We start from the raw sequence: 288,358 nt of genomic DNA on the forward strand, positions 1-288,358 counted from the left end.
CATGGGGATTTAGTTCTCTACAAAGTGAATCTAGGCCTCACTTTTGAATGTCAATATGAGCAAAGTATGTACAGCAAATGACACCAACATTGCTAATATTACGTTTTTGTAACATTTTGTCCAATTTAAACAGTTCATATCTGAAATCAAGCTAAGGTTTCGAAGTCCGTCACATGCACGAAACACATTGTAACACCACCAAAACATGTTGTAAACAATAAACTCATATTAGTAATTAGACATTTTTGAGTATTCATCATTTATATCGAAGCTGTGCTACAGCTGTAAAACAGATATCCTTAACCTGAGGTCATTATCAATAAACACTTCATACAACATATGGAATGGCCACCAGTCCTTTGGTATTGAATGGTCATTTCCAATAGAATTCAGACCTTATAAATTAATCTTGGCCACATTCAAGGCCTCAAAACCTCAATCATCAATAAATCAGCCCTTTCACATACTACCCACAACTGACTATCATGTTTCATTATCAAGCTTGGACAAATAAAACTGGTGATCATTAAGTTGATAGAAGACATTATACCCACAATATTCCATTTGTATTTGTACCCCCCTCTATATCATAGTCTATGTGAATAATTTGGATAAATTACAAAAATATGTCCAAGTCATATTTCACCCCAAAATTAAAAGACAGCAAAAAAGTAAATATATATATAATATTTTGAGCATTTCAATATAATTTTATCACAATTAAGCACATTTTCCCAAAAATCCTCATTACCATAATGCACCTGACAATTTTAATTTCGAGTTTGTTTGTAATTCAGATTATTATTTAACTAGTTATTTGTGTATATACAATTTAATTTTTTATAGATATAGACTTTATAGATATTACTGTTTCATTGTCTGTTAAAGCATGATTTTCTGCAAAGCTGCTTTGAAACGATGTGTGTTGTGAAAAGTGCTTACAAATAAATATGATGAATTATTCTCAATAATGATCAGCAATAGATTCTCATTACTGCAATACAGTTTTACTCTATTATAAATTATGGGCAGTACAACAAATACTACTAGGATGTTGATATGATTACAATTTCAGGTTACAGTAATGAGAATAGCATTTCTTCAAATGCAATTTATGTCTTTCTCTTAATTTTGGAATGAAATATCACCCAGATATGTACTTGACCACTACATAGTACAGTATAGCATCTGATAAATGATGGGTTAATTGCTTGTACTACTTACCTTAGACTTGAGTGAGCTGGACATGGATTTTTTCAGAGGAAAAAAAAATATATATATATATATATATATATATATATATATATATATATATATACCAAATTAAATATGATGTGATAGAATATTCAAAACAGTTGCTACAAGGTAAAACTACCACGGTGCTGAGCATTATTCTGGATCTCTACACTGAAATAAATGTCACAATTTCATAAAGCTACATGGATCTATCTTCATATACTGTACATGTTTTCAATAAATAAACATAGGCTCATTTTCTTGGTATATTAAAGCACAAGTGTCTGGTCATTTGCAATTATTATATTTGGAGTTCAGGGAGTCAAAGATAAGGAGAAAAAGAGAACAGTCTTGGTAAATTCCCTGGTAAAGTCCGCAACTGTGATGACAGTTCTTATTTACAAAGCTTAGAATCATTAGACAGTCTGCACAGGAAAAGGCATGCAACAAAACGAGGAATTTTTGTGTTCTAGTTTGCATGCAGAAAAAAAATATTCTTTGGGGTAAGGACGAGCTTTTGTGACTGAAACAAGACTAAACTTGCAATGATGTTTTGGTGATTGATGTGGCATGTTCCCTTCAATTGCATAAGGAAGGATTGCATTGTGATGTGTCTAGAGAGTCTTTTGTTGTTTAAAATCAGCTGGCACAAAGGAACTTTAAAGAGGCAGTCCAGACAAAAGGAGCTCCATCCGCTTGGCCACAAAACTGCGCGAAATTGCCTCTCAAAATTCTCCAAGTCTGTTAAGATAATAAGTGATGATCTCCAGAACTGCATAAAGACAGTTTGGGGGAAACCTCATGTTTGTATATGTTTGTATATCAGTTCGATTGCTGAAAACAAAGAGCACGAATGTGTATGAGCTCAACTGGTTACCTGAAAAGGCTAAGCATGTGTGAGCCTGATCAGTAACTGGATGGGAGACTTCCCGGGGAAAAACAGGGTTTAAGGCCAGACACATACTCAGACTAAAAGGTGCTGAACATCATTTCACCTCCCAATGTTTGTGACATTAAACGTTATTATGTAGATACTGTAGCTAGCTACTAACATGTCAACAGTTTAGCTAACTTGCTCAGCAAGACTTCAAACTATTGCTCCACCATGACAGTAGTTGAATTGAAAGAGAAAACTGATGTAGAAGGACTGTATGCTAATATCTGCTATAGCGCACCCTTGCGACAACACTGAGTGCATTTAAATGCTTGATCTTATACGGTGTTGGTTACATTACTCAAAAAATTTAATCTGATAGAAATTACTAGTTACTTCTCTAAAATCGTAATCATAATTATTTCATTGATTACTTTACACATTACAATTTACTTTACTTTTAAATAATTTTCTAAAACACTTTTCACAACCTTTGTTTTTTCGCTCAACAAATGTAAAATAATGATTATATTTCCTCCTTGTTAGTTGTCGCACACCCTTCATGAACAGACATATATACGAACATATTAATTCATATTTTAAAGTATTATACATTAATAATATTTAAGAAATATATGTAATCCAAAGTAATATACTGTACTTAAAGTACCTAAATTGAAAATCTGTAACTGTTATCGGATTACAAGAATATTATTCTTTAATTCTAAAATGTATCAGATTAGAGTAATTATTATGTATTAGATGAGCTAATTACTTTGTAATCAGATTACACCCAACAAGTAAACAATGGGTAAGGTCATGTAAAATCCTTAAATGGCATTCCTTTACCGTGGTATGGTCAAAAATGGTTTAAGTAAAAACAATCAGCACACAGATTTAGCTTTGCATGTAAACACCTTTACTGGCGTCTTTACTGGCTTATCAATGTGTGCAAGTTTTGTATACATGTCTGTTTATGCTTTGACTTCAAATGCAGAGAATAACTCTATGATTTCAAAATCTTACGGGTTTCTTATGTAGACATTTTTTTTAATAAGTGGGTGTTTGATAGTTTTCAGCGTATTGCTGTGAATGCGAACACGCTCACTGTGAATGCAATTGCATTGTTACACTTTCAGAAAGCAACGACGCATGAAAATGAGGTTTGAGTTGCTAGAAACATTCATGCATTTGTGTAGAGTATGTTTCAGGCCTCAAAACTTTGATACCCAAGCATCGCAATCAAAATCTTGCATCACTTCCTCATGAGTGAGAATGCGAGTGTAGCTAGGGAACCTCCAAAGGCTATTGCTTAGAGGACTCAAGCTGTACAGGACTAGATTTGCCGCATGTCATCTTTACTGCTATCCCAGTCACTTCCTCTTTTTTTGTTTTCTTTCTTGTCTATTATCCAGACCATTATTTTATCATTTTCCTCTTTTGGATCCCTCAATGATCTTTTATCCTTTGAGTGTTTACTCTTCCTCTCTATCTCTTTGCTTGATACGTGAGTGCCACTATATTTTGTTGTTTACTTCCTTTGGCTGTTTTTCAGTTCTGCGTCCCATTTTGGGTCAATCTCCAGTCTCATTTCACTTCCTTCCCATTTTTTAATCTTCTCAGGGTCACTTTTCCTGTGGATAGCCCTTGGTGTCCCCATCATTCAATGTTCCTCTTTCCTTCCTTGCCCATCATCAACTACCACTTCCTGTTTTTCGTGCATGGACTCCTAAGGACTGATTGAGTGACTCTGTTGGTTGGACTTCCTATCCTTTTTGGAGTCCCGAGAGCTTAGTTATAGGTTTTCATTGTAGCTGTGACTTTTGTCTTTGGCTATGGATGGGCTTTTGGATTTTGTAGTATCTCCAAGATAAAGGAGGTTCTCTGCAGAAAGACTCTTGATGCGTCGTTGCTTTGAGGCGTTGGAAGAGCTGGAGATTCATGGTTTGGCAAGCTTCACCCTGATACTGTCTTTAGGCCACAGATCCTAGTGAGTGATATCTAAGGAGGCATGAGAACGGGCCATGGACCTTGGCAGGTCTGATGTTCTCTTCTTCTGAGGAGGATGAGGGATGAAGGAAAGGAGACCTGTGGAGAATGTTTGAAGTTTTGGATCCCTGTTTGTCAGGATAGTCTCCTTGAGAACCTACATACAAAAATATTTTTAAAATCTACATCTGTTGCTCAATCTGGAATAAAAATACCATTATTCATTAAATTGGATTTGTACTTTTACTGAAAGAAAATTTGCCACGATGGCACCACAATGCTGGGGTTTGTAGCGTGTTTCTTAGCAGTTGCTAAGGTGTTATGGGTGGTTGCTATGGCACTGCTAGTTGGTGGCTAAAGTGTTCTGGGTGGTTGTTTGCAGGCCCAAGTCAAAACAGTCCACACCCAAGTCTGTGTGACATCCTGGTCCCTAGATATGTCTCAGGTCCCTCCTTAGATTGAAATCTAAATTATTTTCTTCTTTTTATTGCCTGTTTAATTAAAAAAAGTAATATTACATCTCTCTTAAAGAGATTTGAGGTATCATTCATGTCTATTGTTTATTGTTTAAACTTTGAAAATCAGAACATCTAAGAAAATATGTGTGTTTTATTGCTTGTTTCTGGTTTCTTGTAATAGTAATTACGAGCCAACCCTTTCTCCCTGCTGTTGTGACTGCAAAGAGTTTTCTCATCAAATCTGCAGACTAGGACAACACCGCAAAGAAGTCTATAAAGTATAAAGAGCAAAAAGAGCACAAACAAAGTCCAATTACCAAAAAAAGAAAAGATGACCAAAAGGAAAGCAGGCTGTTAGTGATGGTGCTCCTGGGGGTAGTAGCACACCGCAGAAGAGCTTACACAACCTGTACAGAAGAGAGAGAAAGAAAGAAAGAAAAGATATTGAAGCAAGCAAACCCAAGGTCTTCTTGTTACGCATGTGCTTGTGTTTGTGGTGATGTGAATGTATATTATAACTCACTGTTTTCAGATAAGAGGGCTTGTGGTCGCAGTAAGAGTAGCACTTTGTTTCCTCCAGCTTGGATGAGTTCAATGGCTCTAGTGTGACTGATGCCTTGTGTCTGTTCCCCATTAATCTCCACTACCTGATCTCCTACCTGAGGACATAGTGGAAACATTATTGCTATGTAATTGTTTCAGTAACTTGGGTGGTATGGTCACTAGTTCAAACAGGCCAATAATCTGATGAATTACTTTCTGGATAGTAGTAGACAAGACTATTGGTGATGCTGATAATCATGCCCACTTGGAATTAAAATTAAATTCAATGTATTTCTTTATTATATCAGCCACGGGCAATCTTGTTCACCAGATATTGGCATCAACATCTACAAAAAAAAAAAAAAATAAATAAATAAAACCTAGCAGTATCTGTTGATCATTAACGTAATATTTTTGTATGTAATTTCCCTTTCCTTTGATGTGGCCTTAAAGAAAGGGGAAATACTGAATATTTCTTGATCTCTTAAGATTTACATTAGCATGTCAATTGGCCCATTTCATTCTAAGATAAATAGAAAATGGTCATTAAACTAAATGATGAGGGTTTTTGGTGCACAAAATTAGACTGAAGGGGAAAAATTATTTAAAAAGTATGATACAGCCCCTTTGACGATAAAGCCAACATCTCTTTTCGTTTTGCTGTTGTACTATACAGCACAGATGTGTGAAGATGTTTGTGATGAAGCCTGTGATATTGATTATGATTCTTCAGCTACCAAGAAAACTGTAATATTCTCATCTTCATTTAACACATTTTATTTCATAAAATGCATATGTAGGTCCTACCTGATTTTTGGGCTATATTTATTATTATAAGGGATATCTGATCACTAACACCACATTGTGGACCCACATATGCATTTTATGAAATAAAATGTGTTAAATGAAGATGAGAATATTACAGTTTTCTTGGTGAATGGATTTAAATCCATTCAGCAGATATTTCCACAAATTCAGTGCTCAAAATAATGAAAATATCTGAATATTCCGACAGGGCCTGAGCACAGATCCAATGTGCGAGTTATTAAAGGTGTGGTGCTGTACTAACGTGTATCCTGCCATCCTGTAAAGCAGGGCCATCCTCAGCCAGCCGCAGGATGTAAAGGCCCATGTTATACTCAGTTCCTCCTCTAAGACTGAAACCAAAACCACGAGGACCCCGCTCCAACTCAACCGCAATACAGCCCTATGTTGGAAAAAGTGTATTCTTATAAAGTGACTCAAGTTCAACCCTCAAGGAAACCTCTTTAATTGTGTGATGTAAAGCATGACTCTTGCCTGTTTGAAGTTGGTGACACACAGTGTTCCCTGCTCACCAATGGGAAGAGCTTTATACTCCGTCCATGTAAGCTCATCCCTGATCTCGTCCATGTCCAAAATATACCTGCACACATAAACACACAAACAGTTTAAACCATAATCATAGCAAAAGCCCTCCAGAAGTAATTAGAGCTTAATTTGAACTTATCTATGGTTGTAGAATTTGACTACCCACATTTCAGAGCACATGTATGAGCAAATTTCAGACTGATTTAAATTAAGTTAAAAGCAGACTGTACCTCTCGTCCTGAGTGGTGGATTTCAGAATCTTGTGCTGTGGTGCGGGACTTTGTTTGGCTGAGCTGGCTCCTGAGGGCGGGCCTTTGTACTCTACACAGCCAATCAAAACAGATTTTCATAAAGTCATTTAAAATAAAACAAATTTCAGGAATTTAAGTAAACACGAAATGGCATTCAAGACCCATTTTACTTCGGTAATTTTTTTGTAAGTGAAACAGGATACTCAACAAGAAAGAAATGTAGGGTGGACCTGATTTTATCCATCAGCATTTGATTATGAATTTGGGTGTTCCTACCAGCTGGTACTAGGAAATTATCTTTGGTGGGGCACTTGCATACGTGGGATGGAGTACCACTTGATCATTTTGCTGTCAGTTAGGGCAAGGAAATCAGAAGTTTCTGGGGTAGCTTCAGGAAAACCCCCCTAGCTCCCCCTTAAACCCAGCCATGGAATGGAGTCAGACCTGAATGTGACTTTACAGGGGACTCTAGAGGGCTACTCACTTTTGAGGACACTTTTTGACTGGGTTATTGAGGCTGAAGTTCAAGTTTACTGTACCTTCAATAGAATCTCACCATATCCATATGGTAAAGCTTTATTTTTTATCTAAAAAGATCTAACCTTATTATATAAAGTTGCTGGCTCGATTTGACAAAGACTGCTTAAAGGAGCCTGTCTCTAAATGGCCATTTGCTTACATTATTTTCCCCACCTGCATGGCCTAAGTGACATCAGATGAAAGGGAAAGCAGTTTCAGAGGTAGAAGAAGATACTACATTTTGATGGAAGATAATGAAGAATCATTTTATTTCTTTGACGTAATGTGCACTGATAAATGGTGCACAATAAGACCAGGAATGTGTATTGAGAAAGTAAATGGGATCAGTATTGATTTCATGTTGACTTTAAATATTTGAATTTAAACATTTGAATTTAAACAGCGTCTTAAAATGAAAGGTGCTGTAAGCAATTTTAGCATTCTGAAGCTTCCACGTGACTGAGCCGTTGAATTAGACAAGCCCTTTGTTCCAAAACCCCACCCTCCAAATATATTTTTGAGACCAAAACAGAGCAAAAGAGCAGCATGGTTTGTTCTTGTGGCTGTCAAATTCAACAGTGGCACAATAGCACCCTCAACTGACAAACAATATTAGTTCTAGCCTCAATGATCCGCTTCAAATACAACACTATGAGAACGAGCAAAATGACTGACGGGTTAAGGCGCCAATGTCTTCAGACACATTTTTGTTTGCTGTTTACAAATTCTACAGCTGTCACATAGACCAGTGAGATATCTCAGGACACTTATTTAATTAATATCTTTAAGTGAGTAGGAAAGGTTTTTGCATACTTTTCCATGAAAAAATTGTTTACAGCACCTTTAACAATTTTATTCACGTATTCATACATATTATCTAATATACTGAACATCTTAAAAACAACTGTGACGAGGAGGGCTGGGCCAGGCCGTGAGTGTGCATGGCTGGCCCCCAATTGGACTAATCTGCCAAGGAGAGGTCGAATGCGGCAGTTCGGGAGAGAGAGAGCCACACGTAGCTGCCATGTGTGTTTATGTTTGTGTCTTTTTAAGTTTTGATTAAACATTATATTGACTGTTCAGCCGGTTCCCACCTCCTCCTTGCCCACTTTATCCCTGTTACATTGGTGCTGAAACTTGAGGAGGAGGGAGGCGCTGTCGTGGAGTCCTCGCCAATGCTATATGACCAAAGGAGAAGCCGCGGCCGTCTGCCGGGGAATGGAAGAGTCGCGGCCTTCTGCCTGGTAATGGAGGAGTCGCTGCCAGCCACCAGGACATGGAGGAAGTGCCGCCATCCGTGAGGAGAGGAGGGGCTCTCGTCCGGCCACCAGAAACAAAGGGGAGTTCCATCCACCACGGGTAGGAGGACTCGCTCCGGTCTGCCCGGATAGGAGAGGCTGTCGTCCGCCAAAGGGTGGAGGAGAGGTTGAGGACCAGGCGACAGCGTGTCTGGGAAACGGCGAGCAATTTTTTTTCTCTCTCTCTCTCTCTCTCTCTCTCACTGTCACTCTGCCTTGCTCTTTCCCTCTCCCCTTTTCTCTCCCCTTGTCTCCCTCACAGGTCTCGAAAGGCAGGGAAAACCTGCCTGGTGTACATCACGCCGGGGGTTTCCTGGCCTGAGGCAGGAGTGTGACAAGGAGGATGGCTAATTAGCCGAGGAGTGGGATAGAGCTGAGCCAGATGCGGCAGTTCGGGAGAAAGAGAGCCAGATACAGCTGCCACGTGTGTTTATGTTTGTGTCTTTTTAAGTTTTCATTAAACATTATTTGACTGTTCAGTCAGTTTCCGCCTCCTCCTTGCCACACATAAATAATTGACCCTTGGGTAATAATTGCTTTAATTGACCCTAACAAAGCGTTTGATTTAAATATGTGTGAATTATTGGTATCAGATTTCACTGTGGTTATTAGCATTTAATTTGAAGCTACACTATTTCCCTAGTGTGTCAAATCAAAGCATATATGCGACTGTATGAATGGGACATTTGATTACTTAACTCACCATCCTCTGGAACGACAGTGAGTGTGACGGAGTTCCCAGCATCTTTGATAAGCTGAACAATGTCGTTGTGCGAGAGCTCTATGATGGACTGACCGTTCACAGCGCATATGCGGTCACCCACATTCAGCAAACCGCAGCGATCCGTTGGACTGCCTTCGATTATACGTCCAATCTTGTGAGGAATCACTGCAATACACACTTAAAAAAATCACTTAGCAGCATTGAAATTATTGTGTGTTTTATCGTGTAGTTTATTGACAAAGTGAATTAAAGAATTCATCCTTCATACTTAGCAAAGGGTCAAGTAGCACCCTGAGTGATAATGTGGTTTGTTGTAATGCTACAATACCTAATCTTTGTGCCAACAATGTGTGCATTTGCCAGTCTACGTTGGATCGTGCATGAATGAATTTGTGTCACTGACATGTGCTCTTACCTCCAGGTGGCGGTTTGCTCTTTGAGGTCAGAATGACAAAACCAAAGCCCTCATTATCTTTACGATGGAGTGTGATATCAAACGACTCCTGGTCCTTGATGCGTGGCACCTGGATCCGCGGAATCCGAGGTGAGCCATTCACAAGGGTCAGAGCCATGTTCCCAAGATCCTCTGAGGCATCTTTAGTGGAAAAGATTATATGGACTGACCTTTAATGAAAGCTTTTCAGGGAGTTATTTATATTTAAGATCTATTTTTTTTATTTCCAAGCCCTGCCAGTCTGCAAAGCCCCACCTCTGTAAATGACCTTCCTGCGAACCGAGAGGAGCACTTGTCCATTGCGGGCTGCGTTAGTCATCAGATCCAGAACTTGTTTGTGAGATTTCCCTTTAACTGTGATGCCATCGATGCCAATCAGCTCGTCTCCGGCCCTCAGACGGCCCTCTTTCTCTGCCGCCCCCTGGGGAATGATGGCACCAATATATACCTAATGGGAGGAGATGGATATCTAGTTTTAGAGCCAAGACAGAAAGTCGATCCTCTAATAAATGACATAAATACAGTGCATGAGTATAATTATTCAGTGATGTGGTTACTGTGGACTCACTGGCTGTTCTGCGCCCTCTCCGCCCAGCACACGGAAGCCAAACCCTGACTCCTGATCTCTCTTAATGAACACATCCAACTCTTTATAGTGAGGTACTGCAGGAAGAGACCCTACAAGACCACAGTTATTTGGAGGCACCGTAAACAAACTCGTACAAAGAAGAAACCAAATAATAATTTCACTAATAATAAATAATGTGTAAAAGCAATAATAGCAACTGCTCCACTATAAACAGGTCCATTCCGTGTCGTTTAATTGAATTACAAATTAAAGAGATAGTTCACCCAAAAAAACAAGAGAAAATATTCAGCAGCTGGTCTTTTCCATACCACAAAAGTGGTTGGCAATTCAGGCTGTGAAGCTAAAAAAGGACAATAAAAAGTATCATAGTAGTCTGTGCAACTCTTGCACTATATCCCAAGTCTTCTGAAGCCATATGATATCTTTATGTCAGGTACAGATAAATGTGCAATTTTTCGATGTTAAATTACATAACTTTTAATATTCAGTGCAAGATAATTCCACCCTTAATATGCACAGAAAACTATTAGTAAGCCATTTATAGATTGATTCCTCTTAAAAGTGTTTGTTTATCCTATTGTATGAGTTTGGGGTGTGACTATGTTTCTCCATCATTATTTTTTATATTCTATTAGGTGTTTCTAGTGCCACAGAAACTACACGTGTCAGCTTCAAATCTCAGTGAATTCTGTCATGGTACATTTATGGTACTTTTTTATTTCATTTTGGATCTTGACAGCATAAATCACCATCCACTTACATTGTATGGAAAATAACAGCTTGAATATTGTGCTAAATATCTTCTTTTGTGCTCTACAGAAGGAAAAAACAATAACACAGGTTTTGAAAAAACATTAAGTAAATGTGAGTAAATAATAACAACATTTGAGATGATTCCCTTTAAATACACATTGCAAAAACAACAATTTAGCAAAAAGCAACTGACTGGGGCCACGTCCGCAGTAATCCATTTAAGTTTGAAAACTCTGTTTTCAGATACCAAAAGTACTGTATGCAGTTATGGAGGTGGAGGAAAATGCATTCTGTGCTAAACTGGATTCCAGGAATAATGGCCTGTGCTAAACTGGATTCCAGGAATAACACACTCCACACTAACATAGTTTAGCATAAAAGAGATTCCCTAAGAGATAAAACTAACCTATGCTCTCCGGCAAGGCTTTGGGTTTATTGTAGTGGAGTGAAGCATCTTGTTTTGGTGAGCTGCATGGCAGTGTGTTTGCGTGATAGGTCAATGCCGGGGGTACCATGATGTCATGGTAACGGTCCAGAGTCTCTGTGCTGGCACTCATTCCTTGTCTCTGTTGGGATAAAAGGTGAGAGTAGACGCTTTTGAGACCATTTCACAAAATGACCAGGAAAGCGCACAAAGATATGGACTCTATCAATCAGTATCTTCAGATGGAATGCCAGTTAATGCACAAATATATAATTTTTATATTTTAAGTGTAATTTTCCTTTCTATAACAGGTAACAGCAGATACAGAAACATAATTATTAACATACAGCTCGAGCCTTTATGGACTGTTTTACAGGAAAAAGGAAGATTCCCATAATTCATATGCAAATAAAGTCTGTCTAACAGCCTTCTTGTTAGAAGGGATTCATATACAAACATTGTGATTAAGATCTTATCATTCTTTCAGGAAACCCATAGGAAAATGAAGCCCAACACATGAATTTGAGATGGACATTATGTCAGTGATCATGTAAATGTTAGCTACATTTGTGCGCTTTGTTAATATATACGTATATACACACATGTGCACAATCGTTGCCATTGGGGACCCTGAGAGAGGTCATAGTGTAATTACTGTAAAAGATGGTTTACATTAGAGGTAGATAGATATGCCGATAGTTGCATTTTGGAACTATCAGTTACCAGATGACATCTATGCAGGTAGTTGCAATAGATTATTATATTTTTTTCATTGTGTCTCTATCTGCATATCTTGTGAATAATAATACAACTGTCAAACATTTCAAAATAAGGGTCCCTTGAGAGTTTTGGGTTGCTTATTGTTAAAAATCCCTCAATATGCACCAAATATTTATTATTGGGATTTTGGTTGCACAATAAACTGTATCAGGGATTTTATAAATTTTTGGCTCTTGTAGCATCTACATGTATGTCCATGCCCATCATAGTAAGTAAAAACTACGATTTATTACATTCGATAAATACATTTTTAAAACTATTCTACCACCTTAGTTATCTGTATTGGCAAAATCCACTATCGGTCGACCTCTAGTTTACATATGTACATATTTTTGCCAATTTACTGCCTCTGGTTTTTACTGTTTTTTTAAAGCTTCCAGTTTAACTAGATTTTTACATTTTATGAAGAAAATCAGTGGTTCATGCCCATGCAAAACTCACAGCCAAAATACTATGGTGTTTTGGATGGTTGCCAGGGCATTGCTGTGTAGTTGTTAGAGTGTTGTGTGGTTGCTAGGTGGATTACAGAATCCACCTCAAGAGTCTCTATGATATCATGGTTCTAAGAAATGGCTCCTTCAATATCAATCAATGTGATTTTTTTAGTGATACTTTTTCTTAGCAACCACCATAACTTATATGAGAAGCATGTGTTAAATTACAATATATGCACATATCGTAGGCAGATAACCGATTAATCAGACTATAGTTTTTATTTATTATTTTTATTTATTTATTATTTAAACAGAGGCTACAAGAGCCCATAAAATTGCCCATAAAAATCCCATATGCAGCTTATTGTGAAACCAAAATCCCAATAATGGCCTGAAGAAAATAAAAAATAATTGGTGCATTATGTGTCTTAAAATGTAAAAAAGCCTGAATTACACCAGGGACTTTTATTTTGAAATGACAAACTTGGCTCCTTTACAGTTCTCTATATGTAAGTGTTTACCAAATTAAGTTTGTTCTATTCTATATAAATTTACCAGATAATGGTTTTTGTGTATATTTCACCAGTTGAGGTTTAATGAGGAAAATGGTTTATTATTATTTACAAGATTTTCAAGAACTGTACAATCCTTCAGCGCCGGCCACAAAGGTACACAGAGGAATAAAATATACATTGGTAGCCAAAAGTTTGGAATAATGTAGAGATAATGCTGTTTTGGAAGGGATTGTTACTTTAATTCACCAAAGTGGCATTCAACTGATCACAAAGTATAGTCAGGACATTACTGATGTAAAAAACAGCACCATCACAATTTGAAAAAAGTCATTTTTGGTCAAATCTAGACAGGCCCCATTTCCAGCAGCCATCACTCCAAAACCTTATTCTTGAATAATCATGCTAAATTGCTAATTTGGTACTAGAAATTTGGTACTAGAAAATAACTTACCATTATACCAAACATTTCTGAAAGCTATTTGGTTTGTTAAATGAAGCTTAACAATGTCTTTGAATTGTCACAGTATGCAAAGTCAATATTAGGTCAAAACATTAAGTTTTCTCTAGAAACTCGTCAGTCAATCAATGTTTTTAGGAATGAAGGTTATATACAATGCTTGAAAATGCCAAAGAACTGAAGATTTCATACAAAGGGTGTACACCTCAGTCTTCAAAGACAAAGGACAGCTGGCTCCAACAAGGACAGAAAGAGATGTGGAAGGCCAGATGTACAACTAAACAAGAGGATAAGTACATCAGAGTCTGGCGATGAAGGCGATTTGGGGCGTACAGCGGGCTCGGTTTTGCCGGGTAAATCCCCACACACCACCCGCCCCCCAGCACGCTCGTTTGCTTCCGTTCGGGCTCGAGGTGAGAGCGGCTCGCCTCACGGGTAGTCTGTTTACTCCCTCGGACCCGTGAAATGGATGACGATTTCGCCGCTGCATCGGAGAGTGTCAAAGCGGCATCTGATGCTGATGACTCGACTGGGCTGTAAACTCCGGGTCTGCTTGTCCAGTCTGAGCCTGATGCCCAGATGTCCGCTATGCTTGCCCGGACCGCCTGGCTCCTCCGCTCTCACTACAACGGAGGAGCGGCTCCAAGCTGTCTCCACCCTGCATGCCATGCCCCCCTGCAATCCACCAGGCCAAGGCACTTGAAGATCTGCACTTGGGTAGTTCTGATCCTGATGTGCTGCAGGAACTGCACTCAATGACCGATCATGCCCCCCAGGGCCACGAAGGTCACAGCGCCGCACTCGGATGGGCGATGGCTATCCTCGTGGTCCAGGAGCGTCATCTATGGCTGGACCTGGTCGAGATACGGGAGGTAGACAAAGCAAGCTTTCTCAACACCATCGTCTCCTAGCTCGGCCTATTCGGTCACATCATGCCCCGCCGCTGTACCAGCGCGGGCCATGCTCCGTCTGCTCGCCTAGGTCATCCCTCTGCGGCTTCCAAACATCAGGCAGCTCCGCTTCAACCTGGGCCCAGCTCTTGGGCCCAGCTCTCGGGCCCAGCATCGAGCGTCCCGAAGGAAGCGCACGCCCCCCGTCTCCCGAACGTCCTCGAGGACCCAGAAGGCTCCCAAGTGTTCCTGAGACGGACGACCCTGGGAACTAGATGTTTGCTCTGGAGCTAGTAAGCAGACCACTCCGTCCCCCGGTGGCTCTCTCCCTGGGTGGCATGGCACTGCGGCATGCACTGTGTGATCATCACCCCCGCCTGCTGCCAGACTTTCAACCCCAGGACAGACCTCTGTTTTCTGCGGACAGGAGTCCCCCTACAGTAGGTGTCCCGACTCGTTCTGGTCACCACAGACGCCTCCAAACAGGGTTGGGACAACGTGTGCAACAGGCACGCAGCCTCTGGCTCCTGGAAAGGGCCCCTGCTGCATTGACACATCAACTGTCTAGAGTTGCTGGCTGTATTTCTTGCCTTGCGGAGGTTTCTCCAGCTAATTCGGGGCTAGCACATCTTGATCCGCTCAGACAGCACCGTAGTGTACATAAATCACCAAGGTAGCGTGCGCTCACGTCATATGTCACAACTCAAGTCGCAGCGCGCCGCTCACATCCCGGGCAACCTCAACACGGCAGCGGGTGTGCTGTTGCGACTAGGTACACTCAGCGTAGAGTGGAGGCTCCACCCCCAGGCGGTCCAGCTGGTTTGGGAATGGTTCGGATGGATCTCACGCTCCTCGCGACCTCGCAAATTGGTGTTCTTCCCGGTCCGAAGACCCGCAGAGATGCGCAGTTTGGTCAGTGCTTTCATGCCTGCAAGAGAGGTTGGAGGGGAGGCTGTCCCCCTCCAACTTGAAGGTGTATCTTCGGAGGCTGTCTCGGCCCACCATGACGCAGTGGACGGCAAGTCCTTGGGCAAGCACAACTTGATTTTTTTAGGTTCCTTAGAGGCACCCGGAGGCTGAATCCCCAGGCCGTGCCCGCCCCCTTATGGGTTCGAACACACCCGACGAGAAGTGTGACATCCTCATGGGCACTGGCCAATGGCACCTCCCTAGCAGACATATGCAGAGCAGCGGGCTGGCCAAATCCCGATACCTTTACGAGATATTACAATCTCAGGGCTGAGTCGGTCTCGTCCCATGTTTTCTCCGGTACGAGCCGGTAGAACTCGTTAACGAGTCGATCATGTGCGCTCTTATCCCAGGAGATCCCACTAACTCGGCTCCCTGGGTGACTCCTCCTTAGCCCTCTGGGCCACGAATTCAGCAGAGGAATGCCCTGACCAGACCCACTACGGGTACAGAAACTACTCTGTACTGGAACAGGCGCTCCACAGGACGGGCCCCTGTGTGGATTAATCCCCGTGTGTATTTTCTGCGGTACGTTCCCCTTGCGAGTGTACCCGCGTCTCCCTTGGGCAGTCCCCGCTGACCCCCGGTCGCCATGTTGTAGCAACTCCTCCCTCTCGGTAGGTAGGACCTACCAACGCGCCATTTTCCACATGTGGCCTGAAAACCCATGTGATGTATTCCGCCACTCTTACCTCCCCTGGCCTAGGCAGGTGTGGTCTCCGCGGGGTCTTTTCCCCCTTAAAGAATAGGAGTTGGAAAAGAACGCCTTCCCCGATGTGTGTGATAGCGTTGTGATGGCCCCAGCCGCTTTAACTCTATGCGAGAAACATAGAGAGAGAAAAGGCGTGGCTTGCTCCCATGCTTTGCAGATCGCCTTGTGAATTTACCAGATAACTTAAAAGGTGAAACTAATATATTATATAGACTCATTACAAGCAAAGTAAGATATTTCAAGCCTTTATTTGATATAATTTTTATGATTATGGCTTACAGCTTATGAAAACCCCAAATTCAGAATCTCAGAAAATTTGAATATTACATGAAATCAATAAAAAAAAAGGATTTTAAATACAGAAATGTCGGCCCTCTGAAAAGTATAATCATGCATATGTACTCAGTACTTGGTTTGGGCCACTTTTGCATTAATTACTGCCTCAATGCGGCGTGGCATGGATGCTATCAGCCTGTGGCACTGCTGAGGTGTTATGGAAGACCAAGATGCTTCAATAGCGGCCTTCAGCTCTTCTGCATTGTTTGGTCTCATGTCTCTCATCTTTCTCTTGGCAATGCCCCATAGATTCTCTATGGGGTTCAGGTCAGGCGAGTTTGCTGGCCAATCAAGCACAGTAATACCATGGTCATTGAACCAGGTTCTGGTACTTTTGGCAGTGTGGGCAGGTGCCAAGTCCTGCTGGAAAATGAAGTCAGCATCTCCATAAAGCTTGTCTGCTGAAGGAAGCATGAAGTGCTCTAAAATGTCCCGGTAGACGGCTGCGTTGACTCTGGACTTAATAAAGCACAGTGGACCAACACCAGCCGATGACATGGCTCCCCAAACCAACACAGACTGTGGAAACTTCACACTGGACTTCAAGCATCTTGGATTGTGTGCCTCTCCATTCTTCCTCCAGACTCTGGGACCTTGGTTTCCAAATGAGATGCAAAATTTGCTCTCATCAGGAAAGAGACCACTGAGCAACAGACCAGTTCTTTTTTTCTTTAGCCCAGGTAAGACGCTTCTGACGTTGTTTGTTGTTCAGGAGCGGCTTGACAAGAGGAATACGACATTTGAAGCCCATGTCCAGGACCCGTCTGTGTGTGGTGGCTCTTGATGCAGTAACTCCAGCCTCAGTCCACTCCTTGTGAAGCTCCCCCACACATTTGAATGGCCTTTTCCTGACAATCCTCTCCAGGCTACGGTCATCCCTGCTGCTTGTGCACCTTTTTCTTCCACACTTTTCCCTTCCACTTAACTTTCTATTAATGTGCTTTGATACAGCACTTTGAGAACATCCAACTTCTTTTGCAATTACCTTTTGAGGCTTTCCCTCCTTGTGGAGGGTGTCAATGATGGTTTTCTGCACAACTGTCAGGTCAGCAGTCTTCCCCATGATTGTGAATTCAACTGAACCAGACTGAGAGACCATTTAAAGGCTCAGGAACCCTTTGCAGGTGTTTTGGATTAATTAGCTGATTAGAGTGTGACACTTTGAGCCTACAATACTGAACCTTTTCACAATATTCTAATTTTCTGAGATTCTGAATTTGGGGTTTTCATAAGCTGTAAGCCATAATCATCAAAATTATATCAAATAAAGGCTTGAAATATCTTACTTTGCTTGTAATGAGTCTATATAATATATTAGTTTCACCTTTTAAATTGAATTACTGAAATTAATGAACTTTTGCACGATATTCTAATTTTTTGAGTTTCACCTGTATATCGGCAACTATCAGCAGAGATTTGTGCTGATAACCAATATTTACAAAATGCAACAATTGCCACTGATTAATCTGTAAAGGCGATTTATCAGTCTATCTCTACCATAATTACTATAAACCATATGGTTAACGATTAACATTTTTATCATTGTTGTACTGCCTGAGGTTCTCAGTTTGTGTATGGTCATGTGACTGGTCTAATTTTCAGATTCAGACGAAATTTCATCAGCAAAAATTCTGCTATTTCCCCATGTCTACTATTATCATACTCACAGGTCTTAAACTCTTCACAGGCGATGTCTTACCTAGAACACATGAAATCAAAGTGAGAGACATAAGGGTTTTGAAGAAAAATTATTATATAAAAAGGCACTGATCATCATCATCAGGATGAAAAAACTTTAATGTCCAACTGAGATAGAAAGTTTTCAGACCTATTACAAAGCCAGCATTGCATGCTTGCTGCCTCTCAAAGATGAAAAAGGCATGAGAATACATTGTTTCAGTGCTACATTATTCATTTCAATCCATCAAGCTAAAAAACAACTCAAAGAGGCCACGTCATTCAAATGCTTCAAAGCTGGGCATTTGTGGGGAGTTAATCATGAGACATACATCATCCAGCAGCCATTAAAGATGGGTAGAATAAATGTACATAAGACAAATATGGTGATGGATAATACAGATAAATCCTTCAGAGAGAGAGAATGAAAGTCATGCATAAAATAATAATGACTGAGCTACTATTCCATCTGTCAATACCAAACCCACACCATTTTTTTGTTTGTTTTGTTTTTTACTTTCTTCGTGTTTTTCAATCTCTTTCATTCAGTTCCATTGATTGGTGCGACTTCCATCGAAGTCATGACTAAACAACGAATGAAGAAGCTCAGTCCACCTTAAATGGTTAATGGAAGTGATTAAAGAATTATATTGCTCTTTTTATCTCTTTTACCTTTCCATTGCAGAGTAGTAGTGATATTAGTATCATATACCTAGGTATGATATACCTAATTTCAAAGCCAACTAGTCGGTGGGTTGCCAGAACAACTAAACAATTAATTCAGTTGATGAGTGTCGTTTTCTTTCCTGAGTATCAATAGGTAATATGACTATTACCTATTGATACAGCAAGTTTTAATGGAACATATAAAAGGGCTTGACTTCCATTTTTAAATAGCTAATAGACATTAGTAATGTCACAGCCATTAACAGTGATTTGCTACTTGCAAGTAGGTTAAAGGTGGTATAAGGCGGAGGGACATTCTCAATCTAGAAAGCATTTGATTCCAAAAAGATTTGTGTGCAGAACGTCAATAATATTTTAGGGTTAATTACTGGAAGGAAAGACTGTAAATTTTATCAGCTAAGTGACATTTGTCAACATTTAGGAGTACGATGGATGGATGGATGGATGGATCCTGAACATCCACTCTGATCTAAACACAAATTATGAATTCTCAGCCAGCCCCACAAAGTGGGTGCAAAAAGTGTGAAGGGCTCTCTTGCCTGCCAACTGTGTCAGAAACAACAGTCTATCATTCTTACATAACTCTCTTGTGAGGGAGAGAATCACACCTCCAGCATGATCACCGAGAGGGGGAGAAGAGGAAAACAAGAGATGCTAAATTATGAGGTGGAGGAAAAAAATGGTACTGACTTCTCACCTGCTGAAGAATGGAGAGATAACCAAGAAATTGCAAGACCTTGCAGCAAATGTTGTGTTTTGGAAGCTGGTTTGCTGGTGTCAACACCAGACTTTGTATCTAGGTTAAAGGGATAGTTAACCCAAAAATGAAAGCTCTGTCATCATTCACTCACCCTCATATCGGTCCAAACCTCTATGACTTTCTTCTGTGGAACACAAAAGGAGATGTTTAGCTAAATGTCCTGGCTGTGCTTTTTTATAAAATGAAAATTAATGGTGACTGTGGATGTCAAGGACCAAAAATGGCAAAAAAAAGAAAAAAAGAACTATGAAATACTCAAAATGATTTGGGCGATGCATTCCAAGTCTTTTGAAACTGTCAGTCAGAAACTGAAGTTGTTATTCAATGTTAGAATGATATCTGACCGGAGCATGGTATTTAAGAGCTGCATTCGTGGGCAAGATTTTTGTGAAAAACAACAGAAATTTCACTTTGTTCCACACACAAAGCAATCACATGTCTTCAGAAGACTTGGAATATAGTGCATGAGTAATGTGGGCAACTTTTAAAATACTTTTATGATATGTTTGCCCTTTTTGGAGCTTGACAAATGAAGTCATTTTGAACTAAAAACTCCTATATTGTTCCACAAAAAAAAAAACATCATATTGGTTTGGAACAACACAAGAGTAAATAATGACATAATATTTAGTTCTGGGTGAAGTACTCAATAAAGTAACACCACTGTGCCTCACCTGAACATGTCTTTTAAACACAGGAAATCCTATGATAAGTTTACTGTAAGCTGCTTTGAATAAACATCTGCTAAATGAAGTCTGCTGATTTACTAAACCCTTGCATTTGTCCTCTACGTACCTGCAAAGCACCATCCTCATTGAAATCAATGGATTTGCAGTGTTCTCTGATGCAGTGTAAACCTATCTAAAGGGCCTTTCACACTTAGCCTGTTTTTGCATCCTGTTTTTCAATAGTTTTCTTATGTAAACATGCGCTAGATGGACATATTTGATCGTTGCGCCACGTCTTGCTGTTTATTCTGGTTCTTGCACAGGAGCGCTGTGTTTTTGTAGATGCCATGTCACGTTAAAAAGAACTTCAACGCATCTCGAGACACCAAAATTCTGTTCTATTTGTGGCGCTACAGTGGGACGTTCCCCTTTACACTCTTACCTCCTCTCAGCACCAAAAGATTGACTTCACTTCCCACAGGCAGGTCCTTCAATATATCCACTACCTGCGCATGGCTCAGCGTTTTCAAGTTCTGCCTGTTAATCTCCTTTATAACATCTCCTTTGAGCAGACCACGGCACCACTGCTCATCCAGAATCATTTTCACCTTCTGGCCTAGCGGACAGTCTGCGATGGCGAACCCAAATCCACCAGGTCCCTTCATGATCGACACGCTCACCAGCTCTGGCTGCAGCATCCCGGTTTCGGGTCTATCGTTGGCACCGCCTGTGCTGGGAGGAAGCGCGGCAACCACGGGCCGCCCACTGGAGTCTGTGGTAACGTAGTGAAGCTCTTGTGAGGAGCCGTGGAGGGCATCACCTTTGACAAGCAATGGTTGGCCGTTGATGAGGGGTACAGCAGTTACAATCTCTCCAGTTGGAGGAAGAGGGGGAGGGGGCAGGTCTTCGCTATCCACGTCCACATCAGGGGGGAGTGAGTATCCGCGGCAGAGGACCATGTCAACGTATTGGTTGATGGGGATGCACTGGAACATGTGTACGACGTCAGCATGGGTCTTGCCTAAGACAAGTGTGCCATTAATTTCAACGATAACATCACCTTGAACAAGAAGGATAGGGAAGAGTGTAAGTAAAGAATCCTTTAAAAAAGGAGTACCAATTCCTAAGGGCTTTATCTCTTTTTTTCAGTCCTTGATCCCTATGAGTCTGACTTTGTCATCCTAGATACTACAACAATTACCTCTCACCCTGCATAATGAAGATTACCACCAAAAATTATTTTGACTCATCCCTCCTTGTCTTAAAAAAGTACAAATTGAGGCTACAGTTCGGCAGTTACAATGGACGTGCATGAATATGACTATTCCCCTTTTGTTTATTTCTGTTACAATGAGGAGGAAGCAGAAAATGATAGTGATATAGCAATTATAAAGGTTATTTTTTCAATGTTAAAGTACTTTCTCCTTTTACAGTTTAATGTGCAGAGACAACTGTAAGTAAGCCATTTGTAAGATGGCCCTTTAACAAGAGTGCAAGCACTGTGGCATTTTTAAAACGTTGCTCTGTTTGTCCTACATCTCAACTTGTGGAACTTTTTGAAACTACTTTTAAAAGTGAACTGTGTCATTACCGCACCACTAGCATCACCAAACAGAACTGCAAAAATGATGACTGTTCTCAAGCAAGTCCACTCAAACTCACACATTGGTTGAACCATGTTAAAGGTCAGAGAGGTCAAACAAAGCAATGTTTTTAAAAAGTATCAAAGAGCCACAGATTTGAAACTTTTCAGGAAAATCAACGTATTAATGGCTTACTTACAGTTCAAATTTGAATAATGAAAAATGACATCCTTAACCAATGAATTCATTTAGAATTAAATGTATCTATCTTATAATGCTGATCCACATACTAGTGTTCTACAAAGACAGTTTATTTATGTGACATTGCTATTCTATCACCTGTGATACATTTTGACCAAACTGGGCCACTCACTCACCAGAGGCCATCTTGTTATCCTGGGCAGCTGGGCCATCTCCGAGAACATTCTTCACCTGTAGGAACTCATCAGGTCGATCTCCTCCAATGATGGTGAATCCAAACCCCTGCTGACTCTTCCTGAGAGCCGTGTGGTACAGCTCGCCCTTCAGCTGGGTTGGGTCCCGTGTGAACCCGGGGTACCACCAACTCCACCTAAAGAGTGAGGGGAACATACAAAACATCTGTGATGACTTGCATTTACAATTTCAGTAAATTTATTAATAAAATAACACAGACAAACTGTAGATTGTGCACTATATTACAGATTATCTATCTATCTATCTATCTATCTATCTATCTATCTATCTATCTATCTATCTATCTATCTATCTATCTAAAAGAATGGGATTTGTTTTGCTGTGAATAACTTGCAAAACTGAAAAGTTTGGTTTTGCTTGCATGTCAGAGGACTTTTATAATTTTTTATTCAATAGTATAGAGAACAAAAAATATATTAGAGAGACCGGTGTGGAATGGGATCAGAAAATGACACAGGCCAGACCTGCAACTTGAACTTTGTAGGCAGTAAGTTTAATATACAGGACCATTGAGCCACACCTCATAATGCTTGCATTTTAAAATGCAATAAAATGCTTTGGTTAATGTTATTGGGGCAGTCATTGAAGTTTGATTAAATCAATACAATTCTGTTTTTGAAAATTCTACAAATTTAAAAGTTTATTTATGCATTTATAATGATGGATGGATGGATGGATGGATGATCTGACCTGTTCTAGGTGCCATTCACTATTTTTCAATTGTTTTTTAATGTGAACACATGCCGGACGGACACCTTTAACAGTTGTGCCATGTCTCGCTGTTTTATTTTTCCACGTTTTGTAAATGCTGTGTCAAGTTTAAAACTTGCACCCGTTTTGTGTTGCATTTGCTGCAACACAAGTGTTGTGTCTAGCTTTTTTTATTTGTATAAATGTTTTTTATTTGTTAATAGAGACAGTCACTCTTGCCACTCCTTTAAGCTGTTGAATAAACAGGACAATTCGATAGTCAAATGTTGATGCTGTGACCACCCTTACTGATTCAGCAATTTGTAATAATAAAAAAAGGAAGGTTCATTTGAGTCATATTTGTTCATGAATCAGACGGCACTTTTCACGCTGTTAGTTTTTGCAATTCACTGATTCTTGAGATAAAGGACAAAACATATAAAAGTCCACTTTAAGAAATTCATCATAATAAAAATACTGAGAAATTTAAGTGTAAAGGAAATGACTCGGGGAATTTATTACATATAGTTTTAAATAATTGTATTAGAATTTTTTTAAATAAATGCTCTATATTGGAAGCACATGTAACGCTTTTTTTTTTCCCATCCATCCATCCATCTATCCATCTTCAACCGCTTATCCGAAGTCAGGTCGCAGGGGCAGCTGCTCCAGCAGGGGGCCCCAAACTTCCCTATCCCGAGCAACATTAACCAGCTCTGACTGGGGGACCTTGAGGCGTTCCCAGGCCAGTGTGGAGATCTCTCCACCTTATCCTGGGTCTTCCCCGAGGCCTCCTCCCAGCTGGACGTGCCTGAAACACCTCCCTAGGGAGGAGGCCAGGGGGCATCCTTACCAGATGCCCAAACCACCTCAACTGACTCCTTTCGATGCAAAGGAGCAGCGGCTCTACTCCGAGCTCCTCACGGATGACTGAGCTCCTCACCCTATCTCTAAGGGAGAAGCCCGCCACCCTTCTGAGGAAGCCCATTTCAGCCACTTGTACTCGCAACCTAGTTCTTTTGGTCATGACCCAGCCTTCATGACCATAGGTGAGGGTACGAACAAAAATTGACCGGTAGATCTTTTCGTGACAACTGTGCGATAGAGCGAGTGCAATACCGCCCCCGCTGCCCAGATTCTCCGGCCAACCTCCCGCTCCATTGTCCCCTCGCTCGTGAACAAGACCCCAAGGTACTTGAACTCCTTCACTTGGGGCAATACCTCCTTCCCTACCTGGAGTACGCACTCCATCGGTTTCCTGCTGAGAACCATGGCCTCAGATTTAGAGGTGCTAATCCTCATCCCAGCCGCTTGACACTCGACTGCCAAGCGATCCAGTGAGAGCTGAAGGTCACGGACCGATGATGACATGAAGACAACATCATCTGCAAAAAGCAGCTATGAGATCCCCAGCCCACCGAACCGCACACCTTCCCCACCCCGACTACGCCTCGATATCGTGTCCATTAACATCACAAACAGGATTGGTGACAAAGCGCACTTGGCGAAGACCAACCCCCACATGGAATGAACTCGACTTCGTGCCGAGGACAAGGACACAGCTCTCGCTTTTATTTTCCCACGTTTTGTAAATGCTGTGTCAAGTTTAAAACTGTGTGCAGCTTTTTTATTTTTATAAATGTTTTTTATTTGTTAATAGAGACAGTCTTGCCACTCCTTTAAGCTGTTGAATAAACAGGACAATTCGATAGTCAAATGTTGATGCTGTGACCACCCTTACTGATTCAGCAATTTGTAATAATAAAAAAAGGAAGGTTCATGGAGTCATATTTGTTCATGAATCAGACGGCACCTTTCACACTGTTAGTTTTTGCAATTCACTGATTCTTGAGATAAAGGACAAAACATACAAAAGTCCACTTTAAGAAATTCATCATAATAAAAATACTGAGAAATTTAAGTGTAAAGGAAATGACTCAGGTATTTATTACATATAGTTTTAAATAATTGTATTCGAATTTGTTTTAAATAAATGCTCTATACTTGGAAGCACATGTAACACAACCTGCAAGATGTCTCAATGTAAAACTGCTGAACAAAGTGTTTAAAAATTTAATATATTCATAAAAATAAATAAAGGTAGGAATTTGTAATAGAACTCTGAGTACCCCTTTCCCACTTCCTGCTCATGGTGGATGCAACAGTAGGACACGTGGTCTGGTAAGTTTGATATGTTTTATATTTTAAATGGTCTCTACTGTCACAGCTTCAACATTTCAACTCTGTCATCCCATTGTGATAATTTCTGTCGAGAATTGCGAAAATTAATTTAGCATTTTACTTTAGGTTATAGATGCAGTTTCAACTGAGTGGCTCCAGTGCACAACACATGGTTAAGATTGAAAAATATTCCATTTTGTCAATAGTATGAAAACAGAAAGAAATGTATAGAATGTATTTGATCACTTAACTCCTTTTCTGGACACCATTATTTGCTAATTAAAGATGGATCAAATGAAAATAACATGCTCTTTAGTGTGTCTGATGGAGTTATGAAGTGAATAAATGTCAATTTTCAGAAAAATTGTTTTTTATAAAAACCTGTAACTGAGACCTTTGTATACAAATATATTCATTTCAAATTCATTTAGAATGACAATTTTTTAACTAAGATTTAAAACATGTTTTAAATTATTATTATTTTCTAACAGCCATTTTCAGTGTGAGAGTTGTTTTTTCAGAATCAAGTCCACAAAAACTATGTGGACTTTCTAATAAAACCAAATGTTCAAACTGTCTGACAGATGCATCAACATTTCTACAACACACATAATATCCCATACAGAGATCCCACAGAAGTGCAGAGTTGTCTTTTTTGTTTGTTTGACTAACATGTAATTAAAACAGCAAATCATTCTAAACATCTGGAGTAACAACATTACTCTCTCTCTCTCTCTCTCTCTCTCTCTCTCTCTCTCTCTCTCTCTCTCTCTCTCTCTCACTCTCACACACACACACACAACACAAACAAGAACATTCATTTTAGACAACTAACCTACTGCCATCCTGTGGGATCCCAAGAGGACAGATTTCTGACAACATTTACATCCTCAATTTTAGCCAATCTTCATAAAACCACATGAAATGTCAAATTCTTTCAACACTAGGGAGTGGATCTTTCCACAAACTTTCCACTGTTGTACTTTATATGAAGTTTACGGGAAAGCTGGTTGTATTTCACACCCATGACTGTTCTGACTCAAATGTTTTGCTTTCTGTCAGAAAATATATAAATGGTCTACAATTTGAGGCATTCTCTTTGTAGAGTGTATTTTATTGGGCAACTAAATAAACTGTATACACATAAGTTATCAAAACGTTTGGTCCATTTGCCCAGAAGAGAGTGCCAGCAAATTTTCATAATGCATTATCTGTTAAAAGTTTAATAAGTCAGTTTTGGGGGGTACAGTGGATCAAAACTCGATTTTGATTCCACACTGCTTAGACTTTAGTTACAATTTCAATGTTATACAATCTTCATAAAACAAAACAAAACAGGATCAACTCATGCAACACTAGGGTGTGGTCATTTTCAGTGAAAGTTTTAAGGGAAGCTGGTTGTGTTTTACGCCTGTAGTATATATTTCTGGACTTCCTGTCAGAAAACAGTCTGCAATGGAATATTGGACAGTCAATATCTAAAAAAAAGAGATGGTGCATCACAAACTGACTGATATTGAGGATCACACTTTTTTAATGAGATATGATGTCTACGAAAAATAAAGGAAGAATCGCAATGAGCTAAAAGAAGCTCCAGTAATTCTGTGTGTATATTGTGAGACAAAGAAAATGTGTTTCTGTAAATAGTCTCAATTGCATCTTCTTTAATGACAGCTGTGAATCTCTATTAAAGAGAGAAAGGACTGTCAAAGCATTATGTTTTGCCATTTATATTGGCATGAGGGTATGGAAAGGACAGGAAATTATGGAATTTGATCAACAAATGACATGAGCCAGACTCAAACTCGGGTCTCAGGTGCTTTATTAAGGTATTTATTAGGGATTTTGAACAAAATTGGTCAAACTCACTGGAACATGTTCATATGTTCATAATGTGATCATGAACTGCACCTGCGGCTGCTCTGCTAGGACATCTGTGTAAACTTGACTTCATCTATCCACTAAAATTTGCTTGGGACCATTTAACCTTTTTTGGTTAAAGGTAGTAATTCCTTTATTCTTGAGATAAGGGACAAAACATGTTCATAACTCCATCAGACACACTAAAGAGCATGTTATTTTAATTTGATCCATCTTTAATTATCAAATAATGGTGTTCAGAAAAGGAGTTAAGTGATCAAATACATTCTATACATTTCTTTCTGTTTTCATACTATTGAAAAAAATGGAATATTTTTCAATCTTAACCATGTGTTGTGCACTGGAGCCACTCAGTTGAAACTGCATCTATAACCTAAAGTAAAATGCTAAATTAATTTTCGCAATTCTCGACAGAAATTATCACAATGGGATGACAGAGTTGAAATGTTGAAGCTGTGACAGTAGAGACCATTTAAAATATAAAACATATCAAACTTACCAGACCACGTGTCCTACTGTTGCATCCACCATGAGCAGGAAGTGGGAAAGGGGTACTCAGAGTTCTATTACAAATTCCTACCTTTATTTATTTTTATGAATATATTAAATTTTTAAACACTTTGTTCAGCAGTTTTACATTGAGACATCTTGCAGGTTGTGTTACATGTGCTTCCAAGTATAGAGCATTTATTTAAAAAAATTTGAATACAATTATTTAAAACTATATTTAATAAATTCCCCAAGTAATTTCCTTTACACTTAAATTTCTCAGTATTTTTATTATGATGAATTTCTTAAAGTGGACTTTTATATGTTTTGTCCTTTATCTCAAGAATCAGTGAATTGCAAAAACTAACAGCATGAAAATTGCCGTCTGATTCATGAACAAATATGACTCAAATGAACCTTCCTTTTTTATTATTACAAATTGCTGTATCAGTAAGGGTGGTCACAGCATCAACATTTGACTATCGAATTGTCCTGTTTATTGAACAGCTTAAAGGAGTGGCAAGAATGTCTCTATTAACAAATAAAAAACATTTATAAAAATAAAAAAAGCTGCACACAGTGCAGCAAATGCAACACAACACAGGTGCAAGTTTTAAACTTGACACAGAATTTACAAAATGTGGGGGGAAAAAGCGAGAGCTGTGTCCGTGTCCTCGGCACGAAGTCGAGTTCATTCCATGTGGGGGTTGGTCTCCGCCAAGGCTGCGCTTTGTCACCAATCCTGTTTGTGATATTAATGGACACAATATCGAGGCGTAGTCGGGGTGGGGAAGGTGTGCGGTTCGGTGGGCTGGGGATCTCATCGCTGCTTTTTGCAGATGATGTTGTCTTCATGTCATCATCGGTCCGTGACCTTCAGCTCTCACTGGATCGCTTGGCAGTCGAGTGTCAAGCGGCTGGGATGAGGATTAGCACCTCTAAATCTGAGGCCATGGTTCTCAGCAGGAAACCGATGGAGTGCGTACTCCAGGTAGGGAAGGAGGTATTGCCCATAGCGAAGGAGTTCAAGTACCTCGGGGTCTTGTTCACGAACGAGGGGACAATGGAGCGGGAGGTTGGCCGGAGAATCTGGGCAGCGGGGGCGGTATTGCACTCGCTCTATCGCACAGTTGTCACGAAAAGATCTACCGGTCAATTTTTGTTCCTACCCTCACCTATGGTCATGAAGGCTGTGTCATGACTGAAAGAACTAAGTCGCGAGTACAAGCGGCCGAAATGGGCTTCCTCAGAAGGGTGGCGGGCTTCTCCCTTAGAGATAGGGTGAGGAGCTCAGTCATCCGTGAGGAGCTTGGAGTATAGCCGCTGCTCCTTTGCATCGAAAGGAGTCAGTTGAGGTGGTTTGGGCATCTGGTAAGGATGCCCTCTGGCCTCCTCCCTAGGGAGGTGTTTCAAGCACGTCCAGCTGGGAAGAGGCCTCGGGGAAGACCCAGGATAAGGTGGAGAGATCTCCACACTGGCCTGGGAACGCCTCGAGGTCCCCCAGTCAGAGCTGGTTAATGTTGCTCGGGATAGGGAAGTTTGGGGCCCCCTGCTGGAGCAGCTGCCCCCGCGACCCGACTTCGGATAAGCGGTTGAAGATGGATGGATGGATGAAAAAAAAAAAGCGAGACATGGCACAACTGTTAAAGATGTCCGTCCGGCATGTGTTCACATTAAAAAAACAATTGGAAAATAGCGAACGGCACCTAGAACAGGTCAGACAACCTTATTCAGATGCTGTATGAATGTAGACAATGTTTCCGGAAATAACGGAACATTTGAAGTGAATTTAAAAAAGGAAACTCATGTTTTAGAGTGGCTCTGATCAAAGAGAGAATGTTAATGCCTGATAGATGTTAATGTTCTCTTTTATGTTAATGCACCCTGTGATGTACAGGAAAGCAATCTCTATAACATTTATATTCCCAATCCATCCGCCCTGAAACAGCACTCTCTCGCTCTCTCTGATTTTTATGCTCTCTATCATATATGCACATGCTTGTGACACATCTATAATGCATCCAGTGTAATGAAAGAATCTTTCAGTCATCATATTAAGAATGGCAGAGGACTCACTGTTCTTTAATCTTATCTTTCTATCCCCCTTTCCCCTCTTTTCTTTTACACACCATCACACTCATTCAAACAGCGAAGGCATATGTTTGTGATCTTTGTGAGTGGGTGACTATTGAGAAGCTCTGACAAGCTCTGGGTGTCCTTGCTGATCCCTGATAAATTCATAAATTCAGCTAAAATGAACAGCTACAAAAAGGTGTACAGTATGTGTACACTGTATGTGTCTGTACCTGGAGGAGGTGCTGCCCTCTGTTGATTTTGAGTAGCAACTGCAGTGTCCAAACCAAGTTTTCTCTTGGCTTCTAGAACTGGATTTTCAAACTGGGTTCTCTGGTTTATGTGACTGAAAAGGCAAAAGTTTGGAAAACAATTAAATAAAAACTTTTTAAAAAAGCCCTAGTGACCAAAAAGGCAAACAATCCAAACAACCCCAACAAAATCAGTTGCCTTGCTGTCCAAGTTAGGCAGCTACTTTCTAAAGGGGCCGTTCACATAGGACACGTTATTGTGTTCAAAACCAGGTAGCAGAGCGACGCACAGCTGAATGGAACAGGATGCAGGTGTCCTGCAAGTGACGCTTTATAAATATCTGAATTTCTTTTAACATGACAAGGCCTCTGAAAAGCACAGCAATGGTCAAAGACATCCATCTAGCACCGTTTTACATTGACAACAACAAAGAAACTGTATAAATGGACACAAGAATGCTGTCTTTGTGAACAGCCCCGAAGGCAGGCTGTCTAGGTTCTGTAAGCAGCTCACTGGGTTTTGTAATAGAATCATACACTCACTAAAAAACACAGATGCATGCACATGCACAGTATAATGAATTTGACTTACTCAACATAATATGTGCCATACTGCGGGTCATCAATCTCCTCCCAACCATATGGAAGTTCTGATGATAAGGGAATAAAAGCAACGTGTTCATTTTTAAATGCGAATTCACACATATACTGACTAACATACACATACATACACCAATCAGCAACAACATTCAAACCATCTGCCTAATATTGTGTAGGTCCCCTAATTCAGCCAAAACAGCGCCAACCTGCATCTCAGAATAGCATTATGGGATTATATTCTTCTCACCAAAATTGTACAGAGCAGAGTTACCGTTGACTTTGTCAGTCTAACCATTCTCTGTTAACCTCTCTCATCAACAAGTCAGTTCAGAATCATACAAAAATCATACAGATATGGGTCAGGAGCGTCAGTTAACGTTCACATCAATCATCAGATTAGGGAAAACATTTTATCTCAGTGATTTGGACCGTGGCATGATTGTTGGTGTCAGATGGGCTGGTTTGAGTATTTCTGTAACCACTGATCTCCTGGGATTTTCAAACACAACAGTCTATAGAATTTACTCCGAATGGTGCCAAAAACAAACAAAAAAACAAAATCCAGTGAGCAGCAGTTCTGTAGACTGAAATGCCTTGTTGATGAGAGAGGTCAACAGAAAATGTCTTCGGTAACTCAGATAACTGATCTTGGGACTGGCCATTGGGAGAACTGAGTGGGCCGGTGGGTCGTTCGGGAAATGTACCGAATGGGCCGTGATAAGCTCAAATGAACCACCGTGTTATGCAGAATGGACCGCAGAACGGCACCACGATATGCAGAAAAGGACAGCGAACACCCCCACAACTCAACTACTTTCGGATCAACATAATTTTTATTTATTTCTCATCCACAACTATCATATCGCTTCTGAAGATATGGATTTAACCACTGAAATCGTATGGATTACTTGTCTGTTTCCTTTATGCGATTTTTGCAGCTACAAGTGTCTGATCACAATTCACGTGCATTGTATGGACCTACAGAGCTGAGATATTCTTCTAAATATCTTTTTTTGTGTTCAGCAGAGGAAAGTCAGTCATATATATCTGTGATGGCATGAGGGTGAGCAGCCACTTCTATAAACTCAAGTGAAGTTGAGATGTAAGAGTAAAATATATGATACAGTGCTAACGATGCCATGTTTGGAGCTAAAAAAGTCAAATAAACAGGCAGTGTAAACTATTGTGTGTACAAGTGTGTGTTCCCCTCTTCTGTATGTACATTATGCCCTGATGAACAAATGAGGAGAAAAAAAGAGCTGTTCACGCTAGGCAGAGCTTTACACACAAAAGTATTGTGCACCAGTGTGCATGTATCACAACACTTTAAAACTACCTTAAAAGAGCGATGCAGCCACATTTTGTTAGACATTGTGTGTGCTCATGTGTGTATTACAGAGGAGTGAAAAGGCTAAAGGAAGTGACTGCATTCAGAAGAGCTTATGAAATCATGCCCACTGTGTGTGTGTGTGTGTGTGTGTGCACATACATCTGTTTCAATGCAAGTCAGCTGATATCCATTCATGCGTGTATGTTTATGCAGGAGGGAGTTTGTTTGTCTGTGGCTATATGTTTACAGCTTTGTGTTTGCTTGTGTTTATGCAACGAGTTACCTCCATCCTCACACTTTTCGGGGGGCTTGGCTGTCTTGACCAAACGAGGGTCCAACCATGTAGTCGACTTTGTGTTATGACTAAAGAACAAGCAAGAAAAAGAATGCAAATTAGAAAAGTCAGCAAAAGTCATAATGCAAGATTATAAAGTTATGGTAAACCACAGATGGTAAGATGTTCAGTGGCTTAGTTATGAGGCCTATAACTGAAACACAAAGACTATATTGAAAAATGTTTGGAAACACTAAAATATTTATGCACGCACACACACAAACAGAACTTTGACTCTGTTCTTAAAAGATCATCTAGGCCACACTGTGAGCTATATTTATTATTTTTTATATTATTTATTTTAAAAGCAACGCTACTTTATTCAGAGTAAGAGAAATATAAAAAATAGCAAGGTTTGAGAAAGTTTAACGCATGCTGTTTGTGAAAATAGCAATTGGAATACTGCATTGATGGACTTTCAGATCTGACCTGAATAGAAACTGATAACAATGCTGTGGAGGGAAGAAATATTGTTATCTGTCAGCGATGGATTATGGAATATTGGGCGTCAAATTTAAAGACAGTAAATAATTCCTTCATATACTGCACACAATTTACATACAATATCTTCATACATTAATGATGCATCAAAATATTGATATAAACGACTAAACAATTAGATTTTAAAGGGATAGTTCACACAAAGCTGAATAATTTACTCACCCTCATGCCATCACAGATGTGTATGACTTTCTTTCTTCTGCAGAACACAAACAAATATTTTTTTGAAGAATATCTCAGCTCTGTAGATCTATACAATGCAACTGAATGGTAATCAGACCTTTGTAGCTCTAAAAATCACAGAAAGCAATCATAAAAGTAATCCATAAGACTCCAGTGTTTAAATCCATACCTTCAGAAGTTATATGTTAGGTGTGGTGAGAAACAGAACAATATTTAAATCCATTTTTCTCTAATTCTCTACTTTCACATACACTTTCAGATGTGAAAGAGAAACTAAACTGTGAATTTCAGACGTAAAAGTGAAAGTGGAGATTTAGAGTATAAAAAAAGGCCTTTTTTTCTTTTTCTCATCCACATCTATTATATTGCTTCTGAAGATATGAATTTAACCAATGAAATTAACAATGAATTTCCTTTATGTGATTTTTGGAGTTACAAAGGTCTGATCACCATTCACTTGCATTGTATGGACCTACAGAGCTGAGATATTCTTCTATTTATCTTTTTTTGTGTTCAGCAGAGGAAAGAAAGTCATACACATCTGAGACGGCATGAGGGTGAGTAAATCATGGGAGAATTTTCATTTTTGAGTGAACTATCCCTTTAAGCTCTTTATGCTCAAACTAACACAATTCTGTTTTAATAAATAAATAAATACAAATATTTTAATATAGCTGAATCAACCAGACTGAATTAGGTTACATCAATAAAAGTGATTTTTCAGCTCTGGTATAAAAAAAAAAAAAAAAGTTTTTTCTCTGTCCATTTTCACTCATTAAAAGCACTCCTCTCTGCTAACACATCCACATTCTCATAGTTATAAGCAGACATTCTTAGTTATGAACAGTTATTTATGCAAAAGTTGTGGGCATGTCAATAGTGGCACTCTCATGCCATTAAATCTCTCTTCTCATGGATAAACACACACACACACACACTCAACTCTATGAAGTAGACCATGCCAGTATCTGTGTAGGCCATTTCCCAGTTGTATGGCAAGGGTTCCAGGCTGTCGTCTCTGGGTAAAGAGCTCCAGGTGCGAAGTTCCAATGTTCCACTTCCAACTGCACTGCCTCCACCACTGGACTGAGTGTAGCTGGGCACGGTTTTTCTCCACTCCTCTGTCCTCTCTACGAACAGAAAGTTAAAAGTCAATGCAAAACTCAGGCAGTAGAACGACTTGCATGTCAAAGTAGGATGGTGCGCAAGCAATGCAACATCCTTTACTGTTTCGGGTTTGGGCCAGGAAAAGATATCAGTGTGAGATATCAAAAGATACATATGTATCTGTCTTTTGTCGTTATGTATCTGAGAGAGAGAGAGGCAAGGTATTACTATTGCTCATACCTGGTTTAGGGATTTAAAAAAAACTTAAAGGGTTAGTTCACGCAAAATTTTTAATTCTCTCATAATTTACTCACCCTCATGCCATCCCAAATGTGTATGACATTCTTTCTTCTGCAGAACACAAATGTCTCAGTTCTGTAGGTCCATAAAATGCAAATGGATGGTGAACAGCGCTTTACAGCTCCAAAATGCACAGACAATCCATACGGCTGTTAAATTAATGTCTTCTAAGGCAATACAATTGCTTTGGGTGAGACACAGATCAATATTTAAGACATTTTCATTATAATTGTTTACTTCCGGTCACTCTCCAATGCACATCCATAAGAGGAATCAGTTCACGCGATTTACGATACAACCAGAAGTGCAGCTCGATTTGTTTAGACTATTTACAAGTTTAATTGGTTTTGCTTTTACTTGAACATGCCAACGTGTCAGCATGAACTGATTCCAATCATGGACGCTCATTGGAGAGCGACCAGATTAAACAATTACATTGAAAAGGACATAAATATTGATCGGTTTCTCACCCAAGGCGATCATATCACCTTAGAAGACATTCATTTGACCACTTGAATCATATGGATTACTTCTACAAAGATTGCTTGAGCTTTTTGGTGCTTTAAAGTGCTGGTCACCATCCACTTGCATAGATGTGTATGGACCAAAAGAGCTGAGATATTCTTCTAAAAATCTTTGTTTGTGTTCTGCTGAAGAAAGAAAGTCATACACATCTGGGATGGCATGATGGTGAGTAAATGAGCAAAAGAGAGAGAATTTTCATTTTTGGGTGAACTTTCCCTTTAACCAGAAGTTCTTGGAGGGAAAAGAATTGAGCACCACTGTCCATATCCTTAAAGGCCAAATATACTTTTTATTTTTTGCGTGCCAGTATGTCTTCCGAACAGTTCCCATTGCAAAAAGTTCATAATCAGCAGTGTGCACAGACTGTCCACAAGCAGCCTAGAGTTTCTAGGCATGCGGACAGGCTGCGTTTTTGCACGTTGTCGCCACAAGTGTCTGGCATTGCCTGTGCTACGAGTATTATGTGTTGAACGCATCTGTATGGGCTTCACGGTCCCCATGAGGGAAATTGCTTATTAACCTCTTAACAACTGGTGGATCAAAAAATGAAGCGATGAGTGGAAAACCGTGGACTGTGTTTGTTTGTGTTTGTACTTTTATGGACGGTGTGCAGTTATAGCGCGTTTCTGACATACTGTCAACAAAGAACTCGGTTTTTGGACCCGCAATCTGATCCACCTTCCTCGACTTCAGTCACCATCACAGAGGGCCTTGAGGAACCGCTCCTCCCAACTGCATTTTCACTCAAACCCCCTGTTCAACTGCACATCCAGGGGGCTCTTGCATGTCATTCAAGCTGAGATGAGCCAGTCTCCCCGGCTTCACTCACTGTAGTAAGTAAGTAAGTAAGTAAAGTTTATTTCTAAAGCGCTTTTCACAGATAAAATCACAAAGTGCTGTACACGAGAAAGGTAAAAGCAAAATCTTATATAAACAATATAAAAATATATACAATACATATGTAAAATCAAAGTGACACTAGTTAAAACCCATCAACCAAAAGCCTTCTTAAATAAACAAGTCTTCAGATCTTTTTTAAAAGAGTCAACAGAGTCAGCCAGACGCAGAGACAGGGGCAGGGCGTTCCACAGTCTGGGGGCAACAGACTGAAAAGACAGGTCCCCACGGGTTTTATAACGAGTCTTGGGGACCATAAGAAGGTTCTGGCCAGAAGACCGAAGAGTGCGGCAAAGACCTCGGAGTACACCAGCTCCCAATTCACTGACTTAGTTATTTTTTCCACTGCTTTTAATTCAATTTTACATTGGGACCAGGTGTGCTCCAGGCTTCACTGACGGTGATTGAAGCCAGGGAGAGCAAGGCTCCCTGGCTTGAGGCAGTGGCTAAAGATCCTGGGTGAAAGGCAGAGCAAAAGCTCTGAAAAGAGAGTCATTTTACATTTGTATGAGGAAAAAATTTACAGAAGCATTATGTTAAGTAAACATTTATTTCCATTGCAAAATTTTTAATTGTAATGTTCTTTTCACATTGTTTATAAAATGCATAAATAAACAAATGAAATGCATTATAATATATTCCAAAATAATAATAAAACAATTATATGTTCATGTATATATATTTTTTTTACATTGAAATATAAACAAATTATGTGTTTATAACCACTTTGATCATTGGTTTTCGGAGTTACTACAAGAGGTCTATTGACTCCTCCCAGTGGCCTTTTATTTTAAGTAAACTTATATAAATCATTGTGGAACAAAAAGGTTTGGTCATATTGACTATTGGGCACTGCGCATAGTCTTGCATAATAAAAAAAAAAATAGGAGTATTTTATAAATAATATTTGCAGTCACTATTCAAAATATTTGCATAGCTCCAACTAGTTTTTTTGATACATACAATGATACATTTTTACTCTTGAATAACAAATGTCTAAGTATCTATTTTCAAATGAGCCCAAGTTTGTATTTGTAGACCAAAGTGTTCAAGAACTGGAAGAGTTTTACTTTAGCTATGTCATTTTCAAGCTCATGCACAAAAAGAGGCCAGATGTTTAATCATACTAAACAATGTTTTTTGAAAATGTAAAAATGCAAAAAGGTTTCTGTGAGGGTTAGGTTTAGGTGAATGGTTAGGGGATAAACATTATCGTTAGATCTGTATAAAATCCATAAAATGCATGGAAGTATATGAAAAGTCCCCACAATGACATAAAAACAAGTTTGTGTGTGTGTGTGTGTGTGTGTGTGTGTGTGTGTGTGTGTGTGTGTGAGCGTGTATTTATCACTTTATGGGGACCAAATGTCCCCATAAGGATAGTAAAACCCGAAATTTTTGACCTTGTGGGGACATTTTGTCGGTCCCCATGAGGAAAACAGCTTATAAATCATACTAAATTGTGTTTTTTGAAAATGTAAAAATGCAGAAAGTTTTCTGTGAGGGTTAGGTTTAGGGGTAGGGTTAGGTTTAGGGGATAGAATATAAAGTTTGTACAATATAAAAACCATTATGTCTATGGAAAGTCCCCATAAAAAATGGAAACACAACATGTGTGTGTGTGTGTGTGTGTGTGTGTGTGTGTGTGAGCGTGTATTTATCACTTTGTGGGGACCAAATATCCCCATAAGGATAGTAAAACCCGAAATTTTTGACCTTGTGGGGACATTTTGTCGGTCCCCATGAGGAAAACAGCTTATAAATCATACTAAATTATGTTTTTTGAAAATGTAAAAATGCAGAAAGTTTTCTGTGAGGGTTAGGTTTAGGGGTAGGGTTAGGTTTAGGGGATAGAATATAAAGTTTGTACAGTATAAAAACCATTATGTCTATGGAAAGTCCCCATAAAACATGGAAACACTACGTGTGTGTGTGTGTGTGTGTGTGTGTGTGTGTGTGTGTGTGTATGTGAATGCTAACTAATATGGTGCCATTCCCCTAGTGTTCAACACACTTGAAGTGGCAGAAGACTGTACAGCAAATATTACGGTACTCTGAGGCAAGGACACTCCCCATTAAAGGCCTCTTTTAACATGAGCTGAGGGATTACTTACCGCAGCAAATATTCAATAGCTGTCATATTCATAACAACTATTCCCACTCCACAGGCTTTTGCCAAGACAGGGAGGGAAGACCTCACCAATCCCAGCAGTCAAATATAACTGTACAGCTATTAATTATAACATTACATTCAAGCAACAACTGTGAGAGAACTGTGAGAGTCTTTAGAGTCTTTTTGAAGGATTTCCTCCTACATATTATGCAGGGATATGAGAAATTATTTTAACATAGGAAAATAAACGATGTATTTTTCTCCTGCACAGACTTCACACAAACATATATACATAAAAAAGAAGAAAAAAGATACACTAAGGGTTTAAACTTACTTCCTCCTGGGAACACTTGAGGCTTATATAAAGTCAAGGGCAAGGTTTAAGAGTTCAGATCCCAGTACACGTATTTGAGCAGTTCATTTATTTTTAAAGCAGGGGTCAACACTAGGGTGAAGATTTGAGGACTTCCACACACAAGTAAGCCATTATGGAGCAATGCCACATTGCTACTCTGTAGTACTGCAGAATACAAACAGAGCCCTCATTTTAAAATCTCAAGTCTTGAAAGCACAACAACTGATCTTGGAAGGATTAAAATGTTATATAACGCTAAGGTGATGGGTTCAATTCCCACTGAACCAACTGGCTATGCTCAGAATGGAACACTTGTATACTGCATAGATACAGTCGGCAACACATCATATTTGGGGGGGTGGTTTAGCGTGGGGGAAAGCGAAGCCTTGTTACCTTAGTTACTCCTACATTCCTATGAGGAAAAAGAGAAGTAGCCAACAAATTTGGCTATTTTAACAACAAAAAATATGACGAAAAGCTGTTGTGTCGTTTTTTGGACTCAAAACAATGCCAAAACTGATTTTATTTTGCCCGGCAACTGACAGAAATAGAAGCGTAAAGAAAAGCACTGTGGCTGCAGATGACCAAATGCTGGATACATGCTTTAATGTATTTGGGAAACATCCAAGCAGATTCAAGACTAAATCGATCATCATATCATCACAACAGCAGTTCCAGCAGAGACACAACGACAAGTTATCCCCAGAAAAAAAAGACAAGATACCTGAGAAAACTTGCCATGATCAGAGTGGAGCACTGCTTATTGCTTTTCATGCTTTAATAAATCAAATACTTCTAAGGGGATGTATTTCTCAGTAAGTTCAGTTTATGGTAAAGTTGCTGTGAAATGTGAGATTTTAGCTATTTTATGTTTACAGTCATTTTATTAATCATCAATCATATTAAGAGCAGTGCTCTTCTTTATGCTTCTATTTCTGTCAGTTGGTGGGTAATAAAAATCTGTTTCAGGTTTTTGGACATTGTTTAAAGTGCAAAAAATATACAACAGCCTTCTTCATGTTTTTCATTGTTAAAATAGCAAAATCTATCTGACATTTCTCCCCTATTTCCTTATAGGAAAGTATGGGTAACTATGGTAACAGCACTTTGTTTTCCCCCACGAGTGGGCAGGGCCTCCTTGCCGACTGTATCTATACTATTCTTAGGAAACAGTATGTGAAGCAGCACGGACTAAGCAACGATAACATTTCAAAGATTGTTGTCACGTGACCTACATTAAATATATTGCATTTTTAATTCAGCAATTGGTGTCCAGTTATCTCGAACATAAAAACCTTATTTATTGCATTTTAAATCCAGTTTTTTATTAAAATGGCTTAACTTTTGACAATCCTATCAAATAATGTGACAACAAAAAGATTGTTACAGTAAAAATCATGGCCACAGTATAAATACTGCAGTGGTATGGTAGCATGCTATTCCGAAAGCCACATTCTGGTAAAATTTATCCACCTGCTTCATGAACGTGGAAGTGTTCCATGATTCGATTGTTTTTTTCATGATTTACGATCTCCAATGTTTTCACTTGCATCGGCGTATATTCATTGTGTGTAATGTAACGTTTAAGGTATGTTTAAGGTTGATATGTTGATTTTATTAACGACTTCGTGTTGTTATGGCAGCCAACAACTGCACAACATCCCAATAATGCCATATTGCCTTACTAAATACGTAAAAGTACAAACTCTTCCATTGTCAGCAAAGTACGCACATTTAGTGCATAGTAGAAGTATACAAATTGGGATTCAACCTAACACTGTGCCCTAACCAGATGCAGTGCAGTAAGTTCAAGGCACACTCCATTCGTCTAGTAAAACCACCTTTACTGAAATTGGCTATGAACTATTCCTTGAATCAAGTCTCAAACTCGGTTTCCATCTCTGGAGTGAGGGCAGTCTAAGGATAGGATGGGTTATGTTTTATGTGTGGGGTATTTTTGGTTTAAAATGTGTATCTATGACCAAATACATTTTAGTTAACACAGTCACACACATAATAATCTGCCGGCTGACCTGGGATGCCATTTGGGAGCTGTGGTCGTTCCTCATCCTCCTCCTCTTCAGGGACGGCGCTGTCCTTGCGATCCATCTTACTGACAGAGGTGGTTCTCTTTCTTGGAACCTCAGTGCCATAATCATCCTCAAACAGAACCTGGTCCACTAGGTCAGGTTGAATCAAGTTAGGCTCGGCAGGAGGTTTCGGAGTGCCATAGAAGTTACCTGAAGACATGAAGATTAAATTAAACCTTGTTTTAACAGCCTAAGAAATGATTTGATGAATGGGGGTTCATGTATAACGCATTTGCTACATTAGTTTTGATATAACAAGCCCAAGACCTCTGTAGGTATAAGTGATTCAATGAAAAGATAACACTTTTAATCCCAACTTCTCACTTTCTTTTTCCTACCATTTCCTAACATTTGGAGGTGCTTTGAATGTAATTACACTCACCACTGGATTCAGAAATTAAACTTCTCAGACTATCTTCTCATGCAAAAATCAATTCATTAATATGCAACGCAAACAATGGCACAGCCAATCGGTGGAGCAGCATAATGTATTTAAATTAATTTGTAATTTGGTGGTATATATCGGGGTGTGTGCTTGAGTTGAAGTGTTTATGCTTCATTATTCCCTCTTAAATGTAAGACTAGAATCACTCTCAGTATGATTAGGCCAAACCAATGGAAAAGCATCTATTCTAATCAAGCATTCAACCATCACCAGTTATACGGAGATTACTTTAAATTACCCAAATTTGTTGTTTTGTTTGTTCGCACCCTTCATCCTGAATATAAATATGCTGCCCCTAGACATCATTAGCGCCTGCTTAAGAAAAATAGCAGTTTAAGGTCAACACTCATCTTATTTCAATGTAAAAGATAATCGTTTTAATCAGTCGCGAGATTAATCTTTTCGTTTTAACAAATAGAAACTGAAACAAGCACAAGCAATTAACTGTTGACAACTCCGATCACCTCTCATGAATATGCACGAATATATGTTCGCTCATTATCTCGTGTTTTTCTTCATTATACAAACAAGATTCATGACAGTTTCATGACGTAAGGACACTTTTTGTGTTGCCAGCATAAGATTTTGCATACATTATGTGCCTCATGACATCACCATCTCACATTCAGCTTCGAATGGAGCAAGTTTTAAAGACTAAAACCTTCTTAAATAAACCGTGCACTTATTTAGTAGTATAGTAGTCTAAACTCTTTACAACAATAAACTCATTTACAATGATCCCAAAAGATAAAACACTCTCCTTGTCAGCAATAATGACATACTGTATGTGTCATGCTCGGTCTCGTTTTAGATTTACAGTGTCATCTGTCACCATTAACTGTCCCAGTCGAAACACTAGTTGAGAGAAATTTGATTTTGGTGCAAATAAAGTGCAGGTATTTCATAAAGCATTAAATGAAGGAGCACTGGCAGATTGCAGTAGTATGCTACACATAACAAATGCAGAAGAGTAGCACCCATTTTGCATATGGTTTATAAAATGTATAATATTTGCATAGTTACACAATATTTTGAAATTGTAATTAAGAAACTTTCAGAAAACAATAAAAATAACAGCTAACAATTTAAAAGCATTTAATAGTTATTATTTTATTTTACCTTTGGCAAGGAATTAAGCATTGGTAAGTGTCACTCAACAGCCATTTTAAAGTAACATTATGCTCATATAGCAAATATAAAATCTCATATTTCATAATAGGTACAGACACCAAATGGCAAAGTTTGCTTCTTAAATTATATTGCTATAATTGTCAGAGGGATACTGAAAACCTTACTTTACAATTTTACATGCACATATTGTATATTGTATATTTAACAAATAAACTACAATTTTAAATAAACCACATTTTTATCTAATTATATATAGTCACACGCAGAATTCATTGGGGTCAAGTTTAGAATTTTTTATTATTATTATTATTATTTGTAGTGCCCCAGCATTGGATATTGACGAAATTTGGTATGTATCATCAGTGTGCGCTGTTGACCATGCGTACCAGTTTTGTAAAGTTTGGACAATGAACTCACAAGCTACAGGCTGGTTATTCATTATGGGCCATGACTAAAAACATATTGGCTTACAGTATAAAAATTCAGAATACTTTTTGCAAGGAAAGTATCTAGATTACACACATTACATTCCATGAAAATCAGACAAACGCCAAGACCTAAGGCTCTGACAATTAAAATGTTGGATATCATTAAAACAAAAACAAACAAAATTTCTATATCACTTTTGTTGTGCAAATAATATGCAAATGTCCACGTTTGAGTGGTGGTGGCGTAGTGGCTAAAGCACAGGGCTGTTAATCATAAGGTCCTTGGTTCGAACCCCACGGCCACCACCATTGTGCCCTTGAGCAAGGCACTTAACTCCAGGTTGTTCCAGGGGGATTGTCCCTGTAATAATTGCACTGTAAGTCGCTTTGGATAAAAGCGTCTGCCAAATGCATAAATGTAAATGTATATGTTTTAAGAGTGTGCCTAATTTGCATATTTCAAAAACTTGACATTTTATCAGCATTTTCACCAGTACTACATCTCCTTAACAAACCAATGTTTAATTCAAAAGTTCATCAGTTCCATTTATTTGGGATTAAAAGTGTTCCATTTAATGCAACACTCCATTTATGTTTACAGATCGCTTCCATTGAGATTCTATGTGTGTCTTTGCTTTCAACGAGCCGTAAATCTTTATTGATCAGGATCAACTCTTAATTCAACCAAACTTCTAAAACAGGATTATGTTAAAAGCTGCCTTGAGGTCTATAAATGTATCAACACTACTGGAATGAAGGAAAGAGCAAGGCCTAGCGTCTGTTTGCTATTGCTCAAGACTGGCACAGAGACAATATGTTGTACAATGGAGAATCTAAAAGAACACTACCAACTTCATTACAGACAGACAGAGAGACAGACAGACAGACAGACAGGACGGACAGACAGATGGACAGACAGACAGACAGACGGACAGAGAGATGGACCGGTCATTAACTAAATAAAGGTCATAATAAATCATAAATTGTATGAGCTTTTCCACTATTGGGCTGAATGATTGCCGCTGCTGAACCAAGTACTGTAGTTCTGTATCAATCCGGGCTTACTGACAAGTTTACTGTATCTTTTTCCATTGTGGTGCTACAAAATCAGCATTAGAACGCTCTGATTGGTCAAGTGAGTCTCCACATCACTTAAGCCATTCCACCTGCATGGTGCTCTGTCCTGAGTATGTTTAGCTAACCGTGCTGAAAATCCAGGTTGTGTTCAAGTGGAATTACTACTGAAACCGTTCGGCCTGATAGTGGAAAAACGGCTATAGTTTTTAAATCATTGTGACCTAGAATTTCATCATGGATTTATATCTCCCCATTTTCTGCCACCTCAAACAAAACTCTTGATTCCTTATCCTAAGAGTTAGTCCTATGCCATATTTGAGCTTCTCCAGTCAATGTCACATTTTACAGGGAACAGACTGAGAAATGTACATTCCTTGTGTGCCTTTTTTAGCAGTTAACCTCAAAGCTCCGAAAAGCATGTTTGCACGGTGTAAACCTGTTCTATCTGACTCACTGCCTGTAAGATTTGGAGGCTAAATCCATCACACATTTTTGAGGTTGCACTTAGTCATGAGATTTTTTATTACATTTTTGGGGAAAAGATGAATGCCCTGAGTTGTTGGTGACAGTTTTTAACACTCAAGAAACTAACACTAATTTCAAAGTTTAAACTAGATTTGCATTTCCCTATGGAAACAGCAGTATTTGCAAGGCAGCAAAGGAATCATGTTTAGGTATTAGGTAAGTTTCGATTTTAGGTTTTGACTAAATCCGACTAGAGGCGCTCTGCTACTGTCATGCCTCTCAGCATGTGTCTTGTTTTTTGTCAGCTAAGCACAAGAATCAACATGGTCTTTGCAGTGTAAAGGAGGCTATTGATTATTATATACATGTAAGAAAGACTAATAACAATTCAGTATACAAATAGATGCACGAAAGACAACCAACCTATACTCAGAATGCAACTATTACAAAAATGTCATCACTGGTGTCGTCACATCAACAAATTACATTTGTGATCAGATTTTCAAAAGCTATGGTCAGTTTTGCATCTCATCAATAATGTTAGGCCATCCAGCTTTAGGAATGCTAACTATAACAAACAATATATCCAGTCGGAGAACTTGCGTAATAAAATTGTGCATGTGTGTATGTTCAATAAAGTTCACATTTTTACAAAACTGTGTTTTAAGTGGTATAAGTTATACAGTGTATTTTAATTACAGAACATTGTGGAGGAAAATGAGAAAGAGAAGGAAAAGGAAGGGAATGAGGGAAAGGAAGAGAATGAACAGGAGATGAAGGAGGACAAGAAAACAAGAGAAGGAAAAGGGAGAGGAGGAGGCAAAGGAGAAAGAGGAGGAAAAGGAAGATGACGAGAATGAGGAGGAGATAAAGATTAAAGGAAGGAGGAAGAAAATGAACAGAAGATAGAAAGAAAAGGAAGACAATGAGGAAGAGAAGGAAAAGGAAGAGAAAGGAATAGGAGGAAGAAGTAAAAGTAAGAGGACAAAGATCAAAAGGAAAAGGGAAGAGGAAGAAGAAAATGAACCAGACATAGAATGATAAGAAAGAAAAGACAAGGAAGGGGAAAAGGAAAAATAAGAAAACGACAGGAAAGAAATGAAGGAATAGGAGGGGGTGGAGGAAAAGAAGAAAGAGAAGGAAAGTAGAGAGGAGGAGGAAAAGAAAGACAATGAGGAAGAGAAGGAAAATGAAAAAGGAAGAGGAAAAAGAGAAAGAAGTCAAATGAGAAGGACAAGGAAGAGGTGGAGAAGGAAAAAGGTAGAGGCAAGGCAGAAAGAGAAGGAAGAGGAGGAAAGAGTATAAGGAAGAAGAATAGGAATAGGACAAGGAAGAACAGGAGGAAAAGGAAAAGAAGAAAGAAAGGAAAGGAAGAGGATGATGAAGAATTAGAGAAGGATAAAGGAAGATGACAGTAGGAACTTGAAGGAAGAGGGGAAGAAGGAAAAGTTGGAGGAGGATAAGAAGAATATTTGAGGAATATCAATATGTAGCTACCTTGCAAGCATTATAAATAACCTTAGATCAAATCTATTTGTGCGATTGCTTCATACCATCATATGTTCCACTCTCCAGCAGCAAACCACTTTCTTCCAATATACGAAAATCCCCCACGCTGATAAAATTGTAGTCCACTCCAGGTACTTCCGCCTCTCTGGGCAGCCGTGTGGTACCTTCCAATAAAATAAACACAATTAGAGACAGTGAACTAGAACTAAATATCATCAGGGTTGGGACGGTTACTTTTAAAATGTATTCCACTAAAGATTACATAATACATGCAGTGTTGTTTCTTAAACGAGTTAAAGCAAATTTACCTAATATCAAAGGTCTTACTACAGAGAGAATGAGAGAGAGAGAGAGAGAGAGAGAGAGAGAGAGAGAGAGAGAGAGATCTAACTTATGATCTAATGTGGATTGTCTTGATAAAAAAATATGATTGTGTCTGGTAACATGTGCATGTACAAAGGCAAGAAATATCATTTTTAGCTTAGCATATAGCACAAGGTTTATTTCTATTTCTTCTGCTCCAAACATTCTTCAAACTAACTTCTCTGTCTGCTCATACATACATCATAAGAAAGTGTTTCACCGCTGTTCAAATGCTCTTTGGATCTCATCATTTTTATGTATAAATGTTTTCCATCTGAAAGAACTAAATATTAAATGAAACAAATGACAATAAAATGCAAAGTAATCTATTCAGTAATCAAAATACTTTTTTAATGTAACTGTATTCTGATTACCAACTAATTAAATTGTAACTCTAGTGGAATATAGTAAAAAATATAATATTTTGTATTTTAAATATGTAATCCTGTTACATGTATTCTGTTACTACCCAACCCTGTATATCATACATCCACAACCCCCTTTTTAAATGAGTATTCCCTGGCTATATTTCATCAGTTCATTTCGGAAACAAGTGCACTCCATTATGTCTTGCCAAGCTGTAAATGGAACTGATCCCAGGTTTCAACAAATGAGATAAAAAAAAAGGGATTTAGAACCAGAACTGAGAAACTAGCAAAAGATGGAAAGATGGCAAAAATGTGTTTTTTGCCCATTTGTGAGGTTTTTAAGGATTAAAAAGCATGTCCATGTACGTAATCTCAGAGAAAATGCTTTGGAGACAGAGAGAGAGAGAAGTTAATTAGCCAAACTGAGTAGAACAGGGACATATTACATCACATCTGAACATATCATATGCTATTTAGTGTAAGTCAAGCAAAGTGTAGTCACATATTGCACCGTTCACAGGGGAAACGATGATACAGAGAAAGGATGTGCACAGACTGCATTAAATTAGATTAGATTTGTTCTCTGAATCATTTAGAATTTTTATAAAAGTGTGTGTCATGCAGTGTAGTTAGCTTGAAAAATATATATTGCTTTCTCTCTTTTCAGTTTCTATTCACATACAGTCAACTTTATTGAGTTCCCAGACTCTACAAAACCTCTTAAAAATGAAAACCTAAAAATACAAATTCTGCAATTATTTACTCACATAACACAGACTGAGACATTTTGCAGAAGGTCTAAACTGTTCATTACAATGAAAATTAATAGGGACTGGGGCTATAGAGCTCCAAAAATGCAAAAAAAAATAAATAAATAAACAACAAAAAAAAACTAAAGAAGAAGAAAATGTAGTCACAAGAGCAGTCTTTACAACTCGAGCACTATGACAAAAATGTCCTAAAGATCCTTAATAGATCTGCCTATATATGATTACATTTGTATCCCTTAATCATTGTAAATATGTGTGGCTTTTGTGTTTATGTCTGTTTTAGTGTATCTCTGTGTGTGTTTGCTTAATAATATAGAGTATAAACTGTACATTTTTGGACCTAATTTCAGAGGTGGGTTGTTTAGCAGCAAAATCCTCATGAGAGACATCCGAGGGTGGCATTTCTTGTGAATAAAAGACCAAAATAAAAGATGACATTTCTTGGCTCTGTTCATGTGTGTGCTGGAAAATGCCACAAAGCTCTACTGTCACCAACTGAAATGCCAGAGCCAAGAGTCTGCAGAGACTTAAAGAGCAAATAATTTTCAAACTGGCTCCTTTACATTTTCCTTGGAGAATTACTGTTTAAATGCCACAAGAAACTGGAACAACAGCACTGGCTCCAGATATGTGGATTTCTACCGGAAAAGTTAAAAGGGGTTCAAATGTCCAAGATCCCTAAAAATGGTTAAGAGAGGAGAGGCCATGGCCAAATCTGACAGCATTCCATACATCTCCTCTAGATACTGTAAGTTGACACAAGGGCAAGGCTGTACATCATGACATGTAATTCTATGAGATGACAAATTTTAACCCACTTGCACGACTGCGAAAAGTGTCAATTACACATACGAGGAGCATTGCGTCAATGAGTCTGATGTCTGCTTGGCAATTGCCAATATTCTGTCTATGCTGTGTGCTGGTCTCGCATAACAGTCTGTGAACAAAAATATTATAAATGTATAATTACTCATATAAGTTTGTAATAAATAATTTAAAAAAAATTGTAAACTTCGATCATGTTCTCATTTTTGCTCATTCAATTTATTTTGTGCAAATTACTTTTTTGTTTCATTAGCTGGGACCTGCACGGGGGTGGTCACAGAGGAACAAGCATGTCATACGCCCAAGTAGGGGTGTGCAAGGAAGCCATTATTTGTATTTGCATCTGTCTCTGTAAACAATAGAAAAATTCTCATCAAGAATAATATTTTTAACCTAATATAAAATTAGGTAAAAAATGTGGGAGGGGCTTATACCGGAAGTGCATCTAAATTAAATGAAACACCCATTTTTAAGTATTACTCTTACATTTATAGTTTATATTAATAAAATATGCCTTGTTTATGCCTTTTCATAATAATAGCCTAATAATAATTATTATTATTATTTTTACAATTATTACATACAGTATATTATTTACAAAAATATATTTTTTTCTTACCAGGAGAAGCTGAATTTGTTGGGTATAACTGTGGAATATGTTGTTGAGAATACAACTCTGAAGGAATCTTATGAAGAAGATGCTGGATAACAAAGCGCTACATACAAACATACCAACAGGAGTGGTGGTGGTGGTGTAGTGGTCTAAAGCACATAACTGGTAAACTGGTAATCAGAAGGTCGCTGGTTCGATCCCCACAGCCACCACCATTGTGTCCTTGAGCAAGGATAATGGCTCTGTAAGTCGCTTTGGATAAAAGCGTCTGCCAAATGCATAAATGTAAATGTAATCATGAGAGTATAAATACGAGAAAAAAAAGGTTGAGCATGTTGACGTTTCTTTTTTTTACATAAGGAGGAATAATCCTAATAGCTGAATACTCTATGGAGCATTTAAACCTTTATATTAACCTTTTTCTTAATAAAGACATAACCAGATAATTTCCTTAATCACTGATATGGACATAAATGTGGTCAATTTTAAAAGACGGATAGACGGGCTCCGACATAAAATCATCAGTTCAGGTGAGGAATTTAACATCACACTCAGGTTTAGCCTATAAATAAATACATACGAATCATGTGTGAATCCTGTGATACATTAACATAGACATTTCAAGATATGGAAAGTGTATATGATGTCGTATTTTAGTCAATATTTTCAAGTACATAATTTTATCCTTTTCCCGCATGCTTCAGGTTTTTCCGCTTTTCTACTGTTTCAACTGCGTGTATTTTTCAGCACCCATCCATTTCCTCACTTTTTTTCTTTTTCCACTTGACTACATCTCATGTCTCGACTGTGTGCATTTGTTTTCTCCACAAATGATTGCATCAATCTCAAACATCTGCTGATTAGGAACCACTTTGCATATAACCACGGACAATGCATCTATGTGAACTTCTGCAGTTAATCCAGGATGGACTTCAAAGACATTAGTCATTCATGTTAAAGTTCATAAAATAAATAAATAAATAACATTTAAACACTGGACCTTAACACTTACAATACTAATCTTAAAGCATGACCTGCACTGCACATAAACAGCTAATACTGGCATTATATTCATGCTGATAAGCTGGAGGTGAACTGGCCCTCACAGTTTCTCCCAAGGTCATTTTTCTCCATTAACCAACATCTTATGGAGTTTTGCGTTCCTTGCCACAGTCACCTTGGGTTTGCTCACAGGGGTTCTAAATACAATTATTATTTAGTTATCTATTTTTATACACAATTTACAATCATATTTAATAAAACTACACAATGATGACTCTAAGACTATACAGATATTACAGTTACATTTTTTGATAATGATTTTCTGTAAATCTGCTTTGAAACAATGTGTGTTGTGAAAAGCGCTATACAAATAAAAACTTGAAATGACTTTGTAAATCAGTCAATGGAAGAGAGGCGGCGAGAACCGGCTTGACGATACAAATCATATTTTAATAATAAACTGAAACAAACACAACTCTCAGAGCCTTGATTAGCTTGATAAGGGACCAGGTGTGTATGAGCACGACACGGCCCCCGCCCTCCGCCCTGCCACAGACTTGTTTAAATTGTCATTCTTACAATTTAGGGTTTGTTGACATTTCATCTTCATGGCAATGAAGTTGTAAAATTGGCTATAACTTTACACAGAGAAGGTTAGTAAGTGATTTTATCACACTAAACTCAAGTTAACATGCATGTTGTTAACAACATGTTGCTTTAGTATTTTAACGTAAAAAAATGAGCCCCTATTCATTTCCATTGTAAGTGCTTCACAGTAACCCTGTGATGCGGCAGGTTTGTTTGTGAGCAGGTAACGTAATAACATAGCCAGTTACGTTGTTCGACTCTCAAGTCAGTGGAAACCGTAGCCCGGCTCTGAAAGAGGTCCGCATAATCCCCCCCCCCCCCCGGGCAAGTTCCAGATCTGCAGCATTTAGAGGAAAAGGGATACGAGTGGCACCTTAGGCTGCTTTTACGTTCCCTCAATCGAAGGACCTTTTAAGAGCCTTTGTACATACCTTCACATAGCAGCTTTGTGACTGCAACACCGGAGGCCTTCTCTTCATCCATCTCTTTTTTCTCTTTACACTCCTTTGCATTCCCCTTACACTAATGTTTCAGGCTCCTCTCATTATTTACTGATTAACTTAAAGACAGAGAGAAAGAGAGGGAGAAGCAACTAGGCCAAACACACAGTGACCTAAGGACAATAGATGAGGATGCAATGCTCAAATCATTGGCTTCCACAGAAAGTTGCTTTCTTTATTTCATTTTGTATTGTCTAAAATGGGTACATTTCCATTAACATCAAAGAGAAGAGTAATTCTTCATTCTTACAGGGAAATTATCGATAATTCTTGCCATTTAGCTTCAGAAAAAACTGTGCTAATCAAAATGTTGAACATTACTTTAAAAGTATTAAACGTTGGAATGTAATGTTTATGCTACGTACATGAATAATATTTCAAATTGTGTGGCGTCTTGGGGAGAGGTATGCTATAATAATTTATTTATTTTTTTTAAGCAATCAGACTTTGCCTGGAAAAAGAAATGGCAAAAAAACTAATATCCTAACATTGAAGAAGGGACCTGAGCCATAACGACAGAATATCATAGAGACATGGGGGTATTTTTTATTTGATTGGGCCTGTAAGCACCAACTTTTGGACCACCCAACCAGCAACTGCAAAACCCTAGCATCATGGGGGGAGTTTAGCACAGGCAAGTACCACTCACATTTTCTTATGAAAATTAAACAACTAGTGTTGCGTTTAATGTTTCATATTCTTTCAATGTTTCTGATAAGTTTCGATAGTCAATTTCAGTTTAGCTATTCAACATACCTTCAGTGGTATGCATTTGTATTTTAATAACAAATTCCTTTTCCATTTTTAGACTACCATTTTGACACATTTGTCACTGTCACATGTCAAATTACACTAAATAAGGAACAATGAATTACCTAAAAATCGAGCAAGCAGAGTGCTACTGGGTGTATAAAAAATGTGCTCCAGAAATCCACTCGACACCTCTTAGAAAACAGTGTGCAGGACAAATAATTCACGCTGCGCATCACAGAAGAGAGTTAGTGGTCTGCTGCAGTAGGCCAGACAAACGGGAGAGATTTTTGCCTGAGGATAAGCTCTGTCTCCCCAGTTTAAACTAATACAGACACCAGTCACAAAAATGGGCATGGGGTTCATTCCAGTCACCAAATGAGAAAAGACTGAGAGTTGGAGTTGAAATAACTAGACTGGTGGAGAAAGAGTATATCCCAAATCACTATTTAACAGAATCTATAACATTATAATAATATAATATAATTTATATATATGTGTGTAACTCAGCAAAAAAGAAACATCCCTTTTTCAGGACACTGTATTTGTGTAATGATAATTTTGTAAAAATTCAAATAACTTTACAGATCTTTATTGTAAAGGGTTTAAACAATGTTTGCCATGCTTGATCAATGAACCATAAACAATTAATGAACATGCACCTGTGGAACGTGGTTAAGACACTAACAGCTTACAGAAGGTAGGCAATTAAGGTCACAGTTATAAAAACGTCTGCTCATCTGCATGAACCTGCATTAGGCATGCTGCATGGAGGCATGAGGACTGCAGATGAGGCCAGGGCAATAAATTGCAATGTCCATACAGTGAGACGCCTAATTGATAGTTCATACACTGCAATCGTTGCTCACGGGAGTGAGCTCCGATTTGCCCACGATTTCAGGCTTTTGTCGGCGATCTCCACAAAACTGTCTGCTTGCGAAAATCGGCATAAAGGCTCATCCTGACATGACCCTTGAGCATGACAATGCCACCAGCCATACTGCTCATTCTGTGCATGATTTCCTGTAAAACAGGTATGTCAGTGTAATGACATGACCAGCGAAGAGCCCAGATCTCAAATCCATTGAGCGCGTCTGGGACCTGTTGGATCGGAGGGTGAGGGCTAGGGCCATTCCGCCCAGAAATGTCCCGGAACTTGCAAGTGCCTTGGTGGAAGAGTGGGGTAACATCTCACAGCAAGAACTGGCAAATCTCGTGCAGTCCATGAGGAGGAGATGCACTGTTGTACTTAATGCAGCTAGTGGCCACACCAGATACTGACTGTTACTTTTGATTTTGACCCCCCGTTTGTTCAGGGACACATTACACCATTTCTGTTAGTCACATGTTGTAACGTTTGAATAACGAGGCTGACGAGGAGATGCGGATCCAAACGCAGTTTGAGTTTATTTAATCAGAAAACACAAAATGAACAAAAGAACAACCCACGATGGGGAAAAGAAACATAAACTAGTTAAGGTAACCACGGTAGAGACAAACAGGGAACAAGGGAGAGAAGCACACATCAGACTAACATCAAACAACGATCGACCAAGACTGAACAAAGACACAGGGTATAAATACACAAACATGGGAAAAGGGGCCAATGAAAGAACAGAACTCAAACAAGATAACAAGGTGATTAACAGAAACCAAAGGCAAATTAACAAGGGCAGGTGTAAACAATGAACAGTGAACACGAACGCTAACAGAGGACTGTGGAGTTAAATAAGGGACTAAAGTGAAAACTAAGAAATACCAAAAGTGACAAAATTACAAACAAAGGGCAACAGAGGGACAAGACAGGGTAACCGTTACATAGCCCCCCCCCTTAAGGATCGGATACCAGACGATCCTTAATAACACACAACAAAAGACAAAAATCCATAAGAACAACATGAGGGCACCAGGGGCAAACAGACAGTCCAAGTGAGCACATGGGCAGACAGGCAGACCAGGGGGGAACACTGGGCAGGCAGGAAGTCCGGGGGCAGACAGGCAGACCAGGGGGGGCACAAGAACAAGGAGGCAGTCCAAGGGGCACAGAGGGCAGGCAGGAAGTCCAGGGGGGGGCCACGAGGGGAAATGAGACAGTCCACGGGGGCACAAAGGGAGATGCGACAGTCCACGGGGGGCACAAAGGGAGATGAGACAGTCCACGGGGGCACAAGGGACAACCAGGCAGTCCATGGGGGCACAAAGGGACAGGTTTAGGAGGCCGGGGTGGTATCGACCGGGCGGGGTCAGGTTTCAGTGGTCTGGGAGCTGGCCACAGGGTAAGGACAGGTTTGGGGGACCAGGGAGGAGGCCAATGGACAGGGACTGGGTCAGGAGGCCTGGGTGGAGGCCACCGGACAGGGACTGGGTCAGGGGGCCTGGGAAGAGGCCACGGGACTGGGACTGGGTCAGGAGGTCTGGGAAGAGGCCACAGGACAGAGGCTGGCAGAGCCATGTGAGGCGGAGCCAAGGAGGACTTCGGAGGCGGAGCCATAGAAGACTTAGGAGGCGGCGCCAAAGGAGGCTTAGGCAGGGCCATGGCAGACTCAGGTGGTAAGGCCTTGGGCAGGTCAGGAGGCGGAACAGTGTTGGGCGGAGCCAAAAGAGGCGATGGTGTAGAAGGCTCAGAAGGCGGAGCCACTGGAGGTGGAGCCGAAGGTGGCGAGGGCGAAGAAGGCTCTGAAGACGGAGCCAATGGAGGCTTCAGGGGCGGAGCCGGGAGAGGCTCGGGAGGCTCCGGAGGAGGAATTGAAGGAGGTTCAGGAGGCGGAGCCGAAGGAGGCGAGGGCGATGAAGGCTCTGAAGACGGAGCCAATGGAGGCTTCGGAGGCGGAGCCGGGAGAGGCTCGGGAGGCTCAGGAGGTGGAGCTGAAAGAGGCTCAGGAGGCGGAGCCGAGGTAGGCGGCACCGTGGGAGGCTCTAGGAGCGGAGACCAGGAAGACTCTGGAGTCTCTGGGGGTAGAGACGTAGGAGGCTCTGAGGGTGGAGCCGCCAAAAGCTTGAGTGGCTTGAGAGGCGGTGCCGGAGGAGGCTCGGGAGGTGGAGCCATAGGAGGCTCTGAGGGCGGAGCCGCCGAAGGCTTGAGTGGCTCGAGCGGCGGAGCCGTAGGAGGCTCGGGTGGCGGAGCCATAGGAGGCTCGGGAGGCTCTGAGGGTGGGGCCGTCGAAGGCTTGAGTGGCTCGAGAGGTGGAGCCGTAGGAGGCTCAAGAGGCTCTGGGGCGGAGCCGTCAAAGGCTTGAGTGGATCGAGAGGCGGAGCAATCGGAGGCTCTGGAGGCGGAGCCGTAGAAGGCTCTGGGGGTGGAACCGCAGGAGGCCCCGTAGGCGGAGCTGCAGGAGGCTCGAGAGGCTCTGGGGGCGGAGCCGTAGGAGGCTCAAGAGGCTCTGGGGGCGGAGCCGTAGGAGACTTGGGGGGCGGAGCCCTGGAAGGCTCGAGAGGCTTGAGGGGCGGAGCCCTGGCAGGCTCGAGAGGTTCAGGAGGCGGAGCCCTGGAAGGCTCGAGAGGTTCGAGAGGCGGAGCCCTGGGAGGCTCGAGAGGCTTGAGGGGCGGAGCCCTGGCAGGCTCGAGAGGCTTGAGGGGCGGAGCCCAGGCAGGCTCGAGAGGCTTGAGAGACGGAGTCCTGGAAGACTCGAGAGACTTGAGGGGCGGAGCCCTGGAAGGCTTGAGAGGCGGAGTTCTGGGGAGCTCAGGGGGCGGAGCTCTGGAAAGCTTGGGAGGCTTGAGAGACGGAGTCCTGGAAGACTCGAGAGACTTGAGGGGCGGAGCCCTGGAAGGCTTGAGGGGCTTGAGAGGCGGAGCTCTGGGAAGCTCGGAGAGCGGAGCTCTGGAAAGCTCGGGAGGCTTGAGAGGCGGAGCCCTAGGAGGCTTGAGAGGCTTGAGGGGCGGACCCCTGGTAGGCTCGAGAGGCTTGAGAGGCGCAGCCCTGGAAGGCTCGAGAGGCTTGAGAGGCGGAGCTCTGTAAAGCTCGGGAGGCGGAGCTCTGGAAAGCTCGGGAGGCGGAGCTCTGGAAAGCTCGGGAAACTCGGAAGGCGGAGCTCTGGAAAGCTCGGGAAACTCGGAAGGCGGAGCTCTGGTAAGCTCGGGAAACTCGGAAGGCGGAGCTCTGGAAAGCTCGGGAAACTCGGATGGCGGAGCTCTGGAAAGCTCGGAAACTCGGATGGCAGAGCTCTGGAAAGCTCGGAAACTCGGATGGCTGAGCTCTGGAAAGCTCGGAAACTCGGATGGCGGAGCTCTGGAAAGCTCGGAAACTCGGATGGCTGAGCTCTGGAAAGCTCGGGAAACTCGGATGGCTGAGCTCTAGAAAGCTCGGGAAACTCGGATGGCGGAGCTCTGGAAAGCTCGGGAAACTCGGATGGCGGAGCTCTGGAAAGCTCGGGAAACTCGGATGGCTGAGCTCTAGAAAGCTCGGGAAACTCGGATGGCGGAGCTCTGGAAAACTCGGGAAACTCGGATGGCTGAGCTCTGGAAAGCTCGGGAGGAGGAGCCCTGGAAGACCCGAGAGGTGCTGGCTCTAGGATGGGCACGACCACTGGCGCTGGCTCTTGGGCGGTCACGGTTACTGGCACTGGCTCTTTGACGGTCATGGCTTCGGGCTCTGGCTCTTGGACGATCGAGGCTACTGGCACTGGCTCTTGGACGGTCACGGCTACTGGCGCTGGCTCAGGGACGGTTGAGGCCGCAGGCGCTGGCTCAGGGACGGTCGAGGCCGCAGGCGCTGGCTCAGGGACGGTCGAGGCCGCAGGCGCTGGCTCAGGGACGGTCGAGGCCGCAGGCGCTGGCTCAGGGACGGTCGAGGCTACAGGCGCTGGCTCAGGGACGGTCGAGGCTACAGGCGCTGGCTCAAGGACGGTCGAGGCTACAGGCGCTGGCTCAGGGACGGTCGAGGCTACAGGCGCTGGCTCACTGACGTTTGAGGCTACAGGCGCTGGCTCACTGACGTTTGAGGCTACAGGCGCTGGCTCACTGACGTTTGAGGCTACAGGCGCTGGCTCACTGACGTCCGAGGCTACAAGCACTGGCTGGGTTGCCGTGGTAAGCGCCGGCTTGGGTTCGCTGGGCACTGAGGGCAGAGCCAAGGGGGGTTCAGAGCATGGGGCTGTGGCAGGCGGTGGCTGGAGTGCAGAGACCTCTCCCTTTCTCCTCTTCCTCCGGGCTGATGCGACTGGCGAAGCTGGGATGTTGTTCCTGGTCGGCGTGGCTTCAGGTTCGCTGACCGTGGCTGGCAAGGGCTCAGGCTCGCTGACCGCGGTTGACGAGGGCTCAGGCTTGCTGACGGTAGAGGCCGTAGGCGCTGGTTCGCTCACTGTGACATGCGTGGCCGCTGGCTCGCTCACTGTGACATGCGTGGCAGCTGGCTCGCTCACCGGGGCAGGCGTGGGCTCTGGCTCGCAGACCGGGCAGGCGTGGGCCGGAGGCGGAAGCCTGTCTTCTCCTCCTCCTCGGGCAGACGAAGAGGACCGCGCTGGCTCGTTGACTGGCGTGAAAGGACGAACCACGGGTGAATGGAGGGTCAATACTGCGGGAGGCGCTACGGGGTTCTCCTCGAGGATGTCCACTGTTAAGGGAGAACCGCAGATCTGTAGGGTCTCCTCAACGAACGCCGGAGCGTCCAGTCGCGCGTTGGCGGTGGCAGCCGCTCCTTCAGCCCGTCACTAAGGTTGCCTCGGAAGAAGACCACCAGGGAGAAATTAGGGAAGTCTGAAACGTTTGCCAGAACCAGAAAGTCGTGGATGTGATCTTCTATAGGTCGGTCCCCTTGCTTCAGGCTGAGCAGTTCATAGTTCAGCCCGAAAAACTGCTGGATCCATTGTGCGGTCGATCGTTCTGTAACGTTTGAATAACGAGGCTGACGAGGAGATGCGGATCCAAACGCAGTTTGAGTTTATTTAATCAGAAAACACAAAATGAACAAAAGAACAACCCACGATGGGGAAAAGAAACATAAACTAGTTAAGGTAACCACGGTAGAGACAAACAGGGAACAAGGGAGAGAAGCACACATCAGACTAACATCAAACAACGATCGACCAAGACTGAACAAAGACACGGGGTATAAATACACAAACATGGGAAAAGGGGCCAATGAAAGAACAGAACTCAAACAAGATAACAAGGTGATTAACAGAAACCAAAGGCAAATTAACAAGGGCAGGTGTAAACAATGAACAGTGAACACGAACGCTAACAGAGGACTGTGGAGTTAAATAAGGGACTAAAGTGAAAACTAAGAAATACCAAAAGTGACAAAATTACAAACAAAGGGCAACAGAGGGACAAGACAGGGTAACCGTTACACATGTCTGTGAAACATATATAAAAGATTGCTTGGTAATACATTTTTTTATAAGTATGCTCTTAAAACTTCTGCCCCCTCAGCTGGAACATTTATCTACATTGGTTAAACTTCAATATCCTGTTTAGGAGCAGATGGCACGTTCACCTGATTTGGTTCATTTGCGACCGACATGTCTTAGGTGTTTAATATTTTTATGTTCATACAAAAATGTACACATGTTAAGTTTGCTGAAAATAAAAGCAGTTGAAAGTGAGAGGACGTTTCTTTTTTTGCTGAGTTTATATATATTATATTATATTATATTATAATATAATTATTTGACTGCAGTAATACATTTCTCTCTTTTTTTCCCCATCTTTTGGAAAGTTGTGTATACTTAATAGTGGATATTAATTTGCTGTGGTCTCCCATTCACCGCTATAAATGTTTACCCTAGTAAGTTTACTTCCATGTTCAAACACAGAAGTGTGAAGTGTCCACTGGCTGTTTCCAGGCAAACGATTTTCTACATAGCTGTGTTAGTTTTTTGTTTCTTATCACTCTGAACCTCTTTCTTGTCACATAATAAAATACTGTAATTTCTCCTCAAATCATTATTTCATGTCCATTTACTTATTTGGAAAGTTTCCCTGTATTAAACAGTTTGCATCGAGTCCTGATCACCCTGCTGGTGTTTATATTATGAAAATGAATGACTGTCTGACTGTACGTTATCCCTAACTTATTACACAGGTGTCTGGAATAGTTGATTCTGATTGGTCAATGGCGCCATCTAGTGGTCTGATATTTCTGAGTAACAACCGCATGTATGGGGATTAAGATGTATCAGACCGGTCATCCGGGTATTGCGAGTCATCTTTCCTACTTCTGGGATCCCTGTGTGATCTCTTACAAGTAAGCTAATATCACCCTTCAGGGTGATACAAGACCCCTCCACTTCACGCTGAGGATAAAACATTGTGTGTACAATTGTGACAGTAAAACACTTTCAAAATGTTTGAAATATGAAAAAAATATATGAAACATAAACTGTATGTATGTGCAAGACTTACATGGAATCGTTCGCAGGTAGAGGTTGTCTCGGATCACTTGCTGTAGTTTGTGGTCAATTGATCCTTTCTGGAACTGCAGGCTAAGATAATGCCTCAAATCAGTGTTCAGCACTTTACCTGCAGAGAAAGAGAGAGACAGACCAAATTTATTGCTCAGAGGTTGCCCTTTCATAGCTCAAAAGCTGTGTTTCATTTAAGCATTATCTTGGTCTGTTTCTCATTAAATAAGGCACTTGTTTACATTCAGTATGGGGTATGGAGCTACAAAATGAATGTAGATGCATAGCTCAGATAATTTGTTTTAGTAGAATTTGAGAACTGTTTGAATTTATATTGAAATTTTGACTTTTGATTGTAATATTAGGCATCTTGGTAAAATTCCTCCCATTCAACCACCTGGCTGTATTCTGGCATGTAATTTCATAAATAATTCAGTTCAAGGAATAAAAAAATGGTTTGTGAATGACGTTTCAAGTTGACTTAAAGCAGGGGTCTCTACTAACTTTCAATTTAATTTCATTGCTGTCTAGGAGAAACAATTGACATGGTATGATCTCATGTGAAGTTTTTATTATTTTTTATAATTTTGTCTGCTTATTGATTTCATAGCGATTTTTTCAACACTATTTTTATCCTCTGAAATAGTTTAAAATGGCTTTCCAATTATCAAAATATATTAATATAATTTATAAAATTTCCCATTGTCTTGGACAAACTGTGAAAGATGTGATAACGATTTGTTTAACTTGCACTTTAAAGACGCAAGAGCAGATAAAAGCTTGTGTTGTCTTTTTATGTGCTACTTAGATAACGATGCTTTTGGGAAACGTGCTGTAACTACTACTTAAGTGCTACTAAACAAACACACACACACACACACACACACACACACACACACTCACACACACACACACACACACACACACACACACACACACACACACACACACACAAACACCCAGCATAAGTTTCTTATAAGCTCTGTTTACTCAGAAAATACAAAAAAAAACACGCTGTTGCTCATAGTTTATGTCAAAAGCGACAGTGGAAAGTGAAACCTAATGAAAACCCTCTGCACAGAACATTTAAAAGCCAAAAACTCCTCACTTTCCCACTTTCTGCCAAACTCCAAAAGATGCAACTCTGGGAGTTCACAAGAGGTTGGAGAAAGAGGCTCTACAGAGGAAGACAGAGGCTGTTTGCTAGTTCTGAGTGAGGGTGGATGAGAAAGGAATGAGAAATAGAGAGACAGTGACACACAAAGAAAAAAGTTTGTGTCCAACAGACTCAAGGAAGGGAAACAAATACAATAAAATGGGTCATATCTAGAGGATCATATGAATTTTCCTTGATCTTTTAAACTAAAACAATGTACTGAGAAAACATCCTATAAGCTTCAGAACTCAAAACTTCCTCGATGCAACAAATAAAAGAGATCTCATGTGTCTCAAGACATGTTTTAAGATTGTAAGTTCTTTTACACTTGACACTGCGTCTAAGGCATCTGTTCAAGAGCACAATTTAAGTAGTCTTAAATTCCAAGTCTCCTGTAGCCAGATCATAAACGGACCAAAACTAGTTGTAATTCACTGAAAAAAAAAAAAAAAAAAAAAAGATTTTTTTACTACATAACCAATTTAAAATTGACATTTTCCACTAAATTTTAAGATTCATTTTTCAGAATTTAAAATGTATATTAAGCATGGCTGCCAGACAAGTATCTCTCTCTTCCTCTTTGCCGGTGCTACTCTTACGTTTTTCTTATGCCAATAAAATTAGGTAGCTAATATAATAATCCTGTCAGAGGAAGACAGAGACATAGTTAGTGCTAAGACCAGAGGTTTTAGAGTACATTATCACTTTGCCACACTCTCTTTATTTTCATTTTTAACTGTCAAATTCTTTGGTCATTCCTCATCTCAACTTTTCCATTTTTCTTACTTTTTTCTTCTTCTATTAACCCTTTTAACGTTGATGTGATTTTCCATTATTTTCCACATTTTTCTTATCTCTGTTCTATTTACTTTCTGGTTTTAAAAAATAAGTTAAGATGCTTCAATAATCTTTTTGTTTAAAAGGTGATGCCTGTAATATTTTAACCAAAACAAAGTTCACCCGAAAACGAAAACTCTGTTATCAATTATTCACCCCTTTGCCATTCCAACCCCATATGACTTGCCTATGACATAAAAGGAAATGTAAGGCTGAATGCTAGGGACTGACAGCTTCAGTCACCATTCACTTTCATTGTATGGAAAAAAGATTATGCAATTAAAGTGAATGGTTACTGAGGCTGTCGTCCCTAACATTCTGACATTTACATCTAACATCTGCTTTTGTGTTCCATTGAAGAGAGAAAGTCATGTGTTTTTTCCGTACGAAAATCTTCATGTTACTTCATATGAGGGTGAGTAAATGATGAGAGAATAAATTTTTGGGGGTGAACTATCCCTTTAAGTGACATTGAATATTTAAAAAAAATTACAGAAATATTTTGAAAGCATCATAAACGGAAGGAAATCATATCTCAATGCATTAATATTTTACTTTTGTAATAATAACTGCATTATAGAATTTGGACAGGAGCAGTGGTTACCATGGTAATTGTATGTATTTTTTATGTATTATTTTATGTATTAAGTATGCTCTTAAAACTTCTGCCCCCTCATCGGAGCATTTATCTACATTGGTTAAACTTCAATATCCTGTTTAGGAGCAGATGGCACTTTCGCCTGATTTGGTTCATTTGCCACCGACAGCTCAAATAAGGACTTGTTTTCTCAGCTGTGCTCTGATTTCCCATTGAGTCTCTACAGTACTACTGAGAAGGCCTATTACACCTACATGTATTAGGCGTCACTGATTACGTTACTCGAATTAGCCATTTTTAGGCTTTGAATAATCCTGCAAATGTCTCTTGAACCACTCAGAGGCGATGACACATCTGAAGCGCAAACTCTTCGCTTCAGAATCATTGTGCGTTGTCATTCCAAAAATCAAACTTGATGTCATATTGATAATATAATCATAACATGATATGAACAATACATATTTAGATATTTATGTTGCATAACACATAGAAGCGAATATTAACATTTGAACAAAATCTTTACCATTTCTCTCTTACGTGCCTTAAATTTCTGTGCTCCTGCTAATTGTTTATCCTTAGACGGCCATCAGCCAGACACAACGCGATAAAGCGACAAGGGTCGCCGAACAATTTAAAGGTGCGTACACACTGCCAGCGACATCGCGCGCAACAGCGACTCCATCCCATTCATTTTCAATGAGAGCACAGTGACTTCCGGCGCCACGAGCTGTCGCGACCTTTGGCGACTAGATGTGGGCGTGTCCAGCGACGCGACAAATTTGAGACAAGTTCAAATGTATTCAAATGAAGAGCGACTAACGGAAGCGACAGCCAACAGGAGAGAAGAAGGGAGAGCTCACGTGATCCTTCTCTCTCTCTCAGCTCCTGCAGTAATGGAAAGATGGATGAAAGGCTAATTCTTGCTGTTAGAAATTTTCCAGTGCTCTATGATATGTCTCTTCCCACGTACAAGGACATTTTTAAGAAAAGTACTGCGTGGAAATGTATCTGAGATCGCTGGGATTTTGTGGACCCAGACAGACCAGCATTTGCATTTTCGCCGCAGATAAACAGCCGCTATGGCAAACAGCACGCCTTGTTTCTCATTCATCTTTGATATAAAGCATTTTATGTACTGATTCCATTTATATTTAGTATTTTCCCTCCAAAATGTTTGTTTTTAGTGGCAAGAAAAGAGATTCGCTGTCAACAGCAATGGAATGACATCCGTGAATGTCATTTATAAACGTTACTAGGCAACCAGTAGTGGGAACACCCACTAGCGACTTCACCGCCAGCCACTAGCGACAAAGTCGCTGGCAGTGTGTACGCACCTTAAAACAATCTTTTCCATGTTAATTACACTGTGTAGCCCCGCCCACTGTGAACTCTCATTGGTCCAAAGTCCCGCTGCTCATAACTGTAGCTTAAAGCTCATATGTTCTGATTGGCTGTGATTGTGCCGTATCCAGCCTGATCTCTTGAAAATGTTGCCAATGAGTGCGGCAACTAGGGGCGGACTATTTGACCAAAATTGTATATCATGATTATATCATTAGTGATTTTATATCACTCTCACTACACTTTATCAAGATGCATTAAAAAATATCAATAGAAAATTGGTTAATATATTAATTTGCCATATTGTAAAGTCTACTTTTGAATAATCAAGTCAGTGAATTAAATACTTTACAAATGAAAACTACTTACCTCTTATATAATTTTATCTTTATTTGGAACTTCACAAACTTTTTTAATAAACTCAAGTTGGTTTTAAACAACCTTCCCATAATGCTATATTTTACATTATGCCACGTGCACCTAAGACCCATAGTGACAGATTAATTGAGAGCTGCTGTCAGACTCTAAAATGGAGAGTGACTGGAGTGACGCAAGTAGCTTTGCCACGGAGCAGTCTTTTGAAGTCGAGGACCTTTCTCCCCCAACTTCACCTGAAGTGGAGGAGGGTGAATTGTCTGTGGACACAGGGCCGGAGCCATATCAATTTGAGCCGCTGGCTCAAACTGCGGTTTTAACTCCCTGTTGAGCATCCAAGTGTTCACCTTCACTCGCGTGCAGGAAAAACAAACGAAACGCTGTTCAGTGATGTTTATCCTTTTAGCAGGATTTTTATTTAGCAAGCTTCACTTGAACATAACATCAGTTAGCTGTTCTCTCAACTTAGAAGAATGTGACGTAAAGCGTAACGTCATCATGTACAATATATATATATATATATATATATAGTTAACTACAGAGACAAACAATCCAATATGCAGGGTTGGGAGGGTTACTTTTGAAATGTATTCCACTACAGATTACAGAATACATGCTGAAAAATGTAATTTGTAACATATTCTGTTAGATTACTCAAGGTCAGTAACGTATTCTAAATACTTTGTATTACTTCAGCACTGGTAGATTTTTTCACTTGTTTTCACTATAAAAACTCTGCCAGTACATTAAGAGAAAGTACACATGTTAAAAATACAGATGAACACAAGATGAATCTAACTGATCTTGTTTGAATGAGCTTTAGATATTTTTACTGGAAAAATTACAAAATGTATTATCAAGAATATGATTTTTGCCCTAAAATTAAAGGTCGTAATAGAAAAAAAGAAATTATGATCCAACAAGAATTTTCTTGATAAAAAATATGATCGTGCTGGTAACATGTGCATGTAAAATGGCTATAAGTAGCATTTTCACTTAGCATAAAGCTAACAATTTACACAAGGTTTATTTCTATTTCTTCTGCTCCAAACTTACTTCAAACTAAATTCTCTGTCTGCTTGTAAGAATGTAACACATCATAAGAAAGTGTTTCCTCGCTGTTCAAATGCACTTTGGATTGCATCATTTATATGTATAAATATTTTCCATTTGAAACCACTAAATATTAAATTACACAATTAAAAATAAAATACAAAGTAATCTCTTCAGTAATCAAAATACTTTTTGAATGTAACTGAATTATAATTACCAATTATTTAAATTGTAACTGTAGTCGAATACAGTTACTAACATTTTGTATTTTAAATACGTTATACCGTTAAATGTATTTCATTACTCCCCAACACTGCCAATAAGAATGCAGTAAAAACACTTTTCATACTTATTTAATTCCCCCCTAAATGTTCATAAAGTAAAACTAAACATTTTAATTAATACACAAAAAGAAAGAGACAAATACCAATAATCCAATCAGACAAACAACGATTGGAACCAACTGGTATATTTTCTAACCTTATAGAACAGGTCCTCTGAGGTGAAACATGCAATTATAGATAGTGTGTGTGTGTGTGTGTGTGTGTGTGTGAGAGAGAGAGAGAGAGAGAGAGAGAGAGAGAGAGAGAGAGAGAAACTGATACAAAGAGAAATATAGAGACTCACCAAACTGTCCCTATTCAGAATGGCTCACCCATTGCAGGTATATAAGATATGTAGCCAACCTAAGCTTAAGCTAAGCTTGAGCATAAGTTGTTTTATGTGTGCGTGCTCAAAACTCCTCTCAGTGAGCATTTGCCTACAAGCAGCTGATATATTATAGAACTCATAACTCTCACACCTGAGGACTTCTATGTAACTGCCAAAATAAATTACTGTAGCCCTGTGAACTTGAAGCTGACAAAGTCAAATCTACAAATCTATAAAAAAACTTTTCTTGACCAAACACTTTTCTCATCACGAACAGCTTCACGAAGCCAACATACTGTAGTTATACATACTTAAACAGCCAGACAAATAGCTTGACATAGTAACAGTTTTGAAAAAAAAAACATCAAGCTAGCAACCCCCTAGCAACCCTCTAATAATCATCCAACACTCCCTAGCAACCACTTAGAACACCCAAGCAATCACCTACAAACCACTCACTTTAGCAACAAACTAGCAATACCCTAGCATCATGGCAACCACTTTGTATCATCCTAGCAACCACCGAGATCACACTAGCAACCCAATATCAATGCCCTAGCAATCAACCAAATCACCCTAGCAACCATCTAGCAATGCAATAGCAACCAACTAGAATGTCATGTTAACCACTCCAAAAAAAAAAAGAAAAACACTTTGCTACCAGCATGAACAAGTTACTGCCTAACAACCACTAAGAGTACATCAGCAACTGCATAGCAACAGCATGTACAAAAAAATAAAATAAAAATATATATATATAAAAAAAGAAAAACAGGTTAGCAAACAACCTGAATGCCAAAACGACTGCCTTGCAATGACCTAGTGACCGCCTTAAATAGGTAACGAGTAAAATTAATGGCAGAAAGATTCACATGTATGATATCTGTTAAGTAAAATAATTTTATTTTAGACAGACCAGGCTGCAGTAGCTCTGCAATGTGTCAGCAATAGAATGGGGAATCCAGTGTAGACCTGACAATAATGGGAAAGATATGCTTTTGATGCGACACAACGCTTTCGTTCGATGTAGACAGTGTGTTAGAAATGCCCTTGCAACTATTCAAAACGGCATAGCAATGTTTTGAATATTTTGATCCATTCAATACCCATTCAAACTTTTTTTTTAACTTACAGGCCAAGCTTTGTCAACATTTAAATCTTGTCTTGATAAACTTTGTCTTGTAAAGCATTGTAACATTCAGACAAAGTTTATGGTATATTGTTACCTCATATGTAGGTTGGTTGAAGTATGAAAAGCAAACAAATTAAAGTGCTTTTGTCACTTGTTTCAGTCAAGAGGGGGTAACATTGCTTATGTATGGTCTCTGTTCATTTGTAATATTTAAAATGGTGCCATCCGCTACAGCAAAGCTTGTTTGTCTTTTGCTCTGACAAACAAGGGAAATCCATTTGAGTTGCCCATTCTGACAAAGAAAGTGAATTTATTTGTGCTCCAGTTGTAACAAATGGAAATGGGGGTGATCAAGATAGCCATCAGCCCAAACAAAGTGTTCTATGGTGAACAGGTTGATGGGAGTTTTGTACAGGAACAGTCTATAGTTTTGACACATTACATAAGCAGCCTCCTCAAAAGGTGTGCACTCAGCACAGCTGTCAAGCCTGAGAGGCATTTGGGCGGAAGAGTTTGCAGAAAATTATCCCACATCAAGCAATGAATTTTAACAGCATGAAGCTCAGACAACAGAATCGTGTGTCTTACCGAACTCAACTGCAGCTTTAATCAAAGACATGCATGATTATTTATCATTTAAATAACTTTACATGGTACTAATGTGATTAAACTCACTAATCTGGTATTAATCTATAATTATCATTGATATTATTTGATGCAGTCTTAGATTGTTTATGATTTTCACAATCTTATCATAGTGTGGATGCATATCTGGTCTAGTCTTCTAAAATATATTAGCTCTGAATCAAAAGCTAGTGAGCAGCCTTCTAGGGGGTCGTTTACATTGAAAGTGTTCTTGCAGCACAACAGACTGAAAAGACTGCAGGACGTGATTGTCTTGAGACATGATTTTATAACTCAGATTTATTTTTACTTGACACATGACATTCTAAAACGTGACACTCCTGCATGAGACTATGTCAAGAGATGCAACAGTCAAAGACGTTCGTTGAGTGCATGGTATAGAATAACAATAATAATTTTAAAAAAGTGCAGACTGATGTGCAGGCGAAACTGAAGCATTCAGTTTAAAAGGCACCCAAAGCAGAATTTATCAAAAATCTCACAAGAGACTGAACTTCATTTGAAAACTTGGTGTTCAATTTCCCAACAATGGAGAGCATTTCTGAAGGCCTCCATTTTTGGTGGAGGAAAACACTGTTCCAGTGTGGAGGTGAGGCCAGAATGTGTTGGAATTGGTTAGAATTTGGCCAGAATGAGGTACCTAAGAAGGAAGTATAATGTTGCTACTTAAATTTGAGAACGGCCATTGAGACTACACTTATGATGCCTTAAAAATGCCGTCTATGTAGGCACCAGACTAGACTAAAATTTAGCAACTTAGAAGTTCCGCAGTTTCCTTTCCAAAAGTTTAGAATAACAAGGTAAGATGTGGGATATCCCTACTTGATATCTCCGACCATAAATGCATTCCATTCCCCAATATTCGGAACTGCAGCGCTCCCGTTAGCTTAGCAGGGGTTTTACTCTTATTAGAGATGTCTCCTAGCAACCCAACTGATAAACAATGCTGCAGTGCTAGCATTTGTGCTACAGGTGTACGATTAGCAAAAGAGATTATTATTATTATACACATGTCTCTGCAGTTGTTTGTTAAACAAGATTTAATATCATGTAATGTGGAAACAAACTATTTTATCGATATTACTTAAAGTGAATGTTTATCACTTATTTGTATATCTCTCTGTGTGTCAACCTGTTTAGGTGAAATCATGCCCCTGCATCTCGGCAAAATCGGTGTTGAGAATTTCTGCACGAGCCTACAAGTTGTAATTCTGACTTTAAGATGCATTACATTGCACCTAGTAGGAAGTTATAAAATCCAATGTAAAATGGACACTGAATGCTTAAGCAGCCTAATTTACACATAGACTAGGTGTCTCCTGATGTTGCTATAACAACGCAAAAAGCACTTACCAATTTGCTTAAAGTGAAAATCAGTCCTCCTTTCATGATTAATAAATTAAGCAATCACACGGTCATGCAGAACATCTTATTTTTAAATCCATAAGGATCTCTTTTTCAATGGAGATAGCGGCAGTAATGACAGTCGACTCATCAGCAATAGAACTCACGCACTTCGCTTAAAATTACGTCACTTAAAGCATGGCAAAAAGGTGATTGAGCATGAAAGGATGAAAAATATTTATTTATTTGGCATGTTAGGCCAGCAGAGAAGGCTTTGCTGGCCCTGAGAGTTCGCCACTACACTCTACACTATGGAAAAACCTTCCTGTGGGCCCCCTCCAGTCCGACCGGGCCCCCTCAAGCCTCATTTCACTCCGGAACAATTGGAAATCACTTTGGTCCCACTTTCGGTTACGTTCTGCAAATCTTTTTGTTTGTTTTTGTTCCTTGAATCATTTTTAGTCCCAGTTTACAGACAACACATTTAAATGAGAGTATCCCCATAAGCATGAGTACAGTCACAGTGACACCTCAAACAAAATATTTCAGTACCCTAAGAAAGTTTATTGTTTATAAGGTTATGTTTTACTTTCAATGCTCTAGGAGAGAACATCACAAAAATGAGACACTTGGGAAGAAGAAAGAGCAGAGTTAGGGAGAAAACAGCTCAATCTTCTAAAGGTTGAGTTGAATTCTCTATTAGTAAAGCCTCATTGGCTATGGTCATCCTTTATAAACGCACACATTTTTCTCATGGGCACAGTTGGCTCTTGGCTGTCCCCACAATGTTAGAAATTTCAGGTTTACCTAAAACCTAACTGACACACAAAGACAATATCTAAGGGATAACGTACAGTCAGTCAGATTGATCAGGACCCTGATATTGCTATATTGCGATAAGAACTACAAGACTGTACATTCTCCCACTTATTACAGGGCTACTAACCAAATAAATACATAAATTCATGGACATATAATACTGATCTGTACTGAAATCATGTAATTTAAGAAAAATAGCTGAACAGCTGAAATCAACCTCCACAGGTTGCATCAGAGTTCAGTTGGTGTTTATTTTGTGAATATGACCATCTGACTCCTCATTATTCAGCCTATTACAAGACTACTTGCCAAATAAACAAATAGTTTAAGCTCAGTGGGGCAATACCATCAGTTGCAAGACTCCATGTTCCACTTCTACTCTATTCTTTCCTATTTGCAAAAGGAATGTTTGGAAATCTAACCTTTATATCTCGTATTGACAAACTAAAGCAGAAGATATAAAATAAGCAATTTAAGGCAAATGTTTTTGTGAAACACAAGACTTTTGCAATACTGTATATAGCCTATTGTACCAACTTCACAAACACTAATGTTGTCATTTTATAATTGCAGAGATACTACCAATAATGCATGTGCATAAAGAAGTTATTGAAAACACACAAAAGACAAACACAGAATTTGACAGCAGTCACACTTCTTCCTCAAGCATTTGCTGACTCTTACTGCACTCTCTGGACACAAGAGCCAAGATTCCCCCTAGCAGGGGTTGAATTAATTAAAGATTAATTAAACTGCCAGAAACCGTTATTTATTATGACAAATAGCCCAAAGAGTGTGGTGGAGAAAGCGTCAGGGCTTTTTTGGAGGACAATGATAAATTTAATAAAGTGCGCCAACTTGGTCGAAATTTATACCACTTAACACGGTAATCCTCCTTCCTGAGTTCAGCACAAACGTGATTATAGCTGGCAGGGGTCAGCGTGTGCTGCACAGCTATTATAAACAGTTAAAAGCTTAATTCCATGGATCCTTGATAACCATTTTTGGGAATAATAAGCCATTTTGGACTATAAATAGTGAATTCCAGAAGATATATGAGCACCTGAGTAATTTCTGGCAGCAGTGTGGAGACAAAAGGCCCTAAGGGCAGCTGTTGAATACAGTCACAGACCATTTTAAGACAATGAGTAGACAAACTACTTGCTGAAAAATGAATGTGAGAAATCACAAGACTAAATATAGTTATTTGGGGACATGTCGATAGACCTAATTAGACCTACATGCGTAATTTCATGTACAAGCTGCACCTCGCTGTTTTGAGAACAGCAACATTTAAACATGAGGCCTCTCCAGCACTGGTTCAAACATCATGTACTGTACCTGGTGCGCAGTGGTATAGGGGCAGTTGAGGCTCTGGGATACTGACCAGAAGGTACCACCAAGATGGCATTGTTGGGCCCTTGAGCAAGGCCCTCGACCGTATCATGGCTGACCCTGCTCTCTTACCCCATCTTAGCTGGGATATGTGAAAACAAATAAATTTCACTGTATATATGCAAAAATGTATGTATAATGTGTGACCAAAATAAAGGCTTCTATTCTATATCTCACCCATGTCTAGCTGCTCTAGCACCATGGACAGCTCCAACCTTTTAACAGATTCATGCTGGTTCAGGTCTTCTGGAAAAAGGTGGTAATCACGGATTCGTTCAGCATAGGCAGAGGTGCACTGCGCTGCAGAGGCCCAGTCTTTGGCACCTGGCACTTCAGTCACCTGGGAATACTAGCTCTCTCTTAGCCTTGAAGGCTTTTCATTCCGAGGTAGCAATTACCATGCTCTGTATTGATTGGACAAAATGACAGTAGTAGCTTACATAAATCGCATGCCCTGCTAGGGGTGAATGCTATTCTGCAGGATACAGCGCCATCCATCAGATGGTTCTCTGCACTAAGTGCCATGTGTTTACACATTGGTGCTACACATAGCGAAAACTCTGTGAATTTCCCTATAATTGAGATCCTTGCGTTCCTCCGAGAGCAGTCGGATGCAGATAACACCATATCAAGGCTTAAGGTCTATTTAGCAACCATGTTGGCATACCATGCCCTGGAGGCTGGCTCCTCCGTGGGCAGGCATGTTCCATTTTTCAGTTCATCAAGGGAACGAGGCACATAGACCCGCCTCGCCCTACTACAGTTCTGACTTGTGACTTAAACCTGGTTCTGAAGGCACTAACGAGCCTCCGTTCTGACCATTGGAATCTGTTGAGTTCTGTCTTCCTCAAGCATTTGCTGACTCTTACTGCACTCTCTGGACACAAGAGCCAAGATTCCCCCTAGCAGGGGTTGAATTAATTAAAGATTAATTAAACTGCCAGACACCAATAGCCCAAAGAGTGTGGTGGAGAATGCATCAGGGCTTTTTTGGAGGACAATGATGAATATAATAAAGTGCGCCAACTTGGTCGAAATTTATGCCACTTAACACGGTAATCCTCCTTCCTGAGTTCAGCACAAACATGATTATAGCTGGCAGGGGTTAGCGTGTGCTGCACAGCTATTATAAACAGTTAAAAGCTTAATTCCATGGATCCTTGATAACCATTTTGGGGAATAATAAGCCATTTTGGACTATAAATAGTGAATTACAAAAGATATATGAGCAGGATTGCGCCTGAGTAATTTCTGGCAGCAGTGTGGAGACAAAGGGCCCTAAGGGCAGCTGTTGAATACTGTCACAGTCCATTTTAAGACAATGAGTAGACAAACTACTTGCTGAAAAATGAATGTGAGAAATCACAAGACTAAATATAATGGTTTGGGAACATGTGAATGTGAATATCATCATTGAAATTTGAAAGTAGAAATTCAGACGATGGTGAAAACAGTCTTAAATTCTTAAACTGTAGACTAAAACCACAGGAAATAATATTTTTTACATAATTAACTGTATTTTAACAATCAAAACAATTAACTATATTGGCAATTAACTGTATTATTGTCTTATTAACTGTACATTTTGTTAAACAATTAACAGGCCATTGAGGCATATGGACAAGCTGCAAAAATGTGTTGCAGGGCTAACATTAGCTATTTCTAAAATATATGATCATCAGCCATCTGTCAGTAGCCAAATTTCTTCTGGATTTTTGCATTCCCGCGCCGATAAAGATTACAGTGTTTTTTCAATAAAACGGCTGGTAAAATAATACCCTGTTTCTATTCGATTCAGTCCACTCCACATTGCGAGAACTTGCACTGGGGATTTCTTCCCGATGACCTAGTTGACACCCTTGTGCATAATGGCAATTATCTGATTGGCAATAGAGTTTGAGCCTTGCCCCTTTAGGCGCTCAGTTGGCCTATATTAGTGTCTATATTAATCTTTAGAATTTTCTTCCTTCCAAGACTGCGAGCATCTCTCATCTTGGAAACCCTCTCTACTTCATCATCGACAACACTTTTCAGTGGACAGGATCTTCTCTGCTAGACGTGAAAATGACGACTCATTGCCTGTGAAAGTTTGTGTCTGTAGAGAGAGGATTCATCACTCCCCTGCAGTGTTTCGGTGAAGCTTTTCTCTGTGTTACTTTCAAGACACTCTCGGTGAACGGGTTCTTCGCTTCAGACGCTCGTTGTTGAAGACCTCAGTGCTTCAGCAAGAGACCGACCCCTTCCCACAGTGTTCCGGCAGGAGATATTGTATTCTTTTCATATATGTGTTCATATATGTTATAATAATATGTTGATATATCACATAAAGAGCCGCTTGCGTTCAACACGTCTTTTTCAAGATGTCGTTCCGCAGGTGTTTCGTATGCAGCAGCACATCCTGCCATCAGATGAACATGAGAGATGTGTGCGCTGCCTGGGCCACACCCACGCCGAAGCCACTCTCATGGAGACAGACTGCCATCACTGCAAGATCATGAGCCTATGGACGCTCCACTTAAGGATCACCCTTGTACTGATAAGAGCTGATTCGTGGGCATGGACAAATTGTGTCCTTACAAGTCATATGTAAATAGTGTGATGGGACTCCATTCCCCAATGCGAGTTCTCGCAGTGTGGAGTGGACTGAATCGAGAAGGAATGTCTCCAGTTACGTATGTAATGGTATTGCTCAGATTCCAAAATGTTGGCTTCTATATGATACCAGCTCTGGTATAACAGTATCGATACTAAATCTATAGTTAGACAAAAAATAAAAACCTCAGATTTTTTATGAAACTGCATAGAAAATTACTTTTTCTGGATTTCATGTTAAATGTTTTAATTCAATCTTATGATTACTACATGCTAATTTTTTTTTTTTACATTTTTGGTTAAATAAAATGCTGCACAAACAGAGATTTACAGTGTTGATGAAAAATTTATGACCAAAAAATCTGATTACCTCAGGCACAAGGTTGCTATGGCAAAATCACAACATGCTGATTTCAGTACACTATTGTGATATAGTTTACAGATAATTAATGAATAATCATAATACAAACGTTTAATATTATACTACTGGTACTAGGGGTATTAGTGCTACTTTTTGAATATTCCATTTCTATACACTAGTTATATTTTTCTGTCTTAAATTTTCATGGATAAATAGAGCTTTCATTTTAGCGGGAATTTATTTTGAAAGACATTTGAGTCCTTTTTTATTTTGAGGGGTATGTTGTATCAAGCTTCCCATAATGCTGTAATACTCCCATCACAACTCACAATCTAAAAACTCTGAGCTGCACCAGAGAAGGAGATTTGAGTGTTCACAACCTTTTATAAACTAAACACACTGCACGAAAATTAAGTACCTGTAGTGTGTTGCATTTGTGTGTATGCATGTGTGACAGTGCATGTGTGTGCACGTTTGTGTGAAGTACATATAGCAGATTGGCACCTCTCGTTCATTCTGTAGCATGCAGTGAATGGGAATGTATTATTTATTTAAATAACACTTCTGCCGTTTAATGATCACACTTGGCCATATTGAGATCTTTTTTCTTTTTTTTTCAAATTGTCAATGATTTTATCTCAAAAATTTAACATCTCATAAGATTTTACTACAGGCAACATACTGTAAAATGGTAAAGAAATTAGCAACAAGATGATGTCATACTATTTCAATTTAATTGGTATCGCAATATTTCGTTAGTACCGGTATACAGCGCAACATTAGTATGTAACCATGGTTCCCTGAGGTAAAGGGAGCGAGACTGTCATGATCCCACTCTGTTTGCTCTGTGGCCCCTGTCTGTTTTCTGTCTGTGTGTGTTTGTCGTGTGTATGAGAAATTGGCTATAGCTGTGTCTCGTTTCGAAGGCTGCGTGCTAGGTATGAGCACTTTGAGTGAGAAGGGAACAAAGTCCCTTTAGAAGGGAATGTATTAGGTACATTTTAGGAGAGTTATAATAATAATCTAAATATTAATATAATTATACATATTATATACTCAGCACCCATCTACCGAGGTACTTCAACTTTGGAATTAACATTAATTGCGTTTGAACATGATATTTACGGCAAATTGGTGTCATTTATTTTTTACATTTCCGTTGAAGCAAAGAATTGTGGGTTGTGAGTGCCCACGAAGGATGCAACTCTTGCATCCTTCAAATTCACATGAAAGAAGGTAGCATTCAAAGGCGGCATTCAAAGTGTCCTACTTGCTTTTCTGAAACGAGACAGTCTTGATGACGTAAATTGCAACCTCCAGAGGATGCAGCCTTCCAAACGAGACACAGCCTGTGTTTGTGTTCGCCATGTTCTCTCCTGAACCTGCCTCCACATTCCCTCTGGCCTCACCCTCTTGTCTAGTCTCCCTATGTTAATTGCCTTCACCTGTTCCTCATGTGCTTTGCCTCTATATATTGTGGCCTCTTCCCACTTGTATTTGTCAGATTGTTTTGGGAGTTGGTTTGCCATTAACAAGAACCAACTGGGAACAGGAACACAACAGGTAGTTTATTTGTTATAGTTTATGTTTTGTCTGTTTCCCTTTGTTTTCCTTTGTTAAAAAAATATTATTTAGCCCATTCCTGCATTTGGATCCTCATTCCTGCCAAACCCGTGACATTGCAAAAAGTAGCCGCACTACTACTTCAGAGATTCGAGATGCGAGCGATGCGCTCTTGTACCTCAGTCACAAAATTTGGAAGTAATTATGATTTCATGCCTGCTTATATAGGCCAACTGAAGGGGTGGAGCCCAAACATCATTGCCAATTAGATGATTGGAATTATTGTACAAAGGTTTCAACTAGTTAATCAGGAAGGAATCCCCAGTGTGAGTTTTCACAATGTCTCGTTCCTTTCATCTCAGCGAACTGAGGTTACATACGTAATCGGAGATGTTAAGGTTAAGAGCATGTTAATCTGCAATGTCCAGCCTGTGAGCCCTTGGCTTTAATTATCACTGTTTCTCAAGTTCTCCGTGTGTCTGAAGATGTTGGTCATGTGAGAAGATACCAGAAAAAAGATGCATTTCACAACTTTAGATAACACTGGCTGTTGAGTATGGAAGAATCAGAGATGCATGTTTTTCTCATGCATTTAATGCAATTAATTATGTATTTACCAATGTAAAAAGAAACAAATCAGCATGTTTTCTTTTGATAAGTGAAATTAGTACACAAGCATGACATTTTTTTTTAATTAATTTATAGTCAGACATTTGTCCGGAAAACAAATCACATCCAATTAGGGCTTTACTAATAGCACTATATACTGTTGGATATGGTAAATGCATTAAATCTGACTACAGTCAGGGATACAATGTATGCCCTCTGTAGATGAAAAATTAAGGACTAGAATGGGGGATATCAAAAGCAGAGGCATGGAAATCCCCCAACCCCCCCCCCCCGGCAAGATGCACCCTTGTAGGAAAGGACACTTTCACTCACTGAATTACTAATGGCTGACTGTTAAAGCTGAAGTGTGAAAATGTTTTGATTTTTAAAATACTTTCTCCTATCCAGTATAATATGGGCAGACTATAAGTAAGCCATTCGTAGGTAGTCACTGTCTATGTGGCACAAAAAAATGCTATTAAGTAGCATGTGCAGCCCAACCTGAGACTGTTTAGTTCGAGTCGGACTACTTGTATAAAAATTTTTTTTTTAAATGTGAACACCCAATTTGGTGGTTGAAGAAAAGGAACTCCCGCATTGCAAGTTAAACAGCCAATCACCTTATAGATACAGACACTGATTGTTAGCTAACTGTACCATTAGCTAGAACGGCCTGAAAAACTATATTTTTAGCATGAACTGTGCTAAAGAAGCACAATTTATTAATTTGTTGTTGTCTTATTTTATTACTCATTTTAAATACATCCTAGTCTGTTTTAAAGATTTTTGTGCTTTGTTTGAAAACACAGAAATTCAGTTTTGTGGCCCCAAAATAATACAATTCAGCTTTAATACAAAATGTCTAAAATGCCGTGGATAACCAAAAACTTTGTGGGATGCTGCATCCACACCAACATGGCTGACAAGCATGGCCGAATTAAGACTTTTTAGTGTCCCTGGACATGAACACACATTTTGACTGGACCTCTGGACAATAATTTACACCTTAATGATACTGAAGAACTTTAATAACCATAGAAATAAAAACGGACCTTAGAAAACATTATAAATAATTATGTTGCGTGGTGCCCCCCTGGACATGGTGCCCCTGGGCACGTACCCAATTACCCATATGGTTTATCCGGCTCTGCTGCCTAGTGAACCGATTAGCTGTTATACCATGTGTATGTGTGTAAATGCATTTGCATAATTATTTATGTGACATCTAGCTCATTCTTGATTCTGATGGCTGATAAAGAAATAAGAAGCAAAGCTTAATAACTGTATAAATATCATCTGAATATGGTAGTCTTGTGGAAAATACATTTTTGAAATGACACATAAGTGACAAAGTTTATTATCTTCACAGCAAAGCACTTGGATGCACAGAGATGAAGCATGCCTGGTTTACCATACGGCATCCTATCAAAGCCCTGACACTGAAAAAAAGGAAAGAATTTGTGTCAAAATCGGGGACATAACCTCTGCACTCTCAAACGCTGAACTCCATTTTCCCACCTCATTGCTCTCCATATGATTGATCTTGCCATTTCATGAAGACACAGGGATCAATTGAAACTTTACTAAAGGAGAAAATCCCAGGTAGTGTGTATGATGAAGGCCACTTTCTATGCCAACCAGGATTGCTAAACTATGCATGCATAATGCTATAACATGAATTAGATGTGGGTTGTGTACTTGAGTTAGTTATGGGAGTCATGGAATTTACCTATAGCATACGTGGGTAGAAAGTACATGAAATGGGGGTCCCAGACTTTAGTCTTGTATTTGATAGTTTTAACAGTGGATTTATAATTCAATGCAAATTAAAGTTTCTCAGTGTCACTATGCAGGTGTAAATTACTGTTTAAAATGCTACTCTGCCGTGCAAAAGCAAAACGCAATAGAGCGCAACAGTCCCCGCACACTTTTTCAGTCATCTTGTTTCCGGATTTTTTTTTAATATTAATTCTTTCCATATAGTTTTCATAAATGTTTTCATAAAAGCATTTGAAACCACAAATCAAACAAACCAGATTTACCTTGCCATTATTCTTCAAAATAAGAAATGTACAAGACTGTGTACTTAATGTTTTTCATGAGGAAATAAATTACAATCTCATGAACCATTGCAAATGATGTAATCAATTTAAAACTATGGAAATATATAAAACTTTTCGTTTTAAATGGTTGATTATAACCACAGAATCTTTTTTTTTTTTTAAAGTTTATAGCAAAATATTCAGATTGATACGAATGTATTTGTCTTTGAAGAGTGAAACGAAAGGGAAATACATATACACACACACACCAATCAGCCACAACATTAAAAACACCTGCCTAATATTGTGTAGGTCACCCTCATGCTGCCAAAATGGCACTAACCCACATCTTCTCACAACAATTGTACAGAGCGGTTATCTGAGTTAACAGATGGTGCTCTCAGTTCGAAACAGTCTGGCCATTCTCTTTTGACCTCTCTCATCAACAAGGCATTTACATTCACTGAACTGCCACTTACTGGATTTTTTAGGAATCATTTGGAGTAAATTCTAGAGACTGTTGTGTGTGGAAATGTAATTATATATTGTAAAGGGATTAATGGAAAGTAGGAGGTGAGAACTGGCTTGCCAATATAAATAATATTTTAATCTACAACTCAAACAAGACAAAAAAGACCAAAGACAAACACACAAAGGTGTCAGACAGCTGTCCGTAAATCTTTCTCTCTCTCTCTCTCTCTCTCTCTCTCTCTCTCTCTCTCGCACTGCAGCTTCCAGTTGGCCTTTATCCCTCTCTGAGGCTTGATTAGCCTGATTAGGGGCCGGGTGTGCAGAATCACGACCCGGCCCCGCCCTCCACCCTGTTACATATATATATATATATATATATATATATATATATATATATATATATATATATATATATATATATATACACTCACCTAAAGGATTATTAGGAACACCTGTTCAATTTCTCATTAATGCAATTATCTAATCAACCAATCACATGGCAGTTGCTTCAATGCATTTAGGGGTGTGGTCCTGGTCAAGACAATCTCCTGAACTCCAAACTGAATGTCAGAATGGGAAAGAAAGGTGATTTAAGCAATTTTGAGCGTGGCATGGTTGTTGGTGCCAGACGGGCCGGTCTAAGTGTTTCACAATCTGCTCAGTTACTGGGATTTTCACGCACAACCATTTCAAGGGTTTACAAAGAATGGTGTGAAAAGGGAAAAACATCCAGTATGCGGCAGTCCTGTGGGCGAAAATGCCTTGTTGATGCTAGAGGTCAGAGGAGAATGGGCCGACTGATTCAAGCTGATAGAAGAGCAACTTTGCCTGAAATAACCACTCGTTACAACCGAGGTATGCAGCAAAGCATTTGTGAAGCCACAACACGCACAACCTTGAGGCGGATGGACTACAACAGCAGAAGACCCCACCGAGTACCACTCATCTCCACTACAAATAGGAAAAAGAGGCTACAATTTCCAGCAGCATAATGCACCATATCACAAAGCTCGAATCATTTCAAATTGGTTTCTTGAACATGACAATGAGTTCACTGTACTAAAATGGCCCCCACAGTCACCAGATCTCAACCCAATAGAGCATCTTTGGGATGTGGTGGAATGGGAGCTTCGTGCCCTGGATGTGCATCCCACAAATCTCCATCAAGATGCTATCCTATCAATATGGGCCAACATTTCTAAAGAATGCTTTCAGCACCTTGTTGAATCAATGCCACGTAGAATTAAGGCAGTTCTGAAGGCTGAAAGGGGTCAAACACAGTATTAGTATGGTGTTCCTAATAATCCTTTAGGTGAGTGTATATATATATATATTATTTATTTATTTAAGTTGAAATAATGCAAGAGAAGCATTTACAATCAATTCACAACCTTGGAGCTCACGTTAGGTCTGTCTTTAAAGGTTTATAAGTTGTTGTTAAAAAACAATTCAGATATGGGAAAAAAATTATGGTACAGCATATTTACTTCTGCAACTGGAATGCTATGTTCTATAACTGCACATTTTGTCAAAACTGAGTCATGACCAAAAGTGGGTCCCTTAAACAACGATCTATCATGTAACATATGGATTTGTCTCAACTATGCTCAGATTTAGAGAAAGAGTGTGAAAATTGCGTTAACTAAAAAATCCACAGTAAACTTAGAAACACACCTTCAAATAATCTTTACTTTAGTGTTGCTGTAGTTACAGTTATATTCATGAAAATCCTGCTGTCCAATGGATTCACGGGTCCAGAAGTACTATGAACAACATTTGTAATAATTGACAGATGTGGGTTGACCATTTCAATGGCTAATGCTAATTTAGACATCTAGAACGCATGCTGGGCATTATATTGCGAATATGTATATATATATATATATATATATATATATATATATATATATATATATAATCCTCAAATAAAACACTTGACATATTTTTTTTTCAATGTTCACTAAGAAAATTTAAAACACATTGTTTATTATCCATTCACAAAATTGTTGCAACTCAAAGGACTGACACAGGGGAGACGGTAACACTTCTATTAATTGGACATGCAACACATTATCAGCTAAAGTTAATGATCTCAATATGTCCAAATATCTGCTAATTAATCAGCCTGGCCAATTGAATTGTACATTCTACCAGTTGAAATGTACAACTTAACTGGTAGGTTATTGAACTGACAAGGGGGACATAAAACGTATTTTAAATCAGACAAGCAGACACATTATTGGCCAATAATATCAAAATGGCCAAATATCATATAATTAATTGGCCCGACAGATTGAATTTTATGACTCAACTGATTGATTTTGAAACTGAAATGGGAGAGGTAAAACTTCAGTAAAATAGGGCAAGCAACACATTTCCGGCTGTTGCAGATAATCTCAAAATGGGCACTATCTGTCTATCACTGAACCTCTGCCCCTTCAATGGCACTGAATTTCTCTTTCCGTGTCCTCTCCACATCCCAATTTTCTTGTCTTATCTGCTCTCTCAGCAGCAATAAAGCGGTAAGCATTTCTCTCTCTCTCTTTGACCCTTTTATCATTCCCCTCACGGCAGCACTGATGGAGTGAAATGCTTTCTCTCGTCTCTCTCCACTGTCCTCATCATGAATGCCCATTCCTCTTGTCCTGCCTCCTCTTCCCTTTTTTCCTCTGCTTTCATGTGATGTCCCATCCCCTCATTTACCCTCAGGGGAAGTGTATGAGGGTATGCTAGCATTTAAACACATACAGAATTTTTCTATGGTTACAAGATGACTTGTACTTTACTGTGCGAGTGCATCATTGCCAAGCGTAGCGTTTGGCCAGAATTATAACGACTTGTGCCAAGAGAGTGTTGTTGTTTGTTGCTGTACAGTAGCTGTGTGAACAAATGATGTAAACCAGAAGTACAGCCTGTGTTCAAAAGCCACCATCATGATGCAGAGCACATGTGAAAATCATTACAACTGGAAGTGTCAATCATAAGAAGCCTCCACTCAAATGCCTAGACAGTTCCCATGGAAATAACATACCTGGAATGCTTGGCAAGAATTTATAAAAGACATTCATATGGTTGAGAGATAAAGTTCCATGAAAAGCTTTGTTTCAGAATTTTGGGTCAAAGCTGTGACCTAGCACAGCAGTTAGCAAGCACACTCAGGGCCGGTCAACCCATTAGGTGACAAAGGTGAGCGCCTAGGGCGGCATCGCTTCGGGGGCGCCGATCTACTGAGCCAAGTTTAGCATGTGTGTAATCTGTGTCGCCCTGTGCATTCCGATAATGTGTTGTGGTGCCCCCCACTGAATATATAGACCATGTACTAAATGTCTTACTACCATATTACACTTACAGTTTCTTTTATATCAGTGTTTGGAAAAAACAGTGAGAGAAGTATGGATAGTATGACATTGTGAACACTCATGAACGCGGGGCTCGTGAATTGGAGCGATGCCCAATATGCATGAATTAATCACTCTTTTGAGTCGGTTCTTCTCGTTGAATTTGTATAACGAGTGGGCTGAATCGTTTGAAGCGCTTTGTCATGCAGTAAAACAGTAACAGAATGCTTCTGGGGCAGCTGTGGCTCAGGGGGTGGAGCAGGTTGGCCACTAATTGCAGGGTTGGTGGTTCGATACCCAGCCCACATGACTCCACATGCCGAAGTGTCCTTGGGCAAGACACTGAACCCCATGTTGCTCCCAATGGCAGGCTAGCACCTTGCATGACAGCTCTTCCGCCATTTGTGTGAACGGGGGCATGAGACGCAGTGTAAATCGCTTTGAATACAAATAAGGTTAAAAAGGCACTATATAAGTGCAGACCATTTGGAAGACAGAGAACAAACAACACTGAATCAAGTGGTTTTTAACTCACAATTCACTGAAACAAAACCTACAGCTGCATTCAATTATCATGTGCGAGTGCAGTCTGTGAATGATTTTCTACTGCATGTTAAGACATTTTCTAGATACAAATTTATCAAAATACTAACATTACATGAAAGCACTTAAAAGTACCAGAGATTACCAAGCCAATACAATGTTTATTGGACATGCTCCTTGGAGTATCCTACCATATAAATATCATGATATATTTTATCATATTGTACCATCACTGTACCATGATACTGCCACAGCGGGCTTTTGAGAAAGATAACTTTAATAAACTTTGATGTGACTGTAGGGTCTCACCTAGGGTGCCAAATGGGGTAGGACCGGCACTAAGCACACTTACTAACTTTATTTATTGTGTAAAAATACAACACACTTGTGGCATTACTTCCACAAAACAAAACATTAGGGCCAGTGGTGGCTCAGCAGTTGAGGCTCTGGGTTACTGACTAAAAGAGCGGGGTTCAAGCCCCAGCACCGCCAAGATACCACTGTTGGGCCCTTGAGCAAGGCCCTTGACCCTATCTGCTCCAGGGGTGCTGTTTCATGGCTGACCCTGCGCTCTGACCGCAGCTTAGTTGGGATATGTGAAAACAACTGCATTTCATTGGCCCTGTACCTGTACTCTGCACAATGAAAATAAAGTTGAAACTTAATCTTAAACAATTTTGTCCCTAACTGTTGAGTTGTTGTTAAAGTTTTTTCAAAAGTTAGTGTACTTGTTAACCAAGTCAACAAATGTGCCAGTGAACAGCATGCTTGAGATAAAATATGAGACAAATGATGTTTGAAGAAAACCGAAAAAATAAAAGGTAAATATCCTTAACTATACTGTATATAAATAGGTAAAAATATATTTTTTTATTGGGCATCATTTCCAACGAAGCTGTAGTTGCGCCAAATTATGCAAAAAGTGTGAATATGTTATTTAATTATTTGTTTAGTATGGGATAGATGACTTTTTCACACATCGATAATCTGAAGATTGTCCAGATGATTATTGATGTAAATCAGTAAATGGGCTGTTTGTTGCACAATAATCTTTGTCTTTTAAACATATTTCTCAACACAACTTTGGCAAAACGTAAGTGGCAAGGTAACTAAAGTGGGTTGTGCACTAGACGCATCTGGCAGACGACATGACCTGCTCTAAAATTCAAAACAATTATTTTCTACGAAGGTACGCACACAACGCCAATACTCAGCATCAGAAATATGCAGTGCCAGGGAGCGTAACTTGCATAGTTTTTCATTAAATTCAATAATTCACTGAATTATATAATGTGTATATGTATCTTTCACAGAGACTACACAATGTATTTTCATTTACAAGCATGTTGTTTTGTGGTTTGACAGCTTGAAAGAATCCTATTGAAGCCTACATACAGAGACATTGCATAATAAATATTGTCATTTCTAATCGTTCAGTTTGCGCAGAACAAATATTGATCTGTTTCTCACCCACACCTATCATATCACTTCTGGAGATATGGATTTAAACACTGGAGCCTTATGGATTACTTAAATGTTTCCATTATGTGATTTTTGGAGCTACAGATTTCTGTTCACCATTCACTTGCATTGTATGGACCTACAGAGCTAAGATATTCTTCTAAAAATCTTTGTTTGTGTTCTGCTGGAAACAGAAAGCCATACACATCTGGGATGGCATGAGGGTGAGAAAATTAGACGAGAATTTTCATTTTTTTGTGAACTATCCCTTTAAATTATCGATACCTAAAACATATATCGATAAAATAACATGCCAATCAATAATCGATACATCAATGTTTTATGATATCCCTAGAATTAAGGATATATCAAATGTTAGCTATAAAACTAGCATTAGCAAGCAAAAGGAGTCAGTCATTTTATTTAAAAAATGTAAAAAGTTTAATTTCCATCACAGAATTTTATTAAACACAATGCAAAAAATCTGAGATGTGGTGGAAATGAAATTGTGGTGGGAATTTTCATGACTTTCAGAAAAAGAAAATGACATGAATCTCCTTGATCCTATACATCCTATATAGGATATTATTAGTAGGCAAATTGTTGCTAATAAGACTAAATTGCTAAGTTGCTAAATTGTTAGCAGGATTTTACTTTTTACAACCCAAAATTGAAGAAAGACAAAAATTTGGTGTTAGCTGTGGATTTATTGTGTCTGACACACTCGTTTGTCATTAACACAGTGGTACAAACATACATCCTGCTTTTACTAGCATAGCTTAATTAATGCATGGCGACAAAGAACAAGGATGTCACCACAGGGTTAGAAAAAACTGAAATCAGCAGCATTGTGTAGCCCAGCAACGGTCGCCACGTGCAAAACAGGTTAATAAAGGATCTAAATAATTAGTTTTAATTACATTCTAAAAATGCAAAAAACTAAACAAAAAAAACTTGTGTGAGGGGTTAGGTTTAGGAGTCAGGGTATAGAAAATATAATTATCTATGTATAAAAATAATAGAACAATCTAAACTAAATCTAAAACTAAATCTAAATAAAAAAAAATAAATAAATAAATAAATTTCATCAACATTTGGAAAAACGATTCATAAATAAATGTTGTAGTTGTTGTTTTTTAGTTTGGTTGTTTTCATTCTAAGAGCAATTCACTGAGGGGTATGGTTTGGTTACTCTATAGTTATTAGCTTATAAAAACAATAGAAACCTAAGGTCCTCTTTTATATAGCCAAGTAAAAGCGTGCATGTGTGTGTGTGTTTAATGACGATAGACAGCAGGGGAGCTACTAACGTCTGATGCCACTACAGCTTGAGGGCAAACTGTGATGCCTGTCTGGCACACACACACACACTGGTAGAGCAGGAGCTGGCAAAGCATGTCACTTTGTATTGGAATGAGGGCCGTGAGAAAACCGTGAGAAAACATCTTGCTGGAAAACCATGTGTAATGTGTTTACAAACGCTTATCGTCATGGTGATAACATCCAGCGATGATATGAATAAATATGTACCAGCATATCCTCACCTTTAGTGCAGCAACAAAATGTGTGTTTGAGTGAAAGCAGTAGCGCGAGCAAAACACTGCGTGTTCAGCAGGTCAAAGCAATTCACCCTCACATAATTAAAGTTAGATACACCCCTGAACTCTAGTGTATGTGTTTGAGGGCATGTTTGTGTGCATGTGTGTACCTCAGGGGTGGACTGGGAAGAGAAATCAGCCCTGGATTTTACATAGAAACTGCACAAAAGGGTCAGGGTCACTTCGGCATATCGCAGCACCGTTTTCATGGTTCTCCCTATGGCTAGTCCACCCCTGGTATTCCTTACGGCCTTAATTAAGAAAGTCTTGCATGTTTCACAGGTACTGGCTATATGAGAGGTTCACAGGCAGAGAGTGAAGGAACCGCATGGTAAGACTATGTATTTGTACTGCACAGTTACTGACCAGAAAAAAACATGCCAATTAATTCCATGAGATGACTATCTGTCTACCAAGAAAATAAGTATCAAAAATCTATATACGTAGTTCCTAGTTTCCACAATTAGGTTATAAAGACAAGGAGCACATGTATTACAACTTTCACCATAGCGGGTACTGTTTTAAGGCATGAGCTTCACTTACAAAGAAGTATAACTATTAAATGTGATATTAAATGTGTATGAATATTTCATACTGTATACCTACCATGGGAATACCCTGTTTATAACACGCAATATGGAAATATACATGGCATGATTTTTGGATAATAATGTTTTTATATACAATGGAAATACTCTGTATCTATTATGTATAGGCTAAATATACTCACCTAAAGGATTATTAGGAACACCATACTAATACTGTGTTTGACCCCCTTTCGCCTTCAGAACTGCCTTAATTCTACGTGGCATTGATTCAACAAGGTGCTGAAAGCATTCTTTAGAAATGTTGGCCCATATTGATAGGATAGCATCTTGCAGTTGATGGAGATTTGTGGGATGCACATCCAGGGCACGCAGCTCCCGTTCCACCACATCCCAAAGATGCTCTATTGGGTTGAGATCTGGTGACTGTGGGGGCCATTTTAGTACAGTGAACTCATTGTCATGTTCAAGAAACCAATCTGAAATGATTCGAGCTTTGTGACATGGTGCATTATCCTGCTGGAAGTAGCCATCAGAGGATGGGTACATGGTGGCCATAAAGGGATGGACATGGTCAGAAACAATGCTCAGGTAGGCCGTGGCATTTAAACGATGCCCAATTGGCACTAAGGGGCCTAAAGTGTGCCAAGAAAACATCCCCCACACCATTACACCACCACCACCAGCCTGCACAGTGGTAACAAGGCATGATGGATCCATGTTCTCATTCTGTTTACGCCAAATTCTGACTCTACCATCTGAATGTCTCAACAGAAATCGAGACTCATCAGACCAGGCAACATTTTTCCAGTCTTCAACTGTCCAATTTTGGTGAGCTCTTGCAAATTGTAGCCTCTTTTTCCTATTTGTAGTGGAGATGAGTGGTACCGGTGGGGTCTTCTGCTGTTGTAGCCCATCCGCCTGAAGGTTGTGTGTGTTGTGGCTTCACAAATGCTTTGCTGCATACCTCGGTTGTAACGAGTGGTTATTTGAGGCAAAGTTGCTCTTCTATCAGCTTGAATCAGTCGGCCCATTCTCCTCTGACCTCTAGCATCAACAAGGCATTTTCAGCCCACAGGACTGCCGCATACTGGATGTTTTTCCCTTTTCACACCATTCTTTGTAAACCCTAGAAATGGTTGTGTGTGAAAATCCCAGTAACTGAGCAGATTGTGAAATACTCAGACCGGCCCGTCTGGCACCAACAACCATGCCACGCTCAAAATTGCTTAAATCACCTTTCTTTCTCATTCTGACATTCAGTTTGGAGTTCAGGAGATTGTCTTGACCAGGACCACACCCCTAAATGCATTGAAGCAACTGCCATGTGATTGGTTGATTAGATAATTGCATTAATGAGAAATTGAACAGGTGTTCCTAATAATCCTTTAGGTGAGTGTATTTCCCTATTGCAACAATGTTATTTAGACATGTACCATGGGAATACCATGTTTTTTACATTTACCATGGGAATACCCTGTCTTTGGACATGTAATATAGAAATATACATGGCATGTTTTTTTTTGGTTTTTTTTACATGTACCATGGTAGTAATGCCATGTTTATTTGGACAAACACTATGGTAATACAATGTTCTTTGTGAAACATGTTATATATACTAATATCCTCTTATTTGAGTTATATGTAAATACAGTCCCATGAATATGAATATGGAATAATTCAGCACCATAGTATAGATCCAAGGACCAGGGTCTTATTATGGCATCAATTTTATATCACCAGAACTTGAATTTGAAAAAGCTACAGAATTCATGATCTTGATAAAAGACTGGGTGTAATTAGATGTCATCAAATTAGATCGTCTACGAGTCATTTAGCACCAGGTTCTCCACAAACTTTCTGTGCATGATGGGTGAGGGGCGGCACTCATCCGGCCACGCCCTAGCCCCTTCTCGAACGGCTCTCCTCGCCGGGCCCTCGCGGGCCGGCTATCCCAAGCCAATCGGAGTCCAGCGGCGATGCGAAATCATTACATTTAGGGGGGATTCTGACTTAGAGGCGTTCAGTCATAGTCCCAAAAATGGTAGTTTTGCACCAGTGGCTCCTCAGCCATGCACACGCAAAAATTGTCTGAACGTGCGTTTCCTCTCGTACTGAGCAGGATTACTATTGCAACAACACATTATCAGTCGGGTAAAACTAACCTGTCTCACGATGGTCTAAACCCAGCTCACGTTCCCTATAAGTGGGTTAACAATCCAACGCTTGGTGAATTCTGCTTCACAATGATAGGAAGAACCGACATCGAAGGATCAAAAAGCGGTGTCGCTATGAACGCCACAAGCCAGTTATCCCTGTGGTAACTTTTCTGACACCTCCTGCTTAAAATCCAAAAATCCAGAAGGATCGCAAAGCCCCGCTTTCATGGTCCGTATTCGTACAGAAAATCAAGATCAAGCTAGCTTTTGCCCTTCTGCTCCACAGGAGGTTTCTATCCTCCCTGAGCTCGCCTTAGGTCATCAAACATATTTGCTGTTAATTTTAAATATATGCAAATATTTTGTGTGAATTCACCTAAAACATTTATTTCAGGTTGTGAAATTTAAGTTTTTATTATTCAAGTGGTGGATTTCAGGTCGTGAATTTCAGATCTCAATATTCAGGTTGAATACGGTTGAGAAATTCAGGTGGAAAAATTCAAGGATGACATCCGGGAATGCAAGGAAGAGCAAACGCATTGATGTACTCCATCTATTTCATGGACAATTGCAAAGTGATGGAAACAGCTCAAAAGTCATTTTAAATGTAATTAACGAATATATACAGTATATTATACAGATATATAACAGTAAGTAAATATAGCCTACATTTTTAATAATGTGCATCATGGTACCATGGTACTGTACCTTTTTTGTAAGGGTTGGCATCTGCACCTTTGCAAATAAAAATGTTCACAGACACGTGTTTGTTTACATGTCAACTAATCCCAAAAACCAAACCCTAGCAGTAAACATTTGGCTTTTCTAAATTAAAAAAAATACAGAAACACTATGTAGTATTATGTTGTATCATTAAGGTTTCTTAGTATCATTGTAGGGGCTACTGATCAACTGGCCCTTTGTTTCTCAATTTGCCTTCCATTTACTATAGACTATGTCACCATTTGTATGCTTCTGTTGGCTAATACACACACTCTATAAGCACAAACACACATTTCAACACACAGTTCAACAACCTGCCCTCATATCTCACTCTGTACTTTTTTAATGAGGGTTTAACAATGATTTACAGTCCTTCGGTGAGAGTGTGTATGTGGTGTGTTTGACAGGAAGACCTAATCACTGAGACATCAAAGGGCCAGGGCTGCTCTCACTGAGATAAACCCGAGCTCTGGAGAGACCAACACTACAGAGTTATACTGTGCATTATACATGAGATTACAGCTGAGCCACAGAGCCCTTAATGAAGAGCGAGACAAGCGATTCTGTGAATCATGAAGACATGATGCTACATCACTCAAATTACACACACACAAAAAGATTGGAGAGTGAAAACCTGTATTCATAATTAGCTTGTTAAAGAAAGGCTTACCAGATAAACATGGTTAACAGCCTTTTATTTTTCTCTCTATCTCTCTCTCTCACATACACACACGTTGTCTAAATGGCAACATACCATAGCTTTTTCGTAATAAAACAAAAACCAGTACAAAACAGTGAAGTTGCTTTACTGCATCAAATTTAGCTCCCTATGGGAGACAATTTATTCACCAAACTATTGCTAAATACACAAACACAAATGCATACATGAAACTCACTTGAAATTCTCAGACAGAGGAAATAACTTGATGAAAATAGCAAGAGAGTACAAAGCAAATTAATATGTATGATGGTAAAATGACCTTTAAGAGCCACATACAAGGTCTTAGCAGTGCGGATCACTTCCCTTTAACTCTGTGTATGCTCATCGTGTGTGTGTGTGTGCCCGCTAATGCATTTTCAACAATTTCCTGCTATTATTTCATCCCCATGAATTCCAATGAAACAAAAATCACAAGGAAATCCTGCAGAAACAAATATTGCAATACCAGAAAATGCTACAGTAGCCTGTACCAATTGTAATATTGCTACAATATCATATACTGTACATTATAAAGGCATATTATTATAAACAATCCATTCCTAATGACTAATAATCCACTACAGCATCATAAATGATGATGGAGATGACATGATCAATATTTTTGCCCATTTACAAGGAAGAGAAAGGTTCTGTTTTCGTGATCGTACTAAGTGCACTGCAACATGCATCGATCGTCCGCTACGTCTCATCCAATTTTCATGAAAGCGCTAATTGTAAGTGTAATTTTTATGCCAGTTCAAAGCAAGTGGCCGTGGGTGGGAGTTTTTGCGCTATCTGTAGGTGTATGGGTGCAAACTGTGGGTAATTTGTATGTTAATGAAGTGGTGAAAGTGCAAACTGCTAATTTCCGGAGAAATAAGTCATTGCGCTAAGACATTTGAGAAACACGTCTGATCTCGACACAAAGTCTAAACTCAGTTCCTGCATTTGCAGTTTGGAGATTCCACCAGCAGATGATATTGGAGAGCTATCAATCACTTCTAAAACCATGATTTGTGTGCAAGTAGATCAGTAATAATAATAATAATAATAATAATAATAATATTCTTCATTTTGTATAGTGCCTTTCCACAGCTCAAATATGCTGTACAGAAATTAAACATAACACATAATAAAGAGAAACATTTAACAAATGACACAATGGTTGGGCAGCAAAGCATATCTCAAGCATCCCATAATAGTGTCACGATCACAGGCTGATAGAGAACATACATTGTGGTCTGGAGGCAGGAGGAAACACAAACTTTCTCTGCAGTATTTCACTGCTAAACACCATAGTACTGGAACTATGGCAGAAAATATAGGAGAAGAACGTAGTTATTGCGCAACAGAAAGTGAGACACAAATGGTCCATATTTCTATTCTTCTAAAATGCAATACAACATACAGCCCAATTACACTATCAAATTCTTATGAATGGGCTGTCGTCCTTTATATTGACATTGCTTGACATTGAATGAAATATTTGGCCTATAAGAGGATGATGCAGAAGGTGCAACAACCGGAGAAAAACCTCTAAATTAAATTACACTTGTCCCAGCCCATTAGGGCTTAGCCTGCACAATTTCCCCAATCCACTTGTGCCTAGACTTAGTGCATGCTTAGTGCAAAAATATCATGGCCATTGTCATCAGTGGGGTTGGCCACCTTCATGACTTTGAGCACATAACATATCCCATTGCACTTAATACTTAACGCTTGCATACAGATGGCCTCAAAGCTATAGAGCCATATAAATACATTTAATATAATAATAATAATAATATAGTCTTTAACTGTGTAACTTTAACTTTAGACTGTGCAGATCACATACACTTCTATCGTGCACTATACTGTAGTTTAGTTAGAATCATTGATTACAACACATGCTTGTGGTGTTACACACAGAGCCATTGCACTGCAGTGTGTCAGACAGCATAAGGCTTTTCAAATCTATACACAAGTCCATTTAGCACACTGCTAAATAAATCTACCATATCTCAGAGGAGTCTAGCATGACCGCTAAAGAGCAAACATCAGGACATCTGCTAGCAGGAACGCTAGGGGAATGAAACTGTCTCTTCGAAATCAGTCCACTTTTCCATTGCCGGGTTATTTTTTCTCTCTCTCTCTCACTCTCTCTCTCTCTCTCTCTCTCTCTCTCTCTCTCTCTCTCATTCTAGAATACGACAATTGACTCTACTGTTCATTGACTATGATTCAAGGTGATTTTAGCCACATTGATAGACACACACACACTTGTGTGGCAAGCAATTGCACACATTTTTGTCTCCAGGGTAACATTCACACAACATATTTTCTAACAGAGGCACAAACTTTTAGGGATTTGAGAAATACTGAACATTTACAATATATTCACGTTCTTGCACAATTAAAGGAATGTTCTGGGTTAAATATAAGTTAAGCTCAATCAACAGCATTTGTGCCATTATGTTAATTACCACAAACAATAATTTACTCCCCCCTTGTTTATTAAAAGTGGTTACAGTAAGGTGTACAACAGATGTGATTTTTAGAAGTATATCCACAACATTATATATGTTAACATGACTTAAGGTGTAATATTGGATTGTGAAAGTTCCCTTTTCTCACTTATGAAGGAGGAAGCAGGGGCAAGGTGAACAGTCCAAGTGAGTCTTTTATTGACAACACCTTTCAGCATTACACACACTTGTGTGTAATGTGCTTTTCAGCAGAACATTTCACACGTACACACAAGACAGCTTTGAGCGTCGTTCTTTCTCTCCTCCGGTGGTCTGGACTCCAGCTCTCACTGCAACACAAAACAGCTGTTAGAGCTCATTTCCCCCAGGTGCCAATCTTTACCGCCTTCCTCTCCAGGCCTCACGCTCCACAGAACGTCGCTTGATCAAGCCCCCATCTCCACATGGGTATATACAGATGAGGTTAGTAAGTGATTTTATCACACACACACACACACACACACACACACACACACACACACACACACACACACACACACACACACACACACACACACACACACACAAACACAATGTTTACATCTTATGGTTATACTCTAAAGGAGAGACAAATCAAAAATCTTACATATTACACAAAAATAACATTTCCACAAATTCTTTTAATTGAGCTTAACTTGCATTGAACCCGGAACATTCCGGTTCATTTAATTGTGCTTTTTATATTCACAATATTATAGCTATGATTTTGCTGGTGATGTAAAATGAAGCAACATCATGGATATTGTGATTGATTTTAACTTTGTTATTGGTTCAAGTCACATCGTTTTTATTGTCATTCAACCATATACAGTTATTACAGTACGCAGCTAAATGAGACAACGTTCCTCCAAGACCATGGTGCTATATAAACAACATTTATCCATTACTGCTGAGGATGTGTGACCTAGTTAGGACTAGTCTCCCTCTATCGCTTTCACTAGTCAGCTTAGAAGAGTAATAGCACACCTCTCCTCAACAAGCCACATGTTTTGATGTAGCATTAATTTCCAAAGCAAACATAATACAGGATTAGTAATGTGCCAAAGTTTAATGCTTCGGTTTATGGGTTTGTTCAAATCCCTAACCCTAGTTTCAGCAATGGTTATAGTGGTGCTTGTCTTGGCAAGGAGACAGAAGGATAACAGACACAAGAGTCTGTTTTATACTCACAGATGGCTTCACAGCACCCTGGAAAATTCTGTCTACTTCTCGAAATTGAAATGCTGTGATAACGATCATATATATATATATATATATATATATATATATATATATATATATATATATATATATATATATATTTTATTTAGAACATTTATATAATAAGGTGAAACTAAGCTACTTTTATAGTCAAACCAAGCAGAACAAAAAGTACAAAGTGTTATGACCATCACAAATCCATCACAAAACAGACATGAGGCCCGTGTTCATTTTATACTGCTGAGGGGAGTTAATATGGCTGGTATAAAGGCTGTGTTTGGAACAGAATACTTCCATATTTCTCTAATTCTGCAGTATACATCATGTATATTTTGCACAGTATGCAAATTTAGTAAACAACAGGAGGACACTTTGCATTGCCCTTTACTTTTCATTCCTTTTCCAGTGTGCTGACAGAACCGAAAGTATTGTCAGCCACATGTCATCTCATTCTTGACTCATTTCATCAGACTATTAAAAGTAAAGACATTTTTAAAACAAAAGTGCCGCAAAAAGTGCAAAAAACATTTGATTTCGGAGATGACGACTGGAGGTCAATTGTGGAATTAAACGCACATGAGGTTATGCGGTAAACATTACGAGGTCATGACAACAATATAGTATACTGTTGCATAATGCTTATAGTTTCACATCCCATTTTGCTTAAACAATAGGCAGTATACAGCATACCAGTATGCTGTCCTATTTCATAGCCCTTGATATCAGTTGTCAGTATTTGTGGCGCTTTCATCATAGAAGTCCCTCCTCTGCCTCAGTGTTGCTGGTCTACAATTGATTTGCACCGCTCCCAATCAAAATTAAACTCTTAAAATATAACAGGGATCTTTCTGACCTTCTGATGGTCACATGTTGGTCGGATTCTGTCTAGACAGTTGGCATAAAATGCCTGTAAGAGATGGCAGAGAACCTGACCACAGCTCATTTGACTGTGTGGTCTCTGCCCTCAGGAGCTTGTCTGGTAGAGTTCCTTTAAACCACCAGTAGGGAACATATACTCTCGCTCTCGAACATGAGTAGCTCCTGAGAATATCAATCGAAACCTTGCTGCTGCCACAGCTCTCTCTCTCTCTCTTTCTCTCTCTCTCTCTCCATCCACATATATGATGGAGCCCTCTGCTGTTCTAGGCACTCCCATTATCAGCGGCATATCTAATGAAGTTAAATCACAGTTTAATAACACCGCATTAGTTTAAATCTCGACCAAGACATGTGTACATATTTACACACAAACATGCAGAGGCTAATGCTTACTATTTAAGAGTCATGTTCTACATAAAATGTGATGCTCTAAATAGCCCAAATATTGCGTGAAAAGGTGCATTTTAAATTGAAATGAACTATTTTTATAAATAAAAGCAGAACCACCAACATTGGTAACGGCAGATGTTGTACTAAATAATCAGATATCGGTATCAGCCCACAGATTTTGTATCGTGCATCCCTACTGAATAGGTGACGTATGTAAACGTGTGTGGTCTTATGTTAAAGCTGCACTACGTAACTTTGTGCTCTCTAGCGACATCTGTGGTTGAAATGTTAAATTGCAAGCAATTTGCAGAAGAATACTTTACGTTAGTCATGTTACACTGCTCATCTGGCGGCTGAATTAGTGATGGGTTGATCATAAACAATTATTTCATTTTGTACAAACCTTTTGTGTGACTCAGAAGAACGAGTAGTCTCAGAGAGTGATTCCTTCATTTTGTGTTGGCCGCGTATGAGCATTGTGCAACCATCGTTCATTTGTTACATGAAAACCACATAGGCACTGTACAGGAAACAGAAATGATTAGTTCACCTCTTAAGTCTTCAAGTCCAAGTCGTTCATTCTTTTGTCATGTGACAGCCTTATATGCTATGCATTGCTCACACAGGAAACAGAAATGATTAGTTCACCTCTTGAGTCTTCAAGTACAAGTAGTTCATTCTTTTATTTTATTCTTTATATACAGTACATAGCATATATGGCTGTCAAGTGACAAAAGAAAGAATGACTCAGACAAGAAGATTCCAGAGGTGAACTAATCTTTCTGTTTCTCATAACTTGTCCTTTCCTGCATTATAATTTTTTTCCTTATTGGGACTATAATCAAAGTTTAGTTGACGAGTTGGGGGGATTTGGCTATTGAAAATGTAACATTTTAAATGACTTGAATAAAGATTCGTTCATTTTGCTGAATGAGAGTCAAAGTTCCAGGTCAGTAAAATGATCTGATCTTCCATCACTAGGATGAATCTCGTGATTTGAGTTTACAGTATTTTATAGAGTAATAACGTGCTATTTTCATGTTTTTTGTTTTTATTACGTTATACGATTAAACATTTAAAAATGAAATATTACTTGCTTTGATGATAATCATTTTACATTTACATTTGGCAGACGCTTTTTATCCAAATCGACTTACAGTGCACTTATTACAGGGAGCAACCTGGAGTTAAGTGCCTTGCTCAAGGACACCATGGTGGTGGCTGTGGGAATCAAACCAACAACCTTCTGCTTGACAGTTTAGTGCTTTAGCCCACTACGCCACCGCCACTCCAATCATCAATCTTATTTACATATTTTGAACAGGGGGACATATTTTGAACGCTTTCACATAGAGAACAGGGGACTTTCCTCAATCACCAATAGTTACCGGTATATTTTAATATGATTATTCATATTAAGTGTTTCATGTAGTATTAATGTTTGTTTTGTAGCCTACTACATTTATTTAAAAGTGTGAAACTCGTAATGTTGCTGATTCGAGTTCAGTGCAAGACTTGTTTTCCTCTCGTCAACGAAATCACTGACACAAAAAAAATTTTGACTAAAGGTTTTTGTTTCCGTCAACAATAACGAAGATGTGCAACATTACGGTGTAACATACTGCAAGATATTAACAGTGCAAGATATAAACAGAAAAACATACATCTTAAGAATCCGTAATGGAAGAAGATATTAGATATGGATTCATCTAATCCATTAATCCAGTATGCTGGGCATTTCTCCACTTGAGCTGTGTGAATTGACTTCATCAATATATGTATACACAACATTTATGGAACAACTTACTGTACAGTGAAACTAATGAACATGTTAACTTGAACTAAATGATGTGCTAGTCAGAATATGCGTAAATTGCATTGTGAATATGTGGTTTCCATAAGAAACACGCTACACGCAATGTGTCTTTTCACGGAAAACGAAAACATCTCATGAATGCATCTCATCAAGCATGAATAATTCAGAAGACAGGCTAACTTCTACAAAGTGGCTAATACTTCTGTCTATACATTATTATGTTAGGAGCTCAAGTTTTTCACAACAAGGACAGTAGGACTATGTACATTTTGTACTGTATGTTTGATACATTTTTACATAGAAAATATTTGAATATTTTAAAAGTTTGCTCCATTACAGTTTGACACAATTTTGTCCATTTTGCACGTCATCATCAAATAAAATATATTTTAACTGACTAAAATGAATGAATATGACATGACAAAATATTGATAATTTTTAAAGGACATTTTCGTCAAAATACTGAAACTGTGCCTAAATGAAAAATTAACATGGCAGTTGATAAAGCAAGTGAAACTGTAGGCCTAATAACACTGTAAACTAAAAAAACATAAAAACTAGCAATAATAGGGATAAAATATACTTTATTAAGCATGAAAATAATATGTACAAGGAGTCAATTTCAGAAGTCATACGTTTCAGTAATGACTTGCATGCACAGTAACTTCCCGATAACGTAGATACATCGTGAACGATTAACACGCGTGTAATTTTCGATTCATAAACGCATGACAACCCTACCAGACAATATACTGTATCCAATTCAAAGCATTATAGCAGGTAAATGACTTCGCCAGATGGGTAACAGATAAACATCCATCCAGACTGCAGAGATGCCATCCTGAACTGTGTGACAGTGACTGAACTGAACTGAACAGAGTCCTCAGCCGGAACACAAGACAGCTGGTACATCTTTCCTGTGTTGGTGGACATGATGTAATGATGCAAAGGAACGACATAAACCAGTGATTTCATGCCAAATCCAACCCGACACCTCAAAATAACAATTATTTTTATAGGCTAACCGAAATTAATCGGGGTAAGGACATTGTTTGAACACTGATTGTTTATGTACTCAATCAAAAAGCTTAAATGTTCCCATAATTGTGATGTCAGAACTTCGCATTGTGAGCGTTAGTGCATGTCTATAGGGTATCCAGCTGTTTTGTCAAAAGTGCCAGGAAAATCTGGTTTTCCATGACTCGGCTGCTTTAAATACAACACAAGCTCTCTCTCGCCCATCTTCCTCCATTACAAGCACACACAAGCGCACATGCATATGATCTGTAGTAAGTCATGTAGGGCCCATACTGAGTACCTTCCCACCATTTACATTTTACACATTTATCCTGCACTCCATATGAAACAATAGAGCCGATAAACATACATCAGCATGGCACCGCAGAGCATGGCATGTCTTATTAGGAGCCAGCTGTGCCAGGACAATGGGGCAACATTCATATCCTGCCTAATTCATCCTAAAACACATACACTCGTGCACACATACATGCTACTGTACGCATGCGGTCGGGTGCCAAGCTGCTGATCGAGTCTTGTTTACCCACAGTGAGTGCCAATCAGACCCGCTGTCAAACTGGCACAGTTCCCAGTGCAACGAACTCATATTCCTCCGACTCGCATCTGTCGCTCTTCCTCAGTCTCTGTCTTTATCAATTCTCTCTTTCCATGTGCCAGAGGAGATAGTTATCTCCCCTCCTTGAGTGTATGCTCGGATTAATTCTCATGCTTTGAAAAAGCCTCAGCACAGAGAGAGACACAGATAACGAGAGTTTTCAAATCCCAAATCGAAATTTGCAATTCAGAACTCTAGAAAAGAAGGAGATCCATACAGAATGATGGAAAGCACCTCAAAGGGGGAAGTGTGTGAATGACAAAGCCATGCTATGCTGACTTAATTTGTTCAGTGTCTCAGATGAACCTCATTTGCGGCAGAGCATGCTGGGAATGAAGCGCAGTGGCACAGGGATAAAATCTGCCCTTAATAATGGATGTGAAATAGGTAGATGACATGAGAGAGAATCATCCAAAGATAACAACACTTACTCTGTCTCCAAGATTAAATGAGTCACAGAGACTTTCAAATCTGAAGAACAAATTACATTCCTTCAGAAAACATCCACAATGCTTAAAAACTCAGCTCCAACACACACATTATGGTTCTGTTCCAAAACCTAGTGTTAAAAACTACCAAGACAGCATTTTAAGGCATCATAAGCCACTTTTGCGACCATCGGGAAGAACAGTCAATCAATCTTTTATGTCCATTTATTAATTTGTTTGGTTAGTAGCTGTGTAAAAAGAGGATAAATGTACAGTCAGTTGAACCGTCCTTAAAGGAATAGTTCACCCAAAAATGAAAATTTGCTGAAAATCTACTCACCCTCAGGTTATCCAAGATGTAGGTTTCTTTCTTCATCAATACAGAATTTAAGATTTTTAGGATTTCATTTCAGGCCTCCTCCTTTAAACAATGCAAGTGAATGTCCAAAATGCATATTTAGGGTGCATCAAAATAATCCACATTACTCCAGTCAACAAATAAAGTTCTTCTGAATGGCTGGATGAAGGGATGATGTAAGTTCATTGGTAAGGTCACGCGTCACATGGAGGAGGAGGCAGGAAGTGTGTCAATGTTTACAAGAGAAACTCACACAGACCAAGCGCTGTTCACAAACCAAGAGTCCAAAACTATTTCAAAACAATATTTTCAAATAATAATAAAAAAAAAACATTACTGCAGTAAATAATAATCCTTTATTTCAGAGCAATGCCATTGCGTTATCTACTTGTGCTTTTTCTTTAGCAGAAATATATAGGCTATATGACTGTCAGGAATTCAGGCCACACATGTTGTAGTTAGTGAAATCAAGTGTCCTTTGTGGTAGACTTGACAGTGAAGTGGCGTGAAGATTAGTTATTTATGCAGGCAGTGATGTGCGAGTGAATTGAGTGCGGGTGCGGGTGCAGTGAATTAGAAATCGGTTGATGAGGAGCGGTGCACTGAAGGAGGTGCAGAGCCAAGGGAGGGGTGACAATGACAAAGTTTTCACACATAACTGAGTTTGCTGGAAAAACAGTACAGGCACAGCCAATGAATTCAGATATTGCATTGTTTAAAGGAGGAGGCCTGAAATGAAATCCTAAAAATCTTAAATTCTATTTTGATGAAGAAAGAAACTCAGATACATCTTGGATGGCCTGAGGGTGAGTAAATTATCAGCAAATTCAATAAACTATCAATTGCCTGTATAACAGCAGCAAAATAACAACTTATCGACTGACTTGCTATAGCTAGTAAACAGTGTTTCAACAAACATTCAGTAGACATTCAGTAGCCTGTATATAAATTGTTATTAATGACCTACTTACATTATTGTTGAGAACATCAGTTCATTAAAAGGTCATTAATAAAGATTTAAATACAGGCTACTGAAAGTCTACTGAATGTTTGTTTAAACACTGTTTACTAGCTATAGCAAGTCAGTCGATAAGCGGTTATTTTGCTGCTGTTATACAGACTATTGATAGTCTACTGAATGTTTGTTGAAACAATGTTTACTAGCTATAGCATGTCAGTCGATAAGCTGTTATTTTGCTGCTGTTCAACAGGCTATTGATAGTCTACTGAATGTTTGTTGAAACACTATTTACTAGCTATAGCAAGCCAGTTGATAAGTCACTTATAGTCAGCTAAATATCTGCTTTGAACCATCAAAATAAAGTGTTACCCAATCTTTATTTACAATTTAATATTTCAGTGAATACTTATATAGTATCACATTGTAAGCTTTCTCACATGCAAACATCAAACTTTCTAGTGTAGAATATAATGTATTTGACGCAAGGAGCTAAATTTGTGTGGCATAGCTGCCTATGCAGAAGGTTTTAAAGCAGCCACTAATGTGGATTCACTTCGGTTAAGATGCTGACTTAAAACTAGGTTTTACAACAGGGCTTGCAAACTCTTAAAGTTAAAGGTACGAGTTAGAATAAGCCAAAGGAGATGTCATTCCAGATGCCATAGGAAAACCTTTTTTAACTCTACTAACAACTTTTTACTTTTAGAAAACCATCTATGGTTTACGTTTTCCCATTAACGCATGTGCTGATGATCTAAAGAACGTATACATGTAATATCAAGAATGTTTTTAATCTCCAAAAGAGCAGCCAAATCATGAACATATTCTTTGCTTAATTCAAGATGCTGCAAAGAACCACTGAAGACCTTAATATTTAATGTGTGCTCCTGCAGTCCATTTTTAAACTAAGCTTGAAAAAGGTACCTTGTGCATGCAAAGTTTAATAATGAATAACAATTTTAAATCAATTAACCAAGAACTGCTAAACCGGGATCAGTGTGTTAAAGTGATTTGGGGCTTCTTCTTTTTTAAATCATCTTCTGCTAATACAAAACGTTTTACAGACTGTTTTCCCAGGCTTACCTCCTCTTGAGACTTTGATGTAATAAAAGACAGCTCTGTAACGGTTGAGAATCGTGGCACTTTTGTAATTATGGAGAAACTCAAACTTTCCCTCGGTCTCGGTGGACACTGCAGGGAGAAAAAAGCCCAGCAAACTCTAAAGTAATATGAAGGTTCATTTGGAAAGAAATTTAGGCTGAGGCCCCTTATAAATGTCCCAGCATGCCTTCATCTAAAAAGGAAACCACAACAAGCAATGCACAATAATTCCCAAAAGTCCCTTGATTTAAAAGTTCACCAGCTAATGCATTTAAAGGCAGAAAACTTACTATGACCATATGGTCAAACAAAAAATGCTACATATTTACATATTTTGAAAAAAATGTAAGTGGTGCTTGGACAAAAAAAAATACATAAATAAAATAAAATACAAAAATAAATAAAAACTTGCCACCATGATGCTAAGGCGTTGCTATGCAGGTAAGTTCAGAGTGGTTTTTGTAGCACCTTTGTTAGCCATGTGGCTGCTTGGGTGTTCTGGTAATTGCTACATGGTTACATACTGGTCCAAGTCAAGACAGCCCACGTCCGAGTCTCAATGATATTCTGGTCCCTAAATATGGCTTGGGTACCTCTTTTAAATTAAGTTCATATGATGTTTTCTTGTGCTTGTTCATCATCCTGCAAGTGAAACATATAGGCCTGATCACCTAGAAAAAAAGTTATAGGATTACAAGGGTTAGGGTAAGGAGTTGTTCAAATTCCTAACCCAATAAGGCCCTTTCCCACCAACAGTCTTGGTACTTTTCCCTTTGTAACTTTCTAGGTCAGAACTCTTAAGTGGAACCGAACACCTGAGGAGACTTTTCCCCTGTTGCATTGGCTTTCACAAAAGTAACCACCAATACTAGTGACGTCATCTAGTATTGACCGTTTTTCTTGTGACGTTATATGCACGTGCGATTCCATAACAACAAAATCAACAATACCGATGGAGGACACCAGAATCAGAGTTACACTTTTGTATATTTAGGGCTGTTTTATATTAATTGTGGTTGCATCAGAAAACGTAGGCAGCTGCCTAATCAGTGGTTTAAACAAGTGTTTTGGATGAATGGAACACTCTGAACAGTTTAAAAAGCACCTTATTTCATCCTACATTCATCCATCCTTATACACCATCTAAAGGCAACATTTTACTGTTTTCATACGCAGCCTGTGTCTTTAGGTTACAGTTTAAACTGGGCATGTGAGGAGAAGGATATAGCTGCAGGTATTGCTCCAATCAGGGGTGGAAGCTCCAAACCGCCATGAAAGATATAGGGAGCCCCTTACCTATCCCTTTCCATAACCTTAACCATGAGTGGAAGTGACACCCCCTTTTGGAGTTGGCACAACCCCCTTTTTGGAGTAACCACACCCCCTTTGGTGTAACGCTGCCCTCTTTTTTGGAGGTTTTGTTTATAAAAGAGTTAAATTACCCACACTCGATAAACATCTGATTATTTCTCTATATCTGTCATCCCAGGAAAAAATCTATGTAGTAGTCCAGAAATCACTTTACTTTCTGTATTGTAACACAGTACAAACAGCACAGATGCGATGAAAACTCAAAGCATCTCCTGATGAAGTCTCACACACACACACACACACACACACACACACACACACACACACACACACACACACACACACACACACACACACACGTGAAACAGGAGATTCTCTTTGGATACTTTGTTTGTTATATGTTATTTCTGTTAAGGGAAATGTAAAATTAGCTCAATCCTCTGAGTAGCAGGCTAACAACTAGTTTGTTTTCTAGTGGTGGCTGTGGAGCTTCTCTCGTTTCTCAATGCTTTGTGTGTCATAGGTTTTTGAACAATCACATGCTGCAGCACCTCCCACAGTCCCTATATGCCCCAAAAATATCTTCCCCGGAGTCAGAGCTAAAAATGTCCCCTAAAACAGCTTTGAGGAACAATAGATCCTTATGTGCGAAAGGGACGAAAAGCACTAGTCCCGTGGAAAAGTACCTAAAACGGGATTTTGTACAGCCAGTGCGAAAGGGCCTATAGTGAAGCTTGTCTTACTAAGCACTCTTCGTTATACACAATACGCATATTACAGAGCCTTATTCTAAAACCAAAAGCATAAAGGCTATTAAAATAGAGCAGTGTATTTTGAAAGCTGTAAAAATAGCTATTGTTTTCCATAAACGTTTGCAGTTATATGCATCTATTTAACAGTTCAAACCAAAAACTCTGACTTACACTGTCTACGCTGACAGCAAATGATGCGTCAAAGCATCTCTGTTATAATTAACAAGTCCGTCTAAACTGCAACAATGTTTTGCTGCAACTGTTTATCACTGAAATTCAGCCATTGGACCTGAAATGCGCCACAAATAACACTGGTGGCATCAGTCTTGGATACAGATGGGCTGCGGCACACTTCTTTCATCTCTGCTTTATCCTTTTACACCTCCACAGCTACTGTATGGTATAGATTGTCCTTGAGGACAGTATAAATCAAGCATCAAGCCATCAGCCTGGGTTATGTGCCAGCAAATGCATACCTTTAATTAACTTGTACCTTACAAGGTGTGTGTGTGTGTGTGTGTGTGTGTGTGTGTGTGTGTGTGTGTGTGTGTGTGTGTGTGTGTGTGTGTGTGTGGAACTGTAATGAAAACTTAATGTAAGACCAGAATTAGCACAATGAGACAGATGTGTGAAATGTGATGTAGAGACTGCATAGGAAATTAAAAAATTTGGTAAAGTGGAACAGTCAAGTGGGTACAGAAGACTGTCAAAGGTTATTCTTGTAGCCATAGCTCGGCAATGGACAATCGATCCAGCTACATGAGGTAAATTTCATGAGCAAAACTAGGTTTAAAGAATGTTCCGGGTTCAATGCAAGTTAAGCTCAATCAACAGCTTTTGTGGCATAATCAAAATTACCATAAATAAATTATTTTGACTTGTTCCTTCTTTTCTTTAAAAAAAGCAAAAATGTAGGTTTCAGTGAAGCCATTACAATGGAAGTGAATGAGGCACTTTTTGGAGGGTTTAAAGGCAGAAATGTGAAGGTTATTATTTAATAAAAGCACTAACATTAATTCTCCTGTTAAAACTTATGTATTACGTGCGGTGTAAAGTTGTTTTTAATTGTAATTTTTACAGTAATTTTAGAGTTTCTTGGCATCACAAAATTTTAGGGTTTGTTGGCCAAAAAGGTAAGTGATTTTAAATATTATGTAAATATTATGCCTCAAATGCTGTCATTTCGGCTTAACTTGTATTGAAGCCATTATTCCTTTATAATAAGGCTAATAGTAATTATAGTGATTTAACAACAGCCAAATCGTTACAATGCATAGTCTCCCATTGCTTACTGTTCGATATATATATATATATATATATATATATATATATATATATATATATATATATATATATACATACATCAATCAGCCACAACATTAAAACCACCCACCTAATATTGTGTAGGTCCCCATCATGCCACCTCGCATGGATGATTGTTGTGCCAGACGGGCTGGTTTGTGTATTTCTGAACTGCTGATCTCCTGGGATTTTCATGCACAACAGTCTCTAGTATTTACTTCGAATAGTGCCAAAAACAAAAAACATCCAGTTAGGGGCAGTTCTGCAGATGAAAATGTCTTGTTGATGAGAGAGGTCAACAGAGAATGACCAGATTGGTTTGAACTGACAAAGTCTACAGTAACTCAAATAACCGCTCTGTACAATTGTAGTGAGAAGAATAGCATCTCAGAATAATATTCTGAGATGCGGGTTGGCGCTGTTGTGAAGGCACAAAATTAGGCAGGTGGTTTTGATGTTGTGGCTGATTGGTGCAGACAGACAGACAGACAGACAGACAGACAGACAGACAGACAGACAGACAGACAGACAGACAGACATACATACATACATACATACATACATACATATATACTTGCTCTTATGGAAAGAAATTGGTTCTTTTGTTCACCAAAGTGGCATTCAACTGATCACAAGGTATAGTCAGGACATTAATAACGTGAAAAATTACTATTACAATTTGAAAACAATTTGAAAAACTACTTCAAAGAGTTCTCATAAAAAAATCCTCCACATGCAGCAATGAGAGCTTTGCAGATCTTTGTCATTCTAGCTGTCAGTTTGTCCAGATACTCAGGTGACATTTCCCCCCACACTTCCCGTAGCACTTGCCATAGATTTGGCTGTCTTGTCGGGCACTTCTCATGCCCCTTACAGTCTAGATGATCCCACAAAAACTCAATGGGTTAAGATCCATAACTGTTTATTTGCCCACTCTAACCTTTTATTTTCATTTTCTGATTCAAAAGTGGCTTTTTCTTTGCAATTCTTCCCATAAGGCCGCACCCTTGAGTCTTCTCTTTACTGTTGTACATGAAACTGGTGTTTAGCAGGTAGAATTCAATGAAGCTGTCAGCTGAGGACATGTGAGGCATCTATTTCTCAAACTAGAGACTCTGATGTACTTATCCTCTTGTTTAGTTGTACATCTGGCCTTCCACATCTCTTTCTGTCCTTGTTAGAGCCAGTTGTTCTTTGTCTTTGAAGACTGTAGTGTACACCTTTGTATGCAATCTTCAGTTTTTTTTGGCAATTTCAAGTATTGTATAGCCTTCATTCCTCAAAACAATGATTGACTGACGAGTTTCTAAAGAAAGCTGTTTCTTTTTTGACAGTATTGCATACTGTGGCAACAAAAAACAAGCACAAAGACAATGTTAAGCTTCATTTAATGAACCAAATAGCTTTCAGCAGTGTTTTATATAATGGAAAGTGATTTTCTCATACCAAATTAGCAATTTAGCATCAAAGATAAGGTGTTGGAGTGATGGCTGCTGGGAATGGGGCCAAAAATGACTTTTTTAAATGGTGATGGTGCTGTTTTTTTTACATCAGTAATGTCCTGACTATACTTTTTGATCAATTGAATGCCACTTTGGTGAATTAAAGTACCAATTTCCTTCTGAAACAGCTAATCTGTACATTATTCCAAACTTTTGGCTTTTATATATATAAAATGGCAGCAACAGTAATATGATAATAGACACCATTGTTCAATTAATACTTACATGCATTCATAAAAATTTGAGTGGTGCTTGACCATGCAAAAGTCATGACCATAATGCCAGGGTGCTACATTGCATTTATCATAGGCGTTCTTGGTGGTTGCTATGGGTTTTCTAGCATTTCCATGTCTATTTACTCCCTAGTTGTTTCCCTAGACAGGTTCAAATATATTAATTCTATATTAAGTATTTAAATTATTATTATTTTTATTTAATTTTTTGGGAATAAAATGGCAGATTCTTTGTCTTGCTGAGGTTAATTTAATAGCTAACATTTTATGTATTCGGAATACACAGGCTTTAATAATATTTTCACACTTTTTGCATAATTTGAAAATTTATGAATAATTAAAATATTCTGCTAACAAGTTATATTTATTTTTGATTTCTAAACATTTGTTTCATTTTATCTCATGCATGCTCTTCACTGACAATTTTGTTGGCTTGGTTAACAAGTACGCTAACTTTGAAAGGAATAAACTGGAAATAATTTTAACACAATAAATGCTTATTTTTATGTATATAGATTACCATAGTTTTATAAATGAAATAATTTTTATAGTGGATATTTTAAATTATTAGTTTAAATGTGAAAATAAAAATTTTTAAAATCAACCCGAAGTAGAAGAAACACCATAGAATTGGTTGTGCTGTCATAAATCTGCAAATATTAGCTATCTTACAAAGCCATATTTTAGAACTGAAAGTTTTTCTATTTTTATTTTTTTAATGTTATATTACATAAACAAAAAGCATCTATACACATGCCTAAAGACCTAGACGTACATACACCAAGCAATTTTTCTTCGATTGCTTGGTGACTATTGCAGCAAAACATTTAATTACAGTAATCATAGCAGGATTCCTCAATCCCTTAACATTATCCATCTCCATATTATAAACAGCCATATAAATTCCAGAGATTTCATTCCAGAATATCCACCAGTGCATGGGTTATGGCAATGATAAAATGAGACAAGAAAAACAAAATGACAAATAATAACTTACTGTGGTGCACAAAAGGAAAACCAATAATTTTTCCATGGTCACTGGACTCCTTGAGTGAGAGCCAGCATTCTGGGGGACACATTGACAAAGGAAGGAATACAAAAGATGGGGCTGGGAAAAGTCAGCTGCTTCTTGCTTATGTGACATTTTCCATTATTTCGGTCTTGGAAAGAAATGTGATTAATGTCTAAATTAAAGCATTCTCGCAAGACCGATGCACTGTTATTCAAAGCACCAATTGCATGTTATATTTATCTCTAGTCTTCATATGTTGGGCCATTAATTAAAGACAATCTTTGGTATTGTGTTGTGAAATAAGCCATTTGTCCTCTATAATCTCAGTTCATCATTTACAGATGGCTTCCGCTACTTTTAAAATACACCATTGGCCAGCAGTTTTGCCCTCCTTGGTAACATGGGGGAGAGCAAGAGCCACGGAGATGAGCTCTCCATGCACAATAGACATCAACAATGACATAAAACTACGTCCAGGTTTTTTTATACATTCAAATGGCTCGTCCATAGTTTCTAACATTCTGCATTGTCTAAATTTAACAGACTAATAACAAAAGTACTTTAAAGGTCACATGTGAATTTTTTCCACAATTTTCACCAAACAGAGTTATTATAAAATAATGATTGTTTTCAAACAGGTTTCTCATATTCTACAGTGCCAACCGAGGTGAATTTATTGGAAAATGTAGATAATAGTGGTTGATACTGATATCTACAAATTGTACAGAAGAAACCAAAGTGGTTAGATGGCCGTTATAATGACTTTTTTAAAATAATGGCTTTAACGTTCAACATTGAAGTACATTGAAAACAATTAGAGGAACCACAATGATCCATCTAATTCTGACAGTCAAACTCAACAGAGCATTACCTCTGTATTATAATGTATATGTTTAAAAGAAATATTATGGCCAAATGGATTTATCAACAGTATAGTAAGTTAATAAGTTTTGATATTACAAAACTACAAATTAAGTTCAGTGTGGCCTGTGCAGTGTCATATTTTCCAGCATTCAGTGCATGAGAAGCAAACTTCCTATTCATGTGAAGTTTATATCAATTGCAACCTTCTAGATTGCATGTGCTCTGTTGGCGTGACCTTTGGTGAAATACAGCATGTAACATATTTTCTTGAAACATGTCCTCTTATGTCCCTTTGTTATTGTCATCTGCTTTGAGACCAGATGGCACCTGCAATTCCCACGTCTATACTTTACAAAGTTATGAGAAATTTCTGCCATCCAACATTTCATTCTCACTCAGAGGGAAACATTCCCACAGTAAGAAGACAGCAAAAGCAAAAGCAATAAAGCCATTTGCAATATGTTCCAATCAACACTATTACTTTATTTCTCATTATGACAGATTTGGAATGAATGAGTATAATGAGTTGAAGTGTAGTTTTCCCACACATATGGCTATTTTTATGAAATGAATCAGTGAAAATAGGCAGAAGGCCAGGTCAGAGGCCACAGATGAAATACTTGCAGTGGGCTGATAGTGAAGTGTGAATTAGTGCCACCCATGTCGATTAGAATAAAATGACTAAAAAGTGAACCTTTCTAGTGTTGTCTAAAATACCGACTTCGGTACCAATTCGGTACTGAAATTTAAAAAATGTGACGCTTTGAGCGCTGTTGAGCGGAATTGTAAACACCTCTGATTGGCCCTTGTGTTCACCTCTGATTGGCTACAATGATCAGCGCTTCAAAAACATGTTGTAAATATACATCAATGACACTCTTCACCGAGCGCTTGCACAGATACACACGGGAGCGTTTGAAAGCAGGACCGGGCCGCTGATAGACGGCTGCTTGTGGTTTCAAAAGCTCCCACTCCTGTTTTTACACTTCCGTGTACTCCCGTGCGTTGATCATTGTAGTCAATCACAGATACATACTATGAGCGCGTGAACACAATGGCCAATCAGAGGTGTTTACAATTCCGCTCAACAGCGCTCATTTTTAAAATTTCAGTACCGACTTGGTACCGAAGTCGGTACTTTTGACAACACTAAACCTTTCTGGCATTTTCCATGAATAGGATACAAATAGGGCCTGAAACACTTTGACTATTTCTTGAAAAATAGAAATTGGGAAAAGAGAGTGCTTAACCTTCAGAAAATGTTGCCACATCAACCCCAGGAGGTCAAACTAAATATTTTATGAGCCATTCTAATTTCTATTCATAAACATTCCCATTTTACGTTTTAGGAAGAAAGGCACATGGGTTTGGAATAACATGAGGGTGGGTTGAACTATCCCTTCAAGGGAAGATACAAACAATTGGTGAATTTAAAACAATCTATAGATAATTTATGTTAGATAATAGTTAATCTAACTTAACTAATGGATGGATTTGTGGCTTGAATGCTTTGAAAAAAGACCAGTAACACGACACCTAGTGTACCATATTCATGTGCTTTCTAAGACTCACTTCAATGGCTTTTAATGAGTGGCATGGTTAGTTCAATTTAAACTATTAAAAGGTTCTCTTCTGTCTTTTATTACTGTTCGATTTGCATATTTTTCATATATTCACTTCTGTTTCCTCGTCCAGATGAATGTAGCTCACATATGATGGCAACACAAAGGCAAACTTGCTCAGGCAATCAGGAGATGGCCTTCAATTTAGTATGGCGAGGCAAAGGAGAAGTGCTTTGCAAGTTAGATCAATAGTGATGGGCGTCAGTAAACGTTTTCCAGCATGGTAATTGGTATATGATTACAAATATTGAGCCGTGCTCATATCTACAGTGACAGGTGCACATTGGAGATGCAAAAAATTGAGAGATGAAGGAAGGGGAAACTGAAGGGGTAAGGGCCGACGAGAGGCATCTCATTAAGCACTGATAGCACTCGATGAGTGTGAAATTGTGTTTTCGTGAGGTGTCGGAGTGTTTTATCGCACTGATCTAATAACAGATCTGTGGCAACTGGCACGCTAAAAAACACTCTGGCACATCGTAATGACTCGAGTGTGACAGACATGGAGATGATGTATGTTAGAATATTTTGACAGCAAAACAATTGTAATAGATGACTGGAGTAGCGCAGGAGCAGTTATGACAGGGGATGCAGAGGAATAATGCATTTGCCTATTATGTCCTGTCAAACTGTAAAACATAAGCAAACAAGCACAAAAAGACAATTAGTAGGCAAAAAAATAACTTCAGAATAAAAGACAAATAAATAAAAAGCAGATAATAGGGCTGGGTGATATGACAATATACTGTATATCATGGCGACGATATAATGTCAATCGATAGAAATCATGTCCATCGCAATATGTAAATATCCATGTGTGCAGCGTGAACGTATTAATCAGTGTGCAGGGCTTCACTTCTGTTTTATGTCTTGTGTCTGGATTCAGACACTTGTGTTTTGTCTCGTAAATGCGAATGTGAATGCACTTGGTTTTGTATTTTCTCATTTCCTTGTGCATTCGTGTCTGTCTTGTCTTCAGTGATAACCCCACACTCTCGTTTGCCTTGTTATCATGAAATATAATTCACACTCGCTTTAAAAAAAAAAAAAAAAAAAAAAAAAACACTTCTCACTCCACACTCCACAGTGGCAAATCAAGGAACATCAAAATTACCCACAGTAACTCACTATGAAGAAAGCAATAAATCAAGGAGCATATTTTATTCCACTAAAAACAAAACAGCTCAAACAAACCACTTCCAGTACCTATTTTTAAATTGACTCTTCTAATAAACGAGCCTCTTGAGTATTGAATTTGCTGAAGCAGACAGTTATCCTGCATGATCCTATATTGTGTCTTACTGCTTGAACATTCATTTTGTTGTTAGTCAACTGAATAAACAGTTAAAAATGCAGCGAGCCAAAAACAGCTTGTAATCTTATGTGTGACTGTAGTCAATAGTGTGATTTAGCACAGAAAGAACAAGACTCTTTAATCCAAATCAGGACCAAAAATAAAAATGGTAATGTTAGCATGATATAGCTGGGAGCTATTTCGCAGGCTCCATAAAGACGCTCATTTTCACGCCATCGAGTCAGATTTTCTGTTCTTCAGTGCACTCACATCGAAGCGAGAATTATTTTTCTTCCTTATGTATGACAAACACGCAAGGACGTCGTTGTAAATTTCAGAGCAATTTCAATGTGGTTTTCCGAATATTACTCGCAGTTTCTCACCACCAGGCCTCTGCCTCCATGAACAAGGGTCTCAGGGCACACGTAATATAACTTTATGTACAATAACAATAGGTCTACACATGAGACTGACGGACTTGCTTTGTTACGAAGGGTGAGCCTGAAATGAATGAATGAAATTTAATCGTATAATTGATTCTAGTCAGCACTCTTGCAGCAGCATTTTGAACCAATTGAAGTTTATTTATTGAACTTGCTGGACAGCCTCCTAGTAATGCATTACAATAATCTATTCTTGAGGTCATGAATGCATTAATTAGTTTTTCGGCATCAGCAACAGAGCATGTATTCCAACTTAGCAATATTTTAAGGTGGAAGATTGCTGTTCTACCAACATTGGAAATTTCATTTTCAAAGGACAGATTGGTTTCAAATATAATACCAAAGTTCTTCACTGTTCAGACGACACATCAGTACATCCATTGAGAGTCAAATGATATTATAGCATCTTTTTTTTTTTTTTTTAGGTTTTTGGTCCAAAAACGCTGTTTTGTCATAATTGATTAGAAGAAAATGTCTGGCCATCCAATCTTTGATTTCATTGATACGCTCTGCTAATTTGTAGAATTGTGAATTTTCATAGGGTTTAGAAGAAATATAAAATTGGGTATCATCAGCATGAGAGTGGAAACTTATTCCATGATTCCTGATAATATCTCCCAGGAGAAGCATGTTTAAGGACAAAAGCAGAGGCCCTAAAACTGATCTCTGTGGCATTCCATAATACATTTTGTTTGATTTGGCAATCCCTCATTTACACATACAAAGTGGTAGCGGTCTGATAAATAGGACCTAAACCATGCTAATGCAAGTCCACTAAAGAATTTTTATAGTACCAACATCAACTCCATATGACAGAATTGAATCTAGTGGATGATTATGGCGATGAGTTGGTCATGTCACTCACAAGAGAATTGAGAATATCGATAAACGCTAATCCCAATGTGTTATTTTCATTATCTATGTGAATTTTGACGTCACCAACAATTAAAGCTCTATCTGCATTAACAACTAGATCTGATTCACCACGGAAATCGGAGTACTGCCCAGGTGATGACCTGAGGGAGTAGATTAATTTAAACTAATATATTCATCCGGTTTAAGCCAGGTTTCATTCAGAGCACATCCAAATTATGATCTGTAATAATTTAATTTACGATTAGTGTTTTGGTAGAAAGAGATCTAATGTTTAGTAGCCCTACCTTTTATATGTTTATCTTAAGTTTTTTCAAGTTTGACCCAAATCACATTTTTTCTAAATGATTTAGGGAGGAGTTTGGGTTTGGTCTCTATATGATATCTAGGTAATACAGTCTCTATGTGACCTGTGTGACATCTCAAGGCAGTTAGCAGATGTTCAGATTAGCCAGTTTGTCTGCTTCTTGACCTAGGCCCCAATTAGTCAATTACAATCACTATTAAGACTATGACTATCAGAATATATACTGTTAAATATATTAAGACGATATTTAACATTATCTTTAGTGATCTCCAACTGGCGAAGCCGGACATCGTTATTGCCGACATGAAAAACAATTTTAGAAAATCTACGTTTAGTATTAGCCAGCACTTGAATGCTGAATTTGATCTGATGTCAGATGCCCGAGCCACCGAAATGCATTTAACAATGTTTACTGGAGTCTCTATTTCCATGTTCCTTTCAATAGAATCACCAATTATTAAGGCTCTTTCAACATTATTCTCAGTGGGTGCATCACTGAGTGGGGAGAACCAATTGGAAACCCTAACAGGAACGGGAGAGAGACGTCACCCAAATGCCCTGGTGCGGGGGCTCTTCAGCCGGAACCAAAGTGTGTGTTGCTCGCTGTTCTACCCTCATCAGAAACAGTATCTATCGGCTTCTCTTTCTCACTGACCTCTACTAGCATGTCTCTAACTCATTAACCTTCTCTGTCAGCCTGGCTAATTCCTCACTGCTGATGGAAGAAGCTATAGTAAACATATGGCATGCAATGCAGGAAGAAATAACATGAGTGAATGCCATGACTTACCGCAATTGTTTGTTCTTGATGTTGTTGTTGTTGTTATGGTTGTTCTTGAGTGGTGAGGATTTGATATCGATGTGGTTCGATGTGGTTCCTGATCAGTAGATGTTTGAGATTGATGCAATAATCTGTGTAAAACACAGTGGAGAAAACAAATGCATGCAGTCGAGACGCGAGATGTAGACAAGTGGGAAAAAAAAAGGAGAGGATACGGATGCACGCTGTAAAATACACGCAGTTGAAACACTAGAAATGTGGACAAACCCAAAGCATGCTGCAAAATGGCAAAGGATAAAACAATGAATGTATAAGAATAAGCAATGCTAAGCAGGTTAGCAAGCTATAAACACTTGTGCAGCATGCCAGCAGCAAACTGGAACAAGCCCAAGTGTACACAAAACACAAAGTCACAAGCACCACACATTGTCCCCCCATAGGAATGCTGGGGCCATTGTGGCTGACCAATATCCCCCATGTTCACAGACTCCTTATCAAAATGCCTGGGAAGAGGTTTTATCAATGAACGTCCCTGCTGTACACACACTTCAGGGTGGATTTTATTCATACCTAGATATAAATAGGGGCAATTCTCCCTACAACCTCCCATGTTTAACAAGTCAGGGAAGATGTTTTCTTCCATGAGTATCCCTGTTGTACAATTCAGGGCATTTGATATGCATGCCTGTATATAATACAATGAAAACTTCATTTACTCTCATTCAATAGGCCACAGTAGCAAAGGCACAGGGATCTCCCTCTGCTGTTCTGCTGATTCTATAACCGTCGCCAAAAGAAAACCAAGAGCACCATCTAGTAGTTACACGTTGAGCTTCAGGAGAGTCATGTGTAAATTCCTCTGTCTGCCCGTCTAGTGGCTTGGCAGCTATTTTGAAATGTTTCGAAATGGGTAATTTGACCGATAGAGCATGGTTATATCCAAGCAGATTGCTTCCCATTCTGGGTTTGAGTCGTTTGAAATTCACTAAAATGAAATGTCAATTCATAATGTTGACGCAGAAATAAATAATGTCAGCCGGGGTACTGGTTTGTGACAATAGATTTGAAGAACGCTTATTTCCATATTCAGATTGCGCCAAAACACAGGCATTTTCTCAGATTTGCTTTTGAGGACAGAGTTAGCTCATTCAGAGTGTCTGGCTGCCCAACAACGAGATGTCGTTCTCAGCCATTTGAGCAATCTAGGGCTGCAAGTGACTCAAGAGCGTCCTGTTGCCAAGGCAACAGACTATGTTTCTATGTATGGAGCTAGACTCGATGCAGGTGTGCCTGTCTCCAGCGTTCTGTCATTAACCCAGTATCTAGTGATGTACAGAGTGGGGCTTGTTCTCCCTGCGAGAACATTTCACAGGCTTTTGGGACTCATGATCATCATCATTCTCCTGGGCTTGTTGCATGCAGGACCATTTTCAGTGCTGGATAAACTCCACAAAGGGACTTCAACCACTGAGGCATGTGCTGCATCCCTTCAGAGTGATGTGTGGATGCTACTAGGCTCTATTGCCATGGAAACAGACCCGCTTTCTGATACAAGGCATTCCACTAAGTGGTAACAACAGACACCTCCTCCGTGGTTTGGGGCGCTGTATACACCAGTGGCTGGATTGACACATACACTGTCTGGAGATGTTCACGGTGCTTCTCGTGCCACGCTGTGACTGTATATCGTTCCCATAGCTTTCATACGCAGCGCCAGTACCTACGAAATGGAACATCTCAGTTACATTGGTAACCTTGGTTCCCTGAGTGGGAACGAGATGCTGCGTAGCTGGCCATACTCTCTAGTAACTGCATAGGCTCTAGCCTTCTTGCAGAAAATCTGACTCAATGGCACAAAAGCGAGTCCCTTTATGGAGCCCATGACATCGCTTAAGTGACATCAGCCAATAACTTGTCATGATTGTTTAAGGGCTTCAGACCACGTGATACTCGGACAGTGTTCCATAGTGTTCATTTGCAGCATCTCATTCCCACTCAAGGAACCAAGGTTATGTATGTAACCGAGATGCTTCCTCTACATGTTTGTTTGCAAATTTTGGGATATTGCATAAAAAATGCTGGATTGAAAATCACCAAGATGTAAAATGTATATTCTTGTTTGAGGTGGATCAAACATTTTATTTATTATTTATTTATTTATTTATTTATTTTTTCTCCCCAATTTGGAATGCCAAATTCCCAAGTCCTCGTGGTGGCATAGTGACTCGTCTCAATCCTAAAGAATAAAATCATTCAAATTAACATACAAATGCTTAAATACTTATGAGATTTACATAGGAAATCAACATGTAATACACAAAGAAGCACTTCACTCATTTCTCATGCTATATTAGCCGTGTTTATCCACCAATAACATGGCGCATGTTGCTACATAAACAAACTGCGTGATCGCCAAAATAATCTCCCAAAAACAACTGTTACAACAGGTAACAAAGACATGTCATTAAATTCTTGGAAATGACTCCATTGAATGTCTTTGGAACCCCAAGATTCCAACAACAAACAAGGAATGCTGGGAAGTGCTTTGCTTTGTTTCATCTTCTGAATGATAATAAGATTATGTGCGTTCCTGGCAAATCTACCGCCTCAGAAGATAAGACCAATTACTCTGTTGTCTTCGACGGTAGACAAGTAACAGGTAATAAGATGACTTATGCGCATCTTATATGACGGTGGAATGGAAAGTCAATTTAGTAAACAACAAAAAAACATTTGTGAAATGTATTTGCCGTATGTTTATTTGGTGGGTGTTGACAAAGCCTTTTAGTACAGCAAAGGTTAACAAAACACACTCACTTTTGTTAAGTTTGAGATCTACAAATAAAAGACAATAAGGTGTCACTTTAGCCACAAAGCTGACTAAAGTGACACTTGAAAAGACACAAAGACACATTATCACATTAAAGCATTACGACAAATTAATGATCCTTTCTGGTATGCTAAGAAGTGAGCTGTGATAAAGGTGTATGGGAATTGCAGTGCTTTGGTCACTAATACTTTTAAATATATTAGTTAACACATATGCAGTATACCATAGATACATGTAGACTTAGGGTGTGTTCACACTTGTAGTTTGGTTCTCTTGGTCCGGACCAAAAAAGAAAAGGATACATTTAATCCTGGTTCACTTAGCATTCACACTGGCATTTTTAACACCGAACCTAACGATACAAAACCAAAGGCATCAGGTTATAATTATATATGAATATATGGTGGTATTTTTACCAGCTGAGAACAAACGAAGAGCTAATAAAATGTGTTAAGAGTCACAACAGTGCCAGGAATTCCTGAATATGACATCTTTGGTCCATGTTGCGTTCATATATCAATCGAACCGCACCAGTGTTCATTTGGAAGACCATCCTTCTGCAAAACATATGTCTTGTAAGGACACAGCATTCATCTATGCCCATGAAGAGGCCATGCCTCTAGTTGAGTGTACTTTTAATACCAATTGTGCAATTCGCATCCTGCAACTCATAAGATAGGGCGATCGCATCAACGATGCAGTAAGAAAGTCTTTGCTTGGAGATGGACATTCTTTTCGTGCGTCCTCCACAGCAAACAAAGAGCTGGTCAGAGAGCCTGAATTGGGGCTGCATTAAAACCATCTGCCTAATATTTTGTAGGTCCCCCTCGTGCAGCTCACAATTTCTAATGTAAGAAATTAGCTTTAATGAGGGAATTATAATTAATTCACCTATTGTAGTAATATTATTCTCATGGCTTATTGAAAATAATATTATACATATTTAGGTACAACTTTGAAGCTAAATCTTTTAACACAGTCAAATTATCTTTGAGGTTGTATTACGATTTTAATGGTGGAGAATTTTGATCAGACAAATAATCTAGTTATTTGTCATTATCTAATTTATAATGGTTGTCCAATGTGACTAATTCCATTATAAATGTCCTTACATAATGATGTAGAATAAACCGTATTCTACTGCACATTAAACCGTACAGTGTACATTTATACTACCAAATTTCCTACATATAATGGTAGAGGTATGCAGGCACTTTAATCCGTACCGTGGACATCTACATCAACCAAATTTCCTACACAGCCAAAGCTTGGTCATCTCCATTTATGACCTCATTATGGCAAGATAAGAACTCATGCAGAAACTTGACTCCAAACCCGACTGGGATTCATAACAACTCCCTTCTGCATTACTGACACAATCAATAACCTAGTCTGAGCATGCATAATTATTACCAGAGGGGACTAGAAGAAAAGGGGTCCTCAATTACCTAAAGGCAATGGAGTAGGCACCCCGTTGCCAAATGATTGTTTTGTTTGGCAGCAATGTATATTCTACTGATCGAACAGGAACCCAGGGGTACCTCAGCATCCTGTAAGGCAGCATCAAGTTAATAGATTCTACACACTTCTATATAGGTTATGGACAACACATGCCTAAATACCCACTCCTTTGCTATATACACAGTCTATACACTGCTTTATATGCACTACACAATAGATATGTGCGAGACTAGTTGACTAAACGGTACTCATGCTGCTAGTGACACTGGAATTGCTTGTCGGTAAATAATTTGCCCCATTAAACTGTTGAAAATATTTACACATTTTATACAAAGGCTGCACTTAAATTAGTGTCATGTTAATGTTACACATAATTAATGATAAAAATACTATTAAAAAAGAAGATTTCTGGAGCAGAAGTTTCATTTCACCTTTAGCTGCACATTCTTCTTCCCTCTCTCACTTGTGGCAGGCGCTGGAAAATGTCCTTGTAACACAGTTCAATGGAAAGGAGGAGGCGAGAACTGGCTTAACAATACAAATAATATTTTAGTAATAAACTTAAACATAAAGACAAACACACACAGTTGTCAGATATCCGTATCTCTCTCTCTCTCTCTCTCTCTCTCTCTCTCTCTCTGCACTGCCATCTCCGGTCGCCTTTATCCCTCTCTGGCTTAATCAGCCTAATTAGGGGCCAGGTGTGCGAAATCAAGCCAGCCCTCCCAGCCCTCTGCCCTGCCACAGTCTTCTTGCTAGACAAGCAAACTCAACAAAGTAGCACTGAAATCACTTCGGTGGTGGTGTGGGAAGCGGATTTCCAAAACGTTGGCTTGAAAGTCGCTATGGACATTTTCACAATTGAGACTTCTTTAACTCTGTGTGTGCTTGTAAGTTATTTTTCCGCTGAGTGGGCTTTTCAAGTGCAGGATAATCGCCTCAAGTTAGTCAGGTCCTGTCTTTCACAAGATTACGTCGACGTGTTAATTATGCTCATCAAAAATGTATGCTCTGAGTAAGTTGCCAAGAAAATTACTGTTCTAGGCTAGGTATGACATTTTTATTTTTTTACCCTGCTGATTAAGAAGGCTATTTTCAATGATGTGCAGACTGCTAACATATTAAACTATTTTTTATTCTGTGTGTACATCATTTTAAGAATACAACAGGTTTATTGTAAATTTCTAACAGGCCTATTTTTTTCTATCCTATCAATTTTTTTTTTACATCATAACTGTTATTGATTACATTTCTTTACTGAACAGCTTATTAGATTATATTTATAGGCTAATGCATGTGGTAAAAATATGTGCACATTTTCATTTACAAAAATGTCCTGACTGTTTTAATATGTTAAGTAACATTTACTAGGTGAATTCCATTTAGAACAGGATATTAGGGTTGCTCTACTGTTCCTGCACTATTCTTTCAATTGTTTTTAATAAATATGCCTGTATTCACTAACGTTGATTCAGTAAATGCGTTTCATGTTCTATATTTAATGTGCAATGATCATAATGCAAGGCATGCACATTGCAAATATATGCCCCTTTTCAGCGGAATTTAGCATTGGATTTGTAATAGATTAAGTTCTTTAAATGTGCTGCTAAAACACTTTTTTTTCTGAAGGTTTCTTATTTTTAGACTAGTCGACTCCAAAATGTTCATCTAAACGTCAGTGAAATTAGTCGTTCTGCACATCCCTACTATATTGTATATTATTAACATATTATTTTATACACAGACACTACACTCCATTATACACACTATATGCTTCTATAATTCTCCTCTACTCTCCAACACTCATATATGCACTATATCCACCTACACTAGGGGTGTCAAACGTGCAGCCAAATTTGGCCCACTAAGGACTCTAAACTGGCCTGCAGGATGATTTGAGGAAAAAAAGGCTTAAATGTTGATTTAGCGTATTACATTGGTATGATGACATTTTTTTAGCTACAGCAGGGCAGATAAACATTTCATAATCATTGGAAAGTTCTCTTTTTTTTGTTAATACTGTTGCGTTATTCTCTACAACTAATTAATGTAACCTCTGGTTAATGAAATGATAAAAGTCCATGTTCAACCTTTTATATTAACCCAATAGTAATTAAAGCAGCATAGAGTTTATTCTGGGCTTCAGGTGTTTCCTGCTCTGCTGATCCACTTTGCTCCACCAAATGACAAATGAATCTTATGAGCTGGTACTTTAAAGGAATTTCTCCAAATGACTCGTCAACTCATTAGTTATCGGTTTGAATCAGTCTGACGAATCCTTTAGTGAAATGAACTGAAACAGCAGCTGAATTATGTCTGATTAACTTAATAAACCTGCAAGTCTTTGCTCTCTGACATAGCAAAAGGAAACAAGAACTGTTTGTGTTATATATCCAACTTTTTCACAGGCAGCGAAATTACCCATTATGCTTAGCGTTTTTTTCCCGTATGGATTCAACAGACAACCGCTTCGCAACTTCCCATTACCAAGTACTATAATATGACTTACAACAGTCAAAAATGGAAGAACAGTCTGTGTCTACTTAATGTAAATCTCTTTCTCACTAATGTCTGTGTATGGTCATTAGGTTTCAATGTCAATCCCGAATAGATGAGAACACAGTTACACACACATATTCATGGTAAAGTTACTGGACTCTAGCTCTGTGTGTGTGTGTGTGTGTGTGTGTGTGTGTGTGTGTGTGTGTGTGTGTGTGTGTGTGTGTGTGTGTGTGTGTGTGTGTGTGTGAAAGAGAGACACAGACATACAGCATGCAAAGAGAGAGAGAATCCACAAATATGATGCTCTAGATTTCATTGTTTTTCTTGTTGAGCACTTCAATATGAAAACAGCCAAATCACGGACATTTAGGGAATCTAGAAATCCAACCTGATGCTTTATTAAGGTTCGAAAAAGAGGACATGCCCGTGAAAAGAGGGTGCATGTCATCAAAGGTTCCATTTAAAAATCTGATTTATGGCATTATTTCTGCATTAACAAGTCACGCCTTCTCACGCGCTCTGCCAACAACAAATCTTTCTCTCCCCCATTCACATACACTCACAGCTGATTAAAGATGATTAATACAAAAATCAACAAGGAGCTTGGTTTAAATGTTTTTCACCTATGTTATCTTCCAAAATGACATCATTTGGGATTATCTGTTAATGTTTTAAAAAATAGACAAGTGACAGAGAATATGTTTAATGCAACCTCTGCTTATTACATCTGGTTTGACTTGAAATGTTTCAGCATTGGTAGCTTTTATTGGGGCTTATTGTTGTGACGTTCATTTTACAGTACTTTTTAAGCCACCTGTAGTTGTAATAACACCCTATAACAGCGCATATTCATCCAAAGTCACAATCACCAGTAACGTTAGTCTAGCTGAAAACAACAACTAAGCGGAACAGTGGAGCATTCAAGAGGAAGTCTTTCGCCATATTGGCACCACCCATGGAGAAGTCAGGAAAAAGGTGGATACAGTTGAAGTCAAACGTTTACATAGGCCTACGCTTAGGTAGAAGTCATTAAATCTCATATTTTAACCACTCCACATATATAATATTTGCAAACTATAGTCGTTTAGGACATCTACTTTGTGCATGACACAAGGAATTTTTAATTTATAATTGTTTATAGACAGATTGTTTCACATTTTATTGACTATCACAATTCCAGTGAGTCAGAAGTTTACATACACAAGTTAACTGTGCCTTGAAGCAGCATGGAAAATTACAAAAATTACAGAAATTGGCTAATTGCCTTCAGGCAATTAGCCAATTAGCTTCTGATATACTAATTGGATAATTGGAGTCAACTGGAGGTGGATGTATTTTAAGGCCTACCTTCAAACTCTGTGCCTCTTTGCTTGACATCATGGGAAAGTCAAAAGAAATCAGCCAAGACCTCCACAAGTCTGGTTCATGCTTGTGAGCATTTTCCAAATGCCTGAAGGTAACAAATTAATCTGTATAAAAGTACACAAGAGTATATACAATGTATGCTCCTTAATACACACAATATGCTTCTATATACCATTATACACTTGAAAATGCACACTATATGCTCCTATACCAGCAGAATATACTTCAATGTACATTAAACTCTCATGAATACACAGAACAGGACGTAATACAGATGTTCTGAAATTAGAATTTTGACTCCTGATCAAAAAATGAGATGCTTCTAGAAAAGCGTTTCACCATCCGTCCGTTGGGTCTGACTGACCATTTTGGTATTCCCTAATGCAGAAGCCTTTGGCAATTGCCTACCCAGCCTATAAATAGCACCATGATTACTTGCGGCACTCGGCTTGTGGCCTTGTGCCTGTGGCCGAATCACAGCAGTGCTGATGTAGGGCCATATCGCACTCCTGCTCGTATGATATTGCTTAAATTAACAGTTTAAAATTCTGGATCAGAATCGATGTGTAAAAAAGCATGTCATGTCAACCATACATCACACACAAACACACAGAGCCTCAAACATCTCTCCAAGCTACGGCTAATTACACCTAGTAAGTGCTTGCTGACCATCTGTGTGGTATGACTAAGCTGGGATGTTTTGTTTTAGTAGAGAAATAGATGCAGCAAGGAAAGTCCAGAGGCATTACTGTGTTTGATGGGACGCAAGCAGCATCACATGAGCGTCTGAAATCCAGAGCTTAAAGAGGATTTATTCTGACTTAGAGACATTTACAAGACATCAATGCCTCTAGAAATGATCCCAAAAACAGAGACCGACACAGAACACACAAATAAACCAGGCAGAGATACAGACAGAAAAATTGTGTTTAGGCTATTATGACTATTTCCTCACCAGGTGCAACATGGATTTGACATGGTTTGAGTGTTAGGGCTAAACAAAACTGACAAACACAGATTCCAACACACACAGACACGCATACACACATATGCAAACAGCAAAGGCCCAGATGGTTTGATGTGGGAGAGTGATAAAATGTTATACATGTGTGAGGGATACATGCTGTATTTTTGTTTTGTTCAAATGGGAGGGGGTGAGATAGCTTAGATGAAAGGAAGGAAGTTTAAAAGCAGGAAAATTCACAATTTCACAGGTGTGCATACACACACACAATATATTGCTCATTCAGTACACACAACAGATGTAGCGCGTGTGCATCTGTGTGCACAGGCACAGGTAAAAGGAACTATATTCTGTCGAGTAGTGCCGGCTCGCCTCTGAACAAGCCTATCAGGCATTCATAATGCAAAAGGCTAAAAATACATCAGAGGTTCACCCACACACACACACACAGCATCTGGATTTCTCATCCTACGATCAGAGCAAACTGAACAACCCTGAGCTAACGATAAGCATTTTATTATTTCACTAAGCAGCAAACAAGCTTGTAGTTCTCAATGTTCTTTATCAAAACGTAATAACTAGCTTTTCAAAATGGATAGTTACAGTTTCCTTTGGGAGATATTTGTTAATGTTAAATTTATCAATTGAAAAAATGATTACAAATGTTGATGCCAGAGGAGTGGTGGTGGTGTAGTGTGCTAAAGCACATAACTGTTAATCAGAAGGTCACTGGTTCGATCCCCACAGCCACCACCATTGTGTCCTTGAGCAAGGCACTTAACTCCAGGCTGCTCCAGGGGGATTGTCCCTGTAATAAGTGCATTATAAGTCGCTTTGGATAAAAAAAAGCGTCTGCCAAATGCATAAATGTAAATATAAATGTAAATGATGCCGAGCAGATCAAATATTAAAATATTTGTAATTATTAGTTATTTATTGATAAATTTGTTTAATAAATAAACTTTACATACCCGTTTTCAATTTAGAAGTAGGAATATAAATGTTAACTTCATGCCCTAAGAAATGCTGCAATAAAACTTAAGTTGCGATATGTTTGTGGAGGGTTTTGCTCGAAATCAGTGGTGTAAAGTAATTACAAATACTCACATTACTGTAACCATTTTTCCCAGGAATTGCACTTTTTTAAGTAGTTTAAAAATGGTATACTTTTTAAGTACATTTTAAGTGCTGTAACTGTACTTTTACTGCACTATTTTCCCACCGTCTGGGTTCGCTACTTCCCTGTCCTGATTTTATTTTTTATCTATCAACTTGATTGCTAAGTAGTCTCATAACTCCCGTCCATTAAAATCACACGCAAAAAAACTTGAACAGCAGCTGCAGATTTGGCGCCATCTGTTATGGATGCTTCAACCGTTTACACCTGAACATCTCGGCCGCTCCTGGAAGGGCCTTTCGCAGTGAAAAAGCCCAACAGCATGAATCCTGCCTCTAATTTGAAGAAACATATGGAGGTAAATTTCATATTTCTGCTTACTAGATTCTGTGTGTTTATAACATAGCCTGTAATTGAACTTTCTATCACTGAGATTATTGGGCTGCTGTGAGAGATTAATGCAATGTTATCATAGGGCTGGGCAATAAAATTATCTAGATGTTTATCGGAAAAAAGGGAGATGTTCTTGATATAACTTGAGTAGTTTTCAATATTTAGCATATGTTCTACATCTAGAACAAGGGTGTTCATTGCATCAATCATGAAAGCAAGAGCACCACTGGTTGGTTGAAATAATTTGACCAATAACCATAAATTTAGCCCTAATTCTAATAAAAAAAATGGGTGCTGTGTTACACAAACAACACACTGTGTGAATGCAAAATGGACTCCATTACTTGTAACTAGTAAAGTGGACAAAAAGATATCTGAGCCCTCTTTCAAGGTCACAGACAGTGTGAATGCAAAAAGAACTGGGTCCTTTTTCACTCTGTCCATTTTTGGTCCACTTAAAGGGTCTGAGTTTGGGACTTTTAAAGAGGACTCAACTGTAAACACACTCATTTGCAGTATCCTAGGCACGACTAATGATTTGAAGTAAAATGACACTTATTCCAGCTTGACGTATAGGCTCTGCCATATACACTTAAATAACAAAAAACCAAGCTGTTCGCATAATAGCAGACTTTTGTTTAACTACATTGTTAATTCATTAATTCCCATGCTAGCCCTACGTACAAATGTGCTTAAACACAAAATTAAATAAATAAACTCAGAACGAGTGAGCGTGTCTGTTTGATTACTGTGCTCAAAACTAGAAATGACTTCCCGCTGACACCCACAACCACCAAACACCTTCTGTAAACAACTACAGTTCAGACAAATCCATCAAACATCCTATATTGACAGCAGCTACTTGCTACTACTCCATCATCTGTGTGGGGGGTGAAAATGCAGCATTGACGCTATACATAGTGCTTGTCAGATGCCAGACATCAGGCCAACGGAAACTGCAGTGCTAATACAAAGTGCTGACGTTGATTGAACAACTAATATGAGCAAGACTGAAGTAAATGGGACCACCGCGGGCAGCTTGTTAATGTGTTGCATCCACTTCAGTGACCATTGTGAATGAGTCATTTGCAACAAATAGCCATCTCACCAGCAGGCCACAATACCTCAAGTCACAGTGAGACATTTGGAAATTTTCATTTCATTGCAGCTAGATTCTAACCAGACTCCCAGGAGCACACGTTGAATTAAACCGCTACTTTGCTGTCGATATGCGCAAACAGATCGATTCGATTCTAAAGGACTCTGTAGGGTGCACAAGAGAGACAAAAAAACTAGATATTCAAGCTGCAAATCAATTTGTTTGCTTTCCATCTCCATATGAGAGGTTCAGAGCTAGCAAAGCATCTTCAAATTGTGCATGATAGGCTTAAATCTGGGTTGAGTTACAAGTCATGAGAAAAAGTAGCGCAATATACTGTTTGATTGTATCAGCACAGCCCTAGTAGTAACTATGGTTACCATGGAGAAGATGTTTAAGAGAATCTGAACAGGAAGAACTTAAAGAATTCTATATATTATCAAAGACCATTAATAACTGCAGCTGTCGTGGTCCTTTTCTATTTCAGGAACACATAAGAATGGGTGTGTGTTTCATACAAAATTGAAAGATGTGCTCAAATGAGTAAAATATGAAGAGATTGTGAAATCTACAGAAGAGCTTCTGCAATGTCGGTGTGCTAGACTATATTTATTGTGTGTGTGTGTTTGTGTGTGTGTGTGTGTGTGTGTGTGTTTATGTGGTTTATGAGGACAATTTTTTAAGTTACATACAAGGGTATTATGCTATAAATGTGGTTTATGAGGACATTTCTAGTGTCCCCATAATTTAAATAGCTTAAAAAAAACATAGTAAACAATGTTTTATTGAAAATGTAAAAATGCAGAAAGTTTTTTGTGATGGTTAAGTTTAGGGGTAGGATTAGATTTAGGGGATAGAATCTACAGTTTGTACAGTATAAAAATAATTATGTCTATGGAAAGTCCTCATAATGATTGGTAGACCATTGTGTATGCGTGTGTGTGCGTGTGTGATATCATAAAATTGGTGAAATTATGGAGATGCACAGCCTGTGTTAGAGCTGGGTAATATAGTTAATATGGTAACACTTTACAATAAGGTTCCATTGGTTAATATTAGTAAGTGCATTAGTTATCATGAATAAACAATTAACAAAATATTTGTTACAGCATCTTTGTTAATGTTTGTTAATAAAAAAAACAACTGTTCATTGTTAGTTCATGTTAGTTCATAGTGCATTAACTAATACAACATTTGATTTAAAAAAAAATATTAGTACATGTTGAAATGAACATTTAACTAAGATTAATTAATGCTTAAGTATTGTTAATTATTAGTTCATGTTAACAAATGAATCTTTATTCTAAAGTGTTACCATTAATATTATACATTAACAAATATTATTAATATAGCTAATATATGTATTAAATTACATTACCTATATTGCGTAATGGTGTCAACTAAAAATACCTTGAAAAAAGGGGGTTATTTTCTTGTTGACTCTGTATTCTTCTGGTTGCACAGTTATCTCACAACAAGCCCAAACACCAAAAATGTTTTACAAAAGAATTTGCCATGCAAAATCATTGCCTCTGGATTTATGCATCTGGAACAAGAAACACCCACTAAACACACATACATACAAGAACAGTCCATGCCAGTTTCCATTATGTACAAATGTATATAGAAGTATGCAAAGCCAATTTGCCTTGTAGCAAAACAAGGTATTTCCTCCAAAAAAAAAGTATTTCTGTACCATCAACATCAATGCATACATACTGTACCTGCATTCTACTGGTCGAAATGGAATATAGCATAATACTCAGCATACAGTACACTGAAAATGCCAACCATTTCAAATATTACGTGACACGTGCACATTATGCAACGACAAACATTTCAAATCTAGAATGCTACATTGCTACTTCTGCATGTCACATGACCTCATTATTTTGCGTGTTTAATTCACTGAGTGGCATGCAGTTATCTTGAAAGTACAATTATTTTGCATCTTTAATTTAAGTTTATGTTAAAACATCATTTACAATCAAATAGTCAAAAATCATAGATGACATTACTTCCGGTTCATATCTCACACTTGAAATTGAAGTTTGTATACTGCACATTCTGGCAAATGTAGTAGGTCGTTTGGGTTCTTCATGCGTATTTTGCAGTGTGTGTACAATATACATACTACAGAAATAGCAAGACTAGTATGATCATATGCTGTTCTAAATATTTAAAGCAGTTGCTTACACTCATAAAAAGAGACATATGAAACTTTGTTGCATAAAAAAGCATTTGCATGCACATTTTTAAACACACAAATACACAAGCTACAGATAAAGCCTTAAGCAATCCAGGAAGTGCAGCTATTGAGTTTTATTGTACCTTAAGTGCTACAATATATACTATAACACATACACTCACCTAAAGGATTAATAGGAACACCTGTTCAATTTCTCATTAATGCAATTATCTAATCAACCAATCACATGGCAGTTGCTTCAATGCATTTAGGGGTGTGGTCCTGGTCAAGACAATCTCCTGAACTCCAAACTGAATGTCAGAATGGGAAAGAAAGGTGATTTAAGCAATTTTGAGCATGGCATGGTTGTTGGTGCCAGACGGGCTGGTCTGAGTATTACACAATCTGCTCAGTTACTGGGATTTTCAAAATGCGAAAATGCCTTGTTGATGCTAGAGGTCAGAGGAGAATGGGCCGACTGATTCAAGCTGATAGAAGAGCAACTTTGCCTCAAATAACCACTCGTTACAACCGAGGTATGCAGCAAAGCATTTGTGAAGCCACAACACACACAACCTTGAGGCGGATGGGCTACAACAGCAGAAGACCCCACCGGGTACCACTCATCTCCACTACAAATAGGAAAAAGAGGCTACAATTTGCAAGAGCTCACCAAAATTGGACAGTTGAAGACTGGAAAAATGTTGCCTGGTCTGATGAGTCTCGATTTCTGTTGAGAAATTCAGATGGTAGAGTCAGAATTTGGCGTAAACAGAATGAGAACATGGATCCATCATGCCTTGTTACCACTGTGCAGGCTGGTGGTGGTGGTGTAATGGTGTGGGGGATGTTTTCTTGGCACACTTTAGGCCCCTTAGTGCCAATTGGGCATCGTTTAAATGCCACGGCCTACCTGAGCGTTGTTTCTGACCATGTCCATCCCTTTATGGCCACCATGTACCCATCCTCTGATGGCTACTTCCAGCAGGATAATGCACCATGTCACAAAGCTTGAATCATTTCAAATTGGTTTCTTGAATATGACAATGAGTTCACTGTACTAAAATGGCCCTCACAGTCACCAGATCTCAACCCAATAGAGCATCTTTGGGATGTGGTGGAACGGGAGCTTCGTGCCCTGGATGTGCATCCCACAAATCTCCATCAACTGCAAGATGCTATCCTATCAACATTTCTAAAGAATGCTTTCAGCACCTTGTTGAATCAATGCCACGTAGAATTAAGGCAGTTCTGAAGGCGAAAGGGGGTCAAACACAGTATTAGTATGGTGTTCCTAATAATCCTTTAGGTGAGTGTATATAAAGACTATACAGCATGCAGCATCAATAAAGTATCATATATCAATATTGCATCATATCATCAAGGTTTTCTTTCATATCCAGCCCTGACATACACATGCACACGATTACAAAGTATTCTTGACACACAAACAAACTTTCACGCACACACTCATTAGGAGTATAATGAAAAGAGGCTCCCATCTTTTCAGCATCACTGGCCTCTGACTCACCCGGAGGGGACGTACCCATAGCAACACCCTCAATGAGAAGACCGCTTGAGTCGGAGAAGGATGCTCTGAGCTTTAAATATGAACACTTAAACATACATGAGAGGGTTTTGTATTGTACATGGTCACGTTTATCTTCGCAATGTTAAATTCCACGTGACATTAAGCATGTGTGAAACCAGTAAAAAAAAATATTGCCAAGCAGCCTCTTTTTTTATGCTGCACTTCCTACCCTGTGAGAGTGAAGTTAAAAAAAGAAATGAACTGCTAAAATGATATCCTTGTCCACTGTGAATATTCAGTGTAGCTGTCTACGAAGCACCGCCCACACAGAAGTCACTTCCTATTGGTCAAAACGGCAAATTCACCTGTCGAAGTTCACCAAACTTGAACTCAACGCGAAATTCATAAGGAGAAATTCTTCGCCACCGAAAGCCCATCTTGCGAAACTCACAATTGCGTAGGTTACAATTAAGATAATTGTTTTTGCCAGCTGAATTTTGCTGTGAGAGTCCCTATAATTTTAGATACACAAATCTGAACACCCTACACACCTTAAGCAACATGATCACACAGGAAGACTGCTTTTTCCAAAAGTTCCGGTACCCTAGGATCATCGACAGTATGCCGGCTCACTGACATGTGGTATTTCCCACCAGACCTTTTTGCATCAGTTTCAGCGTTTACCTTCCCACGTTGCACTTGTAGGGGATTACAGCTTGGGCCTGTAGACCAGTAGGCTTGGAATGAAGACCAGGAGTCGAGGTGTCAACCAACTTAGTTGAATTTTACTAAAGAGTTATTTGCTATATCAAATGGCAGAAGTCAGCAGTACAAAAGCCTCTGAGTTCGAAGACAGGAGAATCACGAACTGAACTCTGGTCCAAAAACATCAATACTTATAGTCAGATACAGCATCACGTTGACGTTAATGCTATAGCTTCTAGAATTCTGATTGGTTTCAAGCATAGATAACTATAGAACATTCTGAACATGGTCATCGTGAACATTTATCTCATTGATTGTTGGCATGGCATTTAGATAGTTCTAAGTTTCTTAGTTATTAAGAAACTAGAATAATACATTATTAGCTCAAAAGGGTGATCAAAATACTGATTAATTCCACTAAAATAATTAACTTAATCACATTAGGTTAAATGCTGATCAGTTTAAATTTAATTCACTCAAAGGAAATATATATTGAAGAGCGGAGGTGGTGATCCAGGCATCCACCCCTTCACATTTTTCCCCCTAACATTTCATTTTTACTCTACTAATGGTTAGGTTTAGGTTTGGTTAAAATATGCATTCCTCTTCACTCTATTAAATTACATTTGTACAGCATAAAAGAACTTACTTTTGGCCACATCTCCTGGACATAAATGGAGCTCACATGTGCCTATATGCCCCACAACACTTATCACTTTGGTCACTAGGGGCAATGTTTTAAATTTCAGTAAGCAATGCATATACTGATATTTCGTTAAAGAAAATTCGACCTACTCTTTACGATTTCACAGTGTGATCAGGCTGCATTAAACATGAATATTCCACTAGATAGATATAAAACTAGATGGCCCTGTGAATGTAATTCCATAAACATTTCTATTATATCTATTAACACATTCACTTTATATCTATTAACACATATTAAACCTTAAACTTTAAAGAAACTGCTAAAAATCTACAAAACACTGAAAAGTAAATATACTAAATATACTAAAAACCTAACACTATACTGAAACTATAAAACAAAACTAAGCTTGTACAAACAATCAGACTAAAAACTTAAAAAATCGAAATTGAAAAGAATATGTCAAAATTAAATAGAAAAAAATTATATTTAACTATAAACCTGTCACACACATACATGAGAGTGTTTAGAAATCATGAATGTCTAACATTAAAGTGGTGACTTTGAAGCAACGAGTATGACAGAGAGCAAGAGAGAGGGAGGGAAAGAGGGGTACAGAGAGAAAAAGAAAGACAGAGAGCACTTGAAGCAGAAAGCTCGGCTGCCACTGTGGCCTGCCACTTTGGATCAGACAGCAGTGTCTGATGGCTCAATGTGAATGCGGTCCAATAATAGAAACAGTTTGGCGAGAAATATAGAGGAAATAGGGCAAAGGAGAGATAGAGAGGAGGGAAACAAGATAATAACAGCAAGCCAGACCTTCTCAAATCCACAGGGCCCATCATTCTCTCTGCCAGCCTCACTACTGTGTTAAGGGGTTTGGAATTTGAAGGACAATGCTATACTTTCTCACCCCAAGAATGAAGAGAGCTGCAGGGGGCATGTGTAGCTACAGTATGTCTACCCTTAATACTCCAGATGTGGTCTCTAAAAGATACTTTTTTTGCAGCCACGGTATAACAGAAACACCCTTACTTATAACAATCATGTCGTCTGATCACAGTGTCTAAATGTGATACAACAGAGCTCTCCTTAACAAGCTGTAACATTTATGATATTCTTCATGTGCACTGCACAAATGGTGAGGGATGAGTTATGTGCTGATGTTGTAATAAACATGATGTAATACTTGGGGTTAGGGGTTTGTTTAAATCTCTCACTCCAAGTATGAGCAATGGTTTAATAGTGATCCTTGCTCTACAGCTCATTACAGCTAGATGCATGAATATTTTACCCAGCTTACATCACTTTAAGGGAGTACAAAGCACAATAAAACTGTTGCAACAGCTCCACAGTTGTTTTCCGTAAGGTTTGCTGCCTTTTGGTTGCTACCTCTTGAGTCAATTGAACAAGAAGCTGGCTCTAATGACATGCTATGAAACCTGATATAACAATCAGATATAGAATCAATCAGAATCAGATCTGAACATCATCACATTAGTCTCATATCATCTGATGCTCTGCTCTAATCTAATTGGATCAAGCCACCAAGAGGAACTCCATCCACTCTCAGCAAATAATGCTGCTTTCTGCATTGTTTGGATTGCCTGCATTAAGTGTTTACAGAGACAGTCAAACAATTTGTCTTGATTGGCAAACATTAGATTGATATACTGGTCCATGATGTCTACAAGGGGAAGGGCATACATTTCAAGAGCATTTATGAAACCGTGAGCAAATACTGGGGGGACTTGGGCTACACATTTTACTCCATTAAATTTTTCTCAAGCTAGGTTTAGAAGCCTTTGCTACAAAAAAAAAGCAACAGAGTTTTCACCGCTGACCTTTTGTGACAACTTGTCCCAATGCCAGGGCATATTGTCACACTATATGGGGTAATTTTACACAATGGAACCTGCAGAAATTAAACAGCCCATTTGAGGCTTTTCAGCAAAGATTTTAAAGTTAAACAACTGAGGCACAAAATGATTCATGAAACAACAGAAATGGAACAGACGATGTACAAATAATTGACAATTGAAAGAATGGGATTGACAAACTGTATAACTGTGACTTTTAAAACGCATGTGACAACCTACCCCAATAAAACTGAATTTCATGAAAAAATACTTTTGTTCTAAGAACACATTTAAACCTTTCTGCATATATATATATATATATATATATATATATATATATATATATATATGTTAAGCCCCCATCGGACTCTCAGAACTCCAATCTTCCGCTCTAATCCACAGTTGCAGCCTGTTATAATCATTATTACGGACAATATATATACTCCACCATTCTACTGCCTCTTTGTCTAGTCTAAGACTCTTACAAACCTCGCTGTTTCCCATAACAGTCTTTAACTCTATTGTTTATTGTTGTCAACGTTCTTTACCCGTTTGTTGTTTTGCCATTGTACCGCTGTGCTCTATAATAAATCCTGTCCAGCGTTTGAGTTCATTCCTGACTCTGTGTCATCTTCATCTTGGTGACAATATATATCTCAAAAAGGTACAACAGTGTGAGCCACACTGGTGTGTGCCATGTTTAAAAGGTACTGAAGAAAACAGATTAACATTTCATCCTTATATTTGCATCTAATATTCAAGTTCATGTTTAATGATGCAGTTCCCTTTATATGGATCGTAAATCATCATTAACAAGTGCTATTTGCCAAATGTCTTTACATTTTGAGTAGAAATGGCTCTAACACTGATGGGCAATATTTAGGGTCATAATGATTAAGAACCGCTTGCACCATCATCATAAACAGATGGATTTTCAAACAGATAAACAGATTTTCATACAAAGTACAGTATTCTCAACATCGACAACAAAGCATGATATGTCATGACATGCCACACTTACAGTATATGTACACAATCGCGAAGACATTTGATAGCTCGGAGAACTTTCAATTTGGTCTGAAACATCTCTTTCATAAGGCCTAAGAAGACTTTAAATATACCTCACAAGACATATAGATGGTTGTTTATAGTCTTTCTTGGAGCTCGATAACACCAGCCCCTATCCACTTTCATTGCAGGGAAAAATGTCTCAGATTATTCTGCATTCTGTGAAGAAAGAAAATCCTAACTGGTTGAAATGTCTTGGAGTAAATGACGACAGGCTTTTCATTTTGAGGGGAAATCTTGTTTGAGCGGAAAGTTTCTCTTTAGTTTGCTCACAGAGGAAATGTATATCTGGCTAGAGGGTTCGAGAGTACTTGGCCATCCTGGTGAATGTCTAAAGGGGGCTTTCACCAGCAGAGGGGAGTATAGTAGGTTTGTTCAGTCTGCCAGTGAGGTGTCTGTGGATACAATGAAATATGTGCTCTAGTAACAAATGCTACTCTAATTCTTCATGCCTCAGTCAGATCAGACTGGTTTTAGCTATAGAATGCAGACACATGTATACCTGAGGAAAGGATTGTAGACATTCTTGATGGGTGTGTGAAGCCAAAGCAAGTCTTGCAGACAGGGGATAGAAACCCCCTCTAATCCCAAGTGCTGCCTTTGGTTGTAGTAATTTAAAGTTCAGTCACACTAGACAATCACACAGACCTCATTTACACCTGGTATTAACATCTGCCTTGGGTGATTCGATCACAAGTAGTGAAATTTTTTTTATCCACGATGGTGGCGCGGTAGCACGCAGCGGCCACTCCAGATCCAAAATGGTGCTATTTTTGTCACTTAACCCGACTTTTATGGCACATAGACATTGGAGCAACCGGTGTTTGTGTCTACCATCGCCAAACAGTGTTAAAATAAAAGATTCATGCAACAACCAAGCTGCATGATGATCTGCAGCAGTTGCTACGTGAACTCGGCTTGCTGCGGAGACCAGGCCTCCAGTCCTCTGAGTCACCTGATGCCGGTGCCCGGGGGAGGGGACGTCGTAAGCGGTGTGCGAGGAAGCAAAAGCAAGTTGTCGAAGAAGTTATGTGAAGTCTTCTTTGCTAAGCTTTAGCTAGCTGGCAAAGTTCAAAGCCCTTGTATTGTGCAATGATTAAGTGTGTTGGTGGTCCTTCAATGTTGTCCATGATGCATAAGAATGGCATACACATCCCTGACCATCTCCGGATGCGGTTTGTATAATTGGATCACAATATGTGACCACGATGCCTTGTGTACTTGTAATTACTGTAGATCAACTGAAATAACTGTGATCCAGTCAACTTGGAAAGTCGGATATTCCAACTTCCTACTTTGAATAGTAGAATGGCGAACTTCTAACAGAATTATTTCAAGCCCAAATTTGCCAAGAACACAGTGAATGATCTTCTCTACACTTGCAAACAAATGTTACCATCACCATTTGGGTTCTTTATACGTCATGCTCTGAGGATCAGACTATACTGTAGAACACTATATAGCTGGAGATATCAAGAACAAATATCGCACATCTGAATTTGAAATGAACGCACAATAAATACCTGGTGTAAACTTACAAGCTTTAAGTCCTCATCTATTAAAAGCTATTGAGCATTCATACTTTGCCATGTCTGATAGCCATGCATCTCACCTTAGAACTGTAATATTAGCCCAAATGTATGTAAAGTATAAGTGGCTATATAACATTAGTAGCCCAGAAAAATGCTAAAATAAATCAACAAAACATCCATTAATGGTTTACGGATGGAGTAAACCAGTCTTCCATGACCTAAATTAAATATTGAGATCCACATATTAAGATCCGTATAAAACAAGAGTGTGATGCATAATTTATCACAACATAAGGGCTATTTCTGCTGAGGTCTGTAGTTGTATGGAAAGATGTTAAGGATGTTTTGATTGAATATGAACTGATGGGGTGGATCTATGCCGCAGTCAGCCATGTCTAAATGGAGTCACGGTCTCTGAAAACACACACACACACCTAAACAAACTCTGTTAGCCTCAGAGGATAATTCCAGATACTCCACAGCACATGATGCAACACCCAACAACATAAAAGTGTATGAAAAAGTATTGAAAAAAAAAGAAGAAAAGAAACACTTAGCTGTTAACTAATCTAAACTCACTCATCCTTCATAACTTTATAATTTTGAGAGTTTTATGCATTTATTAACCCATCTTCAATTGTGCAAAATAAAATGTAGAAAGTAGATTTTTACATTTTCGAAAGAACATGTGAGTGATGCTTGCCTGAATAAAACTTGCTGCCACTATGCAAATGTATTGTGTGCTATGTGGTTTCTAGGGAGTTCTAGGTGGTTGCTAGGAGGTTCTTTACTGGCCCATGTCAAAATGTATGATATGCAAGTCTATGGACATTTTTCACCAGTTCACCATCAAAAAAGAAAAAGTCTGTTTGCATAGAAAAGTAATGCACACATCTCCTAAATAAGTCACACAATGGACCCTTTTCACACTTCCAGGATTTGGTACGCAGAAGTAAACGATTTAAGCGAAAACCTTGATAGCAGTGAATGGGAGTGAATGGGAGGAACCACGGAAAATATAATTTTTGCTTATCCATTTGCTCCAACATAAAAAGAAAATTATAATACCAAAAAATAACACCACTATTACATTTACACAACTTTCCAAATTAAGGATTACAACAGTCAGAAGAGAAAAAACAGCTAATTTATTGTCACTCTCTCAGCAGCTGTATTGGAGACCTCATCACACCAGTGTTCATCACATGTTTTTTAAAACGAATTTCAGGGTAGTATAATACTAAGTTTAATGTTATAAATTTACAGTAGATAATAAAAAACTTACTAATTTAAAACAGTTTGCTAGACTTACGCTGCTAAATAAATCAGAAAGGAGTCAACATAGTCTGTTAATAGGGTCCAATTTGATGTATCATTCATGTCCGTACAACATAGTGTGGGAAGAATAAAGTTTAAACCTTTTAACTTTATCAAGCACCACTATAACATTTCAGATTTGAAAACATTTATCATTTATATAAAATGTTATATAACTTTAACCATTTAAAATAGTAATGCTTAATAACAGTAATGCTATTAAGTATTTTAAAGAAGAGGAAGAGATATGATGCCATCTGTTCATAGCATGAATGTTAAAGGGACAATCTTGGTTATATACTGTATCAGTTTGTAGCTGTAAGTGTGTGTTTGACTATTAATAAATAAAAATCATGTAGCAAGGCACACAGAGAGATACCATGCAACCAGAGTAGATCATTTCCTAAAGTCAGTCTTTTCATCCTTCATGGACATGGCATTTTGACACATGTATGTCCACCTTTTAGTGTTTATGACCTATGCTGCCCTTATACGTCAGCCATATTATCAGTCTCTGTCCTGTTTAGGGACACAGCCGTTCTGGATTACTGCAGGCAAGCAGAAAGCAATCTCCCCATGAGGATGTCTGCACGGGGGTTATATAATACTCCATAATCCCCAGATACGCTGTATGTGTATGAGTGAAAGCCTGAAAAGGAGACCATTTGACTGAGAGAGCAAGCAAAAGCATATGTCAGGGGGGTTATGAATCCACCCACACCCAACTAGGAGTATCCCTGTGCTACAGTACTATTCCTTAAAGGTAAAGTGTGTATTTTTATGTTAAAATACTTTCTCCTATCCCCTTAAATGTGCAGATACAGCTATAGGCAAAGCATTCGGAAGATCCCCTAAACAATTTTTGAAGTTTCCCAGGAAGCACTTTGGGTTTTTACAATGTTGTATTTTGGTTGCATTTAGGTAGTCACTGAGCAATGTTTTAAAAACATTCTAGAAACCACACATAAAATAAAATTATGTAACAAGACAATTTTGAAGCATCAAAAAATTTGTAAATAATGAGAGAATTTTCTTTCTTTTTTTGATGAACTGCCACTTTAAGCGCACAATTCATAACCCAACATATGTACGCAATGCATTCTCACCGTTTCCACAAGGGGCGCTATAGCACTGTGAGTTTGGGGTGGGACTACTTGTTTGTCTCAACCATGTAAGATGGGGGGACAAGGCAGAAGGGGTGGCAATACTTTTTATGAAAACTGCAATTGCAATTCTGTTAGGTGCCAGAAGAGGTACAGACGTTACACACTTCACCTATGTCACCCCAAGCATTTTATTTTCTGCATTGTCAGCATAAGTTAGTGCACATGGACTGTATTACCCTCATCTCCATTATGTCATTGGTATTTATGTAGACACACATACACACATCATAACTTGGCTCTTGCCAGCATTACCAACAGTTCAGACAGCCAACTGTTGTTCAGCTATTGTAGCGTACATATGGGATAGAAATGTTATACCATTGGGACCTGCCTGACATTGTGCCTTTTTCTGTGCAAGCAACAACAATGAGCAACCTCAGTGCTGCTCTGCTTCTATGATTGGTCTGACTTCCATTCTGGTATTGACATTTTTGGTGATTCTCAGTCTTTTGCATTTATTCTTGGTCTGTCACTAAATTACAATTATTGCATTGCTTTTTGTTTTATCTAAAATGTTGAATTTGCCTATAATTATAAAGGTGAGACTATCTGGGATTGAATCAATTAATATAAAATTGGAAGTTAAAATTGTTAATATAGACTTTCTATTGTGTGAAATGTTGTTCTTAACAAAAAGGAGATGCTAGGCAGAATGTCACCATTAACCGTCATTGCATTTTTCTTCCAATCAATGAAATGAATGTAAATGTTGATTGAGACTGAACACCTTTTTTAGTATTTCACAGAAAATAGTCATATGGGTTTGTAACAACATGAGGGTGATGACGACAGAATTTTAATTTTTGTGTGAACCATCCCTTTAAATGCGGTTGTCACTCACAAAAAAAAAAAACGTACATTTCTTCGCTTCATTTTCTTAGCAAGCTCCGCATTCATATCTTCTTCATGATTCATGTTATCTTCTATTTCCTCCTTTTCTCTATTTACATTTTTTTCTCATGGTTGTATTATGTGTGCATTAATTTCCTTCTAAAGCAGTATCCTCCATAAATCACTTCCCTTAATACATCCACTTGTTTTTGAAAATATGTCCTTCATTCATACATTAATTCATTCATTAATCAAACAAACATCTTCATGTATAAAACCCGAGTAATGTTAAAGGCAACACCCACCAAAAAATCAGCCTCTACCATGAAACACTTGTCACTTCCACAAATCTGCTCTCTTAGCGTTTTCAAATATTAAATCCAGGGATGGCATGCGTAAATCTGGCACGTATTCCAACAGAAAAATACACACAATGTTTTCCCTGATATAACTGCTTTATGTGGACACCATACATCAGTTCCCCTTCTGTCGCTCTCTCCACGTTGTGTCGGAGAAGCGACACTAGGAGCCTCTCTTGAGCGCCGATATTCACCTCTGATCTTATTGAAAAGGGCCAATGGGAGTTGGCAGTCAGTATTTGCATACCCCGCCCCCGGACATACGGGTATTTAAGCGGGGCAAATACGGGAGTTCATTCAGAAAATTTCTTCGGAGCCGATGGTCTGTCTGCAGTTTGCTGCGAGTTACACGCCACTTAAACGTTCCTGTTTTCCTCTGACGATCTGCATGCTGTTGGATCTTGACGGCGCACAACAGTGGCTTTCTCCTTCTCAGTGCACGGCGTGCATTGTTGCCCCTGAGCCTCGACAGCGCGAGACACGTACGCACACACATTGTGTATTAAAAGAGTTTTTACTAAGAGTAATTTTCTCTAAAAGAGCAAACACAGCGGCGTTGAACGCCCTTTTAAGGACGCCGTATTTTTCAAGATGCCTTTCCGCTCCTGTGTCGCTCCTGGATGCGTAGAGTGCTCTCTGCTTCAGACGGCCACAGGCGCTGTCTCGTGTGTTTGGGCCGCGATCACACCGAGGCAGCGCTTGTGGATGGTTCATGTTCTCACTGCGAGAACATGACCATGACCACGTTAGTGTCGCGGCTTGCTTTCAACAGAAAGCAAGCCACCCCAGCTGCACCCCGCATTGCTCCTTCTTCCCACGGGATTAAGGACGGTGCGGTTGGCGCTGGGGCGATTTGGGGCGGCAGCGGTGCAGTTTCGCCGGTAACCCCACTCGAACCTCCCGTTCTCGACACGCTCGCTGGTCTCCGCCCACGCCAGCGGCGATAGCGGCTCGCCTCACGGCCCGGCTGTCTATCCTCCCGAGTCCGAAGCAGATGAGCTCGCCGCTGCATCGGAGAGTGCGGTGTCTGATGCCGAGGACTCCCCTGGACTGCCGCCTCGGGCCAGCAGGCCCAGGCTAAGGCCGACGCTCAGATGTCCGACATGCTTGCCCGGGCCGCCTTGAGCGTGGGGTTGGACTGGAACCCTCCATCCTCCCCACAGCCTTCTCGGTTGGATGACTGGTTCCTGGGGGCAGCGCCGCTCACAGCCCTCGCATCCCCCGGTCCCTTTCTTCCCGGAGGTGCATGATGAGCTGACGCCTCACGTGGAGAGCCCCGCCTCCGCTCGCCTAGGTGCCACCCGCTCCACTCTCCACCCTCGACGGCGGAGAACGCCACGGGTACGACGCTGATTCCCCAGGTTGATAGGGCAGTTGCGCGACCATCTATGCCCCGGTAGCCCTACCTCCTGGCGGGGTCGCCTGCATCTCCCATCCAAGCCCTGTAGGACAACATCCTCGCTAACGCAAAGGCCTACACTACGGCTGGACGCGCTGCCTCCGCCCTGCATGCGATGGCCCTCCTGCAAGTCCACCAGGCCAAAGCTCTCAGAAACATGCACGGGGTGGACCTGATCCTGATGTGCTGCAGGAACTGCGCCAGCTGACCCGACCTCGCCCTGAGAGCTGACGAAGGCCACAGCGCAGGCACTCGGACAGACGATGGCCACCCTAGTGGTCCAGGAACGCCATCTTTGGCTCAACCTGGTCGAGATGCGTGAGGCTGACAAAAACCGCCTCCTGGACGCACCTGTCTCCCAGATTGGCCTTTTGGTGACACCGCCGAGGACTTCGCCCAACAGTTCTCCACGGTGAAGAAGCAGACGGAGGCCATTTCAAGCACATCATGCCCCGCCGCAGACCTGCCGCCACGGGCCCTGCCCCGCCTGCCCGCCGAGGGCATCCCCCTGCGAGGAAACCAGCTCCTGCTCCGCCTCAACCCGGGCCCAGCTCTCAGCCCCAGCGTCGAGCACTCTGCAGGCGGCGCACGCCCCCTGTCTCACGAACCCCCTCCAGTTTTCACGGCAATGTGCTTTCAGATCACAACAGTCCCGGTACACCGGACGCGGCGATCCCGCCTTCCGCCTGCCCACAACTGTCCCCCGGCCGGCCGGTTCAGACGAGTCCAGAGGACGCCAACATCAGACCTCCTCCTCAGTCAAGAACCCGCCCTGCCGGGCGCCGGAGCAAGGTAAGTGCTTTGAGTCTATTCTCAGCACCTCAGCCTCAGGCCGCAACGAAGCCGCCCGACGCTAGCATTACCTGTTCCGCCTCGCCATGCAGGCCCCGCCGGTACGCCCAAAATACCGGTCCCTTTGGTGCCCCTAGCGCAGAGCTGGGAAGCGTGGCTTTCGCCTCCCAACGCATCACGCTGGCTGCACCGACCATTCGACTCGGTTACGCAATTCAGTTTGCCCGCTCCCGCCCCACTTCAGGGCGCCCGCTTCCAGCAGTACACGGCGAGCACACCAGTTCCCTGCGCACGGAAATCGCGACTCTCTTAGCCAAGGGCGCTGTAGAGCCCGCCCCTCCAACCGAAATGAGGAAGGGTTTCCACAGCCCTTACTTCATTGTACCCAAGAAAGGCGGCAGCTTACTGACCAATCCTGGACTTGCGAAGTTTTCAATCGGGCCTTGTTAAAACTCCTCGCTCAAAATGCTTACGCAGAGAAATATTCTGGCTGGCGCTCAGCATCTAGATTGGTTCGCAGCGTGGACCTGAAGGACGATACTTCCACATCTCAATTCTGCCACCGACACCGACCCTTCTTACGGTTCGCGCTCGATGGCCAGGCGCTTCAGTACAAAGTCCTCCCCTTCGCCTGTCTCTGTCCCTCGCCTTCACGAAAGTCGCAGAGGCGTGCCCTTGCCCCGCTACGTAGTAGCCGGCATCCCCATTCTCAACTACCTCGACGACTGGCTCATCCTAGCACACTCTCGAGAGTTACTATGCACACACAGAGACCAGGTGCTCCAGCACCTCAGCCGCTTGGGGCTTCAGGTCAACTGGGAAAAGAGCAAGCTCACTCCGTTCAGAGCATCTCTTTCTCGGGTTGGAGTTAGACTCAGTCTCAATGACAGCACGCCTCACGCAGCTAGCGTGCTCAGTCGGTGCTGGACTGCCTCGCTTCCTTCAAGCCAGGCACAGTGGTCCCTCTAAAACTTTTCCAGAGGCTCCTGGGGCATATGGCGCCCTCACGGGCGGTCGCTCGCTGGGGTTGATGCATATGAGACCACTCCAGCACTGGCTCCAGACTCGAAGTCCCGAGACAAGCATGGCACCGCTGCACGCATCGGGTAAGGATCACCCCCGCCTGCCTCAAAACACTCCGACCCTGGACAGACCTCTGCTTTTACGGGCAGGAGTGCCCCTGCAGCAGGTGTCCCGACGCGCCCTGGTCACAACCGACGCCTCCGGTCCGGTGGGGTGCCGCGTGCAGCGGGCACGCAGCAGCGGGCCGCTGGAAAGGGGCCCGCTGCGCTGGCACATCAATTGCCTGGAGTTGCTGACCGCCCTTCTTGCTCTCAGGAAGTGCCTCCCGCTAGTTCGGGACAAACATGTCCTCGTGAGATCGGACAGCACCACGGTGGTGGCGCATATAACGCCAAGGTGGCGTACGCCCCCGCCACGTCACAACTCGCCCGCCGTCTCCTCCTATGGAGCCAGCAGCTGACTCAAGTCGCTGCGTGTCACTCACATCCCCGGCAAGCTCAACGTCGTAGCGGATGCGCTTATCACGACAACGCCTGCCCGGCCGGGAGTGGAGGCTTCACCCCAGTCGGTCCAGCTGATTTGGGAACGGTTTGGCAAGGCCCAGGTAGACCTGTTCGCCGCCCAGGAAACCTCCCACTGCCCGCTCTGGTACACCCTAACAGAGGCTCCCTCGGACAGACACGCTGGCACACAGCTGGCCCTCGGGCTGCGCAAGCACGCATTTCCCCAGTGAGCCTTCTTGCACCGGTGCTGTGCAAGGTCAGGAAGGATGAGGAGCAAGTCACGCTGGTGGCCCCTACTGGCCCACTCGGTCTTGGTTCTCGGAACTCAGGCTCCTCGCGACAGCTCCTCCCTGGTGAATTCCCCTGAGAAAGGACCTCCTCTCTCAGGGATGGGGCATGCTCTGGCACCCGCACCAGACCTCTGGAACCTCCATGTCTGGTCCCTGGACGGACGCTGAAGAGCTAGCCGGCTTACTGGCTGACCGCTATGAATACCATCAACCAAGCCAGAGCCCCTCTACCAGGCACCTTTACGCTCTAAAGTGGTGCTTGTTCAGCAGATTGGTGTTCTTCCTGAGCCGAAGACCCGCAGAGATGCGCTGATTAGGGTCAGTGCTTCTGTTCCTACAGGAGAGGCTGGACAGGAGGCTGTCCCCGTCCACCCTCAAGGTGTATGTTGCCGCTATCGCCGCCCACCATGATCCTGTAGACGGCAAGTCTTTGGGTAAGCACGACCTGATCCTCAGGTTCCTGAGAGGCGCCCGGAGGTTGAATCCCTCCCGGCCAGGCCTAGTTCCCTCCTGGAATCTCTCGGTAGTCTTGGCAGGACTCCAGTGACCTCCCTTCAAGCCACTCGAATCAGTTGGACTCAGGGCCCTCTCTCTTAAGATGGCCCTGCTGATCGCGCTCACCTCCATTAAGAGGGTCGGGGACCTGCAAGCGTTCTCTGTCAGCGACACTTGCCTGGAGTTCGGTCCGGCAGATACGTCTGTGATTCTAAGACCGCGACCGGGCTATGTGCCCAAGGTTCCTACCACACCATTCCGAGATCAGGCAGTGAACCTGCAAGCGCTGCCCCGGGAGGAGGCAGACCCAGCCCTTTCATTGCTGTGTCCAGTGCGCGCCCTGCGCATTTACCTGGACCTCACACAGAGCACCAGACGCTCTGAGCAGCTCTTTGTCTGCTTTGGGGGACGGCAGAAAGGGAATGCCATTTCCAAACAGAGGCTTGCCCACTGGGTTGTCGACGCCATCACACTGGCTTATCACACCCAGGCCGTGCCCCTACACTTGCGGGTCCGAGCTCACTCAACAAGGGGTGTTGCGTCCTCGTGGGCACTGGCCGTGGGCACCTCCCTAGCAGACATCTGTAGAGCCGCGGGTTGGGCAACACCCAACACCTTCGCGAGGTTTTACAACCTCCGCGTTGAGTCGGTTGGGTCTCGTGTTTTCTCAGGTCCGAGCCCGTAGAACTCGGTAACACGTAGACCGACCGGCCGGGTGGATCGCTTGCACCCAGCGCCCTTTTCCTGACGTCAAGGTAAAGTAGTGCGCCTTCTTCCAAGGGCGCCCCACTCCGAGTTGGGCCCCTGGTCGATTCCTCCCCAGCCCTCCGGGTCCGCGGTTCAGCGGAGGAACTCGCCGACCCAAGCCACTGCGGGTACCCTGATGGCTACCCTGTACTGGTATAAGTGCTCCGCAGGTAAGGCCTCCTGCTCGGACTCCCCTTGTGTGTAATTCCACGGTTCTGTCCCCTTACGAGCGGACCCCCATGTCTCCCTTAGGCAGTTACAGCTGCCTCGGTCGCCGTGCTGTAGCAACTCCCCCCTTTCGAGGCTGGATCTACCACCGCACCATACTTTCCACACGAGCCCTAAGACGGCCGTGTGACGTGTCTACCACTTTTCCTCCCCAAGAAAAAGGGCAGGTGTGGTCTCCACAGGGTCTGGGTAAGACCCCCTTCCCTATATGCGTGTAAGGGCCCCGGCCGTGATTGCTCTATGCGAGAAACATAAGAGAGAATAGAGGCCCAGCCAGGCTGGCCCGTTCCCATGTTGGCAAACATCGCCTTGTTCCCCTCCCAGGGTAACTAGAAGGACTCCGATGTTCTTATGGGGCATTGGAGAAGGGTACGTGCAGCCAGGTACAGACGATGCGTGGCACTGGATGAAATCCCTGCCCGCCTCTGTATCGGCGGTCCACGTACAAGGTTCAGCGCATGGCAAGATTGGAATGGGTCCCCTAGTGTCGCTTCTCCGACACAACGTGGAGAGACTGACAGAAGGGGAACGTTTGGTTACGTATGTAACCTCCGTTCCCCGAGGGAGGAACGACACGTTGTGTCTTTCCTCCGCCATGTCGCTGAACGGAGCCACTGTTGTGGTCGGACCATTTCCGGCTCCTCAGAAAAATCCTGAATGAACTCCCGTATTTGCCCCGCTTAAATACCCGTATGTCCGGGGGCGGGGTATGCAAATACTGACTGCCAACTCCCATTGGCCCTTTTCAATAAGATCAGAGGTGAATATCGGCGCTCAAGAGAGACCCCTAGTGTCGCTTCTCCGACACAACGTGTCGTTCCCTCCCTCGGGGAACGGAGGTTACATACGTAACCAAACGTTTTATCAATCATAATGCTAATAATTAACAACAGGGATGTTCAAACCCCCACCCAGCAACATGTGCCATTTGTAGATGATACAAGATAATCCGTTGTGCCATAAACACAGCTGGTGGTGCTGGTTTCTGGGCAAGGGTTTAGTGTGCATTCATGCAGATCTGGTCACATGCACCAGTATATGGTTCGGTCTCTGAAAAGGGGGGCAGTACATAATGCTTTAACCTTCGCAAAACTCACCGCCACAATGCTAGGGTGTACTAGGTGGTTGCTGGGGCGTTGCTAGGATGTTCTGAGTGGTTGCTAGGGTGTTCTGAAGCCCATCTCCAAGTCTCTATCATATTTGTGTCCCTAGATATGGATCGGTTCACTTCTACAAATCAAGTCCATGTGATTTATTTTCACCTTCTTGATTGTCTGCCAGTTGAAAATAGTACATCTGATAGTTTGGAAAATAATAGCACACTACTCAACAAGCTGTTTGATCTGAGGAATTAATTTCCAAAGCACAAATGGTGATCATTGCATATTATAGAACAGCTTCTTGCAGAAAATTGTTAAGATATATATAGATAATTTATTTTCAGAAAATATTAATGATCGCAACAAATCACATGATGTGTATATTTAACTGCACATTGTTACATGATTAAAGTCTAATAAATGATTGGGGTCCAGAACACTTTTGATTCACTGAAATTATATAATAAACTTGGGAGGTAGCGCTGTATGTTTTGTGGTGCAGATTCAAAAGAACCGGCTAATGTGAATAATTAATTTGAGAATCTGAATACACTGGTTGCGCTGTATTTTATTAACTATAAGTAAAAGTCATGAAAATCATTTTTTTATTTATTTTTAATTTTTTTTTTTGAGACATTGTAAATAAGAACCGGTTCTTGGTTCCCAACCCTATACATAAGTTGAGGGATTTTAACAAACCCCTAACCATATAAACAAGAGTGATAGAGATGCTTGCCTTAGCAAGCTCCAAATAGGAACTTCTGGCAACTTCCACTAAATATAATAGAAAGTAAAATAGTTTTTTACCTTGTTTTATCAGAAGGACTTGGCCAATTTCATAGAGAGTCAAGCCTATACAACTATTTCTGATAAGATGTCTGACCATCTTAAGATTCATAGCACAGTTCTGGATGACTTCAGTTGTGTAATGAATGTATTCAGCTTTCAATCAATTCATACCTTTGACAAGCAACTGTACTTGACAGTTCATTTGGTTGCCTTGCACCTGCCAACAAGATGGAATATTCGAAGCATCTTCAAAGGACCAAACAGGAAGTAAAGCATTGAGAGGGTGAAAAGAGTGTGAATAAAAGAAAACAATGTTGAAAATGCAAGGAAAGAAATGCTTATTAATAGTGAATGTTTGTGCGCTATGTGGTCTTCATACACTGGGAATTCTTGACTCCTAATTGTTAGGTTTTTTTGCTTTGCCGTAGGCGCACACACACACCAAGTTGACAAACTCTCTCGATGCTCCTCGTTATACCAGTACTTTTGATTGCAGGAGGCTGCCGGTGGTTACATTAAGCTAATTAGTGCATTTGTGACATGTGCAGACTTTTTTCACAGTCTGTAAACACTAGACAATACCACAAGGTCCTATGCTTGCAATGATAATTAGAGGCTGGAGATACATTCTGTACAAGAGGGTGAAATATTATGTCTCTATGCTAGTGGTTTATCATCCTGCTGAGTTGTTTATATAGGCAAAATACCCCTATGCAACATATGCTTGTTCTTTAAGTAAATAAGCAAGCTGGCACACTAGCTACAAATTGTTAATATGAAATATAGCGGACCGCAGACAGCGCAATGGGATATGCGATGGTTAACACCTCTGAAGTAACTGCTGATACACAGTTTTGATATGCCATAAAGTCATTCGTCAAAATAACTGAACACCCAGAGGAAGGTTTAATAAAATCTTTAAATAAACCTTCAATATGCTCATTAAATTCAAGGTTCACACTGAAGATTAATGTGGTCCAAACCCTTTCACAGATGTGTTTTTATTTATGGCAATGCAAACAGCAAAAATCATACTGAATGTGACATTAAGTCAATTTCAAATTCAAAATCCAATCATATGTGAAATACCATATAAAATGTTTGCATATGACTTCATTGTGAGCCGCGAGTCCTGAATTATTAAAAATTTTACGTCAGTCTAACTCAACATCGGTCTCAATTGTTCAACAAAACCGAAAAGGCAATGTTAATTTATGTCATGGTGGTCTAAGGGAAGAAGGACCCAGTTGCAGAAATGAGGCAAAACATGAGCCTTCTTTATCCAAAGACAAAATACAAACAAAAACGCTCTCGATGGAGAAAAGGCAAACTGAAAACTAGAACCGATCGAAGCTTCAATAGCAAACTGACAGACTCTGGGAACAAACTGGCAGACTAACAAACACACAAAACAATTCAGCACAGGACTATAGATGAAGGGAGCTGATATAGGGAGAGGTAATTGGGGAAGCAGGTGCAGCGGATGATCGTCTGATTGGAATAATGAGCGTTGTCAAGGCAACTGGAGCTGGCAAACTCAACGTGGTATCTGCAAGATACAAGAGGGCGTCAGGGGCGGATGACGACTAGCAAGGGCCCGGAGGCCAATTTTCTTTTAAATGAAAATTATTTTTCTCATAAATCATCATACACATCGTAATGATGATGTAGATGCTTTAAAAAGTTATGTAGTAAATATGAAAATCACAGCGTTATAAGGTTAAAGAGTTGCTCAAAATCTTTTATTAGAAAAAGGAAGGCAAAAGCGTCCTCCTATAAGAGGCCTGGGGGCCCTCAAACAGTGGGTTTCCATACAACTATTTTTATAAACATTTGGAAAATGTGCATAAGAAATCCTGAATGGAAATGCTTGATATGCAAATAAATGTTTTTAATTTGATTATGTAATGCGCTAGGAGGAAGTGGATTTTGTGGAGTTTTGCATTAGTTAAAATGCGCATTAAGGTGATGTATTTTTACCATATGTGCATGTTATGAGTGTGCAATAGCTTGATGTGACTAGCCCATGGAAAGGTCTGACAATGGCACACAATTCTTTGAATGTAGCGCTTGTCATTTGGAAGTTTTTATCCCACAGCTGGTCGATAAAGAGGGTCCTCACAATCCGCCAGAACAGTTTTGAGAGCGGGCGCTCCCAGGTATGCGGAGACTGGCGGTGTGTGGGCATCGCAGCTATTTCAGTCCAGATTATATTAGATATTACACTTATTCTGTGGTGTATTGTGGATGCATTTAAAAAAAATTGATATTTTCTCCAATCTTGCAAATAAAGCTGTCCCCAAAGAAGGGTGAGGTCATTCAACTGCTCCATCATTACGAGGAGGCTCCCTCATGATAATACGCATTAGGTAGTGGATGGAAACGCATGAAACTACACAGACTAAATAACATGCCTATATAAAGTGCACATGCAAACGTGTGCAAAAGGTACGGGACAGTACAATACATTAGCCTACTTAAAATGAACAGGACAATAGGCACAGTGAGAGACAGTGCAGACCAGTACACAGTAGTGAAAAAGATGACAGTTTCTAAAAATGCCAAATGTAAACATAACATACTATGAGATAGTGTTCTATGCATATAGCAGTTATTGAGGTAGCAGCCAGGTATAAAGTGACAATAATTAAAGTGCAACTCAGGACACGTGTGTGTCAGTCCAGTCTCTGCGTATTGAGAAGTCTGATGGCTTGGGGGAAGAAGCCGTTACACAGTCTGGCCGTGAGGGCCCGAATGCTTCGGTACCTTTTGCCAGACAGCAGGAGGGTGAAGAGTTTGTGTGAGGGGTGTGGGGTCATCCACAATGCTGGTTGCTTTGCGGATGCAGTGTTTTTTGTAAATGTCTTTGATGGAGGGAAGAGAGACCCCGATGATCTTCTCAGCTGTCCTCACTATCCTCTGCAAGGCTTTGCGGTCCGAAACGGTGCAAGTCGGCAGCTCAGGATGCTCTCAATAGTCACATCCCTGGGGGGCCCCAGTGGTCTCCCAGTCAGGAAGTCCAGAATCCAGTTGCAGAGTGAGGTGTCCAGGCCCAGCAGGTTCAGCTTTCCAATCAGGTGCTGAGGAATTATTGTGTTAAATGCGGAGCTGAAGTCTATGAACAGCATTTGAACGTGTGAGCCCTTTTTATCTAGGTGGGTGAGGGCCAGATGGAGGGTGGTGTCGATGGCGTCGTCTGTTGAATGGTTTGGACTGCAGTGGGTCTAGTGAGGGGGGCAGCTGGGTCTTAATGTGCCTCATGACGAGCCTCTCGAAGCACTTCATGATGATGGGTGTGAGGGCGATTGGATGGTAGTCATTGAGGCAGGACACTGAAGACTTCTTTGGCATGGGGATGATGGTGGTGGCCTTGAAGCATGTTGGAACGACGGCGCTGCTCACAGAGATGTTGAAGATGTCGGTAAGAACATCTGCCAGCTGGTCTGCACATCCTCTGAGCACTCTGCCAGGAATGTTATCTGGTCCAGCAGCCTTCCGTGGGTTGACTCTACGTAGAGTTTTCCTCACATCAGTCATGGTAAGAGCACCTGATCGTTGAGAGAAGGGGTGGTCTTCCTCACCACCACGTCGTTCTAAGCTTCAAACCTAGTGTAGAATCATTCAGCGCATCTGGAAGGGAGGCATCTTTGTCACAGGCAACTGATTTTGTCCTGTAGTTGGTGATGGCCTGGATGCCCTGCCACATGCGCAGCATGTCACAGCTGTCCTGGAAGTGACTTTGGATTCTCTGGTCATGTGCATGCTTTGCCTCTCTGACAGTTTGGCCCTTGCTGTTCTTAGGGCAGCCTTGTTGCCTGCTCTGAAGGTGGAGTCTCAGGTCCTCAGCAGCGCACGCACCTCCGCAGTCATCCACGGCTTCTGGTTGGAGTGTGTGGTGATGGTCTTGGAGAAGGTGACATCATCAATGCACTTGCTGATGTAGCTGGTCACTGATGCCGTGTATTCCTCCAAGTTGGTAGAGTCGCCATATGTTGCAGCCTTCCTGAACATGTGCCAGTCAGTACACTCAAAACAGTCGTGAAGAACAGAGATGGCTCCTGCTGGCCAGGTTTTCACCTGCTTCTGGTGCGGTTTTGTGCATCTGACGAGCGTCTGTATGCTAGAATTAGCGTAACAGATGTGGTTTGAGGTGGGGGCGGGGCTCCGCCCGGTACGCACCTGGGATGTTTGTGTAAACAAGATCAAGCGTGTTCGCCCCTCTCGTTGCAAAGTCCACATACTGATGGAATTTAGGGAGCACTGTCTTGAGATTCGCATGGTTGAAATCTCCGGCGACAATAAACAGTCCGTCAGGGTGTTCTGCAGTTCGCTCATAGCCCCATACAGTTCACAGAGCGCTTCCTTAGTGTTAGCGCTGGGGGGAATGTAAACTCCATTTATAATAACAGTGGTGAATTCCTGCTGTAAATAAAAAGGTCTACATCTAACAGTCACAAGCTCCACCAGCGATGAGCAGTAACTAGAGACTAGCATAGAGTTATTGCACCATTCCGTGTTGATGTAAACACACAAGCCACCACCGTCTTACCGCACAGAGCAGCATTTCTGTCGGCACGAAACGAGGCGAGCCTGTCTAGCTGAATGGCGGCATCCGGAACTCTGTTGCTGAGCCACGTCTCCATGAAAACAAAGACGCAGCAGTCTCTAAGCTCACGCTGCGTAGTCTGCTGGAGTCGGATGTAGTCCAGTTTATTGTCCAGGGAGCAAACATTTAAGAGCAGGATAGATGGGAGAGCCGGCCGGCTAGGGTTTGTTTTTAGCCTAGCATGGACCCCATGGACTTTCACGTAGTTCCATGCACAAATGAATTATGACTGTAATTAATTTTTCCCTCCCAAATTTTGTATTTACTTGTTCATTGAACTGTTGTATATAAGCAATATCACACTCACAATCGTGCTATATGGCCCTAAATCAGCACTGCTGTGGTTATCAGCGGCACTCAGCCTGCAGCGAAACACAGCAGTGCTGATGTAGGGCCATATCGCACCCTTGCTCATGTGATACTGCTTAAATATACTGTGTATATATATATATATATATATATATATATATATATATATATATATATATATATAAATCAAATAAATGTTACCTGTTTAGACCGGTGTCTGATATAAAATTTCATGTGAAAGACCTCATGGAAAAAAAATATATTTGTGCAGAAAATTAGGAATGTTTGAACGTAGCCAAAAATGACATAACCCCCCTCCTTTGGCCTGGCATGCTATCTATTTAAACAGTCAACTCTATTATTGCTACAATTATAAGTCACAGACCTGCCAGGCCTCCATCATTTTAATATGTCCTTATATGCATGTAAGGCCCTTAGGAGGGGATATTCTATGCATGAAAATACTTAATTTGACCTAGCTAAAAGGTTGAATTAACCTTTCATATGTTCTAATCAAAGGGTTACTACTTGGACAAAGCATTGCAGTTTCTTATTATATTAACTTCAGAAATAAAGCCCATGGTTGATTTCCATATCAAAGGGCTAAAACTGTTGCTGGGATTGCAGTCAATGCTCCCCTCCAAGAGAGATGGAACTATAACACTTTGAAATAAATGCCATCTGTGCTTTGACTTAAATTAACAAACATTTTATGGTTAGTTACTTGTCATTTAGCAAATAGTGTTCCTCCAAAGTGACTTACAGTATACAAACGGTAGTCCAATATAAGTATCCTAAGATAAAGAACAAAGGTAGGCCCCGTTTACAAATAATAAAACATCAATCGTGATTGTCTATCACTTCATTTTCCAATTGGAAAGTTTTATTTCAAAGCCATACTTGACATGCAATGTCAAGTATTAGATTAAATGAGATGTTAGGAAGAATGTTTGCCTCAGTCACTATTCATGTTCACTGTGTCTTTTCCCAAAAATTAAAGTGAGTGGTGACTGAGGCTGTCATTCTGTCTTTCATCTCTTTGTGTGTTCCATGGAAAAGGGTTTGGAATAACATGAAGATGAGGAAGTGACATCCCACTACAACCCACACATAAACATACAGAAATTCTCCAATGATACAAAGAGACACTCAATCCAAACTCCACTATAAAAGGTAGTCTAGGTAGAGATGAAACAGCTGGAGAAGAAGCAGTGTTTGTGCCTGTGGCAATAACTGTGACATAATTTCCTGTTATTAGCTCATCTTTATTCTGTTTGTATGTAGAGGCATTTCACTCAAACCATCTATTATTCACACACTTGGAATTCCATATGGACCTAGGAGACACACAATCTTATGCCTACAAATCCGCACACACCACAACAAAGGTTCCAGTAAGGTAACAAAACCTTTTTTGGTAAATGAGCTTTTCAAAAGAGATCCTCATTGTTCAAATGGGAAAAGAGTGTTGGACAAAAGAGTTTAGCCATGTTCACACCACGACGACTTTGTCGTTAGTTGGGTCCTTTGTCGTTAGTTGGGTCCTTCGTCGTTAACGTTAATGGTGGACTGCACGGCCATATCTTACCAATGTACTGCTGGTAAAACTAAGATATTGTATTCACTTATAGACAATTAAAGCAATCTGTTGGTGTTGGCGGTATGGTTCTGTTCTAGGCAAACTCTCTGCCCATCCATCCATAGACAGAGCAGGGAGTGCTGTGAATAAAAGTCCCCAAGGGATAACAGGACAGATCAAGCAAAATTATAAATTTGTTCCATTGTTTTAAACATTGTGACAATGCAATGTGGTACAATCCTTCATTGCAAAATAGATTAAATGGACACTAAAAAGAACAACAAATATTAAAGTTGATGAATCAAAAACAAGGTGCAATAACACATTTAAGATAGGAATTCTAAACTGGCAAACGATTGTAGTCTTCGATCATAGAACACTAGACATATGTCCGTAGAGGAAACTAAAATGCAAAGTTGTCCTAAAAGAGGTGGAGCTGGGGATGGATGAGGGTGTTAAGTGCAGCTTGCATCCATGCAATGAAAAGGCAGCTAAGGCAATGAATAAATGGATGACTTAATTAGGACTGCTCTTCTAAGCATCTCAATTGTATAGGTAGACGTCGTGATCTGCTGAGCGTCACGTGACCTGCCTGAACTGATGCTACACTTGATTTCTTTAAAGGAAACTGCAGCAGTGCTCAATGCACTGTATCATGAACAAGTTTAAAGCTGCACTATGTACGATTTGAACAAATTATCATTATTGATTGAGTACATAAACAATCTGTGTTCAAAACAATGTCCTTACTTAGGGCTGGGACAACGCGTCGACGTCATCGATGACGTCGACGAAAAAAATACGTCGACGCAAAATATGCGCGTCGATTCGTCGGACCCAAAACAAAGATGGCGGCGCCGGCGAATAGTAGCAACACGAGTGGCTCCTCAGACTATCAGAAGTGCAAGGCGGCATGCACTCGTTCCTCTAAAGTATGGGAATTCTTTAATTTAAAAGGAAACAATTCTGTGATATATCGTCTTTGCAAAATGGAGATGGCCTTCCATTCTAGCACCACGGCAATGCCACCCGGTTGCAGCTGCAGATGACAGAGCACCGTAAGTTTTTTTCAACTTTTTTTCAACATATTATAGCCAACTCCCCACTCGATGTTGGAGTAGGCTATAATACGTTGTCGACACCTAAAGTTTTCACTTATAGCTATTAATAATGCGCTTATAGCTATGAATGTCGTGAAAAATACATAGAGGACACTGACAACGCGCTGACAGACAGGACCAAGCAGGTAACATTTAATAAAGTCTCAACTTTCAAATTTGGTCATTCAAAGAAAATTAAACCATAAATAGGCCTACAATTTTGTGGCTCTTTAATGTGTTGTGACAGGTTGCCTCAGTTAAAGCTGCTCGTGAACCGATCATCTTTTCCTTGGTTAATTTATAGCATCAAATAGGCTAAACATGAATGTAGCCTACATCAGAAGGACTGTTGTTTTAACCACGGAAAGATGTCAGTACGGTAGCCTACAATCCATTATACAAATTCAAATCCACCGACGTTAATCTTCTCTCTCCTGACTACTTTGTCGGACAAAAATGGCATATTATGATTGATTGATCAGATCGCCAGTCAATCAAACTCCCGGCAAATGTTTTTTTTTTTACATTTTATAGACCCCCACCCCCGATGAAACCGGTATTACCGGTGTTGTCACAAGTCGATTAATCAAATCGAAATCGAATCGGACTGAAAAAATGAATCGTTAGATTAATCGATGCATCGAAAAAATAAATCGCTAGATTAATCGTTTATCCCAGCCCTATCCTTACTTTACCATGATTCACTACGGTAAGCCTATAAACATTATTTGTTTTATGAGCTTTCGGGTTCGATTGGGATCAAAATCACTAGCTTATGACGTTCATCCATGCATCATGAAGTCAAGACCACACACACACCCACACAGGTAAGAAGTGTTGGCTGTCTCATTTTTCTACTGGAGAAACGAACCATGCTGTTCAGTTCAGTAACACTCACACGGTTCAGGACAGCATCGTTGCAGTCTAGATGGATGTTTATCTGTTATCTGTTTGGCGAAGTTGTTTACCTGCTATAATGCTTGGATATGTTTTCTAGTAGGATTGTTGAAGCTTATATTGCTTGTCATGCTTTTATTAAACAAACATTACTTGTGTATATTTAAATATACTTAAGTATAATACTCGTTTTACGGTTTTAGTTAAGGTGTTATTGTGTGCATTGCATAGACATGCTATTGTAGTAACTGAAGCTAGACAATATAGTATAAAAATAATAAAGTCTTCTATTGAACTCGCATCAGCCATATCACAAGATTAACCTCTTAAATTGAAAATTGTAGTACAATTAAAACATTTATAGTAGATTAAATAATTTAGGATATACTGGTGGTGGCTTAGGAGTGTCCTCTGTTCTCTGTTTAAAAGTGCTTTGAGTGTAGTTTCAGAAAAGTGTAGATTTAGAAAAGATTTAAGTGTTAAATTAATTCAAATACATAAACAAGAGTGTTGTTTATCTTCATCAAAGCAAGTAATATTTCCGTGTCAAATGTTTAAACGTATAACATAATATCAACATGAAAATTGTACGTCTGGCTCCAGTCATAATCACACACATGTGATGTCCAGGTAATCTCAAATTGGGAGATTCATCCACCAGAAGAGCAGTGCTAGAACACAACTGACGTAATATACTCTTACGCAAATTTCTTGCAGTTTTAAGTTTCAACCACAGATGTCGCTAGAGATCACAAAGTTACATAGTGCATGTGTGATGTGGGCATGGCCATGTGACATCTTTGGAGACCAAGGCTGGGAGAAGGAGAATGGTAAGGATTGACACCTGTGGGAAATTATCTCTAACAACTGTTCTGTGTTTCATTGAGAGCTGAAGGGGGATAAAAAGGGTGTCCAGACTGCTGGAGGGGAGAAAGAGAGACGCACACAGCAGAGTCCAGTGTGTGCATTTCTATTATGCTGAAAAGCGAACCTTAGGTGCTTGTACTGAAAAGTGTATCAAATAAAGACTCAAATAAAGTGTGGATTGTTTATCCGGCTCCTGCTTCCTCCTTCACAACCCAGCAAGAGATTCATCATAGTGCAGCTTAAACATTCGATCAATATATGAATCGATATCGATCAGAATGATGACAATTTCTGACATGGTTTTCCAGGTATCATTGTTTTATTATATCCATGCATTATGATACAAAACAGTGAAATCCCTCACAACATTATAACTTCTCTGTGTTGTCTGCAATCAGCTCCAGTATGTCACAGGAGGCAAATAACATGAGCTCCACTGCTTTCTCTCCTATTGGTAGTCGCTCCCGAATGTCGCTCATCAGATGCATCAAGTTAAACTTTGCTCAGCTTTGTCATGTCTCAACGGTCTTTGTCACTTGTGTTGCCGGAAGTCGCTCTGCTTGCATTGAAAATTAATGAGATCTTTGTTGCTATGGTTGAACGGGGCTTTACAAAGCATCCACTTCTCAAAAGTGCACATACAGTTAGCACACACAAACACATTTCACACAAAGAATCGAGAATCAGTTTGAAAAAATGCTTTTGATTGGTAGCACTTATAAGACACAAGTTGCCAGCTCAGGGTGCTGACCCACCAAAGACTGTCCAATTAGAGACGAAAACGAAGATGCAATAACTTTCTGGGAATAACCCATTTATTGTCACCACTCAACAGACTGGCTTGTATGGTTGTGGGTTTTTTTGCATTCATGCACAACACTTCGTCCGAAATGCGCTATATAAACAGTTTATACTGCTTTAGCTTCAGCGTCAGTCTCTGTGTCCCGCTGCACTGTTAATACTGTCTCTGTGAGGGCGGGGGAGATCACCTGGACAAGGTTTCTGGACGCTGATTGGCTCAGGCAAGGTGCTGTGTGTGTGCATGTGCCTCAAAATACAGAGGGGGAGATTTTAGAGAGAGGTTAGTAACTATAGCCTTTTTTACACAGTTCTTATTCAGTTCTGTGCACAAAATACATTTCACGTTTGTTACATGCAAAAAAAAACAGTGCAACTAGTGTAGAATTATTACAGTTATTTTATTGAACTGGTCAAAAAGACTGAATCGGTCAAGATCAGTTCTTGACTTACTTAATAAACATTCAGCATGACCACTGAAGCCCAATTCCCAAACTAATTACTCTTATCAGTCAATTCTTTTGAATCTACACCACGGAAAACAGCACTTCCTACAATAAAAAATATTATAATCAGCACCATTCTTTTAGTGAATAAAAAACGTACTGAACTGCAAGTCATTCACATCGACCCATCCAATTTGAAATGAACCAAAACAATTCAGCGCAATTACTGGTTGGTTGTTAAAATGACAATATGGGTAGTTAAAGATACAAATTATGTGTTTTGTTGAAATTAGTGGTGTTTTATAAAAAATTAAATAACTTTATTTAAACATTTGTTCTGTTAAACTATGAAAAGATCTCATAATTTGGTAACAGGCTGCTGAGGGCAGTAAATCTAGTAAGAAGAATTGCATTTCTTATTTCCAAATTGTTCTTCATCACATTAGTTAATGGAACTTTTAAGGAACCAAATTCATTAGGAAGTCCTTGTTAAATTCCTTTTGAATCCCATCCTTACTCAAAAGTCAAAAAGAAAAGTTAATCGTTAAGTGGCATCGGATATCGGAAACAACAATCATTGCATTCCTCACTCTACGCAACCGCAAAATCAACACATAAACTTGCACATGCCATAAGACTTGGGTCTCAGCTGCTACAAATGTAAGTGTTCGCACAATCCCAGATACTGCTCATTTATTCAACGATCAACCATCTAGTTAATGCCATCCTCCTGTACCCTCTCTCCATGGCAACAACTCTCACATCTACATGCTAATAACATTCACCTCTCTCCATAACAACTCTGACATATTGTGTCTCTACCCCTCCCACTAAGAACACACTCCTTCGGCCCATAATGCTAAGAAATATGGTGTCCATGGTAACAACTTTCTCCTCCCCATTTCCATCCTCATACCAGCATGGTACAATTACTTTTCCATAGTGACAGTACTGTTCTACAGAAAGGTAATTCCCTCGCTGTGGTCAACATACATCCCAAAGTTGCAGTCAGTGTCCTTAGAAGTTGTGCTCATGCATACATAAGTGTGCAAAACCTGAGCATTTTGACATCATGGCCCTTTAAGCACAGCAGAAGTCACTGAGAGGGCAAGTGGTGAAACCACAGCAGGGGAGAGAACATAGAATCTTCTGAATGCCATTTGGCAAAGTGATTGTGCATGTTCTTGGGGTGATTTATAAAGCATTTTAACAGAATCTTAAAGGAATGGGTCACCAAAAATGATTTGCCCCCAACAATGTTGTTCCAAGTCAGATCATTTTCAATTGGCCATGGAACATGGAAGGAGATATTTTGAAGAATGTTCATACTGCTCTTTCCCTTCATAAATAAAAGTGAATGGTGACAAGGGCTGTTGATTCCAAGTCTTCTGGAACCATACAATAGCTTTGTGTGACTGAAAGACCAAGGTCATTATTTGCTAAAATTGCAATTATTGCCTTGGCCATAGCTCTCAGATATCATTTGTGCTTTGCATATTCAAACTTGGAGCATTATGATTAGAACTTACAACACATGCCAGAACCAATCACTTACGTCAAACCTGGCTCGACGCAGCTTCATACTGCAAGTTCAGTTGAAAGTGAGAGGACATTTTTTTTTTTGCTGAGTTATATATATATATATATATATACACAACAGTTGTTGTTGCAATCCTGTACCTGTCCTGCAGGTGTGATATTCGGATGTACTGATCCTTTGCAAGTGTTTTACATGTGGTATGCCACTGCGAGGATGATCATCTGTCCTTCCTGTCTCCCTGTAGCACTGTCTTGGGCGTCTCACAGTATGGACATTGCAATTTATTGCCCTGGCCACATCTGCAGTCCTCATGCCTCCATGCAGCAAGCCTAAGGCACGTTCAAGCAGATGAGCAGGGACCCTGGGCATCTTTCTTTTGGTGTTTTTGGTAAATTTGTATAACTGTGACCTTGATTGCCTACTGTCTGTAAGCTGTTAGTGTCTTAACCACGTTCCACAGGTGCATGTTCATTAATTGTTTATGGTTCATTGAACAAGCATGGCAAACATTGTTTAAACCCTTTACAATAAAGATTTGTAAAGTTATTTGGATTTTTACTAAATTATCTTTAAATACAGTGCCCTGAAAAAGGGATGTTTCTTTTTTGCTGAGTTTATATAGCCCTAAAAAAATAAGCTTCAGACTTAATTTCAATATTATTTATCACTCAAGGACATTTTCTTGAAGGTTTTTGTGAAAATCACCCATTTCCAGTCTGTTCCTCACACAAACTTATAATTTGGCTTCAGAAGACTTTGAACATCGTACATGAGTCATTTGGAATATTTTTAATTTGTGTCATTTTAGAAGCTTGACAGCTCCATTCCCATCCACTTTCATTTTGTGTGGATAAATTGCAGAGTGAACATTCTTCAAAACATTTTCTTTTGTGTTCTGCAGAAGAAAGAATATCATATGGGGTTTGGAACCTCATGAGGGTGATTACATGACGGCAAAAGTGTTATTTTGGGGTGAACTTTTCCTCTAAATGTACACATCAATTGAAGCACCTGTTTATACAGGTGCACTCCGAGCCATATGCGCGCGCTTTCACGCGCACTCCGGTGTGTTGCAGGTTCACTTCTCAAATCTATCTCCATGACAACAAAATTATTTGGCAACAACAGCGTTATGTTGGTAGAATAGAAGTCTCAGAAATGTAAAATGAACGAGCAAAAATCAAAACAATACAACAACAACTTTTTCTCAGCCTACCTGGTTTGACGGTCTTAATGCGGATCGGCTCTCGAAAGTGGCGGATCACCGCGTGCGTGTCTCGGTTCGTCAGCCCGCTGACAGGTGTCCCGTTCACCTCCAGTAACACATCCCCGTAGTACGGTAGTCTCCCGACGTGACACACCAACACGTCCAAGTTCATCTGACCGAGAAACGGGAACTCCCCATGCTCGGCGCCTCCGAGGATCTCCACAACATCACCGAACTCCCCGACGCTTCCCCACGACACGGCGCACTCCAGCACTTTAGTGGACCAGTGTTTTTTCCTCTTCAAAGTTTTAGACATCATTTATCCATTAAGCTTCAGTGCAGAATCAATTGAGCACGTTTAAGCCTTGCTTTCCGGTGTGTTGTTCACTTCACCGGACGTGGAGATGGAGATGACAACATGTTCAACTGCATCCAGCCCATCTCTTTAGAAAAAACGCAATTGTCTCGAAAACAGCAGATATATGCGTCCATGTCAAGAACATTTCTGTGCAAGCATTATAAGTTCAAGACAACATTTAGATTGCCATATTTTTGATTGTATCAAAACGTTATAATCTCCACGTACCGTGAAGCTGATGTTATGGCTACATTATGCAAATTATTAACAGACGTAAATAACACATCGACGACAGGAAGAGTAATGTAAAACTGTGTTTACCTATTAAGTTAACTCAGGTTTGTTCGCATGCACAGCATCACGCGCAGCAGACTGTCACATACTCTCACTTCAGAAACGCGTCAGTCAATACAGCGCGATAAAAACCAAGACAGTTAGTCTAGTAACGGAATGTGCCGTAAAACTGTTTCACTTGTATTTAAAGCCACAGAATTAGATTCGGTTCTTGTCTGGACCGTCGAAAACGACCAAAGCTCAGTCCCCTGGCCGCTCTTCGAAACGCGACGCTCAGTCCGTGTTTGGACGTATGCTCAACACACCTCTATGAACCCTTGACAAATAACCTGCTAGAAAATTAAAGCTGTCGACCTTCTCTTTATGGTGTTTCTATCGCCCCGTGAAGCCTCAAACGGTCTCTGTGATTGTGTAATACGCGGCGGCTGCTCCCTCAGATCTCCAGTCGCGGATGCTACTGTTGCTCTCAGCTTGTATTTGTCAAATGAGGTGTGTGTGTGTGTGTGTGCGCGCGCGCGCGCGCGTGTGTGTGTGTGCAGCCAACGCGGTCTATTACTGGACGGCAGAAAGAAGGTTATACAGCGTGAGCAATCAGCTCATCTGGTAGTTTGAGACCCAAAGGAACCAGTTAAAAAGTGGATAGTTTCTGCTCTAAATTCCGATTGGATGTGCGATTTGAGCCGCTGTAAAAATCCACACACCTGTGACTGTTGAATTCTACAAGAGTGCCAAGTTGCTAAGCTGCAAGGCAACAAAAAAAACAGCCATAAAATTCTAGTTCACCCTAAACTGAAAATTCTCTCATCATTTACTCACCTTCATGCCATCCTAGATGTGTGACTTTCTTCTGCTGAACGATTTTAAGGAGAATATATTAGCTCTGTAGGTCCTCACAATGCAAGTGAATGGGTGCCTAAATTTTGAAGCTCCACAAGCACATAAAGGCAGCATAAAAGTAATCCATTCGACTTCAGTAGTTAAATCCATATCTTCAGAAGTGATATGATAAGTCTGGTTGAGAAACAGTTCAATATTTTAGTCCTTTTTTACTATAAATGTCCACTTTCACTCCACATTCTTCTTGTGTTTTTGGTGATTCACATTCTTTGTGCATATCGCCACCTACTGGGCAAGCAGGAGAATTTTTTGTGAAAAAGGATTTAAATGTTGATCTGTTTCTCACCCACACCTATAATATCACTTCTGAAGACATAGATTTAACCACTTGAGTCATATGGATTACTTTTATGCTGCCTTTATTTGCTTTTGGAGCTTCAAAATATTGGTACCCATTCACTTGCATTGTCAGGACCTACAGAGCTGAAATATTCCTCTAAGAATCTTTGTTTTAACATCTGGGATGGTGAGAAAATGATGAGAGAATTTTTAGTTTTGGGGTGAACTATTCCTTTGAGTAAGGCTAATAAACTACTTAGCAGAGGATTTTTGAACCAATTAAATATCGTGTAGTTCTAACTCTAAATACTGATTGGATGAGCACACTGTATACTCGCAGATGTGGCCATTATCTGTGCCAGGGCTGTAACTACAGGGAGGGGAGGGTTGGCAATCACCCTAGAGCCCAGTGTGAAAGGGGGCCCGTAACAGTTGAATAAAATAAACCATACAAATGACAGCAGGCCAACGGAGTGATGAAAAATGACCAATGCCCCACCAAGGAGGGGACCTGACAGTCTCTTTGTATCGGGGCCTACAAGATCCAAGTTACACCACTGGTCTGTGCACATTGTCGGCGCATGCGCCTGCTATTTACTCTACTAAAAGAGTTTCACAAAGTTGTAGTGGGCAAATGCATCAAACATATTTGTATCTGCTTGCGGTCAGAAGAGTATATTCACAAAGAAAACGAGGTTGACTAGGAGCGGGCCGATCCGGAACACGCAAAAACGAAGTATAACTGGGCCTATAGGACGCCCCTTCTGTAGGAAAAATATGCCCTCTCATGACTCCTTCAGATTTTACTTAACATATGATTTTAAATTATATTAAGGTTAATATATAGATCTTAGCTTACGTTATTCAGTGTGACGACTGAGCCTATTTTTGAGAATATTTCATGCCGATCCGTGGTTCAACACTGCACACAACTAGTTGTAATCGTCATCCATTGTCAATAAATGTGAGCGGTTCTTGTTTTTGAAGTGAGTATGGAAAACGTGGCTCATTTTTTGGTTTGTCAGCCCTGACTTTATGATAGAAGTCAACTGATTTTTAATTTTGGGTGTTTGGTGTTTGTCTTATTAGTCATTTGATAGCAACTAAGAATGCAAAACACTGCTGACGTGGTTCAGCATTTAGCATGATGCACATGTCCAATCTTTTTCACTTGTAGTGTTGTTGTTGTTTTCTTGAAATAATCTGTGTTTTTTGACTAATCTTTTAAGTAAACCAATCGTTCTGTTCACTTCCATTGTTATGGTCATGAACGATTCAGTTTTTTTTTTTTTAATCTGTTAAATCAATTTTTCAATTACTCATTCATAACTAACAAAAGACGCTGATTTGTCGCCACCTACCGACGCAAAGTAATTTGCAGAAATGGTGACGGAACGAATCTTTTTGGTCAACGGATTCAAAAGAATCGACTCATGATGTGAATCCCAAAAACTCCACCACTATAAAACAGCATAATCTCAGTTAAATAATGTATCTGTTGACATTCTTATTACTAGATACCCTGAATAAAATAGTGTGATAATAGCACTGACATCTGAAGGTAACTATCACCCCCTTGAATGCTGAGTGAGGTATGTTACACCACACATGAAAAAAAAAAGTCTAATTTCAATTTCATAACAAAATTCCATTAAATTAAATTAAGTAATTGAGTTTAAACAAAATAAAACAAATACAAATATTTTAAGCTTTATTCATTTAAATTTGACAAAGAAAAATACACAATTCAATTTGATGTAATTTTGTTATGAAATTGAAATGTGTGAATCTTAAAAATAGGACTTTTAATTTTAATTTATTTATTTATTTATTTTGAGTGTAGTGAGGCAAGAAAGAACATGAAGTACATACTGCAGCAGTACTGCATTCTTGCAAAGCATTGGGCCATCATTTGCATTTGACTAAAGTATGTTTCTGTCTAAAATAATCCCTTACAAAAAATATTTTAGCAATATCATGGTACAATGATGTTATCAGATGTTCATATGTCAAAAAAATAACAATATGTTTATTTGGATTTTTGTTATTGTACCTAATATCCATTTAAAGTAATTCTGCAAATATAAGAAAATTACACAATAAGATGCCTTATGGTGTAAAACATGTTTTTCTGTGCGACCTAAAATAATGCAGTAATGTATGCAATGTCAATGTGTGCCTACTTCTTTCTCATTGTAATCTTATTTTGTAATTTAATCTATATAAATTCTTTAATTTAACCTTGTTATAGGAGATGATATAATAAGTAATAAGTGTGAAACATTTGGCTCCTGTGAATATCCCTTCTTTTAATCAAATTATAGAGGCACTTATCTTAATAGCAGTCTTGTCATTGAAAATGAGATTCGAGTCCCTCAAAGCTGCCACACTCTGGTGTGTAGTTGTAACTGCACCAGACATTATTCAATCTGGTTTCAGACAGACATGACACACTGTTATTAATTAAAGACAAGTCTAGACAAATCCAAAGCAGTGCCTTCTCAAGTTTCTAATGAATCCTTTTTAATTCCCAATCACGGCTGTGCTCCTCAAAACTCTGAATGCTTGCATTTCCCTTGAGTATGGAGATCAAACACAGGAATTACAGCAGGAAGTGTATAAACATGGTTAATTACAGGCTACTCTATCACAAGACCAGACAGGAAACTAATTTCAATGTGTTAGGTAGATTTAACCTCTGAAATTAAAACATAAAAATATATAAAAAAAAATATTCACTTCTCTACTATTCATTTAGTAGAGTTAAAGCTACACTATGTAAGATTTTTTGTTGTTGATAGAAATGAACAAATGAGCAAGGAGCATTTCTCTATTTGGAATAGAGTGTTTATTTGGACTAGACCAACCAAATGTGTATATTAAACTTACATCTGTCTGCTAATTACCCATACCATTTAAAGATGATTACATTCTCTCTATATTTTAGTGTTAGACAGGAAGAATGGAACAATTTACAATGCAACAAACTGTTATTAAACATGAATTTATTGTAAAATAATTAAATAAATAACTGCAACTGTTACAATACAATGTGCATTACAATAATACGATTACATTAATACAAAATTATGAAATGATCGCATTATTACATTATTAACTCCAATGATTATGTACCTCACAATGATAAAGTCAAGACATCAGAAAATAATTGTGGACCTCCACAAGTCTTGTTGATCCTTGGGACCATGGAACGGTTTAGCCATCATACTGCTCCGGAAGGATTGTCTCCTGAAGATGGATGTAGTTTGGTGCGAAAAGTGCAAATCAATCCCAGAACACCAGCAAAGGACTTTGCGAAGATGCTGGAGGAAACGGGTAGACATGTATCTATATCCACAGTAAAATGAGTCCCACATTGACATAACCTGAAAGGCTGCTCAGCAAGGAAGAATCCACTGCTCCAAAACTGCCATAAAAAAGCCAGAATACAGTTTGCAAGCACTCATGGGGACAAAGATATATTTATCTATAAATGTGTCTGTGTCTGTGTCTGTGTCTGTGTGTGTGTGTGTGTGTGTGTGTGTGTGTGTGTGTGTGAGATGGCTGTCAAATGATAAAAATATTTAATTCGCATAATCTTTTGTAGTTAATCACGATTAATCAAAGTATTGAGTGGATACATAAAAACACAAAATATGCCTCATTCAGATGTATTTTTCCATCATCCACACAAAACCAACCTTCAAACAGAGTTGAACAATAGAAAATGAACAACACAATTCAAATTATGTACAAAATATGATAGTTGTAAGTGTATTTGACAGGATTTATTAGCTTCTTTTTTATAAAGTTTTGACAGTAATAATCTTTCCAGGAGCACAGTGGAATTAAATAGCTCTGGTCATGTGACTATTTGCATCACTCATGTGAAAAATTCTACACTGTCATTTACAATTGACAACTCAACTGTATAGTCTGGACATTAATAATGTGAAAATTTACTATTACAGTTTGGCAAAAAAAAAAAAAAAAAAAACAATGCTCAGAACTTATTAAACTACTTCAAAGAGTTCTCATCAAAAAACCTCCACGTGCAGCATGACAGCTTTGGAGATCCTTGGCATTCTAGCTGTCAGTTTGTCCAGATACTCAGGTGACATTTCACCCCACACTTCCTGTAGCACTTGCCATAGATGTGGCTGTCTTGTCGGGCACTTCTCATGCCCCTTACAGTCTAGATGATCCCACAAAATCTCAATGGGTTTAAGATCCATAACACTCTTTTCCAATTATCTGTTGTCCAATGTCTGTGTTTCTTTACCCACTCAAACGTTTTCTTTTTGTTTTTGTTTTAAAAGTGGCTTTTCTTTTGCAATTCTTCCCATAAGGCCGCACCCTTGAGTCTTCTCTTTACTGTTGTACATGAAACTGGTGTTGAGCAGGTAGAATTCAATGAAGCTGTCAGCGGAGGACATTTGAGGTGTCTTTCTCAAACTAGAGACTCTGATGAACTTATCCTCGTTTAGTTGATTACTAAATGATTATTCAAGGATAAGGTGTTGGAGTGATGGCTGCTGGAAATGGGGCCTGTCTAGATTTGATCAAAAATGACTAAGGAAAACCCATTTCTGATGTATGAAATACCAAATTCCACAACATTTGTATTTAAAACTGTGTAACATTGCAACAATTAAAGTACGTGACCACATGCCCTGACACCTAACATTAATTATATAATTGATCCTTGCCTGAATATATTCCAATGGTTTATTGTGCTCACTAGTTTATCCAACAACCTTACAACTATATGAAATTTAAATTTTAGTTTGGATGCTCGAATTCACAAATAATATCCTAACTTAACGTTTTGACCTGTTTGAAACCAACATAGATAACCTCTTTTGGAGAAAACAAACATTTGTGTAATTGGACTTCTAATTCAAAACCTAACAATTACAGAGATATAGCTGTTGTGAAAGTCTTTGGCTTCTTCTATATTAAACCACATAAATCTGGAAACTAAGTCACCTAGTTTAATAGATTTATATTGTTAGTTCTGAAACCAACAAGCAGTTTAGATCAAATCTCAATAAAAAAACAAAACAAACTGTTTAAAGTGAGTATAGTCTTGGTTGTGGTCTAAATGATGGCAATAGACTGAGATTAGTGTGGGGCGTTGCATGCAGAGGAACAGCATGCTCCCAATGAGAGTGTAATAATGCACGACAAGTGTACTATTCAAATGAATTATTGATAAAGATCATTTAAGAGGGTAAACAGCAAGCAGAGGTGCATACGGTATTTTGATCTTACAAATATAATTTCTCTATCAGCCCAAACTGTCAGTTCAAGTATTTAGTGGGATTCATCATTCAAATGTCATTCATGCATTCTTTTGTACTCACCACAACTTTCACTTAAGTGTTGCACTTAATTTGTAATAACTCATACTGTAATCAGACTGAAAATACTTTAAGATTCCAACAATTTATTTGAATAATATAATGCACTTCTGGTGCAACAGAATTTTCATTTTATTGTTTAAATGTCAGATAAATGTTGGCATTTTCTGAAACACAACGTTCTTTATATGTACATGCTTTACAGAATGTACTGTTGTAGCATATAAACATTACACTTAACAAAACAAAAATGCAACAAAACATTTTTAAAAAGCAGCATTTAAATATTGTTGTAGCATTAGCACTGAAATTTGGTTTCTGTTCAAGTGTAGGTCTCTGCGGAACAGTGGTGGGCATATTTAAATCTGTGGGCATTTTCAAACCGGGATGGGCGTTTCTAAACTATCCAATCAAAGTAGGGAATCTCAGTGTAGTAAACAGTGGGCGTTTCCAAACCAGGATGGGCGTTTCTAAACTATCCAGTGAAAGTAGGGAATCTCAATGGTTTGAACATGCCCACTGATTGGGAAAAGCACATTTTTGTTCTGCAGAGATAAAAGTCTGAAAACGGATTGTTTGATGCATGTTTGTTGTTCTTTGGCGTAAACTGAATAGAATTACAAATGAATGTAAAGTCACAGAAATCACACTTGGCAAGTGTGTTAAACAGTGCATTTCCTAACAAAGTCCTGTATTATTCAGAGTAGAATAAAACTGCCATTCACTTTTGCCTTAATCTCCTGAGAGATGAACTGAGAGTCAATGCGAGACTACTGTAATAGGCAAAGCAAGCATTAACAGTAATCCTAAAAGTTTAGATATCTTAAACGTTGCCATAATCCTCTGCTATCAACAGAAACAGACGCAGCATGGAGTCAGTCACATCATTTGGCATAAAGGTCTCTGATTAGAATAAATATACAGCAAACTGAGGCAAGAAACTGCAAAATGCAACAAATGAATATGCAAATCTATGGGTCTTTATCACAGTTGGAGAGTGGTTGAAAGCGTCTAGAAATGGAATAAAAAAAATAACAGGAGGACAGTGTACACAGATATCTGCTGCTGTGAATATCCATCAGCTTTTTGTAGGTTCAAAGAAAGTTGTATAGCTCAAATGTTTAAATGAGGATTGCTGGAAGCCACTGGATGAAACATGATTTGGGCCACTTAAAGGGGTGGTTCACCCAAAACTTTGTTGTCAATGGTGGAGACTGATAGTAAAAAAGGACTTGAATATTAATGTTTCTCACCCATCGTATGGCTTCAAAAGATATGGTTTTAACTACTGAATTACTTTTATGCTTTGGACCTTATGAGTTCTGGTCACCATTCACTTGCATTGTGAGGACCTACGGAGATGAGATATTCTTAAAAAGAAAAATTTGAATAATTTGTGTTCTGCAGAAGTCAGTCAGTCATACACCTCTGCGTGGCATGAGGGTGAGAAAATGAAAGAATTTTCATTTTTGGGTAAACTATCCCTTTAAGCAATAACGCAAATGCAAGAGTGCTGTTGTGCTGAATATCAGCATGGCTGTGATTCGTCCGTATTAGAACTGGTTATGCTGAATGTGAAAAGTAGCTTGTCTTAATGCAATAACCTCAAAGAATAGAAAGCTGAAACATGAAAAATACTGACTAAACTATAAAAATAGCGTCTCACGGAGTGGTTGAAATCAATTTCAATTTGTTATTCCTACAGAAAGATAAGCATTTTGTTAGTTAATTATTCCCTTAGTTGTAACTCACTTAAATTTGTCCTAGATCATTCAAAGTTACTTTATAATACATTAAAATTCAACATGAAAACAGTACTCTTAAAACATGCCTTTTAAGAAAAGAGTCTCTGTTATTTCACTGACTAACATTTTGTAACACAGACCACTTCTCTTAAAGGGACAGTTCACCCAAAAGTGATAAAGTCTCTCAGCACCTACCCTTTGAAATCTTAAACTCTTGCCTTTTTTTTATCTGTGGCAGACAAAGACACTTTGAATGACGCATGTGTTTTTGTACATAAAATGCAGGTCAAAGGGGTCCATAACATTCACTATGACATCAGCAGGCTCCTTGGCAGATTCATGACAGAAGCTCATTCATATTTCTTTGCTATTGATGTGCCAAGGACACGGACAACATTTATAGTGAATAAGGACTACAATATTGGTCTGTTTCTCAACCAAAACCAATCATACAGCTTCAGAAGAGTAGGATTAAACCATTTAAATCGTAACTTTTATGCTACCTTTATGGAGCTTGAAAGTTACGGACCCCATTTGGGTTGCATTGTATGGACAAAAACATCATATATCCTTTAAAATATCTTTGTTTGGTTTCCACAGAAGAAATTGTCACATTTGAGTTTGAGATGGCAAAAGGGTGAGTAAATGATAAACTAGCTTTAATTCAATGTTCACAGGCAAGGAGGTCAAAATAGTTTTCCTTTTTTTAAGGTCAAATGCAATTTTAAATATTAATAGCAGGCATGGCTATGCCTAAATATGTCTAATTTTGTCTTAGGCCTAAAATCATGAAGGTTGCAAGCAGTTGTGTGTTTCACAAATAATATTTTTCGAAAAAGTCAAAGAACTCTAGAGGAGTTCAAGATTAGTATACTAATCCGTTTTAAAATTATAAAATGATAAACATATTGGTGGTTCTGCTAGAGGGATGCAAACGTATGCACTCAACTGTATACAGGGTTGTGAAAAAGTATTTGCCTCCTTCCTGATTTATTTTATTTTTGTGCATTTTTCATACCAAATTGTTTTAGATCTTCAAACAAAATATGACATAAAACACAGGCAACCGGAGTAAACACAAATGACAGTTTTTAAATATATATATTTTTAATTAAGCAAAAGCTATCAAATACCTATATCACATGTGAAAAACTAACTGCCCCCTTAATCTTAATAGCTGGTTGTGCCACATTTAGCAGCAACAACAGCAACCAAATGCTTCCGATAACTGGAGATCCGTCTTTCATAACATTGTGGTGGAATTTTGGCCAACTCGTTTTTTCAGAACTGCTTTAGTTCAGCCACATTGGAGCATTTTCAAGCATGAACTGCACATTTAAGGTCCTGCCACAGTATCTCAATTGGGTTCAAGTCAGGACTTTGACTAGGCTACTCCAAAACATTAATTTAGCTTATTGTGAGCCATTCCTATGCTTTGGACCACTGTCTTGTTGCATAATGCAGATGTGCTTGAGCTTCAGCTCACAAAGTGATGACCGGATATTCTCCTTTAGGATTTTCTGGTAGAGAGCAGAATTCATGTTTCCCTCAATTAATGCAAGTCACCCTGGCCCTAAAGCAGCAAAGCATCCTTACACCATCACATTACAACCACCATAATTGACCGTAGATATGTTCTTTTTTCAGACAAGCCTTAATGTTCTTCTGGCTTAGCAGTGGTTTTTGCCTCTCCACTCTTCCATGAATGGCATATTTGGCCAGTGTATTTCTGATAGTGGAGTCATGAAAAGTGACCATTATTGATGCAAGAGGCCTGCAGTTCCTTGGTTGTTGTCCTTGGCTTTTTTGTGACTACCTGGAGTCATCGTCGCTGTGCTCTTAGAGGAATTTTGGAAGGCTGGCTTGCCAGGTGTTCTCCATTTGGAGAGAAGCGCTCTCAATGTGGTTCTTTGGAGTTCCAGAGCCTTTGAAATCGCTTTGTAACCCTTACCAGACTGATGCATTTCACATTTTTCACAACTTCATGCTGCTGAAAAAGTTCTAGTTAGGTGTTGATTTGATGGAACAGGGCTGGCAGTAATCAGGCCTGGGTGTGTCTAGTCCAGCTGAACCCCCATTATGAATGCAGTTCCATAGATTTGGGGATTTAGTAACTAAGGGGCAAATAATTTTTCATACAGGCCCAGTTGGTATTGTATAACTTTTTGATTAAAAAATAACATTATAATTTATTATCTGTATTTTGTGTTTACTCAGATTGCTTTTGATTTATATTTGATTTTGTTTGAAATTTTTAAACAATTTAGTATGAGATGCAGTATCCAAAAAGAAAATCAGGATAATTTTTCACAGCACTGTATATACATAAATAGGCTGTATAGCTTGTTTTCTATAATAATACACATAGTGGGGACAAAACAAATTTAAATAACCCTTTACATTTTTTTTTTTAAAAGACAGAGTATAGCTAGACAAAGGCTTAATACGGGAGAAAATTTAAAAAAAAAAAAAAAAAAAAACATATGACTCGTTGAAGGCTGTCCTGGGCAGATTGTCAAAGGTGCAATATATCCTGTCTTTCTGACTAATCTAGTGCCTTAAAAAAATGGACAAAGGAATGTTTGTGAAAAGCACTACACAAAATACAATAACCGCATAACAACTTTGGCGTACAATAACAATGAAAAGAACAGAGCCGTTAAACTCTGTTATTATATTAATGGCAGTACCATTTGCCAAAAGGAATGAGAAATGCAAAACAGATAATTGGCCCTCTGATGTCACTCAGAGAACATAACTGCCCTGTTAAGGCAGGCTGGTTGCCCAGTTCATGCCCTGAAAGGGTAAATATTTTCACAGTCAAAATTCATACAGTTCCTTTCCCAGAGCAAAGGAAGATATTGGGGGAATCTTGGTCAAGCTTTGGCATTTGTGAAAAGGCTCAACTTTCTGAAGTATGTAGGGAAAAAGAGAAACATGGCTAATTCGTCTGTCAAAAGTTTCAGTAGGGCTAGTGGAACTCTTGGGAATGTTACTTTCAGACCAGTTGGTTGTTGAGGAACAGGCAAGAAGGAATTTTGTCTCCCGCTTTTGAGAGTTTTCCACAAAACACGCACATCACAGTGGGCTACAACGTAACATGGAGTGGAGAAGCAGGTGTGTAAACATTATAAAGAGAGGCATTTAATTTGGCAGATAATGAGGCTTCTCAGAAGAGGTAGTGGGCTGAGGGCACTGGGGGTTGAATGACAAGGATAGTGGTGATGTTGTCGTCAAGGGCTTTGGGGAAGGCAGAATTGGCTGGGTTTATGTAGGTGCAGAGGTGGTTTCCTGTGAGTTAGTCCTGTATGAGCCTTCCTCCAGTGCCCCACTCCTCCCCTCTCGACCATCCCCAGTAGGCAAATCCGTCTGGAGCTTGTGTACAGTCACTGAGCCCCGGGCAAGGATGGAGGAGTGAGTTTCTTTTCCATCCCAAAATGATCTGCAAGGGACATCTGCGAGAAGAGAAATGGAGAAACTGTCAAATTAGATACACTACCAGGCAAAGGTACACCTCCTCATTCTTTAATATTACTACTTTCTTCAAAACTATGAAATAACACTTCTTTTTAGTGCATTGCTATTGCAAGGTTATGATTGGACCAAGTCAAAAGAGCCAACACTCAAAGCTCTATGATATTTTGGTCCTTAGATGGTTCGGCTCCCTCCTTCAATGGAAGTCTATGAGATTGTTTCACAGTTTCTTCATCCAACAGGCAAAAATAGTAAGTCCTAAGTAAATGCAGAGTCTGAAGTTTAATACCTGAGGTTATGGATTTGAACACCTACGTATGAACCATAGAAAAACAAACATTAGATTCATACATTTTATTCAGCTCCATGTGAGTGCTGAACACTGGATGGAATAGGGCAGAACCTTTGGGCTGTGTCCAGGGTCATTTACGCACACACCATAAACACACACAACAGCAATTTAAGTAATGGAGAAAGGACTTCTTAACCTTAATTATTTGTACAAAAACCCAGATGGGTTTGTGATAAGCCCAATCATGCCATGGTCTAAATCACGGAGATCAAATTTTTCCCCATTATAATGGTTGATTTGAACATTAACTGAAGATCCTGACCTGTATCTGGATGATTGTTGGTGCCAGATGGGCTGTATATCTGTAACTGCTGATCTCCTGGGATTTTGATGCATAAAAGTCTCAAGAATTTACTCTGAAAGGTGTCAAAACAAAGAAATGTCCAGTGATCGGCAGTTTTGCTGATGGAAAAGCCTTGTCTGGTTCGAAGTCTATGGTAACTCAGATAACCACTCTGTACAATTGTGGTGAAAAGAATAGCATCTTAGAATGCTATTCTGAGATGCCTGTTCAATATTAGCCAGGTGGTTTTAATGTTATAGCTGATCGTGTACGCTCTACTTTCCCAGATTAATATACATTGACAACTATAAGTAATCCATTTGTGGGTTTACCTCCACCAAAAGTATAAACACTGAGCCTCCCAGGAACTATCATAACATTGATGTTTAGATTTTGAACAGCCCGCTCAGCTCCAACAATCTCTTTCTCTCTAAACCTATAGCGTGAGTTAGGGGCGTGGCTACTTGAACTAGGTGTTCAGCCGGGAGAATATGAACAACCATGGCAACTTGTACAGAGGAAAATTAATTAACATCTACAGATGTTAAAGCCAAAATTCAAAGACTTACTAAAAGATACTGAGTCAGAGAATGGAGTAAAACAAGAGAGAACATTGGAGTCACATTTACAAGGAGGACGACACACATACACCCACCACCACCAATGACGAGATTGCTCCGGCAAATGGAAGTGCTAATAACGAGATTGCTGCACAAGTCACTAATACACTGCTGCCTCCCCACTGTTCATTGCCTAGGGCACCAAAATGGTTATAAACGGCACTGTTGTTATGCTTACTAGTCACTAAGAACTATCCTATCTCTTGTACTATATCCCCCGCACACCAGCTGTCCTTCAATCTGGCGATGTTATTGGACGACCGGATTTCTCGGTCATGCTTTCTGCCCGGTGAGTTTGTTATAGTGGCCTTGTTCATTACGACATTAAACGTTTATAACCTTTAATTTAGTATTGCCTATTTGTTCATAGATAATTAGAGAGCGCAAAAGGGCATGATGAGTATAAGGGGTGTTGCCAAATGTTGTTTGAAAACTTGCTTTATTTTTGTAATTCCATTTGGTGCCACTAGTAGCACAGAAATTATACACTTCACCTTTAAAAAATGCACTCTTGAATGTTAACTAAAAGAAAGTATGTCTTACAGGTTATCTTCTAACTCTTTGAAACTCTTTGTTGGGAGCAAGCCTCCTTGGTGGCCAAATCAGGTTTTGGAACAAAGAAAATGTAATATGGTGTATTTAAGATGCAAATAAATCAATACACTATGTGGCTCTATTTCAAGTGTATTATTGTGTTCATCCTCACCAGTGTTATAGCGTTTTGAAGCCTGCTGTTGTGGTACATGGTTTGTGAGGAAAACTGATGTGTTCTGCTGACTAATCAAACTTTCCAGTGCTGTGTCTATATGCTGGTCCCGCTCTTGATGGTCATTCTTGTGCCCGTAGAGCTGCGCCACCAATGGGTCATCCTCAGCCTGGTAGGCATATGGACAGTACTCACGTGTACGAGAGTAGATGTTGGCATTGTCATAGCAATCTGAGCAGATGATCAGAGGACCCGTTCCCCCTGAAAAGACAAACAACTGTTTTGTATGCAACTTCAACTATGATAGTTAATGCATGATGATTCAGGAATCTCCAGTTGTTTAAAAATCATTTTATAGAGATTACACAGACAATTAGCCATTTCTAATCAGTGAAATATTTTAGAGCTGAGCTTTTCCAGGCCTGTAAATCCCAGTCGGGTACTGACCATTGGGTACATTTGCCTGTCCCTCTCTGGGTTCACTGTGGTGGAAGCTGCTAATTCCAGCAAAGAAAGAGCCTGCATGACTCCCCAGCATTCCATTAGACTCTGGGTCCACCTCACTGCTCACTTCACTATAACATACTCCTGTAGAGTATATTTATTATGACACGATAGTATCTTTTTTTTTTTATATATATATATATATATACACACTTCAATGCTTATGTGCATAAAAAGCTCTCACACAAAATTTCAGCCGAATTCGTGCAAACAAATTGGTTCACTTTCATTCTAGTGTTGATAACTAGAGAGAGCATGTATCTGCAATTCATAATTTGCATTAAACACACCCAAACTATCTCCATAAGGAGCTTTCTGCACAAACCCGCTGTACATCAATTTATCACTCACTGCAAAGGTATCCTTAAGTCTTGTTTATGCATTCCCTTGAAATGTCACACATCCTAAACAGATGGTCCAGAATTGCTTGTACAACAGCGGTTGCACTAATCTCCATCACTTTTTTCCCCACATCCACTCTCACACAGACGCATCAATAATAAAAAGTGTGCCGCTCTCAAAACAAGTAATATACATCTTTTAATTAGGTCAACAGATCAAGCCTACATATAATCATCTGCATTTTTATGCAGAATCTAATGCAGATCAAGCTATAATGCCAAGCAAGACTTGGCTCAAAACATTTAAAAAAAAAATTTTTTAAAGCCTCATGAGCATTTGTTGTTGCAGTTGGTTCTGAATTGTATTGTAAATTTAGAATAACTAAGTGTGAATCATGATTTCTGTGTGAAATACTGATAATCTTTACTGAGCAATAAACTGAGGCCCAGAGTCAGAACTGAGACATATTGAAACTACATCAAATGTTGTCAGATTTACTCTCTTGACTGCACAATTTTTATTTAAATAAAATATCAGTAATGTAATGGACTCTCTCTTGCTAGAGGGTTACAGCAAGCCTGAACAGGATAATCTTACCGTCAGTGCCTTTGTGGGCGTAACCGTTACCATGAGAGGGCATGAGCTGCTGGTGGCTTCCATTCTCTGAGTTACTGTAGCCCTCTTGCGGCTCTGACAGAGTACCCTGAGATGACAAGTAACTGGGAATATCAGCTGGAAGGTTCATCTCATCTGTAACACAAACAAAGACATTTCTAAGTTGATATTTAATATATTTGATTTGTGTGCAATAACTAGTACAAAGTTCATCATTTCAAAAGTCTGTCAAACTGTTTTAATGCCTTTGTATCACCTACAAGTTGAATGAAAAATCTAACTCAACTGGACATTTCACAAATACTTCTATGAATGCTTTTAAATGTTTGTTGTCCTCTGACCTGTATTTGTTATACTGTAGTCTTCACTCTTTCGTCTCATGTGATAGATGACTATGACCCATACAAGTGAGGTGCCAACCACACAGCAGACAACCACCATCACAACAATTCCAACCATTGTCCATGCATCCTGACCATACACACTGACCACCGGGTCACAGTTGGCTGAGGGCGAGACACCGAGGTAGATATGGCCTCGCTCTGTACCGAGTGTGTTGGACATGATGCATGTGTATTTCCCTGCATCAGCCAGGCCGGCATCTACGATTATGAGGAGCTGATTGGCTGCGGCAAAGAAGTGACGTTCCGTCAGAACCAATGGTGCGTTGTCTTTGGTCCAGTTAAGGCGGGGGATGGGGCTACCTTGAGCTATGCACTGGAGGACAGCAGTTTCACCTCGGGCGACAGTACGGTCCACTAGAGGGCGCTGGAACGATGGAGTTTCTTTAAAAAAAAAAGACAGAAAAAGATGAACTATCATTAGTTATTGAAATAAACGGTGTAGGAACATGTATATGAACAATTACTGTTAAATACACCATATGTAACAGAACAACATATTTTTGACAGGCTTGAGTATTACCTGATTACCAGAAAATATTGGATTAATCAAGCTACACTTTGGAAGAATTTTCGGTTAAAATGACCAAAAGTCCCTAAATGAGCAAGCCCATAAAGACCCTGTCCATGCCTAAACTAACAAAAGTAAAGAAAGTAACTAAAGTAACAAAACAACTAAGAGTAATAGAAAAGAGAATACAACGGCACACAAATACACACTTCGGGACACACAGACATAAGGAATCTTGAAACTCGAAATGTCATTTCACGTGGTTTGTAATACCGATTTCATAGCACACTAATGTGAATATTAATTTGTTTAACGTGTGACCACCTCTCTTTTATAACTTTATTTCCAAAGGAACAATTAAGGAAACCATTTATGATTGTAATTGTTATTTTGCATATTTCTACATATTGTTTAGTTTCTACATAATTAGTTTCCATCATTATTTAATCCTTTTTTGTGTTTTTCGTTTAGTTTTATCATGTGCATAGGTCTACTATTGTATTATTTTGGTTTACCAAGGTTACCAATCTTTTCAAGGCACAATTTTCCAGGGCATTTCATGTGCCCTACAACAAGTGTAATATTTCAGCAAAACTATTTTTGTGTTTAGTTTTTTTATGGTAGTTTCTCACCTCCAAATAAGTAGTGCACTGCATGGCCCATTAATCCCCTTAAGATGGGATTTAATTAAATAGATACATAGTCTGTGTGTGCTGCGCATTTCAGAGTGCTCTGCTCTGTCATCTGACACACACAAGAGCGCGCGTGAAGATCATGAGGTTGTTTTCAGTTTATGAGCAGCCGGCTTCACAGATTCCCTTTGAAATGTGCATCACTTGCAGTTTATATATTTATTGAATTCAATCACAGACTTTGGCAGTATAATTATCACACTAGGACATTTTGCTATTTGTATTTGATTAATTGTGTATTCAAACATTCTCCGATTGTTGAATTATTGAAAATTAACCAACTACCAACTCAGGGAGTGAATTCATTTTCCAAAAATAAGTGTTCTGACCGTCATCGTTGTCTTAAGTTTATGACTCAAATGTTTGTGGTTAACATAACAGCAATGTTTTGAAAACAAAAAAAACATTCTGTACAAAAAGCTTTAACTATTTTGTCAGAGCAAAGCAGGGATGACAGCAGATTTGTTCATGACCGCTGACATAATGCACAGTGCCAAAACTATACCAATTTGTGTATCTGACTGCCTAATTCTTCATGACTGGAAAACTGCATTGCAAAATTCCAGGTTTTCCAGGATACGCATGGACCCCCATTTACTTGCACTGTCCACTAATGCAATAGATTGTAAAATAAAAATTATTAAATGTTTTACATTGAACTCAGGAGCTCGTGTTTTTAGCGCAGTTTACATGCATTGTGAAGTACTGCAGGTTCAAGCCTTCTTGCAATTCTAAACATCAGTAACCACTTGTAACAGTTAAAGACGGGCAAGGAGGAGGCGGGAACCGGCTGAAAAGTCAATTGTTGAGTTTAATTAGAAACTCAACATTAAACAAACATAAACCGCCGCCTCTGACTCCCCTTTATCTCGTTCTCCCGCTGATCAGATGAGTCAACACCGGGCGTCCATTGTCGCGGCCCAGCCACGCCCCCCTCCTTGTCAAACCACTATTACGTTTTTATACAAATCTACAAATGCGGCAGAGTAAAAGAGAGTTTGACAGCGGTTCACAAGATGTGAAACTCCTAACTGTCAAACAAACATTGCACTTCCCATTTCAAAATAAAAGCTCCAGGAGAAGGTGAAATAAACACGACTGCACTTGCAGTGTCCAAATAAAAACCCCATGTTTAGGGTTTATATTAATTATGAATAGATTTTTATTTAATACCTTTGAAATTCTACTAGGCTACAATGGCTATTTAGATGAAATGATGGTTCCTCTGATTGAACAAACACACCCTTTTATGCTATTTCAGGGCAAAAACATAATTATCGAGATAAATTCGTAATATTGTCATTTTGCTGAAAAATATAGAGATTATATGCCATATCACCCAGCTCTAGTTATTACTCTAGCTCTGCAGGTGAATATCTCCGAGTGATCACAGGCAAAGTCCAGGTCACCTCAAGCCATAAATTTCATCTGCACAGAACAGCAGTGCCTAAAGACAACTAGCATAAAATCTTCCTCTGCAAATTGCTAGCAATTTTAAGATTTCAACCCCATAGAAAGATAGAAAGCCCAAAGGTACATAGTGAAGATTTTAGTTATCAAATCATAGTTATATACTCTTATGAGATTAGTTGTGATGTTTGATAAAAGACCCAGAGGGCCTGATCTTACCCAACACAGTAAGAGTGGCATTGATCGAGAGGCTGCCCGCCTCGTTTTTGGCCGTACAGCTGTATACCCCCATATCTTCGGCCTTCACATTGGCGATGAAAAAAGTGTCATCATCAGGCATGACATGCATCCTTCTTTCGCGAGCGGCGGGAAAATTGATACCGCCATCTTTCTGCCAGGCGATCTGGGGTGTCGGGTGTCCCTCTGCAGCACATTCCAATCTTGCAACTGTGCCCGTGCGGATTGTCAGGTCCATGGGCGTCTTCAAGAAGGCGGGGAGCTCTAGGGAAGCCATAAGTGAATTCTTCGTTATTATTTTCACATCATTTTGAAAATTATGTATTGTCAATTATCCTTTATCCAAGGTTAAAAGAAGTTTACCCAAAAATGTCTTCCCTCTGCAGAACACAAACAAATAAATTCTGAAATATAAATGATGTGTGTGCCTGTCCATACAAATCAATGGGGTCCAACACTTTTAAGCTCCAAAAAGGACATAAAAAAGGCAACATGAACGTAATCCATACAACTTGAGTGGTTTAATCCATGTCTTCTGAAATCATATGACTGTAAGGCGGGGTGCCAAGGTGTTTGCATTCAAGGGACAGAACTTCCCAAGGAGGCAACAGCAAATATTTAATCTCTGAGAAAATTGTCATAGAAAATCTCACAAAGAAACCATCTCACACCCAACTGAGCAAGAATTGCCTCATTGTTTCCTTCTCACATTTGTCCTCTCCCCTCCAACTCCCTCCTGTCCCTCTCAGCTCATAATCACCTTAAAACATACAAAAAATCTTGCAGGTAGCAAATGTCTAAATATATGTCTGGCTATTCACGTTTCATATCATTGAAAAGGTCTCATTACTGTAAACTGTAAAATACATCATAACATAGTTTTGAGAATTTAGATTTTCTGACCAATTTCAGTGGGTATGCCTACCTTCTGTATGCAGATAAGGTGTGACCCCAGGACTTCCAAAACTATTAATCCCCAAATGCATATTGTTATTCCATTTGGTTGTGGTCTGGGTATATAAGAACATTTAGCACATTGTTTATTGGAATTTTCTGTAGCCTGATATCCCCGTAGTTACAAACTAAGTACTCTGCTGAAGTCAGGTATGCATCTGTTACTCTTAAGATTCATCTTTGAGCATTAGATGTTTTGTATAGATTACTTCTGAATTGATTAATTATGTTATTGGCTTGATACATATTTACCTGATTGATGAATAGTTAAACTTGATTCTATTCTGAGTTATTCTTGCCTTTAGTAGATTATGTTAAGTCCTTGTTGACACAAATATGTGATCAATGTTAGTACAAACTAACAGCTCAGAGTTGATGGAGCATCAGGCATGAATTCTGATTCCTTAGTTAATGCTGAATAGTTATCCAGAATTCTAAGTGTACCTAGACTGTAGGGACTAAATATAATCACTATTTAGAACAAAATGTTGGTCGACTCACCTAAATAATGTTGGTCATTAACTCTGATTAATGTTAACATTATTCCGGCCAAGGGTACATAGGAAACAATTGAGACTAATTAAAAGTACAGTTTAGATACGGTAGAGTTGGTCTACCTATCCAGATAGTATTAGTCACGCCTTCGGACTGAGAGTAGTGATCTAGGGGGACCAAACAAAACTATTATTCAGATAAAAGCATGCAGGGAGCAACTTGTCTGAATAGTATTAGTCAATTACCTCTGGATAATGACCCTATACTGGCCAGTTCGTGGAATGATTACGTATATGCTCGGCCGGTGCTTTGACTCTACTAAAAGGAATCAAAATGAACGAGTGCAAAAGTATAGAACATACTAGAATAATCAAGTATCCAAATCTAGATAAGATCTCAATTGATGATCAATAATGACTGAAATCTCAATCTAAATTTGAGGTCTAATATAATTGGAGTCAGATTAAATTATTAATGGAGTCAGATTCAGTCTTAACCAACTCAAATAATTATGGCGCTACAGCCACACGTGGATGAAAAATACGAATGTGCAGATACCTTCACAACTTGAATTCTGCAATTGGCCAACATGGTGGAATTGTTACAATATGATGGGTTTTGTGTGAGAAACAAATATATAACTTTTTCGCCATTAATGTTGGTATCTGCAGTCTCCTTGGCATGTTCATGAGAGAAGCTCTTTTAAACGCCCTTGTGCTTCTTGCATGCACAGAGCTATCTCACCCAAAACCGATCGAAGTCATGAATTAAACCACTCAAGTCAAATAGATTACCTGTAAGCTGCCTTTGTGCCCTTTGTTCTTAAAAGTTTTGGACCCCATTGACATACAATTTATAGACAAACACACATCATGTATACTTCAAAATATCTTGGTTTGTGTTCCACAAAGAAAGTCATTTGAGTTTGAGATGGCGTTAAAGTGAGTAAACGATTAGAGAATTATAATTTTGTGATTAACTCTTCCTTCAACTTCAGTTAGACAGGTTTCCAGAACTATTTCAATGAAAATCGAAATTATAATAATGCCATTGCCTACTTATTGCCTTATAGACACTTGGGCTAGTAAATGTTTACATGTACAAAAGAAATACAAATAATTGTATGTGTCCATGTTGTGATGAAATTACCGCAATTACGAGAGGACAACTTCTGAGTGGTTTACATATTTAGACAAAGTATTTGTTTCTATGGCACAATTGTCCACATTGTTAGTATTGACAGCAAAATACTTAATCACTACATTAATTAACCTCTAAATTCCCTTAGAAAATATTGAAAAACAAAGAAAGTGGCTATGATAAAATGTCACATCAAACAAAAACGTAAAGAGGTTGCAATCTAACTACCTTAAGACAATTGATAAAGCTGCTGACATGTTGGTTGTTTTTACATGACATCACAACAGTAAAGTAGAAGTCAGAGTTTTCATAAAATTCAGAGTTCCAAAAACTCAATTTTGACATGAACACAGGATAATTTCTTGATTGTACAACTAGCACAAAACATGCAGGCCACTGGCTAATCAATCTTTTAAAGAGCACTATTCTATTTACAGAATCGTGAAACCTCATTTCTTTTTTGAATCATGTTTGATATTCTTTCATTATATTATTAGCGCATAAAAGCGTCCTTACATCTGTATTATAAACAGAATAATTACATCACCGAGGTCTGCATCCCAGAGGGTTGTTAAGTCTTTGTACAACAGAAATTGAAAATTACATTTAAGAGCTCTGAAAACAGCTTTGGGGAAATGAAGGTAAATAAATGCCGAAAAAGAACAAGAGCCAAAATGCTTATCACAGCAATGGAAAGATTATAGTGCTTCAGCAATAGACCAATACAAAAGCCCTACATACTCTTACTAATTCATCCTAATGCAGCATAATCAACACTTCAAACAGACAATCAGACACCAACAGACTTGTTAACTCGGTGACAGCAGTTTTACATTTTCCGAAGAAAATGTGAGCAGTGCTTGCTTTTACAACTCTATTTGCAATGCCTGTACAGCAGAAAAACAGCATATTTAATTCTAAGAGTCAGAAAGTAAACTTTGTCATGTGAAACTAAATGATGTCAGTTTGTGATACAAGAAACTTTAACAAACACAAGTAGAATTCAGGGGGAGGAAATGCTATGAAAGTGCAAAATATAGAAAAATAAGTATTAAGAATAAGAAAATCCTAACAGCCCTTTACTTTGAGAGAACACCTAATTTCTACAAATTAAAAACTCCATTGAAGGCGACTAACCATTGACTGTGAGCTTGGCCAGAGTGGAGTAGTTGGAGCCAAAATGGTTGGAGACCACACATTGGTACTGTCCTTCATCTGTAAAGTTGACGTTGAGCAGGTGAAGTACGGTGGTGTAGAGAAGGTGGTCGTCCTGGTACCTAGCATAGTTCTGCACCGGAGCTTCATACAGCACCTCTCCATCTTTCCTCCAGGCGGTGTTCATGGGCGAGTCACTGCTGCTGAACGCAGAACAATTTAGAGTGACGTTGGTGCCACGTAAGGACACTGCGGTCTTGGGGTGAGCACTGATCTGAGGTTTAGGGAAGTCATCTGTAACGGCAGTACAAGAGAGACATCACAAAAAGCAAAATGCCACTTTTTAACAGTTAATTTTATTTATGTAATGTTTAATATTCACTAAACCTAAAATTGATTAAACCTTACTTTTCATTATACATACGTTTAAAATTTGGTGTAAAACCATGATGTTTATGTAAATGTTTTGTCAAATACCATTTCAAACTCAGTAGTCAGATTTCCATCCAAGTTGCAAATCTATGCGAAAAATCTGAACAAATCGCAAAGAACAAATCAAAGTAGTGGTTTGCGGGGGCCTGCGTAACTCCGCGAGTATCGCCACTCAGAAGCGGAGGCAACTGAGACTTGTCCTCCACCACCCACATTACGGTGAGTAATTGCTCCACCACGAGGACCTACTAAGTAGTGGCAATTGGGCATTCCAAATTGGGATAAAAAATTATAATTAAAAAAAAAACAGGTCCGCTGGTTAGTTTGGCTATGAGCAAACTGTTCAGTCACAAGACTTGAGGCAAAGTCACATGACATTTTTGATGCAAATCTAGGTATTTATTCTACAGTATAATTTTGTTTCCTTTGTTTTCTTACCGAATAACAAATCTATCTACCTCAAGTAACGAACATTACATTTTTTTTGCATCTTGGTGTTTTTATCCACCATTTTTAAGGCAATATCCTAAAGACTGCATAGAATCCATGGATGGAAACCCAACTAATGTGGAGAAAGGAAGATTTTCAAAGAAATTTCATTATCTATCAAATGGGACTCACTTTATATTAAGTGTCTTTAACTACTCTGTACTTAAGAATTTGATACAATGTACTTATGCACATCCAAGGTGTTACATTTGACTTACATTTAAAGTACCTGCATTTTATTACACCTTTAATGACACTGTTAACCTTAAACATAAACCTACCTCAACCCTCACCCTAAACCCAACCCTACTTCTAACCTACCCGTACCTCAACCTCAGTAGAAGCAAATATAAATCTGGTGAGAATATTGCAGAACATCATGTAGTTACATAAAGAATACATTGTATGGGGTGTATTTTAATGTTAGTACATAGTAGTTAAAGACACCTCTGTGAAGAGAAGGAGGGCAGGGCCGGGCCGTGATTATGCATTCCCGGCCCCCAATCGGGCTAATCAGAGGAGAGGGATAAGTGCAGCGGGAGGCGGCAGTTCGACAGAGCCACGTGCATCTGCCGTGTGTGCTTTTGTGTCGTGTGTCTTTTTGTTTCATTAAATATTATTTTGACCATTCAGCTGGTTCCCGCCTCCTCCTTTCCCATTTTAACCTTGTTACAACCTCTTATAAAGTGGAACAACAAATGTTTATGAAATGTCTAGAGAGGGTCACAAACTTGAAATTTTTCTAGAATAATTCACCAAAATGTCTCAAAGCCGAAATGAGATATTTAAGAAAGAAAGAGACACCATTGTAATCAGCTTAAAACAATAATACATGTGTTATGGGCTTCTAGCTTTCTTTTTATATAATGTCAAAAACTTTTTATTACAATTACGTCCAACACAGATCTACTGGTCATGTTGTCATACAGTATATCTGACTAGATCCACTGGATTTAGATGTTCGAGACATAATTTCCAAGGACAGTTCTTTATAGTACTGTACAAAAATGTGTGGATGTGTGTGCAAGAGAGAGTTTCAACAGTCAGGTCACTCACTGCAGACAAACTCCTCTGGTTTAACCGTGAACACACTAGATCCTGCTAGGGAGGTGGGATGCGCACATACAGCAGTACAGGATTGCTGGAAGCGGCTGTCAATCAGCCACTGGCCAAACCACTGCAGTTGACAGTCACACAGGAGACTGGTGGTGTTCAGATCACTATAAAAAGGCAAATATCCATGCATTATTGAAAATACAGATACAATATTTTATACTAACATGCAAACATTATATACTTTCAATTATAGATTCCTGTATTTTGCCAGTATGGTCTGTTACAATAGACTGATGTAAAATTTACACTTATATTAATTTAATACTTACAGTATTTTAAGTTTCAAATGGGAGAATGCATCCGGATGAATAGACATGATACCATTGGTACTCAAGTCCCTGCAAAGGATGCAGCACAAATTCAAATATATTATTTCAAATCTTTTGTGTTTAAAATGAACACTGGTTATAACATTGTTGTTTTTTTGTTTGTTTGTTTTATCCCTTTGTCTCCCAATTTGTAATGCCCAATTCCCACTACTTAGTAGGTCCTCGTGGAGGCACGGTTGCTCACCTCAATCCGGGTGGCGGAGGACAAGTCTCAGTTGCCTCCACTTCTGAGATCGCAAATCTGCGCATCTTATCACATGGCTCATTGTGCACAACACCGCAGAGAGGCACGGGAGGGTCATGCTACTGTCCGCGATCCACGCACAACTTATCACAAGCCCCATTGAGAGCGAGAACCACTAATCGCGACCACGAGGTTAGCAACCTAGCAACCGGGCCAATTTGGTTGCTTATGAGATGTGGCTGGAGTTACTCAGCAATAACATTGTGGAACAAAACCAAAAACAATAACAGCTGTAAAATCCAGAGTAATACTACATACGCAAATCAGAATAATGTTAAGTATTAAATACATATTTCTGTGGGATCTAATCTTGAATAATATTCATACAACGGTGTAAGTAGGGATGCACAGTATATCAGTGACCATTTCTGTATTAGGCCAATTAAAAGCCGGTAAAGAACAATATGCATTGTGAATGGTTCTATATAAATAAATTGCAAACTGCTTTCTGACATCAGCAATTAAGCCAATACTGAAAGCAGATTTCATTTTCCCCCCAATTTATATACGTTTCCAATACCAGGTAAGGGTATCAAAAGTATATGTTATACTCCTTTTCTACTGTATTCATTTTATAACATTTTGCTGCCTGATTTTTCTTGAAGAAAGAAAAATTGCAGTGTGGAGCTTTAGTGAATGCAGTATATAATAGTAATGCAAAGTTTTCTAGACAAAATAGAATAGATAAATAATGTGTCATCACATTGGTTATCAGGTTTTGGTATTGGGCACAAACAATATGACTGCATTCATAATCTTCTTGAAATACTCTGAAGGGCTAAAAGAGACTTACAAATGCTCCAGCTCCACCAGACCCTCAAACGCTCTCTTAGTGATGGTCCTGATCTTATTATTCTGTAAAAACCTAAAAAATAATAAAAAAAAGCACACAAATGCACATGTCAAGCCACACTTCATATCAGAGTTGCATCAAATGACATGTATCCACCAATAAACTTACAGAGAGTTGAGCCGCTTCAAACCCACAAACATGCCAACTGAGTCCTCGATGGCGAGGGATATCTCATTATTACGAATATCTCTGGAACGAACAAACATCAAAAAGAAACATCAAACAGAGAACCATCAGAATATTAAACTCCCAACTGCAGCAGAGAACAATGCTTTTAAACGATTAATCTACAATAAAGAGTTGCTTTCTTTTTAAGAGTGTAGTTCTACATAAAGAAATGGACTGGAGATTCTAGGGCTCTATTTTGTAACAAGGAGGTTTTGTGTGGACTTGCTGGCATGTGTGAGTTTTGTGAGATTGTCTACGTGCACTGTTGGTTTCAGAAGGCTGACATCTGTAAACAATTGTGCCAAAGGGACGCGTTGGAGGTTAAGTAAGGTGGGCACATTTGAAAGTGCTCTTTTTCTCTATGGAGTGAGCTGGCGTTAACAAAAGGGATAAACTGTATTTATTGACAATTATTTACTAAATATAATTTGTCAAGCTAGAGCAATATACTACTTCTATTAAGAGTCATGTCATTAATATTGGTTACATATTTACTTACAGTACACACACACACACATTTATATATATATATATATATATATATATATATATATATATATATATATATATATATATATATATATATATATATATATATATATAGAGATATATATTTTATCACCATTACATACTGTATATAATCATAGGAAAGCAGTTTGTCAAAATGTATTTTTGTATTGTGGCTGTAAGTTTGTCATTTGTTTTAAAAGACTGATACAGTAAAGAAGAAATGGAAGCCTGTTTAAATAAGGCATTATCAAGATTTCATTAAAGGGATAGTTCACCCAAAAATGAAAATGATCTCATTATTTACTCACCCTCATGAAATCACAAATGTGTATCTATTTTGGGTGAATGTACCGTTTAAAGGTACGAGCATATTTTTGTGGTAATCAATATTATGGCACAAATGCTGTCAATTGAGATTTAAAGAGTGTAATATATGATATAAAACTAGGAATCAATGAACTGTGCTGTTTAAATTTTTCATTTAATACTACTCCACGAAGAAGTATCATTATGAATTTAAAATGTGGTAAGATTACTAGGTGTATTACAAGCCTTTATGAATACCTTTTTGATGCAATATATAGAAGGTAGTACGCTTAATACAAATGTTGCAGAAGACATATGAATAAAATGAGAGAATGAGGGGGAATGTGTTATCTCACAGTGTGCGGATGTTAGCCAGGCTGCTGAACACTCCTTCTCCCAGGTGTGTGATTTGATTGTCACCCAAGTTCAGACTCTGCATGAGGCTAAGACCAGTGAACACCCAATCTTCCAGCCGGCTCAAGTGATTGAAGGACAAATCCCTGGAAACAAAACAAACAGACACATTTCTAGTGGAAATACACAAAGAAAGACAAATGAAAGAAACGAGAGACTGACAAAAGATGCATTTAAAGAGCTGACATTTAAAATGTCAAGAAAGCTGACAAGAAATAAACTATAATAGTGCATGAGGAGTTTTGGGACAACATGAGGGTGAAAAATAAGATGACAACAGTTTAATGTTGGGGTGAACTATCCCTTTAAAAGTTAAGGTCACTCACAGTTCATCCAAGCGATGGCAAAATTCCCAGGCGTCGGCTCGGATGAGTCCGATATTGTTCTGATTGACTCGCAGAATGCGAAGCATGTGTAGTCCATACAGCCAGCCTTTATTCAGTTCTGTAAGATTATTGTACTCCAACTCTCTGGAAGGGGACACATTATCAGAACACAAAAGAGCCATCAACCAATGAGTCTGAATCATGCAGAAGGCTTTAACGTAACACAGGCTTAAACATAAAGATGATTTGAAAAATATCATCAGAGAATAAATTGCATTGTTTTTTAAAAGGTTAGTTCACCGAAGAATGAAAATTCTCTCATCATTTACTCACCTTCATGCCACCCCAGATGTATATGACTTTCTTTCTTCAGCAGAACACATTCAAAGAAAAATAAATTATCTTAGCTCAGTAGGTTCTTAAAATGAAAGTGGATGGTGATCAGAACTTTTAAGCTCCAAAACTTCTAGACCGTCAGCATAAGCATCATCCATATGACTCCAGCAGTTAAATTAATCTCTTCTAAAGCGATACAATCTATTTTGGTGCCAAAAATATCTACATTTAAGTACTTTTTAACTATAAAGCAACATTTCCCATCAGCAGCAGTATGCGCATTACGTAATCGCGTTGCGACACACCCGGAAGTGCAGCGCTGTTTAAACTGAATAGGAGGAACGATGTACAGAAGCTTTGTTGGTTTTGGTTTAACTCTGTATTTGTTTCTCTTTGTTTACTCACAATGGTGCATTTGTCTGCTTATCCTGGATGTCTCAACTGAGACAAGAACGTGAGATTTGGTCCGTAACATGCAAATGCGTCACACGAGAGATCGCGTGAACTCAGCGTGAATGGGTATACTGCTGCTGACTGGAAGTGATGCTTTATAGTTAAAAAGTACTTAAATATGGATCTTTTTCACTTTTAGAAGACATTAATTTAACCGCTGGTGTCATATGGATGACGTTTATGCTGACTGTCTGTGATTTTTGAAGCTTCAAAAGGTCTGGTCACCATTCACTTTCATTTTAAGGACCTGCCGATATATTTTTCTTCAAATGTGCTCTGCTGAAGACAGAAAGGCATATACACCTGGGATGGCATGACGGTGAGTAAATGGAGAGAGAATTTTCATTTTGGGGTAAACTATCCCTTTAAGTGATCTAATCGATTCAAATGTGAAATCCCACAGAGCAGTTCACGATGTATAGAAACCCTGAAATCCTCACAGCTCCTCCATGTTGTCCAGACCAAAGAGAGCTCCATCCATCAGCTTTGTGATGCCATTCCGCTGCATCTTCAATGATTTAAGAGCCTTCAGTTCTTTAAATATGAGACTTTCCACCACACGGATCCGGTTTCGCCTCAACTCTCTGGAAAAGATTTCAAGGGGGGGCACATTATAATATGATAATGGAAAGCATGGTACTAACAATCGCAGAGAGACAAGACATCGACTTGATATTATCAGTGCGTTTAGCAAGCAGTAATCCTGTCAGATACAATCTAATTGAGTGATGCAATAAAATCCTATTTTTTTGTCATGAATACGCACAAGACTTGGAGCTGAGAGAGTGTGAACACTTTATCTGGCAGCAGAGACAGTCGGTTTTGGTTGATCTTCAACACCAGTAGGGAGCTTATGTTTCCAAAACAGCCAGGCTCCAAAGAACTTATCTTGTTTTTGCTAAGGTTGCTATAGTGATGAGAGAGGAAATAGAAAGACAATTAAGAACCTCACAACTATTCAAAAGAGAGGATTCACAATCTTTTGAATAATGTCACAGCAACTGATTGCTTAAAGGTTCAATGTCTTATGAAAGTATTTCTATTTACTCTAGTTTAGCCTAGAAGTTCAATGGAGTGTTTCAATGGATGGATTCATGTAACATTTTAAAACATAAGAGATTTTGTTTTACAGCCTGGGGACAAATAAAAAAACGTACAGGTATTTCAGCTGCATGGGTGGGAATGATCCAGCTTTGAGCTCAGATATAGAGTTCGAGCTCAAATCCAGACTTTCCAGCGATGAATACGGCAACAGCTGTTCCGAAGCGATTTCAGAGATTCGGTTATGAACACTGTAAACAACAGATGGTACATGAGTTACAGACATATCAAACTTATTTCATATCTTTGTTAACGATCATTCAATTTCAAAGACATTTTAAAATAGTAACCAATCAGATAAACTATGTAATGTTAAGCCCAATGTATACTTTGTTTTGACGTGAACGCGGAGCATCTGCATACAGCCGAACACTTGCCTTTTAATGTATACTTCATTTGACTGTGCGCATTCACAGGCGGTTGGCGCATGCGTGCCAAGACTGCTATGACATACTGCTATGACATCTTCAGGAGTTTAGACCCATAAACATGTATTTACATTCCTTTAGACCCGTGTTCTACACATGCACATCCACTGTTGTTATTTCAAGATTAGTCTCCTGTTGTGAAAGCAACAGCTCAACTGTGAGTGGTGCCTTCTTGTGGACCCACTATTTAATTCAAACAATTCCAGAAGTACATGCATTCTGTAAGAAAAATCAATTATATGACCTCTCTGTTTATGATTAAATTTGCATCACGCTGTCCTGTGTGACCGAAGTATACTTTGGGCTTTAAACTTCAGCTTTATGAATGAAAGCTAATCTTTATTACATAGCACCTCCACCAATTTCACAAGCCATAAACAGCAGTAAAACCATAGTAATGACTAGGGATGCACAGATACCACTTTTTCTCTTCCGATCCGATATGGGAACTCTCAATATCAGCCGATACTGATCCCGATACCACTGTTGTTTTTTTGCATAATCGGTTTAGAATATCTTTACATTATTGTGTGGAAATAATTGGGTGTACTCTTTAATATGTACAGAAACACAAACCTCTAACTACATATTTTTTCAATATAAATGTATAGCTTATTAAGAAAAACATTCTTGTTAACTAGTATACTGGATAATGTAGCAGCAAAATTAGAAAAGAAAAGAATAGAAAAGAAGCCAATTTTAATTTTTTTGCAATTTTTTTTCAACTTGTATCTGGACTTTAAAGGATTCAGATCTCTTTTTTGTTCAATGTAGTTGTAAGATATCAGCTCACTTTTCATTCCCACTGTTATTTTTGGAACCCATTTAACTTTAAAATTTGTAAACAATTGATGATAATAATAATATATTATAATAGTTTTATATAGTAAAATATCTCAATCATGCTCCTTTTGTCTCTCTCTCTCTTTCTTCCTCACTGCTGTCACAGCACTCACTCTCCCCTAAAGGCACCTGCACATCATTAGTGGCTAATCAAGGACTTCATATATATGAAGCTTTCACACACACGTTTTGTCTGTTCTTATCAATAGTATCTCTGAGACTCCAGAACTTTCTACTATGTCAAATATACCAGTGTTTTCATTATTGCCTGCAAGTATCATAAGACTGTTGTGAGTTATCTGTTCCTTGTGTCTATAACCTGTCTGGATATTACTCGCCTGCCGTTTGTCACTATGCTCAATTGGATTTACTCACAATGTTTAAATCACACATCTGTTCAATAAACCCTGCTACTGAGTTCTTATCTCTGCCTCCATGACACCTTTAACTTTTAAACCCTCCTGCTTTTATTTTGACATTCTGAACTCTCCAGGAAGTCCTGTATGTGTCTGTTTGTAGGAAAGTTCACAGTAGTTTAATTCTCTTCTTATTCAAATTCTGGTATAAATGCATCTCCGTTGCCATTCTAAATGCATATTATAAGTGAACCGAACTATTGAGCATCTACATCTGAGATGTTATTCATGAGTAGCACTCAAATATTGCGCACCACGTGAAGGCTAAAAATAGACGCTTGTGTGTGTGTGTAAACAGAGCAGCACCACTCAATAACGCGCTGGAGCTGCGCGTGCATTTTATACATTTACTTAATCCTTTTGTGATTCAGAGCTAACGCACATTTTCAAGTGGCTTTGAAAAATATGCATGAGTCATATGAACTACTTTAATTGTGTTTTAATGGTTCTTTTATGTCATTATTTTGAGCTTGACAGTAACGAACATGACTAACACACCATCAGATTTATACCCGATCCGTTTAAAAACGTCAGTATTGGAGCCGATACCAATCCAGATATCGGAATTGTGCATCCCTAATAATGACAAACAAGGAGAGTAACTTACAGTGACAACACTGTGATGTTGGATGAGGCATCTCCAAGGAAAGGCAGCACTGCAAGTTCATTTTGATTCATGGACCTAAATTAAAACGGAGAATGATTAAAACCTGAAATAAAGAGTCTAAAATAAAGATCAACCAATATCAGTTAATAAATGTTTCAGAGAACAATATGAGAGAGTTTTTACTGGTTATTGTTGCTGATAGTTTCCTTTTTTGGAACTATCGGTTATCTGTAAAATTCTATGCTGATAGTTGTAGCCGCTGCAGGATTCTAGAGTATAACACCAGCAGAGGTGAACTAAAAACAATCAATGACACCTTGTGGGGATTTGAAGCACTTAAATATTTTATCATTTTAATATATATGATTCTGTTTACTTTTCATAAGTGTTCTAAATTGAAGCAAGGGCATTAAAAAAATTAATAAAAGATTGAAAGAAAGAAAAAAGGAAACATGAGCAGATACATCGTGTCTCCAACTTCAAGGTGAATAATAATAAACCTTGTTCCTTATTAAACATCAACTAGTGAATATACAGGCCATAAAATAAATAGCTTAATTTATTAAATTCTTAAATATAGAGCCAAATATAGAGCATTGTAATGGAGCCAAGTGTCTGTCATTTCAAAATAAGAGTGCATGGTGTGTTTCTGGCTTGTTTATCTGGATTTTGATTAAACAATAAACTGCATCTGGGATTTTATTCATGTTGCACTCTTGTAACTTCTGTGTCTGTGCCTGTCATAGTAAGGAAAGACTAAGAAATGTTTTAACATTATATAAATCGATTTTAAAAACTATTGGCCAATTAATCAGTTATCAGCCTTTTTCACCACTAAAATTATCTGTATTGGGAAAATCCACTATCGGTCTGACCTCTAATTATGAACCTAACTACTGCAAAACAAACAAAAAAAAGGCAGTAGCAAAAGACTCAGCCAACAATGTCTTGTTCCATGGTATACTTTGAAGTGCCTTACCACATCATGGTATATCATATGCATAAAAATATAATATATCATATTCACGCTATGCGACTAAACTATGTCTGTAATTAGCCACTGGCTGGTAAATATTCAGATTTGACTCGCCAGAAATTGAGTCGTGTTGTGGCAAATAAGAACTTCCGCACCACAATTCTTACCGAATCAGAATACAGAAGCTGGATTCATACTCGTCTTTTACTCATGAGTGCGTGCCCTGAAGGAAATGTACCTAATTTGGCTGCAGTGGGTTTGGAGATGTTGTGAATCTCGCTGTCACCATCACTTTTGTTGAGCCATGCAATGGCATTAACATTGACATTGCATTTAACAACATCAACTCAGATTTTGCATAAAGAGATCATGAAATGGAAAATCTAATTTTCCTTGATATTTAGACATATAAGAGGTAGTATTATAAAAACATACTGTACATTTCAGAACTCGAAACTACCTCCCCAATCTAAACAGAACATTTATAGTTCCCAAATTTCTGAAACATCTCGTTTTGAAAACTGTGTGTTTGTGACGTCACAAGACATTGCTCAGTTTTCATGGCCCACAACATGCATCCTCACTCACTTAACCCCACCCACTGGCATTCAGTTCGCATCATAAACAGAGGGAGAGAGACAGGCTTAGTGTGACCAACTATTCTTCAACACCAAAGGGGACTCATCTGGTCAATTTTGAAGTTTTGTTTTTTTGCATATAACATGCATTAGACAGACATCTTTGACTGCTGACATGTTTTACGCACAGCTTTTAAAAGACGAGGTGTCAAGTTATGAGATGCCATTCAGTTACATTCAACTGCTCTGCATCTTGCTGTTTTTTCGCCCATTTGCGCTATTTTTTAATGTGGGGCAAGTAAAATTCTCTTTAACTTGCCCGTTCAAAATTCCACTTGTCCTGGACAAGCGTTAATGTCGAGCCCTGCACTAGCGGGACGTCTTTGACGATTTGGACAAAGTCCGTTAGTAAACCAGTGTTCCCCTAGGATTTTTTTTTCAGCAGCGGTGCTGCGGTGTTATGAACCTCAAATGTCGGACCTGTATTTACGCACTCCTTTAATACTGTTTAAAAAGCATCCCAGGGTGATACCTCAAGAAGCTGCAAATTCTAGGCAAAGGGTGACTACTTTGAAGAAGCTAAAATATAACACAGTTTTTATTTATTTTGGATATTGTTTAGTCACAACATAATTCCCATAGTTCCATTAATGTTATTCCATAGTTTTTATGACTTTAAAAAATTATAATAAAGAATGAGTGCATTTCAAAACTTGACCGGTATTGTATGCAAAAGGTTTTAAAATACTAAAAATGTCAAGAACAAGTAGAGAAGCGTTAGATTCTCGCTTTTATAAGTGCAGCACTTTGATCAGCAATACATTTCACAAGTGAATTTGTCAATCAGTTTGAGATTTATTATGAGGGCTTGTTTAAGGACACGTCAATGTACACATGCTTGTGTAGCATCTCTGGTGCACTGTGTCATAAACATAAAATTTTTAGATCACTGTGTCAAGTTAAATATAGTTTAATACTTAGAACACAGATTGAGATTTCTTAGTTCGGATTTGTGCTCCATCAAGTGTTTTGAAGGCATGTTTGTGTTGTTCTGCCAACTAAAGTGTTTTCTTCACTGTATAAACTGTGCATTACAACACAGCTGAAGTTTCACTTACTGCCCTCTGGAGTAAACAGGTGGTACTACAAGCTTGCGTTTCCACATCTTGCACATCTTCCTTATTATGGTCCGGGTAATTGCGATCACAGTGCGATTAATTGCGGTAATTTACAATTAATCTAATTAACGTGTTAAATCGACAGCCCTTATATATATATATAGAGAGAGAGAGAGAGATCGATCCCTAGTTATTTGTTACTTTTCATTTCCATTAATTTCATGTTTACAGAATAGGCATAGTACTCTTATTCCGGTCTATAATTCGCACCATTTCACCCCACTTCATACTTGAATATAGCTTCAATGAAAATAACCCAAACTACACTACGAGGGGGAAAAATAGGTTATTTCAGGTAAGTGAAAGTGGGTGAACTTCCCACAAAAAGTTGCATTGTTACTTACTACAGTTGAGCTATTGTTGCCATAATTCAAAAATGTATGTGACATCAAACCTTTTGTGATTTAGATTTTTAAATAACAGTTTTAGCTAACAAATTGATACAGTAGTATTGTAGCAAGTTATTTTGGAGGACGGCATGGTTGTCATGCTGGTTTTTGTGCAAAGGATCTTAGGTTATGGGATGTATGCATTCCATGACAGAATATATGGTACTATATTACATACTAAATAATCTACTAAAAACTACATCTGATCATAAATTGCACCTTAACTACTGTATGCATTCTACATGTGCAAGTGCAAACCTTAACATGTGCTTGAGGCTGCTCATCAGGGCATGTAAACATTTACTTAGGAGACTCTTTTACTTACACATGGGTGATCCATGCTGGCGCTTCCAGGGATACAGTAGACAGTCTTTTCTTATTACAATCCAGCCTTTGAACTGCACCTGGACCACTGGAACAAATACAAAGAGAAGGGCAAGTGTCCTGGCCCACAACACTCACTATGAACAGGATCAGGACCTGGAGGATGGGCCATCCCTCCGCCATTTTGAGTGTCTAGATCGCAAATTATCACTCAAATTATGGCATTAATTAAACAGACAGACTAATATGGGTTTTCGAATTGATCTGCTTTTGTAGGCATCCGAATAACATTGGTAATCATTGCAGAGATCCCTTCAAACCAATCCGGAACAACTTGGAGCCATCAGTTCTCCTCAGTCCGTCCCTTCGCAATTCCCTTCTTCTTCTGCGAATTCCCAAACGGAGCAGCGTCAAACAACCTTCAAGATGCCGAAATGTGTTTTAATTATCCCGAAGAAAGACATATTCTCTGGAACGTTGCAAGTTTGCGTTACATAGCGATATCAAACATAGCTGAAAACTCTCATTTATAAACATTGTTCCTCTACTTTTTTCCTTAGGAAAAACAAAACCGTCTTCCTTCGTAGACACGTCATCCGCCCCTGTCTGGCACGTGCTGTTGCACACTTCATTGGCCGGGGGAACTAATCCGTCAATCTTTTACTTTAAAGCTGTTTTTCCATATTTACCTATGTACAGTTATACATGTAAATTTGTGGGTTACTTATTGCAGCAATATTAACAATGTAACAAATAGTTCAGTCAAGTAAAAGCAGAAAAACATTTATAAAATACCAGCCATGCTCAATGTTCAACATCTATCATACAGCCTATCATACAAATTAAACAAACCTTTTCTAAGTGCACTTAAATACCAGCTGTTATCTTAAAGGGGCAGTTCACCCAAAAATGAAAATTCGCTCATAATCACCCACATCATGACATCCCAGATATGCATGACTTTCTTTCTTCTGCTGAACCCAAACGAAGCTTTTTCAAAGAATATTTAATCTCTATGTGTCCTCAAAATTCAAGAAAACAAGTACTAAAAATGTTGAAGCTCCATAAAGCACATAAAGGCAGCATAAAAGTAATCTATTCGACTCCAGTGGTTAAATCAACTGTATATCTACATAAGCAATATTATAGGTGTGGGCAAGAAACAGATCAATATATCAATACTATTTATATTATATCAATATAAAAATCATTTTTTACTATAAATTCTCCTCCTCTCCTGCCCAGTAGGTGGTGATATGCTTGAAGAATGTGGATCACCAAAAACAAAAGAAGAATGTTTCAGTGAACAATCTTAAATTAGACAAATTTTGGGGTCTCTTCTAAAAGATAAGGTAAAGTTGTTTGTCACTGATTCTTCAATTAAGGATTTTTTTTTTTATGTCTCCTATATAGTGACTGAAAAATACTGAAAAAACAACCATTTGTCAATTAAATGATTATTTGAATAGCTTTAAACGTGTGTGTGTGTGTGTGTGTGTGTGTGTGTGTGTGTGTGTGTGTGTGTGTGTGTGTGTGTGTGTGTTTGTGTGTATATTTTTAATTTATATTCCTAATTATTAAGAGTTTTGACAGGTTGCTTTTGCCAAAATTTCAAATTTTGGGCTTTTCCCAGAATTTGTAACTTCCCCTCTATAATAAAAAGTGTTAAAATCAAGGGAATACATTGCACGTTTTCTTAGCGTATATTTATTATAGTTATTTGACTGCTACATTAGCTTGTTGTCTAAGTCCAAGTCTCATCCAACTTTTTCTCAATCTTCTGTCATTATTATTATCATAACATTTTAACATGTCACATAGTTTGTAGAAGTTTCATTGTCAAACTTCCAAGATGTCTAAGATGTCTGAATAATCACCCACGTACTGCATGTGAAGTTATACTATGTTGATAAACAGATTTGTCTAACGTATTTATTTAATTGAAACAAAGTTTAAAGCAGCTTTCCTCAAAACTAAACAACTTGCAAAATCCTGACATGCCCATCTTCATGAAGTGGATAAAGAAAAATCTTTTGAATATTTAATGAAATATTTTACTGAATAAATAAAATGCATTTAATTTAATTGTTTGTTTTCTGTCACTGTTTCCCACAGCAACTCTCGACTGAGTTTGAAAAATAAGCTTATGAATATGACTTATGATCTAACTCATATGTATGTGCTAAGGGCCAGTTCTCTGACTACACTCTTAATGTAACTTAAAGTATAAATTGGACACTAAAGTGAGATGAGATATTTTTAATGAGCCCAGCATGTTGACATAATAATGAGATCTATTTATCACAAAAAAATATGCTTTGTTATGATCTGCATGATCTCAATATTATATTTATAGTGATAATATTTAGGATATTATAGCTATTGCATATTGTATATTAGAGTGTACATGACACTGAGCAATGAGGTTAAAAAAAAATGTTTTTTTATTATTGTTTTGTGTTTTAGTTTAGTTTTATTGTTTACATTTTGCTGTAAAGCCTTATTGGCTGTTTAATGACAGATTCTCATTCTGACAACTTTGCCCATATAGTGTGGCAACATTCCCTGCTATTGGTCGGCAAAAGGTAAATTTTTGTTTAATGAACTTTGTAGGCAAATCAGTCACACACACCTTTTAATAAATCTTGCAAATGCATCTGGGAAACAACTGTAGGTGTGAATCAGACATTTTTACTAATGTAATTGTTTAATAAGCCTTTAATAATTAACTGCATTACTCATTCAGGTATTCCCTTTCATTTCTAAGCTCTTTCAATGAAAAGGGTTTCAAATGTGTAGCTCCCGGGTACATTTTTGACAGGTAAGAACATGTCTTTTCTCTCCTGGTGTGATTTTACGCACCATCTCACTGGGGAGAAGAGAACAGAGACCTGTTGAAGTGGAGGATAACAATGGAAGTGTTGCAGAAACAAACACAAACTGTCAGTTTTCCTTGAAGTACAAGAAGAAGGAAGTGGTTGGATACGGTGACAAAAATGTACCAGAGAACCTGTCCACTGGATGTTAATGCACATGTACAAAATGTGCATGTCCCCAGTACAGAACTGAAGGTGAACCTAGATAGGTATGTATAGTCAAATCATAAACTGTTAGTTTTTTTTCCCTCTCCCAGTTGTGTCTGCACAGTCTATCTGTGTTGGTTGAATAAATGGATGAGATGGAGGAACATGTACAGTGGAAGCAGTGTGAGTCCATTGGAGAAGCTTTTATTTTACATAAAAGCTTAAATAATAATAATATCCCTAGTTAATTTTTTTTTTTAGAATCGACATTGTTGTGTGAGGATCGATATTTATATACCACATTCGTATCAAAAGTATCTATACAGGACCGATCCGCCCATCCCTAGTGTTTACATTAACAAATGAAAAATGGTGCACACGCACGCAAGACGCAAGACGCAATGGGTTTTAATGGCCTGAGTAAGTGTGGGTGTTTACAGTCAGCTGGTCGTTTTCCAACATATCCAACTGCTTCGATCAACCAATAGGCGCTCGCACTGTGACATTTCAAGTATAAAAAGGGTTAACGGTAACTGATAGTTATCATTTTGAAAGAAAGACACATTGCAAGTCATCATGTCCCCGCGAACGCTCAGACTTGATATCGAAAAAGAAGAAGGACGACATACATGGTCGGATCGGAGTTGATGGTGATTTTAAACAGGTGCGTTTATTTTCCATGTGTCGTGTGCTTAGACTCATTCAAATACTACAGCTTGTTTTATTTGACAGTCTGTGCCACCTGCTCAGAATGTGCTACCAGCAGTGAAAACAGTTATATGTTAAGCCTAAACTTGGGTGTCGAGGCATAGGAGAACCTGTACATGTATATACTACAACAGCATTATAAGTGTTTAAACCCTAAGTATTACATCAGGATTTTTTTTTTTGTGTGTGTGTCAAATATGTTAATCTGACTAATGCGTGAACATAGACCAAAAATGAACAAGCATTGGTATTACGTATCATATTTTATTTATTATAATTTTTTATTGTTATTATTGAATTTAGGAAAAGTGTTGCAAAATTGAAACCATGAAGGATGCAAGATATTACCACTGATATAATTAGCTATACTGTTAATAGTCCTTAACTCTATTTGGAAGCCTTACCAGGATGAACATCCCCTTGACACTTTATAAAGTTTAATTAGACTATGTAAAAAAAAAAATAGATATATATAAGTGGTTTACTGAATTTGGTGTGTTGCATGACTACTATTGAAAATTGTACTCTGTAAAGCATTTCAAGTTGATTAAACCTAAAACTAAAGTTCACCTGCTGTAATTGTTCAGCAAGGTAAACTACAATAACACATGTAATGAATGCTAGACAATGTTCAAGATAATCCAAAAAGACCCATTTATTAGTATAACGTAACCTGATTATACAGCAAATATATACATTTAATTATTATTAAACAATAGCACATTGATAAATATCAAAATGACAGTTGTGAATCACATCAATACTGAATTGTGTCAACATATTTATAATGTACAATCTATTTTATAAACCGCTACTGTCATCCACCAAATTTAGCTAACAGCTATTAATAAAGCTGGCTAACGCCGACACAGGCTATTGTATAAATGCAGTCAATATATCATGCAAAGAAAAGTGATTACTTCAAACTACAGTCTTGGATAGTCAGGCCTGTATTCACACTTTGTTTTAGCCCTGTTCCAGCACTCAAAAGTCAAAAATAATATATAGTCTCAAAGTTTGTAGTAAAACAATTATAACTGTGAAATTTAAATTATGCTACCTCATCTGTCAGCATGATGCCGGTGAATCATATTGTCTCTTTGTACGTCATTGATATGGTCGTTGTTTGTGTCCCTATGGAGTGTGTGCATGAGCAACAGGTAGCTGGCTGCAGTTCACTTAAAGGCCACAGGTGTCGTTAATAGTAAGGGTTTCTGAATCTTACATACTGCACCTTAAGTTAAGAGCACTATGTTACTATAAATGTTTTCCATCTGAAAGGACTAAATATTAAATTAAATGAATGACAATAAAATGTAAAGTAATCTCTTTAGTAATCAAAATACTTTTTGAATAACTATTCTAATTACCAATGATTTAAATTGTAACTGTAGTGTAATACTTATATTTACTTATATTTTGAATTTAAATACATATTCCCGTTACATGTATTCCGTTATTCACCAACCCTGAGCTTGACAAAGCATTGTCTAATAGAACCAGTTTTGCTTGAAGTTTGATGTTATACAGATATTACGGTAAGGCAAACAGCAGATAGATACAGTAGATGGATGGCAACTTAAAGCAGATCAAAGCCTTTTGTGGATCTGTTTACATTTGACATTTTTGACAGTTGGAATTTGAATTAACGAGCATTCTGTTAGCCCATTTGAACATTCCACCAATGTAAGTCTATGGGATTTTTCCAGATTTTTTTATCATCCACATGGTGAAACTGCAAGTCCGATCAGTTAGAAAAGACATAGCAAGACTAATTCAGTCAGACCAGTCCTGTACAAAGTTTGGTGGATATAGCTTGAAAGTTCTAGGAGGAGTTGGTGTTCGCAATGTTGGACTCTGTTTAGGGATTTTGAAAATAACCCTAAAGCAGTGGTTCTCAAATTTATTTGGTCACGCCCCCCTTTGAAACAACAAAATAATTTGCCCCCACCCCCCTTTCATAACATGTAAAAAAGTTCTATTTTAAAATACTATGAAAACTGAATGAAAAGTTACACTTCACTGTAAAAGATTCTGAATGAATGAGCATTTGTCACAAATGAGCATTGTTCTGTTATTTTGTGTATAATTTCTGTATTACATAAAACATTTTAATTATGCCTATACACTTTCAAGGAAAAATAAAGTGATATTGCTGCATGAACATATTGCAAATGAATCATCGATTCATCTGTATTTAAATAGCAGAACGTTTTTCTCTCAATGGAGACATTTACACTGGATAGTTTTCTTCTTTTTATTTTTATTTGTTTTATTTGTTTTAAAGATGATGATAATAATCATAATAATTGCAAGGATTCATACCTGTGATTTTTAATCCACCTCAATAGTATCTATAAAAGCATTTTTAAACTCCAGTAAACTTCCAGTCAGAATAAATGACTGTGATTGGCCCATCCTGGCCAGCGCTGAGAAAAGTGAAAGGTACTACGTGTCAGCGACAAGACTGAGGGATGAGAGCCTGGTGATAGGCTGTCCAAGTTCCAAAAGCACCATAAGTCCTCCTTGACTCTTTATTTTTTTATATTTGTTTACATAAGTGCAGCTGAGAGTGCACCTGACACTATTACATGCTTTGTGCAGTTTGCGCTGTGGTGTCTGCCAAAAGTTTAAACAAAGCAGGAGAAAAAGCAGAGGTGGACAAATTGTGCACATCCGTTCTTGAGTGTATTGTCACTATTTTTGCTGAATGTGTGAAAGTGATTTGAGAACGGGTCAGTCTTCCACTCCCCCTTACAATACCTTTGCTAAAGTAGGCAGTACCACTGAAATGCAGTATAACCCATTTTTCTTTGTTAAATATTCAAATGGCCAAACTTGTCTCTCTTATGGAAAATAATAATTTTGGCAACGTTCATGTCTTCTCTCTTGCTCAGAACTGTATTGACTGGTACAGGGATGTTCTGAAGAAAGAGCTTGGGTTGGATGATGAGGACATTATTGATTTGCCCATCCTGTTTAAAATGCTTGGATAATCCAATAGGCTGCAGCCTACTACCCTGACATGGTACAACATAATATCAAGAACACAATAAAGATCATCTTTAAGCTTTCATTTTTCCATTTAAAAAGAAAGACAAAAGCTAAAAACAAACTGTCAAATTAACAAAATATTTTTCTGTTAATTTATAGAAAATTAGTATGCATATGTTTTATATTTGATTTTTTATTTTTTTTTTTCATGTGGGTAGGCCTTAAACGGTATTTTTGTTTAATATTATAAACTTTTATTTTCAGCAAATTTAACATGTGTAAATATATGTGTAAATATTTGTATGAACATAAAAATATTAAACGACTAAGACATAAACCAAACAAGTTTCACAGACATGTGACTAACAGAAATGGAGTAATGTGTCCCTGAACAAAGGGGGGCTAAATCAAAAGGAAGTCAGTATCTAGTGTGGCCACCAGCTGCATTAAGTACTACAGTGCTGCATCAAGAGATTTTCCAGTTCTTGCTGTGAGACCCCACTCTTCCACCAAGGCACTTGGAAGTTCCTGGACAATTCTGGGTGGAATGGCCCTACCCCTCACCCTCCAATCCAACAGGTCCCAGACACGCTCAATAGGATTGAGATCCAGGCTCTTCACTGGCCATGGCAGAATTTATTTATTGCCCTGGCCACATCTGCAGTCCTAATTCCTCCATGCAGCATGCCTAATGCACGTTTATGCAGATGAGCAGGGACCCTGGCCATCTTTCTTTTGGTGTTTTTCAGAGTCAGTAGAAAGGTCTCTTTAGTGTCCTAAGTTTTTATAACTGTGACCTTAATTGCCTAAACTGCTAGAGTCTCAACCACCATTCCACAGGTGCATGTTCATTAATTGTTTATGGTTCATTGAACCAACATGGAAAACATTGTTAATTATTTAAATGATGTTCAAACATCTACTTTTAGATAGTGGAACCTGGAGCTGTGAGTGAGAGAGCGAGCTAGCTATGCAGAAGAGAGACCTCTCCTGTTGCATCTATTATTTTGAAACAAATTTAATCAGATCTGGTTAATCTGGCAAAATTCATTCTAGCAATTAACTACTCATACGTGCTTTAACCTTAAATGTACCATTAAAGCAAAATCAAATGCTTTTGAGTAACATAAGGATAGTTCACCCAAAAATAATGTTGTTCCAAACCCATATGCAGTTATTTTTTATTTTGTTGAACACAAAAGATATTTTGCTCTTTTCCATACAGTGAAAACATATAGTGATCAAGGGCTGTCAAGCTCCAAAAAACACAACAAAACTACCTTAAGAGTAGTCCATGTGACTTGTGTGCCATATTCCAAATCTTCAGAAAATACGATAGGTTTGCGTGAGGAAAAGACAAAAATGTAAGGTGTTATTTGATTAAAAATCCATATTCGTCATGGTTCTCAAAAGTCATTTAGGCTTGCGTTCTATTCAAGTTTGGTGGTTCAAAACGAATTGAGCCATGTCGGATGTGAATTATGTCAAACGTTATTAGTTCTTGCATGACTCATCATTGTCATCAACCCTGGTGTGATGTGGTCTAATGCTGCATATTTGATGGATTGATAGATTCTGCAACTGATAGCTTTTCTGCAAAGGCGACTTCAAATTTCAGGAATAAAGCTAAAGTCTTATGAAGTACTTTTATGGTGCGTTTTTGTATTTTTTTTTTAGAGCTCGTCAGTCTCAGTCCCATTCTGAAAATCTCTGGACATTCTGAAAATCTTTTGTGAGTAAATGAAAGACAGAATTTTCACTTTTGGGTGAACTAACCCTTTAATACTTTGTCAAAGCTTTATGACTATACTATGCTTTTAGACTGCAAGGCTTCTTAGAAAATGAATGGCTTATAATTATGAAGAATGTTTTGGAGAGTGATACACAAATAATGCTATCCACTGAAGAGCATAAGTGTTTTTCTTTCATGACAATTTATTTTACTTGAATTTTACTTGATGCATTTCTGAGTATCCAAGTTCACTATGAACCAATTTTTTTCAACATAAATACTAAATATTCTCTAAAGAGATATTCCTGGTTCAATACATCTTAAGCTCAATCGACAGCATTTTGTGTCATAACCACAAATTATTTTGACTCATCCCTCCTTTTCTTTTTTAAAAAGAAGACAAAAGCAAAACTCTGGGTTACAGTGATGCACTTAAAATGGAAGTGAATGGGGCCAATTTTTGGAGGGTTTGAAGGCAGAAATGTGAAGCGTATTATTTTAAAAATGCTCTTACATTAATTCTTCGGATAAAACTTGTGTGTTATTTGAGCTGTAAAGTTGTTTGAACATTGTTTTTGCTGTTGACTCAACTTAACTTGTATTGAACTCGAAAATATTCCTTTAAGTGTTATTAATGCCTTAATTGCCTTTTCTTTTTTTTTTTGGTGACTTCATTTCTTGAGTGCATGTCTTGCCATACCCCATTATACATTAAAGCAATAAATAAACATTCAATGAACCTTTTAATTACAAAAAAAAAAAAAACATTTATTTACATTGAAGCATTTCATAAGAGTAGCTTAAGCACTTGTTATAAAAGAGAACACAATCACATTAAGCATTTGGTGCTGTGTTTGGAATGAGTTTGTGATAAAATGTCAAAGCGTGTGCAAATGCAGTATGTATACAGTTCAATAAATCAGCAGACTTTGGGCACTAGCACATCCTCTGTTGTGGATGGTGCATTTCTCTTCCTATCCTTGTTTTAATTTCCATTCTGAACAAACTGTTTTATAGGTAAAATCCCGACAGACCCAAATGTCTGTTGAGTAGCAGTACTTAGCAAATGCTGTGAACTTAGTTTAGTTGTAATGTACCTCTTCATCAAAGATATGGGACATTGCTCTTAAAAGTATCATAGCAATAACACATTTTTGGACATTACCATGATGACAGCACCATAGTATTCTTTGAAGTGCCATGCAAATATCATAGCATATCTATACCATATCACTATGGTATTACCATTTGATACCATTACTGTACCATGGTAAAACCACAGTACAATTAAGTGTAAAAACGGCCAATCACAGTTCTGAAAAGGGTTGTTTTTACATAAAAATTGAGCTTCAGTAAATTGTGACCTGGTGTTTTACGCCCATTTTCATGATCATATGCACTATAATTATGTGTAATTGTTTAAATGTATTAAATTCCAGTGACATAACTGAAATAAAAATGGACATCATTTTCTAATGACCATGAACAACTTGCTAAGTATGGGAATTCATTGGTCAAAAGGTGTGGGAACCCTGTGTATGTCTACGTTTTACATTCATAATGCTCACTGTTGCCATTGTAAGAAAAAAAACTTCACTATAACTTGTTGAATGGATTCCCAAGATACATTTGCACATCTAGCTTTGCTCATTTGAATTACCTTAAAACACTAAACTACAATTGGAAGCTACAGAACATTAGTGGATTTCACATAGTTGTCAGTTTTACCACAGCAGAGTCAAGCTGTGGTCATATAAAATATCCAGATCAGGAAAATATTAGCTTACTCTTAATAAATAATATTACGAAATTGTACATAATCTCACACCTGACCTATTCATTTGGTCATACATTTTAATGCCATATTGGACAGGATTTGAAATGGCTTGATCTTCACACCAGAAACAAGATCAAGTCAACTATAGACGACATTTAACATTAACAATATTGATTTCCAACATCATTATTCATTACTGAAAGATAACGACACAAGACAAACACCACAAGTACAAAAACAAAACTACACACGGTCATGTGTGTATTACAGTGTTGTGTGTGTTCACATGTTTGAGCGTTTCAAGCATGATGAGTTTAGGTTGAACCTTAGTTGTTATTTATTATTTTGAAAGATGTAGACATCTCATGACCTTTTCGATTTCAGTACTTTTTTCTTATTTTCCAATCAAAAAAGTCTGAACATCCTTAAAACACTTTACTTTTAGTTGATTTAATTTGATTATTATTATTTTACATAAATCCCCAAAAAATGTAATTAGGTTTAAAACAAGAAAAAACGACTTGCCAATGCGGTCAAAAAAATATTAAATTCAATATTCTCTGAAAAGAAGTCTTAATATCTTTTTTTTAGCATTTATAAACCTTGGTTGATATTAATTTGTGCATTTACAATTGTTCATTGTTGGTTCAAGTGACTTCATAGTGCATAGTGAATTAGTGTTAACATATTAACATATAATTAACACATTTTAATAATAAAACTTTAAAATAAGTTTGTGTTTGTTAACTTGAATATGCTTTAGGTATCATGAACTAACAATGAGCAATATTTTTAACAATATACTGTATATTACTCTTAATGAATTTTAATTTATGAAAATAAAATTGTATGTTAGTTGTCAATTAGTTAGTATAAAGGGATTAATGGGCAAGGAGGAGGTGAGAACCGGCTTGACAATATAAATAATAGTTTAATGGTAAACTGTACGAAAACACACAAACATAAACACAGAGAAGCCCCGTGTCATTCTCTCTCGAACCGTCGTCACCGGTCGCCTTTATCCCTCGCGCGCCCCCATCAGGCTGATTGGGGACCGGGCGTGCGTTGTTCCAGCCCGGCCCCGCCCTCCTCCGACCGCTCTACAGTTAGTTCATAATGCATTAACTAATGTTACCATATTACTTTTATTTTTGCAAATATATTAGTATATGCTGAAATTAACTAGATAATTAAATGATGTAAAAATATATTGTTCATTGTTAGTTTGTTAACTAATGTAGTTAACTAATGCAAACGAATACAATTGTTTTTGTAAAGTGTTACCCTTTAAATGTTAAAACTGTACAAGTATATGATGACATTAACATTAAGATTGTTAAGTGGTGTAAAAGTATTGTTCATTGTTAGTTCATGATCACTAATGTCATTAACGAATACAACATTATAATAAAGTGTGCTAAAATACTGATTAAGAATTTTTTCATCTTTTCTTCTTCTGTTACTAAAAGATCTACTCCAATAGCGAGCCTCAATAAATAAATAAATAAATAAATAGCTAAATATGAAAATTAAAAAACAACAAACAAGCAGACAGTATATGGACAACCATCAAGAGAAAGAAAAGAAAGAAAAACCTATGATAAGGCAATAATCATGCTTTTACAAATAAAAGGAGTGAATTCAAAACAAGCAGAGATTTCTCTACTGTGAATTTGTCCCTTCTTGATGCTTTCACACAACACAAGATGTGCTCTGCATTTGCTATTTTGCCTGTAGGCAAACTCCCACATGATAGAGGATAAAGGGGTGTGTCCTAACAAGAGTGTGCTGATTTTCTAATGCACACTTGCCCGACTGTACAGCCTGCTTTGCTGTAACTTCTAGCAATTAGCTCTCCTTCACATCTGTGTCTCTAGAGGAACTCATGTGAGTACACAGGCTTTCCACGACGGAGGGCTATGTATGAAAATGCTGTGAAAAAGAAAGAAACAGAAAAAGAATACAAGATTTTGTAAATGCCATACTGTATTTAAACCTATACAATTTTACACAGAAATGCAAAATATACAAAAACAAACAAGCATATGGACAAATAATAGAGTCATAAAGAAGTTTAGAAACAAAAGTACAATTGTTAAAGGGATAGTTCACCAAAAAGAATACTTGCATTTTTCTGTAGAACTGAAAAGGAGATGTTAGGCACAATGGCAACCATTCACTTTCATTGTATGGAAAAAGATGCAATGAAAGAGAATGCTGATTGAGACTGGCATATTACCTCCTTTTGTGTTACATATAAAAAAAATGTATATGGGTTTGGAATGAGATGAGGGTGAGTATATTAAGACTTGGTTACATCTGAAGATTTTGTTACATTTTTGGTTGAACTATTCCTTAAGTCATTCACTTTCATATCATTCCCATAATTGCTTGTCCTAACCTGCTGATGGACATCCATGAAGCCATCTACATCCTACAGGACAGCTAGCAGTTCTGTGTATGACAACACACAAAAGGATGCTCCAGTTAATAAGCTAAATACTCTGAAAACCACATTATATCTGATGTTCAAGTGCATTAGACCTTAGACTGGGTAGACGGCATGTTAAAGGAGACCTATTATGCCCCTTTTTACAAGATGTAATATAAGTCTCAGGTGTCCCCAGAAGGAGTCTGTGAAGTTTCAGCTCAAAATACCCTACAGATAATTTATTATACAATGTTGAAAATGGTTTGGAACAACATGAGGGTGATTTTTAGGTCTATTATCCATTTAAATATCTTGATTTAACACCCTTAAAAAAAGAATTACTAGTCCAAAAGAAGTTTATTTCAAAGCAAATAATTTTTTTCTAGCTTAATGTCTAGACAAATTTACTGAAAATGTTTTTGCAGTTTAAATCAAGAAGCAACAAAAATGTTAAGAGCAACAAACTTCATTTTAAAATCTATTTTCTGAAAACAAGTTTTATTATCTTAATTCAATCATTAAATTAAGTTTGTTGTTCTTAACATTTTGTATTTTTCCTTTTAACTAAACATAAATTTAGTAAATTTGTCATTTGTCATAAAACTAGGATAAGGAAAATATCTTAATTCAGTCAATATTCAGTAATGTAAACAAAACTGAAACACAAATGTAAAAAAAAGTAATTTAAACAAAACTTTTAAAACAGATTAAGTAATTTAATCTTGTTTTAATGTTTTTAAGATATTATGACAAAAATTGAAAATGTTTTGCAGTGTAACTCTTTCATTACTAAAAGATTCTATTTCTAAAATGAACATGTATATCTGAGTGTATGTGTTGGTGGGACTGCTGTTCACAGGTCTCACCGAGTCTTGTCTCTCTGTTTTGGGATGTAAAGGTTCAGAGTGCTGTCGAAAGGGACCTATAGCCACAAAGACAATAGTTAAATTCATGGGCACAATAACATACTCCACACTACACTATATTCTCTATAATTTACATTTACATTTATGCGTTTGGCAGATGCTTTTATCCAAAGTGATTTACAGTTCACTTATTACAGGGACAATCCCCCTGGAGCAACCTGGAGTTAAGTGCCTTGCTCACGGACACAATGGTGGTGGCTGTGGGGATCGAACCTACAACCTTCTGATTACCAGTTATGTGCTTTAGCCCACTATGCCACCACCACTCATAATACAGGGTCTTAGGGCCAAAGTATACTTCGCACACCCGTGTTGCGGATCGCTCCATGCACAGTATGTGTGACGTAAATTTAGTTAAAATCCAGTCTGAGCGCCGACCATATTTTCTCGACTCGTGGACGCTGTCACCGCCCTGTACGCATCGTCAGCGCATGCACCGGCCATTGACTACTAAGGATATCACAAAGACGTTGTAGTGGGCATGCGTCAAACACGTTCGTATTTGCTCACGGGAAGAAGAGTATACTCACAAAGACAATGCGGTCGACCAGACGCGTGCCGATCTGGAACACGCAAAAACGAAGTATATCTGGTCCTTTACTCTTATTCCTATTTGCATGTACTCTTTATTATGAGTGGTGGTGGCGTAGTGTGCTAAAGCACGTAACTGTTAATCAGAAGGTCACTGGTTCGATCCCCACAGCCACCACCATTGTGTCCGTGAGCAAGGCACTTAACTCCAGGTTGCTCTGGGTGAATTGTCCCTGTAATAAGTGCACCGTAAGTCGCTTTGGATAAAAGCGTCTGCCAAATGCATAAATGTAAATGTATAAAGGGTTCTAGGTTCAAAATAAGTAACCAGAAAATGATGTCAAATCATAGTTCAGTTTGTCCACCTGGAACTCTGCATAGGGCATCAATTTGGCTAGCGGCAGCCCTGGACAAGTAAAAATAAAGTTCTGTGCTAATCAACAGCATGTCACTGATGCTGCTGATAGAGATTAAGTTACCGAAAAACACCTTTAAAAGCAAATAAATAAAAAAAAATGTCATAGAGTTTGCATACTGGAAAATATACAGGTGAAATGTTTGCTACTGTATGTCTCACCATGTGGACTGCTCTGACTAGCACTACCGGAGCTGTCTTCAAACCAAACGGCACTGTTTGTGAACAAATCTCGCTTATGTGGCGTACCAGCCGAAGACAGACTCTCCTGTATTCCAGAAAGATTAAAAACCATATGTAAAAAAACAAGCAAACAAAAAATTTAACTAGTCAACCATGACAATTTATCTCAGTGTATAACCGTCTTCGTCCAAGCAATTACATTCAGATTCCAATATGCCTTTATGCAACTGGCTACAAATAGTACAGGCACTATACAGTATCCACTGACATGCTTGTCTATCTTATCTGAGGACTCCATTTTTATCTAATGAAAATAATATCTTTCAGTGTAATATGAGTGATTCTGTTTTCTTCGCATTGGTGACTGATGTAATAATGATTCAAAAGTGGGTGTGGCCTCACCAGTCCGGTGTCGTACTCCTCGGCTGTGTCATGCCCCTCGGCTGTGTCATGCCCCTGTTCGTTCTCCTCCACCACACTGGCGAAGCTGCTGGCATTGGATGAGGAGCGAGACAGGTCATGTGACTCTGGGATAGAAGGAGCTCGACAGCACATGCCGGAACTACAAACAGAAACAAATAATTGAGGTAAAATAAAATACAAAGCCCCTGGTTTACATATTAAAATCACATGCAACCAGAAGGTCAATGGCTATGTGTGGAATGGCATACTAACAAACTTCTATTTCTGTAGTATATAGTGTGTAGGCGGTGCACAGTGTGCAACTTTTTCTGCATGCACAGATAACATAGATGAACTACTAAAGTGTGCAGTACCCTATATAACAGAGCACACGGCATGAAATACTTGACTTGGCCTAACATTTCAATGTGATTAATGTATTTAAAATAATCTCAGCCATAATTGTAATCTTTGTCTTTGAAATGAATGCAGTTATTTTTAATAAGCAGAGATGCTAACTGGACAAGTGATCATGAGGTAACGGAACATAGATACTACAGTTTGAAATGTTTTCGCTACTACTTTTTAAAAACAATAATAGTAAAAAAATAATAGTAAGCAGTATACAGTGTAGTATGCAGTGAGCTAGTATTCCATTCTGAACATAGGCAGTGTTAAGATTGGTGCTCACCTGATCTTAGTGGTTGGCATCTCTGGTGAGCTCTGATTGGACGAATCGTCTGATCTGAGGTCCTGAGCAATGTGTCCAATATCAGATGCCCGCTGTGGGCTAGGGGAAACTTCTCTACTGCTGATATAGAGTTAATGACAAATGATACAAGATGATGAATTACAAAAACCTAGTAAAAATCTATTTTAAAAGTGGTGTAACCATCAAGTGAAATGTACTACACCTTGAAAACATGTGAGTGTACACTTTTTAATCCATGTACAGGCCCTGCCGCTTGCATCTAGACACAGTGCAGTGCTGTGCCATTAGTCATAAGCAAAACGTCAGTGGGCATGGCCATACATTTTGGTATTTTCATGCATGCACTGAGTCTAGATGCAAGTGGTTTTGGCGAAATTGTGCACGCAAAACAAATGCAAGTGAAATTTAATTCTGAGGTTGTTCTCTGGTGATTGCGCCGTCTGGGTCCTATTACATAGCCCATTCCCTCAAGCACCAGCGATATAAACAAAGACAGCACATTCATAAAAGTCGGTAGTGTAATTGGACTGTATGCAACGAATTAGAATAATAGAAATATGAACACACTCCTTTTATATACTCAGAAAATGTTATTCTTGTCAGGATTTTGATGTATTAGTTAAATTATAGGGAATGGAAGTATTATTAATAATTTTTATCTACTACCAAACAAATCATGGCTAGTATTAACAGTGATTCTATCGGCACCCATTTTTCTATTGGTCGATTTTGATTTTGAACAATTAAATGTATTCGTTAAAACACAAAAAATGGAACCAAAAATGTTTTTTAATTCAAAATACACTTCAAATGAAACAAAAATATAATCAAAATAACAAAATGGTGAGAAAAATCATACCAAATCCAAACATTTTACCCTCTACAACTTCTTTGACCGGCAATTTTGCAGTGATTTAAAGTCCCCATGAATTCAAAATTGACCATTCTTACTTTGTTTGCCTAAATTGATCGTTTTGTGGTGAACAATTCATCCATGCAAGTCAATCCACACAAAAAAAATTTTTGGCTTCCTAATCTTTAATCAAAATCTGAAAATTCCCCGCCCCTCTGCATTGGAGGACCTTGCCTGATGACGTAGGTTTGACGGTTTAGGTGTCTCCTTAACATCCGTAACCACGCCCCTCCAACTGACAGTAGACAGGCTGCCTGTGTGTTTCGCGAGCATTGACAGCGTGTGAAAGGAGAGATGGCGAGGAGGTGCATTTTTGGTTGTGACACTCACGGAACACTTTTTACCATTCGAACCCTCCGCATGTAACGGCTCAAACATGTAAGGTCTGATTCCCCGTGACTGAAATTATCCTCCGTGTGTTCCTGTTCTTCTTCATCTTCCTCCTCCTGCTGCAGGAAGGGGACTGCTGGCGGTGTTTCAGGCGGCGAGTAATCCTCAACAACCGATTGTAAACTTGCGTTAAGATCTGCCTCCATTTCTGAATGAAACGCCTACTTTTTTAGATCCAATCAGGTGCTAGTTGGAAAAAAAAGCCACGCCCACTATTTTGCCTCATTTAGTATTCCGTTTCTCTCGGAAATACGTCACAACAATGGAGAAAAGTCGTTTGCAACTTCCGGTTCACGGGGACTTTAAAAAACACTCTACGACAACACATTAGATCATAAATACAGTTAACATAATATATAGTAAATATAAACATAATATTAATTGAAATATAAACCATGACCTATAGATATTTAACACAAATCTCATAAATATTTGTTTCATAAGACGGCTACAACTCTCCATATTGTCTGGGACATAATTTGATGCATCACAATGTTTTCAGGGTTTGGACATAAACTTTATAACCATCTGCTGGTGAAATCGCCAAACTGCAAATGCAGGAACTGAATTTGGACTTTGCGCTGTAGACAGACCTGCGGTTGAAACGTGTTAGCGCAGTGACCTATTGTTCAGAAAAACAGCAAATTTTGCTTTGGACCACTTCATTAACATACAATTTACCCACAGTTTGCGTGCATACATCCATTGATAATGCAAGCACTCCTACCCCTGCCCACTTGCGCATTGAACTGGCATGAAAATTGCACTTAGAATTAACGCTGCTCTTTGCACACTCAGAAAAATAGAGCCTGTACAAATTGCATTTTTTTGTATTTTGTTTATGTATTATTGACCACAACAATCCATGGTTCTTCTAATCTATTTCTTACAATGGATTCAACATTTGAATACTAGCAGGAACAAACTCCTACCTTAATTTAGGACTTATTCAGTTTTTTGTTCTCCATTCTTTTTGTTATTGTTATTATTGTTATTCTTACCTCCTCTCCTGAACCTCTTCTATGTTCTCAATCCCAATAGCACTACTCCTCCTGGAACTGAACGGACCAGATTTCTTACGGGTTGGGCTTTTTCCAGGAATGATCAAGGACTGTGGATAAAACACACCTGGGTCAGAAATTGATTGAAGCTTTTTTCCCACTGCATTCTATATATGATTTATATTATTTCATTTTTCATTCACTTTAATTTTTAGACTTTAGATTTTAAAATAACACACAATCTGTTTAAAATGCATGATAAAATGACTGAATCATTTTATTACTGAATTATCAGCACCCTTGAGCTATGCACTCTTACTTTACGGGACTTTACGGGACTGTGCCTGTCATTAATATACAGTATTGCTTTGAATTAAATATAACCTGCTGTAAAATCAGTACATTTAGTAAAGTTAGTGTATTATGAATTCCTTTTTTGATTAAAAATTTTCAAGCTATAAGGGGCGGCTGTGGCACAGGCGGTAGAGTGGGTCGGCCGCTAATCGCAGGGTTGGCAGTTCGATTCCCAGCCCACACGACTCCACATGCCGAAGTGTCCTTGGGCAAGACACTGAACCCCAAGTTGTTCCCAATGGCAGGCTAGCACCTTGCATGGCAGCTCTGCCGTCATTGGCGTATGAGTGTGAATGTGTGTTTGAATGGGTGAATGGGACACAGTGAAAAGCACTTTGGTAACCAGTAAGGTTAAAAAGGTGCTATATAAGTGCAGACCATTTACCTTAATTATAAGGCATGTTAGAAGGAATTTGAAGGTCTATTAAATATCTATAAATAATACAAATTTCTGGTACATTTTCCCCTTGAGTACCACTCGATTTTATCTTATTTAAAAAAAATAAAATTGCACTTTTTTCAGAAAGAAAAATCACTCTTTCAATGGCTGAAGCAAATCATTGTTTTTGCTGCATTGCTCATACTACAAGATGTTGCGATTTAATATCTAATATAATTTAAAATATCAGAGTGTCTGCGACAGCTCAAGACAGGCTCAGATTGCGTTGTTGCACTGCTTACACCTCATGCACATCGGTAGCAAGCAAAATGTGACAGCAAAATCTGAGCAAAAACTATGTAGTGAGGACACGTTCGAAGCATAAAAAGGAAAACAGCTTCAGCATCTAAAATAGAAGACCTTGAAAACCATTCCAACTCTGTGGATTTTTGGTTTAACAGTGCTAACATCAAATGGGAATCAAAATAGGAAAAATAATGCTTTTCGTTTACTCATTATCTCGTCTCTAGGACATCTGTTGCAAATACATTAACAAACTAATTTGGGTCTCTAATAGCCTGTTATGTCAGCTTGTCATGAGAGGTTCTCTCAGTTATAGCTGTTGCATTTGTTGCCATAGTGATGGAGTGTGGATAGACACTTGTCGAGAGCCCCATCTGTTCTCTTGACCACCATCCAAGCACGTCAGAACAACTGATTACAGATCAGATTTTTCTCTTTAATGTGAAATGACGAAGATCAGAAACGACAGGAGAGGACCTGATCTAGAATCAGCCCAAAACCTCACAGATGTGCCACAATGACATTTGTACTCAAGAGTCAAACCCACTAGGAGGGCACATTTTGTGCCAGCTGCGACTCTGCCAGGCTGAAGTATAAAGAGGACAGAGAGGCTGGCACAAACTAAAGCTGGCACATTATTGTAGGGCATCTAATGAAAGATTGCTTTTTCAGGCCATGGCTGGCTATTCATTTATGTTTTATCAAAGATGTTGCATCTTTTTAAAGGCCTCATGAAATTGAAAATGTCTATTAGCTTTAAAGAAATATTTATAATAGAGAATTATTAAAAGATTAAAATGTACAGCCTACATTTTCCAGGAAAATGGATCAGAAATATTGATGAATTGTATGTACATGTACTTGAAAATGTCTGATCTTGTACTACACAGATATCCAGTCAAATGCTCTGTAGAATTACAATGCAGCCTCCCCCTCATTTTGATATGCCCTAACTTCATGCTTAATAGGAAATATCAAACAGGGGAAAGAAAACTTTGCTTGTCAAGCGATTTCATGGGATCTTTAACAACCGTAGGTCCTTTGACAGCTTGATGGGTTTCATACTCACAATGCTGGTTGTTTTGGGGGTGTCTGGAGGGTTGTGTGTAAAGCTTCCACTGTGGCTTGTGGAAACAGTGTGTGGTTTCTTATTACTGAGGCCCATAGCATCCATACTCTGACTTCTGCTGCGGATTACTCGCTGGAAAGAGGAAAACAAGAAATTAAATCAGCGCAGCAACACTAGATGGCTCTCTGGAGCCATCCAGACATGCAAAGGAAGGTTATACAAAGAATATGAAGGGCAAGATGAGGGCAAATTAAACAAGAGTGTATTTCATGGGATACTGTATCCCACAATGAGCTCCACCTGACTTTCCGTTTCCAGAGTTGCATAATGAAGTGGTATTTTGTGATACCTTTTTGCATCTTTATTTGATTAAACTGACAAATCCTTGACATAAAATTGAAATAAATATGCTAAATAAATGAACTATTTATTTCCAGAATATCTGGACGTTATTCACTAATTTAACATGAAGTGAAGGTTTGTGAAACGATGTAGAATAGCACTGTTTGAAATGCTTATTGTAACTTATTTTTCCTTTCCACAGTCTATTATATTTATTGTAGGCATTATACACTATACTTTGTAGGATGCAGTACTTTATTATTCCTACATAACCCAAAACATTCTGGACTATTTGACATACTATGATTTCGGAATGCACTAACCCTATTTAAGACAGAATAGTATACAATTTGGGATGCAGTCTGAAGTCATGTCAATTATTTGCCAATCACAAGGACTGTTTTGTTTTACAAAAAGGCAATTTTGTCCTTAATTTATGTTAATAAATACAGTGACACTTTTGGATGCTTTTTTAAGCTTTACCCCTTTAGGCTTTGAGGCTGATAAAAAAAGGGTTGTCAAGTGTTGGGCATAATTTTAAATAATACTTTTCCATTTTTTAAATGATATAGATTAAGATACATTCTGAGACTCTCAACCTAAGAAACTGCTTCTAATAAGACATTATGTTCCTCAGGGTTAAAATAAGGTGGCTCCAAAAAACTGCTTTTGTTTTGTTCCCTATCATGTCACCTGTAACTGAGTAAAATTTTGTGTTGATACACAAAGCAATCAAATGTTATAGCATTACAAAAATAATGTATACCAGTTTCCAAAAGCATCTCCAAGTGTCCAAAAGACTCATGTAAAACATAATATTTGTACATAAGAACTAATTACACATGAAAACACAATGACAATGTTTGCATAGCACGCAGACATGATTTTAGTAATGAGAATTCACAGAACGAGTTTCATTCTGTGCCATTTGAGTCATCATTGAGTCTGTGTCATGTACTTGCCGCCATCTCCCGATTGCCATATTCATTACAATGATTGATCACATGACTCGCCGCCCAAATATGGAGGACTATCACCACTGGATGGAGCAATCTAAACCCAATCTGATTGGTTTAGCGTTCCATGACGCTACAGCATTTCTGGTCATCTGATCCAGGAAAGCTAACCTACTTTTAGCCAGATAACAAGATGCCACATAGCCAGATGCTGTGTGCACATTGTGTTTTGTTTGGGTTCTCTAATGATCTATGCATTGATTATTTTGTGTGTGAGCTTGTTTTAAAGATAATTGCCTCCTCTAAGTATTGGTACGTGATATTTGATCTTATATTTCATTTTCATAAAGTTATAAGTGAAAACACGGCATATAAGCAACACCTGTTTACATATAATATGTACGTCAAAGACATACAGTATACTTACAGTAGATATCACTCACTATACTTATGACTTTGAGCAAAACAAATACTTTGTATTCTATTTATCAGTAGGCTATTTGATGAGTTTGATGCTTTTATCGATTACAATAATATGTTCAGTGCAAAATTATTAATAAATGATCAAAACCGGAACACTTCTGATTTGTCAACTTTCGCAACATTCTTCAAGACATATAAAAATAATTACTGAATTTTCATTTTTGGGTGAACTACTCTTTAAAGAGTTTAATGAGCTACCTTGAAAGACTCAAAGAAGCCGCCTCCCCCTCCTCCTCCATTCTCCAGTTTGTCGTCCTCTCCTCCCAGACCCATCATGGACTGACTGTTCATGTAAAGCTCCTCATACAATGTCTCCATCAGAGCAGAACGTGTTCTCTCCTGGACAATCACAAATATTTCAATTTAGTATGCATGCAGATGCTTCAACACAAACATATACATACACAGCGATGCCATTCTCACCTCCAGCTTGGCAAACTTCTCCGCTTTATAGCAGGAATATTCAGCGTTGATCAGTTTGGTCAAGAGGAACTCGTGAAACTCCGGACTCTAGAAGAAACAAAATGAGCCCAGACTGAATTAGGTTTATAAAACAGATAGTTACAACTCTGAAATCTGATTGGATGAGCCACTTTTAAAGGCACCGTAAAATGGTTTATCCACATACCAACATGTGACAACATACCAACTGAACTTTATATGTCAAATCTCCACAGTATTTCTATATGCTTCATGATGTGCCTTATAACCAAAGTAAAATCAGTGTAACGCACAACCTCTGGTGGCTAATGGCTTATTAAAGGTATAGTTCACCCAAAAATGATCATTCTCACCCTCTTGCCAACCCAGATGTGTATGACTTTCTCTCTTCTGCAGAACACAAACAGAGATTTTTAGATGAAACATTTCAGCTCTTTAGGTCCATACAATGCAAGTAAATGGTGACCAAAACTTTGAAGCTCCAAAAAGCACATTCAGGCAGCATAAAAGTAAAAAACATTTTAAACATGGATTAAACATGGTTCAATCCATGTCTTCTGAAGCGATCCAACTGATTTTGGGAGATAACCATCTAAAATGTAACTCCTTTTTTACTGTGAATCTTGCCATTGCAGTCTCTTGACATGATCATGATTTCAAGCTTGATTACACTTCCTCCTGCTAAACACATATGCAGAGTGTTAGATTGCGCTAGGAAGTGTAATCAAGCTTGAAATTATGATCGCCAAGGAGACTGCTGATGTTAAGAATTGTGTGAAAAAGGAGTTATATTTTGGTCTGCTCTCACCCAAAATTAATTGGATTGCTTCTGAAGACATGGATTAAACCACTGGAGTCATATGGATTACTTTTATGCTGCATTTATGTGCTTTTTGAAGCTTCAAAGTTCTCGCCACCATTCACTTGCATGTATGGACCTGCAGATCTGAGATATTCTTCTAAAAAAAAAATTGTGCAGAAGAAATAAAGTCAAACACATCTGGGATGACATGAGGTTGAGATAATGATGAGATCATTTTCATTTTTGGGAGAACTATCCCTTTAACTGTTCTATCCACTTCATTTTTTTGGTTAAAAAGGGGATTCGACACAAAAGCAATGCAAAAATAATAAACATGTTGTGGGGCACAATACCACATTCATAGTCTAATTTGTACCTGGAGTTAACAGAAAGTTTAAATATTTAATAAAATGCAAAAGAATGAAAAGTAATTATGTGAAATGTAAATAAGCAAATTTGTGTGCATGAATATTTTTCTTTTTGGAACATTCTCAATTCATGCTGGAATATCATGGATCATCGGGTTTTGCACAAATTGCCCCTTGTATGTTTAAACTGTGTACCTTCTTGAAGATAGCTGGGTCTGGAAGGGCAGGTCCAAAGAAAGGCACATCATCTCTTGCAGTAACAGATACCTGCAAGAACACACAACAAAAAGAAAACGTATGTGCGATTTTAGGAATGTTTCCAAACAAATCTAATCTTGAAGTCTCTAGAATGATGTTAAATAAGATCTAAACTGACTCATAACATAATGTGGAATAGTTTCCAAGACTAAATCACAAGCAGTTATGCATTCACATTTTTTGATTGATTAAACAATGGAACAGACTAAATAGACTTGCGCAAGATATGAGTCAACGCACTTACTCCAAATGGGTATGTGAGGTGTCATTGACTCAATGCATAGAACAAAGACTTGTTTCAAATTATCCATGGCTTATCTGAATTATTAAAAAGGATGTGTTTATTACCTTGTAGAGGACATTATCTGTGCAGGCATTCTCCACTTGCACGACCACGTAAGCATGTAGGAAGTTTGATGCAATCATATCTGGCACAAATGGTGTGTTTTCTTCTTGGAACACTATAGCCACAATGTCATTTCCTATATGCCTCTTCCTCTGGAGCTGAAAATAAGTCACAACTGCATTTATTTTTCATTATTAAACTTTTTCATCAGAGTAATAGATGCTTGAGGGATGAATGAATTGACAGAAAACAACACAACAATGTAGTAATAAGAGGAAGCTGCCAGTAATATCTGCACAATTGGTTTACGATTCACTTCTTTGAAAAGAACAGCGTAAAAAGAAACCTGAACTGAAAACTGAAAGAGACCCAGTACTTTTAAAACCTAAACATCAGTTTAAGAGGTGCATTAATATATTCTTTGTCATTTCAGCCATTGGTTCAGGCCAAAAGCATGGGCTGTATGAAACATGAAAACGAATGTTAAAAAAGCGTAATAAATAATACTATATATATATATATATATATATATATATATATATATATATATATATATACTCACCTAAAGGATTATTAGGAACTCCTGTTCAATTTCTCATTAATGCAATTATCTAATCAACCAATCACATGGCAGTTGCTTCAATGCATTTAGGGGTGTGGTCCTGGTCAAGACAATCTCCTGAACTTCAAACTGAATGTCAGAATGGGAAAGAAAGGTGATTTAAGCAATTTTGAGCGTGGAATGGTTGCTGGTGCCAGACAGGCCGGTCTGAGTATTTCACAATCTGCTCAGTTACTGGGATTTTCACGCACAACCATTTCAAGGGTTTACAAAGAATGGTGTGAAAAGGGAAAAACATCCAGTATGGCGGCAGTCCTGTGGGCGAAAATGCCTTGTTGATGCTAGAGGTCAGAGGGAATGGGCCGACTGATTCAAGCTGATAGAAGAGCAACTTTGCCTGAAATAACCACTCGTTACAACCGAGGTATGCAGCAAAGCATTTGTGAAGCCAAAACACGCACAACCTTGAGGCGGATGGGCTACAACAGCAGAAGACCCCACCGGGTACCACTCATCTCCACTACAAATAGGAAAAAGAGGCTACAATTTGCAAGAGCTCACCAAAATTGGACAGTTGAAGACTGGAAAAATGTTGCCTGGTCTGATGAGTCTCGATTTCTGTTGAGACATTCAGATGGTAGAGTCAGAATTTGGCGTAAACAGAATGAGAACATGGATCCATCATGCCTTGTTACCACTGTGCAGGCTGGTGGTGGTGGTGTAATGGTGTGGGGGATGTTTTCTTGGCACACTTTAGGCCCCTTAGTGCCAATTGGGCATCGTTTAAATGCCACGGCCTACCTGAGCATTGTTTCTGACCATGTCCATCCCTTTATGGCCACCATGTACCCATCCTCTGATGGCTACTTCCAGCAGGATAATGCACCATGTCACAAAGCTCGAATCATTTCAAATTGGTTTCTTGAACATGACAATGAGTTCACTGTACTAAAATGGCCCTCACAGTCACCAGATCTCAACCCAATAGAGCATCTTTGGGATGTGGTGGAACGGGAGCTTCGTGCTCTGGATGTGCATCCCACAAATCTCCATCAACTGCAAGATGCTATCCTATCAATATGGGCCAACATTTCTAAAGAATGCTTTCAGCACCTTGTTGAATCAATGCCACGTAGAATTAAGGCAGTTCTGAAGGCGAAAGGGGGTCAAACACAGTATTAGTATGGTGTTCCTAATAATCCTTTAGGTGAGAGTATATATGTATATTCGTCTAAGAACTGAGAAAAAAATAAACATATTTTGGACCATCAAGATTTTTTAAAATAAAAAATATAGGAAAAACCTAAAATGTCATCCTCTTTAGTGCAATACAGTAATAAAAATGGGCAAATTAATATATTTTATAATTAAAATCAGCATAAATGACATTTAGGACAGCAAATTTTACCACATTATATACATAGTTTATAATTTCAATAACTCTATAACTAAATAATTCCCAGATTAAAATAATGAGAATTAGATCTTTCTTGTACTTAAAAATGGGGAGAAATGTGCTTTATTGTCATGATTTTGATTTTGGGGGGGTTATATATGACCTGGACATGTTTTTGACAGGTCTTGTGAGATTCACCTTAATAATACTTAGACAGTTTCCCAAGTTAGCACATTACTATAGTCCTGCAATAGTAACACTTGCAATCAGATTCACGTGTCTCTAATTCCAATACACCAGCAGTATCAATACAGTGAAAGGCAAAGAACAACAATTACATTTGTACCTGATTTAAAATTGCGACAAAAGAGTATTACAAAATTTAGTGCCAAATAGACAAGAACTGTCCCACCTACTTTGAGTATATTGAAAGTCTTGTACAATGGTGCGACAATAGTCATCTACGGTTGAACATTGAGAAGACAAAGGAATTATGCTGTGGGAATCAGAATAAGAAATGTACAGTTGACCTTCTATATGAAGAAGTAACTATAAAAGGTGTAAAGATTGAGCAAGTTCAAAATTTTAAATATTTAGGCACAATCATTGATGACAAACTTTCGTTTTTGGATAATGTGAACTATGTACATAAGAAATCAAGACAGCGTTTAAGCCTACTTAGAAAGTTCGTGAAACCTTGACATCGAAAGGAGGATCTTAACCATTGTATATAGATCGATGATTGAAAGCATTTTAACCTATAATATTGTATCATGGTATGGAAATTTAACAATGAAATTAAAGAATAAATTAACACGAGTAATTAACGAAGCAAACAAGATTATCGGCCATAAACAGAGTACATTGCAAGAACTATTCTTAAATTTTATGGAGAAAAAGGCGCTAGTTGTGTTTTCAGATCAGACCCATCCTCTTCACTCCTGCTTTGAAGTCCTCCCTTCGGATCGCAGGCTACGTACACCGTATGCTAGAAAGAATATTTTTAAAAAATCATTTGTCCCAATGGCAGTGACTGTTTTAAACCAAATTCTCAATTAGGGTTGTTATTGTGAATTATGTATACTGTTTTTTATCGAATCATGTATTTATCAATTATTATGTGTTTTATGTGTTTAATGTGGTTGTAGAATGTTGTTGAAGCCAGTGTCAAAGATGAATTTCTGTCCAGTAAATCTGAACAGACAATAAAGTTAAAACAAACAAACAAACAAACAAAAAGTCTATTGTACAGTGTCAATTTGATCTCCCTCTTTAAAGTTTATCTGATTAGATTTCCTCACTTGAACTGTTCATTTGCTCGACTTCACAGCTTGCTCATAAATACTTATTAGAGATTACTCTCATGATAAACAAATCACAGACTTTTAATTCAAAAGGGAACAGCTTGTGTTTATCATAAATGTGTTTGTATCTGTATAAACCCTTGCTCAGAATAGCAATTCAGAACCTGTTCTGAGTTAAGAGTCCATTCTGGTGACCATTAGAATTTTGCTATACGAGCTCTCATAAAACATTGCATTTTATCATACAACAGCTATTAAATAGCAGCAGGTGATGATTATGAAGCCATATGCTAGCTTTGGCCTTTATGGTGCCATTTATGCCAGTCTGTGCTAAAACCCCAAGGTGATGCTTTCTCTCGGAGTGAAGCAATATGCATGGCAACAGATGGCTTTCTAGGATCTTTCTCTTTGCACTGTGTGGTGTGGGTTTCTTGCTAATTAATAAAGTGTCCAGTTGGTCAGTACATAACACATAGGCCAAGCATCACCAGAGGGTTCTGACTAGATATATATCCAAACTGAGGCCAACTGTGACATACAATGACACCACACTTTACAGATAACATGGTGTTATTTAGTTTTATCCAAAGTGTACTCATCAATTTGTCCATGTCTATGGGTGTCCAAAGGTTTATTGAGTTATGAGTAAGGTTCACCCAAATCTGCACACTTTGTACATATTATCCGCACCGAAAGTGGGGGAAAATCTTTGTAATCCATTTAAATATGGTAAAATGTGTTAAACAAGACCTGCATGTGTACCTTTTTATTGGTAGCTAAAAGCGTTGTATCCAAAATACTACAAATGAAACAAGGTGAAAAACAAAAAGCGCAAATCAAAACACAAAAAAGCACGAAACAAATCAAATCAAGGTGAAACACAAAACAAAGCAAAACTCAAAGTAACATATAGCAAAACAAAACACAAAAGCGGAGCAAAGCAAAACACAAAAAAGCATGAAACAAAACAAATCAAGGTGAAACACAAAACAAAGCAAAACTCAAAGTAACATATAGCAAAACAAAACACAAACGGAGCAAAGCAAAACACAAAAAAGCATGAAACAAAACAAATCAAGGTGAAACACAAAACAAAGCAAAACTCAAAGTAACATATAGCAAAACAAAACACAAAGCAGAGCAAAGCAAAACACAAAAAAGCACGAAACAAAACAAATCAAGGTGAAACACAAAACAAAGCAAAACTCAAAGCAACATATAGCAATACAAAACACAAAGCAAATCAAATCAAAACAAAACAAAACTTGAGTATTACATTATGAGTACATTCTTCTAGGTAGCTAAAAATGTTAAGTGTCCAAAATATAACAAATAAAAAATAAAAACATAAAATAAAAAGCAAAATGAAACACAAAAAGCACAAAGCAAAACACTAAGCAAAGCAAAACAAATGAAAGCAAAACAAAAAACAAGCAAAGCAAAACAGGAACAACAACAATAATAATAATAAAAAGTGTCAAATCGAAAAGGCAATATGAGGCCTTACCTGCTGGGAATCTCCTTCGGTGTAAGGCAGTTTAGTGGCCACATGGAACATGATCTCTTTGTTGTGAAAGTTGTGGTAGACTGACTCAGTTCCTGTCTGGCCGTGTGTCACATCCAAGCCACCACGAAACCTGTATAATGAAACAACAGCAATAGCTCTGATTTATGTGATTAATGTTTCCCTAGCCTTTATCAACAGTCAGGTTAGTGCTACCAATAGAACATGCAAAAACAAAAAATGTATCATCCATTTAAAGAACCCTTGCTCTTCTGAAGACAGCCTGAAATAAGACAATAAATAAGTACATACTACAGCCATAACACTAAACCTAACCCTACAGTTTGATTGGTTGATAGGAATATTGTTCCAGGTTCAGTATGGATGAAGATCTAAGAATGTATCTTTCTTGGATAAATCAAAGAGTACCATACCCTTTAAAATCATGAAGTTCAATCTTCTGTCCCAAGAAGTCCAGAAACTCAACAAAGGCTGGACTTTCCTCACTGTTCCCAAAAAGCTCCTCTTCTGTTGTCTGTGGAAGATAGCATTATGATAGGCCCACACTTTATAAATATTAGGCATCAAACACATAAATTCAATGGGAAATTGGTAATCTTGCCTGGGCGAATTTCTGGTAGACGATTCCAAACTTGAAGTTGTTGCTGATGACGTGCTCATCAAAAGTCACAATGAGTCTGGACGCCTTGGAGGGGTTTGCAAATGTATGAGTCAGTGTATGATAATTACAGAATTTGTAAAATAAGTTTGTGTAGTATCAATTTACCTTTGGGTATAAGACTGGATAAAATCTGTCCACATTCACCTCTTCACAGACAAGCTTGAAAAGACAAATACAGTGATTCAAAGGGATTGTTCACCTCAAAATAAAAAAATGTTGTCATCATTGACTGTCATCATTGACATTGGAATATATTTATTTTTATATATATATATTTAACCTCCTATTATACAGTAAAAAGTAGTGGTGGCTTAGCGGTTAAGGCTCTGGGTTACTGACCAGAAAGGTCACCGCCAAGACACCACTGTTGGGCCCTTGAGCAAGGCCCTTGACCCTATCTGCTCCATGGGCGCCGTGTCACGGCTGACACTGTACACTGACCCCAGCTTAGCTGGGATATGTGAAAAAATAATTTCACTGTATATATGCAGAAATGTGTATATAATGTGTGACGATAGATCAATTATTATACATGAATGATCCATTCAACCATTTACTTCTGTATGTTGATGTCCTACCTTGGCCATCTGGACAACATTGGGGAACTCTGTCAGACAGGAAATCGGTATCACATCATGGCATGTTTTAAACTTTGACCTAGAATTAAAATACATTATATTCACAGAATGCTTTTGTCATGCAGGATGCATTGCAGAACTACTTTGTACCAAACATCTGGAGGGCATCAGGAGCCTGATTCCCTCATTACAAACACTTCAGAGCTCATAACATCATAACACCCAGCTAGACCTGAACTGACATCAAACCTACATTACAAACACATTTTCTTCTTAATATTTAGCAGGGAAGGGGAAAAGAGTAAGATATAATTGGTAGTTGAGGCTCAAAAGTAGTAACCTGAAGAACTCCCTTTATAAAACAGAGGGTTTATAGATCAAGCTCCCTCTCTCTCTCTGATACATACGCTCTCTTTAATTCCCCACCCCATCTTTAAAGGGCTTCAAGACAGCCTTTGGGTTATAAAGAATGGATAGCGCTCTTGTGTTGCTACTGTATAAGTTGAGCACTTAAGTCAGAACAGCTTTAAAATGTGAGAGAGAGAGTGGATGAGAAAGAAGGTGAAAATGTAGGAGAACATCATAGATATCTGAGTGAAACTCACAAAATCTGCCAAGAACATGTACAGGTTATATTTCACAATAGATTCAAAAGAAAGAGATACAGAATTATATATTAGGTTATGAAAATGAAGCCTATTTTTAGGACCATTAAGATTTTTGCCATTGTGATAATATTTTCATGACAATTAAGCCCATTTTCCTCTTTTCACATTTAAGATGTGGTATTGTTTCCACCATATCTCAAATTCTGTATTGTGTTTAATAGAATTCTGTGGTGGAAATAATGGTGAAGAAAATATAGATTTTTAAAGTTTTTTTAAATAGAATGGCCGACTCTTTTGTACTGATGAGATTCATTTCATAGCTAACATTTTATGCATCATAATTAAACGTTAAATAATATTTTCACACTTTTTGCATAATTTGGAATAATTTCTGCGTGATTGGAAATTACGCCCGCCCATTAAATATATTCTGCTCACAAAGGAGATTTACCTTGATACTATTTAGTTTTTTTCAAACATCACTTCTCTCATACTGTATTTCATCTCAAGCATGCTATTCACTGACACTTCTATCAACTTCGTTAACAAGTACACTTACTTTTATTAGGAGCAAAATTGCTTTTTGTGGTGTAAATGATGCCGTAACTGCAGGACATTCATAACTTAATAAGTTAGTAAGTATATATAATTTTCACACAATATTTCTATACTGAAATTGTTTTATTTCTCTCTTTGTTTAGATTATTATAAATATATATATAAATTATAATAATTAACATTTTTTTAATGGATTTTATATATATACAGTATATATATATATATATATATATATATATATATATATATATATATATATATATATATATATATATATATATATATAAAATCTAAAATTTTAATCTGTTTACATTTAATATAAATATAAAAATCAACCCATGCAAAAATAAATAAATAAAATAAAGTCGGGCCTCATGTGTAAAATATATAGTATTTTGATTTTGGGGTGAAATGTGACGTGAAAAGTAGAGAAATTCTTATAACCAAGGGTTATGAATGTGAGTGTGTGTGTATGAAGTACCTAAGCAACAGTCGAAGGTGCTCCTGGTCTCCAATCACATCATACTTCACGGAGAAGACCAAGTGGCCCAGAGCGCTGTCCACTGAGTAATAATTAAAGTGCTCCTGTGGGAAGAATTTTCCACATTTAAACCCTCTGAAAGACTCTCTGCATTACTATGCAATCCTGAAAGAACTCTGACCCTGAGACACAGCCAGTATATAGTGCATTATTACTGCAGTGGAACAGAAAGGTAACAATATTGACAATAATGCAACAAAAACCACAAACAGCATAAAATGATTAATAGCCATAAAAAATGTATTCGCATTTAGCAGTATCTGTGGAAATATAAGTGTCTTTTTATTATTATTTTCTTTTCTTTTAACCATTCAAAAGCACAATAATGCCTAAACTGGCCAAAGTAAACAAACCCTGATTATACTGAATTCAGTAAATTCTCATTCAATTTCTCACCATGTCCATTTCTCTCAGTAATATGACACTATAATAATCATCAAAAACTGAACGACCAGAGTTCAGTCTCTCACCTTTCCCAGGAAGTGTTTCCTGTATATCTTTGCTATGCTGTTGGTCTCTAGTTTGATCTGTGTTGCAGGGCAGGGGGGCGGTTCCTCTGGTGTAAGGGAGGAGCTTAAATCATGATTGGTCCCTTCAATCCAGTAACCCCCAAACTGGGGCAGCAGAATGAGAGGTAAAGGGCCTGTACGACCCAATACCTGCCAACCAAACAAAAATCAAAAGAAAGATTCTATTACTTGGAATAATTTCACATACAATGGCCCAAAAAAACTACATGGGCACTTAAAACACTCTTAAAAATATCTGAATGTTTTTGCATTATAAAACCAAATATTAAAGCAAGCTGCATTTATTTTAAGGAAAGATATAACAAGTACACTTTTCACAATAAGAAGGTTGTTGGGATTTAAATTATGCACCAATAGAAATCCTGTTCAAATTACTTTTTGTAACAGTTGGTTGAAAGTCATTGTATAATTGCAAAAGCTGGCATCACTTCTTTGGTTTGATGTTTTGTTATCTAATGCAATACAATTCATACTTATTCAAGCATGGCTTAACTGCCCAAATACTTTTTAGAGCCACTAAATGCATTTAAAAAAAACATTTCATACGTTTTTGCAACTGTTATACCTCATGTACGCCAGGATATGGAATGTAGTCTTCCTCCGTCTGTGGAGGAATATAAATAGAGCGATTAGATATTAGATGCTCTGAGCCCTTCATTCGAGTCTTTCTAAGCTGCAGATGATGGAAAAATGAAAGTCTTAAAAAGTAAAACCCCTGAACTCTAGACCTGCTGAGACTCATGATTTCAAACAAACCCTTAACTGTATACAATATTAAGAAGGCCTGGGGTGCGAAACACAGATCATATGCTTTAATGTTTTATGCTGACATATGGAACCTGAAATACTGTGAATAAAAAGACACTTCTATATCCAATAAACAGACATGATCCACGTAGATTTTTACATTTGCTGCAGAAAATGTGAGTGGTGCTTGCCGTGCAAAACTTGCCACCACAATATGGTTGCCTAGGTGTTATTCTGTGGTTGTTAAGGTGGTCTGGGTGATTAAAAGGTATTTTATATTGTTGCTTACTACTCCAAGTCAAAAGAGTCCACCCTCTTGTCTCTATGATATTCTGGCCCCTAGATATGGTTCAGTTATCTCCTTCGATGTCAGTTTAAGAGATTGTTTTAGCCTGTTTTAAAGTTTGGCAGACAAATATTGTAAGTCTAACTGCTAAAAAGGTAGTAGCACCTCTCTTCAAAAAGTCACACACTTTTGTTGGCTTTGTTTGATTCAGTAACTGTAAGTATGAGCTTGCCATTGCAAACACCACTAATAAATGTTTTGCTGTGAATAAATAAAGCATTGTTTTATGTACAATACAGGTTCAGTTTAAGCTTAATTCTGGGGTTTGCATGTTTATGAAGATTGTGCATTGTAATCCTATGAGAATGAGGCCTAGACACACATTTCTGTCTGGAATAAAAGCAATATTGTGTGTTTCGCTATGCATGTGATACACAGCTCTGATAGCAGGGAGTTTGTTGTGAGAACATTATGTAATGGCTATAACACTTGAAGCTTGTCTGCATGTGTGTGTGTCTAAATATATACACACTTACTTTGAGGGGAGGTGGTAGTGTGCAGCTCTGTTCGTCCATTCTATTGCCCTGTGTTCAAAAAACAAACAAAATGCAGGCAATTTTAAAGTATATTAAATATATATAAAAATATATAATACAGTCATTTCAGAACACAATCAAAATTAACCCTCCAATGGGATTCATAAATGAGCCCTACCTTTTGACCTTTTGTCATTTTTGAACAGAAAGAGCAAAGGTGTATCTTTCTTTTCTTTCTTTTTTTTTTTTTTTTGATGAAGATGATGAAAATAATAAAATTTCTTCTTCCATGAAGTAATAACAATACAATTATGCACTTCTTTTGGGGATTTTATGCTATTTTTTTTCTTCTTATTTACATGTACATTTCTCAACATTACCATTAATTTGCATCTGCAAATATGCACATTTATGAAACTTTAGTAAAGTAAAAACCTACAATTCTATAAGTTGAAACATGAAGAAAATATGAGAATGTGACATATATTGGAGGCAGATTGCTGCATTCTGGTGAACAAAATATATAAAAAACATGACTTGATACATGTTGTGACAATAATTGCCAGTAGATGGCTGCAGGGTCACCTGAACAGTAAAGTGTTTCGCATGGTTCTGCTATAGAATAAACTGTGAGCAAGGTTCGATGAGGTCACATTTATAACTTAAAGCTGTGGTAAAATGTCTTTGTTTCCATAACAGAAAGATGCAGTGTTTTGTCTGGAAGGTGAGGCACCTGCATCTAAGTGTAAACTTTCCCACAGTGGAAAATGTACTATATACTTTCGTACACTGGGGTCACTTGATCTTAGTTCTCTGTGTGTGCATGAGTGTGTGTATTCTGCGTTCTCTCTTCTGGCTGGGTTTGTCTCACCCATTTATTTCTGTGTGTGTGTCCTGCATTGTGGATGTGTTATTGTCTCTCCCCCCTCAATTTTGAAAAAGTCCAGTTTAGCATTGTGGGTGATTTTTTTTTTTTTTTTTTGGACAAATTACAAACATACTCTGTTTTATTGTCTCACATGTCATATATAACTTCCCCTAGTGGCCAGTAGGGGTCACCAGAGGGCCTGACTTCTATTTTGAAACTATCTCCGTGACATCACCAGTGTGTGTGTGTGTGTGTGAGAGAGAGAGAGAGAGAGAGAGAGAGAGAGAGAGAGTGAGTGGGTGTGTTTGTTTTGCACTATGATTGTTTTATAGTCTCACCCTTATATTTCAGTGTGTGTTTATTCTGCATTGTAGCTTATTTATTAATTATATTTTACAGATTTAAAAAAATGCTCTGCGTTATGGTCTTTCCCATTCATTTTCATTAGTCGGACAATTTTGAACACAAAGATAAAAGGTGTCGCCTTTTTTGCGACCACTTATCATGCAAAAATTTCATTTTTTTGGTAAGTTCAGATGGCAAGTGGAGGTAAAGTCATCGAGTATTGTACCACTTTTGTTAAATCAGCAAAAGCAATTCCAGTCAAAAATGAAAGAAGACCATAGGAAGGTTACTGAAATTAACATAAATGAATATACTATTATTATATAATATACTACATAATTAGAGATGCACAATGTATTTGCCAAGCATTGGAATCGCCTGATAAATGCAATTATCTGAATTATAATTGGATATCGGGTGATTATTTAAAAACAGATGATGATCAGGGGCAATTATTTCCTGTCGAAAAGGGGTGGAAAAATATGTCAAACAATTAGCCTACAACTCACAGTGTGTGTAAAAGAAAATGTGTTGAATTACTTTGAATTGGGTGATAATTACAGCAAAGGTGCAATTTGTAATCATTGCACTGCTTGAATGTTACCAGTTGGAACTATCATTAAAACTTTTAACACTATTAGATAATTTGATTACTTAACTTAAACTTTGACCAAGCAAGGAATATAAAGTTTTTATTTAACTTTCTTTTGAAGTTGTGTAATTAATTATCAATGATTTGAAACAAGGTAGCATTAAAAAAGCAGAACCACCAAACTATATCTATAATTTCTTGCATTGAAATTAAAGGAGAATTGTTTATTAATCATTTGAATTGAAATGAAATCGGATAACATTCATAAAGAATTAAAACACAGATTGACAGAATGAAAAGGTTTAGGTGTTAAAGTGAATATAGAATGAGTGATGAGTTGAGAGAGTGCATCAGGACATGGAGGACGAGTAAAAAAGACATCATTATGTTTATAAAACAGGGAAGGTGTCACCTTTTTGAAGATTAACAAAATTCAGAAGACAAAAGAGCACGAAAAAAGCAGATGATCAAATTAGCTTTCAACTTTGCAGGAAAGCCACAAACACAAAATCTCACCTGCATTCGCTCTATCATGGCAAATATATCTGATGTCTAAGAATCAGGATGAACAGATAAAGGGGAGAGAGAGAGAGAGAGAGAGAGAGAGAGAGAGAGAATGACTGTGGCATTTCAGTATTGGTCGGTGCGCCCTTCCTCGATTAACACGGCATCACACCTCCAGATGTCCTTCCTCGCTTTCCGTTTATCTCAATGGAAGATGAAGACTGTGAAACATCATCATTTAACACTGGGACAGCGCAGCTGTGCGTATGAAGGATGTGACCTGACTAGCTACAGCTGCGATGTCATTTCAATGAGCCCAAATCTCTGAATAAATATCAGCCTGGAATAAGAGGCCAACACAAATGAAGGAGATTTTTTTTTATTTTGAAATAAACTGCCTGCTTATTGTCATTTGTCAAATGTCTGTAATGTTTTTAAAGGAATACTTCACCAAAAGATACAAATTCTGTCATTGTCTGCTCATCCTTCCAAATCTGTTTGACTTTCTTCATTTCTAAATTCGTTTTGAAGAATGTTTATGATGCTGCACGGGTTTGGTAAATGTTAATGAGTAAATTATCACAAAATTAAAATTTTTGGTTGAACTATTCCATTAATGCATGTTGATATCTAGTCTTCAGCAAATATACTGTACACTAACATATGCATGTTGACATACAGAGTTCAGAGTACCTTTAATGACTTTGAAATATAACAAGAGGCAGTACTGAAAATAGAACTTCAGGGTTCTTCTCTTTATAACTTGCCGATTCATCAGAAACCAAAAACATATCGCTAATATATGCTCACCATGTCTAAATATGAATCAGTTCTGAATGCAACTTCCCAAATTAATTTCACAAACTGTAACAAATCAACCAGGAGGACATGGAAGTGGCTGGTCAAATTGTCATTTCCCAACATAAAAGGTATCATTGAAGACAACCAATAAAACTATTGCATCACAAAGTTAGAAAGCACACTCTTTGGATCCTACACAAGTATTTATGTTTCAATTCTATTATCAATACAAATCTATTATCATCTTTTCCATAAACAACAGGTCAAACCATATATTTAGACCTATTAGAATTGATAAGCTTTGGATTTAGCTTAAAATAGGCTAAAAATGTATGGGTGAATCTCACAAAGCTTGTGTAGAACATGCCCATGTCATATTTCAAGATATTATATTTTGCATATTAAAAACAAAACCAATTTTATGTACCACTAAGATTTGTTGTATTTTGACATTATTTTCATGTAAATTAAATACTTAACTCTCTTTACCGTAATGCAAAGAATCTCATTCCATTACTGTACAATTTATATAAAATATTTTTTTTACATTAAAGTATTTATACGTTATGGTTATTGTTACAGTGCCTTTAATTTAACCAGATTTTTATAAAAATATCATTGCGTCTGGAAAATCAGGACGATTTGAATTACTGTATTACAGTAAGAGAAACTTGATCAATCAGAATCACCACTGAGAATAATGAGAATTTCAAACAAACTAAAAAGTCAAATATCTGGACGCATTAAAGCAAAGGCATAAACTAAAAAAACACAATCACATACACTAACATATTCACACTTTCTATCTACTCTCTCACTCTTGGTCGTACTTCATATAAACTGTGTATATACATACATACATTGTATTTTTTATCACACTATCATTCTTGGTCTGTCTATATAGTAAGGAAAAGTCTACTCACATCACTGTACCGCCTGCGTTGGCGCATGGCAATGAGTGCTGGGCTGCGAAAACTGTACATGCTCTTTGCCACAATAAAGCCCTAACAAAAGACATGGCTATCTGCCACCCTGCTTGCCTATCTCGCTCTGTCCCTCTCTTGATCTTCATGTGTGTTCGGCTTGTGAGAAAAGAAGTAGAAAGGCAAGAAAAAGACTGACAGCTTCCTCAATCTGAAAGAACTTCCCAATTTGAGCCAAGTGTGCAAAATTTAAACAGCCTTTAATGACGAACACGACTGGTAACTGATATGTGGTTATATTTGTGAGTGTATGTATGTTTGTGTGCACATTTGTACTGTGCTGTATGTGTGTGTTTGTCTGATTTGAACACTCCTGTTTGAACTCCTGTTGCTGTTTTCCAACAGTTATTTTTCAATTTGTATAATTTTTTTACAGCTGTAAGGCCAAAAGATGGCCTTTTGTAATCTACAACTAGTGGTTGACCGATATGGTTTTGTCAATGGCCAAAGCCAATGCATAGAGAAATACAAATGGATAAAAAATGTCTTATAGCAAGTGAGACACAAAAACATTTTTACACACTATTTACTGAAAGTTCAATAAAAATATATTAAAACAGTGTATTTTTCATTGGCAAGGAGAAATTTTATTTTGACACAAAGGGAAACTTACACTTTGGTTTATTGACCAAGCAGATACGGTTATCGTGCGCTTTTAAAGGTTTGCGTGCTTTCTGTGGGGCTGTTGGAATCTCAATTCACCATTATTTAACTCAAGAAACTTTAGATTACCATAAGAGGTTAGTAATATTTAGAGGAAGCAGGCAAGCGATATACATGTCTCTTCTCTCTATTTCTAAATATATCCTCCACATCAATTCCAAATTACAGTGTGTGTGTTAGTCATTTTAATCTGGAAATCTTAAACGCTCAAATATGGAAATCTTAAACGCTCAAATATGCAGAAATGAGAATAAAAATGTACACAAAGTGCGATGACAATGTCACAGCTCCTGAAAGATATGACATCCTGTCGAGTTGCACAATTCGAGCGTATTTTCCAACTTTGCCTATTGAATTACTACAAAAGTGTGTGTCGTGTGCAGCCAGTCGTTTGCGAAACCTTAATGTGGGAATGAGATATGAATAGGACTGAAAACAGCCTCAAATATGGCTATAAAAGTGAGAAATGTGCAAACAATGCCAAGAAACAATGAGGAGGTTGGATAAAAACCTCTTTCAAAAGAAGTTATGCATAAACTCAGCAAAAAAGAAACATCACTTTTTCAGGACACTGTATTTGAAAACTAATTTTGTAAAAATCCAAATAACTTTACAGATCTTTATTGTAAAGTGTTTAAACCATTGAGCATGATCAATGAACCATAAACAATTAATGAACATGCACCTGTGGAATGGTGGTTGAGAACAGCTTACAGACAGTAGGCAATTAAGGTCACAGTTATACAAATTTAGGACACAAAAGGGACCTTTCTACTGACACTGAAAAACACCAAAAGAAAGATGCCCATTCTCCCTGCTCATCTGCGTGAACGTGTCTTAGGCATGCTGCATGGAGGCATGAAGACTGCAGATGTGGCCAGGGCAATAAATTCCAATGTCTGTACTGTGAGATGCATAAGACAGGGAGACAGGAAGGACAGCTGATCATCTTTGCTGTGGCAGACCACATGTAACAACACCTGCACATCTGAATATCATACCTGCGGGACAGGTACAGGATGGCAACAACAACGGCCCGAGTTATACCAGGAATGCACAATCCCTCCATCAGTGCTCAGATTGTACGCAATAGGCTGAGAGAGGCTGGACTGAGGGCTTGTAGGCCTGTTGTAAGGCAGGTCCTTACCAGACATCACCAGCAACATCATCCCCATTAGGCACAAACCCACATTTGCTGGACCAGACAGGACTGGCAAAAAGTGCTCTTCCCTAACGAGTCATGGTTTTGTCTCACCAGGGGTGATGGTCAGACTCACCTTTATCGTCGAAGGGAAATTAGCATTACACCGAGGCCTGAACTCTGGAGCAGGATCAATTTGGAGGTGGAGGGTCCGTCGTGGTCTGGGGTGGTGTATTACAGCATTGTGGGACTGAGCTTGTTGTCATTGCAGGCAATCTCAATGCTGTGCATTACAGGGAAGACATTCTCGTCTCTCATGTGGTATCCTTCCTGCAGGCTCATCCTGACATGAACCCAGAGCATGACAATGCCACCAGCCATACTGCTCATTCTGTGCATGATTTCCTTCATGACAGGAATGTCAGTGTTCTGCCATGGCCAACGAAGAGCCTGGATCTCAATCATGTCTGGGACCAGTTGGATCGGAGTGTGAGGGCTAAGGCCATTCCCCCAAGAAATGTCCAGGAACTTGCAAGTGCCTTGTTGGAAGAGTGGGGTAACATCTCACAGCATGAACTGGCAAATCTTGTGCAGTTCATGAGGAGGAGATGCACTGCAGTTCTTAATGCAGCAGGTGGCCACACCAGATACTGACTGTTACTTTTGATTTTGACCCCCTCCCACCCCCCCTCTCTTTTTTTTTTTAAGCTTTAGCTTGTATTTTTTTTGCCATTGTATTTAAAATACAGCTTGTGATGTTAATTAAAACTTCTTTTGTCTTCTGTGTAAGATAGAAAGTAAAATGTGTTTGGATCAGCATGAGGAGGTGGGTGCACTAGCAAGGAGGCTAAAGGCTACAGCCTCTAGTGTCAATCGCTAGTGCACCTCTTGAGGTCAGGAGAGTGAGGTTTATACACATTGCACAGCTATCTATCAGCTAGCTCCCATTACACTCACCCCCTAAACCTCACTCCCATCCGGGTCACGGCACCATTGTGATGCTCTTGTTCTATCCGCCCTTTACAGGTCTCGAACCAGCGTCGAAGAGTGAGGTTTATACATATTGCACAGCTATATATCAGCTAGCTCTCGTTACACATGCATTATTTCACATTTTTGCTTCTCATGTAACTACACCTTGTTTTAAGGATGTTTAGATATTTTATTGGAAACAAGACAAAACACTGATAGGGAAACGATTTTTTGCAGTGAACCCAATCTCGTCCACTTTCAAAGTTCTGCTCACACTAAAAGGTAGTACAGTCATTGAACTGCTTTAATTTGCGGTTCATCTGGAGGTCTCAAAGCCTAAAGGAGCTTTGATTTGTTTTTGGATCAAATTAGCATTCCGTTCCTCAACAAAGAATGTTTTTAAGGTAAAAGTTGCTTGTCTTTGAGGGGGATTTTTGAAATGCTAGTACAGATTTATCTAGTGGCACACTTCATCTGATTAAGGAAGGATAACCTGGATAACTAGAAATGCTACTTTTATGCTACATTTTTGAATTTATCAATTGAAAAATAAAATGTAATTAAATAAATAAATAACTTGTCAAATTTTCAGACACGCACACATTGACATAACAAGGCTGCCTGGGCAACACTTGAAGAGGCATAATTTCAGTCGAAAGTTAATGGGTTGCTACCATTTGATGAGACCTTCAAGGGCATTTTTTAAATGGATAGAAAAAGAAAAGCAATTGGCATTTTAAAAATGTACTTTCAGTTTAAATCTTAAAAAAATAAAAATAATTGATTGATTATTTTACTGTTGCATTTTTACACCTGAATGAACAATTCAAATTTTTGTATTAATTAATAATTTAATTAATTACCAATTAATTCAAATACATTATACATCCTTTTATCAATTCATCTTTTTTATGGCACTCAAAGTCAAGAGAATGACTCATTCCAAGAATAAATAGAAGGACAGAAAATCAGGAAAATTGCTCACAAACAGAAATACAAAATCTATTTTATCATCTATTTGCAGTAGATGGTTGTCACAGGAAAAGGAAAAGACGAAATATATTAGAAAGAAAGTAATTTCCTACAACTTTACATGGCCCTAGTGGTAAATTAAAGCAGACAATAGAAGTGGAATATTAAAATCAGCCCCACCTTTAGCAGAGTTGGAGCAGGTGTTGGCAGGAAAGACTTGACCAGAATAGGGCGTTCTAGCGTGCCAGATATCCGCGGGATATGACCATCTTGTTTCCTGCGGATAAACAAAAATCCTTAGTAAAGCAGTTAAAAATCAAATCATTACAATAATTGTACATCCAAGAAATATTATGTACATTTCCTAACCCTTTCTAAACCTGAATGACTTTTTATTATTATTTATATATTTTTTTTACAGTGAACACAAAAGAAACATTTTTGGAGATTATACTTCAGAAGATGCGGAATATGCATACAGTAGCACGCAATCCATTTGGGGTATTTTTAAGATGTTTTATAATGTATTTATAGAGCTTTTTTTAACTTTCCAATCCCTGTTCCCATTAGTTTCATTGCAAGGAGAAGAGTGGCTAGGATATCTTCAAAAATTCCCCTTTTGTGTTACAAGAAAGTGGAGGGTGAGTAAATGATGACAGAATTATAATTTTCAAACTATTCCTTTAAAACCTCAAGCAATATCATTCAAATGGGCACATTTCAACATGGCGCAAAATTCATTTAAATGTTGATCTGAAGATCAAATTAGAGCCATCAAATCAGAAATAACTCAGTCATCGATTTTTCCAACTGAGAAAGAATTGATTATCTAGTTAGTCTGCAATTCAAGATGTCACAGGTCAAGAGCCACAGGTGTGTGTGAACACAGACTACAAAATAGTACTGCTCAATGGCACACGCTACATGCTTCTACAGTGGCATGTCATTTAACTCAGCCCAGTGGCTCAGTTCAAACACATTTCACATCGCATCGACTGCTCTCAGCCTCGTGGTGCTTTTAACAACCGATTGTAAATCAATAAAACTCCTCTGCCACGTAGTACACAATCTGTCTGTCTGAAGTTACAAATCAGTTTTACTGCTTTGTTTTATGAGTTGATGATGATCCATAAATCTTGATGGAAAACAGATGATTCATTTATTAACACTGATTTTAAGTAGTAAGACCATGATTGAAAGGGCTTTTTCACTGAGGGAGATTTGCAGCATAAAAGTGACTAGAAGTCATTAGTTTTTCAAAATGGTAGTGACATGAGTGACATTGAGTGTTGACAATGCGATAAAGTTGAGTAGAGTTCAATTTTATGCAGTTTAGCATCAATGTGACGCAGCAACCACCATTGGGAGCACAGACAGCGATCGGCTATCTGCTGTAGAAACACCAATTACCTCACAACACGATACACATCGCGACACATGGATCATGATAGAAACTGTTGCAAATGCACGAGAGCGACCCAATGTGAAGCTTTGAATGCAACTCAGATGCAATTTGCAAAAAGATTCTTAAAACTGAAAACAATCTGATTGGATGGATTTTGTAATTTGTAACAGCTGATAAACAGTGCAAAATGATATTGCGTAGTTCCTTACAGGTATTGTAGCAGTTCCGAGGTAAAATGTCCACTGTGTGGGGCAAAAAGCGAGTTCAACTTTCTCCAAACCAGATGAGGTTTTTAAGGTTAATGCTCTATCAAGTTTTAAATCAACAAAACCAACTTCCCAACCCTAAAACTTAAACCTAACTGATAGTGTCATAAAAAACAAATATGACATGAAAAACACAATTGCTGAAGCAATTACATAATTGTTGGTGCTTCTTTGACACTTCTGCCACATGTGTCGACTCCCGTGCACTTCAAGACTCATACCCCAGTCCTTAACATTGTAAATGCTCTATGAGTTGAGCAATGCAATCATTTCATAATCAAACAAGCTTGTACATTTAGTTAGCTATGTAATATGTAACAGGTAACATTAATATGTATTGCCTCAGAAGTCATGCACTAAAGTAATAGTGTTTTGATGTCATAAGATAGCACTGTGTGAGGAACAGGGCGAAAAGTAAGCTTTTATGAACTAATAATCTGGTGTTTTACTAGTGATTTGTGTGAAAGGGAATAAAAGTAACTGTTGTTGTAGCACCTCTAGTGTTCATTTAAACATACAGCTACAGTACGTACAATGAAAGCTGCAATATGAACCAGACTTTATCCAGATCAAAAGTTTGATTAAGTGAGACAACCGCTGAAAGGTCTTTGTTGTGTAGTTGCAAAATAAACTAATGCATATTTGCATGAATTATACAAGTACAAAGAAAATAACAAAGCCATGCACAGTATTAGCTAAACAAGGAGAGTTTTGCCATGTCTCATATTGTTACATTGAAAAGGTCAATTTGCATATTGTTAAAAACCAAATGAAACTGAGGTCAAAATGATCACCCTAGACAGCAGAACAAAAACATTTTGGCTGCACGTGGCAGAGACAAAACTTAAAGTGATGTCAGATGCCAGCAACATCATGCTCTGTCACTAAAGGCTCATTAGTGTTTTGCTAGTTCTTCACCTCATGAGGTTTGCCAGGCTGATGGACTTCATTAGCCTGATGGCAGGTTGTGTGCTCAAAAGCCCCTGAAGTCATCTAAGAGTTTTGAAAGAAATACAAGCTGCTGATTTGTTACAGCACATAAGCTGAACTTGAATAAGTTGTAGTACAAGGTACAACTTAACCAGTGCATTCCCATGAAGGATGCTTGCATCGAGAATAAATATCAAAGTGACATGTTAAAGAGTTTGAATATGTACTTTACATGGGATTGCATTTCAAGACAAATGTAACAGCAAAATGGTCTAGAACCATGACCGGGTATAATTGTCTAGAACAATTTCATCAAGTGATATTTCATGTACTGCAGACTGATCACATTGTGAATTCAACAACAATAGGTAAACAATAGTAAAGCTTTGCTGCTAACTCAATCAGTGCTTACCAAAATTAAAATCCCCACCCCTAGTGGTTAAAGCTGGAAGTGTTGTCAAGATTATTGGCACAAGTGAGCTCAAGTTTCCAAATGAAATTGCCACAGAGTAGCACCAAATGTGAGTTGTATTTTTAGTCATAAACGCTGTAGTACACTCAACAGGAATGCATTCTTATAACCCCTACACCCTAACCCAAACCCCAACCCTAAACCTCACCATCACTGGAGTAAAAATGTAATCATATCGTATGTATTTAAACTTATAGGAACTGAGATATACTGTAGTTCTGATAAGAAATATCATAATTGTTGTGATGGTAGTGATGGGGTGGGGGTCCACAAGAATATGGGGTTATGAAAGAGGTCCTTGTTTAAAAAACGTTTGAGAAACCCTGGTCTTGGTCAGAACTTAATTTTGCAATAAAATGTCTAGTTATTGCATTTTGCTTTTGCAGGGTAGTGTAGGTAAAATGGGGTCAAATAATGAATAATATATATATATTAGGGGTGTAATGGTTCAAATTTCTCACAGTTCGGTTAGTATCATGGTTTTAGGATCACTGTTTTGGTACGGTTCAGTATTTGTAATGTTAAGGGGAAAAAAATATTACTGCCAAATTTGGTAACAGACACTTCAAGAGATAGTTTAAACATTGTATTTGTAGTAAAATCATAGTAACCATGGTTACAATACTTTATTATAATCAAGGTTACTATATGGAAACTACAGTATTACTACATAAAACCATGGTTAATTGTATCAAAGCTATGATTTCTGCTAAGAAAACCATGGGGATGGGGTGAGTATAGACACTGACTACCACCTCTGGAGTCACGAGTTCGAATCGAGGGCGTGCTGAGTGATGCCAGCCAGGTCTCCTAAGCAACCAAATTGGCCCGGTTACTAGGGAGGGTAGAGTCACATGGGGTAACCTCCTCATGGTCACTATAATGTGGTTCTCGCTCTCGGTGGGGTACATGGTGAGTTGTGTGTGAATGCCGCAGAGAATTGTATGAAGCCTCTACATCTCCGTGGTAACGCGTTAAACAAGCCATGTGAAAAGATGCACGGAATAACAGTCTTAGACGTGGAGGCAACTGAGGGTCGTCCTCCGCCACCCGGATTGAGGCGAGTCACTACGCCTCCACTAGGACTTAGAGCGCATTGGGAATTGGGTATTCCAAATTGGGGAGAAAAAAAAAGAAAACCATGGGGACAACAGTCCTTGTTATTACAGTCATGGTTACTACAATATTACTATAGTAAAACCATGGTTAATTTTCATTAGGGTCCTTAACTAAAAAAAAAAACTTTCTCTAATTACTAACTCAACATTTTAAATTAATACCTGCATTATTACACTACATGCATCAACATAAATTGCATTCAAACTCAACTCAATGTATATTCAACTTTCAGAATCTGTACATCACTATAGACGTTAGAACACTTTTAAAATGTTTACGAGAATGGATGTCGTAACGTGACTCGAATATTTTAATCATATGCAGAAATCCCACATCTTCATCAACGGAGTAAGGGCAACATAACTTTGGCCATGAACACCCCAAGCACTTTAGTTCTTGTTTCATGTCTGTCTGAACTAGCACCAAGTGCCTGCTTAAAGATGGAATGGAGTGTGTCTGTGTGCAGTTTCTGGCTCACCTGCAGCTCTGTGTGCACCACGCGCTATATATCCCCGGGTGATGTCGGCGTAATTAGCTAATCAAATATGGATGATTTACCAGTATACAACACTCACGTCGAGCAATGTCTGCAAACAGTGCCTGTTTTGTAAACGTTTTTTGACCATCGCTGTTGTAATTGACTGCATAAAGAAAAAGTTCCCAGACAGGAGACTTAAATGACGCAGGAGCTTGTTTTCTCTGCTTGACATTTTGCCAACTAACGCTGGCAGAACTGAGATGTCATCAACTGATTTAACATACTTACAGTTAATAGGACAGCTTCTCTCTTCAGGGTAAAGGGCCTTGCTCAAGGGCCCAACAGTGGCATCATGGTGGACTTGGGGCTTGAACCCCTGACCTTCTTGACCACCAAGAAACCACTGCCCTAATATATATATATATATATATATATATATATATATATATATATATTACCTGTTGCTCCGCATAGTCATTTGAAGGATCCGAACATTGAAGGGTGGAAATTGGTCAAGTAAAACTGAACTTACACTGTTTTTGTGTAATGCTTTTGGTTTAAATCTTGATTAATATTCTAGGCAAGGCAAGGCAAGTCTATTTATATAGCACATTTCATACACAATTGCAATTCAAAGTGCTTTACATATGAATGATAAAGAAAATACAAGATACAAATTATTTTTAAACCAATTAAGAACAAGAAATTAGATTAAAACGTAACAAACTGAATTTAAGAAATGAATAAAAATTATTAAAATGAATAAAAAGAAAAACAATACAGAAATAAAATGATGCAGTGCAGTCAGTAAGTGCGGCACATTGCTCAGTCAGTAAATGCACAGTTAAACAGATGGGTTTTCAGTCTGGATTTGAATGTGGCTACTGTTGGAACACACCTGGAAGCTGGTACCAGCTGCAGGTGGCATAGTAGCTAAATTCTGTCTCACCTTGTTTTGAGTGAACCCTCTGTATTTGACTTGATCCTAATGAACTGAGAGGTCTGTTAGGTTTATTTTCAACAAGCAAATCTGAAATGTATCTAGGTCCTAGCCTATTGAGCGATATATATAAATGAGTAATAGTACTTTAAACTCAATTCTAAATGTAACTGGAAGCAAGTGTAAAGACCTGAGGAGTAATATGCTCAGATTTTTTGTTTGGGTGAGAATCCTTGCAGCTGCATTCTAAATGAGCTGCAGCTGTCTAATGGTCTTTTTGGGAAGGCCAGTGAGGAGTCCACTGCAGTAGGCCACCCTACTGGTGATGAATGCATGAACAAGTTTCTGTAAGTCTTGACTGGATACAAAACAACTAATTCTGGCTATCTTTTTAGATGATAGTAGGCCGACTTAGTTATTGCTTTGATGTGACTCCAAAATGACACCAAGACTCCTTACTTGATTTTTTTTCAAGGTATGTATTCACCTTGGGAATTTTGCCTTTGTTGCCAAATACAATGACCTCTGTCTTATAGTTGTTTAACTGAAGGAAGTTTTGGCACATCCAACTTGTTAATTTCATCAACACACTGGCACAGAGAGTCCATGGGGCTGTAGTCATAGACCACATTCTAAGTGGATATCAGGAGAAAATGTTATTGTAAAAAACAAATATATGATTGCTTTAAGACCTACATCAGTTCAGGGTTGAGAAAGGTTCAGGAAAGCCTGGGCATTAGAAGAGTTACAGGATTTAAACAGCAAATGCAAAGCAGAGCTGCTCCCTGGGTCTGTCAGGTGCACTTGCTAATACAAATGAATTTGACAGCGTTTACATTATTTAGCAATATGTTATCTCACACAAACTAGGAACTACAGGACAGAGTGTGCACTAAAGAGAAAATCACAGCATCGCTTTTAGTAAAAATAATAAATTAAAAAAAAGACAATTAGGCTGAATGGGAGACAGGAGATTTAGCTGAAAATGATCTTAATTTCCAAATTTCTTGCAGAAACCACAAAATGCAAATAAAACTCAATCCTACAATCATCACTTAGGATAAATGTGACCCATGTGGGAACTAGACAGGAGACTATTCAAATCTGAAAACAACAAGATGCGCCCAAAACACACGCACCCGTATGGCTCACTCGTCTTCGCTTTCATCACAACCTGCTCAACTAATACTGTCTGAAATCCCTTCAGCTGTCTGTTTCCCACTACGAACACTTGAGCTCCTCACAAGCAGAAGACAGCTGATCTTATCACTGAGTAAGATAGTGAATAGAGAGAGGCATGCTACTTACTCGTTAGCATGTAGAAAGGACGAATCAAAGACAAGCAATCTGTTCTGCTGCTCCAAACCAAATGGGCAGGTGAAAGACAGAGCTCTTGCTTTCCCTATTGCTCCCTCCCTCCCTTCCTCTCTCTCTATGCTCTCATTCTTCCAACACTTTCTCTCACTTTCCCTCCCCCTGGCATCTCTCTCGCGTTCATGACTCACTCCTCTTCTCTCTCGTCTTTTTTTCAGTTATCAACACAGAATCTAATGCTTTCAAACTGGTTTGGAGTCCCTTTATCTGATTTGACCTCTGTTTTGACATTTTTACAATCTGTCTGTCAATCTATTTTTGGCAGATTCTGGTAACACACATGATTTCAAGTGTCTTAAAGGAATGTTTCAGTTTCAAAACAAGTTAAGCTACTGTATGTTGACAACATCTGAGAGTTGTTAGTTAGCACAGGAAGTAATTTAAACTCGTCTCTCAATTAAAAAAACAAAACAATAAAAACATTTATTTGTAGTAATGCACATCTAATAGGAGCCTATGGGGCAAGTAATTGCACCGGGATAAGCACTAAAAAAAACGGATAATAAACATGGTAACTTTCCTTCAATATGCAAAAGGATATCAGAAAAGGACTTTTACACAGAAAAACAAATCCAGTTACACTTATTATTTAACATATCACCAAAAGTTCAACCGCCTTGATCAGTATAGCTCACCCCTAAAAGGACAATTATACCGATATATCGGTTTTACTGATTAATTGTGGGTAATCGGTTATTAGAAAAATTTTGCAGGTAGTTTTTTCACCATTTAGTCATTTCAAAAAGAGTGCCTGGTTTGTTTTGGCTTGTCTATACTTAAAAAGTTTTATGCACAAAATCTTAATTTTTCTAGTTATTAGTGGGACTTTGGTTGCACAATACTACATAACTAAATTAGGATTTTATTCATTTTGGACTCTTTGTTTGTATCCATCATAGTTTGGAAAGAATAATAGATTTTTTTTCACTTTCTATAAATAGACTTAAAAAAAACTATTGGCCGATTTATCAGTTTAGGCCTTTCCCACCACTTTAGTTAGACGTATACACTGTTGGTAAACCTCTAATTCAACTTTAAAGTTCAAAAACCACACAATTTTGTAGAAGAAGAAATAGTGTAAGTTCTTTAACAACAATGCAAGCTGCACATTTCTGCTTTTAAACATTCTGGAATTACTTGCCCCATAGACTTCCATTGTAAGTCAATTATTATAAATGTGATTTTTGTTTGTATGTGAGAACTGAAGGGCGAGTTGTAATATTATCTGTGGTAATCAAAAGCATGCCACAAATGCTGTCAATAGATCTTAACTTGTTTTACATCTAAAGCATGTAGGAACCATGTGTGTTTGTGTGTAATTCGAGCCTCTTAGGTCATTTTAAAAGGATGTTATCTGTCAAGCCTTCAATAAGCCCACTCAGCCCACTAAAGTACATCAAACGGACTTGCTGCCAAGCCCAAAATATTCCCACAGCTCCAGACATACTGAGCCACATAGGATCTCAAATGGGAATAAGCCACCGTGCCTACAGAGTTCCCATAAGCCCTCATTTTATTCTGTAGCACTAACTGGGTGGTCAAATCTCACTAAAAAACTAAATGATACTCTTCATTTATACCACCAATATGGTTTCCCACTGTGCCACAAGACCACTAGAAGTAGAAAAACACAAATTAGATCTCTTTAGTATCTCTATTATTTCCCCAAAACAGCAATGAGATTAAATTGAGAGCAAACTGAGACTTTTAAGACTCCAGTAATCTCTCAAGTCTCCTCTAGAGTTTCAGATGAGATTTCAAAACTTTCACGAATTTGTTTGGAGCAAATGATATGCTATGCTATCCACCTTTATTTCATACCACAGTAACTTATATATGTAAACAGTTTCTATTTATATTTCCTAAACAAAATGTAAGGAGACAAAGTTGACACCTGTATGAGACATAACTGAGAACACCATTAAGTCTTTTGATCTCTGAAAAAAGCAACTGCTGAGCAAAAAAATATTCCTCTGGGAAGATCTTTCCTCCCAAATCCTGCCCTTAGAACTTTCAAATCTTCTTGCAAATAATTTTTATCTAAACAATCATATCAAGTAAGATGAAAAAAATCAAACATCTTGAGTTCTTTGGCTATTTTGCCACATGTTTCTTTGGAAATACAAGGAATATGGAAGCCAAGCTATCAAATGTTCTGCTCTTACCATAGATGGCGTACTTTACATAGAACACCCTCTGGAAGGCTGTGTCTTCTGACATCCCTGTTCCTTGACTTCCCCAACATGGTTCTCAGTGGCTACTCAAAAATGGACAGCTACCAACCAATAACAGATCTTCTCTCTAAAGTTTATCCTTTCTGGCTACATGAAAGTAGACAGAGACTCAAGTGAGAGATGTCCACTTGAGTTCTTTGTTGAGAAGACTGTTGACTTTCACTCTCAGCTCTTGGGGAACAGAAGCAGTCAAACCTGTTTTCAACTATTTTCTCTTGAACAGGTCTTAACTTGGCCCACAGCAGGTGGGTCCAGGACTGATTTCAGATTAACAAACAAAATCAGCTCTTAGGGCTAAAATAAATGACCATGGAAATGAAAGACCTGGGTGTTGTTCTCTTCCTGTAATATGATTTCAAGTGTACAGAACAGGACAAAATCATATTGACAGGTGTCATGTCTATTTTGTTGGTTCATGTATTTCATGTCTTTTATTTTGAAAGTTTATTTCCTGTTTCATGTCATATGTCCCTAGTCATGTGATTCCTGTTCCCTCCATGTCCATGTATCTTATTTTCATTGGTTTATTGTTTAATTATCTTATTATCAGTTCTGTCTGTTTGTTTTAGTCAAGTCAAGCCAGTCAAGTCTAGTCATGTTATAAGTCTCAAGTTTATGTCATGAATAGTTTTTGTCAAGTCAAGTTTATGTTTATGTTCACGTTTATAGTTAGGATTTTGGATTGCACGTCTGTAAATATAACTGCACTTGGGTTCTTCACTCCATCGTCATCGTCTTCATCATTGCCAGCAGCAACAACGTTACAGAAATACCCGATCGCCCATAATGAACCCAGCAGTTCGGCTTCTTCGCCTACATCAGGGGAGTCGTCCCCTGGAGAGTTATGTAGAGGACTTCTGCGATCTGGCCAGCCGAGTGGACTTTAATGAGGTCGCTCTCAAAAACTGTTTCCGGTTTGGATTGAGTGAGCTAATCTCATTTTTAATGCCTGGCGGTCGCAATTCCCTCAATCTGGTCCAGCATATCGACCTTGCCCTGCAGATTATGGGTTCTACATTCACTGTGGGGGAGGCAAATGCCGAGCCAGATTTCCACCACACGGCCGCCGAGCCAGAGTTCCACCACATGGCCGCCGAGCCAGAGTTCCACCACATGGCCGCCGAGCCAGAGTTCCACCACATGGCCGCCGAGCCAGAGTTCCACCACATGGCCGCCGAGCCAGAGTTCCACCACACGGCCATCGAGCCAGAGTTCCACCACACGGCCGCCGAGCCAGAGTTCCACCACACGGCCGCCGAGCCAGAGTTCCACCACATGGCCGCCGAGCCAGAGTTCCACCACACGGCCGCCGAGCCAGAGTTCCACCACACGGCCGCCGAGCCAGAGGTTTTGTTCATGTGTTGGGGCACCGGAAGCCACCCCTTAGTGGGGGATATGTCATATGTATTTTGTTTCATGTCACGTGTCCCTAGTCATGTGATTCCTGTTCTCTCCATGTTCATGTGTCTTGTTTTCATTGGTTTATTGTTTAATTATCTTGTTATCAGTTCTGTCTGTTCATTGGTTCCTTTGTCATTGTTCTCCCATGTCTATGTATTTAAGCCCTCATGTCAGGCATTGTCCTTTGTCAAAGTATTGAATGTGAATGTAACTGTAACTTTGTTGTTTTAGTCAAGTCTAGCCATGTTATGTTTATCAAGTCTCAAGTTAATGTCAAGTCTAGTTTTTGTCAAGTTCCCATTTAAAGTTAGGGTTTTTGGATTGCATGTCTGTAAATTAAGCACACTTGGGTTCTTCACTCCATCGTCTTCCTCATTGCCAGCAGCAACAACATTACAACAGGCTTGAACACAACAGTATGTACTGTATATAATGTTTTTATATATATATACATTTATATATGTTTTTTATATATACATATACACTTTCACATTCAGCCACCTACTGGGTGTGGCTGGTCAAAAGTGGATATTTATAGTAAAAAGGACTTAAATATTGACCTGTTTCTTACTTACACCTATCAAATTGCTTCTGGTGATATGGATTTAATCACTGGAGTCTTATGGATTACTTTTTTACTTTTACTTTAATCACATTCAGCCACCTACTGGGTGTGGCTGGTCAAAAGTGGATATTTATAGTAAAAAGGACTTAAATATTGACCTGTTTCTTACTTACACCTATCAAATTGCTTCTGGTGATATGGATTTAATCACTGGAGTCTTATGGATTACTTTTTTACTGCCTTTATGTCCTTTTTGGACCTTCTGATTTCTGGTCACCATTCAATTGCATTATGGGGACCTACAGAGCTGAGATATTATTCTAAAAATCTTTGTGTTCTGCTGAAGAAAGAAAATCATACACATCTGGGATGGCATGAGGTGAGTAAACGATGAGAGAATTTTCATTTTGGGTGAACTATCCTTTTAAGTTTCTTAGAATAATTATGGCAAATTAATTTAGTAAATTAGTGTGATTTAAAATTAGTTTAGGAAAAATTAACGGCTCGCATCCTGTAAAATGTAATATTTTTCTGAACTTGAAACTCTATTTTGAAGGTGTTTTCTTTGTAAACAGGGATGAAATAAATATGAATTGATAACAATGCTTCACAAACTGTCTGGTCTTAGATACATGATACCACTCAGGTTCTAGGCTGGCTTTGGTGTCATGGGAGTTCTTTCCAAAATAAAACTGATGAAAATCAGCTCTATTTTTAAATTCCCACTCCCACTATTAAACTCCCCACTTCCCCATCTCTCTAAAATAAAAATCGGTATCCTTTGCTACATGTTGAAACAATTGTCAAAACACAAAGCACATGCAATTTCTGGTGAAGGAATTGTCTGCCAAGAAAATCAATGTAAATAAATGTAAATGCAGATGAAAGATGTCTTTCATTTTAAGAGCAGCAAAATACAGTCAGCTTTGTGAAACATTCCTTTTGTTTTTTTAACTCTGGGCTATCAGGTGACAACGATGGGTGGAGACCCTCTTACTCTATATTTTCTGCTGGCTTTCTCACCTGTCCAGTTTTCAGCTAAAAACACAGTCTGAATGAACCTTTAAAGGGATAGTTCACCCATAAATGAATATCTTTTTTCGTATTTTGAAATGTTTTTATACTGTCAACTCAAAGAGCCAGATTAAAAGACATATAAAACCAATTTCTGTGTCCTATCACCAACACTGATAGGTTAGTCTTTACCGATCAGAGACACTTCAAAATTTTGCTTTTAGTTTACTATAAAATCACAAAGGTAGGTCAAAGGAAGAATTCCCAGAGTGAAATAAAAAGCAAAATCCTGAGGGGCCAATGTCTGCTGTTACCATGTTGAGCCGAGATCCACTTCCTGTGTGTGTTGATTTTCAAGCACAGTTTGCCTCTTTGCAGGTTTTATCACAAACACACAGACACTCTCCTCACCTGTAGCTTTAACACCTGTGCCATAACCAAGCAGAATAAATTCAGCCTGTAGATAATTTACAGATACATAATTTTCCCAAATTTTATGTTATGATTGAAAATTGGATATAAACAGGCATAAAATCACCATGCCATTTATTTCAGACACAACCTATCATCAGCCCATCTTAGCTCCACAAGTTGCATATTTGATCTGATTCAAGATGAAGATGATTTTCTCATCTACAACAAAGCAGTCCACATGTATTCGTACAATTCCAGACTCCAATATTTTCCAATACAGCAAGAAATTGAAATCAAATCAGTCTGTTAAAATGTGAATTTGGTTGAATGAAAGTTCCAGTCTTCTGATTGTTCCTCTTTTGTTCTCCAGAATGAATATGAGACAAAAGCCATTTCCCAGAGCTCCAAACAACCAGATGGCTGTGAAAACATTTTCAATACTACTCCAAATGCGCTTCAAAGAGCATTTGAATGATCTCTTTACTGAACACATTCTGTAATAGCGCAGACCTCTAGGAATATACTTTGTACAAGTCATCTAAGTTGACAGGATACAGCTGAGAGACATAGCTCACCATTGTCCCCAATGAACATGGCTGTTGTCCTAACTGAATCTGGCCAAGCTAAGTTCCAAAACAACAAATTATAAATCTCTAGAGAAACAGCATCCCTTGACAAAGTCTGTTATTACATAAGTGTGCTGTAAGTGTCTGCAACCTACAGTAGCATGGCTTGCCTAGTGTTACTTATTGCAAAACAATGCTCTCTATTATCAAATTATCATGGCATTACCATTAGTGGTTGACCAAAATATCAGAAAGGCAGATGAATTGGCCAATATTTGGCCAATTTGATATGATCTGTAATGGCAAGAATCTTACAGCAATGGCTCCTAAATCTATACCAACAGCTTTGTCAATGTATAATGCACATCTATTATTACAATTATTGTAATAAACCCCTTATCTAAACCTATCCGATCAGTAGTGCAAACATGATAGGAAGCTGCTGTGTGTGACAGAAGCAAGTAATTGTCACGTATCAAATGGAATCGATGTCCAGCGACATCATTGGCTGTGGTGAAAGTTGTATGAATTCATACAAGTGCAGTCAAATAATACCATACGAATTAGCCAAATTTAGGAAAGTCGAATCTGTACGATTTCGCCATGAGAGTGTTGCAATACCCCTGCAATCAAATATGCTCGATTCAGTGGTCTTTGAACAGCTGTCGGTTTGTTTCCTGTTCAGCTGAGCATTGCCCGCTATTACCAGCATTTTTCTAGCAGAAATAACTCAGTTTATCCACTCTAACACCATATCACCATCATCATTTAAAAGTGTCCCTGTTGTCCCTGACAAGCTCTCATCCCAAACACAAGGTTGTGTCCTAAGAGAGGATGTTGGGACTCCAAATAGAGTGAATGGCTTTCAGTTATGTCTCCATATTCCACTTCACAGTCATGTCCCAGACAACAAACTAGCCGATAATCATGATTCAAACGGGCTTCTTGGCAGCTATAACAGCAGAGACATTCATGGCACACTGAAGAGAATACCAGGCTGATGCATAAGACCGATCTGAATAGGTCTAATCATAAGAGCATTGTGTCTCTCAACAACACCAACTCTGACAGAGACGGTGGGCGTATGAGAGGCTTTTCAGGAAGTATTCTGGCTCAAAGTGACTTGGTGCTGTGAAATTCAAAACATGTTCTCTAGGCTCGACAAAAGAGGATTTGAAACCACAAGCAATTTGAAAGTTATAACAGTACTTTAACCTGTTTTTGTCAATGTTTATTCTTTGCTGCTGAACTTTTCTTGAGGAAAATGTTACCAAACTGTAGAAAGTATCTCAATTTGTACATTTTATGAAAGGTGCTACAATGCCAGGGTATTGTAGTAAGTTGCCAGGGCATTGCTATGCAGTTGCTAGATTGTTCTAGGTATTTACTAGGATGTTGCTTGTGATTGCTAGAGTGTTCTGGGTGGTTGCTTGTTTTTTGCATATTGGCACAATTCAAAAGTGTCGACCCCCTAAGTCTATGATATTCCTGTCCCCAGATATGGTTTAGATCCCTTTTTAAATATAAGTCCCATTTCATTCTACACCAGGAAAACATCATGAGTCTGATTACTAAGAAAAAGTACCTCTGCTCAGCAAATAACACTATTTAAGAATCTTTTACAAAAACAAACAAAAAATGAAAACAAATAGACATTTACTGTATATAATGTTTTCATATTCAAAATATCACAAAGTATTTTGCGCATTTTAATGTAACTGGTCATGCTCGACCCGCTCTGAGTGAGGTCTGGACCATCAGGCATGGGAGGCGGGCACGCTAACAAGGAGGCTAAAGGCTACAGCCTCTAGCGTCAGTCACTAGTGCGACTCTTGAGGCCAAGGGAATGAGCTTTACGCATGCTGCACGGATATCCCATACCGACTGGCTTTCATAACATTAATATTCAGACATACAAACATTTTCTTTATGCTTTATACAAGTAAAGCAAGGAATGTCTGGGGTTCAACACAATTTAAGCTGAATGGAAAGCATTTGTAGCATAATGTTGATGACCACCAACATTCAACTCGTCCCTCATTTACGCAAAAAAAAATTGCGGTTACAGTTAGGCACTTACAATGAAAGTGAATGGGGCAAGTCCATAAACATTAAAATACACACTGTTTTAAAGATAGAGCCAAAAAATGCAAACATTATACACATTAATATTATTTTAATGAGATCAAATTTCTGTTCTACATGATTGTAATGTGATAAAATGACTTTGGGTTGACAGCCATTGTGTTGTCTTGGCAACATTGTTGCAATACTGTATACTGTATAACTTTGGCGAGTTGAAACAATTTTTTGTGGTAATCAACATTAAGCCTCAAAAGCTGTTGATTGAGCTTAACTGATATTGAACATGGAACAATCCTTTAAACATGTATATTGCCTAATTGAATGTGAGCATGATTAAAAAGGATGATTTGAAGGAGGGACAGAGATATATATAAAAGAGAAAAAACAAGAAGCAACTGTAGGGAAGAACGTGACAAAGGAAAGATAATTTTTTCTTGTGTGTAATCTCTTGGGTCTCTCATCGCATTAGTATGCAATGCAGTGCTCATCTGGGATGATACACACAGAGTGAAACCCAGATCCAGCCATAATTACATTCAGCATTCTCTCTTTCCCTTCACATTACCTCTTCTCTCTCCACATCTCTCCTGACACATGCTCTTCACAGCCATTAAAAACCAGCTTTAGAAATAGCCAATTCCCCCTATAGCAATATTGCTGTCAGTCAGAAAGGCGTAAAACATTCCATCAGTGGTAGTAGGGTGTGGGTAGGTTATGCACAGCTATCCAAGTGTTTGTAGAGTAAGGGGATGCAACCTGACTTCACTTGTCCACACAGATGACAGTGCTTGAGGTGACTTTTTAGGTTATTGAATGTGATCAGAATATATACAACTGAATCTATAAAAGTACATTTCTAAGGAAATTTCCAAAACTTCAATTTGGTAAATTAAGACCTGTTTGAAGCTTTCCAATGTGTAAAGGTAATGTTGTTCAGCTGATATTTTTAGATTATTATTAATTGCCAATTAATTGCATCCATCTGCACTCTTTTTCAATTGTTTTCTATTTAAACATCTTGTTTTATGTAACTTCTTTGATCCTTGTGCCATGTCTCATGCAGAAACGTAGCTTTTTAGGGAATTTGTCAAGTTAAAAGAACTTAAACTTAAACGATTCTCAAGACACCCGCATTCAGTTCCTATGTAACTGACACTGTGTGATTTGAACTGGCATCAGCCAACATAGGAAGCATGGGCACTAAAGAGTAGGCTAAAGGCTACAGCCCTTAGTGTCAGTCGCTAGTGTGCCTCTTGATGCCAGGGGAGTGGGGATTACACATACCGCACATCTATCATGTACCAGCTGGCTCCCGTTACACTCACCCCCCAAACCTCACTCACATCCGGGTCACGGCACCACTGTAACTGGTCCTGCTTGACCCCCTCCGAGCGAGATTCGAACCGATGTCAGCCAACATGCGAGGCAAGTGCGCTAACAAAAGGCTAAAGGCTACAGCCCTTAGCGTCAGTCACTAGTGCATCTGTTGAAGCCAGGGGAGTGAGGTTTACTCACACTGCACAGCTATCACGTACCAGCTGGCTCCCGTTACACCTATACGCAATCCTTATGATTTTTCTGTAAATTAGAATTTTCATTATGGAATTCCAATTCACATTCCAAAATGTATCTGAAATTACATTGATTTAATTTCAGGAATTTGGTGGATATCTTGTTTGCTATCATTACATTATATATTGAAAAACCCATATTAGTTGACCACCACCAAAAAGTATCTAAACTATCTTTAAGAAAGAGAAAGACTTACCATACATGTCTTGTCCTGGAAAAGGTTTTGTCCACTCTGCAGAAACAAACGAAAACATACTTATCAACAACCCTATATACTGTATAGAATTTACACCAAAAGGGTGTTAACTGACCTCACACATTTAAATCTCTGTAAACCGATCTTCACACTGGGCCATTAGCCTGCCAAGTGCTAAAGGCTAATCAATTCACTACTGACAAACGGTTCATGTACTTTATCACTCATCTTGATATGATAATGACTCAGCAATTCTATCAAGTTAATGAAGGGTGAGGGCCAATAAGATAATGAGAAACCACTGGAGCACATCGTCAAGAAATATAAGCAATTGCCATTGCTAATATCCATTGAAATATTTCTGCCATCCTCAGTGAATTGCGCTGTATGCTAAAACTCAGTTTGCTTAACATAAGGGCGTAAAATGTGGGCATTTAAGGTTGCAAAATGCTAATGAGACTAATTAGGAAAGTACCTTATTCAGAAAGGCACGTATAATGACTTCAAAATGAATAACGGATTCATCCGGATAATATAAAACATATTCGTTTGACAGATTATCCAAAAAGCACAAGGATTAAGTGATATTTTAAATAAACACATCCAAAATTACAATGAATTTATGAATCTGTGCAGCCAACATTCCTAAAGTGTAAACCTTATGAATGAAAATGCGCACGGTGTGATTTCAGATCGGATGTGCGCGGTCTCTGATCTGTTTGCAGCCTCTGTAAATTGAGTGCGTCTGGAGCTTATCAAGTGTAACATTAACTAAGATACAACATCAAATACTCTATCCCTTTCTTGAAAAGTCTACGTTAATTCACACAATTCACATGTGATTCTCATGTATTTATTATTTGAAATTGTATTTATTATTCATTGCAAAAATGTGTGCTTGACATTTCACATTTTGCTTGACACCTCCTGCCTTCAGAATAATGTAGTTATACATGCACAGACAAATTAAAATTATGTTTCATGCAGATATTAATATCTGAAATACCAGGAGAAATCACAGTTAATAACATATTCCACAGTTAATGTAGCATAAAACTCTGGTAAGAAAAAATAGATATAGTTTAAAATAATAATTGTATATTATACTCTTTCAAATGTAAGAGTAATATTAAAAAATTGGTGTTTCATTTAGTTTTGACGCACTTCCGGTTTAAGCCCCGCCCACACCCGGTTCTGTTTGAATACAGATACAGATAATTATGTCATATGAACTGATACAGATACAAAAACAGATAATGGCTCTGCTGCACACTCCTAGAGACTAGCAGCTTTTTGAATGTTCTCTATGATGAGGAGCTGTGGCTTTGTTTTAATAATACTATGAGATTAAATATAAAAATAGCCACAATGCTGAAGAAAATGACAGTTACACATGAAAGAGGGAACCTCCTTTAATTAGCTAACATAGTTGTTGTTAGGTGTAATATTGTTCTGTATCCACAGGATGGTTCCGTAATGCATTTTCTTTGTTTAATGGAATAGTTCACCCAAAAAATGCTATTCTCACATCATTACAAACCTGTATTACTTTCTTTCCTTTGTAAAGCACAAAATGTAAATATTAGAAAAATATCTTGGAAACTCTTTTCCAGATAATGTGAGTCAAGCTCCAAAATGACAAAAAACACACCATACAATTTAATAAAAGCAGTCCATACAACTTGTGTGCTATATTAAAAATTTTCAAAGCAGGACAACGGCCTTGTTTGAGGAACAAAACAAATGTAAGTAATTATGTATTTTTCATTTTTATGCGAATAATTAATTTTAGGTTCATAACAATGTGAATCATATGTGTAAACTGGGGCCAGTGTTGCACCTCTGTGTTGCCAGAAAGTGTTAATTAATGATCAATAAACTTAGACATTATTGCAAGTAACTGCTTTTTGCAAAAATGCAGCAGAATATATTTCCTTCTATGGCCTTCACTCAACCCTGAATTTACAGTGTAAATGTCAGAGTTTCTCAGGGCCTGTGGACTGTCAATCACAGCACTGGTGTGTCCTCTAACCTTCTGCTGAGCACAAGGAAAAAGTGTTTCTGAAAGGTGTTGATGTTGTGTCAACAATATGAATTAACGCTTCAGCAGGGGACATTAACATGTCCGTGGCGAGACTCACACATGTCCGTAGCAACGTTATCAGGACTGAGAAAAAAATATGTACACTATGTAAAGGAAAATGAAAACTTTGAAAACAAATGTTTGTATATGCTTAAATATGTGGGTCCCACAGCTTATACAAGCCCCCCTCAAAAGGGCCCTGTGACTATGAGGGCCCCCAGCCCTCTTGTAGAATCCTTTTGCATTTCTGTTTCAAATGACATTGTGACGAGGAGGTGGGTGGGGCCGGGCATGCATAGTTGGGCTAATCAGCCGAGGAGAGGGATAAATGCTGTCAAACGTGGCAGTTTGGGAGAGAAAGAGCCAGATGAAGCTGCAGTGTGTGCATTTGTGTTTATGTTTTGTCTTTGTTTTAATTTCTCATAAACATTATTTTGTTGGTTCGTCCAGTTCCCGCCTCCTTCTTTCCTCATTTGAACCGTGTTATATTAGTACCGAAGCCCAGGAAGGAGGAGGGATTCGGCAGTGGCAAGGACTCCATGTCATGGAGTCCTTGCCACTGCCATCCACCCAAAGGAGCAGCCGCGGCCATACGCCGGGGGATGGAGGAGTTGCTGCCAACCACCTGGATGCGGAGGAATGGCCGCCGTCCGCGAGGGAGGAGGGGCTGCTGCTGGTTACCTGGAGTGGTGGAGCTGCTGCCAGGGGCAGAGGAGTACTCTACTGGCCGCCAAAACTCGGAGGGGCGTTCCATCCGCCAGGGGTCGGAGAAGTGATTAAGGACCAGACGACGACGTGCCTGGGAAACCGCTCACCTTGGCCTTGCCCTTGCCCTTTCCCTCTCCTCTTATTTGTTTTGTTTTTCCCTCAACTCATCCCCCTCCCCAGCCCTAGAGAGGTGGGGAAAAGCCACCCGGCAGGTGCAGCCAAAGGAGCAACGCCAAAATGCAGGGGATTCCCCAGCCTGACGCAAACGATGAGGAGGGTGGCGGCCCCCAATTGGGCTAATCAGACGAGGAGTGGGATAAATGTGGCGGAACGTGGCAGTTCGGAGGAGAGAGCCGCATGCAGCTGCAGCCACTAAATGGTAAACGGTCTGCATTATATAGTGCCTTTTTAAACTTAACGGTATTCAAAGCGCTTAACACTGTGACTCATTCCCCCATTCACACACACATTCATACACCAATGGCGGCAGAGTTGCCATGCAAGGTGCTAGCCTGCCATTGGGAGCAACTTGGGTTTCAGAGACTTGCCCAAGGATACTTCGGCATGTGGAGTTGTGTGGGCCGGGATTCAAAAACCACCAACCCTGCGATTAGTGGTCGACCCGCTCTACCAACTGAGCCACAGCCTGTTCCCGCCTCCTCCTTCCCCAACGTTACCATGTTACAGACATGTTTGAGCCACTCTTTAATCTTATAACGGTGAAAGTTTCCATGCTCTTCTGGAAGTAGAAGACCTTGTAAAATAATTTCCAAAATATCAGGTTTAACACCAGATGGAAGGACGGACAGATAGATAGATATATAATTGAATCCAATTCTCTTCTTCTAATGATTCTATGACCTCTCAACCTTTTGTACACAAATACACTGTAAAACTATAGTATTATATACTATAAGTTGAAGCTATAAATATTGGAATCCAACAATATTATCCTTGAATGTTGAAATGAGGCCTAAAAACCATCACATGGAGGATCTTTGAGTGTTGTGACCGCTTCCATGAACCCGCAATGCAGGACCCGTATTTACGCACGTCGGTGGAAGAATAGCTAAAAATGACCTTAGAATCATTAAAGAAGAAGGGGTTACTCATGTTCACCTTGTCATACTGGGAGTTTTTGGCACTTGAAGGGCTCTGGAAGCCCAGATACTGTAGCTGAAGTAATAACTGTCAAATAATAAAATGCATCAGTGCTTAAAATTATTGCACTATTTTTATTAAACAGAGTAAATACAAATAGATAGTATAAACCAGGGTCGATTGTAGGATTTCAATCTTAGAAGGGATCAGCCCCCAATGACACTATAAGATGTGTGCATTTAATGTAATCCACTCTGTTGCATAGATGGTGTTTTGCTTTTTAAACTGTGTTTTTACATAATTTTATTGATTTACTGATATAATGAAAACGTTGTAAACACCATGCTGACAATGAAACCACTACCAGATGAACACACACACGAACACACACACACACACACACACACACACACACACACACACACACACACACACACACACAGACAGACTCCCTTAAGAAATCCCTCTGTTAGAATAAAGATGATCACATGGTGTTCTTAGTATTGAATAAATAAGGACAGTGTGAAAGTTAAGGCATTATAGATCATACTGAAACATACAGTAGAATTCGGATAATAGTAAATAATAATTCACCAAGAGAAATACTAGTATTAGGAAACAGATTGGATCAAATAAAACCAGTTTCAAATTACTTTTGCAATCCAAAATACAAACCTGTCAGACCCGATTCTTAAAACTGTAAAATGATAAAGTACAGCAGGTTTATTGCACTGCACCTTGTCTTCAATCATCAAGGCTCATCTAGTCCCACGTTCTGCTATTTGACAAAAAAGTGTTTCAAAGAACTTTCAACAGAGAGACATGATGCCGCTATGTGATGTGAGTTTCCATTGTCCCTCTTTGTTTAAGAAACTAGATTGATCAATATTTGACCTCATCTTACAGTCATCAAACTCTCAGTGCTCTAACTGAACCATTCTCTGCATGACAATCAAGTGTCAGGTGACAAAACAACGTGTAAGCATAAAAAGCACATGTATTGGTAATATTAAACTACTTATGTGTATGTGCTGTAAAGATCAAATTAATAAATAAAACTTTGAAATTAGTGTCCGGTTATTGTTAGCATAAAGTCGTTTTTTTCTGTACATAAAAACCAAAAGAATGTCAAACCTTTCTCCTTTTGGAACTTATGATTCTAGAATATGATTTTAAAAAATCAAACACATTAAAAGTACCCCAACTAAAGACAAGACATAAGTAAGGAATAATTGAGTAGACATAAGTTAGAAATAATTAGCAGACACTTTAGTCCAAAGCAATTTTAAGTGTACTTATGGTATACATTTTAACAGTATGGGTGTTCCCTAGGAATCAAACCCATGACCTTGCTGTAGCTATTGCCATGTTCTACCAGTTGAGCTATAGGAACACAAGATATTTAGTAGTTCTGAAAAGCGTCTCGAAAGAAGTTTTGTTAGAACTTATCTTGTATCTTGCTAAAACAGGCCAAACCACTGTTATTAGTTGCAAAACAAAAATGTTATGCAACAAACCCCAAACTCCTTGTATATATAATTGAAAAAATGCTATAGTACATATGTACAGAATAATGTACATATTTACTATAGTATGACCTCAGAAAGCCAAGCCAGAGCAACAAGTAAACAAATGTATTACAACAGCACAAAAATCTGTACAAGTATGCTTTTCCTGCTCTGTGAATGGATTACCGGCAGACCAAATGACAAGGCAAAAACAGTCATCTGTCCCTGGCACACATATCCCTCACAAATATCCAGTTCTTACCCCCCGTATGCTCCAAAAGTGAAACTCCTCTTCCTGTGAGACATAGTGTCCACAAAGCCAGATCCTTTGAAATCACACAAAGGAACTATTGCTTGTTTTCCCTCTAACCTCTTCTTATGGTCTCTTCTCCTCTGTCTCTTTGACAGTGGATGTGTGTCTTGTGCCTCTGTCTCAATGTGTGAGAGTGTGTCCCTCCTTCTCTGCCTTACCATCCCTCCTCTCTTCCCTCTCTTTCTCTATCTTAGATGGAGATCTACAGCTATGAACAGGTGCTTGCTGTTCAACTGATTGCTTAACTTTAAAAAAAAAATACATACAGTCAAACTTTTGGACTTCGCTGTATATTCTTTTTGTCATCCTTCTGATGTGAATAAGACATTTGTATTTTTTGTGGTCGTATAGGAAATTAAATGAAGACATTCTGTGTATTATTCAAGGCTGGCTGTAAATCCCTAACATAATAACTGTGTCTGTGCATTTCAACTTAAGAATTCAGTGGACGTGCTGTATTAAATGCTATACATAATATACGTATGTATAATAATATAAGTACATACACTAAAAGTTCTTCAGTTAAAACTTAATTGCAGGCAAACTGTCCCTCCACCAGTTTCGAAGAATGACCTTTTAAAGACATACTCAACCTTTTGGTAGCCTTAGACTCAGATAAATGGATGTTTACAGTATGGAAACGTTGGCAGCAGCACAATAAGCTATCTCACCACATATCAGCTGACGGAGATCTGAAGGTACTGTATGTAAATAAACATCACTACTATATTTCTCTCTCTTGCTTGCTTTCTCTCTTTCCATTACTTGTTAAACAATGTGCCCAAAGGAGTTCCCAATTATGTTTAATTAAAGTACTTTGGCTCAACTAACATTCCTTAGGAGAAAAAGGAATGGGCACAAATAAGACAACTGTTCAGTAAAAAAAAGTATACAGCAATGAAATGAATGTGAATAGCATTACTACTGAAAAACTGGCTCAGACCAGCATGAATTTCCAAAAGTCTCCATTATAGCTCCATTTAGGCCTAATCTCTTTGATGTCTAAGAGAAAGCGTTTTCTTGCCTATGTATAAGGTGCACTCAGTATTTTTTTTTCCCTAAATTAAAAAGTTTTACTTCTAAAAAAATTAATAGTAATTTTGAAACAAATGTATAAAATCATCACCACTCATGTGAGATGAAGATTTCAGTCATATCAGTAACCTTATAAAGCTCTTATATTCTACATGGATCAGGGGCGCCTCATGGGGTCTGCCATGTTAGAATCACCTGACCAGCTGAATACTTCTGGCTCAATCTCAGTTAAATCCCTGTTATTGGACACTTTCATTCATTAATCCTGGTTTACTGTGCATAGTGCATTTCTACAATGGCAATGGTAACTGAAAACCATACTGTGTTTGAATGATGCAGCATCCAGGCCACTAGGTGTCAGTGTAAGCCAATATAAGCCACTTTGACATATACTTAAAAAAGTTACTGGGTGCCCCTTTAAATCCATTAAACAGAAACTCAGCAGTGTCCCTCATGTAACGTCCAGTCTGTGTCTGTCTGGTCTCTGTCCTCCGTTTGTCAGGGTAATGTAAGGACATTAAGTCCATTGTCCTCCCTTGTTTGCTGACTCCATTAGTGTGACAGGTGAGGGCCAAGTTCTCGCATGCACTCATAAACCAAACATTTCCCATCCAAACTGCAATGTCTCTACTTTGATTTGATTTCACCACCAAAACGTCATCTTAAGTCGTATTTGAAATGTCACCCTGGTGCAGTATTCAGCTCAGTTCAGTGCATTTTAATACTACACCTATGTCTTACTGCATCATTTACTGATTACTTCATCATTTAAATTTTTATTTTGTTTAGGCAATTTTGTTTGAGTTTTCAGAATGTATAAAGTCGCGGCTCAAATATGATCTTAAATGTAAAGTAGTTTTACTCTGTTCCTCACACAAAGCTAGCATGTGACTTCTCAGGTCTTTGAATGCAGCATAAGTCGTTTGGAATACTTGTACAGTATTGTGATTTTATGTTTTTTGGAAAAAGTTATTGACTGTACAAGTGACTGTACTTGTATACAGGGCCGCATTAACGCACAGGCTTAAGACCCTTGGCCCATGGCTGCAAGGGTTCCCTGAACTGGGGGGGCCCAGTCGCAGCATCCGCCACACTACTCTCCCCCGTCAACGTTTACAGGAAGATGCGTATGTAAACACGTTCAGAGGGAGACGCTAATATAAACACAGAGATGGTGCACAACAGTGAAAACCTCCAATGAGCATATGGTCATCTAGTAACGTTCTGCCTACATATAATGCTGTCAAACACACATAATATCTGAAGATTGTCGAATCTGTGATGGAATTGTGGCAATTTCATAGAATAGAGCCAGAAATAAAGGCAAGCACAAATATTACCCAATTTTGAGCGGGGCTTTTTGACCGGGACGTGAAGGCAGAGTGGCAAGTTAAAGCTCGAGTGCATCTCAACACATGACAATGGTAACACTTCTTTTTCAAAGCTATTGTTATTTTTGCTGTTACTATTGCCAAGATTTCAGAAAGGCTGCATTGCCTACAACAGTAGTCTAAAGAGAGATACTGTATTTGGCTACTGGAAAAAATTAACCAATAGTCTGTTCAGATTAAGTGACTTCAGACGAAAAGGAAAGTAATTTCAGAAGCAGAGATACTTAATACATTTTAATGACAGATTACAAAGAAGATTAACATGAAGGAACGTGTAGTGATAGTCAATAGTCAATTTTGATATCACGTTGACTTCAAGTCAGATTTTTACAATGACTTTGTGAACTCTTTGGAAACACAGCACCATCTACGTGTATCTCCATGTGCAAGCTCAGACAGTCCTTCATCATTATCACAGCCTCACAGTAAAATGCGTCCAAAATAATAGAAAGTGACCTGCACTGGGGAAAGTCAATTCAATAAAAGAGATTACTTTATAGGGGCACTTGGGCATCCATTTGTGTCCTGATCTGAGAGACAGGTGGCATCTAGTCTCAGCAGTGCAGGGCATTTCATAATCACTTTGAAATGTCAAGCCATAGGGTCGTCCTGTCTGAGACAAAAACCATTAGGGTCCTTCTCTATGACTAATGGTAAAGGTGAGCATTAATTTTTAAAGGGACTGCACCATTTATTAAGAGACATATTTATCGGTGGAAATAACCACCATTGACTTAAGATTCATGATGCAAACAGTATGTAAAAAATATACGTCGAAGATATGAATTGGGCTTTTTTTGAATCTGGCTCATGACAATTCCCAATCAAAATCCTGGTGGCATTCTCCATCATTTCCAGTCCTCTCTACACTCACTGTATGTATAAATGGGGGTGGGGACAGCAAACAACCTTTGCTGGTTCAAGCAGGTCTCCCAGCCTGGCCAAGCTGGTCTTCAGCTTGTAGTGTGTCTCTAGTCTCACAGTCTCAACAGCTGAAAAAGTGCAGAAAAAAATCCTCTACAACCAGTCAAAGGTGGAGACCATCTTAGGCTGGTTTAAGCTTTTTTTTCCCTGCAAGCTTTTTTATTTTGTTCTCATACGGTTTCATAAATCTCTCTTTCTCTCTCTGGGACATGTGTGGGGTACATGGAGGTAAGAACAGTACAATTTACACGTTAATTTATGACGAACGGCTGATATTGGAAGGGCAACGGGAGAGAGTTGGCTATATTTCTGTAAGAGTCCCTCTCTCTCTCTCTCTCTCTCTCTCTCTCTCTCTCTCTCGCTTGCTCGCGTGCACACACACACACACACACACACACACACACTACCAAAAGCAGATAAAAAAGTCAAAATCAGCTACAAAAAGATGACAGTAATGGGGCAATGTCCTTTAAGAGACAGAACAGTGTGCATCCATACACACACACACAAACGCTCAGTAATAATAGAATAAAACACCGTCTAAGGGGAATTAATATCCTCTCCACATTAATAACACTTACAGTTTAAGACATTAACTGATATATTATGCTAGACATTAGCTTGCGTAACAAGGTCTTGCAATGTTTACGTGCTAACATGGTTTCTGTTAACTTCTGTCAACTTAATTCAGGTCAGGGCTGTACAAGAGAAATAGAGAAAAGAGAAAAAAATATTTTCTCAGGAGAGGTATGGGAATCAACAGAGTGTTTTTTGTTTTAGTTTTTGGCAAGAAAGTTGACAGAGAGAGATTTGGTTCATTACTGCCACCCCTAGGACACTGTGTTGTACTACACTCCCCATGCAAAACCTAGACAAAACAAACAGGCACCTCTTTAAAGACCATGACACACCAAGATTCTAAATTACAATGTTTCTTCAATTACTCTTATCTTCTTATTGAAAACAAACTTGTTCTAGCCTTGGTTATTTCACTCTACATTTAAGTTCTAAGTTAAGGGTTTAGATCCAGGGAGCACAAAAGAGATGTTCAGCAGACTGTCCAGGCTGTTTCAATGAATGGAAACTGAGGCTGTCGAGAAACATAAAAATAGTCCATACAACTCATGTGCTATTTTTCAAGTCTTCTGAAGTCATAAGGTGGCTTCATGTGAGGAACAGACTGAATGTTAAGTCTTTATTCACTGAAAATCCTGCCCTTAGATCTCATTTAAATTGTAATATCTTTTTTAGTATTTCATAAAAGAAAGAAAGATTTATGGGCTTGGAACAACATGATGGTGTGGTGAGCACATGTTAATACACTCATTTTCTGGAGAATTAACCCTTTAAGTTCATCTATGCTTTTGCTAAGCACAAGCCATGTTTGTTTACTGCACTTTTTTACAACTTTTGTTGACAACAGTGAAATCACACTATTATATATATATATATATATATATATATATATATATAATATATATAATATATATATATATATATATATATAGGCCTGCTTGTTTACGCTTATTAAAATCAGCTAGAATAAAGTGTTGCAAAGGAACAAATGTGTACACTTAAAGATATAGTTCACCCAAAATGAACAATCTGTCATCATTGAATCACCCTCATGTTGTTCCAAATCCATAGAACATGCAAATAATAATAATAATAGGCAGAATGTTAGTCTCAGTCACCGTTGACTTTTAATATATGGGGAAAAGGTGCAATCAAAGTGCATGGTGTCTGAGGTTAACAGTATGCCTATTTTTTTATATCTCCTTTTGTGTTCTACAGAGGAAAGACAGTTATACAGGTTTGGAAATCATGAGGGTGAGACTTTTAAAATGCTGCCCACTAGGTTTTGGAACAGCTTATGATTATTACACTGGGTAGAGTTGAGGAGAGAGAAGAAAAGTGCTGTATGAGGTTGTATGGCAGTGCATCTTCAGCTCAATGCCAGGTGTGGTTACCTGGCAACACGTATTGCTCTCTGCTGCGAGATACAATGTCTCTATTGCCTCTTTGGTTTCAGCACTCTGGACAGCGACATGCAACTGAGGGCACATGCGCACACACAATCACAGACAAAGTCATATGCAAATACACCGGCATTCTTTCTTTTCCAAGGGCGTGAACTACAACAGCATGTTTCTCCAAAGCAACACATCAATTAACAGCAGCTATCTGCTGAGAATAAGAGCCCAGCACACAATAAAGAGTTTATAGAGTGCTATGGAGAAATAGGGCTGCCTCAGACAGTGGGTAGGGAATACTGGGACTGGACATCGAATCAAATTGGCTCCATATACGGGAGGTCCTAAAACCTTTCTGCTTGCTGTGTTATTAATGTAAAATCATACATCACTATTACTATTGCTTATACTTAAGTTTCAGAATTTGAACAACCCCTTACCCTAAGTAATAAAATTTGTTGTAATAAAAACTGTTTTCGCTATTGGACATTAATAATACCTCATATCCTAATGCTTGTTAAGGATAGATGTGCAATTACTTTTCTAAGTGAACAGACTTGAGTTTTTGTCTTATGGACGATGAAACAGGCAACAAAAATCCAAAAGACTTACACTGAAGGAGGAACACAAAACAAGCCATATCAAGGGACCAAAATTTGTTTGAGGGTTCTCTTTTTTGACTTTGGGCCAAAAAGCAACCAGAGCACCCTAGCAACCACCAACCACCACTACAGTAACCACCCAGAACAGCAACATACCTAAAACAACAGAGGATACCTTAGTAATCCCATAGTTCCACACTGGCAATCACATAGCAATGGCTCAGAACACCAATGCAACCACATAGAAACACCCTAGTTACAACCACCCAGATAGGGTTGGGAAACCGGAACCGGTACCATTTTTTAACACCATAAGCAAATGATTTTCAGACTTTTGTTTTTTTTAACAGTTCTCAAACGTGCATACGTCTGCCTATGTGGACGCAACTTCATACTAAAATATTTGATTGTGTTTCCTGTGCTATATTTCAGTGACCCCACTACTGAATCATATTGAACATGTGACCAGTGTAGTCCAATTCCTGAACTAATGACTCTTATGTTGTTTCTTTTGACTCACAGCGTGAAACATACAGTGTTATCTCCCAAACAAATATTATTAGCTTGTTCTCTTGATCAATTTACTGAACTACAAGTTATTAATTTCTTCATGTGAGACTTGAAATGAATCTCATCATTTCGTAACAGGCTGCCGAGGGCAATTAATAAAAATTGCATTTCTTCCATGTATTTCCAAATATTTCTTTCTTAGAAGTGAATTAAGGATCATTAATGGAACAGTTAAAGAACCAGAATTGTTACGAGAAATCGGATCCAGAAATGTTAAGTTCCTTACGATTGACATCCCTTCACCCAAATACCCTTGTGAACACAAAATTCTAGCAACCACCATGCATGCCACAAGAAGACACTGGCAGCTACATTGAAATGCACTAAAAAACACCCAACACAATATAGCAACTGCATAGCAACCCAATCAAAACATTAAGAACGCCTTATCAGCCTCTTATCAATGGCCTGATAACCAGTCACAACACCCTAGCATCACAGTGGCAAGTTTTGCATGGCCAATCACCACTCAAATTTTGTTCACACACACAGAAATGAAAAGGTGAGTCTATAAAACATCAAGAGTCAAAACACACACACACAAATAAATGGGTGATATTAACACAGCCAGAAGGGAAAATGCAGAGCACACCACTCACAGTCCCGGCGCCATGGGCGGGCATTGGGGGGCCTGGCCCGCCCTGGACGATCCTGTCTCCCTTCATCAACTCTACGTCACGTCTCACATCTCATTTCATCACGATCTCACAAAGCTCTTTTATTATGCAGCATGCAGAATTCAGCACTGAACAAAAACTCCAACGTTTTGAGAGCTGAGTGGATTTTATCTGAAATGCATCTGATTGGCCATTGCGTTTTAGAAATCAACACATATGTCTGTGATTGGCTACATTGCACAACGCTGCAAAAACACGTTATAATGAGAACATCTACTTATGCTTGCGACTGTAAATCGTTATTTTGTTTAGATGTCCTTATTGCTTTTGTGCAATAGATGAATAACAATGTATTTGTTTTTGGATGTTTTATTTAGATAGGAGTCCCACTGAATCGTTTTATTCTCCCACAACCCATTACCGCCACGCCACGCACTCGACCATCAAATCTAGTCGTGAATGTTAGCAGTCCCGCGGGAGTCGACCAACCACCAGTCCTTGCTTGTTTGCACTTTTATTTATATTTTTTTATCAATAGGCTACTGTAACTTTCGTTACAAGTTGGTAAGTTGTCGTTTTGTATATACATGATGAATAAACTCCTGAATAAAATTAAAAATGTGTTTGGTCTGATTTAAAAAATAATGTTTTTAAATGGATTTGATTGGTTTGTCGATGGTGAGCGCGGGAATGTTTGTTTGTGTCCTAAGCATAGTAGCGATTAATAACGATAGCTGTTTTTTTTTTTTTTTAAACAAATATGCTGAGCTATTTCGTGTGACAGCTACCATGGATATACGGTGTTTCTTTAATCAAAGACCACCAAAGTTGGCAGAAGAGAGCAGCGAGGTAAGGGGAGAAGACCCAGGGTGTAGCAGTTCACAAGAGGTCGATCCAACTCCCAACACTGCAGAGGCTAGCCATTCCAGCGATACTAGTTGGTCTAACGTTACTTGCCAAAGCCATAGCCAGCCTCAAGCAAGGGACGTCACGGCCACAGGTGGGTAAGGGATAAGCAGCTGCGGTGTTAAGCGAGTCATTGAGTCATTTGTTCAAACGATTTGTTCAAACAGCTGATTCATCAAGAATAAAGTAATCGTTCATGAATGGGTCATTGAATCTTTGACTCAACCGATTCGTTTAAAACACTGAATCATTTAGTAATGAAAACACGGTTGACTGTTAGATGCATTCCGTTTCTGCTGGGATCTTTGTTTTAAAATAGAACAAAAAGTCAATATTGCATCTAAAATGTAAGTGACTTAATATGAATTACTTGTTTATTGAACTGTCGAAATCAGTGTTACATTTTCAATCGTGATGGTATTCAGCACTTGGTTGTATGGTATGTGTTGCTTCATGTTATAAATATAAAAACTAACTTACACATTTTGAATTTTTTACCGCAGTATGCTAACTGAGTTTCTTTGTGTGAGCTGCAGTTAGGCCTATTTGTTTCATCGAGAGGCTGCGCGAGCCTAAACAGCACAAATCTTTAGCGTCAGTTATGAATTTGAATAGCGTCAGTACATTATGTAATAGGCTACTATCGATCATTATCATTGTATCAAACATATTCAATTCATAATCGGTCATATCATTTAATGTTATTATGCAATTAGGGAATTAGGTTTATCTCAGTTGTGCCCCCCTGAAAAAAATGTAATGCCCGTCCGTGAATTTGTGTCTGGCGCCGGGTCTGCACACTCATGCACACACACAGAGATCAAAGATCAAAAATCTAATTCTGAGTGACCACAATGTATGAAAGTATACAGTACCTTTTCCACTGTGGGAATGTTTACGCTTAAATGCAGGTGCCTCACCTTCCAGACAAAACACTGCATCTTTCTGTTATGGAAATGTGGCAGGGCGGAGCCGGGTCATGATTCCGCACACCCGGCCCCTGATCGGGCTAATCAAGCCTCAGAGATGGATAAAGGCCAACTGGAAGCTGCAGTGTGTGAGAGAGAGAGATTTACGGACAGCTGTCCGACACCTATGTGTGTTTGTCTTTTTGTTTCAGTTTTATATTAAAACCATTATTTATATTGTCAAGCCGGTTCTCATCTCCTCCTTTACAATAATCCCTTTACAGGAAACAAAGACATTTTACCAAGGCTCTAAGTTATAAATGTGACCTTGTCGAGCCTTGCTCACAGTTAATTCTGTAGCAGCACCATGGTGAACCACTTTACTGTTCAGGCGACCCTGCAGCCATCTACTGATTATTAATGTCACAAAAAAATTTTCACAAGGTTTTGCTCTTTCCGGTCAAAAATTACCAGGAGGACCAAAGGTAGGGCTCATTGATAAATCCCATTGGAGAGTTAAAGGAACATGTTAAAGATTTGATAAGTCATACTGGTCAAGCTAAATGCTAAATAAATCAGATGTCCTTCCAGCTAAATAGACAGGTTCTGGGTGGAAAACGACGGGGTGGACATTCAGTGAATAAAGTCTGTTAATGATATGTAGAAAACATATTTGTAAACATATTGATAATGTTATTTCTGCTAACATAAATATATTGAAATTTTTAAATTACAGTAATTTCCCATAAATCTTCCCATAATGGGGTAGACATGTTATTCTTGACAAAAAGAGTTACACACATCAAATAAATCTAAATAATTTTGCTGAATGGATGATGTCACCTCCATTGTGTGTGATGTCATTTCATAACATATATCTTCAATTAAAGGTCATAGTGTCATGACATAAAAGGGGGTACAATAAATCAAGAGACACACAAAAGAACTCCACTTTCAGTGTTAAAATGGCACATTTACCACAAATGAATACGTTAGTGAGAAAGTAAAATACTAAACTCTTAATTAGCACTTATTTTTGTCAAAGATGTTTGACGTGCAGCTCTAGGGACATGAGGAATTGACACACAGGAATTGTTGAAAAATTAAATTTTTAGGCCCACAGCAGTGTGTGACATTATAATTTGTCTTAATTATTTTTACCAAGACCATTAAAATTGTAATCGGGTGAAATTAAACAAAATAAATGCCACAACTTGAAAAGGGGACTTAATATCATAGAATTGTAGGAATGACCCAAGTATCATTTCTATCACAATTCGGCAAAATGTCACTGCATGTTACAGAATTCACATTCCAGAGGTTGCGCTACAAACAATCGTTATTGTATAATCATTACATTTTGTTTTTCTGTAATTAGTTATTTTATTCATCATTAGACATTGATTTAAATCACAAAGGAACTTGTATTATTTTTTTCAGACATTTTTAAAACACTTTCTATAAAATGAGAATATCGTGAAATATCTTGTTATTGACCAACATTTTCAAGAGTATCAAGATAAACATGTTTACTTATATCACCCACATATATTCAGAAAATGTAAAAAGTGGATTCTGCAAGGCCCTTAGAAGTCACTGACAATATGAACTGTGTAATTCTCCCACACTTCCGCCCCTTCTTGGGAATCTGCGTATATGTGAATTATCTCCGCAGCATGCCTGCTTGTTGCGCACTCAGCCTTTGATCTGCTCTTCAGTGAGACCTTCAAAGCCTAGAGCACTGGTTCATGGCCTACTGCACAGGCTGACCAATATCTGCCCTCACCATGCCAGTGTGTGTGTTGTTCCGGCCGACCGATATCTCGCCCACTATGTGTTTGACCTCCAAATGAGAGAGCTCTGCTGGCAGTCTGAGTATGTGTGTGTGTGTGTGTGTTGGAGAGAGAGAGACAGCGAGAAAAGAATGTATCACATAGAATGTGTTTCAATGTGTGAAAGTGTAATACTTTTTTGCATATGTGTCCTTGTATAGTAAATCTATATCAAATAAGCCTCAGTCTGTCCTCACAAAATTACCCTCTTCAGCCAAATAGGAGCACCAATCACTGAGATTTCAGAGTGTTGTCTTTGCAACCTATGGACCTGTCTGCATATATGCAATTAGAAGAGAAAGACAGGATGTCTATAGGGCTATTAAATTATCGGGCTCAGAGGTGGCTCTTTCACAGCTTAGGTTACTTAATGGAGTTCTCAGCTATATTTCATTTAACTATCAACTCAGATGCTTTTACGGAAGGTTCTCTCTTCTAATAGACACAAATGAGACAATTGTTAACATACTGTAGGAGTAAATAGATATAAATTGCATCACATAGCAAAGATAATTTGGTCTTGGAGTAATTTGATATGAAATGTTTGTGTGTGCAGGAAATCTTTCACTTTTGATTGCAGACTTTCCTTTTGGATTGAACATTCATAAATTAGACCTCTGCAATCTCTAAAATGTTTCTCCCTGACAGAAATTAGATTAAAGGGATAGTTCACCCAAAAATTTAAATTCTGTCATTATTTACTCACCCTCATGCCATCCCAGATGTGTCTGACTTTCTTTCTTCCACTGAACACACATTTTTTTTTAGAAGAATATCTCAGCTCTTTAGGTCCATACAATGCAAGTGAATGGTGATCAGACCTTTGTAGCCCCAAAAATCACATAAAGGAAAGGTAGAAATGAAGACTCCAGTGGTTAAATCCATATCTTATAAAGCATTATAATCGGTCTGCATGAGAAAAAGATAGATCTTCCTTTGTTTTACTCTAAATATCCACTTTTACATCTGAAAGTCACATGTGGTGCCTGTTTAGATTCTCTTTCACATCTGAAAGTGAAGTTAAGGTGGAGATTTAGTAAAAAAGAAAGTAAAAAAGATTTAAATATTGTTCTGTTTCTAACCCACACATATAGAATCATATGGATTACTTTTAGGTTTCCTTTGTGATTTTTGGAGCTACAAATGTCTGATCACCATTCACTTGCATTGTATGGACCTAAAGAGCTGAGATATCCTTCTAAAAATCATTGTTTGTGTTCTGCTGAAAAAATAAAGTCATACACATCTGGGATAACATGAGGGTGAGTAACTGATAATAGCATTTTCATTTTCGTTGAACTAGCCCTTTAAATGGAAAGAGCTGTTTAGGTCTCCTGCTTTTTTTCCTCTGGGTTTCAGTTTTGGCAGAGGACAATTTGCGACTGTAACGTAGTTCCATGGAGAGGAGGAGGTGGGAACCGGCATGACGATATAAATAATATTTTAATAATAAACTTAAACAAAAGACGACAACAACACACACATGACGGACATGTCCATAAACTATCTCTCTCTCCCGCACCACCGCCCACAATCGGCCTTTATCCCTCTCGGAGGCTTAATTAGCCTGATAAGGGACCGGGTGTGTATAATCACGACCCGGCCCCTCACTCTGCCCTGCCACAGAGACATTGTTGAGATCTCCTCTAAAACTCTTGATACATGTTAGATTAGTTGGTTCTTTTTTCTGAGGGGAAAAATCTGAGGAGTTGTAAATGTAAACAAAAGTCTCTATTTGTTCTCATTTATTCTCATTGTTGTCTAGGAGATACAACTGAGAAATTGAAGAGATCTCATTAGTGATTTTTATCATTATTCTAAGGAATTGCTCAGGGTAAAGAATGACAAAAACTTTAAATACAATTTTGAAAATGGAAGGTGAATGAGAGAAGGAGCTTAAGAAACATGTAGCATGCATCTTCTTGTCACTATTAGGTTGACATGGTCGATTCTGGCAATGTCTGCAATGTCGTGACAGCAAATGGCCATAGTGATTCCTGTGTGCTGGGTGGCAGACATGGGGCCTGACAGGCTTAGCAACATTTATCTTGTCCATCAACATTCCTTCTCTTCAAAACATGAACAAAAATCTATGGTCCTAGCATATACACATACCGTCTAGGTTACGTATGTAACCTCCGTTCCCCGATGGAGGGAACGAGACGTTGTGTCAGAGAAGCGACACTAAGGGTCTCTCTTGAGTGCCGATATTCACCTCTGATCTATGAAAAAAGGCCAATGAGAAGTTGGCAGCCGGTATTTGCATATCCCGCCCCCGGACATATGGGTATTTAGGCGGCACAAATACGGGAGTTCATTCAGGATTTTTCTGAGGAGCCAGAAATGGTCCGGCCACAACAGTGGCTCGGCTCAGCGACGTGGCGGGGAAGACACAACGTCTTGTTCCCTCCATCGGGGAACGGAGGTTACATACGTAACCTAGACATTCCACTTCTGTCGCTCTCTCCACATTGTGTCAGAGAAGCGACACTAGGGGTCCACTTATAAAAGTGCCATGCGCTGAGCTGTGTACGTGAACTGCTGATACAGGAGCGAGCAGGTATTCTTACGTGCAGGACGACCAACTGTATCAGACTGCACGTACCCTTCCCCAATGCCCCATTCAAGCCATCAGAATCCTTATCGTTACCCTGGAGGGGGGAACAAGGTGATGGCCACCAACCTGGGAACGGGCCAAGCCTGGCTGGGCCACTTTTCTCTCTATGTTTCTCGCATAGAGCAACTACGGCCGGGGCCCTTACACGCATTGAGGGAAGGGGGTCTTAGCCCTTATTCAGGGCGGAGAAGACCCTGCGGAGGCCACGCCTACCCGGGAGGGGAGGCAAATTTTAGTGGCAAACACATCAGAGGCCTGACTTAGGGCCTATGTGGAAAAGTTGGTGCGGTGGTAGATCCAGCCTCGTAGAGGGGGGAGCATACAGCACGGCGACCAAGGCAGCTGTGACTGCCTAAGGGAAACACGGGGGTCCGCTCGAGAGGGGACAGTACCGTGGTATTACACACGGGGAGTCCGAAGGAGGCCTTACCTGTGGAGCACCTATACCAGTACAGGGTAGCTTGCGGTACCCGCAGTGGCTTGGGTTGGCGAGTTCCTCCGCTGAACTGCGACCCATGAGGGCTAGGGAGGAATCAACCAGCGTCCCAAACATGGGATCTCCTGGGAATGAAGGCGCACTGTTTTCCCTGGTTTAGGGGGAAAGGGCGCTAGGTGCAAGCGATTCACCCGGTCAGATCGTCAGCGTGCCACCGAGTTCTACAGGCTCGGACCTGAGAAAACACGGGACGATATTGACTCAACTCGGAGATTATAGAATCTCGCAAAAGTGTTAGGTGTTGCCCAGCCCGCTGCTCTACAGACGTCTGCTAGGGCAGTGCCCCTAGCCAGTGCCCATGAGGACGCAACACTCCTGGTGGAGTGAGCTCGGACCCGCAAGGGGGGGGGCATGGCCTGGGTGTGATAAGCCAGGGAAATGGCGTCGACAACCCAGTGGGCGAGTCTCTGCTTGGAGACAGCGTTCCCTTTCTGCTGTCCCCCAAAGCAGACGAAGAGCTGCTCAGAGTGTCTAGTGCTCTGTGTGCGGTCCAGATAAATACGTAAAGCACGTACTGGACACAGCAGTGAAAGGGCTGGGTCTGCCTCCTCCCGGGGCAGCGCTTGCAGGTTCACCACCTGATCCCTGAAGGGTGTGGTAGGAACCTTGGGCACATAGCCCGGTCGCGGTCTTAGGATCACGAAAGTGTCTGCCGGACCGAACTCCAGGCAAGCGTCGCTAACAGAGAACGCATGCAGGTCCCCGACCCTCTTGATGGAAGCGAGCGCCATCAGCAGGGCGGTCTTGAGAGAGAGGGCCCTGAGTCCAACTGAGTCAAGCGGCTCGAAGGGAGGTCTCTAGAGTCCCATAAGGATGACCGAGACATCCCAGGAGGGGAACAGGTTAGGCCGGGAGGGAGTCATCCTCCGGGCACTTTTTAGGAACCTGACGATTAAGTCGTGCTTACCAAGAGACTTGTTGTCTGCCGTGTCATGGTGGGCCGCGATAGCGGCGACATACACCTTGAGGGTGGAGGGGGACAGCCTCCTCTCCAGCCTCTGCTGTAGAAACACAAGCACTGACCTAACTGCACACTTCTGTGGGTCTTCGGCTCGGGAAGAACACCAGTCCGCGAACAGATGCCACTTTAGGGCGTAAAGATGCCTGGTAGAGGGGGCTCTGGCTTGATTGATTGTATCTATGACGGTCCATGGTAGGCCCGCTAGATCTTCCGCATCCCGTCCAGGGGCCAGACGTGGAGGTTTCAGAGGTCTGGGTGCGGGTGCCAGAGCGTGCCCCGTCCCTGAGAAAGAAGGTCCTTCCTCAGGGGAATTCGCCAGGGAGGGGCTGTCGTGAGGAGCGTGAGGTCCGAGAACCAAGTCCGGGTGGGCCAGTAGGGAGCCACCAGAATGACCTGCTCTTCGTCCTCCCTGACCTTGCATAGCACCTGTGCAAGAAGGCTCACTGGGGGAAATGCGTACTTGCGCAGCCCCGCGGGTCAGCTGAGTACCAAAGCATCTGCCCCGAGGGGAGCCTCTCTCCGGGCATACCAGAGCGGGCAGTGGGAGGTTTCTTGGGAGGCAAAACAGGTCTACCTGGGCCTTGCCGAACCTGTCCCAAATCAGCTGACTGGACTGGGGGTGGAGCCTCCACTCTCCGCCGGGCGAGCTTTATCTTGACAGCGCGTCCGCTATCACATTGAGGTTGCCGGGGATGTGAGTGGCACGCAGTGACTCCAGTCGCTGCTGACTCCAAAGAAGGAGACGACGGGCGAGCTGTGACATGTGGAGGGTGCGTACTCCGCCTTGGCGATTTATGTAGGCTACGACCGTGGTGCTGTCTGTCCTGACTAGGACGTGCTTGCCCCGAATTAACATGAGAAACTTCCTCAGGGCAAGGAAAACAGCCAGCAGCCAGCAGCAACCCAATTTGGTGGCGTCGGTTGTAACCAGAACGCGTCGGGACACCTGCTGCAAGGGTACTCCTGCCCGTAGAAAGCAGAGGTCTGTCCAGGGTTTGAAGGTTTGGCGGCAGGCAGTGGTAACTTTCACGTTGTACGTGCCGTGGTGCCATGCTCGTCTCGGGACTCGAGTCTGGAGCCAGTGCTGAAGTGGTCTCATATGCATCAACCCCAGCGGTGCGGCCATTGCGGAGGATGCCATATGCCCCAGGAGCTGTTGGAATCATTTAGAGGGACCACGGCACCTGGCTTGAAGGAAGCAAGGCATTTCAGCACTGACTGAGCACGCTCGTTGGAGAGACGTGCTATTATTGAGACTGAGTCTAACTCCAAACCAGGAAAAGAGATGCTCTGGACCGGGGTGAGCTTGCTCTTTTCCCAGTTGACCTGAAGCCCCAAACGGCTGAGGTGCCTGAGCACCTGGTCTCTGTGCGCGCATAGTAACTCTCGCGAGGGGGCCAGGATGAGCCAGTCGCCGAGGTAATTGAGTATGTGTATGCCGGCTACTCGGAACGGGGCAAGAGCTGCCTCTGCGACTTACGTGAAGACGCGAGGGGACAGAGACAGGCCGAAGGGGGGGACTTTGTACTGATACACCTTGCCGTCGAACGCGAACCGCAGGAAGGGTCGACGTCGAGGGCGAATCGAGACGTGGAAGTACGCATCCTTCAGGTCTACCGCTGCGAACCAATCTAGATGCCGGACGCCAGATAGAGTTTGTTTCTGGGTGAGCATTTTGAACGGGAGTTTGGACAAGGTCCGATTAAAAACTCGCAGGTCCAAGATCGGTCGTAAGCCGCCGCCTTTCTTGGGTACAACAAAGTAAGGGCTGTAGACACCCTTCTTCATTTCGGTTGGAGGGACAGGCTCTATCACGCTCTTGGTTAAAAGGGAGGCGATTTCTTCGCACAGGGACTGGTCATGTTTGTCGTGCACTGTGGAAAAATGAACGCCCACGAAGGGGGGCGGAGGCCTGGCAAAATTAATTGCATAACCGAGTCGAATGGTCCGGTGCAGCCAGCATGACGGGCTGGGCAATGAAAGCCACGCCTCTAAGCTCCGTGATAGGGGCACCAAGGGGACGAGTATTTTGGACGTACCCGGCGGGGCTTCGCAGCGGTGTGGAACAGGTAACGCGGCGTCGGGAGGCAACGTGGCATCCCGAGGCTCTGGTGCTGAGAATAAACTCAAAGCACTTACCTTGCTCCGCGCACCCGGCAGGGGGCGGGTTCGTGACTGAGGAGGAGGGCTGATGCTGGCGTCCTCTGAACTCGTCTGAACCAGCCGGCCGGGGAACAGTCGTGGGGCTGAGGGCGGGAACACCACGTCCGGGAAGCCGGGACTGTTGTGGCCTGAAAGCAGAGTGCCGTGAGAACGCCATTTGCGGGCCAGGTGACCCAGAGACAATAAGGAAATAGCTCTATAGACTGTAAAGAATTTAACAAAAAAATTCTCCTCCCGGCCCTCCACCGGGGAACGGAGTGGTCTTACCAGCTCCGGAGCTACCGTCTCGGTCTCTGGGTCTGTCATCTAAGGAGCGCCTGGGAGCCTTCTGGGTCCTCAAGGGGGTCCGTGAGACGATGGGCGTCCAACTTCTGCAGGGGACTCAACGCTGGGGCTGAGAGCTGGGCCCACTCACTTGTTAGTTGAGGCGGAGCACTACTTTCTTTCTTTCTTGACCAGCGTCAGGAGGCCTTTTGAAGCCGCAGGAGGACGCCCTCGGCGAGCAGACAGGGCATGGCCCCTGGCGGCAGGTTTGCAGCAGGGCAAGATGTGTGAAATAGCCTCCGTCTGTTTCTTCACCACTGAGGACCGCTGGGCGGAGTCGTCAAGTGGTGTCGCCGAATGGACGGAGCTGGGAGACGGGGGCGTTTTGAGAAAGCGTGCTTTGTCTGCCTCCTGTACTGCGACCAGGCTGTCCATCGTTGCGTTTCTGGACCACGGGGGGTGGCCATCGCCTGTTTGAGTGCAGTTCCCACGTCAAGAACAGGACTACCCAAGTGCAGATTTTGAAGTGCCCTGGCCCGGTGGACTTGCAGGAGGGGGCCATGGCGTGCAGGGGGGAGCGGTCTGGGACCGTTCTACCACCGAGGGTAGCGAGAGTGGAGGAGCGAGGAAGCTGGGCTTGCTCAGCTCGTCATGCACATCCGGGAAGGAATCGGGGGGGGTGCAGCTGTGAGTGGACATGCCCGCTGAACCAATTAAGCCCGGGGAAGCATAGCGGACCTCCGTGCGTCAGGCTCAGACTGGGCCTCTCTCAGACTGAGAAAGCAGAGATCGCAACGCTGCCGTGGTTATGTTATCACACTGAAAACATAACCCATTGGAGAGAATGCTCATCCCGAGCACAGACGGAAACAAGCAAGCGTGCCGGGGAGGCGAGGGGTTTCAAGGGGGTTCACCCGGCGAAACGGAGCCTGTCATTGTCCCCAGATCCTTTTCATCGCCCGCGGCGCCTGCCTCAATCCCGTAGGAAGGAGGCGAGGCGCGGGGGGCGGCTGAAGCGGCTTTTTTCTCACTACAAGAAAAAAGCCTACGACCGCAATGCTGTCATGGATATGTTCTCGTACTGAAAACATAGACCATTCATAAAAATGCTGCCTGTGTGTCATCGCACCCAGGAATGCAAGGCAGTTTTTATGACCGTCAGAGGTGGGGAGAATCAACGCATCCAGAAACTACACAGGGGCGGAAAATCGTCTTTAAAAAGACGCGTCCTGAGAAGGACGTTCAACGCCGCTGTGTTTTGCTCTTTTAGAGCGAAATTACTCTTTTAGAATAACTCTTTCGAGTTGTCTGCGCTGTCGAAGCGCCCAGGGGCAAGAATGCACAGCCGTGCACGAAGGAGAAAGCCGCTGTTGTGCGCCGTAAAGTCCAACAGCATGCAGAGTGTCAGAGGATTAAACAGGAACTTGGTGTGTAACTCGCAGCAGACTGCATGCACGACCATCGGCTCCGAAGAAATTTTCTGAATGAACTCTCGTATTTGCGCCGCCTCAGTACCCGTATGTCCGGGGGCGGGATATGCAAATACCGGCTGCCAACTTCTCATTGGCCTTTTTTCATAGATCAGAGGTGAATATCGGCGCTCAAGAGAGACCCCTAGTGTTGCTTCTCTGACACAACGTGGAGAGAGCGACAGAAGGGGAACTGTAGTTAGGTATTACAGTTGCAACTGATGGGGAAATGTGCAGTTTGCCTTGTGTGACTTGGGTGAGTATATGATGAGAGAATTTTCATATTCCTTTAAAAGTTACTCATGCATTAAACTTCAGCATGTAACTCATCCCACACTGACTGTTACAAGCATGAATGATACCTTAAATCATGTGGCTTGTTAAGGAAACGTGTGCTATTACTTTTTCAAGCAATCAGACTTACAATTTTCACCTGTTGTGTGAAAAACAGGCAAAACAACCCTTAGATTTATACTTAAGAACATCCTAGCAAAGACCTAGTAACCACCCAGCAACTGCATACTGTAGCAATGCCATGGCAACATCTTGGTCCAACACTAACATCTGTTCTAATACAATGACATATGGGTATTTTTTCCATAAATTTCCCCAAATGCACTCCAAATGGGTCAAGAATGGCTTGAGGGTTTGGATTTTGAAGCTCTGTTCAGATCGCTAGGCATCTGTCTCTGCTTGGCCATTTGAACTGGGATCATATTAATGAGCCCTGTCAGAACATACTTTTAATCTTAAAAGTTTCATAAACTTTTTGTAATTTATTTTTCCCCACTTCCACTTTAAATGTTGTGATCACAAGTGAATTCAGAATAGTTGATGACGACAAGTAAATCTGATTTATACTTCTGGAAAAATGGAAATGGGCGGCATAAGCAATGACCTATAACATGTATGTTGCAAACACCTGATGTAACAACTTGTTGCACAACAAATGACAGAAAAAAACACATGAAATCCAATCTGACCGTTCAAACTGAGACATCCATCCATCCATCCATCATCAACCGCTTATCCTGTGTACAGGGTCGCGGGGGGCTGGAGCCTATCCCAGCTAACATTGGGCGAAAGGTGGGGGACACCCTGGACAGGTCACCAGTCCATCGCAGGGCCACACATAGACAGACATACACTCACACTCACCTCCACATCCAAATCCACACCTAGGGCAATTTTTTTGGAGACACCAATTAACCTAGCCTGCATGTCTTTTGGATGGTGGGAGGAAGCCGGAGTACCCGGAGAGAACCCACGCAGACACGGGGAGAACATGCAAACTCCACACAGAAAGGCCGGGGCAACCAGGGTTTGAACCCACAACCTTCTTGCTGTGAGGCGACAGTGCTAACCGCTGCACCACCGTGAATATCAGATTTCAGGTGTTTTTTCCCTGTTCAGACTACAAAAAAAATTATTGGATTTGTCAGCACAAGGTCATACATAGATTGTTGGCAAACAGAAAACTTGTAAACCATTTTCTTTTTGATTGGCTGCACACCATTTTAGCAACCTCTGATTAGAGCAAACAACAGGCAAAAATACCATGAAGTTTGATTGAAATGATTATGTCTGATTGTATACATACTGATTAAAGTGACACCTGGATCTCTGAAAATGAGCAAATGTGAGTCTGTATGTGTGTGTGTGTATGACCATCATTCCACAACAGAACAACAAAACCATGTGACAAGCAATCTCTCTCTCTCTGTCTCTCCTGCCATCTGTCTCTCTTCCTCGCTTTCTCTCTCCATCTTTCTCTCTTTCTATCAAGTTCAAGTTACTTGTTCCAGGTCTTCCAAAAACAAGTAATTTGATTCATTTTCCCTCATCATAGGTTGTGCAGGCGGTCAGGCAATGTTCAGGGCACTTTTCTCTGGGGGTCCAGTGACTACCACATTATCTGATTCTACACGTGACAAAGGAAAATGGCATACTTTTATGCGTTCTGAGTAGAAATTTATGGAGCATGTCAAAAGCATGCTAGAAGTCCACAGGCATGAAAGTGACAGCTGTCCTGGCTTCATCATACACTGTAAAAAGTCGTAACATGCCATTTTTACCACAAGAAACAAAGTATACGTATTCTAACCCTACAAATTACTTTTGTTGGTGTAACCTAATGTAGTCAGACTAACTCTTAAATACTATTTGTGACTTGAATAAAAGCAATTCATTTAGATGTTATCATATGAAGTGTGAAAATGACTTGAATAAAAGCAATTCATTTAGATGTTATCATATGAAGTGTGAAAATGAGTTTACAAAATGACAAGTGCACTACTTTTCATTATATTCCATAACTGCACTGAAAAATGACTTAATGACTTAAATTCTTAATTGGTGACAGACAAAAATAGGAATGTTGAGTTCAAACTGTACCACTACAACCTACAGTATGTTATGTATTTACAGAATAATACATGTCTGTAGATTTCAAAGTTTTACAAGCTTTCACAACAGAAAACCTCCTTTATATTGTCATTATCATACAGTAGTTTCCAATCGATTGAAATGGCTTCAGTGGTTACAATTCTTCACAGCAGGATGAAATCCAGCACTGAATTCACTGTCACAAGATAATCCTACATTTAGACAGTAATAACACTCAATAATAGTGCAGAAAAATGTGGATGTAGCAGTTTCTAAAGAGCTAGACCTGTATATAACTCGCCGGCCTGACACAGAGTTTGGCACCACACATTTTCATGCCAGTACTGGTTTATTTATGAAGCATGGAGGGGTGATCTCTCAAGCAAAGTGAGTATGATAGAGCTGACTAGGACAGCATGATGTGGAGAATAGAGAATCGAGACCAAAAAACACTCTAATATTCCTTCTGTGAGATGTTTTTGGCCAAAGACTGAAAAAACAGATGACAGGAGCCAGATGTCACTAAAAACAAACTAATGGGTGAATCTTAATGGATGAAGAAATGTTCAGGACATTTAACAACCCAAAATCAAAAGTATATATATATATACAATTTTTTAAACTCTACTTTAGGGACATTTCTTTGCATTGTGACATTATTTTCATGACAATTGAAGACATTTTTCCAATTCTACTATCAAAATGACTGTAATGTGGAAAAAGCTTAATTGTGAAGTCATTTTGCAAAGTACAAAATTGATTGCAAGTATACATCAGGTACACAGTTTTCACCCAATTCTTATAACTGTAATGGAACAATAATCTAAGGGCTCTATTTTCATGAGCCCGCTAGGCACAGTGCAACATCCTTTCGTTACATCTTATCCAATTTTCCTGAGTACGCCAATTATACACAATAATTTTGTGTCACCGTCAAAACCGCTGGCTAAAAGAGTACACAATGTACATCATGATCCAGAGGCAGGAGGAAACACAAACTTCCTCTGTACTGTAATATTTCACCACAAAACAACGTAGCATGGAACACTGGAGAGAGTTCACAGCAAGGACAAAGTGTTTGCACCAAAAACAAAAGACACAAATGTTCATATTTGTATTCTTCTAGTGCATTACAACCTCCAGCCCATTTACACTACGAAATACTTATGAATGGGTCTTCATTTATATCAGTTACATCAGTGGGAATGGAAAATATAACAGGATGCGGACAGTGCAGTAACCAGAGAAAAACTTTAGAATTAAATTCCACTTGACACAGCCCATTAGCACCTTGTGTGCGCAATTTCGCAAACCCACTTGTTTCTAGACATAGCGCATGCTTGCACGAATATTTTCAAAACTTCATGGAGATGGCCACTAACTTTGCGCGATTGAAGTATCGCATAACACAAGCGCCCTCTTAAAATAATGCCCTAATTACCATTATCTCTGCAAAAACATTTGTAAAAAGAATAAACAATTGTATGTAGAGTATGCATCAAGTACACCATTTTACCATATTCTCATTAATTTAATGCAACAAAATCTCGTTCTCATTACTGTAATTAAAAAATAAAATACTGTATAATTATACAGTTGTAAGTATACATCGTAGTAGTGTTTGTTGTGCTAAATTTTATAGTCGATTTTTATATAAAACAAAATCATTGTGTCCAGAAAGGATAATTGAGTGGTTGAATGAGACACTTTTTTCCTTTGGATTTTGAGGTGAAATACGACCCCTAAATTTCTACAGTATACAAGATTGATGTTCCATAATTGAGAAATAACTATTCTATAGATAAGCTCTTGGTTTCTATGCTGCAATTGCACAACACCACACATTTTCAAGGTACAAACTATTTTTATGCCTTTTGTTCTGCTCTACAACCTTCAAGTCCATAGGGATTGTCCGAACAGCAGGTGTAAATCACTTTCACTCTAGCTGTGACTGCGTGCTGAGGCAATTTCTCAGTTCAACAGAACATCAGGACGCCTGGCCCGCTTTCAGTGACCACAGGTTAACAGTTCAATGGGTTTACTTACAGTCAGAGGGATTTTCATCTATCAAAACCAAGGAACTGCTGCAAGTAAGGGAAAATACTGACATGAAAGTCATTTCATTATTACCACTAACATCAATGTTACAATATAAAAGATAAGATATCATTTTTTTAATGTTTATATTTTTTGTATTGAATTCATTATGTATTACCTAATTTTGTGTTCCCGGTCAGAAATGACCAGCACATCAAATGTTTATTTATCTCCCACTCTGCTTATAATCTTAATAGATGTTGCATTAGATCTTTTTGCAAACTTAATTTCGACAGGTATGGTTCTTCTTTTTGGAACTTATTGATATTAAAGGGATAGTTCATCCAAAATGAAAATTCTCTATCATTTACTCACCCTCATGCCATCCCAGATGTGTATGACTTACTTTCTTCAGTCAAACACAAATTAAGATTTTTAGAAGAATTTCTCAACTCTCATGATCCATACAATGCAAGTGAATGATAACACATTTTTGAAGCTCCAGTTATCACATAAGTCAGCATTAAAGTAATCCATAAGACTCCGGTGGTTAAATCAATGTCTTCAGAAGCAATTTGATAAGTGTGGATGAGAAACATCAATTTTTAAATCCTTTTTTACTATATATTCTCCTCCCCTGCTCAGTCAATCATCACTTTAACAATAACATTCTTCTTCTTGTGTTTTTGGTGATTCACATTCTTTGTGCATATTGCCCCCACTGGGCAGGGAGAAGAATTCCTTACAAAAACAAAAAAGTATTGATTTATTGATGTATTGTATGTATGATGTATTGAAATATTGATTTGTTTCTCACACACACCTATCATATTAATTCTGAAGATATTGATTAAAACACTGGAGTCGTATGGATTAGTTTTATGATGCCTTTATGTGCTTTTTGGAGCACCAACATTTTTGCACCAATTTACTTACAGTACATTGTGTGGACCTACAGAGCTGAGATATTCTTCTAAAAATCTTTATTTGTGTTCTGCAGAAGAAAGTCATACACATCTGCGATGGCATGAGGGTGAGTAAATGATTAGAGAATTTTCGGTTTTAGAGATAATTGCATTATTTTTGGATTATTTTGACTATAAGAACTATCATAGAAAACATTCTGTTATCTATCACACTAGTGATAATATTTCACCAGAAAATTTCTTTCAAAAAGCTTTTATTGTCCAAACAAATGGAGTAATGCAAATAAATTGACTTTTATTTGCAGATATAATGCTTGTTCTTGCTACAACTCAATATTTTCCTTAACAAAACATATCAGTTGATTTAAAAACTCTTTTTTATTTTCATAAATTACATTAAGATGGGGCTTAGCCCAAGCTCATATCAATCTGTTCGTCTGTACGGAAAGGGAATAATGTCTTCTGGCAGCCTCAGTGAAATTGTAAGCAAAGTGAACAGACCTCATGAATATCAATTAGGCATTAAGCGGAATGGTGGTTAATTAGTTGGCTGTTCTATCCTGTAGCATATTCATAAAGGTGCACAGGATTCTACCAGATTTGAAAAAGCAAATCAATGTTAGAAATGGATTCATATGTAAATGTGAGTGATAAATAATCGTGATAATGGTTTCCACAGTAACTCTATTATACAGCAATCTGTTTGTTCAATTAACAGAAGGCCATTAGTAGAAGGACCTTGGACAACATTATCATTCCAAATAGTAGAAAATGGAACATTATGATATGAACTGGATAATCACATGTCATGCTGAGTAATGTGCAATATTATAACTAATGACTTCCCCTTCAGTTCTGTTAAAACGTCATGGAGGAAACTAGGTAATGGCAAGTGTGGGAGTGCGAGATATTGAAAGAGGTCAAGAGGGCTCCCCATCATCCTTGTGAACATTCTATATCGTAGAAAAACACAGTCTACGCTGCCATGTAGATTACACAGTTTATGTTGACATGCAACATGTATTTATATAGGCTATGTATAATTAAAAGACTGTAATAAAGAGATTAACATCTTTAACTAGACTAGATTTGAAATGTTCCCCTGCAAAATTCACCATCATGATGCTAGGTTTTGTGGATGGTTGCCAGTGCATTGCAAAGTAGTTGTTAAAGTGTTCTGAGTGGTTTCTATGTGGTAGCTAGAGCATTGTTAGGTGGTTGCTAGGGTATTCTAGATGGTTGCTAGGCTGAAACATACCCTTCCTCAACCCTTTCTAAAATAAACCATATTCTGGTCCATAGTTTTGGCTTACGTCCCTTCTTTAGTGTAAGAATATGGTGACAAAGATTCAACTGATAACTTAGAAAAGTAATAAAGCCCAAGAGTGCCCCATCTCATACATTTTTAGTCGTCTTGGTTCCAAAAATATTTTTTCCCATACATTTTTCAATAGGGATTTCATCAAATCCATCATAAAAGAGTTGTAAGCAATGAACCATACCAACCAGCTTTGAGGTAGGCTCAATCACAACTTAAGCATAAAAAGTATTTAAAAATCAGACAAAATGACAAAGGAACAGAATGTATAATTACCGTGTTCAATGAGGGAATAAACTGCAATTCTGCACTGCAAATGATGTAAACAAATAAAAATGATCGAAACAGTTTTTAACTACTGTTTTTGAGTTGTTGATTTTAACAAAGGAAACAATATATTTTATATACATTGAAAAATATTACATTTATAAGTAGATTTATAAGTGTAGGGGGAATGACTCGATTGATTTATTGATACTGCATCACGGAAGTAAGCGGTCACTGCTGGGCTTGTTTGCTGAACTTTGAATCAGAATTTACGGGTATTGTAGATCCTCACCAGGAATTTCGATATTAAATAATTTTTAAACAATGAAGGTTGAAATAACATGGACTGATGGCTTCAACAGGGAAATACAGTATATCATCGATGGAGCTCGCTGTAGGTCCGACTTTAAAGGTTTTTAAGTTATCGTTAAAAAAAATCTTATAGTCTATGGAGAAAGTAAATGGGATTTTTACTTCGGCAACCAGACTGTTGAAATCTTTAGCACACTAACCCATATTACATTTTGAGGTATTAGTCATGTCATAGGTATAATTCTAAGGATTTTGAAAAATGACACAATGTAAAATACATTTAAAAGTGATATTTATCAGTGGTTTCAGTAATTGCTTAAAACAGTGCCACGTTGATCACTCTACACTATATACAAAATTATCTTCAGATGTTCTTCGCAGTATTGTAGGTTTAGCAAAAAAACTCACATCAAGAACATTTTGTTGCTGGATAGAGTTCTTGAGTTGGCTAAATGGTACTTTGTACATTTGAAAAAGTCACATCAGATTCAGGTTCTTCAGATCAGTGAATTGATTTCTGGCATCGGTACATACAGTATATGGCCTCTAAAGAACTAGACAAGAAAAAGTACTTTAGCCACACTTGAGTGTAAAATATTCTGCTAAGTTGTAAATCTAAACCAGTGGTGCCCAAACTAGGGCCCACGGGCCAAAGTTGGCCTGTGATGAACTTTGATTTGGCCCGCCTTGCCATAGATGAAAAGAGAGGGGGGGAAATAGAAAAACCAAAAAGATGATGACCTTTAAATATGTGCTGTCTGAAAGTTTGCTCCATTGGCCATCTTAGATGCCACCCCAAAATCTTCACTATGATTGGCCAGATCCAACTTCGGAGGTGTGCATTCAATACCGCATTACTGAACATATTTGGTTTAAAACGGAGTGGGAATGGAAGCAGTGTCAAGACATTTTCAGGTAATTAGGTGGACTCGAGGAAAAGTACGTACAGTCATCCGAAATGAAATATGGCTTGAACGCGCACTATACGTTAAGCCGCATTTCATATCTGTGTGAACTGGCTTGATAAAGTCAGGTGAGGGGACATTTCAATATAAACAATGGTTCCATTCACTCCAAACACTGCACAACATTATGACAAGCACTATAAGTGAACAGACCAGGACTCAGAAATCCCTTTTCTGCCCTGCCAGCTAGAAAAAACGGTAATGCAGTAAACTACTTCTTCATATTTCATCTTCTTATTCTGACTAAAACCCATTTTGGTGTGTGCATAACATCTGTAATTTGTTTGTCAAACGCGAGGATATCTCGTTTACTTGCAACTTTCTGCCTAAAAACATTGCTGCAAGTTTTTTAATAACCATAAGATACAAATGGCATATTTCATCAGGTGCTTAATCATAATCGTATTTTGGAGTCAACGAAATAGGCCTCTCAATTTGTTATTTTTCAGAAATGTGCTTCGTAGCTTTCATTTCCTTTCATAAAGTAATGCATTCAGCCTTAATCCATCACCTCTTAAGAAAAGCAGCAAAAGTACAATTCAAGTTTCTGATATCACAACAAATAAAATAAAAGTAGGCTAAATGCATTAACTACGCAAAAACATTTTACAGCATTGTTTAATTAAATAATCCTATTACATTTGACAGTCTCAATAAATGGAAATACTGAGTGAAATCCTAGGTCTAGGTCTATGATAAAAAATATAATTAAAATATTCCATCACAAAACAAAACAATATCCTACTTGATAGTATTACATCACGCCATTGTATCTTCATTTCTCCAAAACTGCACAGAACTACTGTGTGTTTAATGTGAGGGGTCACATTAGGTCGTTTAGCAGACATTTTAGCCAAAGTGACTCACAAATGAGAAAGAGACACAACATCCATAAAAATTATATTGAAATCAATTATGTGCATTGTACAAGTATAGGACATTTGATGATTTTAATTTTAGGGTTCTGTTTGTTTTGCAGTATTAATATTTAATTTTAAAATAATACAGTTTGATATATGCAACGTTTACTTTTGGCCCTCAGCCCTCAATCAAGGGCTTCATTCATAGGAAAAATGTAGGGCACCTCTGATCTAAACATTTAATAAAGTTCAGAGGTGTAGTATATAAATATACATATAATAAAGTCTCCTTCACACCTATCACACAAGTGTCAGTTTGACTATTCAGATGCAACCGCTCTACAAAGTAAAAACTGCAGTAAGATGCTGTAAAGCTGTCTACAGCTTCCATTAAAATGATCAATGATTCAATAAAAAAGAAAAAAGAAATCACTTCCCGGATGTGCATGTGTGTGTGTGTCGCCTTCCTGTAATGAAAGCTCTCCACAGACAAAACTATATTGAACGTGTCCAAAAAGCTGAAAACACCGGTCTTCTCCGGTTTCATCCACAGTCTTACAGTCAATTTAAAGTCAATGTCTCTAGTCCTTAAATTGAACTTTGTCAATATCTCCACAGACTTTATATCTCCTGCATTCCCACCAGATTTATTACATTACAAAATGTTCCTGGACCAGCCTAATGTTTCAGCTACTCAGCCTCACCCAAAGGAAATTGTTCATACCTCAATTATTTTCCACTTTAGTATCAACAATGCCTCAATGTTCCACCTAAAATCATTAGGAGAGATAAAATAAAAAACAAATGAGTCAATAAAGGTATAATGCTAAATAGCATAGCTCAAATAATTTGGTCTTTGAGGAATTTCATGAGAATTGTTTGAGTTCATATGGAAACGAAGCACATTTTGTGACATCATTCGAGATCTCTTCTGAAGCTTTAGAGGAGGCATTGATTACTGCAGATGTGCTTTATAACCCACACACACACACACACACACACATACACACACACACACAACAGTTAGTTCCAGTCCTCAAATCTGATTGGACGAGAGACGTTCCATGAGCACTGATGGTCTGACAGCATCGGCACTCAGACGCTAAACTGTGTGTGTGTGTGTGTGTGTGTGTGTATCACTCCGCTTGTGTTCATGCTGTTCTAAACTAAAGTGTAAGCGTAGTGCATATCTGTTAGGAGTTACTGTCTTTATTTTTGAAATTACATATGTTAGCCAGCACGTGGTGGCAAAAGATCATTTTTGTGTGTAATATGAGCCAGTTGGTGATGTAAAGTGAATCAGTTAGTCATTGTTTACATAGAACTGTGCTCCACTACATTACTTAAGCTAGGACATTGTTTTAAAGAGCTTTAAATGAACAATTTTAGGATTAAGGCTCATCGCAGCTGAGAGACACAACAGACTGTTTGATTACAGAACTCAAGGCAATTACAGAGTTTCCACATTGGATATATACTGTTTAAAATGGCGGAGGACATCGCTGTTTCTATAGTGAATGACTCTTGCGCAGCCACCACGAAATAGGGAGAAATACCCCCGCTTGGACACCATTTTTACACTGAGAAAGCTGACCTTCAGAACGCTGACAGCATCTCTGCTTGGGAGTGGTAACAGGTGATCACACATGCTCCGTCTCTCCCTCTCTGTCTCTCTATCACACACACACACACACACGCGCGCACACACCCATCAATCCATCCTTGTTTATCCAATAACTTGTTAGAAACAGCACAAGCCATGATACTATTTCTGAAGTGAACTTTTTGAATTACTAATGAAGGCTTGAACGCATCATTTGTTTTGAACCAGCAATGGCAGATTCTGATCCGTCACGTAAGAAAGTAGTTGCATGCACAAATGCGTTTTTTTTTTTATCATACTCTGTTTTCTCGAATTTTTTAAAATGTACTTGTTCATTGAACTGTTGTATATAAGCAATATCAAACTCGCAATGTGCTATATGGCCCTACATCAGCACTGCTGTAATTGCCTACAGCACTCTACCTGCGGCCGAATCACAGCAGTGCTGATATAGGGCCATATCTCACTCTTGCTCTTGTGATATTACTTTATGACAATGCAAAGGTACTCAGAAGGCTGCTTTCTTAAACAAATATTTGTATCAAAGAATATTTGACATTATTATTATACATTGTCAACAAATTCTAGAAATGAACACTGATAAAATAAGAATAAATAAAAATACAATAAATAGTATCAGTCAGATGCTGAACATTAAAATAATGAATAAATAAAAATAAAATGAATAGCTAAATAAACATTAGTATTACTGTTTAGTATCAGTCAATGAAATGAAGAAATTAAAGTAGCTATGTGGTTAGCAAGTTAGCTATAAGCTCGTTGTCACGGAGAATAAAAGATGGACCAGCATTGCATCTCACCAACTAGGAAACAGCGTAGCGTGAAATCAACACTCAACAGACACAATCCACCACTGCACTGTTGTCTGCTGAGCTGCATAAAGATGCACTGATGTTAACCTTTCAATCT

The 288,358-nt window shown here is 38.9% G+C and overlaps 3 protein-coding genes across 8 annotated transcripts in view; all 3 read right to left on the bottom strand.

The window, feature by feature from the left end:
* Positions 1-1,360: 1,360 nt before the first annotated feature.
* Positions 1,361-158,044, bottom strand: LOC127654487 (membrane-associated guanylate kinase, WW and PDZ domain-containing protein 3-like). Its single transcript, XM_052141708.1, has 23 exons — positions 157,738-158,044; positions 58,465-58,581; positions 45,386-45,505; positions 40,230-40,436; positions 33,843-34,029; positions 32,165-32,244; positions 30,544-30,601; positions 29,934-30,046; positions 25,206-25,215; positions 22,308-22,495; positions 20,790-21,407; positions 18,223-18,254; positions 11,445-11,604; positions 10,265-10,359; positions 9,952-10,144; positions 9,658-9,837; positions 9,222-9,407; positions 6,681-6,771; positions 6,400-6,505; positions 6,170-6,307; positions 5,081-5,216; positions 4,875-4,964; positions 1,361-4,256 (listed from the first exon to the last, which is right to left on the bottom strand). The coding sequence occupies exons 1-22, from the start codon at positions 158,042-158,044 to the stop codon at positions 4,912-4,914; spliced, it is 3,375 nt and encodes a 1,124-aa protein (XP_051997668.1). The 3' UTR covers positions 1,361-4,256; positions 4,875-4,911.
* Positions 158,045-165,025: 6,981 nt separating this feature from the next.
* Positions 165,026-193,951, bottom strand: LOC127654271 (leucine-rich repeats and immunoglobulin-like domains protein 2). The gene is made up of 18 exons (XM_052141393.1): positions 193,373-193,951; positions 189,927-190,001; positions 187,689-187,823; positions 187,298-187,438; positions 186,972-187,115; positions 185,743-185,886; positions 185,359-185,502; positions 184,127-184,207; positions 183,959-184,030; positions 182,862-182,930; positions 182,533-182,696; positions 180,538-180,849; positions 176,794-177,075; positions 173,902-174,345; positions 173,543-173,695; positions 172,547-172,687; positions 172,100-172,360; positions 165,026-170,119 (listed from the first exon to the last, which is right to left on the bottom strand). The coding sequence occupies exons 1-18, from the start codon at positions 193,552-193,554 to the stop codon at positions 169,932-169,934; spliced, it is 3,132 nt and encodes a 1,043-aa protein (XP_051997353.1). The 5' UTR covers positions 193,555-193,951; the 3' UTR covers positions 165,026-169,931.
* A 7,970-nt stretch (positions 193,952-201,921) lies between these two features.
* LOC127654147 (rap1 GTPase-activating protein 1-like) overlaps positions 201,922-288,358 on the bottom strand; it is a 106,264-nt gene continuing 19,827 nt past the window's right edge. For 2 of the 6 annotated variants that reach the window (XM_052141178.1, XM_052141177.1), the window contains 23 exons: positions 252,315-252,350; positions 235,464-235,560; positions 227,443-227,490; positions 226,439-226,477; positions 225,814-226,002; positions 225,284-225,387; positions 223,637-223,715; positions 223,164-223,217; positions 222,999-223,082; positions 222,811-222,911; positions 222,380-222,509; positions 217,613-217,768; positions 217,202-217,273; positions 215,819-215,905; positions 215,594-215,734; positions 213,615-213,746; positions 211,510-211,619; positions 209,185-209,304; positions 208,494-208,653; positions 208,071-208,176; positions 206,903-206,958; positions 206,007-206,059; positions 201,922-205,537 (listed from right to left, as the gene is read on the bottom strand). In XM_052141178.1, the coding sequence (XP_051997138.1) occupies positions 206,051-206,059; positions 206,903-206,958; positions 208,071-208,176; positions 208,494-208,653; positions 209,185-209,304; positions 211,510-211,619; positions 213,615-213,746; positions 215,594-215,734; positions 215,819-215,905; positions 217,202-217,273; positions 217,613-217,768; positions 222,380-222,509; positions 222,811-222,911; positions 222,999-223,082; positions 223,164-223,217; positions 223,637-223,715; positions 225,284-225,387; positions 225,814-226,002; positions 226,439-226,477; positions 227,443-227,481 (1,968 nt within the window). In that variant the 5' untranslated portion in view covers positions 227,482-227,490; positions 235,464-235,560; positions 252,315-252,350 and the 3' untranslated portion in view covers positions 201,922-205,537; positions 206,007-206,050. Of the gene's footprint in view, positions 205,538-206,006; positions 206,060-206,902; positions 206,959-208,070; positions 208,177-208,493; positions 208,654-209,184; positions 209,305-211,509; positions 211,620-213,614; positions 213,747-215,593; positions 215,735-215,818; positions 215,906-217,201; positions 217,274-217,612; positions 217,769-222,379; positions 222,510-222,810; positions 222,912-222,998; positions 223,083-223,163; positions 223,218-223,636; positions 223,716-225,283; positions 225,388-225,813; positions 226,003-226,438; positions 226,478-227,442; positions 227,491-235,463; positions 235,561-242,201; positions 242,291-244,432; positions 244,658-252,314; positions 252,351-257,976; positions 258,131-288,358 lie in introns of those variants that run through there. The other 4 variants (XM_052141176.1, XM_052141174.1, XM_052141175.1 and 1 more) reach the window with 4 other exon arrangements.

Source organism: Xyrauchen texanus, chromosome 13 (genome assembly GCF_025860055.1).
Source record: "Xyrauchen texanus isolate HMW12.3.18 chromosome 13, RBS_HiC_50CHRs, whole genome shotgun sequence".
Classification (NCBI taxonomy): Eukaryota; Metazoa; Chordata; class Actinopteri; order Cypriniformes; family Catostomidae; genus Xyrauchen; species Xyrauchen texanus.

Excerpts from the sequence above, each read along its gene's own strand:
- LOC127654487 (XM_052141708.1), bottom strand. The coding sequence starts at position 158,044 with ATGTCTAAAACTTTGAAGAGGAAAAAACACTGGTCCACTAAAGTGCTG. Across the intron at positions 40,437-45,385 it reads GGAGAGTGGAACATATGATG|GTAACTTCTATGGCACTCCG; the intron begins GTATGAAGCAAT and ends TCATGTCTTCAG. Across the intron at positions 21,408-22,307 it reads GGATAACAAGATGGCCTCTG|GTGATGTTATCGTTGAAATT; the intron begins GTGAGTGAGTGG and ends TTCTTGTTCAAG.
- LOC127654271 (XM_052141393.1), bottom strand. The coding sequence starts at position 193,554 with ATGGCGGAGGGATGGCCCATCCTCCAGGTCCTGATCCTGTTCATAGTG. Across the intron at positions 182,697-182,861 it reads CATTTGAAACTTAAAATACT|TGATCTGAACACCACCAGTC; the intron begins GTAAGTATTAAA and ends GCCTTTTTATAG. Across the intron at positions 177,076-180,537 it reads GGCCAAGCTCACAGTCAATG|AGCTCCCCGCCTTCTTGAAG; the intron begins GTTAGTCGCCTT and ends TGGCTTCCCTAG.